Source organism: Mobula birostris, chromosome 14 (assembly GCF_030028105.1).
Source record: "Mobula birostris isolate sMobBir1 chromosome 14, sMobBir1.hap1, whole genome shotgun sequence".
Classification (NCBI taxonomy): Eukaryota; Metazoa; Chordata; class Chondrichthyes; order Myliobatiformes; family Myliobatidae; genus Mobula; species Mobula birostris.
Genome location: NC_092383.1, coordinates 87229649 through 87483898, shown reverse-complemented (window position 1 = coordinate 87483898; position 254250 = coordinate 87229649). Strand labels below are relative to the sequence as shown.

At 42.6% G+C, this 254250-nt stretch overlaps 2 protein-coding genes across 2 annotated transcripts; both read right to left on the bottom strand.

Annotated features, from left to right (window-relative positions):
* Positions 1-24686: 24686 nt before the first annotated feature.
* On the bottom strand, positions 24687-38947 carry LOC140209411 (Fc receptor-like protein 5). The gene is made up of 6 exons (XM_072277657.1): positions 38854-38947; positions 37476-37796; positions 31506-31823; positions 29039-29117; positions 25834-25924; positions 24687-25027 (listed from the first exon to the last, which is right to left on the bottom strand). The coding sequence occupies exons 1-6, from the start codon at positions 38945-38947 to the stop codon at positions 24932-24934; spliced, it is 999 nt and encodes a 332-aa protein (XP_072133758.1). The 3' UTR covers positions 24687-24931.
* Positions 38948-70563: 31616 nt separating this feature from the next.
* On the bottom strand, positions 70564-253934 carry LOC140209410 (uncharacterized). The gene is given in 22 exon segments (XM_072277655.1): positions 70564-70904; positions 71711-71801; positions 74916-74994; positions 77383-77700; positions 80231-80551; positions 86805-87125; positions 88120-88440; positions 143826-144146; positions 145623-145940; positions 150686-151006; positions 197590-197910; positions 200538-200858; positions 202099-202419; positions 212486-212585; positions 219901-220146; positions 221553-221599; positions 223501-223592; positions 224324-224378; positions 229172-229489; positions 231497-231817; positions 242808-243128; positions 253619-253934. Coding segments are annotated over 22 exon segments (5211 nt in total). The 5' UTR covers positions 253860-253934; the 3' UTR covers positions 70564-70808.
* Positions 253935-254250: the final 316 nt, after the last annotated feature.

Genomic DNA, 254250 nt, shown 5'->3' with positions numbered 1-254250 from the left:
TCCTCCAGAAGATTTTTTTTCTCACTTGAGTGAAAATGTCAGCCACCATGAGTCATTGAGTTTCATGGGGAAAAGTTAGCTGAAGACGAGAAAAGAATGAGAGGAAGAGAAAAGACATGGTCAAGAGGTTCCATTGTTGTTCAGAACAAACATCAAAATGGGGAAGAAGGGCAATCAAAATGACTTTGGCTGTGGAATGATTGTAGGTGCCAGATGGGGCTCTCTGAATCTCTGAGAAACTGCTGATCTCCTGCAATTGGCACAGAAAACAGTTCCTAGAGTTCAGAGAAAATGGTGCAAAATATATGTGTACATTTTGTGAGTGACAGTTCTGTGTGGGAAAATGCCTCATTAATAAGAAAGATTAGGGGAGAATGGTCAGACTGGTTCAAGCTGACAGGAAGGCAACAGTAACGCAAGTAACCATGGGTTACAACAGTGGTATGGAGAAGAGCATCTCTGAACACACAATTGGACAACTTGTTAAGTGAATGGGCTACAACAACAGAGGACCATGAACATACATTCAGTGGCCACTTTATCAGATATCTCCTGTTGAGGAAAACTCAGTATTATTTTGAATGGAATTGAATAGTTTTAGAAAACCAACACTCCACCACCACAATCTGAATCCATCCACCAAGTCTATTCAGTATCCATCTGGCTAGCTTACCATGAGATCTGACATTACAGATCAGTCTACAAAGCAAGATCTTGTCAAATGCCTTGCTAAATTCATGTGCTAAACACTACTGCCCTGTTCTCAGCAGTTCCTCTGATCAACTCTTCAGAAAAACTCAGATATTGTGTTCAGCTGTGGAGGCCAAATCATTGGGTATATTTAAAGCAGAGGTTGATTCTTTAGGGCATCAAAGGTAACAAAGAGAAGGCAGGAGAATAGATAAAGAGGGATAATAAATCAGCCATGATTGAATGGTGGAGCAGTCTCAATGAACAGAAAGACCTAATTCTGCTCCTATATTTATGGTCTTATGGCCTATGGTCTTTCTAGTTTTCCAGTCACATATAATTCCTTGTTGGCTTCACATCGATACCGATACTCACGGGTTCTCTTGCTGCTGTAGGTCACTGCATCCCATCACAATTATACTCTGTCCCAAAAGTCACCATTTATTTTGTATGTATCTGACAATTACCTGCTTTTGATGATGGGAAGTTTTCAAGGACACACGCAAATGTTGCCATTCCAAAGTCAAATGGTTAGGTGCCACTTTAGACAGTCTCCTTGCTGCTGAGTGAGATTGCAACTTCTGATTTTCACACTGACACGTACTCAGTGTCATCACCGCTGTCCTGTCCTGATCTGGAGTCTGGGGTAATGGCAGACATGGCAGTTCAGGCAGATATGAGGATGCAGATCCAGACACACAGGAGGTAGATGAGCTGCTGAGCTGGTGGGTTCTAGATGCGATTCAGAACTGCTGAAATATTTAGTGTGCTAGGTTTTCAGATGTTCTCTGATTTTTTCCCACAGAACCCCTGTCTGTTCCTTTGCTTCGATTTTCACCACCAACAAATGGCTCAAGTTGTGGGGACTCTGTGTCAGTGTCCTGTGAGTCTGTCCATGGATCCCTTCCCATTCAGTACTCATGGTACGAAAAGATGCCATCTGCAGATTCAAAGGTCTCTGATATCAATAAACTTTATCTACGTTCTCAATCCTTAAGATACAAAAAATATCCGTATTTTTGCAAATCCTCAAATGTTAATGGGGAAATGTCCAGTAAAATGGTCAAAGTGTCCATCTCCAACAGTGTCAGGATCTGCAGAAATGTGATTAAAGTCAGCAGCACGGGCGAGTGGTGCAGGGTTTGATTCTTTATGATGGTCGATGGAGTACAACTGAATAACTGGTGCGTGTTGGATATTGTGTTTTTTGGAACCTCACTCAGGAACATGGAGTATATGTTGTCACCACCTTTCAAAGAATGAAAAGCCTTTCAGCACAGCAGTTCAAACATCATTCACTCACCACAGGGTCTCTTGCCTCTCATCTGCTCTCATTGGCTGGGTGTGCATGCATCTCATCTGGTGATATTTCTGCCATTAATTAAGTCCTTCTGAGATAAACTACTTCAAAGTTTAAAGTAAATTTATTATCAAGGTACGTATTTGTCACCATATACTACCCTGAGATCCATTTTCGTGCAGATATTCACTGGTTTGATGATAACGACATGGAGATAGAACAACTTATCTCCAAGAAGGGAAAGCCTTCTGTATCTGGCAGAGTGATATCAGCAGCAACACCAAAGGAGAAGCTTATTCCAGAGCCAAAGCTAATGTCCAGCACAAGGCTAGGGGGCTAAAAATTCTTGGTGGACTGAGAAAGCCCTGGAAATCCTGGGGCTAGCAGACTCTCGTGTAATGAGAGGCTTCTTCAGTGCCACCAAAGCAGACTCTAGTCCAAGTTACTGTGGATGAAAAGGCCTGTGCTCAATGGATGAGAAGTACTTGCTAAAGTATTGGAAGGATATCAACAATCCATGGAGAGAACACTTTCTAAAACACCAGCACTCCTTGGATCACATGCCGGCCCTGCTCCTGAAGGTCTATGAAAAGGAACAAGTGCCCTCATAGCTCAGGTATGCTTTAACTGTGACCATTTGCAAAAAGGGAGACAAGGCAGATTGTGGTAATTTCAGAGGCACCTCCGTCCTGTCAACAACAGGCAAAGTACTTGCACGTATCCTGCCTCCTTCTGCTATCGGAAGATGTTCTCCCTGAAGGTGGTGTCCACCCATCCATAGGTCTGGGAGACATGAACTTCACAGCCCACCAAATGCAGGAAGAAATGCCATCAAAAGGAACCCTGTACTTGGCTTTCATAGATGTGGCTAAGGTATTTGATACAGTAGGTGTAAAGCTCTCTAATATATACTATCAAGACATGGCTGTCTTGACAAGTGCTTACAAATACTGAGGCTACTGAATAATGGCATGTCAGCCACAGTACTCAGTAATACTGCTGATGAATCAGAATCCCTCACTATTAATACAGGAGTCTAATAGTGCAGTGTCAAATTGCCATCTTTATTGCAACCATCCTTCACCTCATTATCGAGTAATAGAGAAGTGCAGTCCATGCTGAAATCATTTAAACTGCCCACTTCCATCGACCTGCACCAGAACCATAGCCCTCCAAACCCCTGCTATCCATACATTTCTTCAACATTGAAATCGAGCTTGCATACACCAGTTGTGCTGGGAGCTTATTCCACACTCACACAGCTCTCTAAGTAATGTTCCCCTTAAACTTCTCACCTATCACCCTTAACCCATGACCTCTGGTTACAGTCCAACCCAACCTAAGTGGAAAAAGTCTGAGGAGGAGGGGGAGATCCAAAATGATAGGAGAAGACAGGAGGGGAAGGTATGGAGACAAGAGCTGGACTGGTGATTGGCAAAAGGAGTATGAGAGGATCATGGGACAGGAGGCCCAGGGAGAAGGAAAAGGGGAAGTGGGGGGGGGGCGGGAAAGCCCAGAGGATGGGCAAGGGGTATAGTCAGAGGGATAGAGGGAGAAAAAGGAGAGAAAGAATGTGTGTATATAAATAATGGATGGGGTACGAGGGGGAGGTGGGGCATTAGCGAAAGTTAGAGAAGTCAATGTTCATGCCATCAGGTTGGAGGCTACCCAGACGGAATATAAGGTGTTGTTCCTCCAACCTGTCTTCTTGTGTGTTTTCCCCCTAGCTGTCAGTTTGTGGTTTTGTATTGCCATATGCTCCTGCTCTGCTCTGAACCCTGTATCACTGAGTGCTCTGTCTCTCATCTGTTTCTCATTATTACCTGTATTGCTGCCACCTGTGTCTCATTGTGCTCCACCTATCATCTGCCACTCTGTTTATTGCTCAGTGTGCTTTAGTCCTCTGTGTTCACCTGTTTGTTACCAGATTGTGCCAGTGAATTATCCTGAGCCTTTCCAGCATTCATATCTGTACTCTGTCTGTCTGAATATTGACTCTGCCTGTTTTCTGATTCTAGTTTTTGGATTTTTCTGGAAGTTTTTAACTCTGCCTGTTTCCTGATTCTAGTTTTTGGATTTTTCTGGAAGTTTTTAACTCTGCCTGAACTTTGACACCGGCTTTGTTGGCACTGTGGGATTTGTTACTCAATTGATATCACTGCGTGCACAGTACTGGGTCTGCGATTGGATCCCTGCTCCAGCATCCTGACACTGGAGGTATACTCAATTTCAATTCACTGTTATTTTATGTTGATTGAATTATTACATCATTTTCAGAAAGAAGTTTAAATTCATTATTAAAGTACATACTGTATATGTCTCCATATGCTATCCTGACATTCACTTACTTTTGGGCATTCAGTGTAAATACAAAGAAACACAATAGAATCAATGAAAAACTACACATAAACAAAGGCAGACAAACAACAAATGTGTAAAAGAAAAAAGTTGCAAATACCAGAAGAAAAACAAAGTAATAATAAGAATAGGTAAAGAAGTACAAAATAATATTTGAGAACATGAGTTGTAGAGTCCTTTTAAGTTAGTCCATAGGTTTTGGAATCAGCTCAGTGTTTGGTGAAATGATCCATTCTCGTTCAGTAGCCTGATGGTTCAGGGGTAATATCTGTTCCTGAACCTGGTGGTGCGGGACATAGGCTCCTGTACCTGCTTCCTGACAGCAACAGCACCAAGAAAGCATAGCCTGGATGATGGGTGATGTTTTTAGTGTGACAATGTGCTTAACAGTGAGGAGGGGTTTATCTGTGATGGACCAGGCTGTATCCATTACTTTGTGTAGCTTTTTCCATTCAAGAGCATTGGAGTTTTCATACCGTGCCATGATGCCACCAGTAAGCACTGTGCATTTATAGAACTTTGACAAAGTTTTACATAACATGTTGATCTTCACAAACTTCTAAGTAAATAATGCACTGCTGTACTTCTTTTGTAATGGCAGTTATGTGCTGGACCCGGACAGATCTTCCAAAATGATAACACCAAGAAATTAAAAGCTACTGACTCTTTCCACCTCTGATTCCCTGATGAGGGCTGTCTCATGGACCTCTGGATGCCTCCTCCTGTAGAGAACAATCAACTCTTTGGTGTTGTTGAAGTTGAGTGAGAGATGCTTGTTATGCCGCCATACAGCCAGATTTTCAGTCTTCCTCCAACATGCGGATTGACCACACACAAGTACTGCAGGAATTCAATAGATCAGGCAGCATGTATGGAAAGGAATTATTAGTGGATATTTCTGGCTGAGACCCAGTTTAAGGTCAGGAACTGCTCCTCAGATCTGGATTAAAAGTGGAGGACATGGTTTAAAAAGCAGATCTATTTGGGGGAATGCTGTGTAAGATAAAGACCATAAGACCATAAGACATAGGAACAGAATTAGGACATCTGGCCCATCGAGTCTGTTCCGCTCTTCAATCATGGCTGATCCATATTTTTTCTCCTCCTCAACCCCAATTCCTGGCCATCTCCCTGTAACTGTTGAAGTCATGTCCAGTCAAGAACCTACCGATCTCTGCCTTAAATACACCCAGCGACCTGGCTTCCACAGCTGCCTGTGGCAACAAATTTCAGAAATTCAACACCCTTAGGCTAAAGAAATTTCTCTGCATCTCTATTTTGAAAGACCTCCCGTCTATCCTGAGGCTGTGCCCTCTTGTCCTAGACTCTCCCACAATGGGAAACATTCTTTCCACATCTACTTTGCCTAGGCCTTTCGACATTCGAACGGTTTCAATGGGATCCCCCCTCATCCTTCTGATTTCCAGTGAGTACAGACCCAGAGCCATCAAACTTTCCTTGTATGATAACCCTTTCATTTCTGGAATGATCGTTGTGAACCTCATCAGGACCCTCTCCATTGCAAGCATAACTCTTCGAAGATGAGGAGCCCAACCTATACACAATAAAAGATGATACAGTGCAGTCCCAGGATATGAACTCCTAATTTACGGACACTTCTATGTAAAGCCCAATGCATGAACATACATTTACACAAGACACGAAGATTGTCGGTGTTTTGGATGGTACAGAAGATTGTTGTAAGTTATAAGAGGATATAGACAGGATGTAGTGCTGTGTGGAGAAGTGGTAGATGGAGTTTATCACTGAAAAATGTGAAGTGATACACTTTGGGTGATTGAACTTGAAGGCAGATTACAAGGTTAATGACAGGATTCTGAGCAATGTGGAGGAACAGAGGAATATTGGGGTCCAGGTCTGTAGATTCCTCTAAGTTTCTGCACAAGTTGAAAGGGTGTTAAATAAAGTGTATAATGTGCTGAACTTCACTCATTCAGGAGACAGGGTTCAAGAGCCATCAAGTAATGTTACAGCTCTATAAAACTCTGGTTCGATCACACTTGGAGAATTGTGGCGTATAGGGCATAGACTGAGTGGACAGCCAGCACCTTTTCTCATGCTGACAATATCCAATATCAGAAGACATCTCTTTAAGTTTAGTGGAAGAAAGTTTAGCGGAGAATTAAGAGGTAGTTTTATTTTACACAGTGAGTGATGGGTCCTTGGAACGCACTGCAGGCATGGTGGTAGAGAGTGATACAACAGAGACATTTCAAGGCACTTCGATAGGCACATACATGTATGTATGAAAATATAGTTATATGCTGTGTAGGAGGGAAGGATTAAATTGATCATAGACTATAGATTAGGACAACACTATGGGCCAAAGGGTCCGTACTGTGCTGTACTGTTCTATGCTCTATGTTCCTACAGATAAAAGAACTAGTTTACTTTCTGTCGACTTCTCAGAATTACTCTTTCTCCTCAGTTTTATATGCAGTTGATGCCAATCACTACAATACCATAGAGGAATGGAGAACATATTGAGTGATATTTGTGTGTGATTTGATTTATGGGCAACCTGGATTTACAACATCTATATAAACAGAACCCATTCTTTACTCAGAGACAGCCTGTACGGAGATCGGTTAAGACTGATCAGTTGATGGGTAAAGCCCTCCCTTCCAATGAGTGCATCTCTAAATGAATACTGCAACAAGAAAACAGGAACCATCATCAAAGACCCCCATCATCCAGACATGATCTCTTCTCGCTGCTGCCATCAGGAAGGAATTAAAGGAGCCTTAGATCCGAAACCACCTGGTTCAGGAATAGTTCAGCCATCAGGCTTCTAAACCAATTTGGATAACATCATCCACCTCAATACTGAACTGCTCACTGAACACAACCTATGATTCACTTTAAAGGTCCCCATAACCCATGTCCCAATCTTATTTATTTAGTTACATAGAACATAGAAATCTACAGCACATTACAGGCCCTTTGGCCCACAATGTTGTGCTGACCATGTAACCTACTCTAGAAACTGCCTAGAATTACCCTACTGCTTAGCCCTCTATTTTTCTAAGCTCCATGTACCTCTTGTATCCACCTTCCCTGTCATCGCTGGCAGTGAATTCTATGCACCCACCACTCTCTGTGTGAAAAACGTACACCTGACATCCCCTCTGTACCTACTTCCAAGAAACTTAAAACTATACCCCCATTGTGTCAGCTATTTCAGTGTGGGAAAAAAGCTTCTGGCTATCCACACGACCAATGTCTCTCATCACCTCTGTCAGGTCACCTCTCATCCTCTGTCGCTCCAAGGAGAAAGGGACAAGTTCACTCAACCTATTCTCATAAGGCACACTCTGCAATGCAGGTAACACCCTTGAAAAACTCCTCTGCACTCATTATATAGTACTCACATCCTTCCTGTAGTTAGGAGACCAGATTTGAACACAGTGCTCCAAGGTGGTCAATCTAGGGTCTTATTTAGCTGTAACATTATTTCGTGACTCTTGAACTCAATCCCACAGTGAAAACTTTGTGTCTTCTTAACAACATTGTTAACCTGCACAGCAGTTCTTTTGTGATCTATGGACATGGAGTCCAAGATCCCTCTGATCCTCGACACTTTCAAGAGTATTACCATTAATACTATATTCTGTCTTCAAATTTGATCTATCAAAATGAACCACTGCACACTCCTCTGGTTTGAACTCCATCTGCCACTTCTTAGCACAGTTCTGCATCATATCGATGTCCCACTGTAACCTCAGAGAACCCTCCAGACTATCCACAGCACCTCCAATCTTTATGTCATCAGTAAGCTTACTAGCTCACACTTCTACTTCTTCACCCAGTTCATTTATAAAACTCACAAAGAAGAGGGGTCCCAGAACAGATCCCTGCGGAACACCGCTGGTCACTGACCACCATGCAGAATGCAAGACATCTTCAACCAGACATTGCCTTCCTTGCGCAAGTCAATTCTGGATCCGCAAAGCAAGGTCTCCTTGGATCCCACCCCTTCTTACTTTCTGAATGAGCCCTGCATGGGGAACCTTACTTATGTCTTTAATTTTTTTTTGTATTTGCAGCATTTGCCTTCCTCTGCAGATTGGTAGTTTGTCAGTCCTTGTGTGTAGTGTTTCATTGATTCTATTGTCATTCTTTGAAGAAATGTAAGAAAATGAATCTCAGGATAGTATTTGCTGACATATACGTACCTTGATAATAGATTACCATGACGCTTTTTAACTTTGATAAGGTGTATCAGACATCCCACCCTGCAAAAACTCATTTCAGGGAGGTCTCAACTTCATTTCTGGGGGGTCTCAACCAGAAGTCTCAACCTCATAGCAGTCTGTGTCAATGAATTCGTTAATTTTGCAAGACATCAGATTCACAAGTGTTTTGTGAGACAGCTGACTTCTGAATTCTGTCTTAATGTGCCGTGTTCACAATAGCTGCTGTCTTGGCTGATGAGCAGGCATAGTTTTTTGCTCTTTCTGAATCAGGAAACATTTTCTTGAATAGCTTGCCTGTGTGCTAACACACCTGGAATGGCAGGTTATGCTCAAGATGTAAAGTACAGCTCAGCTCTAGTGACCTTTTCTGTCAGACTTTGGTTTTCTGCTGAAAAGAACTGTGAAATACTTGAGCAGCCTGCCCTGCGCTTAGCCTCCCTAATATGTTGTGGTCCCTAAAAGAAAAAAAACATAAGGTGTAGCCTTATTACAGGTGTGCACCGCTTAATGTCCATTCGGACAAAGTCCGATCGCAGAAACGTCCGTAGTCACACACACACATTGCCTGCAATAGTCGGGATCAGAACTTACTTTTTTACATCGAAATGGGGGATTTTAAATGAGTGATTTAGGAGATCTGTATCTTCAAGTTGAAGTTTATTGTCATCTGGCTGATTGTCCACAAAGAAAAAAACCTCTGTCCGGACCACGGTGTAGCCACAATACATATATCACGCACACCACATAAAACAATATATTACCATATTACTTAATAGAGTGCAATTCAAAATGCATATAAAGTGCACAGCACAGGTAAACAGTTCACTGTCCTAATGATGAGGCCTTGGTGGGGGCCGAGTATTTATTAAAAATCGGTTTTTCTTCTGAAAACGGCTGCGCTTAAACGCAGCCCATCACGGGCTTCGCTGTACCTGGAAGTGGAAGTATTCAGGAAAAAACCCCTGAAGAATTTGCTTGCTGCGAGCGCGCTTTTAAAGATGTCTTAGCGGACGATTTTGGAATTTTGCTCCAATTTAAACCCCGCTCTAATCCCCTAAAACGCCAACGCGCCCCGCCCGTACAGGACAGCCTCGTGTAGTCAGATTGTCACCGCCAGCCTTGGGAATTTCTTCACTGGGCTTTTGTACTTCAACACCGACATGATTTTAGCGTCATTACAGACGGCAGTAACTGAACTGATGGAAGATAGGGGACAGAGAGAGAGAGATCGACTGTAAAGCCCGCCCACAGAGAAAACTGATAGATCTACTTGGCACAAAGAGAGATCAAGCAGGATTCATTCATTTTCTTTCTTTCTTTTTTTACCCCCTCTCCCTCTCCAAAAAATTGATTTCTGGGATACTGTATGTAATTTGCGGGTATCAGGGAGCCGCTATTGCTTTGCGGGAGACTCCTGGAACTCCCGGGAGAGGTGGGATGTCTGGTGTATAATTACTGACCTTTTGGAACACATTTTGTAGAAATGGAGTGAGAAAGAGACAGCATGAACATTTCCACTCCCTGTATAAAAGTGTTAAAGCAGAACAAGTAATGGAAATAAAAGTTCGGTGCTGAATATAATGAGTGAGCTGCAAATTATTGGTCACCAGTCTATGAATCTGCAAATTGAAAGGCATAGGACTGAATTCAGCTCAAAATTGGTGTGTACATAACACTTTTATTCCATGTTGAAACTCCTGGCATAACAGTGACCTGCCACAGTTTTCAGTATAAAGGCAGCCTTTGGTCTTATTTCTTCTCTCCCTCATCCACGGTGTGAAGAAATTTATGCGAAACTACATCACTATCTGATTCCAAAGATCTTCTAATATTTTGCACTTTGTTATCATACAGTGGGGATTCTTACATTTGCAAACAACTCCCTTCATGTAGCAGCTCCGAGGCTAATTATACATCCACGGGTTACAGTTACACGTCAACTCTGAGAAAAGTAGCACCTTCTGTTTGCAGATTCACACCCCGCTGACCATTGCAAGCTGCAACAAGCTGTAACCACTCATTTTGTTCAACACTCAACTTTTAATTGTTTTACTGTTTATTTGCTTTTAAGATGTTTTGAATCTTGTCGAAGGGCACATACTCTGCTGGACTGTTCGATGTTCTATTTTCCTACAAATAACTGAACTTATTTTCTTTCTGTCCATTTTTCAGAATTACTCTTCCTTCTCGGTTTTACATGCAGTTGTGTGCTGGGGCAGCAGGATGAGGGTAGCAGACACCAACAGAATCAACAAACTCATTCGTAAGGCCAGTGATGTTGAGGGGATGGAACTGGACTCTCTGACAGTGGTGTCTGAAAAGAAGATGCTGTCTAAGTTGCATGCCATCTTGGTCAATGTCTCCCATCCACTACATAATGTATTGGGTGGGCACAGGAGTACATTCAGCCAGAGACTCATTCCACCGAGATGCAGCACAGAGCGTCATAGGAAGTCATTCCTGCCTGTGGCCATCAAACTTTACAACTCCTCCCTTGGAGGGTCAGACACCCTGAGCAAATAGGTTGGTCCTGGACTTATTTCATAATTTCCTGGCATAATTTACATATTACTATTTAACTATTTATTGTTCTATTACTATTTATTATTTATGGTGCAACTGTAACAAAAACTAATTTCCCCCGGGATCAATAAAGTATGACTATGACTATGACTATGACAATAGCATGAAGATATTGATAACATATTGAGTAATATTTGTATGTTGTCTGATCTAAGGGCAACATTGACATTTAGGCATCTGTAAAATCAGATTGATTCATTACTGAGAGACAGTCTATATGGAAATTGATTAAGTCTGATCAGTTGATAGGTAAAGCCCTTCCTTCCAATGAGCACATCTATAAAGGAGTGTTGACACAAGAAAGCAGGATCCACCATCAAGGAGCCCCATCATCCAGACATGCTCAGGACCTCCTTCATCCATTAATCAGCTACATTCTTGGATCACCTCAATTCTTGTACTACAATGAAACCAAAGCAACACCTACAAAGTACTGGAGGAAGCCAGCAGGTCAGGCGGAACCTGTGGAAATGAGTGGATCCGCAAGTTTTCAGACCAAGATAACACTCACAACACACTGGAGGAACTCAGCAGGCCGTGTTGCTTTGGCCACAGCATCTGCAGAGTATTTTCTGTTCAGGCCAAGGTACTTGTTTTACCTCTTCTCACCTGCCTGTTACTTCCCCCTGGGTCCCCTCCTCCTTCCAGTTCTCCTGTAGTCCACTCTCCTCACCTATCAGTTTCCTTTCTTTGCAGCCCTTGACCTTTCCCACCCAGCTGGTTTCACCTATCACCTTTGAGATAACCTCTTTCACTACCAGATTTTTTTCTTTCTCAGTCTCAAAGAAGGCTCTTGGCTAGAAATGTTGACTATCTATTCATTTCCATAGATGCTGCCTGACCTGCTGAGTTCCTCCAGCATTTTCTACTGTATGTGTTCATTTGGATGTCCAGCATGTGCAGATTTTCTTGTGTTTACAATGAAATCAAGGTTGAACAATTAACATTATTTAGTTAATCTTCCAGATAGTGCTGATAAGACAGGCTTTGTATACAGCTTGAATGGGAATCATCGACTTTTCCTATTCAGGAACACTACAGCTAATTTCATGACAAACAGTATGCTGGTGATATTAAACCTGATTCCGATTCTGTTTCCCTATCACTTGTCCAATATGTGTGACACATGAGAATTGTTATCACTTGTACTGAAGCTCTCCTCAGACTTCATCTGCCCCAGTGAATCACACAGCATGAATCTGGATAGATCACACTTCGACTAACATTGAAAGATCTAACCAGGTGAATGGGGATATTGGGAAGTTAGCAACTGAGAATCTCAGCTAAGGTGTGCAGGGTCAAGAGTCAGGGTGACCATGGGGTGAGATAGATAAGACAGAAATGTCTTCTCTTTGGACAAGTGTGACCTGTCCATTTACTGTGCTCTATGATTCTATGAGAAATAGAAGCTACAGGGTTGTCTACTTACACAGACCATTTCCTGTCAAAATGGAATTGAGATTTAGTTTAGAAACAGATCTGATGAGGATTTTACCCACTGAGAATGTCCATAAGGTCACCCCTCAGCCTCGTAAACGCGAGGAAAAAGCCCCTGGCCAATCTGGTCTCTCTTTACACATCAAAGCTCTCCAGTACCTTTAAGGTCTTTGTGAATCTTTTCTGTATCTTTTCCAGCTTAATTGCATCCTACACACACCAGGTCCCAGAACTACACACGGTATTCCAAGTGCTGTCCCACCAATCTCTTGTAAACTGTAAAATGACATCATAACTCCTGACGTCATTGCCTTGAAGAATGAATGTAAGCAAGCCAAATGTCTTCTTCACCACCCAGTCTCTGTGTCTCCACTTTCAGGGGATTATTCATTTGTACTACCATGTCCCTGTGTTGTACAACATTTTCACAGAGAGTCCCGTGTGAGATAGCCATCCACATGCAAAACTGGATTAACGGTAGGAATCAGAAAGTTGTGCCGGGGGGTTGTTCTTCATTCTGGAGGCCTGTGAGCAGTGGTGTGCCGTCATGATCGCTGCTGGGTCCACTGTTGCTTATTATCTATATTAACAATTTGGATAAGAATGTAACAGGCAGGTTAGTAATTTAGTAGGTGAAATGAAAATTATGAAGAAACTTATCTAATTATACAACAGTATTTTTTAACAGGAAAGGTAGGCGGGGAAAAGGATGGGGAATTTAACCTGGACAATAGTGAGGGGTTAATTTTCAGAAGTTAAGCCAGGGCAGAACTGCACAGTAAAAGGCAGGGCCTGCGAAGCGTTGTAAAAACAATCAGACCTAGAAACATAGAAACATAGTCAACCTATAGTATAATACAGGCCCTTCGGCACACAAAGTTGTGCTGAACATGTTCCTAGCTTAGAAATTACTAAAGTTACCCATAGCCCTCTATTTTTCTAAGCTCCATGTACCTAACCAGAAGTCTCTTAAAAGACTCTATCATATCCGCCTCCACCACTGTTGCTGGCAGCCCATTCCACGCACTCACCCCTCTCTGCATAAAAAACTTATCCCTGAAATCTCCTCTGTACCTACTCCAAAGCACCTTAAACCTGTGCACTCTTGTGACAGCCACTTCAGCCCTGGGAAAAAGCCTCTGACTATCCACATGATCAATGCCTCTCATCATCTTATACACCTCTATCAGGTCACCTCTCATCCTCCATCGCTCCAAGGAGAAAAGGCGGAGTTCACACAATCTGTTTTCAAAAGGCATGCTCCCCAATCCAGGCAACATCCTTGTAAATCTCCTCTGCACCCTTTCTATAGTTTCCACATCCTTCCTGTAGTGAGGCGACCAGAACTGAGCACAGTACTCCAAGTGGGGTCTGACCAGGGTCCTATATAGCTGTAACGTTTCTTCTCGGCTCCTAAATTCAATTCCACGATTGATGAAGGCCAATACACCGTATGCCTTCTTAACCACAGAGTCAAGCTGTGCAGTTGCTTTGAGTGTCCTACGGACTGTTTAACTGCTATACCGCTTTCTGCCAGTGAGTGGGGACAAACCAGCAGGTATGGTGAAAAATACATGAGTTTGTTAAAATGTACAAATCTTATAAAAAGTACTATTTTAAAAAAGCAGTGGTTTCCAACACCTCTGACTTCGCTCATTAACAAGGCATTGTGTGCACAGAACTGCTACTCACTGGGTGAGACAACAGATGAATGCTGATGTTAAATTGTACTTAATAATGCCTACAGTATAAGATCAAGGGAGCCATTAAAGTGGCTGTCTCCTGTATAAACACAGCATCAAGGACATCTTCAAAAGGCGGTGCCTGAAAAAGGCAGCATCCATTTTTAAAGACCCCCTTCACCCGGGACATGCCCTCTCCTCATTGCTACCATCAAGAAGGAGGAAGAGGAGCCTGAAGACAAACACTCAACATTTTAGAAACAGCTTCTTCCCCGCCACCATCAGATATCTACATGGACAATGTACACATGCACACAACCTCACTATTTTTTTCCTCTCTTTTTGCTTTAATTATTTAATACAGTTTTATACACACACACTTTCTCTCTCTATCACTTTTTCACGACATAGGGCAGTGATATTAAACCTGATTGATACTGATTTCCTGCATTTATTCCTCATCTCTCTAAGCCTACCACTCCATGTACAAATCTTCCAAAAGCCGATGTGTCCGATATACTCACGGCACCTACTAATGTTCGCGGATCCTTGAATCGCGCATTCCTGCTGGTTTGAATCCTATGGTGAGTTCTCATGGAGCTCTTTTCTTCTCATTTCTCACTGAAAAAAAACCTCACCCCCCACCCCCGAGCATCCTCTAGAACTTTCTCCCAGATCCACCATCCTGACTGGATGACACAACATTCCTAAGTTCCCTTAGCTTGAACAGTAACCCAAACAAGCTGAAAGCAGAACAGTCTGCTCTTACAGAGCTACTAAAATGAAATACCCACAACATCGCAGTAAAAATCTGAACCGGGATGTCAAAGTTTCTTGTGGTTACCTCAGTGAGTGGCGATTAGTTGCGAAATACATGATGTTACAATTCATGTAAACAAATATACATGATGATGCTTTTATGGATATTTTGTGATTTCCCCTTTAGGTGGAAACCACTCCATTAGTTGGGCTATTTCTGCTCTTAAGATTTCTATTTTGTGTTTGAATCCCTTTCGCCATTTCGCTGTTCTTGTTTCATTATTTAGTTTTGTATTTCTATTCATTGAGTGCCTCTATTATGGAGCCAGTGCACTGAACTGCTGTTAATGTTGCACAGTCTGTTATTGTGTGTAGTTCTTCAAATGTTTCAAGTTTTCCTAAATGTTGTGGTAATAATGTTAAGAGTATAAATGCTTTTAGCAAATGTTGATGACATACGGTGTTTTTGTATGCAGGGTCTTTTTATTGGGTCATTGCCCATGTACTCTGTTAGTGTGTTGTTAAGTATTAGGATAATTTTGTCTGTAAACTTAGCTTCATCATCAGCATTCTGTGGAAGCTCTGGAACTGTTGTAGTTAACATCGGATCGTGAAGCAGTTGGAATAATTGTATTTTTATCAATGCTTCGGTGGGTTGCATCGTTATTATTTTCTTGCATAATTTTGTAGTGATCTTTATGTTGGTTTCTTTCTCGCTCTTGTACAACTTCATATTTTACTTGCTTTAACACGTCTATAAGGATTAAGTTCTTTTTTTACTTTCACTCTACGTTGATCTGCTATTGTCGTAGTTTTACAAATGACAAGGAGGCACCGAAAATTCTCCAAGAAATTTTTAAACTTTAATTTGCAAACCAAAGCTCAGACAGATAGTGGGCTAGCCTCTGAATGCCTCCACTGAATGCCTGCCTGTCTGTTTCACACAGCATTTTTTATAGCCCTCTTCTCGCTTAACTACATTAACATATCACTGCAAGTTTTACTCTAGCTAATAAATCAATCACTCTATCTCTTTACTTAACTACATCTTTCTTTCTCAAGAGGTTAAAAGTACACAGGTTTCATTCTAGCTGATATATCAATGGTTACATCGTGAAATACCGTAGTAATCCCCTCCACACTTAATAGCAGACACTTAATGCATGATCAAAACCTGAATAAACATTTGAGGCGCAATAAAAGCACACTTAAATAAGCACTTAGGAAACAGAGTGTTACAACGTTTTCCAATATAATCACCCTTTGAGACCTATAGGGTCAGACACAGAGAGGAAACTATGAGTCCACGCACAAAAGCTCAAATAAACTCCAGAATTTACTCCCAAATCTGGGTCAAACTATGATTTCTTGTGCTTAGAACTCAAAGTGTTCTCTCCCTACCTTCCTCGGCCACTGAGCCAAAAACCTGCCCCTTCGTGTCTGAGACAGGAAAAAAGACTCAGGAGCCTTTACAGTCTACTTCCACATTATGATTTCCCTCCTGTACATCTTGCATGTCGTGTAAGCTGCAACAATACATCATCAGTATTTCTCTTTCCACTGGGCTTGATTGGTCCTTCCCTTTGCATGATCTCCGGCTTTTTCCGTTTTTCCTGTGCATAAGTAGACATGTATCATAGTTAGTTGCTGCATGTATTGTTTTAGTTCTACTTCCAATTGTTCCAAGCTAGGCCCTTTATATGGTCCTCTCCACTGGGACACTGGAATGGGCCTTCTGGTTAGCATTTCATGCGGTGTTAGACACGTCACTTGATTAGTTTGCGTGCGGTAACTCATTAATGCTAACGGCAGCGCGTCGATCCAGTTGAGTTTAGTACCCACACAAATTTTATTCAGTTTGGTTTTTAAGGTCCCGTTAATTCTTTTCACCATGCCCTGCGATTGAGGGTGATACACGCCTCCAAACCTCTGCTTTATTCTTAGTGCTTGCAGTACTAATTTGACCACCTTTTGGATAAACGCTGAGCCATTGTCTGAGCTGACTTCAGTAGGTATTCCGAATCTTGGGAATACCTCGTTTGTCAGGAATTTTACCACCTTTCCTGCCCCTTGATCTTTCGAGGGTACCGCTTCTACCCATCTACTGAATCTGTCAGTTACTAATAACATGTATCTTTTCCCTCTTACTGTCCTTATCGTGTCTACATAGTCAATCACTGAATGTTTAAATGGCCCTTCGGGCACGGGTATATGACCTGTTGGGGTTGTAATTCCTTTCCGAACATTATTCTGTGCACATACCACGCACTGCAACAGCACGTAATCTACTGAAGCCTGTAAATCAGGCGACCAAAAACCGTCCTTTGTTATTTTCCTTATCACTTCCCCTCTTGCACAATGATCCATCGCATGCACTTCTGAAATCAGGATAGTCAACAACGGGGTGGGTGCTACCAATAAACCGTCCTCCGTGCTCCACAGGCCGTCTGGGCTCTGCTTGGCCACCCTTCGTCTCCACATTGTCTACTCTGCCAAAGTTGCCTTACCTTGTATTTCAATCAGGTCCTCTACCATAGGTTCCGGCTCCAAACTTGCCTGGGGTGCAATGAAGGCCGACATACATCCAGATGCTTTCCAGGCTGCTTCGTCTGCAGCTTGGTTTCCCTTGGTTATTACATCCTTTCCTTTTTTTATGTGCCTGACACTTCACTATAGCCAGAGCTTTGGGTTTCATCATCGCTGTTATTAAATCTAAAATTTGCTGACAGTGCTGTATGGGATCTCCATTACTCTTCTTAAAGCCTCTAAGTTTCCACACTGTCCCAAACAAATGACACACTCCATGCGCATATGCCGAATCAGTATAAATGTCTACTTTCTCACCTTCGATCATTTCGCACGCTGCTGTCAGGGCTTTGATTTCCGCTAATTGGGTGGAACACGGTTGGGGGCAAGCTTCCATTCTAATATTCTTAAAGCTTGTCTGATCCTGCTGCACTACTGAGAAACCTGCATGATTTCCATCATAATCCCTATAACAGGAGCCATTTACAATCAAGACCTTTTTATCTTCATCCTCTAGTGGTTCGGATCGTAAATCTGCTCTTAATTTGGCAAATGCCATTGCTTCTCTTACACAGTCATGGGGTTCTCCTTCATGACCCAAGGGGACATAATCAGCTATATTACTGGTAGTACATCTCTGTATAGTTATACCTGGAAATGTCAATAACGTCTGATATGCTGCTATTCTGGCTGGTGTCAACACCAATTTACCTCTTTCCAGTAATTCTGTTACCTTGTGGTGTGTGTACAGGATCACAGGGTAGCCCATGGTCACGGATGATGCCTTTTGATAGGCATAGTATAATGCTGCTAGTCCCTGATAACAGGGTGGGTACCCCTGAGCCACTTCATCCAATTTCGCACTATAGTATGCAATAGGTTGTTTTGCTTTTCCTGTGCCCGTCTCTTGTGTTAGGACCGCTGTGACATAGCCTTCCTGCCGGTTGGATACATACAAACGAAAGTGCTTTTCAGTCAGGCAAAGCTAACGCTGAGGTTGACTGCAATTCCTGTTTAATAGTATTAAATGCTATTTCCGCCTCCTCATTCCACTGTAAGCCACTCTTCAAACTTGTATGTCCTGCTTCCTTCATAATTTTCCTTAATGGCACTACGATTTCAGCATATTCCCCAATCCAATCTGAACTGTATCCTATTAATCCTAAAAACGTCATCATCTGCTTTACGTCTGGGGTTTAGGAGCTTCAGTTATTGCCTCAATTTGACTCGGCGCTATCGTCTTCATTCCCTTGGAGATTACCCTACCTAGGTATTCTACCTGTTGCTTACAGAATTGCAACTTCTTTTTGGATACCTTATGTCCTCCATACGCCAGTCTTTCTAAATGGGTTACGGTATCCTGTTCACACTGTTCCTCACTTTCAGAGCAAATTAACAAATCATCCACATACTGTATTAATGTACTTTCCAACGATATGCCCTCTAAGTCTGCTTTTAATACTTGATTAAAAATGTGCGGTGAGTGCTTAAATCCTCGCGGCATTCTAGTATAGGTATACTGGTTACCTCTGTATGTAAATGCAGATAGGTACTGACACTGATCGGCCAGGGGAATGCCGAAGAAAGCTGAGCACAAATCAGTCACTGAAAAATAGCTTGATTCCGGCGGAACGTTAGTCAAGACCGTGTGCGGATTGGGGACTGCGGCTGGCCAGTCCTCCACTACCTCATTTACCGCTCGTAAGTCATGTACCAGTCTCCATTTGGATTTGTCCGCTTTTAAGACGGGCGGCAACAGGGTATTACACGGACTATCTATCCTCTTAAGTACGCCTGCTTCGAGCAACCCCTGTATCGTGGGCGCTATTCCCTCCTCTGCTTCTGGTCTTAAAGGGTATTGTGGTCTCCAAGGTGGAACTGCTCCCTTTTTCAGTTTTATTTCTGCCGGACTTGCTGTTTTTATTCTCCCTAGGTCCGTGTCATGTTGCAACCACAGAATAGATGGTAACCTATCCAGCCTGTTATCTTTTTCCTAACCTTTCTCCTTTTCCAATAGTGACATATGCGGCTGAGGAATTACTTCGACCTCCTTTATAGTTCCTGTCATATCTATATCTACCATTATTTTAATGTAGTTGTTGTCTCCCAATGCCCATACCTCATGCATGCTTTTCCTCCAAACCATTACGGTTCCAGCGAGTTTTACTAAGGGTCCTAGGTCTCTAGACTGGTTTCCTTCATTCACTAGCAACGTTATGTGAGGCACAGCCTCCGGTATTCTATACCATTTCTCCAAGGTATTCCATCTGGCTCATAGGGCTGCCCCTTGCTTTCCAATTATTATAGCCTCTCCTCTTAGGTGCTGCCGGGTACATGTTCCCTCGTGTCATCTGTCCTCTAACTCCTTACTCAGAGTCTCGTCAAAAATTACTGTGCAATTTAACTCAGACTTGGGCGCTACCGCCTTGGGCAATATGGCCTTCACGCCCTTTTTCCATTTTCCCCAGGTTTCCCAGATCTGATCTTCTATGTCTCCTATCCAGAAAACATTAGCTTTCTTGATTTCCCGCACTAACAACTGAGTATTTGCTCTTTTCATACTCAACTCATTTCTACTGCGTTCTAATTTTAATTCTAGTTTTAATAGGGCATCTCTGCCTAGCAATTAATCGGGGTCCCTTTGGACACTAATACTGGCAGAAGTATTCTTTTATTACCTATCCTCAACCGTACTGGAGCTGTACATTGTGTTAACTGTGTTTTCCCTGAGAACCCTACTGTCTTAATAAATTTTCCTCACGTGGGAAGGTGAAGGGCGTACTGTGGCTGTACACAGGTATACATGGCTCCAGTGTCTATCATCATGGGTGTCAATTGCCCTTCTAACATAACCTGAACAATGGGTTCCTCTTCCACCTCCCTTGTTATCACTGGGTAATGTCCCTTCCCACCTGGGTTCTCTGGGCACCCCTAGCATCTTGCATAAGGGTTCACGGGTCCGCCTGAGCCTGTAGGGGCTGGTCCTTGGCTAACCTGCCGTTCCCTTCTCATCGGTCCCTGCTGGTACGTGACGGGCCATGACCTGAGTGAACAGTCTCTTCTCATGTGTCCCGGCTGGTTATACCCCCAGCACAGTCTCTCTATCTCTCTCTCCCCTTGTCTCCTCACTGGCCTTCTTTGTCCATAACCTCTCTGTACCCCTCCTTGGGGTTTCCAGTCCTGTCTGGGCAGCTGTTTAAATTTACTCTGTTCCTGATAGAGCATTCGTAGGAATGCTCCTCCAAAGACGTTTATTATTGGCATGGGGTTTTCTGGCCGCTGTCTGACAGTGTGACTAGTTCCTCCATACAGTGGTGTTTCATTCATTTCAACGGTTGCACTCAAATCGGATACGACTAGCAGCATCTTTTTTCCCTTCTCTTTTTCCTTCTTTTTGAGTTCTTCAAGCTGCATTTGCATTAGCTTTCTTTGCACCTCTTCCTGCTGCTCAATCAGCTTCCGTTTGTCTTTCCGATATTTCTCGACCGCATGGACTACGTGGTCTCTAAATTCTTGTGAGTTCATTGACATCAGTCCGACCACTTCCTCCAGCTTAGATTTAACTTGCGGAGGCATTGTGTCCAAAACTGTGGTTCGGAACAGTATGGTCATAAACGAGTTGCCTTCCAGTTCTTGCTCAGTCTCCAGTCTCCACCTTTTTAACTGATTTTCTACATAGGCTGCTGGATTCCCAGTGTCCCCCAGTGGATCCCCTTTCAAAGCTTTGGGGTCCAGTTTGGGTGGGTAAAGCTTCCAGAGGGCCTGCCATACCCTCTGCCTCACTTGGTCAAAGCTGGTCCCGTCAGTCATTGGGCTGAACGCATTTAGCAGTCCAGCCGTTTCCATCAGCTCTTTTAATTTGGAGTTTCCCATCAACCTTATCAGCAGTGCCTTCAAATCTCCCGTAGCCAATAACCATCCCGTAGTTTCTTCTTAAGAAGCTCTAATCCACTTCCCTGCTCCTTCATGTAAGCTAGGCAGGGTGTTTTTCAGCCCTTCCAGGTCCTGGGAGCCCCAAAGAACATACTGTACTTGTCCTGACCTTTTATTAACAACGGCATCACTTTATCCTTCTCTCCCCGTATTATGATTTTCCTCCTCACCCGACTCCTCATATTTTCTTCTTTCCTTCTCGGTATCCCAGACTTTAAACTTTCTCTCCAGTTCTAGTTCTCCTGATAATACAGGACACTGTTTAAGAGTCTCCTTCTCGTAATAAGGGGAAGGGGTTTCTACAATTCTCCCGTCTGGGTATAGAGTCGGCTCCTTATTCTGTTTCTCCTGTGGTTTACCAGACTGCTTTTCTTGTTTCTCAGTATCTTCTTTACTTGCTACTGATATTCTTCCTTTCTTTCTCAATCTTTCTCCCTCCATCCTAAAGAGTTTTAACACTTCTATCTTCTATTTTCTTTTTTCTCTCTTTTCTTGGATTTACCTCTTGGTTTGTGATTTTTAATCGGCGCCACCATTTCCTCACATAAACTTACATCAAATGTTCCTCCTTTCGGCCACTTCATGACCAGATTTTTGGTTCTTTTTTCTCATTTTTCTGAAATTTCCGCGATCTTACCTTGACACACCGGGAATATCTTACTCAATATTTCTACTGCTGTTCCTTTCCCTGTCATATTGTTCTTCCCCTTTTTAAGGTATTCTTAACGTCTCACACCTCGGTAATACTATTTTCTGTAACCTATTTTCTATCTAGCGTTATGGTTTCTTCTCACCCGCGTCTAAATTATCTACTTAAGCTATCCTTATCTTCTATTCTGTTCTGCCCGTGCAGACCCCTTTCTCGGGTGGTATCCACAGAACTTTCTTTTTGCACCTCGCCTGTTCAGACCCTTACTTTTCTTAAGGTGGTATTCATGAGGATTTTCTCTTCTTTCTTTCTTTCCCTGCCCGTTCAGACCTTCGTCTCGTATGAAGCTGTATCCACAAGGACTTAACAACACCACGTGGAATTTTTCTTACTTAACTTCTTATTACTTTATTCATATTCACCCCCCACTGCAGTGTTCTTGATTAATCCCCTGAGCCTCCTTTTAACCCTCAAATCTGCCAGATTCTTTGAATTGGAGAGACCCTTCGGCAGTTGTTTCACACTTCTGAGTCCCCAAGATCTCCCCAAAAACCAACATAATTCTTAGTCCAAATTGTTGCTAAAAAGTGCTTACCTTTGTTTGGGTGCACCCTGAATTCTGTTAGCTCTGTGGAGGTCCCCCAGGGACCTGGAAGCACCCTCAATCTGCCGCTTCCCTTCTTCCACAGGTCTCTTCCCAATCCTGCCGACTACGCCAGTTTTGTCGTGGTTTTTACAAATGAGAAAGAAGCACCGAAGATTCTTCAAGAAATGCTTAAACTTTAATTTACAAAGTAAAGCTGAGACAGACAGTGGGCTAGCCTTTGAATGCCCACCACTGAATGCCTGCCTATTTTTTCACACAGCATTCTTTATAGCCCTTCTGGGTTAGCATACCACTGTAAGTTTTTTACTCTAACTAATAAATCAATTACTCTTATCTCTCTGACTTGGCTACATTCATTTTTCTTGAGGGGTTAAAAGTACACAGGTTTCATTTAATGGTTACATCCCAAATACCATAGTAATCCCACGCACTCAGTAACAGACACTTAATGCATAGTAAAGGCATGGTCAACATCAGAATAAACACTCGATGTGCAATAAAAGCACACTTAAAATAAACATTTAGAAAACAGAGTTAAAATGTTTTCCAATATAATATACTTACAAATTTTGGTAGGTGAAAATAGGGAATTTTCCACTTATGTTGGGTAGGACTACAACAAAAGGTTATGGGTTAAGGGTGAAAGGAGAAAAGTTTAAGAGTTTAATGGGAAATTGAGGAGAAACCTGTTCACTCAGAGGGTTGTGAGAGCGTGGAAAGAGCTGCTAGCACAAGTGGTGCATACAGGCTCGATTTCAACATTTAAGAGAAGTTTGGATGGGTACATGATAGGAGTATGGATGGCTAATGTGCTGGTGCAGGGAGATGAGAGTAGGCAATTTAAATGCCTCGGTATGGACGAGATGGGCCCAAGGGCCTGTTAATGTACTGGACTTTTCTATGACTCTGTGACATGGTGGAGTGGGTCAGCCAACAAACTATGCAGCAGTCATCTTTGCCAATCATGGCCCCTGTGATAAACACATCATGGTAGTCCCTAGCTCAGACAATGACATAGTCAATGAGATACCAATGTGTTGATCAGGCATGCTGCCAAAGATCCATGAATTTGTTTTTTCTGATGGAAGAGAGTGCTCATGATGACAAGATGGTGCTCAGCACATATGGTGAGTAGTCATCCATTTGACAGTATTCAGTACCCGGCATTACTCTCCATTGATCACTGTCCTCAAGACCTTTGTACAGTGACAGTAATTGTGCTCAATGTGATTAACATTGCGGTATTCACTGTATATTGACTTTTCTTTCTTTGGTGCCCATTATGCCTACCTGGCATGTAGAGCAGCAACAAGGGTCCTCCACTTCTGTTTGTTCTGGCTAACTTCTGGATGGTACCAGGGTCTTCAGATCTCCCTCTACAATTCGATGCCAGGTATTCTTGGGCCTTCCTCTTTTCCTCTTTCTTTCTGGTGTCCGGTGGAGGGCTATACATGTGATGTTGTCAGGTTCCCTTCTAAGCACATGCTCGATCCAGCTCATGAGGTTTACCCACTGTATATTGATACTCCTAAATAAATCAGGAAAATACAGTATGTGCCGAGCTGAAAGGAAACCAGAAATTGATGGAAATACTCAGCAGGTCAGCCAGCAACTGCAGTAGAAGGAGAATAACAAAGCCAATGCTTCAGGTCAGCATTTTTCAATTAAAATCACTCTGATGGGATGTCATGATCTGAAGACTATTTAATTCCCTCTCCTAAAAGTTTCCATCCGCTGGCACCTGAAGGGAAATCTAGGACTCTGAATTCATGAGTGAAGTCATATTCTAAACAGAATGAATGGATACATTCTTCATTGAAAACAGAACTTTGTGAAGGAGCATTTTCATTAATATATTAATAATTGTTTATTCAAATAAACTACAGTGAATACAGTAATTTGAAAGTACAGAACAGATTTCAACATAGTATAAGAATTTCTAACAGTTCACGATCATAAAAAGGTTAAAAATTGATGCTGGGGTGAAGCAAGAAATCTTGAGAAGGTATCGCATTGTTAAGATCAGCACAGCTGAAGTGCTGCTGGTGAATTTCTATCAAACGAAGCCATTATCCTGAAGCATGACAAGATTTTTTGTTTCATTTCAAATTCATTAATGCAATTCAATGATTTAATGACAAGAGATTCATTCTGTATAAAAGTTTCACAAAGCAGGATGAATAATGACAATTATTCTTGGTGCAAAACTCCCCCACGGTCGGTGAAATCTGGGATCCTTCTCTTTTTCTCTTGGACCAGGCGGTGAGGATCTGATTGATCAGATCTCTATAAAAGCAAAAGTGAAATTATCAGATTGATTGACACAGGGAACCATGCAATACTGCATGATTCTATGCACCTGTGATGTTGCATTCATTGTACTGATGCATACACGTGCTTGTGCATTGGACAATAAAGTGGACGTTGACTTTGATTTACATTTCATGTGGGCAACTGGCAACAGAATTCTGTCCGAAACACGGTGTCCAATACATTTTCTTGTAGAGCACTGGACTTCATTCTACACATGGACAGAGCATGAAAACCTGCTTAAAGTATATCATCTTCATGGAATACTGGTTTGACAAAAAGTTTAAAGTTCATTTGTGAATGCTTTTTTACCTTTAAATATCCAACATATTTGAAGTAATTTGGCGCAAAGGAGGATGGCAAGTATTATACCTTGAAGTGTAAGAATAAGAGGCATATATTGATTGCGTAGCCAGATACACTTTCCAAGGGCAGTAATGTCTAATATGAGGGGGAATAATTTAAGGTGATTGGAGAAATGCATCGAGGGAATGCCAGAGGTAAGTTTTTTACACAGAGAGATGTAGGTACGTGAAGGATCCTACCAGGGTTTGTGGTAGAGGCGGATACATTAGCAGCATCTAAGAAACTCTTCCAAAGAATGCATGGATCACAGAAAAATTGAAGACTATATAGGACAGACGGGTTAGATTGATCCTAGAGTAGGTTAAGAGGTCAGCACAACATAGTGGGCCAACGTACATTTCCTGTGCTGTAGTGTTCAATGTTCTATGTTCTAATTCATGGAAACCATTCGGGAGCATCTACTGACCTAGACTTACCTTCTTGTCTCTTGTGAACGATGTGACAGCGATAGTGCAGATCCCCAGCAGAGCAAAGAACAGCCAGCGCCCCATGTTCCAGATCATGTAACTGAACAAAGGGGAAGAGATATAGAGTCAGTAGTAGAAGAGAAGACACCTTTGCATTTGAAATATTTACCTCCTGGATCCTCTGTGAAATTAGTGAAGTGGAGCAATGAAAGCAGCAAGGCCAGGGAAGTTCAGCTGGGAGATTAATCTGATGCTGGACTGAGGGAGGGAAGATAACCTATGATCTTCATTTGGCGACATAATTGCCGAAACACGACTGCAGATACTGTATGTTGTGACAGTGGATAATGCAGAAAGATTTAGGAATGGCAGGGAAGGAAATAATGAGGTTGGGTAACGATGAGACTGGGGATAATGTAATGTCGTTGAAATGGTCCGTTGTGGTTAGCATAATGATTTATAACTGTCAGCTGTAACATTGGGTTTAATTCTTGCTACTGTCTGTAAGGAGTTTGTACTTTCCCCCAGTGACTGCATGGGCTTCATCCAGGGGCACCAGTTTCCTCCATTATTCCAAAGACATATGAGTGAGGGTAAGTTTGCTGTTGGTGTGCGATGTTGGTATCGGAAGTGTGGCAACACTTGTGGGCTGCCCAACAAAATCTTTGCTGACTTAGTTTGATGTAAAATGATGCATTTGTCAGGAAAAATAGATGAGGCCTGACCAAAATCGAGCAGCAGAGACAATTTAGCAGTAAATGATACTTTACTAATAGATAATAAAATAACAAGTGATGAGTGGACACAAAACAAGAAAGACCAGAAAATGAACACAGCAGGCAACAAGGTAAACTTTATGCATGGAGAGTGAAGGCCAGTTGGTTTGATGAGTGAACAAGGACTGTGGATGAGAACTGGGTTAAATAGGCTGCAGGTAATGAGTCCAGAATGAGGGGCAGGTGAATTCTATTAGTCAGATGAAGATTGGGAGGTTCCTTTATGAGCAGGCCTGACAGCTTTTCAATGTATGTCTCAATGTACATGTGACAAATATAGACAATCTTGCCGAAAGAAGACACAGAGGACATCACCTTTAGAAGATCGGCTATGAAACCTTGCTGACAGATACTGTATGAAAACTGATAAATGATCCATACGTGTCTTAAGAAGGGAGTTGGGGGATAGAATACACAGATAAATAAGGACAATTTAAAAAAACCTTCAGAAAAGTAACCGGGGATGATTTCAAAAATCTCAGTATCCCTTGGGCACCATGGCATGATGCTATTACGGCTTTGGGATTCAGAGTTCAACACCAATGTGATCTGTAAAGAGTCTGTCTGTCCTCCTCATGGAATGTGTTCATTTTCCCTTGGTGCTCCAGTTTCCTACCAGAATCCAAGGACATATTGGTCAGTTAATTAATTGGTTGTGTAGTATGTCCTGTGATTAGGCTGAGGTTAAAATTGAGGGTTGCTGGGTGGTGCGGCTCAAAGGGCTGGAAAGGCCTATTCCACACTATATCTCAGTAAAGAGAATAAATAAGAAAACACAGTGGTAGGTGTGGAAATACAGTGAATAAGTACAGTGGTAGGGGGAGCAGAAGATGGCGACGTGACGCAGCGCACGCGGCCGCACCAAATTGATATCGTATTTGTGAAGTAGGATGCCGTGCACAATCTTGATTTGAGGGAGATTGCCGTGAGAAGCACGGAGGAACATGTGGAGAAACTTCTGAAATGCCTGCTTCGCTGCCGTTGCTACTGTGCGATCGAGAATCTCCGGAGGGGAAGGCCCCAAATCCTTGGCTTTGCCTATTGCCTGTTGCCAGGGCCGGGCTCAATGCGCTCGGCAGAGATGGTGCTCTGTGTCGGAGAGCTGGTCGGAGGCTCGAAGTTTTCGGACAGTCTCGGAGTTGGACTGTCGTCAGGTGCTTCCAGGGTGCTGCATCGGCAGGTTTGCGGTGCTGGAAGCTCATGGCAGTAAGAGTTTTCTTCCTTCTACCATCTGCGTGAGATGATGGGTCTTTCGAGAGACTTTGAGACTTTTTTTACTGTGCCCATGGTCTGTTCTTCTATCAAATTACAGTATTGCTTGCACTGTTGTAACTATATGTTATAATTACGTGGTTTTTGTCAGGTTTTTTTTAGCCTTGGTTTTTCTTGTGCTTCTGTGATATCATTCTGGAGGAACAAATTGTATCATTTCCTAATGCATGCATTACTAAATAACAATAAAAGAGGACTGCATGTCATCATAATCTAATAGAGGAGTTAAGATCAACAATGTAGAAGGGACTCACTTGTAACACAATGGCTAAAGAGATAATGAAGGGAATTTGCAAATTTGAACATTTAGAGCAAGGGTTCCAACCTTTTTTATGCTATGGACTAATACCATTAAGGAAGGGGTTTATGGACCCCAGGTTGGGAATACTCGATTTAGAGGGTAAATTAACCAAAATATGTAGGAAAAGTAAGTTGATGTAAGCAAGATAAAATTCACTTTATGATGATAATAGAGAAGGAAACAAATAAAAAAACCAAATATGTAAGGGAAAAGCAGATAGAACATAGAACAGCACAGCAACATACAGACTCTTCGGCCCACCATGTTGTGCTGGCTCTTTAAACTATTCCGATATTAATCTAACCCTTTCCTCCCACATAGCCTTTTATATTCCTTTCCTCATGTGCCTATCTTAAATTTCCCAAACAAACTTGTCTCTACCTGTACCTAGAAGCACATTCCAAATACTTGCCACTCTCTGTGTCAGAAACCTACATCTGACATCCCACCTATATTTTCCCCCATAACTAAAATTACGTCTTCTCATCTTAAAGTTCAAAGAAAATTTATTATCTGAATACCTCTCATCACCCTTCTGTCCAAAATGAAAAGCCCTAGCTCACTCAACCTATTGGCACACGTCTATACCAGGTAGCATCCTGGTAAGTCTATTCTGAAGCTTTTACATCCTTCCCATAATGAGGTGACTAGAAATGAACTGCTATGCTTCAATTATTAAATGTTTTGGGAAAGAAGATTATCTTTGATCTCAGGCTTGATGCCTGTACAGGAAAATCAGGAGTACTCAGTTTCTAATTCATAAATTCATTGAAGTTAATCATGTCAAAAACAGATTTCTCTCCCAACTGGCTCTGTTTGGAAGCAGTAGTAGTGAAACATCTGTACAGGGAACCTCATACTTTACATTTTATATGATGAAGATTCTTCCCTTTGTGCAGTTGTCATGAATTGTGTCACGGCATTTTCACAGAAATGAATTGGCCCTGTTAAAAGAAAATAAAATTCAATTTCAAACAAGAGAAAATCTGCAGATGCTGGAAATCCAATCAACACATACAACATGCTGGAGGAACTCAGCAGGCCATGCACTATTAATGGAAAAGAGTAAATAGTTAAAGTTTTTGGCCGAGGCCCTTCATCAGTATTTCGGAAATTTCAACTGGTTGTACTTGAAAGAATAAGAGACAGAATTGTTGGACCAATAGTACTTGAGCATGGTGAACCAAAAGTGATCTCTTACTCAATGCACATTTAAAGATTAAAGATGAGATTTACTTGTCACATATACATCAGAGCACACAGTGAAATGCATCGTTTATAAAAACGACCAACACAGATTATGTGCTGGGGGCAGCTGGCAAGTGTTCCATGCTTCCAGAGCCAAAATAGCTTACCTGCGAATTACTAATACCAACCTGTGCATCTTTGGAATGCGAGAGGAAACCGGAGCACCCAGAGGAAACCCACAGAGTCACTGGGAGAATGTAAACATTGGTGGGAATTGGACCCCCATCACTGATCGCTGGCACTCTAATAATGTTATGCTTATTGCACGTGTCCACTGTAAGAAAAATACTGAACTAGAATGGTGTTCATGGAAGGCCACCATGGAGGAAACCACTGTTCTCCAACAAAAAACATCTCAAGTTTGCAAAAGACCACCTGGATGTTCTACAACGATTTTGGGAGAATGTTCTGTGGACAAGTGAGACAAAAGTTGAACTTTCTGGCAGGAATTCATATTGGCATGTTTGGAGGGAAAAGGGGCAATGCACACCTCTCAGCCTGCTGAATTCCAGCAAATAAAAACCTTATCAACCATTTGTGGCATTCCAGAAATCAGTCTGCTGATCTTTTAAGCAACACATATAAAAGTTGCTGGTGAATGCAGCAGGCCAGGTAGCATCTCAAACGTCGACTGTACCGTTTCCTGGAGATGTTGCCTGGCCTGCTGCATCCACCAGCAACTTTTATGTGTGTTGCTTGAATTTCCAGCACCTGCAGGTTTCCTTGTGTCTGCTGATCTTTTGCTCACCTCTGTCCAGAACAAGAACATCTTTCATTGGACCAAAACTGCGTACAACGCTGGTGGCCTGAAGACCAAGGAACACACTGATGCCCGACCAATTTTAGTGCCCGGTTAGATTGGAAAGGTCAGGTACAGTCCTAATTGATGATTTAGGTCCTGGGCATGAGAGTATATTGAAGAGGCAGGGCCTCGATTCAGAGAGGATGGAACGATCCTGATATAAACACCAGGCCAGATTGAAAAGGTCAGTGTGTCAGGGCAGGGGAATAGGGATGGACTGATGTGAGGCTAACTGCTCCTCAAGGATTACTCGTCTATGTGCTGAACCGAGGCTGTAGCCTGTATTTAAAGGGCTCCGAGACTAGCTGTGACTGTTTTCATTGCTGTGGACTCATTTACCAGAACTTCAGTCCTGAATGTTATTTGCTTACTATAATTGTTTAATTGATTATGTTTTTTTGAACATTGGGTGTCTGATTGTCTTTTTTTTAATTGGTTCTTTTGAGTTTCTTTGTTCTGTGGCTGCCTGTCATGAGACAAATCTCAAAGTTGTACATGGTATACATACTTCAATACTAAATCTACTTTGAACTTTGGCTCCCAACTGATAATGACCCTGTATCCTTGTAGTCTCATGTTTGTTCCTTTCCTCAAATCTTCTCTCTGAAATTCTTGTCACTGTTGCCATTGAGAAGAAGGTCTCACCCCACCAGGTTCAGAATCAGTTATTAACCTTCAACCATCAGCCTCCTAAGTCAGCCTGGATAACTCCTCTCACTTCAACACAAATCAATTCCACAACCAATGGACTCACTTTCAAGATATCTTTAACTTATGCTCTCAATATCATTTTTTTACTTATTAATAATTTGTTTCTTTTATATTTGCACAGTTTTTCTTCTTTTTGACAATGGTTGTTTATACATCTTTGATGGTGTGTGGTTTTCATTGGTTCTGTTTTATTTATTTGTATCTATTCTGAATGCCTGCAAGAAAGTGGATCTCAGGGTAGTATGTGGTGACAAATGTATATACTTTGATAATTAACTTACTTTAAACTTTGAAGTAGTTTATCTCAGAGGGACTATCTTAATGAATGGCCAGAAATATTACCAGATGAGACACATTCACACCCAGCCAGCAAGAGTCAGATCAGAGACAGGAGACCCTGTGCTGAGAGACTGACGTTTGAACTGCTGTGCCGAAAAGCTTTTCATTCTCTGAAAGGTGGTGACAACATACACTCCATGATCCTGAGTGAAGTTCCAACACACAATATCCAGCACATATCAATCATTCAAATGTACCCCATTGACTATCATAAAGGATCAAAGTCACTTACCCATGCTGTTGACTTCAATCACATTTCTGCAGGTGCTGACACTGTTGGAGATGGACACATTGACCACTTCACTGGACTTTTCTCCTTTAGTATTTGAGGCTTTGCAATAATACAGATGATTTTTGTATTTTATGGATTGGCAATGTAGATCCAGTTTATTTGTGTCAGAGATCTTTGAATCCACAGATGGCGTCTTTTCATACCACGAGTACTGAATGGGAAGGGATCCATGGACAGACTCACAGGACACTGACACAGAGTCCGCACAACTTGAGCCACTTGGTGGTGAAAAACGAAGCAAAGGAACAGACACGGGGTCTGTGGAAAAGAATCAGTGAATATCTGAAAATCAAGCGCATTAAAGACTTCAGCAGGTCTGTATCTCGACCAGGAGCAACCAGTTTGAAATCTCAGCAGCTTATTTACCTCTCTGTGTCTCTGCGTCCTCGCATCTGCCTGAACTGCCATGTCTGCAGGACTCCAAATCAGGACAGCAGGGATGACACTGAGTATGTGTCAGTGAGAAAATCAGAGTTACAATCTCTCTCAGCATCAAGGAGACAGTCTAAAGTGGCACCCAACAGTTTGACGTTGGAATGGCAACGTTTATGTGTGTCCTGGAAAACTCCCCATCATGTGAAAGCAGGAAATTGTCAGATATGTACAAAATGAATGGTGACTTTTGGGACAGAGTATAATTGTTATTGGTTTCAGTGACCGACAGCAGCAAAGGAACCCATGAGTATTGATATTGATATGAAGCCAATAAGAAATCATATGTGACTAGAGAACTAGAAGGACCGTAGGCCATAAGACCATAAGATATAGGAGCAGAAATAGGCCATTCAGTCCATCGAGTCTGCTCCACCATTCAATCATGGCTGATTTATTATCCCTCTTCATCTATTCTCCGGCCTTCTCTCTGTAACCTTTGATACCCTTATTAATCAACCTCTGCTTTAAATGTACCCAATGATTTGGCCTCCAAAGCTGCAATGAAGTCCACAGATTCACCAACTTCAGGCTGAAGAACCTCCACCTCATCTCTCCTTTAAAGAAGATACTTTTATTCTGAGTCTGTGCACTCTAGATGTTGGAAACATCCTCTCCACTAATGTCTCGGTGTGTTTCCACATTTCTGAGTCAATAGATTACTGATCCAGTCCCATTCCAGGCAGGTGAGCACAAGATCAGTGGTGGGTAACTTACTGGAGGTGATAGTGTGAGACAGGATCTACCTGAATTTGAAAAGGCAAGATCTGATTTGGGGTAGTCAACATTATTTTGTGCACGGGAAATCTTCTATCTAAAAATACAACTGAGTTTTTTGATGATGGAAGCAGTCAGATTGTGATAGTGAGGAGTGGGTTTTCTGACAACATCAGACTTTATCACCAGTGGTGTGACACTGGGATCAGTGCTGTTATTTATTAACCACTGTTATTTGTCATCGATATGAATAGTTTGTAATGATATTGTAGGTGACATGATTAATAATGTGTGGATGATACTGTAGTGCGGTGGACAGTGGAAAGAGTTGTCGAAGTTTACAAAGGGACCTGGAAAATGATCCAGTGTTCAGCCCCATTACTCTGTGCCAGCAACGACCCCCAGTTGAGCCTGTTCCATCTGCCTGCATTTGACCTGTCTCCCTCTCTTCTTGCTACTACCATCAGGTGGGAGGTGCTGGAGTCTAGGGGCCCACGCCACTAGGTTTGTCAGCACTTGGTGATCTGCAGCTATCGGGCTCCTGGATTGGCTTCACTCATCTCAGTGTGAACGGACTCTGCAGCTGCGGACTCACTTTCAGGGACTCTGCGTCTCATGTTCCATGTATTCATTGTTTACATATTTTTATTATTTGCACCATTCATCCTCTTCTGCACATTAGATGTTTGTCAGTCTTTGTAGTGCGTGGTTTGTCGTGGATTCTATTGTGTGACTTTGTTTTGTGGGTATCTGTAGAAAGACGAATCTCTAGACTGTTTATGGTATACATAGTTTGGTAATGAAATTACTTTAAAATTTGAGCTAGCAAAGTGGTCAATGGAACAGGTGATGGAATTGAACTCAGGCATTTTTGGAAATTAAACAAGGACACAACTTACACTGTAGGGAGCGAGGTGTGCAACTACATTGGTCCCTGATAGTGGCAACAGGGTGGACAAAGTGTTGAACAAGGAGTATGACCGGCTTGCCTTCTTTGGATGGTGCATTAAGTACAGTTGGAATGGGATGTTACAACTATACAGGATGTTGACAAGATCTCACCTTGTCTACCCTGTGCAGTTCCAGAGGAAGAATGTGATTAAATTAGAGAAGGTACAGAAAACATTCACAAAGATGCTGCTGGAACTGGAGGGTCTGGGTTATCGATAGGCTGGGACAGTTTTCTCTGAAGTGAACACAGCTGAGGGGTGACCTGATAAAGGTTTATAAATTAAGAGGGACAAAGGTCTGGTGGATAATCACGGTCTTTATCCCAGGGTACGGGAGTTGGAAACCAGATAGCATCGGGTTAAGGTGAGAGGGGATATTCTTGGAGGGACAGTGTTTTCCACACAGAGCAGTGCAGTGTGCACGTGGAAAAGGCTGCCAGAGGAAGTATTAGAGGTGGGTACACATACAATATTTCAAATAGATTTAGACAAGTTCATGGACAGGAAAGCTCTAGAAGGATACCAGCCAATTGTGAGGAAATGGGAGAAGCTCAGGAAGACACTGTGGTCAGCATGGACGGTTTGGGCTGAAGCACCTGTTTCCATAGCCTATATCTCTATGACTCTACTGCATTCTCTCTAAACTGTAGCATACTTTTGAAAGGTTAAAATCAGAATTCTATTTCATTGCATTCATTTGACAGCTTATTGGATCACAGCTAATCATATTGCAGTTCAATTTCAAAATTCAAAGTACATTTAATGCCAAAGTATAAATACTATATACAGCCTTCAGATTTTCTCTTTACGAGCAGCCGCAAAACAAAATAAAACTATAGAATCCTTTCAAAAACACTGTCAAACACACAATGTGTAGTAAAAAGATAAATCATGCAAACAATAAAGGGAAATAAATAAATTTGGAACTGAAACTCACAAATCTGAGTCCACATCCATAAAGCCAGTCATCACTGCAGCCAGTTAAGGAGTCGTTAATTACAGGCCACCAGCTCAGTTCAGCACAGAGACAGGTAAACCTCATGGAGCAGCAAACTGATGACTTGCCCATCCTTCACATAGGATTGACATTCCTATACTGTTTTACATGAATTTTGAAAGCTTATTATCCTGTTTACCGCCATGAAATGCAGCAGCCTTGTTCATATCTGACAACAGACACAAATAGAAGGTATGGGTTCCCTTCCCGTATCTCAAAGTGAGCGAGGTATTTTAATCAGCAACCTGAAACTCAGTTTAAGTAGTCAATGATTCACTTGGACTGTTCATGAAATTCTGGAGCTAGTGATGACCCATAAGACAATGGGACCATAAGACACAGGAGCAGAATTAAAACATTTTGCCCATAGAGTCTGCCCCACCATTCCATCATGGTTGAGTTATTATCCCACTCAATCCCATTCTCCTGATTTCTCCCCATAACCTCTGATGCCTTTACTGAACATGAAACGATTGTGCTCCATTTTCAATAAACCCAGTGAGTTGGCCTCAAAAGCTGTCTGTGGTAATTAACTCCACAGATTCAACACCCTCTAGCTAAATAAACTCCTCATCTCCATTCTAATGAACGGAGTCAGTACGTTGTACATGTGGAATGCGTGGTGTTTCCCCTGGGTGGTACCGTTTCCTCCCACAGTCCAAAGACATATTGGAAAGATTAATTGGTCTTTGTTGATTGTCCTGTGATGAGGATATAGTTAATCAGGTTTGTCGAGGGTTGCTGGGCCTGTGTGGCTTGAAGGGCCGGAAGGACCTACTCTGCATTCTATCGGTAAATAAATAAAAGAAAAGAACACCCTTGCTTTCTGAGGATGATTTTTCAGACAAGATTTCCCCATATGGAAACCATATTTTATCAAATACCTCCAAGTACTCCAAAACCTTGTTCTTAATAATGGACTCGGAGGGTGGAGCAAAGTCAAGATGGTGCAAAACAGCAACTGCTTTGAAACATGGAAACATAGAAAATGTACAGCACAATACAGGCCCTTCGCCCACAATGCGATGCTGAACACATACATACTTTAGAAGTTACCTCGGGTTACATGTACCTATCCAGGAGTCTCTTAAAAGACCCTATCCACCACTTTCGCCAGCATCCCATTCCACGCACTCACTACTCTCTGCATAAAAGACTTACCCCTGACATCGCCTCTGTACCTACTTCCAAGAAACTTAAAACTGTGCCCTCTTCTGTTAGCCATTTCAGCCCTGGGGAAAAACCTCTGACTATCCGCACGATCAATGCCTCTCATCATCTTATACACCTCTATCAGGTCACCTCTCATCCTCCGCCGCTCCAAGCCGAGTACATTCCACCTATTCTCATAGGGCATGCTCCCCAATCCAGGCAACATCCTTGTAAATCACCTCTGCACCCTTTCTATAGTTTCCACATCCTTCCTGTAGTGAGGTGACCAGAAATGAGCACAGTACTCCAAGTGGGGTCTGACCAAGGTCCGATATAGCTGTAACATTACCACTTTGCTTGCATCTTTGGAAATGGTTCTATTCCTGTTTTTTATATGTTGTTTTTCCTTATCAAGGTTCTTTGGAAGACTCTGACTTTGACTTCGGATATTTGCAGAAATGGGAACCACTATCAGGGCCTTACGACAGGCCACTTTTTGATATACCATGTACGCGGCCTGGAAGACTAGCGTGAATTCAGGGTGCCGGATTTTTGTGGCTCTGGGGACATGGTGATTCTTGGCCGGTGCCCCTGACTGAGGCGTCACTGGAGAACATGGAGCATGGAACATCGGGAGCAGTGGGTTAGTTGCCGGCTGTGTGTCCTGAGACCTGAGCCCTGGAGCCGACTCTCTGGGCACAGAGCTCGGAAAAAGCAATGCAACAGCCATTTAACATTATAAATCAACGAGTTGTTTGTTATGTGTCCCCTCTCGCTGAGATACGGGGACACCTCTTTTTCTCTTATTAGGGAGAGAGAGGCCCTGTAGTATCTTGAATAACTGGGTGAACAAGTAGTGTTTGGGGTACGGCAAGTCTGTGTCTTTATTGATGCTGCATGTTTGAGTGCTCAGTGGAGGGTGTTGGTGCTTTTTTCCCTCATGTGGGAAGGAGGGGGGTCATTGCCTTGCTGCTGCTTGTGAATGGGAGGGGGGAGCTGGGGGGGGGGCTTTGGGGTTCTCATGTTTAACTTCATTCGTTCTTTGGGCCACTCCTCTGTTTTCGTGGATGTTTGCAAAGAAAAAGCATGATCTTAATAATGGACTCCAACATCTTCCCAACCTGCTGACTGTTCTATAATTCCCTTCCTTTTGCCTCCCTTCGTTCTTAAAGAGTGGAGTGACACTTTCAAATTTCCAGTGCTCTGGAACATTTCAGTGTCTTGTTCTTCTTGAAAGATCACCACTAATGCCTCCATAACTTCTTCAGCTATCTCTTTCAGAACGTTGGAGTGCAGTCTACCTGGTCCAGGTGATTTATCTACTTGCAGACCTGTCCTTCCTTTTCAGTTTATGAGTGTCACTGTCTCACAACTCAATGCCTGTTCTGGCCTTTTCAAAGCACAAGCCAGAAGTGTGAATGGAATTCTCTCAATTTGTCTGCAAGTGCAATTCAAACTATGCTTGAGAGGCTCCACATCTTCATCGAGGAAGTGACGGACCTAACTGTTCACTACACCTTATTTCTACCCCATGGTGGCTGCAATGTGTAGCTTCTACAAATGCAAAGAAATACCTTACTCTCACTAGAAGTAGAAGAGCAGCAGTAACAGAGGAACAAAAAGAAATATTTAAATGTATCCTCCCTTGAAAGGAGAACTTACTGGTGCCATTGATTTCTGTCACATAACTGCAGATCTCTCCATTGTTGAAGACTGCCACATTAACCATTGCACTGGATCTTGCTCCATGCCAGTTCGAGGCACTGCAGTAATATTGATGGTGCTGCTGGTTGAAAGATTGACAATGTAGAGCCAGTTCATTGGTATCTGAGATCTTTGGATGTCCAGATGAGGTTTGTTCATACCATCTGTACTGAATGGGAAGGGATCCCTGGAGAGACTCACAGGAAACTGACACTGAGCCCCCGAGACGTGAGACATTTGCTGGTGACAGATATCGAATCACAGGAACAGACACAGGTACTGTGGGAAAGAATTAAACAATCAGACACTGAATGAACATCTGAAAATCAAACACTTTTCTGCCACTTTATTAGATACACCTGTTCACCCGCTCATTAATGCAAATATCTAATTGGTGAGTCATGTGGCAGCAATACAGTCCATTTAAACATGCAAAGACAAGAGGTTTTGTCTTTGTTTCGGCCAGACATCAGAATGAGGAAGAAATGTGATCTAAAGTGACTTTGACCATGAAATACTTGTTGGGGCCAGATGGTGTAGTTGGATAATCTCAGAAACTACTGATCTTCTGGGATTTTCACCCACAATGGTCTCTAGAGGTTACAGAGAATGGTGTGAACAACATAAATAAAACATCCAGTGAGCAGCAATTCTGTGAACAAAAATACCTTGTTAATGAGAGAGGTCAGAGGAGAAAGGCCAGACTGGTTCAAGCTGACAGAAACTGACAGGAATTCAAATAACCGTGTGTTATGGCAGTGGTGTGCTGGAGAGCATCTGAAAATACAACATATCGAACCTTGAAGTGGATGGGACACAGAAGCAGAAGATCAGGAACATCCAATCAGTGGCCACTTTATCAGGTATAGGAGGTACCAAATAAAGTGGCCCCTGCTTGTTTAAAGACAGTGATGTGAGATATCTGTCACGTGTTTGGTGTCTTTCAGGAGAAAATGATATTGTGACTGAGTTTATGTGAGGGATGGACAGGGTGGGGACAAAGATCAGGAGACATTTACTTTACTTGTAGGTGTAAATTAAATTTCCTATTGAAAACTGGTCTTATAATTCCACAGTAATGTGAGATATCTGTTTGGTGGCTTTCAGGAGATAATTAATTTGTGACTGGGTTCAATGACCTACCATAAAGAAGTGAACATTTGGCACTGATGTGAATGCAGAGATAGTGAGGGATTGACAATGCTTGGACAAAGATCAAGAGACACTTCCTTTATGGAAGGCACAAAGTCAATCCCTGAGAAACCTACCATCAGATACTTGTAGATGTACACTAGATCTCGTATCGACACCTGCTGTTGTAATTCCACAGCTGTACCATCCTGTATCTCCAGAGTGAAGATTCTCCATAGTAACAGTAAATATTCTCTGTTCCGGGTTATCTGTGATTGACACTCGTCCACTCCGTCCATGTTGCCCATTTGTTTCCACTAAAACTGAACATTGGTGAGTCCATCCATGGCACCAATACTTTTTGTGTGAGCGGTACATTACTTCATAGTGACAATCGATTGTGATCGCTCTTCCCACAACTCCACTTACATATTTCTCTGCCGCCAATGCACCTGAAACTGAGGAAGACATTTTCAGATTTGACAGGAACAACTCAATGCAAACAGATATTTTTGAACATGACGGTAAAAACATGTCCAGGTCATGTCCATCACATGTGGCCCATGTTGCCACGGCCAGTGATTTTGGTGTGAATTGCAGTCAGTGCTGTTACTGTGTCAGCTGTGTCAGTGCTCTCTCCCCTGTGTCAGTACATTGTGGGTTCACTTCCCACTCCAGAGTCCTGAGCAGAAACCCAGGGCTGATCTTCCAGTGCAGTACTGAGGGAGAGCAGCAGTGTTGAACTTTCAGTTACTTCAGAATATGTCGGCCTTTGAAATGTCGACAAAGATCCCAGCTGTTTCATTTGGGATGCGTCTGTGTCTCAGATTCCAGGGAACTCTAGGATTCAGATGGGATTGATAGGATCTCTTGAGGCCAATGTCCTGATTTCCTCCCCAGTTACAGACAAATTTATAAACTGCACAAAGAAACCCTCATAATGTCCGAAACTGTGCCTTTTGGTTCCAATGGAAATATTATATACTGTACCTGTCAAATACTTGTATGTCCATTTAGAAGGTGCTGCAACAAAGGTTGTTACTTTAGTATGCAGAAAACCAGTTTGATTTCAAATTCTGTAAAAATATATAGTGTGTTTAGATCAAATTTATTAATTATTTCTGGAATTTAAAACCACATATTGATAATGATAATGACGAATTGCCAGATTGTAGAATCCCATCTGGATTGGAAAGGCCTTGAAGGAGAGAACTCTTTCATCCCTACCCACCCTGGCTTACCCTGGACTCCAGTTCCAGTAATGTCCTTTATGAATTGCCCCACTGAAATGGCCCAGGAAAGTCAGTGATTTCAAGACAATAACGTCGATTGTCATAGTGATTCTTGCAGAGGAAGATCAGATTCCAGCAATGGAAGACCTGATGTTTCCACTTAACAGCCCCAAGGGAATTTCTTCAGCTGGATGTATTCTTCCCTCACCTACATGACTCCTCTTTTCTCCTGATTTGTTTCAACCTCTCACCCACCTCCAAACGCCACCCCTTTTCTTCCCCATGTTGTGTTTCACCTCTCCCGAGTCCCGAACCACCTAATGGACCCAGTCTCACACCTCCTCCTGTCCTATTTACTTTATCTCATTCTCCACTCACACTTGATGCAGGGTCTTGATCCAAACTATTGACATTCCCCTCCTCTTGACAGATGCTGCTTGACCCATTGAATTCCGAACTCCAGTTTCCAACATTTTTAGTGTCGACAGGTATTCAAGCATTGTTGTGGGAACGGTGTACAACTCTCAAACCAACAATGATTTTGCAAATATCCAGAGCTGTCTGTCAATCACAGGGGAGGAAACCAATCCAAACAGGCAAAGTCCACAGCATTTCATTCACAGAGACCCAGCCAGGACCTGTCTGTCCTCAAATGATGACCAGGCAGCATCTATGGAACAGAGTACAGTCGACGATGAGGAATCAGAGATAAAAGTTGGGGTGAGGGGAGGAAGAAACACAAGATGATAGGTGAAACTTGGGGGAGGGGGATGTGTGAAATAAAGAGCTGGGAAGTTCTTTGGTGAAACCTATACAGGGTTGGAAAAGGGGGAATCTAATAGGAGATGATAGAAGGCCATGGAAGAAAAAAAGGGGGAAGAGCACCAGAGGGAGGTGATGGGTAGGTAAGGAGATAAGGTGAGAAGGGAAAGGGGAATTGGGAATGGTGAAAGAGGCAGGGCAATACTGGAAACTGGAGAAATCGATGTTCATGCCATCAGGTTGGAGGCCACACAGATGGATTATAAAGTGTTGTTCCTCTAATCTAAGTGTAGCCTAATTACGACAGTGGAGGACGCCATGGATTGACATGTCAGAATGGGAATGGGAAGTGGAAGTAAAATGGGCGGCCACTGGGAGATCCCACATTTTCTAGCAGGTGGAGTATAGGTGCTCAGCGAGGCGGTCTCCCAATCTATGTCAGGTCACACCAATATTCAGGAGGCTGCACCTGGAGCACTGGATTCAGTTGATGGCCCCAACAGATTCACAGGTAAAGTGTTGCCTTACCTGGAAAAGCTGTTTGGAGCCCTGAATGGTAGTGAAGGAGGCACTGCAGGGGTAGGTGAGGTATTTGTTCTTCTTGCAAGGATAAGTGCCAGGAGGGAGATCAGTGGAGAGGGATGGTGGGACAAGGGAGTCACGTAGGGAATGGTTGTTGTGGAAAGCAGGAAGTGGGGGAAAAGGGAAAGATGTGCTTGGTGGTGAGATCCCACTGGAGATGGCAGAAGTTACAGAGAATTATGTGCTGGACATGGAAGCTGGTGGGAGGTAAGCCTTGAGTCTCCGCATCCAGCACATAACTGTTCGTAACTTCTGCCATCTCCAACGGGATCCCACCTCCAGGCACATATTGCCCTCCCCACTTTCTGACAAAGTCCTATAAATGAACAGTAGAGAGTAGTCTTATTGACTGCATCATGGCATGGTATGAAAACATCAATCTCTTGAACGGAAAAACCACAAAAGATAGTGCGTACAGCCCAGTCCATCACTGGTAAACTCCTATTTGTTGCTGAGCACAGTGCGGTACTAAAAACAGCATCCATCATCCAGGCCATGCTCTCTTATTGCTATTGCCATCAGGAAGCAGGTACAGGAGCCTCATGTCCCACACCGCCAGGTTCAGGAAAACATATTATCCCTTAACCATCGGTCAATGTGAATGAACAATAGAATTAAAAGTTGAGTGTTGAACAAAATGAGTGGTTACAGCTTGTTGCAGCTTGCAATGGTCAGTGGGGTGTGAATCTGCAAATAGAAGTTGCTGCTTTTCTCAGAATTGACATGTAACTGTAACCCGTCGATGTACAATTAGCCTCGGAGCTGCTACATGAAGGGAGCTGTTTGCAAATGTGAGAATCAACACTGCATGGTAACAAAGTTAGAAATATTCAAAGATTCTTTGTAATCAGATAATGATGTCGTTTTGCATAAATTTCTTCACACGGTGGAAGATGGAGAGAAGAAATATGACCAAAGGCTGCCATTACATGAAAGACTGTGGCAAGTCACTACTACACAAGCTTCAACATGGAATAAAACTGCTATCTACAATCCAATTTTGAGCTTATTTTAGTTGCACATCTTTCACCATTGATCAAGATGATGTCATTTTCTTTGTTAAATATGATGTAGAGGATTCATACTTTAATGTGGCAAGTTTCAGTAACTGACAGACTGTAGTTTCAAGATCAGGCACCTGAATCAGCATGGATAACTTCACTCACTCAACATTGAACTGATCACTGCACACAACCTGTGGGTTCACTTTCAAGGACTCCACAACTCGTGTTCTCAGTATTTATTTGTTTGGAGATTCAGCACAGAACAGGCTCTTTAGGCCCAATGAGCCACACTGCCCAGTAACCCACCGATTTAACCCAGCCTAATCCCAGCACAGTCGTCACTAATGTCATTTGACTCAAGAAGCTACATCTTGCTGTATGTTTCGATGTTTTCATGGACGTGTGACAAATAAAAAGCAAATCTATTTAATAAAACTGAATATACATTCAATATTTTCTTCCTGTCTATGTAGCCCATTTGTTTCCTCTGAAACTGAATATTTGTGACCAATATTCCACAGCACCAATACACTGTGTGTGACTGATTTACTGTTGCAGAGGGGCAATTGATTCTGATCACTTTTCCAACAACTCTTCTTACCCTCTCTGTCCATCTACACAGCTCCATCTCCTTCTAAGCAAAAGAAAACCGAACGTAAAAGCGTAGTTCTTGAGGATCTGAAGACAATTCAGAAATGGAGCACAGGAGGGTGAGAGACAACATGATCGAGATGTACAAAATGATCAGAGGCATAGCTCAAGTGGCTATCAAAAGTATATCCCAGGGCAGAAATGGCTAAAGTGTGGGGAGTAATTTCAAGGTGATTGGAGGATAGTATTGAGGGGGCGTCAGAGACAGGATCTTCACAGAGTGCTGGGTGCATGGAAAGCCTTGCCAGGAGTGATGGGATATGCAGATACATTTAAGTAATCTCTCAGGTGAGCACATGGAGGATAGGAGAGTTACAGAAGGGACGGATTAGACTGATCTTCGAGGAGGGTAAAAGCCCCTGCACTCTGCTATAATGTTCTATCTTCTATGTTCCATGAGTGGTGGAAACAACCCAGTCCACGACAGGGAAAGGCCACCCACCACTGGACAAATACATTTACAAGGAGAGCTGTGACAAAAAAGCCATACCTATCATCAAGGACCCCCACCATCCAGGCTCTCTTCTCGCGCCTACCATTGCATAGAAGGTGCGGTCACCTTAGTTCCCACTCACTCAGGTTCAGGAATATTTAATACCCTTCAATCATCAGTCTTCTGAACCGAGGTGAATAACTTCACTCACCTCAACTCTGAACTGATTCCACAACCCATGGACTCAGACTCACTTTCAAGGATTTTACAACTCATTTTCAGGATAAAAATAATATATGAAAAATATTTAATTTTTTATTTGCTCTCTGTCTTCTTTGCACATTGGTTGTTGGTCAATCTTTTGTTTGGGTGCAATTTTTTCATTGATTCCATTGTATTCCTTTGTTCTACTGTGATTTCCTACGTGAAAATGAATCTCTAGGCAGTATATGAAGACATATGTACTTTGATAATAAATATACTTAGAACTTTGAAGTCTAGCAGTAATGGAGATGCTGCTTTCAAATCAGATGCCTTCCAACTACTCAAATGCACACAATGATCACTCACTAATGTTTCATTAAGAGAACTCCCAGCTGTATTGGCTACATTTTTCATTTAAACAACACTGGCCTTGATTTTTCAGATGACATTTGGGTGTGAGGATCAGTGAAATCCCTTAGTCCTCACAGTACCGTCAACCATCCATCTGACCACACTGCTGTCTGATTGTCCCTCAGGAGTGAAGTCAGTCCCTTGCAGGTCTCCCTCCAATCTACTGGAGCCCGAAAACCAAGCACAAAGTATCAATGGGCAGCCTCCTCTTCCATTATTTCCTGCTCCCTTGAGAATTTTTAGCAGGCTAGGTTCTGAATGATGAGAGTTTAAAAACAGAGAGAAACTCTAGTATAGCATGCAGTCTGTGGACTATTTTGGGACCTGGCAGAGCGATCCAAATGCACTGATCAACAAAGTCTCCTTTGCCTGTCCTGCCTATTATTTGCTCAAATAATTCCAATGGATTGGGGAGGGTACATTTCTCATGAAGGAAACCATGTTGACTTTGGCCAATTTTATCACATGCCTCCAAGTACTCTGAAATCACATCCTTAATAGCAGATTCTAACATCTTATCAACCACTGAAGTCAGGCTAACTGTCCTATAATTTCCTGCCTTTTGTCTTCCTCTCTTCTTAAAGAAATGAGTGACATTTGTTATTTTCTATTCCTCCGGAAGCATATTTGACTGATTACTACAAGTGCCTCCACAATCTCTTCAGCTACCTCGTTCTGAACCCTGGGGTACAGTCCAGGTAACTAATCCTGTTTCACAATGCCCTCTCTCTTGTTTACACTATCTTCCCGTTCCACTCAGATTCAATGCAGGGTCTTGACACAAACCATTGACAATCCCTTCTCCCTGATTGATGTTGCTCGACCTGCTGAGTTCCTCCAGGAGTTTTCTCTGAAATCCACATTCTGACATCTTCAGTGTCTATATATATTCACACACTGTTCTGGAAATGATGCACGACCCCAAAACCAAAACAGATAATGACAATATCCTATGTTGGATGTCACTTACCATCTAGGATACTAATTAGAAGAATCGAAATCCACATCATTTAATTCACATGGACCCAGTCAGCACTTGTCCGTTCACAGAGAGAATTAACTGTCAAATAAAAATAAGGAGGAAGAGGTCAGGAAGTCCGATCATGAAACCACAGCGAGCCAGTTTATGTGTGATGTGTGATCAAATGATCATGTGATCATACTTCAAGTACAACTTGAAATTAGATGGGGAGAAAATAAAGTCTGACGTAGCAGTATTTCAGTGCAGTAAATGAAATTACAGTGGAATGAGAGAGGAGTTGGCTAAAGTAAATTGGAAGGAGATGCTGGCAGGGATGACAGCAGAGCAGCAATGGCTTGAATTTCTGGGAAAAGGGAGGAAGGTGCAGGATAGATGTATTCCAAAAACAAAGAAATACTCAAATGGCAAAATAGTAAAACCATGGCTGACAAAGGAGTTCAAAGCCAACGGAAAAGCAAAAGAGAGGGCATACAACAAAGCTAAACTTAGCAGCAAGACAGGGGATTAGGAAGTTTTTACAAACCCACAGAAAGCAACCAAAAGAATCATTGGGAGGGAAAAGATGAAATATGAAAGCAAGCTAGCAAACAATATCAAGGTTGATAGAAAACATTTTTTCAGAGAAGTTTCTTTAGCCAGAGAGCAGTGAATTAGTGTAATATTTTTCCACAGGCAACTGTGGAGACCAGGCCGTTGGTAGATTCTTGATTAGTCACAGCATCAAAGGTTAAGGGGAGAAGGCCAGAGCATGGGTTTGAAGAGACCAAATAAAAGATCAGCTATGATTGAATGGTGGGGCAGACTCGATGTGCCAAATTCTGCTCCTGTGTTGAATTGTTAGACACCAGCAACAGCAGATGTTATAATCTGGAGCAAAAATAAATTGCTGGAGGAGTCATGAAGCAGGGGCTTAATCTAAAATGTTAATGACTCTGCATCTGCAGTTGCTATCTGACTCCCCAAGTTCCTCCAGAAGATTTTTTTTCTCACTTGAGTGAAAATGTCAGCCACCATGAGTCATTGAGTTTCATGGGGAAAAGTTAGCTGAAGACGAGAAAAGAATGAGAGGAAGAGAAAAGACATGGTCAAGAGGTTCCATTGTTGTTCAGAACAAACATCAAAATGGGGAAGAAGGGCAATCAAAATGACTTTGGCTGTGGAATGATTGTAGGTGCCAGATGGGGCTCTCTGAATCTCTGAGAAACTGCTGATCTCCTGCAATTGGCACAGAAAACAGTTCCTAGAGTTCAGAGAAAATGGTGCAAAATATATGTGTACATTTTGTGAGTGACAGTTCTGTGTGGGAAAATGCCTCATTAATAAGAAAGATTAGGGGAGAATGGTCAGACTGGTTCAAGCTGACAGGAAGGCAACAGTAACGCAAGTAACCATGGGTTACAACAGTGGTATGGAGAAGAGCATCTCTGAACACACAATTGGACAACTTGTTAAGTGAATGGGCTACAACAACAGAGGACCATGAACATACATTCAGTGGCCACTTTATCAGATATCTCCTGTTGAGGAAAACTCAGTATTATTTTGAATGGAATTGAATAGTTTTAGAAAACCAACACTCCACCACCACAATCTGAATCCATCCACCAAGTCTATTCAGTATCCATCTGGCTAGCTTACCATGAGATCTGACATTACAGATCAGTCTACAAAGCAAGATCTTGTCAAATGCCTTGCTAAATTCATGTGCTAAACACTACTGCCCTGTTCTCAGCAGTTCCTCTGATCAACTCTTCAGAAAAACTCAGATATTGTGTTCAGCTGTGGAGGCCAAATCATTGGGTATATTTAAAGCAGAGGTTGATTCTTTAGGGCATCAAAGGTAACAAAGAGAAGGCAGGAGAATAGATAAAGAGGGATAATAAATCAGCCATGATTGAATGGTGGAGCAGTCTCAATGAACAGAAAGACCTAATTCTGCTCCTATATTTATGGTCTTATGGCCTATGGTCTTTCTAGTTTTCCAGTCACATATAATTCCTTGTTGGCTTCACATCGATACCGATACTCACGGGTTCTCTTGCTGCTGTAGGTCACTGCATCCCATCACAATTATACTCTGTCCCAAAAGTCACCATTTATTTTGTATGTATCTGACAATTACCTGCTTTTGATGATGGGAAGTTTTCAAGGACACACGCAAATGTTGCCATTCCAAAGTCAAATGGTTAGGTGCCACTTTAGACAGTCTCCTTGCTGCTGAGTGAGATTGCAACTTCTGATTTTCACACTGACACGTACTCAGTGTCATCACTGCTGTCCTGTCCTGATCTGGAGTCTGGGGTAATGGCAGACATGGCAGTTCAGGCAGATATGAGGATGCAGATCCAGACACACAGGAGGTAGATGAGCTGCTGAGCTGGTGGGTTCTAGATGCGATTCAGAACTGCTGAAATATTTAGTGTGCTAGGTTTTCAGATGTTCTCTGATTTTTTCCCACAGAACCCCTGTCTGTTCCTTTGCTTCGATTTTCACCACCAACAAATGGCTCAAGTTGTGGGGACTCTGTGTCAGTGTCCTGTGAGTCTGTCCATGGATCCCTTCCCATTCAGTACTCATGGTACGAAAAGATGCCATCTGCAGATTCAAAGGTCTCTGATATCAATAAACTTTATCTACGTTCTCAATCCTTAAGATACAAAAAATATCCGTATTTTTGCAAATCCTCAAATGTTAATGGGGAAATGTCCAGTAAAATGGTCAAAGTGTCCATCTCCAACAGTGTCAGGATCTGCAGAAATGTGATTAAAGTCAGCAGCACGGGCGAGTGGTGCAGGGTTTGATTCTTTATGATGGTCGATGGAGTACAACTGAATAACTGGTGCGTGTTGGATATTGTGTTTTTTGGAACCTCACTCAGGAACATGGAGTATATGTTGTCACCACCTTTCAAAGAATGAAAAGCCTTTCAGCACAGCAGTTCAAACATCATTCACTCACCACAGGGTCTCTTGCCTCTCATCTGCTCTCATTGGCTGGGTGTGCATGCATCTCATCTGGTGATATTTCTGCCATTAATTAAGTCCTTCTGAGATAAACTACTTCAAAGTTTAAAGTAAATTTATTATCAAGGTACGTATTTGTCACCATATACTACCCTGAGATCCATTTTCGTGCAGATATTCACTGGTTTGATGATAACGACATGGAGATAGAACAACTTATCTCCAAGAAGGGAAAGCCTTCTGTATCTGGCAGAGTGATATCAGCAGCAACACCAAAGGAGAAGCTTATTCCAGAGCCAAAGCTAATGTCCAGCACAAGGCTAGGGGGCTAAAAATTCTTGGTGGACTGAGAAAGCCCTGGAAATCCTGGGGCTAGCAGACTCTCGTGTAATGAGAGGCTTCTTCAGTGCCACCAAAGCAGACTCTAGTCCAAGTTACTGTGGATGAAAAGGCCTGTGCTCAATGGATGAGAAGTACTTGCTAAAGTATTGGAAGGATATCAACAATCCATGGAGAGAACACTTTCTAAAACACCAGCACTCCTTGGATCACATGCCGGCCCTGCTCCTGAAGGTCTATGAAAAGGAACAAGTGCCCTCATAGCTCAGGTATGCTTTAACTGTGACCATTTGCAAAAAGGGAGACAAGGCAGATTGTGGTAATTTCAGAGGCACCTCCGTCCTGTCAACAACAGGCAAAGTACTTGCACGTATCCTGCCTCCTTCTGCTATCGGAAGATGTTCTCCCTGAAGGTGGTGTCCACCCATCCATAGGTCTGGGAGACATGAACTTCACAGCCCACCAAATGCAGGAAGAAATGCCATCAAAAGGAACCCTGTACTTGGCTTTCATAGATGTGGCTAAGGTATTTGATACAGTAGGTGTAAAGCTCTCTAATATATACTATCAAGACATGGCTGTCTTGACAAGTGCTTACAAATACTGAGGCTACTGAATAATGGCATGTCAGCCACAGTACTCAGTAATACTGCTGATGAATCAGAATCCCTCACTATTAATACAGGAGTCTAATAGTGCGGTGTCAAATTGCCATCTTTATTGCAACCATCCTTCACCTCATTATCGAGTAATAGAGAAGTGCAGTCCATGCTGAAATCATTTAAACTGCCCACTTCCATCGACCTGCACCAGAACCATAGCCCTCCAAACCCCTGCTATCCATACATTTCTTCAACATTGAAATCGAGCTTGCATACACCAGTTGTGCTGGGAGCTTATTCCACACTCACACAGCTCTCTAAGTAATGTTCCCCTTAAACTTCTCACCTATCACCCTTAACCCATGACCTCTGGTTACAGTCCAACCCAACCTAAGTGGAAAAAGTCTGAGGAGGAGGGGGAGATCCAAAATGATAGGAGAAGACAGGAGGGGAAGGTATGGAGACAAGAGCTGGACTGGTGATTGGCAAAAGGAGTATGAGAGGATCATGGGACAGGAGGCCCAGGGAGAAGGAAAAGGGGAAGTGGGGGGGGGGCGGGAAAGCCCAGAGGATGGGCAAGGGGTATAGTCAGAGGGATAGAGGGAGAAAAAGGAGAGAAAGAATGTGTGTATATAAATAATGGATGGGGTACGAGGGGGAGGTGGGGCATTAGCGAAAGTTAGAGAAGTCAATGTTCATGCCATCAGGTTGGAGGCTACCCAGACGGAATATAAGGTGTTGTTCCTCCAACCTGTCTTCTTGTGTGTTTTCCCCCTAGCTGTCAGTTTGTGGTTTTGTATTGCCATATGCTCCTGCTCTGCTCTGAACCCTGTATCACTGAGTGCTCTGTCTCTCATCTGTTTCTCATTATTACCTGTATTGCTGCCACCTGTGTCTCATTGTGCTCCACCTATCATCTGCCACTCTGTTTATTGCTCAGTGTGCTTTAGTCCTCTGTGTTCACCTGTTTGTTACCAGATTGTGCCAGTGAATTATCCTGAGCCTTTCCAGCATTCATATCTGTACTCTGTCTGTCTGAATATTGACTCTGCCTGTTTTCTGATTCTAGTTTTTGGATTTTTCTGGAAGTTTTTAACTCTGCCTGTTTCCTGATTCTAGTTTTTGGATTTTTCTGGAAGTTTTTAACTCTGCCTGAACTTTGACACCGGCTTTGTTGGCACTGTGGGATTTGTTACTCAATTGATATCACTGCGTGCACAGTACTGGGTCTGCGATTGGATCCCTGCTCCAGCATCCTGACACTGGAGGTATACTCAATTTCAATTCACTGTTATTTTATGTTGATTGAATTATTACATCATTTTCAGAAAGAAGTTTAAATTCATTATTAAAGTACATACTGTATATGTCTCCATATGCTATCCTGACATTCACTTACTTTTGGGCATTCAGTGTAAATACAAAGAAACACAATAGAATCAATGAAAAACTACACATAAACAAAGGCAGACAAACAACAAATGTGTAAAAGAAAAAAGTTGCAAATACCAGAAGAAAAACAAAGTAATAATAAGAATAGGTAAAGAAGTACAAAATAATATTTGAGAACATGAGTTGTAGAGTCCTTTTAAGTTAGTCCATAGGTTTTGGAATCAGCTCAGTGTTTGGTGAAATGATCCATTCTCGTTCAGTAGCCTGATGGTTCAGGGGTAATATCTGTTCCTGAACCTGGTGGTGCGGGACATAGGCTCCTGTACCTGCTTCCTGACAGCAACAGCACCAAGAAAGCATAGCCTGGATGATGGGTGATGTTTTTAGTGTGACAATGTGCTTAACAGTGAGGAGGGGTTTATCTGTGATGGACCAGGCTGTATCCATTACTTTGTGTAGCTTTTTCCATTCAAGAGCATTGGAGTTTTCATACCGTGCCATGATGCCACCAGTAAGCACTGTGCATTTATAGAACTTTGACAAAGTTTTACATAACATGTTGATCTTCACAAACTTCTAAGTAAATAATGCACTGCTGTACTTCTTTTGTAATGGCAGTTATGTGCTGGACCCGGACAGATCTTCCAAAATGATAACACCAAGAAATTAAAAGCTACTGACTCTTTCCACCTCTGATTCCCTGATGAGGGCTGTCTCATGGACCTCTGGATGCCTCCTCCTGTAGAGAACAATCAACTCTTTGGTGTTGTTGAAGTTGAGTGAGAGATGCTTGTTATGCCGCCATACAGCCAGATTTTCAGTCTTCCTCCAACATGCGGATTGACCACACACAAGTACTGCAGGAATTCAATAGATCAGGCAGCATGTATGGAAAGGAATTATTAGTGGATATTTCTGGCTGAGACCCAGTTTAAGGTCAGGAACTGCTCCTCAGATCTGGATTAAAAGTGGAGGACATGGTTTAAAAAGCAGATCTATTTGGGGGAATGCTGTGTAAGATAAAGACCATAAGACCATAAGACATAGGAACAGAATTAGGACATCTGGCCCATCGAGTCTGTTCCGCTCTTCAATCATGGCTGATCCATATTTTTTCTCCTCCTCAACCCCAATTCCTGGCCATCTCCCTGTAACTGTTGAAGTCATGTCCAGTCAAGAACCTACCGATCTCTGCCTTAAATACACCCAGCGACCTGGCTTCCACAGCTGCCTGTGGCAACAAATTTCAGAAATTCAACACCCTTAGGCTAAAGAAATTTCTCTGCATCTCTATTTTGAAAGACCTCCCGTCTATCCTGAGGCTGTGCCCTCTTGTCCTAGACTCTCCCACAATGGGAAACATTCTTTCCACATCTACTTTGCCTAGGCCTTTCGACATTCGAACGGTTTCAATGGGATCCCCCCTCATCCTTCTGATTTCCAGTGAGTACAGACCCAGAGCCATCAAACTTTCCTTGTATGATAACCCTTTCATTTCTGGAATGATCGTTGTGAACCTCATCAGGACCCTCTCCATTGCAAGCATAACTCTTCGAAGATGAGGAGCCCAACCTATACACAATAAAAGATGATACAGTGCAGTCCCAGGATATGAACTCCTAATTTACGGACACTTCTATGTAAAGCCCAATGCATGAACATACATTTACACAAGACACGAAGATTGTCGGTGTTTTGGATGGTACAGAAGATTGTTGTAAGTTATAAGAGGATATAGACAGGATGTAGTGCTGTGTGGAGAAGTGGTAGATGGAGTTTATCACTGAAAAATGTGAAGTGATACACTTTGGGTGATTGAACTTGAAGGCAGATTACAAGGTTAATGACAGGATTCTGAGCAATGTGGAGGAACAGAGGAATATTGGGGTCCAGGTCTGTAGATTCCTCTAAGTTTCTGCACAAGTTGAAAGGGTGTTAAATAAAGTGTATAATGTGCTGAACTTCACTCATTCAGGAGACAGGGTTCAAGAGCCATCAAGTAATGTTACAGCTCTATAAAACTCTGGTTCGATCACACTTGGAGAATTGTGGCGTATAGGGCATAGACTGAGTGGACAGCCAGCACCTTTTCTCATGCTGACAATATCCAATATCAGAAGACATCTCTTTAAGTTTAGTGGAAGAAAGTTTAGCGGAGAATTAAGAGGTAGTTTTATTTTACACAGTGAGTGATGGGTCCTTGGAACGCACTGCAGGCATGGTGGTAGAGAGTGATACAACAGAGACATTTCAAGGCACTTCGATAGGCACATACATGTATGTATGAAAATATAGTTATATGCTGTGTAGGAGGGAAGGATTAAATTGATCATAGACTATAGATTAGGACAACACTATGGGCCAAAGGGTCCGTACTGTGCTGTACTGTTCTATGCTCTATGTTCCTACAGATAAAAGAACTAGTTTACTTTCTGTCGACTTCTCAGAATTACTCTTTCTCCTCAGTTTTATATGCAGTTGATGCCAATCACTACAATACCATAGAGGAATGGAGAACATATTGAGTGATATTTGTGTGTGATTTGATTTATGGGCAACCTGGATTTACAACATCTATATAAACAGAACCCATTCTTTACTCAGAGACAGCCTGTACGGAGATCGGTTAAGACTGATCAGTTGATGGGTAAAGCCCTCCCTTCCAATGAGTGCATCTCTAAATGAATACTGCAACAAGAAAACAGGAACCATCATCAAAGACCCCCATCATCCAGACATGATCTCTTCTCGCTGCTGCCATCAGGAAGGAATTAAAGGAGCCTTAGATCCGAAACCACCTGGTTCAGGAATAGTTCAGCCATCAGGCTTCTAAACCAATTTGGATAACATCATCCACCTCAATACTGAACTGCTCACTGAACACAACCTATGATTCACTTTAAAGGTCCCCATAACCCATGTCCCAATCTTATTTATTTAGTTACATAGAACATAGAAATCTACAGCACATTACAGGCCCTTTGGCCCACAATGTTGTGCTGACCATGTAACCTACTCTAGAAACTGCCTAGAATTACCCTACTGCTTAGCCCTCTATTTTTCTAAGCTCCATGTACCTCTTGTATCCACCTTCCCTGTCATCGCTGGCAGTGAATTCTATGCACCCACCACTCTCTGTGTGAAAAACGTACACCTGACATCCCCTCTGTACCTACTTCCAAGAAACTTAAAACTATACCCCCATTGTGTCAGCTATTTCAGTGTGGGAAAAAAGCTTCTGGCTATCCACACGACCAATGTCTCTCATCACCTCTGTCAGGTCACCTCTCATCCTCTGTCGCTCCAAGGAGAAAGGGACAAGTTCACTCAACCTATTCTCATAAGGCACACTCTGCAATGCAGGTAACACCCTTGAAAAACTCCTCTGCACTCATTATATAGTACTCACATCCTTCCTGTAGTTAGGAGACCAGATTTGAACACAGTGCTCCAAGGTGGTCAATCTAGGGTCTTATTTAGCTGTAACATTATTTCGTGACTCTTGAACTCAATCCCACAGTGAAAACTTTGTGTCTTCTTAACAACATTGTTAACCTGCACAGCAGTTCTTTTGTGATCTATGGACATGGAGTCCAAGATCCCTCTGATCCTCGACACTTTCAAGAGTATTACCATTAATACTATATTCTGTCTTCAAATTTGATCTATCAAAATGAACCACTGCACACTCCTCTGGTTTGAACTCCATCTGCCACTTCTTAGCACAGTTCTGCATCATATCGATGTCCCACTGTAACCTCAGAGAACCCTCCAGACTATCCACAGCACCTCCAATCTTTATGTCATCAGTAAGCTTACTAGCTCACACTTCTACTTCTTCACCCAGTTCATTTATAAAACTCACAAAGAAGAGGGGTCCCAGAACAGATCCCTGCGGAACACCGCTGGTCACTGACCACCATGCAGAATGCAAGACATCTTCAACCAGACATTGCCTTCCTTGCGCAAGTCAATTCTGGATCCGCAAAGCAAGGTCTCCTTGGATCCCACCCCTTCTTACTTTCTGAATGAGCCCTGCATGGGGAACCTTACTTATGTCTTTAATTTTTTTTTGTATTTGCAGCATTTGCCTTCCTCTGCAGATTGGTAGTTTGTCAGTCCTTGTGTGTAGTGTTTCATTGATTCTATTGTCATTCTTTGAAGAAATGTAAGAAAATGAATCTCAGGATAGTATTTGCTGACATATACGTACCTTGATAATAGATTACCATGACGCTTTTTAACTTTGATAAGGTGTATCAGACATCCCACCCTGCAAAAACTCATTTCAGGGAGGTCTCAACTTCATTTCTGGGGGGTCTCAACCAGAAGTCTCAACCTCATAGCAGTCTGTGTCAATGAATTCGTTAATTTTGCAAGACATCAGATTCACAAGTGTTTTGTGAGACAGCTGACTTCTGAATTCTGTCTTAATGTGCCGTGTTCACAATAGCTGCTGTCTTGGCTGATGAGCAGGCATAGTTTTTTGCTCTTTCTGAATCAGGAAACATTTTCTTGAATAGCTTGCCTGTGTGCTAACACACCTGGAATGGCAGGTTATGCTCAAGATGTAAAGTACAGCTCAGCTCTAGTGACCTTTTCTGTCAGACTTTGGTTTTCTGCTGAAAAGAACTGTGAAATACTTGAGCAGCCTGCCCTGCGCTTAGCCTCCCTAATATGTTGTGGTCCCTAAAAGAAAAAAAACATAAGGTGTAGCCTTATTACAGGTGTGCACCGCTTAATGTCCATTCGGACAAAGTCCGATCGCAGAAACGTCCGTAGTCACACACACACATTGCCTGCAATAGTCGGGATCAGAACTTACTTTTTTACATCGAAATGGGGGATTTTAAATGAGTGATTTAGGAGATCTGTATCTTCAAGTTGAAGTTTATTGTCATCTGGCTGATTGTCCACAAAGAAAAAAACCTCTGTCCGGACCACGGTGTAGCCACAATACATATATCACGCACACCACATAAAACAATATATTACCATATTACTTAATAGAGTGCAATTCAAAATGCATATAAAGTGCACAGCACAGGTAAACAGTTCACTGTCCTAATGATGAGACCTTGGTGGGGGCCGAGTATTTATTAAAAATCGGTTTTTCTTCTGAAAACGGCTGCGCTTAAACGCAGCCCATCACGGGCTTCGCTGTACCTGGAAGTGGAAGTATTCAGGAAAAAACCCCTGAAGAATTTGCTTGCTGCGAGCGCGCTTTTAAAGATGTCTTAGCGGACGATTTTGGAATTTTGCTCCAATTTAAACCCCGCTCTAATCCCCTAAAACGCCAACGCGCCCCGCCCGTACAGGACAGCCTCGTGTAGTCAGATTGTCACCGCCAGCCTTGGGAATTTCTTCACTGGGCTTTTGTACTTCAACACCGACATGATTTTAGCGTCATTACAGACGGCAGTAACTGAACTGATGGAAGATAGGGGACAGAGAGAGAGAGATCGACTGTAAAGCCCGCCCACAGAGAAAACTGATAGATCTACTTGGCACAAAGAGAGATCAAGCAGGATTCATTCATTTTCTTTCTTTCTTTTTTTACCCCCTCTCCCTCTCCAAAAAATTGATTTCTGGGATACTGTATGTAATTTGCGGGTATCAGGGAGCCGCTATTGCTTTGCGGGAGACTCCTGGAACTCCCGGGAGAGGTGGGATGTCTGGTGTATAATTACTGACCTTTTGGAACACATTTTGTAGAAATGGAGTGAGAAAGAGACAGCATGAACATTTCCACTCCCTGTATAAAAGTGTTAAAGCAGAACAAGTAATGGAAATAAAAGTTCGGTGCTGAATATAATGAGTGAGCTGCAAATTATTGGTCACCAGTCTATGAATCTGCAAATTGAAAGGCATAGGACTGAATTCAGCTCAAAATTGGTGTGTACATAACACTTTTATTCCATGTTGAAACTCCTGGCATAACAGTGACCTGCCACAGTTTTCAGTATAAAGGCAGCCTTTGGTCTTATTTCTTCTCTCCCTCATCCACGGTGTGAAGAAATTTATGCGAAACTACATCACTATCTGATTCCAAAGATCTTCTAATATTTTGCACTTTGTTATCATACAGTGGGGATTCTTACATTTGCAAACAACTCCCTTCATGTAGCAGCTCCAAGGCTAATTATACATCCACGGGTTACAGTTACACGTCAACTCTGAGAAAAGTAGCACCTTCTGTTTGCAGATTCACACCCCGCTGACCATTGCAAGCTGCAACAAGCTGTAACCACTCATTTTGTTCAACACTCAACTTTTAATTGTTTTACTGTTTATTTGCTTTTAAGATGTTTTGAATCTTGTCGAAGGGCACATACTCTGCTGGACTGTTCGATGTTCTATTTTCCTACAAATAACTGAACTTATTTTCTTTCTGTCCATTTTTCAGAATTACTCTTCCTTCTCGGTTTTACATGCAGTTGTGTGCTGGGGCAGCAGGATGAGGGTAGCAGACACCAACAGAATCAACAAACTCATTCGTAAGGCCAGTGATGTTGAGGGGATGGAACTGGACTCTCTGACAGTGGTGTCTGAAAAGAAGATGCTGTCTAAGTTGCATGCCATCTTGGTCAATGTCTCCCATCCACTACATAATGTATTGGGTGGGCACAGGAGTACATTCAGCCAGAGACTCATTCCACCGAGATGCAGCACAGAGCGTCATAGGAAGTCATTCCTGCCTGTGGCCATCAAACTTTACAACTCCTCCCTTGGAGGGTCAGACACCCTGAGCAAATAGGTTGGTCCTGGACTTATTTCATAATTTCCTGGCATAATTTACATATTACTATTTAACTATTTATTGTTCTATTACTATTTATTATTTATGGTGCAACTGTAACAAAAACTAATTTCCCCCGGGATCAATAAAGTATGACTATGACTATGACTATGACAATAGCATGAAGATATTGATAACATATTGAGTAATATTTGTATGTTGTCTGATCTAAGGGCAACATTGACATTTAGGCATCTGTAAAATCAGATTGATTCATTACTGAGAGACAGTCTATATGGAAATTGATTAAGTCTGATCAGTTGATAGGTAAAGCCCTCCCTTCCAATGAGCACATCTATAAAGGAGTGTTGACACAAGAAAGCAGGATCCACCATCAAGGAGCCCCATCATCCAGACATGCTCAGGACCTCCTTCATCCATTAATCAGCTACATTCTTGGATCACCTCAATGCTTGTACTACAATGAAACCAAAGCAACACCTACAAAGTACTGGAGGAAGCCAGCAGGTCAGGCGGAACCTGTGGAAATGAGTGGATCCGCAAGTTTTCAGACCAAGATAACACTCACAACACACTGGAGGAACTCAGCAGGCCGTGTTGCTTTGGCCACAGCATCTGCAGAGTATTTTCTGTTCAGGCCAAGGTACTTGTTTTACCTCTTCTCACCTGCCTGTTACTTCCCCCTGGGTCCCCTCCTCCTTCCAGTTCTCCTGTAGTCCACTCTCCTCACCTATCAGTTTCCTTTCTTTGCAGCCCTTGACCTTTCCCACCCAGCTGGTTTCACCTATCACCTTTGAGATAACCTCTTTCACTACCAGATTTTTTTCTTTCTCAGTCTCAAAGAAGGCTCTTGGCTAGAAATGTTGACTATCTATTCATTTCCATAGATGCTGCCTGACCTGCTGAGTTCCTCCAGCATTTTCTACTGTATGTGTTCATTTGGATGTCCAGCATGTGCAGATTTTCTTGTGTTTACAATGAAATCAAGGTTGAACAATTAACATTATTTAGTTAATCTTCCAGATAGTGCTGATAAGACAGGCTTTGTGTACAGCTTGAATGGGAATCATCGACTTTTCCTATTCAGGAACACTACAGCTAATTTCATGACAAACAGTATGCTGGTGATATTAAACCTGATTCCGATTCTGTTTCCCTATCACTTGTCCAATATGTGTGACACATGAGAATTGTTATCACTTGTACTGAAGCTCTCCTCAGACTTCATCTGCCCCAGTGAATCACACAGCATGAATCTGGATAGATCACACTTCGACTAACATTGAAAGATCTAACCAGGTGAATGGGGATATTGGGAAGTTAGCAACTGAGAATCTCAGCTAAGGTGTGCAGGGTCAAGAGTCAGGGTGACCATGGGGTGAGATAGATAAGACAGAAATGTCTTCTCTTTGGACAAGTGTGACCTGTCCATTTACTGTGCTCTATGATTCTATGAGAAATAGAAGCTACAGGGTTGTCTACTTACACAGACCATTTCCTGTCAAAATGGAATTGAGATTTAGTTTAGAAACAGATCTGATGAGGATTTTACCCACTGAGAATGTCCATAAGGTCACCCCTCAGCCTTGTAAACGCGAGGAAAAAGCCCCTGGCCAATCTGGTCTCTCTTTACACATCAAAGCTCTCCAGTACCTTTAAGGTCTTTGTGAATCTTTTCTGTATCTTTTCCAGCTTAATTGCATCCTACACACACCAGGTCCCAGAACTACACACGGTATTCCAAGTGCTGTCCCACCAATCTCTTGTAAACTGTAAAATGACATCATAACTCCTGACGTCATTGCCTTGAAGAATGAATGTAAGCAAGCCAAATGTCTTCTTCACCACCCAGTCTCTGTGTCTCCACTTTCAGGGGATTATTCATTTGTACTACCATGTCCCTGTGTTGTACAACATTTTCACAGAGAGTCCCGTGTGAGATAGCCATCCACATGCAAAACTGGATTAACGGTAGGAATCAGAAAGTTGTGCCGGGGGGTTGTTCTTCATTCTGGAGGCCTGTGAGCAGTGGTGTGCCGTCATGATCGCTGCTGGGTCCACTGTTGCTTATTATCTATATTAACAATTTGGATAAGAATGTAACAGGCAGGTTAGTAATTTAGTAGGTGAAATGAAAATTATGAAGAAACTTATCTAATTATACAACAGTATTTTTTAACAGGAAAGGTAGGCGGGGAAAAGGATGGGGAATTTAACCTGGACAATAGTGAGGGGTTAATTTTCAGAAGTTAAGCCAGGGCAGAACTGCACAGTAAAAGGCAGGGCCTGCGAAGCGTTGTAAAAACAATCAGACCTAGAAACATAGAAACATAGTCAACCTATAGTATAATACAGGCCCTTCGGCACACAAAGTTGTGCTGAACATGTTCCTAGCTTAGAAATTACTAAAGTTACCCATAGCCCTCTATTGTTCTAAGCTCCATGTACCTAACCAGAAGTCTCTTAAAAGACTCTATCATATCCGCCTCCACCACTGTTGCTGGCAGCCCATTCCACGCACTCACCCCTCTCTGCATAAAAAACTTATCCCTGAAATCTCCTCTGTACCTACTCCAAAGCACCTTAAACCTGTGCACTCTTGTGACAGCCACTTCAGCCCTGGGAAAAAGCCTCTGACTATCCACATGATCAATGCCTCTCATCATCTTATACACCTCTATCAGGTCATCTCTCATCCTCCATCGCTCCAAGGAGAAAAGGCGGAGTTCACACAATCTGTTTTCAAAAGGCATGCTCCCCAATCCAGGCAACATCCTTGTAAATCTCCTCTGCACCCTTTCTATAGTTTCCACATCCTTCCTGTAGTGAGGCGACCAGAACTGAGCACAGTACTCCAAGTGGGGTCTGACCAGGGTCCTATATAGCTGTAACGTTTCTTCTCGGCTCCTAAATTCAATTCCACGATTGATGAAGGCCAATACACCGTATGCCTTCTTAACCACAGAGTCAAGCTGTGCAGTTGCTTTGAGTGTCCTACGGACTGTTTAACTGCTATACCGCTTTCTGCCAGTGAGTGGGGACAAACCAGCAGGTATGGTGAAAAATACATGAGTTTGTTAAAATGTACAAATCTTATAAAAAGTACTATTTTAAAAAAGCAGTGGTTTCCAACACCTCTGACTTCTCTCATTAACAAGGCATTGTGTGCACAGAACTGCTACTCACTGGGTGAGACAACAGATGAATGCTGATGTTAAATTGTACTTAATAATGCCTACAGTATAAGATCAAGGGAGCCATTAAAGTGGCTGTCTCCTGTATAAACACAGCATCAAGGACATCTTCAAAAGGCGGTGCCTGAAAAAGGCAGCATCCATTTTTAAAGACCCCCTTCACCCGGGACATGCCCTCTCCTCATTGCTACCATCAAGAAGGAGGAAGAGGAGCCTGAAGACAAACACTCAACATTTTAGAAACAGCTTCTTCCCCGCCACCATCAGATATCTACATGGACAATGTACACATGCACACAACCTCACTATTTTTTTCCTCTCTTTTTGCTTTAATTATTTAATACAGTTTTATACACACACACTTTCTCTCTCTATCACTTTTTCACGACATAGGGCAGTGATATTAAACCTGATTGATACTGATTTCCTGCATTTATTCCTCATCTCTCTAAGCCTACCACTCCATGTACAAATCTTCCAAAAGCCGATGTGTCCGATATACTCACGGCACCTACTAATGTTCGCGGATCCTTGAATCGCGCATTCCTGCTGGTTTGAATCCTATGGTGAGTTCTCATGGAGCTCTTTTCTTCTCATTTCTCACTGAAAAAAAACCTCACCCCCCACCCCCGAGCATCCTCTAGAACTTTCTCCCAGATCCACCATCCTGACTGGATGACACAACATTCCTAAGTTCCCTTAGCTTGAACAGTAACCCAAACAAGCTGAAAGCAGAACAGTCTGCTCTTACAGAGCTACTAAAATGAAATACCCACAACATCGCAGTAAAAATCTGAACCGGGATGTCAAAGTTTCTTGTGGTTACCTCAGTGAGTGGCGATTAGTTGCGAAATACATGATGTTACAATTCATGTAAACAAATATACATGATGATGCTTTTATGGATATTTTGTGATTTCCCCTTTAGGTGGAAACCACTCCATTAGTTGGGCTATTTCTGCTCTTAAGATTTCTATTTTGTGTTTGAATCCCTTTCGCCATTTCGCTGTTCTTGTTTCATTATTTAGTTTTGTATTTCTATTCATTGAGTGCCTCTATTATGGAGCCAGTGCACTGAACTGCTGTTAATGTTGCACAGTCTGTTATTGTGTGTAGTTCTTCAAATGTTTCAAGTTTTCCTAAATGTTGTGGTAATAATGTTAAGAGTATAAATGCTTTTAGCAAATGTTGATGACATACGGTGTTTTTGTATGCAGGGTCTTTTTATTGGGTCATTGCCCATGTACTCTGTTAGTGTGTTGTTAAGTATTAGGATAATTTTGTCTGTAAACTTAGCTTCATCATCAGTATTCTGTGGAAGCTCTGGAACTGTTGTAGTTAACATCGGATCGTGAAGCAGTTGGAATAATTGTATTTTTATCAATGCTTCGGTGGGTTGCATCGTTATTATTTTCTTGCATAATTTTGTAGTGATCTTTATGTTGGTTTCTTTCTCGCTCTTGTACAACTTCATATTTTACTTGCTTTAACACGTCTATAAGGATTAAGTTCTTTTTTTACTTTCACTCTACGTTGATCTGCTATTGTCGTAGTTTTACAAATGACAAGGAGGCACCGAAAATTCTCCAAGAAATTTTTAAACTTTAATTTGCAAACCAAAGCTCAGACAGATAGTGGGCTAGCCTCTGAATGCCTCCACTGAATGCCTGCCTGTCTGTTTCACACAGCATTTTTTATAGCCCTCTTCTCGCTTAACTACATTAACATATCACTGCAAGTTTTACTCTAGCTAATAAATCAATCACTCTATCTCTTTACTTAACTACATCTTTCTTTCTCAAGAGGTTAAAAGTACACAGGTTTCATTCTAGCTGATATATCAATGGTTACATCGTGAAATACCGTAGTAATCCCCTCCACACTTAATAACAGACACTTAATGCATGATCAACACCTGAATAAACATTTGAGGCGCAATAAAAGCACACTTAAATAAGCACTTAGGAAACAGAGTGTTACAACGTTTTCCAATATAATCACCCTTTGAGACCTATAGGGTCAGACACAGAGAGGAAACTATGAGTCCACGCACAAAAGCTCAAATAAACTCCAGAATTTACTCCCAAATCTGGGTCAAACTATGATTTCTTGTGCTTAGAACTCAAAGTGTTCTCTCCCTACCTTCCTCGGCCACTGAGCCAAAAACCTGCCCCTTCGTGTCTGAGACAGGAAAAAAGACTCAGGAGCCTTTACAGTCTACTTCCACATTATGATTTCCCTCCTGTACATCTTGCATGTCGTGTAAGCTGCAACAATACATCATCAGTATTTCTCTTTCCACTGGGCTTGATTGGTCCTTCCCTTTGCATGATCTCCGGCTCTTTCCGTTTTTCCTGTGCATAAGTAGACTTATGTATCATAGTTAGTTGCTGCATGTATTGTTTTAGTTCTACTTCCAATTGTTCCAAGCTAGGCCCTTTATATGGTCCTCTCCACTGGGACACTGGAATGGGCCTTCTGGTTAGCATTTCATGCGGTGTTAGACACGTCACTTGATTAGTTTGCGTGCGGTAACTCATTAATGCTAACGGCAGCGCGTCGATCCAGTTGAGTTTAGTACCCACACAAATTTTATTCAGTTTGGTTTTTAAGGTCCCGTTAATTCTTTTCACCATGCCCTGCGATTGAGGGTGATACACGCCTCCAAACCTCTGCTTTATTCTTAGTGCTTGCAGTACTAATTTGACCACCTTTTGGATAAACGCTGAGCCATTGTCTGAGCTGACTTCAGTAGGTATTCCGAATCTTGGGAACACCTCGTTTGTCAGGAATTTTACCACTGTTCCTGCCCCTTGATCTTTCGAGGGTACCGCTTCTACCCATCTACTGAATCTGTCAGTTACTAATAACATGTATCTTTTCCCTCTTACTGTCCTTATCGTGTCTACATAGTCAATCACTGAATGTTTAAATGGCCCTTCGGGCACGGGTATATGACCTGTTGGGGTTGTAATTCCTTTCCGAACATTATTCTGTGCACATACCACGCACTGCAACAGCACGTAATCTACTGAAGCCTGTAAATCAGGCGACCAAAAACCGTCCTTTGTTATTTTCCTTATCACTTCCCCTCTTGCACAATGATCCATCGCATGCACTTCTGAAATCAGGATAGTCAACAACGGGGTGGGTGCTACCAATAAACCGTCCTCCGTGCTCCACAGGCCGTCTGGGCTCTGCTTGGCCACCCTTCGTCTCCACATTGTCTACTCTGCCAAAGTTGCCTTACCTTGTATTTCAATCAGGTCCTCTACCATAGGTTCCGGCTCCAAACTTGCCTGGGGTGCAATGAAGGCCGACATACATCCAGATGCTTTCCAGGCTGCTTCGTCTGCAGCTTGGTTTCCCTTGGTTATTACATCCTTTCCTTTTTTTATGTGCCTGACACTTCACTATAGCCAGAGCTTTGGGTTTCATCATCGCTGTTATTAAATCTAAAATTTGCTGACAGTGCTGTATGGGATCTCCATTACTCTTCTTAAAGCCTCTAAGTTTCCACACTGTCCCAAACAAATGACACACTCCATGCGCATATGCCGAATCAGTATAAATGTCTACTTTCTCACCTTCGATCATTTCGCACGCTGCTGTCAGGGCTTTGATTTCCGCTAATTGGGTGGAACACGGTTGGGGGCAAGCTTCCATTCTAATATTCTTAAAGCTTGTCTGATCCTGCTGCACTACTGAGAAACCTGCATGATTTCCATCATAATCCCTATAACAGGAGCCATTTACAATCAAGACCTTTTTATCTTCATCCTCTAGTGGTTCGGATCGTAAATCTGCTCTTAATTTGGCAAATGCCATTGCTTCTCTTACACAGTCATGGGGTTCTCCTTCATGACCCAAGGGGACATAATCAGCTATATTACTGGTAGTACATCTCTGTATAGTTATACCTGGAAATGTCAATAACGTCTGATATGCTGCTATTCTGGCTGGTGTCAACACCAATTTACCTCTTTCCAGTAATTCTGTTACCTTGTGGTGTGTGTACAGGATCACAGGGTAGCCCATGGTCACGGATGATGCCTTTTGATAGGCATAGTATAATGCTGCTAGTCCCTGATAACAGGGTGGGTACCCCTGAGCCACTTCATCCAATTTCGCACTATAGTATGCAATAGGTTGTTTTGCTTTTCCTGTGCCCGTCTCTTGTGTTAGGACCGCTGTGACATAGCCTTCCTGCCGGTTGGATACATACAAACGAAAGTGCTTTTCAGTCAGGCAAAGCTAACGCTGAGGTTGACTGCAATTCCTGTTTAATAGTATTAAACGCTATTTCCGCCTCCTCATTCCACTGTAAGCCACTCTTCAAACTTGTATGTCCTGCTTCCTTCATAATTTTCCTTAATGGCACTACGATTTCAGCATATTCCCCAATCCAATCTGAACTGTATCCTATTAATCCTAAAAACGTCATCATCTGCTTTACGTCTGGGGTTTAGGAGCTTCAGTTATTGCCTCAATTTGACTCGGCGCTATCGTCTTCATTCCCTTGGAGATTACCCTACCTAGGTATTCTACCTGTTGCTTACAGAATTGCAACTTCTTTTTGGATACCTTATGTCCTCCATACGCCAGTCTTTCTAAATGGGTTACGGTATCCTGTTCACACTGTTCCTCACTTTCAGAGCAAATTAACAAATCATCCACATACTGTATTAATGTACTTTCCAACGATATGCCCTCTAAGTCTGCTTTTAATACTTGATTAAAAATGTGCGGTGAGTGCTTAAATCCTCGCGGCATTCTAGTATAGGTATACTGGTTACCTCTGTATGTAAATGCAGATAGGTACTGACACTGATCGGCCAGGGGAATGCCGAAGAAAGCTGAGCACAAATCAGTCACTGAAAAATAGCTTGATTCCGGCGGAACGTTAGTCAAGACCGTGTGCGGATTGGGGACTGCGGCTGGCCAGTCCTCCACTACCTCATTTACCGCTCGTAAGTCATGTACCAGTCTCCATTTGGATTTGTCCGCTTTTAAGACGGGCGGCAACGGGGTATTACACGGACTATCTATCCTCTTAAGTACGCCTGCTTCGAGCAACCCCTGTATCGTGGGCGCTATTCCCTCCTCTGCTTCTGGTCTTAAAGGGTATTGTGGTCTCCAAGGTGGAACTGCTCCCTTTTTCAGTTTTATTTCTACCGGACTTGCTGTTTTTATTCTCCCTAGGTCCGTGTCATGTTGCAACCACAGAATAGATGGTAACCTATCCAACCTGTTATCTTTTTCCTAACCTTTCTCCTTTTCCAATAGTGACATATGCGGCTGAGGAATTACTTCGACCTCCTTTATAGTTCCTGTCATATCTATATCTACCATTATTTTAATGTAGTTGTTGTCTCCCAATGCCCATACCTCATGCATGCTTTTCCTCCAAACCATTACGGTTCCAGCGAGTTTTACTAAGGGTCCTAGGTCTCTAGACTGGTTTCCTTCATTCACTAGCAACGTTATGTGAGGCACAGCCTCCGGTATTCTATACCATTTCTCCAAGGTATTCCATCTGGCTCATAGGGCTGCCCCTTGCTTTCCAATTATTATAGCCTCTCCTCTTAGGTGCTGCCGGGTACATGTTCCCTCGTGTCATCTGTCCTCTAACTCCTTACTCAGAGTCTCGTCAAAAATTACTGTGCAATTTAACTCAGACTTGGGCGCTACCGCCTTGGGCAATATGGCCTTCACGCCCTTTTTCCATTTTCCCCAGGTTTCCCAGATCTGATCTTCTATGTCTCCTATCCAGAAAACATTAGCTTTCTTGATTTCCCGCACTAACAACTGAGTATTTGATCTTTTCATACTCAACTCATTTCTACTGCGTTCTAATTTTAATTCTAGTTTTAATAGGGCATCTCTGCCTAGCAAATTAATCGGGGTCCCTTTGGACACTAATACTGGCAGAAGTATTCTTTTATTACCTATCCTCAACCGTACTGGAGCTGTACATTGTGTTAACTGTGTTTTCCCTGAGAACCCTACTGTCTTAATAAATTTTCCTCACGTGGGAAGGTGAAGGGCGTACTGTGGCTGTACACAGGTATACATGGCTCCAGTGTCTATCATCATGGGTGTCAATTGCCCTTCTAACATAACCTGAACAATGGGTTCCTCTTCCACCTCCCTTGTTATCACTGGGTAATGTCCCTTCCCACCTGGGTTCTCTGGGCACCCCTAGCATCTTGCATAAGGGTTCACGGGTCCGCCTGAGCCTGTAGGGGCTGGTCCTTGGCTAACCTGCCGTTCCCTTCTCATCGGTCCCTGCTGGTACGTGACGGGCCATGACCTGAGTGAACAGTCTCTTCTCATGTGTCCCGGCTGGTTATACCCCCAGCACAGTCTCTCTATCTCTCTCTCCCCTTGTCTCCTCACTGGCCTTCTTTGTCCATAACCTCTCTGTACCCCTCCTTGGGGTTTCCAGTCCTGTCTGGGCAGCTGTTTAAATTTACTCTGTTCCTGATAGAGCATTCGTAGGAATGCTCCTCCAAAGACGTTTATTATTGGCTTGGGGTTTTCTGGCCGCTGTCTGACAGTGTGACTAGTTCCTCCATACAGTGGTGTTTCATTCATTTCAACGGTTGCACTCAAATCGGATACGACTAGCAGCATCTTTTTTCCCTTCTCTTTTTCCTTCTTTTTGAGTTCTTCAAGCTGCATTTGCATTAGCTTTCTTTGCACCTCTTCCTGCTGCTCAATCAGCTTCCGTTTGTCTTTCCGATATTTCTCGACCGCATGGACTACGTGGTCTCTAAATTCTTGTGAGTTCATTGACATCAGTCCGACCACTTCCTCCAGCTTAGATTTAACTTGCGGAGGCATTGTGTCCAAAACTGTGGTTCGGAACAGTATGGTCATAAACGAGTTGCCTTCCAGTTCTTGCTCAGTCTCCAGTCTCCACCTTTTTAACTGATTTTCTACATAGGCTGCTGGATTCCCAGTGTCCCCCAGTGGATCCCCTTTCAAAGCTTTGGGGTCCAGTTTGGGTGGGTAAAGCTTCCAGAGGGCCTGCCATACCCTCTGCCTCACTTGGTCAAAGCTGGTCCCGTCAGTCATTGGGCTGAACGCATTTAGCAGTCCAGCCGTTTCCATCAGCTCTTTTAATTTGGAGTTTCCCATCAACCTTATCAGCAGTGCCTTCAAATCTCCCGTAGCCAATAACCATCCCGTAGTTTCTTCTTAAGAAGCTCTAATCCACTTCCCTGCTCCTTCATGTAAGCTAGGCAGGGTGTTTTTCAGCCCTTCCAGGTCCTGGGAGCCCCAAAGAACATACTGTACTTGTCCTGACCTTTTATTAACAACGGCATCACTTTATCCTTCTCTCCCCGTATTATGATTTTCCTCCTCACCCGACTCCTCATATTTTCTTCTTTCCTTCTCGGTATCCCAGACTTTAAACTTTCTCTCCAGTTCTAGTTCTCCTGATAATACAGGACACTGTTTAAGAGTCTCCTTCTCGTAATAAGGGGAAGGGGTTTCTACAATTCTCCCGTCTGGGTATAGAGTCGGCTCCTTATTCTGTTTCTCCTGTGGTTTACCAGACTGCTTTTCTTGTTTCTCAGTATCTTCTTTACTTGCTACTGATATTCTTCCTTTCTTTCTCAATCTTTCTCCCTCCATCCTAAAGAGTTTTAACACTTCTATCTTCTATTTTCTTTTTTCTCTCTTTTCTTGGATTTACCTCTTGGTTTGTGATTTTTAATCGGCGCCACCATTTCCTCACATAAACTTACATCAAATGTTCCTCCTTTCGGCCACTTCATGACCAGATTTTGGGTTCTTTTTTCTCATTTTTCTGAAATTTCCGCGATCTTACCTTGACACACCGGGAATATCTTACTCAATATTTCTACTGCTGTTCCTTTCCCTGTCATATTGTTCTTCCCCTTTTTAAGGTATTCTTAACGTCTCACACCTCGGTAATACTATTTTCTGTAACCTATTTTCTATCTAGCGTTATGGTTTCTTCTCACCCGCGTCTAAATTATCTACTTAAGCTATCCTTATCTTCTATTCTGTTCTGCCCGTGCAGACCCCTTTCTCGGGTGGTATCCACAGAACTTTCTTTTTGCACCTCGCCTGTTCAGACCCTTACTTTTCTTAAGGTGGTATTCATGAGGATTTTCTCTTCTTTCTTTCTTTCCCTGCCCGTTCAGACCTTCGTCTCGTATGAAGCTGTATCCACAAGGACTTAACAACACCACGTGGAATTTTTCTTACTTAACTTCTTATTACTTTATTCATATTCACCCCCCACTGCAGTGTTCTTGATTAATCCCCTGAGCCTCCTTTTAACCCTCAAATCTGCCAGATTCTTTGAATTGGAGAGACCCTTCGGCAGTTGTTTCACACTTCTGAGTCCCCAAGATCTCCCCAAAAACCAACATAATTCTTAGTCCAAATTGTTGCTAAAAAGTGCTTACCTTTGTTTGGGTGCACCCTGAATTCTGTTAGCTCTGTGGAGGTCCCCCAGGGACCTGGAAGCACCCTCAATCTGCCGCTTCCCTTCTTCCACAGGTCTCTTCCCAATCCTGCCGACTACGCCAGTTTTGTCGTGGTTTTTACAAATGAGAAAGAAGCACCGAAGATTCTTCAAGAAATGCTTAAACTTTAATTTACAAAGTAAAGCTGAGACAGACAGTGGGCTAGCCTTTGAATGCCCACCACTGAATGCCTGCCTATTTTTTCACACAGCATTCTTTATAGCCCTTCTGGGTTAGCATACCGCTGTAAGTTTTTTACTCTAACTAATAAATCAATTACTCTTATCTCTCTGACTTGGCTACATTCATTTTTCTTGAGGGGTTAAAAGTACACAGGTTTCATTTAATGGTTACATCCCAAATACCATAGTAATCCCACGCACTCAGTAACAGACACTTAATGCATAGTAAAGGCATGGTCAACATCAGAATAAACACTCGATGTGCAATAAAAGCACACTTAAAATAAACATTTAGAAAACAGAGTTAAAATGTTTTCCAATATAATATACTTACAAATTTTGGTAGGTGAAAATAGGGAATTTTCCACTTATGTTGGGTAGGACTACAACAAAAGGTTATGGGTTAAGGGTGAAAGGAGAAAAGTTTAAGAGTTTAATGGGAAATTGAGGAGAAACCTGTTCACTCAGAGGGTTGTGAGAGCGTGGAAAGAGCTGCTAGCACAAGTGGTGCATACAGGCTCGATTTCAACATTTAAGAGAAGTTTGGATGGGTACATGATAGGAGTATGGATGGCTAATGTGCTGGTGCAGGGAGATGAGAGTAGGCAATTTAAATGCCTCGGTATGGACGAGATGGGCCCAAGGGCCTGTTAATGTACTGGACTTTTCTATGACTCTGTGACATGGTGGAGTGGGTCAGCCAACAAACTATGCAGCAGTCATCTTTGCCAATCATGGCCCCTGTGATAAACACATCATGGTAGTCCCTAGCTCAGACAATGACATAGTCAATGAGATACCAATGTGTTGATCAGGCATGCTGCCAAAGATCCATGAATTTGTTTTTTCTGATGGAAGAGAGTGCTCATGATGATAAGATGGTGCTCAGCACATATGGTGAGTAGTCATCCATTTGACAGTATTCAGTACCCGGCATTACTCTCCATTGATCACTGTCCTCAAGACCTTTGTACAGTGACAGTAATTGTGCTCAATGTGATTAACATTGCGGTATTCACTGTATATTGACTTTTCTTTCTTTGGTGCCCATTATGCCTACCTGGCATGTAGAGCAGCAACAAGGGTCCTCCACTTCTGTTTGTTCTGGCTAACTTCTGGATGGTACCAGGGTCTTCAGATCTCCCTCTACAATTCGATGCCAGGTATTCTTGGGCCTTCCTCTTTTCCTCTTTCTTTCTGGTGTCCGGTGGAGGGCTATACATGTGATGTTGTCAGGTTCCCTTCTAAGCACATGCTCGATCCAGCTCATGAGGTTTACCCACTGTATATTGATACTCCTAAATAAATCAGGAAAATACAGTATGTGCCGAGCTGAAAGGAAACCAGAAATTGATGGAAATACTCAGCAGGTCAGCCAGCAACTGCAGTAGAAGGAGAATAACAAAGCCAATGCTTCAGGTCAGCATTTTTCAATTAAAATCACTCTGATGGGATGTCATGATCTGAAGACTATTTAATTCCCTCTCCTAAAAGTTTCCATCCGCTGGCACCTGAAGGGAAATCTAGGACTCTGAATTCATGAGTGAAGTCATATTCTAAACAGAACGAATGGATACATTCTTCATTGAAAACAGAACTTTGTGAAGGAGCATTTTCATTAATATATTAATAATTGTTTATTCAAATAAACTACAGTGAATACAGTAATTTGAAAGTACAGAACAGATTTCAACATAGTATAAGAATTTCTAACAGTTCACGATCATAAAAAGGTTAAAAATTGATGCTGGGGTGAAGCAAGAAATCTTGAGAAGGTATCGCATTGTTAAGATCAGCACAGCTGAAGTGCTGCTGGTGAATTTCTATCAAACGAAGCCATTATCCTGAAGCATGACAAGATTTTTTGTTTCATTTCAAATTCATTAATGCAATTCAATGATTTAATGACAAGAGATTCATTCTGTATAAAAGTTTCACAAAGCAGGATGAATAATGACAATTATTCTTGGTGCAAAACTCCCCCACGGTCGGTGAAATCTGGGATCCTTCTCTTTTTCTCTTGGACCAGGCGGTGAGGATCTGATTGATCAGATCTCTATAAAAGCAAAAGTGAAATTATCAGATTGATTGACACAGGGAACCATGCAATACTGCATGATTCTATGCACCTGTGATGTTGCATTCATTGTACTGATGCATACACGTGCTTGTGCATTGGACAATAAAGTGGACGTTGACTTTGATTTACATTTCATGTGGGCAACTGGCAACAGAATTCTGTCCGAAACACGGTGTCCAATACATTTTCTTGTAGAGCACTGGACTTCATTCTACACATGGACAGAGCATGAAAACCTGCTTAAAGTATATCATCTTCATGGAATACTGGTTTGACAAAAAGTTTAAAGTTCATTTGTGAATGCTTTTTTACCTTTAAATATCCAACATATTTGAAGTAATTTGGCGCAAAGGAGGATGGCAAGTATTATACCTTGAAGTGTAAGAATAAGAGGCATATATTGATTGCGTAGCCAGATACACTTTCCAAGGGCAGTAATGTCTAATATGAGGGGGAATAATTTAAGGTGATTGGAGAAATGCATCGAGGGAATGCCAGAGGTAAGTTTTTTACACAGAGAGATGTAGGTACGTGAAGGATCCTACCAGGGTTTGTGGTAGAGGCGGATACATTAGCAGCATCTAAGAAACTCTTCCAAAGAATGCATGGATCACAGAAAAATTGAAGACTATATAGGACAGACGGGTTAGATTGATCCTAGAGTAGGTTAAGAGGTCAGCACAACATAGTGGGCCAACGTACATTTCCTGTGCTGTAGTGTTCAATGTTCTATGTTCTAATTCATGGAAACCATTCGGGAGCATCTACTGACCTAGACTTACCTTCTTGTCTCTTGTGAACGATGTGACAGCGATAGTGCAGATCCCCAGCAGAGCAAAGAACAGCCAGCGCCCCATGTTCCAGATCATGTAACTGAACAAAGGGGAAGAGATATAGAGTCAGTAGTAGAAGAGAAGACACCTTTGCATTTGAAATATTTACCTCCTGGATCCTCTGTGAAATTAGTGAAGTGGAGCAATGAAAGCAGCAAGGCCAGGGAAGTTCAGCTGGGAGATTAATCTGATGCTGGACTGAGGGAGGGAAGATAACCTATGATCTTCATTTGGCGACATAATTGCCGAAACACGACTGCAGATACTGTATGTTGTGACAGTGGATAATGCAGAAAGATTTAGGAATGGCAGGGAAGGAAATAATGAGGTTGGGTAACGATGAGACTGGGGATAATGTAATGTCGTTGAAATGGTCCGTTGTGGTTAGCATAATGATTTATAACTGTCAGCTGTAACATTGGGTTTAATTCTTGCTACTGTCTGTAAGGAGTTTGTACTTTCCCCCAGTGACTGCATGGGCTTCATCCAGGGGCACCAGTTTCCTCCATTATTCCAAAGACATATGAGTGAGGGTAAGTTTGCTGTTGGTGTGTGATGTTGGTATCGGAAGTGTGGCAACACTTGTGGGCTGCCCAACAAAATCTTTGCTGACTTAGTTTGATGTAAAATGATGCATTTGTCAGGAAAAATAGATGAGGCCTGACCAAAATCGAGCAGCAGAGACAATTTAGCAGTAAATGATACTTTACTAATAGATAATAAAATAACAAGTGATGAGTGGACACAAAACAAGAAAGACCAGAAAATGAACACAGCAGGCAACAAGGTAAACTTTATGCATGGAGAGTGAAGGCCAGTTGGTTTGATGAGTGAACAAGGACTGTGGATGAGAACTGGGTTAAATAGGCTGCAGGTAATGAGTCCAGAATGAGGGGCAGGTGAATTCTATTAGTCAGATGAAGATTGGGAGGTTCCTTTATGAGCAGGCCTGACAGCTTTTCAATGTATGTCTCAATGTACATGTGACAAATATAGACAATCTTGCCGAAAGAAGACACAGAGGACATCACCTTTAGAAGATCGGCTATGAAACCTTGCTGACAGATACTGTATGAAAACTGATAAATGATCCATACGTGTCTTAAGAAGGGAGTTGGGGGATAGAATACACAGATAAATAAGGACAATTTAAAAAAACCTTCAGAAAAGTAACCGGGGATGATTTCAAAAATCTCAGTATCCCTTGGGCACCATGGCATGATGCTATTACGGCTTTGGGATTCAGAGTTCAACACCAATGTGATCTGTAAAGAGTCTGTCTGTCCTCCTCATGGAATGTGTTCATTTTCCCTTGGTGCTCCAGTTTCCTACCAGAATCCAAGGACATATTGGTCAGTTAATTAATTGGTTGTGTAGTATGTCCTGTGATTAGGCTGAGGTTAAAATTGAGGGTTGCTGGGTGGTGCGGCTCAAAGGGCTGGAAAGGCCTATTCCACACTATATCTCAGTAAAGAGAATAAATAAGAAAACACAGTGGTAGGTGTGGAAATACAGTGAATAAGTACAGTGGTAGGGGGAGCAGAAGATGGCGACGTGACGCAGCGCACGCGGCCGCACCAAATTGATATCGTATTTGTGAAGTAGGATGCCGTGCACAATCTTGATTTGAGGGAGATTGCCGTGAGAAGCACGGAGGAACATGTGGAGAAACTTCTGAAATGCCTGCTTCGCTGCCGTTGCTACTGTGCGATCGAGAATCTCCGGAGGGGAAGGCCCCAAATCCTTGGCTTTGCCTATTGCCTGTTGCCAGGGCCGGGCTCAATGCGCTCGGCAGAGATGGTGCTCTGTGTCGGAGAGCTGGTCGGAGGCTCGAAGTTTTCGGACAGTCTCGGAGTTGGACTGTCGTCAGGTGCTTCCAGGGTGCTGCATCGGCAGGTTTGCGGTGCTGGAAGCTCATGGCAGTAAGAGTTTTCTTCCTTCTACCATCTGCGTGAGATGATGGGTCTTTCGAGAGACTTTGAGACTTTTTTTACTGTGCCCATGGTCTGTTCTTCTATCAAATTACAGTATTGCTTGCACTGTTGTAACTATATGTTATAATTACGTGGTTTTTGTCAGGTTTTTTTTAGCCTTGGTTTTTCTTGTGCTTCTGTGATATCATTCTGGAGGAACAAATTGTATCATTTCCTAATGCATGCATTACTAAATAACAATAAAAGAGGACTGCATGTCATCATAATCTAATAGAGGAGTTAAGATCAACAATGTAGAAGGGACTCACTTGTAACACAATGGCTAAAGAGATAATGAAGGGAATTTGCAAATTTGAACATTTAGAGCAAGGGTTCCAACCTTTTTTATGCTATGGACTAATACCATTAAGGAAGGGGTTTATGGACCCCAGGTTGGGAATACTCGATTTAGAGGGTAAATTAACCAAAATATGTAGGAAAAGTAAGTTGATGTAAGCAAGATAAAATTCACTTTATGATGATAATAGAGAAGGAAACAAATAAAAAAACCAAATATGTAAGGGAAAAGCAGATAGAACATAGAACAGCACAGCAACATACAGACTCTTCGGCCCACCATGTTGTGCTGGCTCTTTAAACTATTCCGATATTAATCTAACCCTTTCCTCCCACATAGCCTTTTATATTCCTTTCCTCATGTGCCTATCTTAAATTTCCCAAACAAACTTGTCTCTACCTGTACCTAGAAGCACATTCCAAATACTTGCCACTCTCTGTGTCAGAAACCTACATCTGACATCCCACCTATATTTTCCCCCATAACTAAAATTACGTCTTCTCATCTTAAAGTTCAAAGAAAATTTATTATCTGAATACCTCTCATCACCCTTCTGTCCAAAATGAAAAGCCCTAGCTCACTCAACCTATTGGCACACGTCTATACCAGGTAGCATCCTGGTAAGTCTATTCTGAAGCTTTTACATCCTTCCCATAATGAGATGACTAGAAATGAACTGCTATGCTTCAATTATTAAATGTTTTGGGAAAGAAGATTATCTTTGATCTCAGGCTTGATGCCTGTACAGGAAAATGAGGAGTACTCAGTTTCTAATTCATAAATTCATTGAAGTTAATCATGTCAAAAACAGATTTCTCTCCCAACTGGCTCTGTTTGGAAGCAGTAGTAGTGAAACATCTGTACAGGGAACCTTATACTTTACATTTTATATGATGAAGATTCTTCCCTTTGTGCAGTTGTCATGAATTGTGTCACGGCATTTTCACAGAAATGAATTGGCCCTGTTAAAAGAAAATAAAATTCAATTTCAAACAAGAGAAAATCTGCAGATGCTGGAAATCCAATCAACACATACAACATGCTGGAGGAACTCAGCAGGCCATGCACTATTAATGGAAAAGAGTAAATAGTTAAAGTTTCTGGCCGAGGCCCTTCATCAGTATTTCGGAAATTTCAACTGGTTGTACTTGAAAGAATAAGAGACAGAATTGTTGGACCAATAGTACTTGAGCATGGTGAACCAAAAGTGATCTCTTACTCAATGCACATTTAAAGATTAAAGATGAGATTTACTTGTCACATATACATCAGAGCACACAGTGAAATGCATCGTTTATAAAAACGACCAACATAGATTATGTGCTGGGGGCAGCTGGCAAGTGTTCCATGCTTCCAGAGCCAAAATAGCTTACCTGCGAATTACTAATACCAACCTGTGCATCTTTGGAATGCGAGAGGAAACCGGAGCACCCAGAGGAAACCCACAGAGTCACTGGGAGAATGTAAACATTGGTGGGAATTGGACCCCCATCACTGATCGCTGGCACTCTAATAATGTTATGCTTATTGCACGTGTCCACTGTAAGAAAAATACTGAACTAGAATGGTGTTCATGGAAGGCCACCATGGAGGAAACCACTGTTCTCCAACAAAAAACATCTCAAGTTTGCAAAAGACCACCTGGATGTTCTACAACGATTTTGGGAGAATGTTCTGTGGACAAGTGAGAAAAAAGTTGAACTTCCTGGCAGGAATTCATATTGGCATGTTTGGAGGGAAAAGGGGCAATGCACACCTCTCAGCCTGCTGAACTCCAGCAAATAAAAACCTTATCAACCACTTGTGGCATTCCAGAAATCAGTCTGCTGATCTTTTAAGCAACACATATAAAAGTTGCTGGTGAATATAGCAGGCCAGGTAGCATCTCAAACGTCGACTGTACCGTTTCCTGGAGATGTTGCCTGGCCTGCTGCATCCACCAGCAACTTTTATGTGTGTTGCTTGAATTTCCAGCACCTGCAGGTTTCCTTGTGTCTGCTGATCTTTTGCTCACCTCTGTCCAGAACAAGAACATCTTTCATTAGACCAAAACTGCGTACAACGCTGGTGGCCTGAAGACCAAGGAACACACTGATGCCCGACCAATTTTAGTGCCCGGTTAGATTGGAAAGGTCAGGTACAGTCCTAATTGATGATTTAGGTCATGGGCATGAGAGTATATTGAAGAGGCAGGGCCTCGATTCAGAGAGGATGGAACGATCCTGATATAAACACCAGGCCAGATTGAAAAGGTCAGTGTGTCAGGGCAGGGGAATAGGGATGGACTGATGTGAGGCTAACTGCTCCTCAAGGATTACTCGTCTATGTGCTGAACCGAGGCTGTAGCCTGTATTTAAAGGGCTCCGAGACTAGCTGTGACTGTTTTCATTGCTGTGGACTCATTTACCAGAACTTCAGTCCTGAATGTTATTTGCTTACTATAATTGTTTAATTGATTATGTTTTTTTGAACATTGGGTGTCTGATTGTCTTTTTTTTAATTGGTTCTTTTGAGTTTCTTTGTTCTGTGGCTGCCTGTCATGAGACAAATCTCAAAGTTGTACATGGTATACATACTTCAATACTAAATCTACTTTGAACTTTGGCTCCCAACTGATAATGACCCTGTATCCTTGTAGTCTCATGTTTGTTCCTTTCCTCAAATCTTCTCTCTGAAATTCTTGTCACTGTTGCCATTGAGAAGAAGGTCTCACCCCACCAGGTTCAGAATCAGTTATTAACCTTCAACCATCAGCCTCCTAAGTCAGCCTGGATAACTCCTCTCACTTCAACACAAATCAATTCCACAACCAATGGACTCACTTTCAAGATATCTTTAACTTATGCTCTCAATATCATTTTTTTACTTATTAATAATTTGTTTCTTTTATATTTGCACAGTTTTTCTTCTTTTTGACAATGGTTGTTTATACATCTTTGATGGTGTGTGGTTTTCATTGGTTCTGTTTTATTTATTTGTATCTATTCTGAATGCCTGCAAGAAAGTGGATCTCAGGGTAGTATGTGGTGACAAATGTATATACTTTGATAATTAACTTACTTTAAACTTTGAAGTAGTTTATCTCAGAGGGACTATCTTAATGAATGGCCAGAAATATTACCAGATGAGACACATTCACACCCAGCCAGCAAGAGTCAGATCAGAGACAGGAGACCCTGTGCTGAGAGACTGACGTTTGAACTGCTGTGCCGAAAAGCTTTTCATTCTCTGAAAGGTGGTGACAACATACACTCCATGATCCTGAGTGAAGTTCCAACACACAATATCCAGCACATATCAATCATTCAAATGTACCCCATTGACTATCATAAAGGATCAAAGTCACTTACCCATGCTGTTGACTTCAATCACATTTCTGCAGGTGCTGACACTGTTGGAGATGGACACATTGACCACTTCACTGGACTTTTCTCCTTTAGTATTTGAGGCTTTGCAATAATACAGATGATTTTTGTATTTTATGGATTGGCAATGTAGATCCAGTTTATTTGTGTCAGCGATCTTTGAATCCACAGATGGCGTCTTTTCATACCACGAGTACTGAATGGGAAGGGATCCATGGACAGACTCACAGGACACTGACACAGAGTCCGCACAACTTGAGCCACTTGGTGGTGAAAAACGAAGCAAAGGAACAGACACGGGGTCTGTGGAAAAGAATCAGTGAATATCTGAAAATCAAGCGCATTAAAGACTTCAGCAGGTCTGTATCTCGACCAGGAGCAACCAGTTTGAAATCTCAGCAGCTTATTTACCTCTCTGTGTCTCTGCGTCCTCGCATCTGCCTGAACTGCCATGTCTGCAGGACTCCAAATCAGGACAGCAGGGATGACACTGAGTATGTGTCAGTGAGAAAATCAGAGTTACAATCTCTCTCAGCATCAAGGAGACAGTCTAAAGTGGCACCCAACAGTTTGACGTTGGAATGGCAACGTTTATGTGTGTCCTGGAAAACTCCCCATCATGTGAAAGCAGGAAATTGTCAGATATGTACAAAATGAATGGTGACTTTTGGGACAGAGTATAATTGTTATTGGTTTCAGTGACCGACAGCAGCAAAGGAACCCATGAGTATTGATATTGATATGAAGCCAATAAGAAATCATATGTGACTAGAGAACTAGAAGGACCGTAGGCCATAAGACCATAAGATATAGGAGCAGAAATAGGCCATTCAGTCCATCGAGTCTGCTCCACCATTCAATCATGGCTGATTTATTATCCCTCTTCATCTATTCTCCGGCCTTCTCTCTGTAACCTTTGATACCCTTATTAATCAACCTCTGCTTTAAATGTACCCAATGATTTGGCCTCCAAAGCTGCAATGAAGTCCACAGATTCACCAACTTCAGGCTGAAGAACTTCCACCTCATCTCTCCTTTAAAGAAGATACTTTTATTCTGAGTCTGTGCACTCTAGATGTTGGAAACATCCTCTCCACATCCACTGGGCTTTGCAATACTTGATAGCTTTCCATGAGATCCTCCCTCATTCTTCTAAACTCCATCAAATTCAGGCCCAGGGCCTTCAAATACTCCACATACAATAGGGAGGATTGACTTCATCTAGAATTTAATATCTGGATTTCTTTAGAGTTGATGTACAGAGATTCTTGGTGTACAAGTCCATTGCTCCCTGCAAGTACCAACGTAAGTGGACATAATGGTAATGAAAACATTCTGTACATTTGCCTTCTTCATTCTACATGTTGGAGACTGAGGCTGATAAGGCATTTTGTAGCTTCATAAAATTTTGGTTCGGCCACATTTGGAACATAATATGTATTTCTGGTGTAACACTGCAGAAAAGATGTGAGTATTTTGGAGAGGGTGAAGAGGTTCACTAGAATGTCACCGGGGCGTCACACAGCATAACGGTTACCACAATGCTTTACAGTACCAGCGACTGAGTTCAATTCCTGCCACTGACTGTTCCAAATGTGTTCTTTCTCCCTGTGACCACATGGGACTCCTCCAAGTGCTCCGGTTTCATCCCACAGTCCAAAGACCTACCGGTTGGTAGGTTAATTTTTTCACTGTAAATTTTCTCATGATTAGGCTGGGGCTAAATCTGGGGACTGCTGGGTGGCAATGCTTGAAGGGCATATTCCACGCTATATCTCAATCAATCAATCAATACATATTTATCTGGATTGGAGTGTATTAGCCATGGACATATTTGGAAAAACTTGGTTTGTTTTCACTCGAGTGTAGGAGGCTGAGGGAGGACCTGGTAGAAGTTTATAAATTTATAGAAGTCAGAGATAGGGAAAATAGTCAGAATCTTTATTTCCCAGGGTTGAAATATCAAATAACTGTAAGCATAGTTTTAAGGTGAACAGGGGAAATTTTAAAGGACATTTGTGACACAACTTTTCTTTTACACTGAGGGTGGTGATTGCATGGAACATACAGTCAGACAATCAGATCGGCAGGAGGAAAAGGATATTATCACAATATTTAAGAGGTTTTTGTACAAGGATATGAAAAGGGAGGGATGGAAGGGATATAGCCCAATGCAATACGATGGAATCATGGTAAGTAAACCAAAGAGTCTATTCTTGTGCTGGACTGTGTCCCATGTTTTCTCTAAATCCATTGCTCTATTTCTCACAAGGAATGAGCTGGGTGTAGAGGCTGGCTGCTGGGAAGTAGATGGTCAGTGGGTGCTGGGCGGTGGATTCCTGGAGCACATTGACAGAGACAAAGAGAGTCAGCATGTGGTAGAGGGGGGAGTGACTGGTCCATGAAGCAGGGATGGGTAGTGGGAAAGCCTGCTGTGGGAGAACTGAATGAAGTCTGTTTAGCTCTGGAACTGATTCCCTTTTTATGGATTTCAAGGTATTTAACCATGAGAAACACTTGTTTCTCATCAACCTGTTAATATCAGGTTATTAATTTTGGTCTGAACTCAAACCTCTGACAAGGTGACATTTCATACAGTTCAGAGGCAGGAAAACGTGTTGAGCCTCCCACTGGAAATCAGTGTCCCATCAGTGGGTCAGACTCCGCACTCAATGAGAGCATCATGAGAGAGGTTTCCCCGTTCCTTGCCAACAACCCACAGGACTCTGCAGCACTGTCGAGCCTCAGGATATCCGCGCTGCCCTAACTCTGACCAGGGAAAACAGGAATCAGACATTTCAGTGGAGACATCGTCTATATACGAGAAACCTACCGTCAGAAATTTCTACATAAATGTCAAAGGCTGGATGATTGCCAGATGTTACAATTCCGCATCTGTAAAGTCCTGTATCTTGAGAGACAAGATTCTTCATAGTAACAGTAAATATTCCCAGGGATGTGCTATCTCTGATTGTCGTTCTTCCATACTGTTCACTTTGCCCATTTGTATTCACTAACAATGAGCATTGGCGATCCCACATGTGGCACAAATACTTTGTGTGTGAACGGTACATTAGTGCATAGTGACAATCGATTGTGATCGCTCTTCCCACAACTCCTCTCACTTTATCTTCTGCCCATAAAGCACCTGAAACTGAGGGAGAAGTTCTTCAGAAAATGGACGGGTAAAATCAAATTTACACAAGCAGATTCAAGTTTCAAGATTGTTTAATGTCATTTCCTGTAACAAGTGTAAAGGAAAACAAAATCATTGTTTCTCTGGATCTGATGGAGAACAAAAAAAAACACAATATAAAGAATAGACTAAAATTAAATAAAGTTGTTTTATTTAAAACTGTCGCTGTGTTCTAAGGAATCTGCCACACTATCAATTGGTGTAATTGAATTCCACATTGACTGAGAAGACAACAGCAACGTCCCTCATCTGGTGCTCCCAGCTCTTCACATGTAATGATTTTTATTTAATTGGAGTCATCATTGCCACTGACCACTAATGTCTCAGTGTGTTTCCACATTTCTGAGTCAATAGATTACCGATTCAGTCCCATTCCAGGCAGGTGAGCACAAGATCAGTGGTGGGTAACTTACTGGAGGTGATAGTGTGAGACAGGATCTACCTGAATTTGAAAAGGCGAGATCTGATTTGGGATAGTCAACATGATTTTGTGCGTGGGAAATCTTCTCTCTAAAAATATGACTCATTTGTTTGATGATGGAAGCAGTCAGATTGTGATAGTGAGGAGTGGGTTTTCTGACAACATCGGACTTTATCACCAGTGGTGTACCATTGGGATCAGTGCTGTTTTTTCTTAACCACTGTTATTTGTCATTGATATGAATAGTTTGTAATGATAATGTAGGTAACATGATTAGTAATGTGTGGATGACACTGTAGTGCAGTGGACAGTGGAAAGAGTTGTTTAAGTTTACAAAGGGACCTGGAAAATGATCCAGTGTTCAGCCCCATTACTCTGTGCCAGCAACAACCCCCAGTTGAGCCTGTTCCATCTGCCTGCATTTGACCCGTCTCCCTCTCTTCTTGCTACTACCATCAGGTGGGAGGTGCTGGAGTCTTGGGGCCCACACCACCAGGTTTGTCAGCACCTGGTGATCTGCAGCTATCGGGCTCCTGAATTGGCTTCACTCATCTCAGTGCTGAACTGACTCTGCAGCTGCGGACTCACTTTCAGGGACTCTGTGTCTCATGTTCCACGTGTTAATTGTTTACATATTTTTATTATTTGCACCATTCATCCTCTTTTGCACATTAGATGTTTGTCAGTCTATGTAGTGTGCGGTTTGTCGTGGATTCTATTGTGTTACTTTGTTTTGTGGGTATCTGCAAAAAGATGTGTCTCTCGATTGTTTATAGTGTACAGAGTTTGGTAACAAAATTACTTTAAAATTTGAACTAGGAAAGTGGCCAATGGAACAGGTGATGGAATTGAACTCAGGCATTTTGGGAAATTAAACAAGGACACAACTTACACTGCAGGGAATGAGGTGTGCAACTACATTGGTTCCTGAAAGTGGCAACACAGGTGGACAAAGTGTTGAACAAGGAGTATGACTGGCTTACCTTCTTTGGATGGTGCATTAAGTACCATTGGAATGGCATGTTACAGCCAATGTTCCCTCTAATTTGTAGTAGCCAGTGTGCGTAAAAATCTTATGTTGTGCAATTTTGTTTCCTGTGACAGAAGTATGTGCGCACTGAATGCACACATGGGACAGTTTATGTAGGTTTACAAAATACTTGACATGAAACTGCTCAGAATAACAACAAAATAACATACATACTGAAGTCACACACACAAAAAATGCTGGTGAACACAGCAGGCCAGGCAGCATCTATAGGAAGAGGTACAGTCGACTTTTTGGGCCAAGACCCTTCGTCAGGACTAACTAAAAGAACAGACAGTAAGAAATTTGAAAATGGGCGGGGAAGGGGAGATCCGAAATGATAGGAGAAGACCGAAGGGGGAGAGGATGAAGCTAAGAGCTGGAAAGTTGATTGGCAAAAGGGATACGAGGTTGGAGAAGGGAAATAATCATAGGACGGGAGGCCTAGGGAGAAAGAAAAGTGGGGGGGGGGAAGCCCAGAGGATGGGCAAGAAGTTACAGCGAGAGGCACAGAGGGAGAAAAAAGAAAGGAAAAAAGGGGAAAGAAAAAAATCATAATAATGATAATAATAAATAAATAAATAAGGGATGGGGTATGAAGGGGAGGAGGGGCATTAACAGAAGTTAGAGAAGTCAATGTTCATGCCGTCACGTTGGAGATATTTACTTTTTATCATATTTAAGTCACTCAGTTATTTTTTCTCTCTCCGATCTTTGGCATTTACCCATTCTTTGTAAGCTCTATCTCGACTAATAGAACTTCCATCACATTGATAGCTTTTGATTCTCATTAACATATCCAAATGACATTTACCTAAACAGTCTCTCAGCTTGTCTTTGAGTTGATTCATTAGGCTAGAACCTCGCTCACAGTCCGCACTACACGCAAGAAAGGTTCCCCCAATGTCCATCAACTGTGCAAGGTTGCAAAACTGTTCATTTTGAGGTACAAATGCCACCATTTGAGAAAAGTTTGAAATCGGTTTGGATTAAATTGTTTCTCGCGTGGAAAATTTGAAATTATTAAACTGTCTAAAGATTACAATATTTTCAGCTAGAAAATCATGATATTTTAAACATAAGGTATTAACTTGTTCATCGTCAAAAGTGAAGTCACAATCTGCAATTGCGGAGAAATCAAAAGCCGATCATTCTTGTACCTGAAATTTGATCTCCTCTGAGTTTGATCGTTTTCGCTCTTGCTCATCTGCACTCAACCGTAACATGCGTAGCACTCCTGTAACGGGTAATGACGGGTTCTGTTGCCTGAGCTTTTATACACCGTCCAAATGTGATTTACTTGCCAAATGACACTTCAAAAAGTTAAGTTTCCAAATATCATCCCATTATTTCCACTAGCAAATTCTCCAGCAACTTTTGCATCACGACAATACAAACAGATTACTCCAGTTTCCGAATCACACATAAATATTTCTTGTAGCTGAACGTGCATGACCTCATGAGCTTTTGGTGTAACAGTTTCTACTATTTTGTTAAGCCATTCAACTTTAAACAACTTTGCAGTTCTTTTGCGCTTCATGCCCTTCACTTCTTTTGAATTCGACATAGTGAATCAATATTTTTTCCAACAAAAATTTAGTAAGCTATCTACAGGATTTGAAACAGATCTTTGTAAACTTTCCGATAGGGACACTGTCCGCCAAACATGGCTGCCGCCGTGATGCAGCTGTAGAAACCGGAACAGGATAGGTGAGGTGACGTAAATTAGTGATGTGCATTGTGGTATTTGAAAAACTGACTAACTAGTTAACAGAAACAGTTAGCTAAAAGATTATTTTCAATAAGTATACTTATTAACTACTACATTATTTTAGGAAGCTAACTTTTTGTGCGCACATTAATTTCCTTTGTGAGCTGGTTGAAAAATGTGTGTGTGCGTGGACATGGGCACAGCTTAGAGAGAACTATGGTTACAACTATAAAGGACGTTGACAAGATAATCACCTTGCCTATGCTGTGCAGTTCCAGAGGAAGAGTGTGATTAAATTAGAGAAGGTACAGAAAGCATTCACAAAGATGCTGCTGGAACTGGGGCGTCTGGGTTATCGATAGGTTGGAGCAGTTTTCCCTGAAGTGAACAGAGCTGGGGATGACCTTATAAAGGTTTACAAATTAAGAGGTGCAAAGGTATGGTGGATAATCACGGTCTTTATCACATGGTAGGGGAAATGACAAACTAGAGAGCATCGGGTTAAGGTGAGAGGGCAGAGACTTGGAGGGGCAGTGTTTTCCACACAGAGCAGTGCAGTGTGTATGTGGAAAAGGCTGCCAGAGGAAGAGCTAGAGGTGGGTACACAAACAATATTTCAAATAGATTTGTACATTCATGGACAGGAAAGCTCTAGAAGGATACCAGCCAAATGTGAGGAAATGGGAGAAGCTCAGGAAGACACTGTGGTCAGCGTGGACAATTTGGGCTGAAGCACCTGTTTCCATAGCCTATATCTCTATGACTCTGCTGCATCCTCTCTAAACTGTAACATACTTTTGAAAGGTTAAAATCAGAATTCTATTTCATTGCATTGGTGTGACAGTTTATTGGATTACAGCCAATCATATTGCAGTTCAATTTCAAATTTCAAAGTATATTTAATGTCAAAGTATGAATACAATATACAGGCTTCAAATTTTCTCTTTACAAGGAGCCGCAAAACAAAAAAAAACTATAGAATCCTTTCAAAAACATTGTTAAACACACAATGTGTAGTAAAAAAATAAATCATGCAAAGAATAAAAGAAAGTAAATAAATTTGGAACTGAAATTCACAAATGTGTGTCCACATCCATAAAGCCAGTCATCAATGCAGCCAGTTAAGGAGCCGTTAGTTACAGGCCACCGGCTCAGTTCAGCACAGAGACAGGTAAACCTCGTGGAGCAGCAAACTGATGACTTGCCCATCCTTCGCATAGGATTGACATTCCTATAATGTTTTACATGGATTTTTAAAGCTTATTACCCTGTTCACAGCCATGAAATGCAGCAGCCTTGTTCATATCTGACAATAGACACAAATAGAAGGTCTGGGTTCCCTTCCTGTATCTCAAAGTGAGCGAGGTATTTTAATCAGCAACCTGAAACTCAGTTCAAGTAGTCAATGATTTACTTGAACTGTTCATGAACTTCTAAAGATAGTGATGACCATAAGACAATGGGACCATAAGACTATCCACACGATCAATGTATCTCATCATCTGATACACCTCTATCAGGTCATCTCTCATCCTCTGCCGCTCTAAGGAGAAAAGGTCGAGTTTATTCAACCTATTCTCATAAGGCATGCTCCCCAATCCAGGCAACATCCTTGTAAATCTCCTCTGCACCCTTTCTATAGTTTCCACATCCTTCCTGTAGTGAGGTGACCAGAAATGAGAATAGTACTCCAAGTGGGGTCTGACCATGGTCCTATAGTGCTGTAACGTTACCACTTTTCTTGCATCTTTGGAAATGGCTCTATTCCTGTTTTTTTATATACGTTTTTTTTCCTTATCAAGGTTCTTTGGAAGACTCTGACTCTGACTTAGGATATTTGCGGAAATGGGACCCACTATCAAGTCCTTACGACCGGCCGCTTTTTGATATCCCAAGGACGTGGCCTGGAAGACTAGCCTGCATTCAGGGTGCCGGATTTTTGTGTCTCTGGGGACATGCTGATTCTCGGCCGGTGCCCCTGACTGAGGCGTCTCTGGAGAACATGGAACATCGGGAGCAGTGGGTTAGCTGCTGGCTGTGTGTCCTGAGACCTGAGCCCTGGGGCCGACCCTCTGGGCACCGAGCTTGGAAAAGTGACGCAACAGCCATTTAACATTATAAATCAACGAGTTGTTTGTTATATGTTCCCTCTCACTGAGATACGGGGAGACCCCCTTTTCTCTTAGTTGGGAGACAGAGACCCTGCAGTATATCGAATTACTGGGAGGAGTTGTCTTTGGGGTTCTGCAAGTCTGTGTCTTTATTGATGCTTTGCTGCATGTTTGAGTGCTCGGTGGAGGGTGTTGGTGCTTTTTTTGCTCATGTGGGAAGGAGGGGTGTCATTGCCTTGCTGCTGCTTGTGAATGGGAGGGGGGAGCTGGGGGAGGCTTAGGGGTTCTAACGTTTAACTGTCATTCATTCTTTGGGCCACTCCTCTGTTTTTGTGGATGTTTGCAAAGAAAAAGCTTGTTCTTAGTAATGGACTCCAACATCTTCCCAACCACTGATGTCATAATAACTGTTCTGTAATTCCCTTCCTTTTGCCTCCTTTCCTTCTTAAAGAGTGGAGTGACACTTTCAAATTTCCAGTGCTCTGGAACATTCCAGAGTCTTGTTCTTCTTGAAAGTTCACCACTATTGCCTTCATAACCTCTTCAGCTATCTCTTTCAGAATGCTGGGGTGCAGTCTATCTGGTCCAGGTGATTTATCTACTTGCAGACCTGTCCTTCCTTTTCATTTTATGAGTGTCACTGTCTCACAACTCAATGCCTATTCTGGCCTTTTCAAAGCACAAGCTGGAAGTATGAATGGAATTCTCTCAATTTGTCTGGAAGTGCAATTCCAACTATGTTTGAGATGCTCCACATCTTCATTGAGGAAGTGATGGATCTGACTGTTCACTACACCTTATTTCTACCCCAAGGTGTCTGCAAAGTGTAGCTTCTACAAATGCAAAGAAATACCGTACTCTCACTAGAAGTGTAAGAGCAGCAGTCACAGAGTAACAAAAAGAAATATTTAAATGTATCCTCCCTTGAAAGGAGGACTTACTGGTGCCATTGATTTCTGTCACATAACTACAGATCTCTCCGTTGTTGAAGACTGTCACATTAACCATTGCACTGGATCTTGCTCCAAGCCAATTCAAGGCACTGCAGTAATATTGATGGTGCTGCTGGTTGAAGGATTGACAATGTAGAGCTAGTTCATTGGTATCTGAGATCTTTGGATGCCCAGATGAGGTTTGTTCATACCATGTGTACTGAATGGGAAGGGATCCCTGGAGAGACTCACAGGAAACTGACATTGAGCCCCCGAGACGTGAGACATTTGCTGGTGACAGATATCGAAGCACAGGAACAGACACAGGATCTGTGGGAAAGAATTAAACAATCAGACACTGAATGAACATCTGAAAATCAAACACTCTTCTGCCACTTTATTAGACACACCTGTTCACCCGCTCATTAATCCAAATATCTAATTGGTCAATCATGTGGCAGCAATACAGTCCATTTAAGCATGCAGACAGAGTCAAGAAATTCTGTCTCTGTTTAGGCCAGACATCAGAATGAGGAAGAAAGGTGATCTAAAGTGACTTTGACCATGAAATACTTGTTGGGGCCAGATGGTGTAGTTAGATAATCTCAGAAACTACTGATCTTCTGGGATTTTCACCCACAACGGTCTCTAGAGGTTACAGAGAATGGTGTGAACAACATAAATAAAACATCCAGTGAGCAGCAATTTTGTGAACAAAAAATACCTTGTTAATGAGAGAGGTCAGAGGAGAAATGCCGGACTGGTTCAAGCTGACAGAAACTGACAGGAATTCAAATAACCGTGTGTTATGACAGTGGTGTGCTGAAGAGCATCTGAAAATACAACATATTGAACCTTGAAGTGGATGGGACACAGAAGCAGAAGACCAAGAACATCCAATCATTGGCCACTTTATTAGGTATAGGAGGTACCAAATAAAGTGGCCCCTTCTTGTTTAAAGACAGTGATGTGAGATATCTGTCACATGTTTGGTGTCTTTCAGGAGAAAATGATATTGTGACTGGGTTTATGTGAGGGATGGACAGGATGGGGACAAAGATCAGGAGACATTTACTTTACTTGTAGATGTAAATTAAATCTCCCATTGAAAACTAGTCTTATAATTCCACAGTAATGTGAGATATCTGTTTGGTGGCTTTCAGGAGATAATTAATTTGTGACTGGGTTCAATGACCTACCATAAAGAAGTGAACATTTGGCACTGATGTGAATGCAGAGATAGTGAGGGATTGACAATGCTTGGACAAAGATCAAGAGACACTTACTTTATGGAAGGCACAAAGTCAATCCCTGAGAAACCTACCATCAGATACTTGTAGATGTACACTAGATCTCGTATCGACACCTGCTGTTGTAATTCCACAGCTGTACCACCCTGTATCTCCAGAGCGAAGATCCTCCATAGTAACAGTAAATATTCTCTGTTCTGGGTTATCTGTGATTGACACTCGTCCACTCTGTCTGTGTTGCCCATTTGTTTCCACTAAAGCTGAACAGTGACGAGTCCATCCATGGCACCAATACTTTGTGTGTGAGCGGTACTTTTCTTCATAGTGACAATCGACTGTGATCGCTCTTCCGACGACTCCTCTTACATATTTCTCTGCCCACAATGCACCTGAAACTGAGGGAGATATTTTCAGATTTGACAGGAACAATTCAATGCAAACAAATATTTTTGAACATGATGGTAAAAACATGTCCAGGTCATGTCCAACACATGTGGTCCATGACGCCACAGCCAATGATTTTGGCATGAAGTGCGGTCAGTGCTGTTACTGTGTCAGCTGTGTCAGTGCTCTCTCCCCTGTGTCAGTACATTGTGGGTTCACTTTCCACTCCAGAGTCCTGAGCAGAAACCCAGAGCTGACCTTCCAGTGCAGTATTGAGGGACAGCGCAGTGTTGAGCTTTCCATTTACTTCAGGATATTTCAGCCTTTGAAATGTCGACAAAGATCCCAGCTGTTTCATTTGGGATGCATCTGCATCTCAGATTCCAGGGAACTCCAGGATTCAGATGTGGTTGATGGGATCTCTTGAGGTGAATGTCCTGACTTCCTCCCCACTTACAGACAAATTTATAAACTGCAGAAAGAAACCCTTCATAGTGCCCGAAACTGTGCCTTCTGATTCCAAAGGAAATATTATATTTTGTACCTGTCAAATACTTGTATGTGCAGTTAGAAGGTGCTGCAACAAAGGTTGTTACTTTAGTATGCAGAAATCCAGTTTAATTTCAAATTCTGTAAAAATATATTGTATGTTTCGATCAAATTTATTAATTATATCTGGAATTAAAAACCACATATTGATAATGATAATGACGAATTGCCAGATTGCAGAATTCCATCTGGATTAGAAAGTCCTTGAAGGAGAGAAATCTTTTCATCTCTACCCACCCTAGTTTACCTTGGACTCCAGTTCCAGTAATATTCTTTACTGATTGCCCCACTGACCCAGGAAAGACAATGATTTCAAGACAATAAAGTCAATTGTCATAGTGATTCTTACAGAGGAAGATCAGATTCCAGCAATGGAAGACCTGATGTTTCCACTTAACAGCCTCAAGGGGATTTCTCCATCTGGATGTATTCTTCCCTCACCTGCACGACTCCCCTTTTCTCCTGATCTGTTTCAACCTCTCACCAGCCTCCAAAGGCCACCCCTTTTCTTCCCCATTCCATTTGCATGTTGTGCTTCACCTCTCCTCAGTCCTGAACCACCTAATGGACCCAGTCTCACACCTCCTCCTGTCCTATTTACTTTATCTCATTCTCCACTCACACTTGATGCAGGGTCTCGATCCAAACCATTGACATTTCTCCTCCCCTTGACAGGTGCAGCTTGACCCGTTGAATTCCGAACTCCAGTTTCTGACATCTTTAGTGTCGACGGGTATTCGAGCATTGTTGTGGGAACGGTGTACAACTCTCAAACCAACATTGATTTTGCAAATATCCAGAGCTGTCTGTAAATCACAGGGGAGGAAACCAATCCAAACAAGCAAAGTCCACAGCATTTTATTCACAGAGACCTGTCTGTCCTCAAATGATGACCAGGCAGCATATATGGAACAGAGTATAGTCAACGTTTTGGGCCAAGACCCTTCATCAGGACTGAAGAAAAAAGATGAGGAATCAGAGATAAAAGTTGGGGTGAGGGGAGGAAGAAACACAAGATGGTAGGTGAAACTGGGGGAGGGGGGATGTGTGAAATGAAGAGCTGGGAAGTTGTTTGGTGAAACCTATAAAGGGCTGGAGAAGGGAGAATCTAATAGGAGACGATAGAAGGCCATGGAAGAAAAAAAGGGGGAAGAGCACCAGAGGGAGATGATGGGCAGGTAAGGAGATAAGTTGAGAAGGGAAAGGGGAATTGGGAATGGTGAAAGGGGCAGGGCAATACTGGAAGCTGGAGAAATCGATGTTCATGCCGTCAGGTTGGAGGCCACACAGATGGATTATAAAGTGTTGTTCCTCTAATCTAAGTGTAGCCTAATTACGACAGTGGAGGACGCCATGGATTGACGTGTCAGAATGGGAATGAGAAGTAGAAGTAAAACAGGCGGCCACTGGGAGATCCCACTTTTTCTGCCAGACGGAGTATAGGTGCTCGGCGAGGCAGTCTCCCAACCTATGTCAGGTCACACCAATATACAGGAGGCTGCACCTGGAGCACCGGATTCAGTTGATGGCCCCAACAGATTCACAGGTAAAGTGTTGCCTTACCTGGAAGGGCTGTTTGGGGCCCTGAATGGTGGTGAAGGAGGAACTGCAGGGGCAGGTGAGGCGTTTGTTCTTGTTGCAAGGATAAGTGCCAGGAGGGAGATCAGTGGAGAGGGATGGATGGATAAGGGAGTTACGTAGGAAGCAGTTGCTGTGGAAAGCAGAAAGTGGGGGAGGGGGAAAGATGTGCATGGTGGTGAGATTCCACTGGAGGTGGTGGAAGTTACAGAGACCTCTGTGCTGGACATGGAAGCTGGTGGGTGGTAAGCCTTGAGTCTCCATGTCCAGCACATAATTCTTCAGAACTTCTGACATCTCCAACGGAATCCCACCACTAGGCACATATTGCCCTCCCCACTTTCTGACAAAGTCCTATAGATGCACAGTGGACAGTACGCTTATTGACTGCATCATGGCATGGTATGAAAATATCATCCCTTGAACGGAAAAACCACAAAAGATAGTGCATACAGCCCTGTCCATCACTGGTAAACTCCTCTTCATTGCTGAGCACATTGCTGTACTAAAAACAGCATCCATCATCCAGGCCATGCTCTCCTCTTGCTGTTGCCATCAGGAAGCAGGTACAAGAGCCTCACGTCCCACACCACCAGGTTCAGGAACAGATTCTGAACCAGAGTTGATAATTTCACCTATCACTGAACTGACTTCACAACCTATGGGCTCAATTTTAAGGACTCTACAACTCACGTTCTGAAATAGTATTTATTCCTTATTTACCTATCATTGTTATTATTATTTTGTTTTCTTTTGGTATTTGCATAATTGTTTGTCTTTTACACATTTGTTGTTTGTCTGTCTTTGTTCATGGGTACTTTTTCTTTTTGTAAGAATAGCAGAATGAACAGGATAAGAACAAACAGACAGGGTCATCAAGGGTGAAGTAAAATCCGTATCTTATAATAGAAAAAATGAATAGAGAAATGGGTTATATTGCTGTATCAAGGTTAACCAAACTCTTATGTCCATAATTGTCCTTCAAAGTCTCAGGGGACCTTAAGATCCATGACTTTAAAGTCCATTCTGCAGGTTCCTTCATAGGAAAAAATAAAACAAAGTTCTTCATACCAAATAAGTGCACAATGATGAAGTCATTTCAGGTTCAACTAAAATGTCCAATTTTCCTAGTATCTTTCAAATTTTTTCGTGGCATGTCTCAGAAAGAAAGTCAATCGTTCCATAACATAACTTTCTTGAACTTTTTCTATCCATTCCAGGACTGTAGGAGACTCTTTGCTTAGCCATTTCCTGGTAATCGCTTTCTTACTGGCTGCTAGTAGTATTTGTAACAAATCCCTTTCATGTTTTTTGAGCCCATTTGGTACATTACCGAAATAAATAATGTTAAAGTCAAAATTAATCTCTGGGATGATTATTGACCTTATCTTTTTTACCACATCTAACCAACAAGACAAACTCTTGGACACTCCCAGAAAATATGAAAATGATCAGCAAACACATTCTCCAATATTGACCTTGTTCAGGTCTGTTAATTTGTAACTTTATTTTTGGCGTTATGAAAAATCTTAAGGTATTTTTCCAGGTGAATTCCCTCCACAGACCTGAGCTTGAAGTAATTGAATGTGTTCTGCATATGTTTAACCAATCATTTTCTGTCAATTTTATATTGGCTTCTTTCTCCCATTTTGATTTAACATACATTGTGGAGAGATTGTAAAATCGAGTAAATCCTGGTTATCAGTTTCTTTTTAATATTACCTTTATACAAATCAATGAATATATTAACCGGACTTAACCCCTTCTCTCCAATAGTTTTAATATTTTTATTAAAATATTGTCTTAGTTGAAGATATCTAAAGAAGTCTTGTTTCTCTAAGTGATATGTTTCTGTGAGTTGTTGAAAGGACTCCAAACCCTTGATGGAGGATATTGTACAGAATAAGGAGATTCCCTTGCTTGTCCAATGTGTAAATCTTTCATCCAATTGTGCTGGGATAAATTCTGTGTCATGTGCCACTCAACGCAGTATTCTTACATTTCTTTCAAATTTTGGGTCTTTAAATTCTTTATACCAGATGCTTAGAGGGACTGTTGTCCACAGAGTCAATTTGATTAAATGCTTCTTTTGGAGTGTTTTATCCCCTGGTATAGATTGGAGAGGGATATTTATTAGACTTTGTTCTAAATCCTTCCACTTTGCCTCACAATGAGGGTCACACCAGCAGACCAGACTGCGCAGCTGTGCTGCTCTATAATAATCTTCAAAGCAAGGCACAGCAAATCCTCCTTTATCCTTATGCAGCTGTAATGTCTGAAATCTAATTATTGTTTTCTGTTTTCCCCAAATAAATGTTGAAATCATTCTTTTCCATTCATTAAATTGCTTAAAAGGTACTTCAACAGGCAATAACTGAAAAAGAAAGAGCAATCTAGATAATACATTCATCTTTATGGCTTCTATTTGATTATACATATGAATTGGCAGCAATGACCATCTATTTAAGTCTTCCTTAATATCAGCTGTTATAGGAATATGATTATTTTCGTACATAGTAGATAAGTCTTCAGGTATTTGCACTCCTAGGTACTTAATAATATTACCTTTCCATTTGAATTTACTCATTCTTTAAATGTTTCCTTGTGGTTCATAATTAAAATTTAAAGTTTGGGTTTTAAATAAATTTAATTTATAGCCAGAGTAGGAATCGAATTCTTTCAGAAGGGATAAAAATTTTGGGCAAACCTGCACTGGGGACTGGTAAGAGTCACGAGAATGTCATCCGCATATGGACAAATCTTATATTCTGTATCTCTGATCAGTACACCTGTTATAATCTTGTCTTCTCTAACTGCCTGGGCCAATGGCTCAATAAAAAGAGTGAAAAGCATGGGGCTTAGGGGGCACCCTTGTCGACATCCCCTTTCAAGAGATATTCTTTTAGATAAATTCCCATTTATTTTAATTCTGGCTGTAGGGGAAGAATATAAAGATTTCAGACATCCAACTACCTGATTATTAAAGCCAAACCGCTTAAGTACCAGGTAGAGATATTCCCATCGTACCGAGTCAAAGGCCTTTTCAGCATCAAGGCTAATTACTACAGATTCCAGGTTGTAGGAGGGGAGGAGAAGATGGCAGCGCGATGCAGCGCTCGCAGCCGCTCTGAATTGATAGCGTATTTGTGATGTAGGATGCCGTGCACGTTCCTGATTTGATGGAGACAGCCGTGAGAAGCACCGAGGAACATCTGGAGAAACTTCTGTAATGTCTGCTTCGCTGCTGCTGTGCGATCGAGAATCTCCGGAGGAGAAGGCCCCAGATCCTCGGCTTTGCCTATTGCCTGTTGAAGGGGCCGGGGTCCAAGCACTCGGCAGAGATGGTGCTCGCTGTTGGAGAGCTGGTCGGAGGCTCAGAGTTTTCGGACGGACTCAGAGTTGGACTGTGGTAAGGACGTTAAGAAATTAGATATGTCTGCTAACTCTGCAGCTTTGGGTTGAGCGTATAACATTGTGCAGTACGTTTCCAAAGATTTTTGAATATCTTCCAATTTGTGAAGCATCTTATTAGTCAGGGTGTCATTCACCCTATGTATAGATCTCTCAGCCTGTTGTTTACGTACTCTCCATGCAAGTAATTTCTTAGATTTCGGACCATTCTCATAGAAATTTTGTTTAACAAACTTAGCTCTCTTCTCAACTTCACTTTCATAAATATTATAGAGTTCATTTTGTATCCAGAATTTGACTCAAGACATTACTGTCATTATACTCCATATGCTTACTCTCCAAAAATTGTAATTTTTCACTAAGATCCTTGATTTGTTTGTCTCTTTCCTTTTTCTTCTGAGCTGACTACTTTATGAGTTTACCCCTAATAACAGCTTTTGCAGCATCCCACAGAGTGCTGGGGGACACCGCTCCTTATCATTATATATCATATAATCTTCAAACTCTTTTTTTAGGTAGTTTAAACATAGGGGTTCATTCAAAAGACTTGTATTAAGTCCCACAAGGTATCTTTGCATTTGTTGTCCAAATGTAATGTTAAGTAAACCCCTGTGTGGTCAGCGTTGTCTCTTACCCCTATATCGCATTTTACAATCCTTTGTCTCTCTGAATTGAACATAAAAAAAATTAATTCTTGAGCACACGGAGTGGGTGTGAGAAAAAAAGGTGAATGGTTTATCAAGTGGGTGTAACTCACTCCATATATCTATCATGCCTATTTCTTTGAGCAGTTTCTTGACGTGTAATTTTTCTGGGTTTATCTTTTTTGTTCTATTTGAGGAGCCCAGGGAAGGATGTAATTGAATATTCCAGTTCCCCCCACACATTACCACACCAGATGTTTCCATAGATATCATATTAAAAACCATCTTAATCAACTGTTTATCATTTCCTGGTGGTCTGTAAACATTCAGTAGTGTAAATTCTTTATGATCAATAAAACCCTTCACCAGTAAATAACACCCTTCTTTGTCTGTAATCTGCGAGAAAAACCGGAAATTTACTTTATTTGAGATTAATATTGCAACTCCCCTTGTATTTCTCCTCTCAAAAGAAGAGTAAGAACAATTTTTAAATCTCATTTTGCGTAACTTCTCATGTTCAATCTTTGAAAGGTGAGTTTCTTGCCAAAAAATTATATCTTGGTTTTCTCTCTTCATTTTAGCTATAGCCTTACTCCTTTTGATTGGGTTCTGTAACCCATTCATATTAAGGGTGATTACTCTGTATTCTTGTTATGGCATTCCACACCAATAAAAAAGGGTTTATATAAATAGTTAAATATCCCTAGATGACCTAAACAAATGAACTTCTGTCTGTACAACACACTAACATTTAACATATAAGCAAGACATATAACATCTGTGACTTCCATCCTTGAAGTTTAAACTAAACTTCTAAGTCGGGGGTGGAGGGGGGAGCCCTTAAACCCGAAGGGGCACCTCCTAGTGCAGGTTGATGCCTCTGAATAATTGAAATCAGGACTGTGTACAAACAAAAACAGAAATCAAACATCAGCTCCCAGGTTTGTGGTCAGTTATAGTAATAAGAGCTTACAGAGGAAAGATTGTTTATGTTCTATTTTTAAGTTCTTAATACAAAGTCAATTATAGTTTGGTGTTAAGGTACATCAAGTCAAGTCAAGTCAAGTCATCACTTTTTATTGTCACTTCAACCATAACTGCTGGTACAAAACATAGTAAAAATGAGACAATGTTTTCTAGGACCATGGTACTACATGAAACAACACAAAAACTACACTGAACTATGTAAGAAAAAACACAAAAACTACACTAGACTACAGACCTATCCAGGACTGCATAAAGTGCACAAAACAGTGCAGGCACTACAATAAATAATAATTAATAATAAACAAGACAGTAGGCACAGTAGAGGGCAGTAGGTTCGTGTCAAGCCACGCTCTGGGTATTGAGGAGTCTGATGGCTTGGGGGAAGAAACTGTTACATATTCTGGTCGTGAGAGCCCGAATGCTTCGGTGCCTTTTTCCAGGTGGCAGGAGGGAGAAGAGTTTATACGGGGGGTGCGTGGGGTCCTTCATAATGCTGTTTGCTTTGCGGATACAGCGTGTGGTGTAAATGTCTGTGATGGTGGGAAGAGAGACCCCAATAATCTTCTCAGCTGACCGACCTGGCTGATGGATATTTTATCACTATACCTTTAAGAGCTCTCACGCAGTATCTTTGTTGCGTTGAAATTCCTTTAGCTTGTCCTGGATGCTTTTCAGATGTGTTTCTCGGTCCCAGCGGGATTTTGTAGAAGCTGCCGCCCAGGAAAGTTGTCTCAGTTTCGTGTGGCCGTGCCTTCCACGGAAGCCACGATTCAGGGACAGTCCGGGAAAAATTCCTCTGTTCTTCAAGTCTTCTGTCGCCTACGATGCGTTATTGCAGATGACTTGTCCAGTGTCAAAAAACACTTGAAGTTTGGCTGGGTAAAGAGTCTGGAACCGGAGCCCCTTTTCTTTAAGCGTCTTTCTGATGGTGGAGTAAGCTATTCTTTTCATAAGTATTTCGGTCGGGTAGCCTTGATCAAAAAATACTCTTTTCCCGTCGTAATAAATCTCTCGTTTTTTCCAAGCAGAGCGAAGCACCAACTCTTTAATTTTATACTCCAGAAAGTAGATAACCACGGACCTTGGGTTGGAACCTTGTGGTGGTTTGAATCCAAGAGATCAATGGCAGCGTTGTCTGCTGAGGGCGGCATCGGGAAGGAACAACTCTATTTTAATACATTTTTCCAGAAACTCCTGTATGTTGTCTCTTTCCACCCACTCGGAATTTCCGTCCATATGTATGTTATTCCTCCGTGAACGCACCTCCAGGTCCATTAGTCAAGCTTGAATGATCTCCTGAAGTTCCAGTGTGTGGAAATGAACCTCCCTGGCTTCGGCATTCCATTCCTCCACTTCTGCCACCCTTTGCTCCATATCCTCAACTCTACCCGTTATTTCTTTTAAATCACCAACAATAGCATTCAGCTTCTGGTTAATTTCTTCTCTGAAAATCCACCAGTTTCTTCTTCAGAAAACCCAAGGTATCACTCAGTTCTTTTATCATGTCCGACCGAAGCGTCTCTATTTTGGCCATGATGTTATCATGAACAGCCTCTGTATCCTTGTGTTCAGCTCGATTGCTCGAGCCGTCGTCAGTGTCCTCGCCGTCAGTCGGTATTTTATACCTTTTCTTTGGGTTTTGTTGCGGTTTTCCTCATCTTTCTTTTGTTTCCCCCTTTCATGCTACAAGACACTATTTTCTATTTAAATAACCGTTCATTATTTAGGGGGAAATAAGACCAGCTGGGAGCCCTTACTGATTATGCTACTGGCTGTACCTGCGCCATACCGGAAGTCCGTTCATGGGTACTTTTTCATTGATACTGTTGTGTTACTTTGTATTCACTGTGAATGAATGCCCAAAAGTAAATGAATGTAAGGATAGTATATGGTGACAAATGTAGTATGTACTTTAATAATAAATTTAAGTTTCTTTTCTGAGAATGATGCAACAATTTGATCAACATAACATTAAAAATGATTGAAATTGGGTACATTTCCAGTCAATATTCAAAGGTCTTAAAAATGATTGAACAATGGAATTAAAAGTTGGACATTGACAAAATGAGTGGTTACAGCTTGATGCAGCTTGCAATGGTCAGTGGAGTGTGAATCTGCAAATAGAAGTTGCTACTTCTCTTCGAGTTGACATGTGACTGTAACCCGTGGATGTACAATTAGCCTCTCAGCGGCTACATGAAGGGAGCTACAGTATCTCTGCTATCTCCTCCGCTTCCAGACACACTTTTCCACTGTCACACTTGATTGGTTCTATTCTCTCATGTCCTATCCTTTTGCTCTTCACATACTTGTAAAATGCCTTGGGGTTTTCCTTAATCCTGCTCGCCAAGGCCCTCTCATGGCCCCTTCTGGCTCTCCTAATTTCCTCCTTCCTGCTAGTCTTATAATTTTCTAGATCTCTATCATTACCTAGTTTTTTGAATCTTTCGTAAGCTTTTCTTTTCTTCTTGACTATATTTTCTGCTGCCTTTGTACACCACAGATCCTGTACCCTACCATCTTTTCCCTGTCATTGGAACAAACAATGCAGAACGTCACACAAATATCCCCTGAACATTTGCCACATTTCTGCTGTACATTTCCCTAAGAACATCTGTTCCCAATTTATGCTTCCAAGTTCCTGCCTGATAGCTTCATATTTCCCCTTACTCCAATTAAATGCTTTCTGAACTTGTCTGTTCCTATCTCTCTCCAATGCTATGGTAAAGGAGATAGAATTAAGATCATTATCTCCAAAAATCTCTGCCACTGAGAGACCTGACACCTGACCAGGTTCTTTTCCCAATACCAGATCAAGTACAGCCTCTCCTCTTGTAGGCACATCTACAAATTGTATCAGAAAACCTTCCTGAACACACCTAACAAACTTCACCCCAACTAAACCCCTTGCTCTAGGGAGATGCCCATCAATAGTTGGGAAATTAAGATCTCCCACCACGACAACCCTCTTGTTATTACACCTTTCCAGAATCTGTCTCCCTAAGTGCTCCTTGATGTCCATGTTACTATTGGGTGGTCTATAAAAAACACCCAGTTGAGTTATTGACCCCTTCCTGTTCCTAATTTCCACCCACAGAGACTCAATGGACAATCCCTCCATAACTTCCTCCTTTTCTGCAGCTGTGACACTATCTCTGATCAGCAGTGCCACACCCCCACCTCTTTTGCCTCCCTCCCTTTCATTCTAAAACATCTAAAGCCTGGCACTCTAAGTAACCATTCCTGCCTCTGAGCCATCCAAGTTCCTGTAATGGCCACAACAGCATAACTCCAAGTACTGATCCACGCTCTAAGCTCATATGTTTTGTTCATGATGCCTTTTGCATTCAAATAGACACATCTCAAGCCATCGGACTGAACACATCCCTTCTCTATAACCTGCCTATCCTCCCTCTCACACTGTCTACAAGCTTTCTCAATTTGTCAGACAACTGTCCCTTCTTCTGTCCCTTCAGTTTGGTTCCCACCCCCCCAGCAACTTTTGTTTAAACTCTCACCAATAGACTTAGCAATCCTTCCTGCCAGGATATTGTTCCCCATCGGATTCAAGTGCAACCTGTCCATTTTGTACAGTGCACACCTGCCTCAAAAGAGCTCCCAATGATTCAGAAATCTGAATCCCTGCCCTCTGCTCCAATCCCTCGGCTATGCATTTATCCTCTGCCTCACTCTATTGCTATACTCACTGTCGTGTGGCACAGGTAGTAATGCCAAGATCACTACATTTGAGGTCCTGCTTCTCAGCTTCTTTCCTAACTCCCTGTAGACTGTTTTCAAGACTCCCTCCCTTTTCCTTCCTCTGTCATTGGTACCAATATGTACCATGACCTCTGGTTATTCACTTTCCCGCTTCAGGGTATCCTGGACGTGATCAGAAACATCCCAGACCCTGGACCTAGGAGGCAAATTACCATCCATGTGTCTTTCCTGCATCCAGAGAATCTCCTGTCTGACCCCCAACTATAAAGTCCTCTATCACTGCCGCCATCCTCTTCCTTTCCCTATCCTTCTGAGCCACAGGGCTAGACTCTGTGCCAGAGGCAAGGCCACTGTTGCTTCCCTCCGTTAGGTCATTCCCCCCCCCCCCCCCAACAGTACTGAAACAGAAGCACTTATTGTTAAGAGAGACAGACACAGGGATACTCTCAAGTATCTGACTCTTGCCCTTCCCTCTCCTAACTGTTACCACTTAAATGTCTCCCGAGGCCCCAGTGTGACTACTTGCCTATAGCTCCTCTGTATCACCTCCTCATTTTCCCTGACCAGGCAAAGATCATTGAGCTGCACCTCCAGTTCCCTAACTCGCATCCTAAGGAGCTGCAGCTCGACGCATGTGGCGCAGATGTGGCCATCCGGAAGGCTGGGAGTCTCCTGGACATCCCACATCTGACATCCAGTACAGAACACCAGCCACACAGAGATACTTCTTATTCCACCCAAGTAACTTACCTTGCTTCAACTCCTTATTGCATAAGCCCATTGAGCCAAAGCCCTCCTACTCTGTCTCCCTCTACTCTGTGCCCACTCTATAAAGCTGTCATCGCAAATATAAGCAGGTGAAACTCCTCTTCAGCCACTCTAAAGGCTCCACATACTTCCTGTTATGCAGCAACCAGAACTACCCACATTCTCCAAATATGGCTAGAGCAAAGTTTTATACAGCCACTACATGCTTTCCTGACATTTTTTTGTCTTAAGTCCAGACTGCAGCCTGTTCTACCACTGACATTACATCTGTTGGCGTTGCCACCTTCAAGAAGTTATAGATTTGCACTCCAGGGTGTGTACATCCTTCTGGACCTATCTTGGTGATAATTCAGTCAAATCTGTTTTGGAGAACTTGCCACTGAGGAAATAACAAAGCAGGACACAGATGTGATGTAGAAGGAGCTTTTCATGTGTACTCAGCATCCAACACTTGGCTTTATTCCCTCTAAAGGCTCTGTCAGTTCCTTGAAGCAAACTTTAAAACTCACCTCTTCTGAAATATATTCCATTGGTCAGTGCAATTTCAAGAACTATGATGGGATTTCACTTTACTTCAGTTCAATGTTGGGGGAGGGGGGACAGCTGATTGGAATTACACATTCATGCACTGTGGTGATATGGATTTTATCACAGTGGTAAAATCCATATCAGCTCTGTTCTTGAGTCAAATCAAATCCATTTTGACATGAAATGGTCTGTGTGAGTCACTTAAGTATTTCTCACAGAATGATACCGGACAAAAATTGAAGAGGTCACATATACAGTATCTATCTCCCCCTATAGACACCCTTACCTCTAATCTACATCCCTTCACTCACCTTCTCAGCTAATAAAAGTTACCACTTCCACAATACATGAACACAACAAATTCTGCAGATACTGGAATTCCAAAGCAATGTACACAAAATGTTGGAGGAGCTCAGCAGTTGAGAGCATCTATGGAAGTGAATAAACAGTCGATGTTTTGGGCCAAGACTTTTCTTCAGGACTGGGCAGGAACGGGGAAAGACAGCAGAATAAAATGCAGGGGGGAGGAGGGAAAGAAGATATCTCGAAGGTGATAGGTGAAACCAGGTGAATAGGAAAAACAAAGGTCTGGAGAGGAAGGGATCTGATTGAAAAAGAGAGTGGACCCATAAGAGGAAGAGGAGTGGGAGAGAACCCGGGGGGAGGTGATAAGCATCTGAGAAGAGCTAAGAGGCCATATTGAGGTATAGAAGAAGTGGTGAGGTAGAGTGAGTTTTTTCACAATATATCACAATATTTCATGATAATCCAGTTCTGAAAAAGTGTCTCTGCCTAAAACCTTAACTGCTTTTTCCTTTCCATAGATACTGCATGACTGGCTGAATTCCATCAGCATTTTTTGTCTGTTGCTCTGGGTTTCCAGCATCTATAGATTCTCTTGGGTTTGTAAATCTACCTTATCACTGTTTACCTGGTTAGAACTTTAGATGTTATTCGAAGTGGGATCTATCCAGTTTGTGCTGTGTGATTCTCTGCAGCAGATAAAATCCCAGTACAAGGGATAACAGTTGCCATGAATTTACACATATTGGAGAAGTAATGCATTCTGTCTAACTGTTCCATGATGATTTCATTGTAGTGTGAAAGCTGATGTGATCTGAAAAATAGTTTATTTATATTCGCTCAAAACTTGAGGGCAATGTCAAAGTACTATATATGCAGAAAATGTTAAACCCCAAAATAATCCTCACACATTCTGGTTTCGTAACTTAGCAAAAAAGAAAACTGACATATGTAACCAGAATTTCCTGTCAATAAAAATAACCAGTTTCACTTCTGTTTTTCTGGTCAGGATCATAGAATTTACAACGTAGGAGGCTGTTCAGCCCTCTATTCAGTACTGGTCGAAAAAGCACTCAATGTTCTGGTCTTCCCTGGGTCCTTTGCCTGGCAGGTGACGGCTCTTCAAATACACCTTCCAGGCTCTGTTTTCGTACTGAAGGTCCTGCCTCTACAAACCCTTCAGGAAGTGAGATCCAGAACTGCACCACTTCCTCACTTCTCGGTGGATTGTCACCTTGTCATGTTGGAGAGACTTGTGAGTGATGTTGTCCAGGGGGTAGCTCCTGGTCTGGTCTCCGTTGGTGGAAAATTCAATGGGGGGTTGCAGACAACAAGGGATCCAAGGAAGACCTCAAAGGTGCAACTAGTGGAAGATGATGACATCACAACGGCAGAGATGGTGGAGGAAGGCGGCAGTAGTGAAGGGTCCATCAGTCATCTTGCATTCCATGCTATTGGACCCAAACCGAAATCTGTCAAGGACCAAGTTGTGGCTGGCCATGCATCAGCCTCCCTACATTAAACAAGATCCTGCACAGGTGTCCTCCATTAAGGAAATCCACCATGTCATGTCAGATTGACACAGCAAGTGGTGTAGGGGTCAGAATTGTGATGATGTGGATCCTGCAGCCACCTGAGGACCCACCAATAGACATACATGAGTCGAGTGATTATGTTACTACTACTGCTCCCTGGGAGAAAAGTGTTCTCCTCATTCCCCCTCTAATCCTAACAACAGATAACTTTTAACCCAGGACCCCTACTTTTAACACCTCATCTAAGTGATCACAATTATTCCTGTTCAAACTTTTGATGCTCTTTATAATTTTTCACAAGTCAATTAAGTCTCCTCTTTGCCTCTTTAGTTTCAGACAAATTAACCCCAGCCAATCCAATCAATCCAATGGGTGAAGCACTCATTCCCAGGCAGCAGTCTCCCCAATGCATTCTTGTCTTTCTGGTAATGTGGTGACCACAAATGACCACAGTGTTCAAGCCATGGGCATAACCACACTTCCCCTATATCCTTGGAATGTGCATATCAAGGAAGCTGTTTTGTCTGCCTTTCTAATCACCTTATCTACATCTTCAGTCACACTCAATGATCAGTGATCAAACTCAACAAGGTCCAACATCATCCTCACATTCCTCAATATCCTTGTATTTGCTTATCCATTAATACACTGGTGGTGGGGTGGAGATTCCTCTCCACCAAAGGAAGTGTAAGAAGCGCCTTACCTCTGGTACCCTGTGGAGGTCACCCTTGGGCAAGGTGTAGCACCTGCTCAGTAACCCTCAGTCAGGGTCACGTGAAGCCATGGGAGCTGGTGGTGGATGGTCATATCAGCAGCTGGAGCATATCATGAATCCTGATTCTGCAACCACTGACACCAGTCAGACAAACTCTGGATGGGGTGTGACTGCATTCGGATATCACGCAAGTGTGGAGAGAGAGGGAGAGGGAGAGAAGGTGAGAGAAAGAGAGAGGGGAGGGAATGGGGGAGAGAGAGAGAGAGAGAGGGAGAGATTGAGAGATTATCTGCCTCATTGCTTCAGTCGCTTCACACAGAAGAGAGTCAATCACCTGTAGCTTGTCCCCTGCCTGACCAATGAAGCTCAGGGCCAAGATCAGCTGTTTTTACTCTGCTGGGTCTCACTTTGGTGGTCTGAGACTTGCTGTCACGATGTTCGAATATGGCCAAAGTGCAGAGAGAGAGAGACACTGAAGCAGGTCAATAGTTCACAGACTTTAACACAAACAGGATTTGAAGGGAAAAGAAAACAATAAACATGAGGCCAAACAGTGCCATTTACTGAAACTCTCAAAAGGAAAACTAGATGCCAACTCCACGGCTGAAAGGAATATCTAAATATAAAATGAATATTGCTCATCTCCAGCATCAGTCAACTGAATGCTCCACTTTCTCAAGCAAGGCCCACCAAACCCTGGACATGTTTATATGTAGACTGCACAGGTCCATTGGACAGTCGGATGCTACTGGTTGTCGTCGATGCGCTTTCTAAATGGAATGATGCCAAAGCCGTGATGACATGGACCAACACAACGATAAATTTTTTATGCTTACTATTAGGTACACGTAAAATCCTCCATACTGTGATCTATGATAATGGTCTCTCGTTTACAAGTGTGGAATTCAAATTATTTTTTACAGGACAATGGAATTTGATTTCAACATTCACCCCCCCCCCCCCCCCCCGTCACTCATCATCAAACGGTATGGCTGAGAGAGCTGTTCAGACTGTCAAGCAGGGGATACAAAAGTTGAATGTGGACATACACACCAGGATGAACAGTCTTTTTCAGGTACATGATAACTCCAGAAACCACCAGAGGTTTCATCTGAGCTATTGATGGGCCGCAGGTTGCGTTCCCAATTGGATTTACTGCGCCTTCCGCCGGAAAACCAAGTAAGACACAGACAACAGAATGAAAGTGCGGTACGATTCAAAAACAGAACATCGGAACTTTGAGGCAGGAGAGCCAGTTTATGTTCACCCAAATCCTGAGAGCTGAATGTGGATGAAAGGAGAAGTTGTGTTGAAAGAGGGCCAGTAGGTTACTTCAGCGCTTGAGGATGGAAGTGTATGCCATCGACATCTAGACCACATCAGGAAACAGAAAGTATATCCCTTGTTGCCGAACAAGATCAGTTAGCCCCAACAGGTTAACCCCACAACCTATCAAAGTGGAATTCCCATTTGAAAGCACCGAATCTGGACAACACTGAATCCTGTAGTTTCTGGATTGCGTAGATCAGAACGGACCAGAAAACCAGTGAAATATTATTAGGCTGGTTTCCCCTAAAATCTTACAGGTGGGGAGGTGTCCTATCTACTGAGCTACTGTTTATTGGTTTGTCATGAGACATCACGGGATTGGTCAATTTCATCAGTTTGTCCAGCTATCAATTAAAGTTTGACCAACTGATTCTGTGCTTGTGAACGTGTTCATTGTTTCTCGGTGACCTGAATCAAACAGACTTATTCTGCGACACTGTGTATGATAAATGTTCTTTCATTGTAAGAGACTGTGGATGATGAGGGAGAGGGTGAGGAAAGAGAGTGATCAGACTGTAAGAAGCTTGAGACATTTTCTTCCCTGCGCCACTCGGTTACCGGGTCATCAACTCAAATAGCCAAATTAATCAGGTTATCCAGACTGTTCTGCTTGTCACGATGTTCTGCTGGACCCCTGCGTTCAGTCCATGTTGGAAGGCAGTGATGAGAGATCTCTTATTCTATCTCGTCTCTTCTGCAAGTGTGCTAAACATTTTCTAAATTATTTCTGTAGCCCCCCCACCCCGGCCACCCTCAGGGTCACTTGGCTCGCTGTCGTCTAGAGAAACAGCCTCAGCCCCGGCAAACTGGGTAATTTGTGTGGATGCTGTGTGAGGTACCCCACCCCGCCCAAATAACAGACAATACACCAGATGCAATTAAATAATATACAGTTTATAGATATTACTGGAACTATATAATTAAGAGAGAATAAAATATAAAAGGAAAATAAAAGGCGCCACTTTTATCAAAGTTCAATCTCTTCATGCACAAAACCCGTTGGAGCTCAAGGACCTTCTTCTTCACTCTGCGACCCCCTCGGACCAACTCGACTGGCCGCCTGGGATCAACAACGGTGGTCGACCAGACGCTCCACACGAGTCCGTCTCCGTCTCCTCACCGAACGTCCCGCTCGGGGTCCGGCCCTGTTAGCGGACTCACAGCACCTCGTCCATCCTCTGTCTCGCTCTTCCGCCTTCTGCCCCAAACCCCCCGCATACAGTATCTTCAAATACACCAAAACCATAACAACTATCCCAATTGGTTAATTGCACTCTCTTATCACACTCTAAAGCAAAAACAAGCTACTAGCGTAAACTTTCTCAGCGTTTAACACAACAAAGCCACATTTCCCAGATTAACATTACAAAGACGCCATTTTAATTAGCCTCCGCAGTAACATAAAAGTCGGAACCCCCTTACATTTCCAATAATACTGGATGCTGATGAGTAAAACAAATGTTCACAGTTTGAGGAATAGAACGGGAAGGAAATGGATTCTGAGTGCAAGTTAGCCCTCAACCCACACAGAACTGAAGAACAAGACATTTCAATAACAGGAACAGCTGTCTATCAGAGATAACTTACTTTTCACGTATATTTCCTATGCTGATTTTCGTGAGTACAAGGCAGCATGAAAATGATGTTTCATGGATGGAAAGGATGCCTTTGCACTTACATCTGCAAACTTCTGCAAATTAATGTTCCCTGGGCAGCAACACTCTCTGCCAAGATTATTCAAAACACCGGTGCAAGAGACTAAGATGTGTCCACAGCTCCCTTCTCTCCTCCCTGCACACTCACAACTGCAGGTTGGGTATTGTTTCTTTCTTCCCCACCCCCAGCCCTGATACAGGGTCTCCAACTGGAATACCTTTTGACTCTATAGATGCTGCTGGACCCATACAATTCTTCCAGCATTGTGTCAATGGTTCCACACCCCAATACTGTTGAACTTATTAATGGAGTATTTTCTGTCTCTACATATCTGCACATACTTTACCATCTCTGCTACAGAAATGGTGCACTAGACCCAAATTGACACTGATCATTTGAATGAACAAGTAAACTGCAGATGTTGGAAATTTGAGACAAAAACAGAAAGTGCTGGAAATACTGCGTATGTCAGGCTGAATCTCTGGGAAGTGAAACGGAGTCAAAGGGTCTTGGGTCTAAAACTTTCACTGTTTCCTTTTCCATGGGTACAGCCTGACCAGCTGAGTATTTCCTGCATTCTCTGTAACATCCCACGCAGGTCGTCACTCACCGGGCAGTGAGCAGATGAAAAGAACCAGAATCCACATCGTTCAAACCGTAGTGAGCTTGTTAGCACTAGTCCATCGCTTAGCTCGCAGCTCGAATATCTAAATAGCTGACAGTGAACAATAGGGCGTAGTTGAACAATAGGAAGTTGAATGAGGACGCAGGCAGCAGGAAATTCAGTTGTGAAACCACAGTGAGCTGGACACTGTAATCTGATGCCTTAGAATTTGGCAGGCCAAGCAGCATCTGTAGGAAGAGGTGCAGTCGACGTTTCAGGCCGAAACCCTTCGTCAGGACTAATGAAGTTCTGCCTTGTGAGTAAAACTGCGCCTACAGTTTTCTCCCATCATAAGCCCCACCTATGATCTGACCCCTGTCCATGAGCCATCAGAGAGGCGGGTGTGTGTCTGTGCAGTCTGCCACTGGGATCTCTGCAGCCAACATGCAGCATAAAAATGGCAGAGCCAGCGTCGGGAATGGTGATGGTGAACATCATGGAAGCACCTAACGGATTTGATCAGTCTGTGCTCTGCTAATGTTACTTTTCGCATGTAGCAATTAGCATAACACTGTTACTGCACCAGTGACCCTGATACATTCACTCCATGACCATGTGGGTTTCCTCTGGGTGCTCCGGTTTCCTCCCACATTCCAAGGACCCACAAGTTAGTAGGTTAATTTGGCAGTTGATTCTTGTTGGGTCAGATGGGCCTCTTAATGTGCTATATCTCTAAATATAATTAAATTAAAAATAAAAATTATTCAGGTCCCTGCAGCAATTGGGATGTCCCACTGTTTGAGCAGATTCAGCAGAGTGGGGAGGACTTTGAAGAAAACTGCTGAATGCCTTTCTACAGGAACCAGCTGTGACAACAACTGTAAACTCGACATGAACTCCAACTGTGAGTTCCTCCACCGCCAACAAGCTCTGTTCCAACTGCTTGATCTGTGGCTCTCATTTACATCTCCTGTGCTTCTGGGAGTGAGGCAGGTGTGATGCTCAACATGTTATCTTTACTGGGTCTGCCCACAATTCACCAGAATCCCATTGCTTGAGTGTTATCACTCAGTCCTGCTAACATTTTAACACTCATCACAAATTTTCAATCACTTGTTGCAAATTAATGTTATGTTTTTGTTACATATACTTAACAAACCTGAAACAAAGTCCGCAGAGAGAGCCAGTTTTTTCACCTAAATGACTAATAACTTACGACTAGTGACAAGTGACTAATGTCTAACGGTTGAGGAACTATCAAACTGCTGCACTTGGGAAAAATAAGAGCAGGAAAAAGGAAAAGTTGTTTGGTCATTCACTGGAATCCAGTTGAAAAACCTTCGGGTAGACACATTCAATCCCTTTCAAGTGGGGAAGCTGCACATGTTCAAAGAAGAAAAAGAAATCCAACCTGACAGTGAAAAACTGGCTACTTCGCCAGACTTTGGACAGCGAAAAAAACTGGTTGACCGTGAAACTGGAGGGCCAGGAAATGGAAATCTGGGAGAGCTTTGAGCTGGATCAGCAGGAGCAGTAACTTGGAAGAAAATCAAGTTAAGATAAAACAACATCAAAGCATCATTAAAAAGTTGTACTTACCTTCTCACCTATGAACAGCCTGCAGAGGAAATCAAACATGGCTGATCAAACTATTGGGAAATCAGTTGAGCAACTCAAGGTAGACAGCAAAAAATGTTATTTTCTCATCTGGTCAACAATATTACCAGGACCTATGAAGACATGTGTCTGAAGAAAAGCTCGGAGTCAGTTTCACTAAATTCACAATAGAAGCCGAGAAAGCCATGGAAACCAATGATGATGTGGAGGCCAGACTCATTGCAGAACTGGAGGTGGAGCTGAACACAGAGGAAGTAGCTGTGTTAACTGAACAGCAAAAAGCCAACCTGGCAAAGACGGCAAATGAGTGTGAGTTGAAACTAAAGGAGGTCAGAAGCCTAACCCAGGAGACTTTTTGGACCAACTTTGGAAATGTTGAATTGATCACAGAACTACAAGCAGCAGAGGATGAATGTGAAAACGTCGCTGCTGTACAACCCAATGGCGACCAGGAGGCGTATGACTTCATGCTTAACCACCTGCAAGGACTGATAAAGACAGCGAAGGGGGTGCATGGTGGGTAGAAACAATGGATCCCGCCAGGGGATCAGAAGGACCTTCAGAGTCACCTAAAGGGGCTTGAACTCCACATCCCCAAGTTGGTTTCCAAGAAGGCTCACTTCATACAGGCAAGGAGAAAGGAGGATGCTGAAAGACTAACCCCGACGGCGTTGGGCTTTTCCTCCAATTTTCCCACGCCAGCCATTAGATTGAAACCAATGGCCCTTCCCAAGTTTACTGGCAGCAAACGTGATTTTCACAGGTGGAGAAAGGACTGGGAAGCACTCCAGAGGCAGGGTGAGCCGACCAGTTCAAAAGAGGTGAAAAAGGTTCAACTACTGGACAGTCTTGACAACAAAATCAGAAGAGACCTTCGCCTCACTACTGATAACACTGCAGATGACATCTTTCGTGTTCTAGAAAATCGCTATGGAAATCAAACGTGCATTGCTATTGAAATAGTGGAAGAGTTACAGAAAATGCCAGCTGTCAGAAGTCATCAGTCATGGAAAATAGTGGAATTAATTCAAACTGTGGAGACACTGGTGCTATCAAAAATCCACTGGTGACAAAATCAATTGAAAGTAAACTTCCAGAAACTCACAAAAAGGAATGGCTGGTCTATGTCGCTGACAAGAGAAATGCTGTGGCACCAGATAATCAGTTTGACAGTCTCTTGGAATTGCTCAAAGGGCTAGAGAGCATATATGAGCAGCTCGAGCAACTGAGGGATGAAGAGCCAAGTAGAAGAGAAACCAGGGCTGAGCCAAGACATGCCAGAACCAAGTCTACCAAGTCAGACGATGACCATGCAAGGTGTGTAGTCTGCGGTGATGGAAAGCACAAAAGGAAGCTCTACTTTTGCAAACAGTTTTGAGTGCTAAAGCTACCAGAGAAAAAGGCTGCAGTAAGAAAGTTGGAGGCATGCAAGAGGTGTCTCGAGGTTCATAATGACAGTTCATACTGCAAACCCGCCTATCTGTGTGAAAACCAAGACTGCAAGGATGAGCATACTCCTGAGCATCATTACTATCTGTGCCCCAGTGCTGAAATAAAGAAAAGCAGCGCAGGTCAGAAAGAGAGCAGATTTGGTCCAGAGGAAGATAAAGGCAGGAAGAAATATACAGAGGATCAAGAGGAGTTCTTCAGCAAACTTTCACCAGAATTGGCCAAACAATGTGCGATGTATTTTCAAACACTGCATCCAGAGCCTTCAGCACTGTGAAAGATAAACCGGGCCTTCTGGTGGAAAGTGGATTGCAAGAGCCGCCAGTGATTATGATGCTTCTTGAGGTTGCAGCTAATGCTGGACAAAAAATCGGGACATTAACTGACTTGGCTTCAGACGCCAATTACATAACCCGCAAGGCTGCAAGCAGACTGAACTTCAGAAGTGAGGAAATCACTCTCATCGTCCATGGAGTTGGGGGAGCAGTGATGAAGGTTCAAGTGGAGACAAAGTGGTACCTTCTAAAAATCAGAGTAAACACTCCCAAGGGCACTGTCAGATCACACCAATTAGTTTGTGATGGACGAGGCAGCACTGCAAATGTCCACAAATATGTGACACCGAAGCAACTGCAGAAATTCTTCCCAGACATACCGCTTGATGAACTTGTGAGACCCAGAGAAATAAATTTACTCATAAGCCATAGAGAAGGTCAGCTAGCCCCTCAGAGAACCAGAGCTGTTGGAGACCTCGTGCTGTGGGATGAACCACTGGGGAAGATGGTCAGAGGAGCACATCCTGATCTGTTTGAGGAGCTGTCTGTGTCAGCCCACATGTCCAAGGCACCTTTTGCAAAGTCAATGAGAGCGGCTGCTGTAAAGTACGAGGAGCTCACCAGCAGAGTCCCAGAGCAACTTCCATCAAACAAAGAGGATGGCATCAAGCTCCAGGAGTCAGGTACTTCAAGCACCAACCAGGACTTCCTAGCGTGGTGGAAGTGGGACAGTATTGGCGCAGCATGGGAACCAAAATGTGGGGGTTGCTGCTGCGAGAACTGTCAGCCAGCTGGCAAAGAAATGACTCTTGCTGAGGAGAAGGAACTTGAATTTGTAAAAAGAGGCCTCACTTATGTCACAGGTGACCGCCACATTGGCACGCCAGATATCCTTGGTTAGAAGATCCAGCTTCCTTGCCAATCAATAAAAGAACAATCGAGGCTACATTTCTCAGGTCGGAAAAGCAACTCGCCAAAGAACCTGAGTGGAAAACTGCCTCTACACTGCTCCAGTGCGTGACATGGTCGATCGAAGGACTGCAATGAAATTGTCCAAAGGCACGGTCATCAACTAGAACAGGCCAGTCAGGTACGTGAGTCACCTTATTGCTCTGAACCCGCACTCTGTCACGACCCCAGTGAGACTCGTGTGGAACAGCAGCCAAAAGTTCAGAGGCGTGAGCTTGAACGACCTGCTAATGAAAGGTCCAGATGTCCTCAGCCAGATTCAGGGATGGAGTATACGCTGCTCTGGGTGACGTAAAAAAAGATGTACAATTCGGTTTGGTTGGAAGACCAAGAAGTGCACCTGCACGTCAAATTTCTAAGATTCGTAAATATGATACTTTGACAGTTGATCATGACAAGATAAACAAAACCTTTCAAGAATTTTGTACCTCTTTATACCATTCTGACCTTCCTCATGATTTTAACATCATGCATTATTTTCTAAGAAAATAGAATTTTCCGAAATTATCACCTGAAGACTGTTTAACATTAGAAACTCCTATTACAGAGGAAGAAATAACAGCTGTAATCTCATCAATGAATTCCGGTAAAGCGCCTGGTCTGGGCGGTTTTACAGAGGAATTTTTGAAGTCTTTTTCCTCTGTTCTCTCTCCTTGGTTGTCTAGAATATTCAAAGAAGCAATCAGTTTAGGTAAATTACCACAATCATTTTATGAAGCTTCTATTTCTTTAATTCTTAAAAAGAATAAAGATCCACTGATTGTGCATCATATAGACCGATATCTCTTTTGAATGTAGATTCAAAAATTTTTTCAAAAATTTTAGCAACTAGGTTAGAGAAGGTATTACCTCAAATTATATCTGTGGACCAAACAGGATTTATTAAAAACCGTTATTCATCTTTTAATATCAGGAGGTTAATGAATATTGTTTATACCCCCTCACTCAAGATGATACTCCAGAATGTATTATCTCATCAGATGCCGAGAAAGCATTCGACAGAGTTGAATGGCCATATTTATTTAGTGTGTTTGAGAAATTTAATTTTAGTCTGATATTTATATCCTGGATTAAATTGTTATATTATACCCCTGTAGCTTCGGTTTGTACTAATAATCAAAGATCTCCCTTTTTTCATCTATCTCGCGGTACTAGGCAAGGATGTCTTCTTAGTCCTTTATTATTTAATATTGCCCTTGAACCTTTAGCAATTGCTACCCATGACTCGCCCAACATTTTTGGTATTACCTGCGGAAATGAAATACATAAATTATCATTATATGCAGATGATTTGTTATTATATATCTCTAATCCGGAGAAATCAATTCCTGTTATTTTATCTTTGTTGGCTCAATTTAGTAATTTTTCTGGTTATAAATTGAACCTTAATAAGAGTGAATTATTTCCCCTAAATAAGCAGGTTCCTATTTATGGATGTTTACCACTTAAATTGGTTACTGACTCTTTTATATATTTAGGGATTAAAATCACAAAAAAGCATAAAGATTTACTTTTAGCTAATTTTTTTACCTTTAATTGATCAGATTAAACTTTTGTTTACTAAATGGTCACCAATGTCTTTGTCTCTGATCGGTCGGATCAATGGTATCAAGATGATTATTTTGCCTAAATTTTTATATGTATTTCAATCAATACCAATTTTTATTCCAAAATCTTTTTCTGATAATGTTGATTCAGAAATTTCTTCATCTATATGGCAGAACAGAAACCCTAGGCTAGGTAAAAGGCATTTACAGAAATCTAAAAAAGATGGGGGGGTTAGCGCTCCCGAATCTTAGATTTTACTATTGGGCAATTAGTATTCGATGCTTAAAATTTTGGTTACGGTACTTGGATGTAACTTCATTGGTTAAATCTTGAATTTAAAGCTTTTTTTAGGGATTTAATATTAAATTTTAAAATGGTGCTGTTTTTTCTTTCTAAGAGATAACATTATTTTGATTCTTTCTTGTTTAAAAAAAGATTAAATATAAACATGGAATAGTTTGTAGATGCTGGAATGTAAACACTTTGTTTACATGTGTTGAGACTTTGAGACTTTGTCGAGACTTTGTCGTTCGTCTTACAAGGTCAGTGAGTTTTGTTGTTTTTTTTAACTAGGGGGAGGAAGAGAGAATCCTTTTAATTTTTTTTTGTACAGACAGAGCAGTCCCTGGCTTCGTATTCTATCATAGGGAGCCTGCTTTTTTTCAGGCTATGGGGGGAGAGGGGTGGGGTTAGAGTTAGGGGTTTTTTCCCATTGGGTGGTTCCGGAGCATGCGTGTTTTCTATGTGGTTGTATTCTTCATCGCCACCATTTTTGATCATCCCATATCGGTACGTGCTCTGCGCATATGTAGAGTAGAATAAAATTATAGTATGGTATTTAAATGGATTAATGTAATAAGTTGGAATGTACGTGGTTGGAATCATCCTAGCAAACGAGAAAAGACTTTTAAAATCATTAACCGATTCCAACCGGACGTAATCTTTGCCCAAGAAACACATATCAGGGTGGGAGATCAAAATAGATTTTTTGGATGGTGGAGGGGTTTGTTTCACTCCACTTCTCAAAGTAAAACTAAGGGTGTGCTATTACTCGAGGATATTGAGTCAGATTTTAATGGTAGATTTTTAATTGTTAAAGGAGTAATCTGTAACAGAAAAGTTGTTTTGATCAATTTGTACGGTCCTAATTTAGATGATCCTTTTCTTAAAAAGGTATTTGCTTTACTGCGTGATTTAAATGAATATATGTTGATAATAGGTGGGGATTTTAACTGTTGTTTAAATCCTTTGATTGTTAAGAGTTTAACCAATCAGCGACTTCCAAGTTGCTCCGCGTCACTTATTAACTCCTTTTTGACTGATTTTAGATTGATTGAATTATGGAGATATCTACATCCTGATAACAGAGAATATTCTTTCTATTCACATGTTTATAAAAAATATTTGAGGATTGATTATATTATAATCGAATCCTGCTTCTGGCCTAGTGTTAAAAATTGTGAATATGACGCTATTGCTATATCTGATCATGCGCCTCTGAGTTTGTCTTTTGAATTTGATGATGTCATTCTTGCCCGCCCACCATGGTGCATGTCTCAGGCATTATTGCAAAACTCTGACTTTGTCAGCTTTATTTAAGATAAAAGATTTTTTTTCTTTTTAATGATATAGGGGATACATCTAAATTAATCACATGGGATACATTTAAAGCATTTTTACGTGGTCAGATTATTTCTTATTCAGCTAAGCTTAAAAAACAGACTAAAGTAGAATTAGATAAGATTTCAAAACAAATTAAAGACTTAGATAATATTTATGCAATTTCCCCTAATATTGATTTGTTCAAACAAAGGGTGGAACTCCAATCATAATATAATCTATTATTAATTCATCCTATTGAAGGCTATTTTCTTAAGTTGAAGAGCCAATTTTATATGTTTGGAGATAAAAATAATAAACTGCTTGCATCTCAATTAAAAACAGCTAGAGCCAAAAGGCAAAGTTTGAAAATCCGTAGGGAAGATGGTACCCTGACTTGGGAGTATGAAGAGATTAATAAGATTTTTGAAGATTTTTATAGTGAATTGGGACTTCAGTGCTTTCATCTCCTGCCTGATGTTGTGGATCCTCAATGCTCTTTGGTTCTTCGAGTAGGATGTTTTGGAGCCTTCCTTCTCCTCTTCTCCGAACCGTTCAGCTGCGATACTGACAATAATTGTTGTCATGGCTTGCAGCTTCCTATCAACCCCTCCCTTCGCCATTGCCTCCAGAATTTGGTTAGCATCTTCATCAAACTGCTTCCACAGTGAAATCATGTTAGCTGCAGGCCATTTGATCCGCCTCCTGTTAGACTTCATTTTAGAAGGATTAGTTTGCAACACTTGGAGGTTCCGGGCACTGCGGGGTGACTCCGGGCCTGGCCCCTCCTTAGTCTCACCAGGTTGGACACCTGAACGTTGTGCTGCTCCTGCTCCCGCCAAACACTTCATCCTCGCTTGGTGGATCTTCAAGCTGCGATTGTTCTTGCAGATTTTGCCACATGCACACTGCTTCCTCATCGTCGTTTGTTTATTGCCTGGGTCTGATGTCATTGTGTCCATCCGACTGGGGTGCTGATTCTCCCCCCACCCTTCTTGGGCACCCCTGGGGCTATCTTTCCCTTAGATTCATTGTAGCTTTTGTGGGGGTCCTCCTCTCAGAGGACACAGATTGGGTTGCCAGCCCATTCTGCCCCGGTTGCTGTCTTTCCGGGCTGTCATTGACTCTCCAGTCGTCACCACTGTTTTCGTGGTTGTCACCCAGTCTTTCCTGGTTGTCACTGATGAACTCAGGGTGTAAGCCCTCTACTTTCTATGAGGCTTCTATTTCTTTAATTCTTAAAAAGGATAAAGATCCTACTGATTGTGCCTCATATAGACCTATTTCATTATTGAATGCCGATGCTAAGATTCTGTCGAAGATAATGGCCAATCGGTTGAAGAATATCTTGGGTAAAATTATTTTTAAAGATCAAATAGGCTTTATAAAGGGTCATTATTCTTTTTCAAATGTTTGGAGGTTATTTAATATTGTATATTCATCCTCTTTTAAAACTCCACAATGTGTCGTCTCTTTGGATGCTGAAAAAGTGTTCGATTGAGTCGAATGGAAATATTTATTTAATGTTTTAGAGAAATTTGGCTTTGGTGTTAATTTTAATAATTGAATTGGAATGATATATAAAACTCCTATTGCTACTGTTATTACTAATAACTGTAGGTCTCCTTTTTTCAGCTTTCACGGGGGACAAGACAAGGTTGTCCATTAAGTCCTTTGCTATTTAATTTAATATTAGAACCCCTTGCTATTGCTGTTTGTGAAGCTAAAGATTTTTATGGGATTTTTGTAACTGAGACCATTCATAAGATTTCTCTTTACGCTGACGATTTACTGGTTTATATATCCAATCCTGAGGAATCTATTCTGCCTTGCTAAAATTAGTTAATGAATTTGGGGATCTTTCAGGATATAAAATATATTTTAGTAAAAGTGAACTGTTTCCTTTAAATAAATCTGTTTCTATATATGATAATACTCCCTTCAAAGTCACGGATTCTTTTAGATATTTAGGTATTATAATCACTAAAAAATATAAGGATCTTTATAAAGCTAATTTTGTTCCCTTGGTAGATTCTATGAAGTATTTATTTAGTAGATGGAGTCCACTTACATTTTCACTTGTTGGTTGCATCCATATAGTCAAAATGATGATTTTACCAAAGTTTCTATATTTATTTCAGGATATCCCTGTTTTTTGACTAAGAAGTTTTTGATCAGACATTATTTTATCTTTTATTTGGAATAATAAAAGACCAAGAATTAGTAAATGTCTCTTACAAAAGTTGAAAAAGGATGGAGGTCTTGAATTGCTTAATTTAAGAATGTATTACTGGGTTGTTAATGTGCGATGCATGTCCTTTTAGTTACATTGGGTTGATAAGAACGATCAGACTTGGAATTGAAAGCTGTGAAACAGTTTTATTTAACCTCGTTATTGGGAGCTGCTTTACCTATACAATTAGCTAAAGTTGCTAATTTAAATTTATACCCTGTGATTAAGAATTCTTTACAAACTTGGCTCCAGTTCTGCAATTGTTTTAATCTTAAAAAATTTAAACTTTCTAGTTTAATTTATCGAAATTACTTTTTTAAGCCTTCTTTAAGTGATTCAATTTTTTTTACTTTGGAAAAATAAATGTATTAATTCTTTTTTGGATTTATTTAAAGAAGATAGACTGATGTCTTTTGAACAATTAGTTGATAAAAATTCTCTTTCAGACTCACACTTTCTACAATACCTTCAAATTAGACATTTCTTACAAAAATATTTAAGTAATTTTCCTTTCATATTGGATGCTGACCTGTTAGATAATATTATGAGTATCAACCCTTCGATGAAGGGTTCCATTGGAAGAACTTATAATTTACTATTACAATGGGATAAGCTTCCTTTATTTAATACTAAACAAGACTGGGAAAAGGAACTTAATTTGACTTTTATTGCGGAGGATTGGACACAGATTCTGAAGCTGGTTAACTCTTCTTCGATCTGTGCTAGTCATTCACTGATTCAATTTAAAATTGTACATCGTTACCATTTGACGAAGGAGAGATTGTCTAAAATATTCCCTAATGTTGATAGTTACTGTGATAGATGTAAAACTGAGACAGCTATACTGAAAAACATTTTTGGTCTTGTTCTATACTGGAACAGTTCTGGAAGTCAGTTTTTTTCAACAATTTCTAAAGCATTTAAAATTAATTTACAACCTGACAAATTAACTGTGCTTTTTGGAATGATTCCTCAAAATATCCGCGGTATCTACTTCGTATTTGTCTGACCAACATGTTATTGCATTTGTTACATTGATAGCTAGGAGGGCCATTTGTTAAAGTGGAAGGCTACATCGGCTCCCACTTTGTCACAATGGTTCTCTCAAGTGATGCTATGTCTTAGTTTGGAGAAAATTAGAAGTCGAACCTTTGAACCTATGTTTGATTTTGAGAAAAGATGGGGTTCATTTGCTCGTTATTATCATTTGAGTTAATTGGTAGATTTCTTACACGATCTAATTGTAAATTTTTGGTACTTTTTTTCTTGCTGGCGGTTTGATGTTTATCTTTAGAAGCTTTTTGTATGACGCATGGCTCCGGGGTTGAACATCTAATGTTTTTTTTTCCTTACCTTTTTCTTGCTTAGTAGGGGTTTTTTCCTCTTTTATTTTAATCACCAAAATTTTTTCAATCTTTAAAATAATGCTTTTTTTCTTGAGACATTGTAAGTGTTGCTTACTTCGATGTATTGTTAATTTTGGGTAATAATAATAATAAAAAGTTTTGGAAACGTGAGGGGATTCAGGAGTGCCCCTGTTAACTGTTTGAAGAGAGACCGAGAGAGGCATTTATCATTGATGGTTTGTTTGGAAAGGAGAGAGAGACGAAGATCGACAGTTGGACTGACACGGGAGTTAACTTTGGAGTTTTACTTTGGAGATAAAAACTGAGCAGCTCGAAGGTTGCTATGGTGATCAACAGGACATTATTGATGTCACCTCCAAGGACTTGTTGCCTGCTCGCAATCCTTTACAGACAAAGGAAGGAAGGACTCTTTGAATGACAGGTGATGCTCAGCCTGGTGAGAAAAATAGGAGGTCAGATGATACAGACCTCAGACACATGATCTGGATACTGAACGAGCATTGTTGTGCCCGCAGAGAAAGTGGGTTTTGGAGGATCGATCAGGCGGATTGATCCAAATTGCTCTTCCAGTGAAGGAGAAGGGGTTGACTGGTGGGGAGTTGTCTGTGTGTCCACCCTTGCCAGGGTGATAGCTCCACCACAGGAAAACTGGTCCCCCTTGTTAAGGTCACAGTTGGTGACTTGTGAAGGATTTAAGAGGATGACAAGAAGATCGACAGCAACAGCTCACCTGAAGACTCAACTCAATCTCTCTCTCTCTCCATCACTACTCAACTAAATACCACGAACTGAACTGAACTTTACTCATCATCGTAAGACTGTATCTTTTTACCCCTAGACTTAAAGAAGCTTGGTTTTCATACATATATTTCCACACTTACTGATTTACGTACTTATATATATAATCATTGTTAACCTGTGTGATTTATCTTCCTTTATATTACTGTATTGCGTAGTTACTAATAAATGTTATTAGTTTATGGCAATACTGGACTCCAAAGTAGTTTCTATTTCTGCTGGTTTCTTTATCCCCATCACAGGGTATGTAACAAAAAGAAAGAAAGAAGTTTTTGGTGATGGATACTGAGGTGGTTCGAGGGTTTTTTTAGTGGGTGATGAGGAGAGAAGAAACCTATGAGAACCTATAAGTATATTGGACACATCAGCTTTTGGAAGATTTGAACTCCAAACTGTGCACATCTGAATTAATTATAATGGGCCATTTTGTTTCTTTCAATTAACCACTTTTTAGTTCAATTAACATTCATAAATATACATTCTTTGTCATTGTATTCAGCGTATAATCTGTTATTTCTTGCCAACGGATGATTGAATGGGTCAGTAAATTACACAGTATTCACACCAACTGGGGTTCACATGGGCGGGACATCCCAACCTCAAAGGTTTGGCAGGGCCCAAGTTTCTTCTACCCTAGACATACGGAACCTGGTAAAGGTGGTTTTCTCACGGCCGAGTTTGATAGCTGTTAGGGAGGGTCTAATGAGCTGCATCTCCAGACATGTCCAGTTCAAAGGGGTTTCAATAGTAACAGAAGAGCAGAAAGGATGCCATAGGGGTATGAAAAGATGTAAAGAACAACTGATAATCAATTCCATGATTCTAAATCAAGCCCAATGGAAAAGCAGAAATCTTTCATCTTGCTACATTGACTACCATAAGGCATTTGACTTCATCACACACTCATGGTTAATATTAGTTTTAATATACAAAAACCACACCACTCACTTGTGAAATTCCTGCAACATCTGATGTAGCATTGGCATACTGTAATCACCCTATTAACAACCAAAAAAAGGACAGCCACTGTTATCAAAGTAAACCAAGGCGACTCTCTAGATTCACTATGGTTATATCTAGCTTTATGCCCACTCTCCAATTTACTGATTTGGATGGAAATTGGGTGTGAAATCAGAAACAACGAGATGAGCACACTTTAACACACCATTTATACATGGATAATTTGAAATTGTATGCTCCTTCAACAGTTAAGCTGAAGAAACTTATTCAAACAGTAGAACGATTTTTGAAAGATATAAACATGAACTTTGGATTGGATAAATGCAGAACACTAAACATTAAAAAATGTGCAAAAGAACTAATAGAATACAAAACAGAACAGCAAGATACAATACAGCCAATCGATAAGTATGAAACGTAAGTATCTGGGGTATCAACAAGGAAAGTAAATTGATCATAGTGCGATAAAGGAAAAACTTCTGTCAGAATTTACTTCAAGGCTTAAGGAAATCTGCCAAACAGAGCTCAACAGAAGAAATATAACGAGGGCATTAAACACTTTTGCTTTACCTACAGTGGCATGCAAAAGTTTGGGCACCCCAGTCAAAATTTCTGTTACTGTGAATAATTGAGTAGAAGATGAACTGATCACCAAAAGTCATAAAGTTAAAGATGAAACATTCTTTTCAACATTTTAAGCAAGATTAGTGTATTTTTTGTCCAATTTTAGAGTGGGAAAAAAAGGAAAAGAGCACCATGCAAAAGTTTGGGCACCCCAAGAGATTTGAGCTCTCGGATAAATTTTACCAAGTTCTCAGACCTGCATTAGCTTGTTAGGGCTGTGGCTTGTTCACAATCATCATTAGGAAAGGCCAGGTTATGCAAATTTCAAAGCTTTATAAATACCCTGACTCCTCAAACCTTGTCCCAACAATCAGCAGCCATGGGCTCCTCTAAGCAGCTGCTTAGCACTCTGAAAATTAAAATAATTGATGTCCACAAAGCAGGAGAAGGCTGTAAGAAGATAGCAAAGTGTTTTCAGGTAGCTGTTTCCTCAGTTGGTAATGTAATTAAGAAATGGCAGTTAATAGGAATGGTAGAGGTCAAGTTGAGGTCTGGAAGACCAAGAAAACTTTCCGAGCGAACTGCTCATAAGATTGCTAGAAAGGCAAATCAAAACCCCTGTTTGACTGCAAAAGAAATTTAGGAAGCTTTAGCAGACTCTGGAGTGGTGGTGCACTGTAGTACTATGCAACGACACCTGCACAAATATAACCTTCTGTCATGCTCTGGTCCGTGAAGTCCGCATTCTGGTTCATGGTCCGGTCCGTGGAGTCAGGACTCCGGGTCTTCCAGCTGTCCCTCGTTTGAGTTAATCATAGGCACCTGATTCCCATCTTGGGGCTTGGAATATAAATAGCCTTGGGGTTGAGTTTGTGCTGCTGGTTTATCTTGTCAGTCCCCCATGGAACAACCTGCTGATGGAAGGCTAGTGAAACCGTTCGTGATCTCTAGGCCTGGTTGGAGGACCACTGCTTCATGGAGCCTTGTTGTCACTTGTTGGAGTTGTCTTTGTGGTATGGATTCGGCTGTTTCCCAGGCCAGTTGAGTGGCTGCCAGCCACTCCAAACTAGGTAAGGATCCAGCTGTTTCCATAGCTAGCTGAGGTTGCTGGCTGAACTGAGACTTGGAGCTACTCTGAAGCAGAGATGGAACTGTCTGTTGTTCTTTGGTGTTTGTCTCTTCTTGTCCTCACCTCCGTGGGATAAGCCAGGCCGCTCTGCCATTGCCCTGCAGGGAAATCTGTCTTGTCTTGGCCTCTGTTGGGTAAGTCTGGCCGTTCTGCCGTTACCCAACATGTGGACCTGTGCCACCTTGGTGTGGAGATAAAGTTGAGTCCCGGCTTGTCTATGGATGAGTCCCAGCTCTATGTCAATGTTCTGTCCAGTCGCATGTTAGTGTCATGCTAAAGATGAGTCCTGGCTCTATGCTGATGTACAGTCTGTCTCTGAGCTCCAGCCTCCGAGTTATCAGCCTCTACATTCCGAGACCCCAGCCAGCAGCCAAGCTCAAGATCCCAGGCCCCAAGCCTCGAGGATCCCAAGCTCAAGATCCAAGATCCCAAGCCTCGAGGATCCCAAGCTCAAGATCCAAGATCCCAAGCCTCAAGGATCCCAAGCTCAAGATCCAAGATCCCAAGCCTCAAGGATCCCAAGCTCAAGATCCAAGATCCCAAGACTCGAGGATCTCAAGCCAAGCTCCAAGAACACAAGCCTGAAGTCCCCAGCCTGCAGCCAAGCTCAAGACCTAAGACCCCAGCCTCAAGAGCAAAGACCCCAGCCCGTCTCCAATCTCCGGCCTCTAGACCCCAGCTACGTCCTGTCCTGAAGCCATGTCATGTCCTTGCCTGGTTCTGGGGTCTGAGCCCAAGGCAAGACCCAGGTTCTGGGTCCTTGTCCAGTCTGGGGCTTGGAGTCGAAGCCTTGTCTCCTAGTCCATGGTTTCCCTAGCCCAAGTCTGCATTCTTGTCCCTGCTCCTGGTCTAAATCCTGTCACATCCCTACTCTAGTCAAGTCCTGTTCCTTGAACTTCAGTGTCTGTGTCTCACATTTGGGTCCGTTCCCAGCACACCTCTGTGACACCTTCATGGAAGAGTCATCAGAAGAAAACCTTTCCTGCATCCTGATCACAAAATTCATGGTGAGAAGTTTGCAAAGGAACAACTAAACAAGCCTGATGCATTTTGAAAACAAGTCCTGTGGACTGATGAAGTTAAAATAGAACTTTTTGGCCGCAATACGCAAAGGTATGTTTGGAGAAAAAAGGGTGCAGAATTTCATGAAAAGAACACCTCTCCAACTGTTAAGCACGGGAGTGGATCAATTATGCTTTGGGCTTGTGTTGCAGCTAGTGGCACAGGGAACATTTCACTGGTAGAGGGAAGAATGAATTCAATTAAATACCAGCAAATTCTGGAAGCAAACATCACACCGTCTGTAAAAAAGCTGAAGATGAAAAGAGGATGGATTTTACAACAGGATAATGATCCTAAGCACACCTCAAAATCAAGATGGACTACCTTAAGAGGCGCAAGCTGAAAGGTTTTGCCATGGCCCTCACAGTCACCCGACCAAAACATCATCGGTGAATCTGTGGATAGACCTCAAAAGAGCAGTGCATGCAAGACGGCCCAAGAATCTCACAGAACTAGAAGCCTTTTGCAAGGAAGAATGGGTGAAAATCCCTCAAACAAGAATTGAAGGACATTTAGCTGGCTACAAAAAGCACTTACAAGCTGTGATATTTGCCAAAGGGGTGTTACTAAGTACTGACCATGCAGGGTGCCCAAATTTTTGCTTCGGGCCCTTTTCCTTTTCTATTATTTTGAAACTGTAAAAGATGGAAATAAAAAAGTAATTTTGCTTAAAAGATTAAAGAAATGTGTCATCTTTAACTTCATGCCTTTTGGAAATCAGGTCATCTTTTACTCGCTTAGCTATTCACAATAACAGAAATTTTGACCAGGGGTGCCCAAACTTTTGCATGCCACTGTATATTGATGTACTCGTTTGGCATAAATACAAGCCTGATTCAGTTTTAGAGTCGGAGCCCAGACTATACTGAGGAGTTGATATACTGACTATACTGAGGAGTTGATAGAGAGGAGTTACAGGCAGATGATCACACCGGGGCCATGGGAGGCAGACAAGTGGGTCACGGCTTGGAGGGGGAAGAGGAAGAGTCAGGTAATAGAGAGTACCCCAGTGGCTGTTGGGGGGGACAGCTTACCTGGGGAAAGCAACAGTGGCCGTGCCTCCGGCACAGAGTACGGCCTTTAGCTCGGAAAGGTAGGGAAAGGAAGAGGAGGGCAGTTGTAATAGGGGACTTGATAGTAAGGGGGTCAGATAGGCGATTCTGTGGACGCAGTCCGGAGACCCAGATGGTAGTTTGCCTCCCTGGTGCCAGGGTCCGGGACATTTCTGATCACGTCCAAGATATCCTGAAGTGGGAGAGAGAGGAGCCAGAGGTCGTGGTGCATATAGGTACCAATGACATAGGTAGGAAAAGGGGAGAGGTCCTGAAAGGAGAATATAGAGAGTCAAGAAGGGAGTTGAGAAAAAGGACCGCAAAGGTAGTAATCTCGGGAATATTGCCTGTGCTATGCGACAGTGAGAGTAGGAATACAATGAGGTGGAAGATAAATGCGTGGCTGAGGGATTGGAGCAGGGGGCAGGGATCCAAGTTTTTGGATCATTGGGACCTCTTTTGGTGCAGGTGTGACCTGTACAAAAAGGACGGGTTACACTTGAATCCTAGGGGGACCAATATCCTGGCGGGGAGATGTGCGAGGGCTACTGAGGTGACTTTAAACTAGAATGTTTGGGGGGGTGGGAATCAAGAGACTAGGAGAGAGGAGGTTAGTTCACAAATAGAAAAAGCTAGTAGACAGTGTGTGAGGGAGGATAGGCTGGGGACAGAGATTAAGAGCACTCAGACCAAAGATGTAGGGGACAAGGAAGAAAAAGATAACAAAGTTGTTTGCTCCATTAAGGATAAAAAGAGAGTAAGAGATGGAGAGTTTCTTAAATGCATCTATTTTAATGCTAGGAGCATTGTAAGAAAGGTGGATGAGCTTAGAGCATGGATTGGCACCTGGAAATATGATGTTGTAGCTATTAGTGAAACGTGGTTGCAGGAGAGGTGTGATTGGCAACTAAATATTCCAGGATTTCATTGCTTCAGGTGTGATAGAATAGGAGGGGCAAGAGGGGGAGGTGTTGCATTGCTTGTCAGAGAAAATATAACAGCGGTCCTCTGGCAGGATAGATTAGTGGACTCATCCAGGGAGGCTATTTGGGTGGAATTGAGAAATAGGAAAGGTGTAGTGATGCTTATAGGGGTGTATTATAGACCACCTAATGGGGACCGAGAACTGGAGGAGCAAATTTGTAAGGAGATAGCAGATATTTGTAGTAAGCACAAGGTTGTGATTGTGGGAGATTTTAATTTTCCACACATAGACTGGGAAGCCCAATCTGTAAAAGGGCTGGATGGTTTGGAGTTTGTCAAATGTGTGCAAGATAGTTTTTTTGCAGCAATACATAGAGGTACCAACTAGAGAAGGGGCAGTGTTGGATCTCCTGTTAGGGAATGAGATAGGATAGGTGACGGAGGTATGTGTTGGGGAGCACTTCGGATCCAGTGATCACAATACCATTAGTTTCAATGTAATTATGGAGAAGGATAGGACTGGACCCAGGGTTGAGATTTTTGATTGGAGAAAGGTTAACTTTCAGGAGATGCGAAAAGATTTAGAAGGAGTGGATTGGGACAATTTGTTTTATGGGAAGGATGTAATAGAGAAATGGAGGTCATTTAAAGGTGAAATTTTGAGGGTACGGGATCTGTTAGGTTGAAAGGAAAGGTTAAAAGTTTGAGAGAGCCATGGTTTTCAAGGGATATAGGAAACTTGGTTCAGAAAAAGAGAGGGATTTACAATAAATATAGGCAGCTTAGAGTTAATGAGGTGCTCGAGGAGTATAGAGAATGTAAAAAGAATCTTAAGAAGGAAATTAGAAAAGGTAAAAGAAGATACAAGGCAGCTCTAGCAAGTAAGGTGAAAATAAATCCAAGGGGTTTCTACAATTATATAAATAGCAAAAGGATAGTGAGGGGTAAAATTGGTCCCTTAGAGAATCAGAGTGGACAGCTATGTGCGGAGCCAAAAGAGATGGGGGAGATTTCAAACAATTTCTTTTCTTCGGTATTCACAAAGGAGAAGGATATTGAATTGTGTAAGGTAAAGGAAACAAGAAGGGTAGTTATGGAAAGGATGACGATTAAAGAAGAGGAAGTACTTGCGCTTCTAAGGAATATAAAAGTGGATAAGTCTCCGGGTCCAGACAAGATATTCCCTAGAACCTTGAGGGAAGTTAGTGTGGAAATAGCAGGGGCTCTGACAGAAATATTTCAAATGTCATTAGAAACAGGGTTGGTGCCGGAGGATTGGCGTATTGCTCATGTGGTTCCATTGTTTAAAAGGGTTCTAAGAGCAAACCTAGCAATTATCGGCCTGCGAGTTTGACAGCAGTGGTGGGTAAATTGATGGAAAGTATTCTTAGAGGTGGTATATGTAATTATCTGGATAGGCAGGGTCTGATTAGGAACAGTCAACATGGATTTGTGCGTGGAAGGTCATGTTTGACAAATCATTGAATTTTTTGATGAGGTTACTAAGAAAGTTGAGGAGGGTAAAGTGGTGGATGTTGTCTATATGGACTTCAATAAGGCCTTTGTCAAGGTTCCACATGGAAGGTTAGTTAGGAAGGTTCCATCGTTAGGCATTAATATCGAAGTAGTAAAATGGATTCAGCAGTGGCTGGATGGGAGATGCCAGAGAGTAGTGGTGGATAACTGTGTGTCAGATTGGAGGACGGTGTGTAGCGGTGTGCCTCAGGGATCTGTACTGGGTCCAATGTTGTTTGTCATATATATTAATGATCTGGATGATGGAGTGGTAAATTGGATTAGTAAGTATGCAGATGATACTAAGATAGGTGGTGTTGTGGATAATGAAGTAGGTTTTCAAAGCTTGCAGAAAGATTTAGGCCAGTTAGAAGAGTGGGCTGAAAGATGGCAGATGGAGTTTAATGCTGAAAAATGTGAGATGCTACATTTTGGTAGGACAAATCAAAATAGGACATACATGGTAAATGGTAGGGCATTGAAGAATGCTGTAGAACAGAGGGATCTAGGAATAATGGTGCATAGTTCCCTGAAGGTGGAATCTCATGTGGATCGGTGGTGAAGAAAGCTTATGGTATGCTGGCCTTTATCAATCAGAGCATTGAGTATAGGAGTTGGGATGTAATGTTGCAATTGTATAAGGCATTGGTAAGGCCAAATTTGGAGTATTGTGTACAGTTCTGGTCACCGAATTATAGGAAAGATGTCAATGAAATTGAGGGAGTACAGAGGAGGTTTACTAAAATGTTGCCTGGGTTTCACCTCCTAAGTTACAGAGAAAGGTTGAACAAGTTAGGTCTCTATTCTTTGGAGTGTAGAAGGTTGAGAAGGGACTTGACAGAGGTGTTTAAAATTATGAGCATTGATCGAGTTGACGTGAATAGGCTTTTTCCATTGAGAGTGGGGGAAATTCAAACAAGAGGACATGAGTTGAGAGTTAAAGGGCAAAAGTTTAGGGGTAACATGAGGGGGATCTTCTTTACTCAGAGAGTGGTGGCTGTGTGGAACGAGCTTCCAGCAGAAGTGGTTGAGGCAGGTTTGATGTCGTTTAGAGTTAAATTAGATAGATATATGGACAGGAAAGGAATGGAGGGTTATGGATCAAGTGCAGGTCGGTGGGACTAGGTGAGAGTAGGAGTTCGGCATGGACTAGAAGGGCCGAGATGGCCTGTTTCCGTGCTGTAATTGTTGTATGGTTATATTATGACTGAGCCATTTTTACAGATAGGACAATCCATAATAACAATCCAGATGTAATATTGCAGGATAAACAAGCAAGAACAAATTAATTAGTAGATAAAGCCATTCCGATGACAAACAGCATACACAGGTCAATAATGGAAAAACACCAGAAATATGCTGGATTAAAAGAGGAAATGGAAATTGTATGGATCGTGAACAGGATATATATTGCACCAACAGTAATATCTACAAAATTAGGCAACACAGCAATATTTATGTAAGTCTCCAGAAATTTACAATACAAAACATCACAAGATGTCAACCATAGATGTTGTGTCCCAGGTGTCTATATGATTAAAAAAAAGCCAGTACAATATGGAGAGCAAGCTGTTGCCCATCTAACAGGCTCCTGCTCTCTCCACAGCCGATGACTGAAAAGAAAGGGCAGAGACAGGTACAGTTTTGCACCAGTGGTATCACAGGAGTTGCCAATCAGCATTGAACTCAACGTAGGACTGCCAGAGGGACACCAGCTCCAGACAGTCCCCAGGCCTGACCCATTAGTGGGTGTAGCTACAAGGCAGCATCGGTTGGAGTCATGGCATCTTCCCAAGAAAGTGATTGAGGCAGGCACAAAAGTTCCATTTAAGAAGCACTTGGATAGGTATATGGAGGGGCAGGGCTTAGAGAGATGAGGACTGAATGCAAGAAATCAGAATCAGAATTAATATCACCGCCCTATGTCATGAAAAAGAAAGGTATGTGTGGTGTGTGTGTGTAAAATATATTAAATAACAAATGCAAAAAAAGAGGAAGTTGTGTGTATGGGATCAGAGTCCATTTAGATATCTGATGGTGGAGGGGAAGAAGCGGTTTCTAAAATGTTGAGTGTGTGTCTTCAGGCTCCTACACCTCCTTCTTGATGGTAACAATGAGGAGAGGGCATGTTCCAGGTGAAGGGGGTTCTTAATGATGGTTGTAGCCTTTTGAAGGTGTCCTCACTGCTGCATTAATACAGGAGACAGCCACTTAATGGCTCCCTTGATTGTATCCTGAAGCCATCGTTAAGTACAATTTAACATCAGCATTAATCTGTTGTCTCACCCAGTGAGTAGCAGTTCTGTGCATGCAATGCCTTGTTAATGAGAGAAGTCAGAGGTGTGGGAAACCATGACTTTTTAAAAATAATACTTTTCATATGATTTGTACTTTTTAGTAAACTCATGTATTTTTCACCGTATGTGCTGGCTTGTCGCCACTGACTGGCAGAAAGCGGTATAGCAATTAAACTAATGGTTTATCAGCTTCCTCATTTTTCATTGGCTAAATATTAGCACATTACTCATGAGGTAATTGTTTTAATTATGTAGCCTATTAGCTAGTTTATTTCTATCGAAGGAACTTTCCTTATCTTCACTATAAAAAATAATGGATTTTTTCCAGAGGTGCCACAATTTTGTTTTCACATTCTTTGCCATTCATTTAGCTCCTTGCACCATTTTTCAGCTCCTTATTTAGTTTGCTTAGCATTTGTATATTTGTTTGCACTCCAAAATAAATGATCGTTAGAATTAATTCTGCTCATCATTCCTGACTTCCAGAAGAACTGAAGGATCAGAAAAGAAAGAGGTCCATTAGTGGACAATGGTCAGACTGGTTCAAGCTGACAGGAAAGTGACAGTAACTCAAATAACCACACATTACAACAGTGGCTGCAGAAGAACCATTCTCAGTGCACAACAGGCCAACACGCATGCTTTTAAGTATCGAGTTGCTGCCACATGATTGGCAGATTAGGTATTTGCATTAACAAGCAGGTGTACTGGTGTACCTAATAAAGTGGCCACTGCATATAACTCTTCTGCCTTAATCAATCCACATAATTTCTTTATCAAGCTTATTCTGAGTTCTCTGCAGTAGCAGGAGAGAAAGCTTTCTATTTTGGCTTTGTGCATTGTGTTTGAAATTTGATATCTGTATCGGTTACATTGTTCCCATCAATAACGAAGTGGACTGCACTTGATTTCACTTTAAATTTCACATCTGCATACACAATACCATTTTCATTGGTAGTCAATTGGGCAGCTTTGTTTCAAACGTGGAGTAGATTTATATAAGTGACATTTTCTTCCAACGTGGCCATTTCCTGAAATAAAAAATAAATTCCATGATCTATTTTATGACTGATGAATGCAAAGGGAGAGGGTGTGAAAGTTATTGGGAAGAAGGCAGGATAATGAGGAGAGAGGGAAAGTAAATCAGCCATGATTGAAGGATGGAGCAGTCTTGATGGGCCAAATTGCCTAATTCTGCTCCTATGGTCTTAAGTTCTTGGATTTTTTTTGTTTTTATTAGCCATCTTATGTTTATACCTCCAGTTCTACTCTCATCTGTAAGTGGCAACATCTTGCAGACATCTATCAGATCACCCTCGGTTTTCTCTCTTTAAATAAACCCTGATCCTTTCAATCGACTTGTAGAATATAATTTTCCATAATGTTTGATAACAGCTTATGGCTCAGTGGCAGGGATCCTTAGAGAGGATCCGCTACTAAATGTACAACATTGGCATGTTGCTTTACAACACCAACACACTAAACTGGTCCTAGGTGTTTCACAGGGGTTTAGCGAGAGAAGAGGTTGAAAATGAACTTGGGAATTATTTTCGCAAACTGCAATACTTTTAGGGTTTACAGTCAGAATCGTTTGTCATAGGAGGTTAATTGATCACATGGGTGTAATTAGGTGGCTCATGGGCCAGAAGGACCGGTTACTCTGCTGTATCTCGAACGAACAAAAGTTAAGAGGACAGAATTGCAGGAGTTCATGGATTTGTGGGATTTGTCTAGTGTGTAGGTTTTGGGCAACTGAAGCTACTGACATTGGTGGTGGGATTCAGAGACTGGAAGATGCACAAGAGGAACACACAGTCCTCTGAGGGTACAGCTCTTGGAGAGAAAGTGATGCCCACAAGGGAAAATGTACAGCAGAGCAGAATCCTTCAACAATCTCCACCCTGCAGTTACCTTTGGGAAAGTGAAAGACAACTGACGAAATTGAGAAAATAATTGAAGCTCTTTGATAATATTGACCCTAATTATTCAATTAGGGAAATATTAAATCAATTGGGATACTAATTAAGGTAATAATACACAAGCATTCCAAAGTCTTTGGAAAATATCAAAAAAAAAAGATTCTTGATAACAGACCTAAGAGACAATAGACTATTCATACTGGTGTCAGGATTGAGGGGTAGAGTGAGAAAGTGGGTGGGTGAGGTCACACAGAACAGATATTTACTTATTTAGAGATACAGCATGGAAACAGGCCATTCTGGCCCAACAAGTCCACATCTCCCAGTTAAACCCATGTGACCAAATTAACATACTAACCTCTTTGGAATGTGGGAGGAAAGCAGAGCACCCAGAGGCCCACATTGTCACAGGAAAAGCATACAAGTTCTTTACAGACAACGGCGGAATTAAACCCAGGTAACTGGCTTTTTAATAGCATTCCGCTAACCGCTACGCTGCCGTGCCTCCCCCAGTTTATTATTCTGAATATACCTGCACTCATTTTTCTGATTTCACATCGGAGTTTGAGATTCAGGGGAATATAGAAAATGTAAACTGAAAAGTCATTGAACCCAAAGACATTTGCATAATTAGACATTCCATCAGCCCAAAACCTTGACTGTACTTTTTTTTTTTTTTTTTTTTAAAAAATATAAACATAGGTGCTACCTCGCCAGCTGAGTTCCTCCAGCATCTTGTGTGTGTTGCTTTGAAAGGACCAATCTCACTTTTCACCCTTCAGTAACAATAAAAAAGACGTGGAGCCACTTTGAAGAACGGTTACGTAAAATATTATGGATAGACTTAAGGAAAAGCTGGATTAAATTTTAAGGCATCAGTTAGTCTTGCAAGACCATGAACCTGTGCCTGGAAAGTCTTCACTCTCCAGGGCACAGGCCTGGGCAAGGCTGTATGGAAGAGTAGCAGTTGCCCATGCTGCAAGTCTCCCCTCTCCACGTCACTGATGTTGTCCAAGGGAAGGGCTTTAGGACACATACAGCTTGGCACCAGTGTCGTCCCAGAGCAATGTGTGATTAAGTGCCTTGCTCAAAGACACAACACGCTGCCTCAGCTGGGGCTCGAACTCACGACCTTCAGATCGTTAGTTGAATGCCTTAACCATTTGGCCATGTGCCCAAAAGCTGGATAAACCCAACAGAAAGGGACAAATAACTGGAAGGATATGCTGATGGGATTCAATGAGAGGAGTGTTCAGAGGTTTCTGTAAAATATTAATACTGTACTGGATTAGTGGGGATGAATGTACTGTAAACTCCCATGTAATTCAATTGTTAAATATTCTGAAACATTCAGACAATTTATACTTCATGTCCATACCTGGGTATCATTGTTGCCTTCTCTGTGAGATGTGTTGGGCTTCCATTCTGGAAAATACAATATTATTGAAAAAAATTCCATGTCAAGAACAGACAAACATTTATTGATTGATTGATTGATAGATACAGCACAGAGTTGGCCCTTGCAGCCCTTTGAGCTTCGCCACCCCAGCAACCCCCGACAAACCAGATTAACCCTAACCTAATCATGGGACAATTTCCATTGACCAATTCACCTACCTGGTACGTCTTTGGACTGTGGGAGGAAACTGGAGGACCCGGAGTGTATCCATGCATCCCGCAGGGAGAACATACAGAGACTCCTTTCAGAACGGCACTGGAATTGAACTGCAAACTCCAGAACGCCCCAAACTGTAATAGCTTCGCGCGAACCGCTAGGTTACCATGACACCCATACTGAATCTCAGAACCATGGGAACCCCAGCTGCAACACAGTAATGATTCTCCACCCAGAGCAAACCTCTGCTCTGGTTATCACACAATATTTAGAAAGGATCACATTGTTTTGTCCACCACCTTCTCTGCCACTGAAAACTGATGTTTTCCATCTTTGTACATTGTAATGAAGAGTTTGGATTTGAAATTTTATTTTTCTTTTTATTGCTACAAATTCTGTCTGATTAACCATGCATTTTCTACATTGTCTGTGCATGTTTTTAGATAATATTTCTCCTTCACAATATGATGCAGATTTCCTGACAATATTCACACTGTCCCTTGAAAATCTCACTGATCTCTCCAGGGCTCTGTGGCAGATTGTCCCTCACCTCATTTTCCAACTGACCATTAAAACCATCTTTTGAATTCAACACTGAGCTCAACAATTTCATACAGAGTCCGTGTGTCCCATCCTCAATGAACAGTTTTGATGGCCTTGGACTATTAGTGAAAGTTATGTCCCCCCGATATGGTTTGCTATTTTATTTTTAGCCACTAGAAATCACTGCTTACTTGTAAGTTTACAGCTGTTGTTCATTCCTTACTACTGTTTCTAAGCAATTGACCTTCGACATCAGATCAGCTATTTTATAATTGCTCGTTTATTTACTCATTCATTTGTCAGAAATACTTTGTTAGAACTCAAAGGGACTTTAATCAATATTTGAATCCATCTCTCATGAGAACACCTCTTTTCACTCAGCTCCTGGCTTACTGTAATGCGTTGGTGAACAATAAAATTGCCTTAAAACTACAGCTACACCTGGACTGGAGTTTACCTATCTGCCTACCTTAAGAAAACAGGGAAAACTGTTGAGTGAGGGCAGAATAGTGGATGTTGAATTGAACAGATTTCATTTCCCAAAGCATGGTTCCAATTTTTTTTTTTAAATGAAGAGCAGTTAACCATAAAAAGAGAAGTTAAGTCAAAAGTTAAAGTCTGCCCCGAGCCTTATAGGCTCATCATCTTAGAGGTGCTTATGCTGGTTTCCGTGGCATGAAGCGACTGAGTGTACAAGACTACCCCTCCCCCCCGCCCCCCGGTAGGACGCCAGTGTATCGCGAGGTTAACCCCCAGCATTTTGCCGGTACCAGTTTTTAGCCGGGTGGACTGGAGCATTGTGTGGTTAAGTGCCTTGTTCAAGGACACAACACGCTGCCTCGGCTGAGGCTCGAACTCACGACCTTCAGTTCGCTAGTCCAACACTTTAACCACTTGGCCATACACCACCATAAAAAGAGAAATGTCAAAGAAAATCAAGAGCAGTACACTCTGCTACTGGTGAGGATAATGTCACCCATGCAGAAATCAAATTTCAAAGCCCGCCCATCTTTAAATCTTCATTTATCCTATTACCACCCACCTTTTGCCTCACACATCATCTTTCCTGACATTTTTTCTGTCTTGTACTCCCTCAGAAACCTGCTCTTTTGTGCTTCCTTCTCTTCTTTCTCTGCACCTCAAGACTCGTTCTCGCTCACATTTTCCAGTTCTGATGTAAGGTCATTGCCTTGAAGGATCAGCTGATCCTCTCTCCACAGCTGCCATCTGACATGCTGAGTGTTCCTAGCACTTTTCTGCTTATATCTCAGGTATTTATTATTTAGGGAATTTCTCTTTGGAAAAGAATGCACTCCTTTTGTTCAGATCTTTACAACAAATAGGTACTAGGGGATAATACTACACTGAAAGTAGTTGTCTGGTTTGTAGGCGAGAGAGGGGCCAGGAACTACATCTCGGGGAGAAGTCGAATTATTAGTTGTTATAGTATTCAGCTAGTGAGTTATATTCCATCAGCCAGTGAGTTAGAGGCTGCAGGGGCTTTATGTTCCAGTGATCAACCCCATTTCCCCATCTGATAACAACACATAGATAACCACTGTACTCACTGTTCCCTTCACTGGTTTACAAAGTCTGTTTAAGGGACACCAGATTATTTATTTATTGATTTATTTAGTGGTACATTGAGGCACTTAACCACATACTGCTCCAGTCCACCCAGCTGAAAATGGGTACCGGCAAATGCTGGGGGTGAACCTCGTGATAGACTAGCATCCTCTTCGGGGTGTGGGGGGGGTGGGGGTGGGGAGTCTCGTACTCTCAATTTCTTCACGCCATGGAAACTGACATAAGCACCGGCCTGATGGGCCACTAGGCTCGCCATAGACTTTAACATCATGGAGTAAGCCCTTCTGTCCTTTTGGTCCACGCTGACACAGCAATTGACAAACCCGATTAACATGGGACAATTTACAATGACTAAATAACGTACTGTACTCGGTGTGTCTTTGGACTGTGGGAGGAAACTGGTACACCCTGGAAAAACCCACACGTTCAATGGGGAGGATGTGGAGGCTCCTTACAGACTGCGTCAGAATTGAACTCTGAACTCCAAAATGCCCCGAGCTGTAATATCGTCACGCTAACTGCTACATAAAAAATAATTGAAGGGAAAAGGAACCTACCCCTGTTCTTTCTCCTCAGGTAGCAAAGTAGACAAACGACAAGAAGTACGAGTAGAATCCCAATGACACTGAGCACAATTATGTAAGTGTGTCTGTGGTAAAGAATAGGAAAGGGTCAGTCCTGGTTCACCACTTATTCTTGGCCATTTGTAAAGTCTGACATTTACACAGCATTTTTCATGAGCTCAGGATGTCTGCAGCTCAGAAAATGAACATTAGACACTTTTGACAGTGTGGGAAATTGCAGGAGCCAATCTGCTCACAGCAAGGTCTCACAAGCAGAAATGAGATCATGACCAATGATAAGTGATGTTGGTTAGAGTGTAACTACTGTCCAGGCCATTTGGGAACCCTCACATGTGCTTTTACAAACATTTCATTGGAACTGTTACATTAAAGGATTGATTGGTGGTTTCTTCTCTGACAGATAGCACTGCTGACCATGTAGCCAAACCTCTTCTTTAAACGGTCCCCATGGTTTTCTTTGTTTCATGGCTGTCTGGACTCTTGTTTGGCTTGGACGGGTCAGGCTGAGGAGCCTGATCTTCTAATTTTCAACAATGACTTTCTAACTCAATACACAAGCTTCAACAGCTTTGCATAAATTATTAAATATTGAGGGTAAGAAAACTATCTTTGTTCTGAGGCTTGACCCATGTCTAGGAAAATCAGGAATACTCAGTTTCCAATACAGGATTTCATTGAAGTTAATCATGTCAAACGTGCTTAACACCGGTTAAAGAGAAACCAATTTCCCTCCCAGCTGTTCTATTTGGAAGTAGTAGCAGTGAAACCACCTGTAGAGAGAACATTATACTTTACATTTTATCTGATGCAGATTCTTCCCCTTGTGCAGTTGTCATGGATTCAGTCACAGTATTTTCACAGAAATGAATTGGCCCTGTTAAAAGAAAATAAAACTCAATTTCATCTGCTTTGCACTTGCAAGAACAAGGGAGCACAATTGATCGACCCATAGGCACTTGATAATGGTGGAGAAAGGTAATCTGGTACTCAATGCACTTTTAATGATGAAAGATGAGATTTGTCACACATACAGTCAAATGAATCGTTTGCAACAGCAACCAACAGAATATGTACTGGGGGCAGCCTGCAAGTGTTTCATGCTTCCAGAACCAAAATAGCTTGCCTATGAATTACTTATCCGAACCTGTGTGTCTCTGAAATGTGGGAGGAAACTGGAGCACCTGGAGGGTGCCCACGCAAGGAGTATGTACAAGAAACTTGCAAACAGTGGTGGGAATTGGACCCTGATCACTGATGGCTGCAGGTGTAATGATGTTATGCTAATTGTGTACCCAATTACATTTACAGACAGTTTACATTCTTTCCCATATTCAGGCAATGGTGGTATGGAGATGCGGCTGGGGAAGTTAAAGGCCTGAGGAAAATATAATCCTATTTAAGTGTGTGTAATCTAAAGGGAAAGGCCTAGCCAGGGACCTGGCCTCTGCCAGCATGGGAAGATCTACCTTTGGGGCCCCATCACCCTCTGCAAATGTGGTCAAAGCTGTACTTGAGTATCCAGTGAGATACTTTTTATCCAACAGGATAATGCAGGAGTTTTCCCTCAATAAAAAGGCAAGCTTTGTTAGCACTCAACGCGCTGGAGGAACTCAGCAGGTCGGGCAGCATCAGTGGAAAAGATAGGTCGATGTTTCAGGCCAGAACCCTTCGTCCGGGAGTGTTGCTTTGACCCCAGCATCTGCAGATTATTTTGTGTTCAAGCTTTGTTAAAGCAATATACAGAAAACCAATACACCGGGCTGCCATGGTAGCGTAGTGGTTAGAGTGACACTATTACAGCTCAGGGCTTACTGGAGTTCGGAGTTCAGTTCCAGCAGTCTCTGTGTCCTCACCATGGAATGTGTGGGTTTTCTCCAGATCCTCCAGTTTCCTCCCACAGTCCATGTAGCAGGTAAGTTAATTGGTCCTTGTAATTTGTTCCATGATGAGAACATAAAAAAACATAGAACATAGAAATCTACAGCACATTACAGGCCCTTCGGCCCACAATGTTGTGCCGACCATGTAACCTACTCCAGAAACTGCCTAGAATTTCCCTAGCCCCCTATTTTTCTAAGCTCCACATACCTATCCAGGAGTCCTTTAAAAGACCCTGTCATATCTGCCTCAACCACAGTCACCGGCAGCACATTCCATGCACTCACCACTCTTTGCATAAAAAAAAAACTTCCCTCTGACATCTTCTCTGTACCTACTTCCAAGCACCTCAAAACTGTGTCCTCTCATTTAGCCATTTCAGCCTTGGGGAAAAAAAGCCTCTGACTATCTGCATGATCAATGCCTCTCATCATTTTATACACCTCTATAAGGTCACCATTCATCCTCCATCGTCTACAGAGAGAAGTCCATGTTCACTCAACCTATTCTCATAAGGCATGCTCCCCAATCCAGGTAACGTCTTTGTAAATTTTCTCTGCACCGTTTTTATGGTTTCCACATCCTTCCTATAGTGAGGTGACCAGAACTGAGCATAGTACTCCAAGTGGGGTCAGACCAGGGTCCTATATAGCTGTAACATTACTGTAGCATTATAATTTTCTCAATGTCTATCATTACCGATTGTAACCCTCGGTTCCGCTTGCGGCTTTATCTTTTTTGAACCTTTCGTAAGCTTTACCTTTCTTCTTAGCCAGATTTTCAACAGCCTTTCTACACCGTGGTTCCTAACATCTTTTCCCTGTCTCATTGGAACATACTTAGGCAGAACTCCACACAAATATCCTCGAACGTTTGCCGCATTTCTTCTGTGTATTTCCCCAAGAACATCTGCTCCCAATTTATACTTCCAAGTTCTTGCCTGATAGCCCCATATTTTCCCTTACTCCAATTAAATGCTTTCATAGCTTGTCTGCTCCTATCCCTTTCCAATGCTATGGTAAAGGAGATAGAATTGTGATCACTATCCCAAAAATGCTCTCCATTGAGAGACCTGACACCCGATCAGGTTTATTTCCCAATAACAGATCAAGTACAGACTCTTCTTGTAGGCTTCTCTGCATATTGTGTCAGGAAACCTTCTTGAACACTCCTAACAAACTCAACCCTATCTAAACCCATTGCCCACAGGAGTTGCCAATTAATATTGGGAAAATTAAAATCTCCCATCACGACAACCCTGTTATTTTTGTTCCGGCAAACTTGTTATTAAATCTGGGGATTGCCGGGTAGCAGGGTTCAAAGGGCTGGAAGGTTCTATTCCACGCTGTATCTGAATGAATAAGAAAATAAATAAATAGACCTATATATATCTTCAAATATTAGGGAGAAGATGGCGATGCAGCGTGCAGCGGCCACTTCGGTGAATGATACCTGTTATCTGTCAAGTAGGGTGCCGTGCACAATCCTGATTTGATGGAGACAGAAACGAGAGCATGGAAGAACATCTGCTAAAACTTCTGAAATGCCTGTTTCACTGCTGTGTGATCCAAAATCTCCGGAGGCGAAGACCCCGAGTCCTCGGCTTTGCTTGTTGCTCGGCGGCTGGGGCAGGGTGAGAGAAGGCATGGGATCCAGGGAAGTTTGGCCAGGTGGATTCAGAATTGGCTTGCCTGCGGAAGGCAGAGGGTGGTGGTGGAGGGAGTACATTCAGATTGGAGGATTGTGACTAGTGACGTCCCACAAGGATCTGTTCTGGGACCTCTACTTTTCGTGATTTTTATTAACGACCTGGATGTGGGGGTAGAAGGGTGGGTTGGCAAGTTTGCAGACGACACAAAGGTTGGTGGTGTTGTGGATAGTGTAGAGGATTGTTGAAGATTGCAGAGGGACATTGATAGGATTCAGAAGTGGTCTGAGAAGTGGCAGATGGAGTTCAACCCAGAGAAGTGTGAGATGGTACACTTTGGAAGGACGAACTCCAAAGCAGAGTACAAAGTAAATGGCAGGATACTTGGAAGAGTGGAGGAGCAGAGGGATCTGGGTGTATATGTCCACAGGTCTCTGAAAGTTGCTCCACAGGTAGATAGGGTAGTTAAAAAAGCTTATGGAGTGTTAGCTTTCATAAGTCGAAGGATAGAGTTTAAGAGTCATGATGTAATGATGCAGCTCTATAAAACTCTGGTTAGGCCACACTTGGAGTACTGTGTCCAGTTCTGGTCACCTCACTATAGAAAGGATGTGGAAGCATTGGAAAGGGAACAGAGGAGATTTACCAGGATGCTGCTTGGTTTAGAGTGTATGCATTATGATCAGAGATTAAAAGAGCATGTCACATTGGGGGCACTGGTAATGGACCCAAATGCAAGACACAGACACTGAAGTACAAGGAACAGGACTTGACAGGATTCAGGCCAGGAGCAGGGACAAGAACACAGACTTGGGCTAGGGAAAGTGGGCCCAGGACTAGAAACCATGGACTAGGAAGCAACGCTTCGACTCCAAGCCTGAGACTGGACAAGGACCCAGAACCTGGGTCTTGCCTCTGGCTCGGACCCCAGAACCAGGCAAGGACATGACATGGCTGGGGTCTAGAAGCCTGAGCTTGGAGACAAGACTAGGCTTGGACTCCGAGCCCGAGACTGGACAGGGACCCAGAACCTAGGTCTTGCCTTGGGCTCAGACTCCAGAACCAGGCAAGGACATGACTTGGCTGCAGGCTGGGGTCTTGGGTCTAGAGCTTGGAGGCTGGGGATACTCAAGGCTTGGGTTCTCAGGGCTCGGCTCAGGACCTTCATCTTGAAATACAAAGGCTGATAACTTGGAGGCTGGAGCTGAGAGACCAACTGGGAACTGAACATCAACATAGAGCCAGGACTCGTCCTTCAAAGAGCCAGGACTCGTCCTTCAAAGAGCCAGGACTCGTCCTTCAAAGAGCCAGGACTCGTCCTTCAAAGAGCCAGGACTCGTCCTTCAAAGAGCCAGGACTCGTCCTTCAAAGAGCCAGGACTCGTCCTTCAAAGAGCCAGGACTCGTCCTTCAAAGAGCCAGGACTCGTCCTTCAAAGAGCCAGGACTCGTCCTTCAAAGAGCCAGGACTCGTCCTTCAAAGAGCCAGGACTCGTCCTTCAAAGAGCCAGGACTCGTCCTTCAAAGAGCCAGGACTCGTCCTTCAAAGAGCCAGGACTCGTCCTTCAAAGAGCCAGGACTCGTCCTTCAAAGAGCCAGGACTCGTCCTTCAAAGAGCCAGGACTCGTCCTTCAAAGAGCCAGGACTCGTCCTTCAAAGAGCCAGGACTCGTCCTTCAAAGAGCCAGGACTCGTCCTTCAAAGAGCCAGGACTCGTCCTTCAAAGAGCCAGGACTCGTCCTTCAAAGAGCCAGGACTCGTCCTTCAAAGAGCCAGGACTCGTCCTTCAAAGAGCCAGGACTCGTCCTTCAAAGAGCCAGGACTCGTCCTTCAAAGAGCCAGGACTCGTCCTTCAAAGAGCCAGGACTCGTCCTTCAAAGAGCCAGGACTCGTCCTTCAAAGAGCCAGGACTCGTCCTTCAAAGAGCCAGGACTCGTCCTTCAAAGAGCCAGGACTCGTCCTTCAAAGAGCCAGGACTCGTCCTTCAAAGAGCCAGGACTCGTCCTTCAAAGAGCCAGGACTCGTCCTTCAAAGAGCCAGGACTCGTCCTTCAAAGAGCCAGGACTCGTCCTTCAAAGAGCCAGGACTCGTCCTTCAAAGAGCCAGGACTCGTCCTTCAAAGAGCCAGGACTCGTCCTTCAAAGAGCCAGGACTCGTCCTTCAAAGAGCCAGGACTCGTCCTTCAAAGAGCCAGGACTCGTCCTTCAAAGAGCCAGGACTCGTCCTTCAAAGAGCCAGGACTCGTCCTTCAAAGAGCCAGGACTCGTCCTTCAAAGAGCCAGGACTCGTCCTTCAAAGAGCCAGGACTCGTCCTTCAAAGAGCCAGGACTCGTCCTTCAAAGAGCCAGGACTCGTCCTTCAAAGAGCCAGGACTCGTCCTTCAAAGAGCCAGGACTCGTCCTTCAAAGAGCCAGGACTCGTCCTTCAAAGAGCCAGGACTCGTCCTTCAAAGAGCCAGGACTCGTCCTTCAAAGAGCCAGGACTCGTCCTTCAAAGAGCCAGGACTCGTCCTTCAAAGAGCCAGGACTCGTCCTTCAAAGAGCCAGGACTCGTCCTTCAAAGAGCCAGGACTCGTCATTAGCACAACACCAACATGAGACAGGACAGTACATAGACAGAGCTGGGACTTATACTTTGATAAACCAGGACTCAACTCCTCTACACCAAGGTGGGACAGGTCCACCTGTTAGGTAACAGCAGAACAGCCAGACTTATCCAACAGAGGCAAAGACAAGACATGTCCCCCCACAGGGCAATAGCAAAACAGCCTGACTTACCCCAGAGGCAAGGACAAGACAAGACACAACCCCCCCCTACCCCCCCCCCCCCCACAGAGCAATATCAGAACAGCCTGACTTACTCCATAGAAGTGAGGACAAGACAGATCGCCCCACAGGGCAACAGCAAAACAGCCTGACTTACTCCAGAGGCAAGGACAAGAAGAGACAAACACCAAAGAATGACAGACAGTTCCATCTCTGCTCTAGGGTAGCTCCAAGTCACAGTTACAGCCAGCAACCTCTGCTGGCTACAGAAACAGCCAGATCCCTACCTAGCTCAGAGTGGCTGGCAGCCACTCAGCTGGCCCAGGAAACAGCCAAATCCATACTGCAAAGACTACTCCAACAAGTGGTAACAAGGCTCCATGAAGCAGTGGTCCTCCAACCAGGTCAGGAGATCACAAATGATTTCACTAGCCTTCCATCAGCAGGTTGCTCTAAGGGGGACTGACAAGACAAACCAGCAGCCCACACTCAAACCCCAAGGCTACTTATATTCCAAGTCTCAAGATGGGAATCAGGTGCCTATAATTAACTCACCCAAACGAGGGACAGCTGGAAGACCCAGAGTTCTGAGTGCACGGACTGGACCATGATAGAGCTAGGGCTTTACTCTATGGAGAGAAGGAGGATGAGAGGAGACATGATAGAGGTTTACAAGATATTGAGAGGAATAGATAGAGTGGATAGCCAGCGCCTCTTCCCCAGGGCACTACTGCTCAATACACGAGGACATGGCTTTAAATTAAGGGGTGGGAAGTTCAAGGGGGATATTAGAGGAAGGTTTTTCACTCAGAGAGTGGTTGGTGCGTGGAATGCACTGCCTGAGTCAGTGGTGGAGGCAGATACACTTCTTAAATTTAAGAGACTACCAGACAGGTATATGGAGGAATTTAAGGTGGGGGTTATATGGGAGGCAGGGTTTAAGGGTCGGCACAACATTGTGGGCCGAAAGGCCTGTACTGTGCTGTACTGTTCTATATTCTATGTTCTATGAGAATCCCCCAAACAAGAATATCAGTGCTCCCCTGACTCTTCCCAGGGAAAATATGAATCAGACATTTCTATCAAAACATAAAATGAATCAATGAGAAAAAACCTACCGTCAGATACTTGTAAATACACATCAAACACTTGATGTTTGCCAGATGTTGTAATGCCACATCTGTAATGCCCTGTATCATTAGAGTCAAGGTTCTCCATAGTAACAGTAAATATTCCCTGGGATGTGTTATCTCTGATTGTCATTCTTCCACACTGCATAGTGCATATTGACAATCGATTGTGGTCGCTCTTCCCACAACTCCTCTTACTTTATCTTCTGTCCATAAAGCACCTGAAACTGAGGGAGAAGTTTCTCAGAAAATGGACAGGTAAAACCAAATTTACACAAGTGAATTGAAGATCCTACGTTGTTTAGTGTTAGTTCCTGTACGCAGTTGTAAAGGATAATGAAAATCATTGTTACTCTGCATCTGACTTAGAAAAAAAATACAAAAGATAAAAAACACAATGATAATAAAAAAGATGTTTTATGAAAAGCTGTTGCTATGTTTTAAACAATCTGCCACACTGTCGATTGGTGTGATTAAATTCCACAAAGACAACACTATCATCCCTCATCACGTGCTCACAGCTCTTCACATGTAATGATTTTTATTTGATTGGAGTCATCATTGTCACTGCCCACTAATGTCTCGGTGTGCTTCCACATTTCTGAGTCAATAGATTACTGATCCAGTCCCATTCCAGGCAGGTGAGCATCAGGTCAGTAATGGGTAACTTACTGGAGGCAATTGTCTGAGACAGAACCTACCTTGATTTTACAAATGCAAGATCTGATTTGGGATGGTGAACATGATTTTGTGCATGGGAAATTGTCTTTCAAAAAATACGACTGAGTTTTATTGAAGAGATGACCAAAGGGATTGATGAGGGCAAGGCAGTCATGTTTGGCACATGAAATTTAGCAAGTGCTGAGACAAGATCTCACATAGGAGACTGATCTGTAATGCGGTAGGCTTTGAACTTTGAGGTAGGAAAGTGGCCAGTGGAACAGCTGATGGAATTGAACTCAGGCAGTGTGAGGCCATGCATGTTGGGGGATTAAACAAGGGCACAACTTACACAGCGAAGAACCAGGTGCGCAACTACATAGATCCCTGAAAATGGCAACACAGGTGGACAAAATGGGGAACAAGGCAAATGCTATGCTTGCCTTCATTGGATGGGGCATTAAGTACAGCTGGGATGGCATGTTACAGCTATAAAGGACATTGATAAGATCTCATCTGAACTACTCTGTGCAGTTCCAGAGGAAGAATGTGATTAATTAGCGAAGATACAGAAAACATTCACAAAGATGCTGCTGGGACTGAAGGGTTTGGGTTATCAATAGGCTGGGACTGTTTTCCCTGAAGTGAATGCAGCTGAGGGGTGACCTTATAGAGGTTTCAAATAAAAAGGGCCAAAGTATTGTGGATAATCATAGTCTTTATCCCAGAGTAGGGGAGTAGAAAACTAGAGGGCCTAGACTGATAGTCAGAGTGGAAAGTCCCATTTTTGTCATCATGCTTGTGCCTTCCTCAGTCTCAAATTATGCAAAATACTTATTAGTTTGGTTCTCCATTTCTTTGTCCCTCATTACAACCTCTCCAGCATCATTATCCAGTGGTCTGATATCCACCTTTGCTTCTGTTTTACTCTTCATGCATCTGAAACTCTTTTGGAATCCTCATATTTTTGGCTAGTTTCCCTTTATATTTCATCTTTTCTCTCCTTATAATGTTTTTTGGTGCCTTCTGTTGGTTTTCAAAAGTTTCCAATTCTCTAAATTCCCAATAATTTTTGCTATATTTTATGTCCTTCCTTTTGTTTTTATGAATGTCACTGTCTCACAACTCAACACCCATTCCAGCATCTTCAATGCAGAAACCAGAAGTATAAAGGGAATGTTTTCAATTTGTCAGGATGTGCAAGTCCAACTATGTTTGAGATGCTCCATGTTTTCCAGGAGGAAGAACTACCCCATTTTGGTTGCAATGTGTAGCTTCTATAAATGGAAAGAAATTCCTTACCCTCACTAGAAGTATAAGAACAGCAGTAACAGAGGAACAAAAAAGAATATTGAAATGTATCCACCCTTGAAATTAGAACTTACTGGTGCCATTAATTTCTGTCACATAACTGCAGATCTCTCCATTGCTGAAGATTGTCATTTTAACTGTTCCACTGATTTCTTCTCCAAATTTATTCGAGGCACTGCAGTAATATTGATGGTGCTGGTGGTCCAAGGATTGACAACGTAGAGCCAGTTCATTGGTATCTGTGATCTGTGGATGCCCAGATGAGGTTATTTCATACCATCTGTACTGGATGGGAAGGGATCCCCAGAGATACTCACAGGAAACTGACCCTGAGCCCCCGAGACGGGAGGCATTTGCTGGTGACAGATATCGAAGCACAGGAACAGACACAGGTTCTGTGAAAAAGAATCAGTGAACATCAGAAAATCAAAAACACTAAAGATTTCATCAGATCTGTATCTCAACCAAGACCCACCAGTTTAGAATTTCAGAAGCTCATCTACCTCTCTGTGTCACTGTATTCTCACAGCTGCCTGAGTTTCCATGTCTGCCAGTATTCCAGAACTCAGCAGGTCTCCAGATCAGGACAGCAGTGATTAAACTGAGTACGTGTCAGAGTGAACATCAGAATTACAATCTCTCTCAGCAGCAAGGAGACACCTAACAGTATGATTTTTTAATGGAAGCATTTGTGAGTGTCCTGGAAAACTCTCCATAATGTGAAAGCAGGAAATTGTCAGATACAGACAAAATGGTGACTTTAGGGAGAGAGTATAATTGTGATTGTTTCAGTGACCTGCAGCAGGAAGGGAACCCATTCATTTTGTTATCTGTATGAAGCCAACAAGGAATCATGTGAGACTGGAGAACCAGAAAGACCATAGACCATAAGACCATCAGACATAGGAGCAGAATGAGGCCATTCAGTCCATCGAATCTTCTCCACCATTCAAACACAGCAGATTTATTACCCTTCTTAATAGTGAGCATATTTTTAAGGTGATAGGGGGAAAGTTTAAAGGACTTCGTGAGACAAGATTCTTTACACCCAGGGTGGTGACTGCAGGGAGAAAACAATCAGATCAGTTAGGGAAAGGGATATTATAACAATATTTAAGAGGCTTTTGGATGAGGACATGAAAAGGGAGGGAATGGAGGGATATGGACCATATGCAGGAAAGTGGAATTAGCTTAGAATATCATGGTCAGTGAACACATGATAGGCCAAAGAGTCTATTCTTGTGCTGGACTGGGTCCCAGGTTCTCTCAAAATCCATTGCTCTATTTCCCACCAGGAATGGGCCAGATGGAGAATCTGGCTACTGTGAAGTGAATGGTAAGTGGGTGCTGTGGGGTGGAGTATCGGAACACATCGACAGGGACAGCAAGAAAGAGCACGGGGTGTGGATGGAGTGACTGATCTATGAAGTGTGGATGGGAAGTGGGATAGCCTATGAGAACTGAACACAGTTTGTTTTGATCTTGGATCTGATTCCCTTTTTATGATTTTCAAAGTGTTTAGACTATGAGTTACTCTTGTTTCTCATTGGCCTGTTAGTAGCATATTATTAGTACTTGTCTGAATGCAATCCCCTGAGAAGTCGACATTTCAAACAGTGTTAGTGTAGGAAAATGTGCTGAGCCTCCCATTGGAGACCGGTGTCCCATCGGTGGGTTAGACCCCAACCTGGGTGAGAGCAATGTGAGTGGGTTTTCCCGAATCCTGCACACTCACCGCAGGGCTCTGCACTGCAACAGAGCTTCGCACTGCAACAGAGCTTCAAAATAGTGGTGCTCCCCTGACTCTTCCAGGAGAAAATACTGATCAGACATTTTGGTGGAGACGTCAAGTCAATCAATGAGAAACCTACCATCAGATACTTGTAAATACACATCAAACACTGGATGATTGCCAGATGTAACTCCACATCTGTAATGTCCTGTATCATTAGAGACAAGATTCTCCATAGTAACAGTAAATATTCCCTGGGATGTGTTATCTCTGATTGTCATTCTTCCATACTGCTCATTTGTCCCATTTGTATTCACTGACGACGTGCATTGGCGATCCCACATGCGGCACAAATACTTTGTGTGTGAACGGTACATTGGTGCATAGTGTCAATCGATTGTGATCGCTCTTCCCACAACTCCTCTTACTTTATCTTCTGCCCATAAAGCACCTGAAACTGAGGGAGAAAATCTTCAGAAAATGGACAGGTAAAATCAAATTTACACAAGAAGATTCAAGATTCTAGATTGTTTCATGTTGATTGCTGTACACCGTTGTGAAGGATAATGAAATAATTGCTACTCTGTATCTGATGCAGAAAAACAACACAAAAGTAAAAGGACACAATCATAATAAAAAAGATGTTTTATTTAAAGTTGTTGCTGTGTTCTAAAGAATCTGCCCACACTGACAACTGGTATAATTGAATTCCACATTGACTGGGAAGACAACAGCATCGTCCCTCATCATATGCTCACAGCTCTTCACAAGTAATGATTTTTATTTGATTGGAGTCATCATTGTTACTGCCCACTAATGTTTCAGTGTGTTTCCACATTTGTGAGTAAATAGATTACTGATCCAGTCCCATTCCAGGCAGGTGAGCATAAGGTCAGTAATGGGTAACTTACTGGAGGCAATTGTGTGAGACAGAATCTACCTTGATTTTACAAAGCCAAGATCTGATTTGGGATGGTGAACATGATTTTGTGCATGGGAAATTGTCTTTCAAACAATACGACTGAGTTTTATTGAAGAGATGACCAAAGGGATTGATGAAGACAGGGCAGTAGCATTTGTCACATGGAGTTTAGCAAGTACTGAGACAAGATCTCACATTGTAGACTGATCTGTAATGTGAGGTCACATGGTTAACCAGCTGGATAGATACTGAATCAACTTGGTGGAAGGAGTCAGATTGTGGTCGTGGAGTGTTGGTTTTCTGACAACATCAGATTTTATCACCAGTGATGTGTCATCGGGATCAATGCTGCTGTTGGTTAACCACTGTCATTTCTTACCTATATTGATAATTTGGAAGGATAGTTCATCCACCTCCCTCTCTTCTTGCTACTACCATCAGGCAGAAGGCGCAGGAGTCCTGGGTCCCATGTCGTCGGCTGCTGGATTGGCTTCGCTCGGCTCACTGCTGAACTGACTCCTCAACTGTGATCTCACTTTCGGGGACTCTGCAGTTCACCTTCTATGTGTTATTTGTTAACGTATTTTTATAATTTGCACAAAGCCTCCTCTTTTGCTCATTGGATGTTCGTGAATCTTTGTTGCCTGCGGCTTATCATGGATTCTATTGTGTTACTTTGTTTTGCGGACATCTGCAAGGAGATGAGTCTGCAGGTTGTTTATGGAACACATACTTTGAACATTGGACAAGGAAAGTAGCCAATGCAACAGCTGATGGAATGGAACTCAGACAGAGAGAAGTGATGCATTTTAGGAGATTAAACAAGAACACAACTTAGACAGTAGAGAACTAGGTGTGCAACTACATTGGTCCCTGTAAATGGCAACACAGGTGGACAAAGTAGTGAACAAGGCATATGACATGGTTGCCTTCATTAGATTGGGTATTAAGACAAGACCTCACCTCAACTACTCTGTGTCATTCAGGAGAAAGGTATGATTAAATTAGAGAATACAGGAAACATTCACAAAGATGCTGCTGGATCTGGAGGATTTGGGTTATGGATAGGCTGAGACTGTTTTTCCTGAAGTGAGTGTAGCTGAGTGGTGACCTTATTGAGGTTTACAAATTAAGAAGGACAAATGTATGGTGGATAATCACGGTATTTATCCCAGGGTAGGGACGTCAAAAATTAGAGAACCTGGATGGAAAGTGAGAGGGACAAGTCTTGGAGGGCCTAGAGGATCAGTGTTTTCTACACAGAGCAGTGTGTACATGGAAAAGGCTGTCAAAGGAAGAGTTAGAGGTGGGTACAAATACACTATTTAAAATACATTTGGACAAGTTCACGTACAGGACAGCTTTAGAAGGATACAGGCCAAATGCAGGGAAATGAGAGAAGCTCAGGAAGACACTGTGACCTTGGCCTGAAGCATCTGTTTCCATAATCTATAACTCTATGACTAGGCAACATCCTCTCTAAACTGGACCACACTTTTGAAAGGTTAAATTCAGAATTTTGTTTTATTGCATACATGTGCCAGCTTATGGAATCACAGCCAATTAGATTACACTTCAATTTCAAAGTTCAAAATACATTTATTATCAAAGTATGTGTACTATATACAACTAATGCAGACAGCCACAAAACAAAGAAACCCAATGGAACCCATTAAATAGGAAGACCATCAAACACCCAATGTGCAGAATAAAAAACAAATCATGCAAACAATGAATAACATTCGGAACTGAAATTCACAAAAGTGAATCACCGCCATTAAGCTAGTCATCACTGCAGATGATTCAGGAGCCCATTAATTCCAGGCCACAGCCTCAGTTCAGCACAGGCGAGTAAACACTGTGGAGCAGTAAGCTGAACACTGGCCTGTTCCTTGCCTACGAATGGTATCCCTGCAGTTTTTTTACGTGTTTTGAAGATTTATTATCCTCTTCATAATCATGAAATGCAACAGCTTTGTTCATATCAGTTCATAGATCCAAATAGAAGGTATAGGTTCCCTTTTCATACCTCAAAGTGAGTGAGATATTTTAGTCAGCAACCTGAAACTCAGTTTCAGCACTCAATAATTTACCTGGGCTTTTCAAGAAGTTTGAAAGGAAGTGATGACCATAAGAAATTGAAGGCATAAGACATTAGAGCAGAATTGGACCATTCGACCGATACAGTCAGCTCTACCGTTCCTTCATGGCTGATTTATTATCTCTCTCAATCCCATTATCCTGCTTTCTCCCCATAATCTTTGATGCCTTTACTAAACAAGAAACTATTAAGCCTTGCTTTAAATAAACCAGCTGACATGGCCTCAAAAGCTGTCTATGGTATTGAATTCCACAGATTAACATCCTCTGGCAAAACAAAATCCTCCTCATCTCTGTTCTAATGTGTGGAGTCTGTACATTCTCCATGTGGAGTCCGTGGGGTTTCTCTGGGTTGCCCTGTTTCCTCCCACAGTCCAAAGACACACCAGGAAGGTTAATTGGTCATTGTAGATTGTCCTGTGATTAGGTTAGAGTTAACTGGCTTTGTTGAGGGTCGCTGGGCCGGTGTTGCTGGAAGGGCTGGAAGGGCCTACTCTGTACTCTATCGGTAAATAAACAAAATAAAGGGACATCCTTGCGTTCTGAGGATGTGCCCTTGTGCTGCACTCCCCCCACTATAGAAAACATCCTCTCCACATTTATCCAACCCTTTCAATATTTGATAGGTTTCATTGAGATTGACTCCTTCTCCTAAACTCCAGCGAGTAAAGGCCCAGAACCACTAAATGCTCCTCATGCATTATCCCTTTCATACATGGAATCATTCTCGTGAACCTCCTATGAAAGATCTCCAGTGGCAACACATCTTCTTTGAGAGAAAAGGTCCAGAATTTCTCACAATACTTCAAGTGTGGTTTGACCAAAGCCTAAGAAATCCTCAGCATTACATCCTTGTTGTTATATTCTAATCCTATCAAAATGAATGCTAACATTGCATGTGCCTTCCCTACCGCCGACTCCAGCTGCACGTTAACATTTAAGCAATCCTGCACAAGGACTGCTAAGTCCCTTTGCAGTACAGATTTCTGAATTTTCTCCCTGTTTCAAAAGTCTACACTTTTATTCCTTCTACCAAAGTGCATGCAGCCTCATATGTGGCAATTTGTCAAAGGCCTTCAAAAAATACAAGTAAGCAATATCCACTGACTCTCCTTTGTGCATTCCACTGGTAATTTCATCAAAGAATTCCAACAGATTTTTCAGGCAATATTTCCTCATAAGGAAACCATACTTTATCATGCGCCTCCATGTACCCCAAAAACTCATCCTTAATAATGGACTCGAACATCTTCCCAACCACTGAAGGCAGGCGAACTGGTCTATAATTCCCTTCGTTTGCTTCCATCTCTTACAGAGTGGAGCGACATTTCCAGTTTTCCAGTCACACAGAAGCAATCCAGAATCTGGTTATTCTTTACAGATCACACCTAATGCTGCCACAATTTCTTCAGCTCCCTCTTTCAAAACCCTGGCTGTAATTTATCTGACCCAGATGACTTTACCTTCAGATCTTTCAGCTTCCCAAGCTCCTCCTCGTTAGTAATAGCATCTACATTCACTGCTGCCTTGTGACATTGTCGAATTTCTGTCACACTCTTTGTACCTTCCTCAGTGTGAAATGAGCAAAGTACTTAATAGGTTGGTCCTCCATTTCTTTGTCCCTCATTATAACCTCCCCAGCATCATTATCCAGTGGTCTGATATCCACTCTTGCTTCTCTTTTACACTTTATGTATCTGAAACTCTTTTGGAATCCTCTTTTATATTATTGGTTAATTTCCCTCTATATTTCATCTTTTCTCTCCTGACAGCTTTTCTCAGTTCCTTCTGTTGGTTTTTTAATACTTACCAATTCTCTGATTTCCCAATAATTTTCGTTACATTATATATCCTTCCTTTTGTTTTTATGGCAGTGTCACTGTCTCACAACTCAACACCCATTCTAGCATCCTCAATGCAGAAGGCAGAAGTATGAATGGAATACTCTCAATTTGTCTGGATGTTCAAGTCCAACTATGTTTGAGATGCTTAAAATCTTCCAAGAAGAAATGCCAGACTTAACTGTTCACTCCACTTTATTTCTACCCCATGAAGGCTGCAATGTGTATCATTTAAAAATGCAAAGAAATTCCTTACTGTCACTGGAAATTTAAGAACAGCAGTAATCGAGTAACAAAAAGAATTATTGAAATGTAACTTCCCTTAAAATTAGAACTTACTGGTGCAATTGATTTCTGTCATGCAAGTGCAGATCTCTCCATTTTTGAAGACTGTCACATTAACCATTGCACTGGATCTTGTTCCAAGCCAATTCGAGGCACTGCAGTAATATTGATGATGCTGCCGGTTGAGGGATTGACAATGTAGAGCCAGTTCATTGGTATCTGAGATCTTTGGATGCTCAGTTGAGGTTTGTTCATACCATGAGTACTGAATGGGAAGGGATCCCTGGAGAGACTCACAGGAAACTGACACTGAGCCCCCGAGATGTGAGACATTTGTTGGTGACAGATATCGAAGCACAGGAACAGATACAGGTTCTGTGGGAAAGGATCAGTGAATATCTGAAAACCAAAGACAATAACGATTTTAGCAGTTCTGTATCTCAACCCAGACCCACCAGTCTTAAGAGCTCAGCTACCTCTCTGTGTGTCTGTATTCTCACAGCTGCCTGAATTTCCATGTCTTCCAGTATCCCAGAACTCAACAGGACTCCCACTTCAGGACAGCAGTGATTGTACTGAGCATCTGTCAGAATGATAATCAGAGTTATAATCTCGCTCAGTAACAAGGAGACAGTCTAAATTGGCACCTAACAGTATGACTTTTTGATGGAAGCAATTGTGTGTGACCTGGAAATCTCTCCATAATGTGAAAGCAGGAAATTGTCAGATACATACAAAATGAATGGTGAGTTGAGGGAGAGTATAATTGTGATTGGTTTCAGTGACCTGTAGCAGGAAGGAAACCCATTAGTTTTGAGATCTATATGAAGCCAACAAGGAATTATTTGAGACTGGAGAACCAGGAAGATCATAGACCATAGACCAGAAGATATAGGAGCAGAATTAGGCCATTCAGCCCATTGAGTCTGCTCCACCATCCAGTCATGGCTGATTTATTATCCCTCTTAATCTATTTTCCTGCCTTCTCTCTGGAATCTTTGATTTCCTTACTAATCAAGAACCTACTTTATCAAGAACTCTGCTTTAAATATACCCAATTATTTGACCTCCACACCTGCCTTTGACAATGAATTCCACAGATTCACCAGCCTCTGGCTAAAGAAATTCCTCTTCATCTCTCTTTTAAAGGGATGTTCTTCTATTCTGAGTCTATACTTCTAGTCCTAGAGGTCCACTCTGTAGGAAACATCCTCTCCACATCCACTGGCCTTGTCAATGCCTAATAGCATTCAATGAAATCCTTCCTCATTCTTCTACAGAGCTTTCAAATGCTCCTCATACACCAGGGAAGTTTGACTTCACCTAGAATTTAATATCTGGATCCCTTTAGAATTGATGTACAGAGAGTTCTTGGGGTTCAAGTCCATTGCTCCTTGAAAGTGTCAACACAAGTGGACATAATGGTAATGAAAGCATTCAGCACCTTTGCCTTCTTCATTCTACATGTTGGAGACTAAAGCCAACAAGGCATTTTGTAGCTTCATAAAAATTTGGATAGGACATTTGCAACAATATGTAGTTCTGGTTGTAACACTATAGAAAGGATGTTGAGGTTTAGGAGAGGGTAAAGAGGTTCACCAGCAGTGGCCCCATAGTAGTGTACTGTTTAGCACAACACTTTATCATACCAGTGACCCGGGTTCAATTCTCACCGCTGTCTGTAAGGAGTTTTTACATTCTCCCTTTGACTGTGTGGGTTTCTTCCAGTTCCTCCAGGTGCTCCAGTTTCCTCCCACATTCCAAAGACACACTGATTGATAGGTTAAATGGTAATTGCAAGTTGTCCTGTGATTAGGCAAGGATTTAATTTGGGGATTCTTGGGCAGCATGGCTCGAAGGGTCAGAAATGTTGGAACACACAGTCAGACCCGCTGGTGGAAAGGGATATCATAACAATATTTAAGAGGTTTTTGGACGAGGACATGAAAAGGGAGCAATTGGAGAGATATGGACCATATGCAATATGATGGAATTAGCATAGAATGACATCATGGTCAATTCAGACATGGTGGGCCAAAGAGTCTATTCTTGTGTGGGCTGTGTCCCAAGTTCTCTCTAATTCCATGCTCAATTTCTCACCAGGAATGGGCCAGATGGAGAGGCTGGCTGCCGGGAAGTGGATGGTCACTGGGTGCTGAGGGTTGATTACGAGCACATTGACGGGGACAGAGAGAGACTGTTCGAGGTTGGGGAGGGAGTGAATGATCCATGAAGCAGGGATGGGAATTGGGATAGCCTGCCCTAGGAGAGGTGAACACAGTCTGTTTTGATTTAAAGCTGTTGTTGTGAACTATGGAGTCTACCCGCGTGATCAATTGGTATACAATCGGCCTTCCTTATCTGCCAGTTCCGCATGCGCGAACTCAACCAACCGCAAATTGGGAAAACCCGGAAGTTCTCTCTCCAGCACACGTTGTTCGAGCATTGTTCGCCTCATGTCTTGTTCATTCGCTACTTTGTTTCTGTGAAAAATTGTCTCCTAAATAGTGCTGTACGATTCTATGTTCTATATTCTATAAAGCAATTACGTGGTCAAAGCAATTCCTCAAAGGCTAAGAGGGAGCGTAAAGTGCTCTCTCTCGCTGAGAAATTAGAAATATTAGATCCTTTGAAAAGTGGCATGTTTCATTCCGAAGTGGGCCATAAGGTCGGTAAGAACGAATCGAGCATTCGCACAATAAAGCAGAAAGAAGCTGAAATTGGTGGAAGTGTTAGTGCTAGGGATGGCTGGCTGGCTATGTAAAGTGCTACAGACTCAAGAACTTAAAGATCACGGGAGAATCGGGATCGGCTGATGCCGAGGCAGCATCAGTGTTCCCAGAAGAGCTACGATGGTTGCGTCTGTACTGAACATGCAGAGACTTTTTTTCTTGTCATTATTCCCTAAACAATACAGTAATACAACTATTTACATAGCATTTACGTTGTATTCGGTATTATAAGTCAACGGAATAGAAACACTGAAGGCGGCGGATCCTGTGCTGCCCTGGGTCCTAAAGTCCACCCGCACTGCGACAGGTTAAGTAAGGGACTTGAGCATCCACATTTTTTGGTATCCGCGCGGGGTCTCTGAACCAATCCCCCGCAGATAAGGAGGGCCGACTGTGATTGAATTCCACATAGACTGAGAAGACAACAGCATCGTCCCTCATCACGTGCTCACAGCTCTTCACAAGTAATGATTTTTATTTCATTGGAGTCATCATTGTCACTGCCCAGATTTCTGAGTCAATAGGTTACTGATCCAGTCCCATTCCTGGCAGGTGAGTACAAGATCAGTGGTGGATAACTTAGTGAAGTGATTCTATGGCAGCAGTCCCCAACCACTGGGCCACGAAGCATGTGCTACGGGGCCACGAGGAAACGATATGGTTTGGCGATATGAGTCAGCTGCACCTTTCTTCATTCCCTGTCACGCACTATTGAGCTTGAACACACGTGAGGTCATTACCCACGCGTCATCCATGTCAGAGCGGGAAGGAGATCAACTCCTCGAGCTTGCAAATGACGACGGGCTGAAAAGTATGTTTGACATAACATCTCTGCTGGCATTCTAGATCAAAGTCAAGGCTAAATATCCTGAGATAGCCACGAAAGTACTGAAAACGTTGCTTCCATTTCCAACATATCTCTGCAATGAATGCAACGAAAACTAAATTGCGGAATAGACTGGACATAAGGAACCCCCTTCGAGTATCGCTGTCTCCCATCACCCCTCAATAGGACCGTCTTGTTGCAGGAAAACAAGCCCAGGGCTCCCACTGATTCAGCGATATTGGTGTGTTGCAATGATTTTATATGTTCATACGGAGAAAATATGTGCTGTGTGTTTAATATCCAAACGTTACTTAAAATGTTATGATGCTATTGACTTATAAGTGAGTTATATAACCATATAACAATTACAGCACGGAAACAGCCGAACGCTACTCTCACCTAGTCCCACCAACCTGCACTGAGCACATAACCTTCCATTCCTTTCCTGTTCATATGCGTATCCAATTTTTCTTTAAATGATAATATCAAACCTGCCACTACAATTTCTACTGGAATTTCGTTCAGCACTTACTTCAAGCTCCCCTGTCCTCCCCTGATATTTGACTTATCACTATATTCATGCGAGGAAAATATGCGCTGTGTGTTTAATATTAAATTCGTCAGATAAACCTTTTTAGAAACGAAATTGAGTGTATTAGCCACTTATTACCTATATTCCGGTTCGTGATTAACACCACCCCCACCGAACAGAATCGCCAAAAATGATTTGTAGAAAAAAATCGGCACGTACACGCATGCGCACTGGTGCCCGTGCAAGGCTTTATGGTCATTGTAGTCTTTGCGGGAAACACAACGTATTTGTCTTGTCCATTGGCAACCTTACCCGTTCCCCCCCCCCATCCCGGGTCGGCCGGTCCGCAGGAATATTATCAATAATAAACTGGTCCGTGTTGCCAGAAAGGTTGGGGACCCGTGTTCTATGAGATAGGATTTACCTGAATTTGCAAAGGCACGATCCGGTCTGGGATAGACAGCATGATTTTGTGCATGGGAAATTCATCTCAAAAAGAAATTTGACTGATTTTTTTGAAGAGATCACCAAAGGGACGGATGAAGACAGGGCAGCAGCATTTGTCACATGGAGTTTAGCAAGTACTGAGACAAGGTCTCGCTTTGTAGACTGATCTGTAATGTGAGATCACATGGTTAACCAGCTGGATAGACACTGAATCAACTTGGTGGAAGCAGTCAGACTGTGATTGTGGAGTGTTGGTGTTCTGACAACGTCAGACTTTATCACCAGCGGTGCTTTGTTGAGATCAGTGCTGTTATTTGTTAGCCAATGTCATTTCTCATCAATATTAATAATTCGTAATGAACATGTAGGTGTCATGGTTAATAGGTTGCCAATGCCACTGTAGTGCGGTGGACAGTGAAAAGAATTGTCAAAGTTTACAAAGGGATCTGGAAATGAACCAGCGTTAAACACTATTAGTCTGTGCCAGCACGATCCACCCACCCGAGCCTGTCCCACGGCGCTACATTTGAACCATCTCCCTCTCTTCTCACTACGACCATGGGTGGGAGGTGCCGGAGCCTTGGGTCCTACACCGCCTGCTCCTGGATCGGCTTTACTCGCCTCAGCACTGAACAAAATCCGCAGCAGTGGACTCACTTTCCGGGGCTCTGCATGTCATGTTCTATGCATTATTTGTTTATATCTTTTTATTATTTGCATGAATCAGCCTCTTTTGCACATTGAATGTTTGTCAGTAATTCCTTACCCTCACTCGAAGTATAAGAGCAGCAGTAACAGAGTAACAAAAAGAAATATCCTCCTTTGAAGTTAGAACTTGCTGGTGCCATTGATTTCCATCTCATATCTGCAGATCTCTCTATTGTTGAAGATTGTCACATTAACTGTTCTGTTGTGTTTTTCTTCATGCCAATTCGAGGCACTGCAGTAATATTGATAGGGTTAGATATCTAAGGATTGACAATGCAGACCTAGTTTACTGATGCCTGATATCTTTGGATGCCCAGATGAGGTTATTTCATACCAAGTGTACTGAATGGGAAAGGATCCCTGGGAAGACTAATAGGACACTGACACTGAGACCCCAAGACGTGACACATTTGCTGGTGACAGATATCGAAGCACAGGAGTGGACACAGGTTCTGTGGAAAGGAATTCAACATTCAGACACTAAATGGACATTTAAAAATCAAATCACTTTATTAGGTACCCCTTATTCACCTGCTCGTTAATGCAAACATCTAATAAGTCTATCATATGGCAGCAACACAGTCCATATAAGCAGGCAGACATAGTCAAGAAATTCAGTGGGTGTTTAAGCAATCAAAATGGCGAGGAAATGTGATCTTAGTGACTTTGACCATGGAATGATAATTGATGCCAGACAGGGAGGTGTGAGTATCCCAGAAACTGTTGATATCGTGGGATTTTCACACACAACAGTCTCTAGAGTTTGCAGAGAATGGTGTCTAATACAAAAAGTATCCAGTGAGAAGGAATTTTGTGAATAAAAATGGCTTGTTAATGAGAGAATTCAGAGGAAAATGGCCAGACTGATTGAAGCTGACAGAAAAATGGCAAGAATTCAAATAACCACACATTATGACAGTGGTGTGCAGAAAAGCATCTGAACGCACATTGAACCAAGTTGACCACAGCAGAAGAAGGTGATGAACATACTCAGTAGCCACTTTATGAGGTATAGGAGGTACCTAACGAATTGGCCACTGAGTGCTTAAAGGCTGCAATTTGTGAGATATCTGTAACATATCTTTGAGGAGAAAATGAAATTGTGACTGGGTTCAGTGATCAGCCATAGAGAGGGAAACATTTGGCATTGATATTAATGTAGAAATAGTGAGTGATAGACAGGGTCTGGACAAAGGTCAGAAGGACAAAGAGGAGAAGGAGATTGTTGTTCTTCCATGATATGGGTATTTCTCCATTCAGCAAGCTTAACCGTGGGATCAGCACATCATCACTCCCCAGGACGTCTAATGCACTGACTCTTCCCAGAGGAAACATGGATGAGACATTTATTTCATTGAAAGAACAAAGTCAGTCCCTGAGAAACATACCATTAGATACTTGTAGACGTATATTAAATCTCGGATCGGTATCTGGTGTTATAATTCCACAGCTGTACCATCCTGTATCTCCAGACTGAAGATCCTCCATAGTAACAGTAAGTATTCTCTGTTCCAGGTTAACTGTGATTGACACTCGTCCACTCCGTTCATGTTGCCCATTTGTTTCCACTAAAACTGAACAATGATGAGTCCATCCATGGCACCAATACTTTGTGTGTGAGCGGTACATTTCCTCATAGTGACAATCGATTGTGATCGCTCTTCCCACAACTCGTGTTACAAATTTTTCTGCCCACAATGCACCTGAAACTGAGGGAGGTATTTTCAGATTTGAGGGGAAAGGAACAACTTAATTCAAAAAAAATATCTTTGAACATGACATTAAAAACAGATAAACCATGACACCACAGCCAATGATTTTGGTCTGAGGTGCAGTCAGTGCTGTTACACTGTCAGCTGTGTCAGTGCTCTCTCCCCTGTGTCAGTATATTGTGGGTTCACTTCCCACTCCAGAGTCCTAAGCAGAAACCCAGGGCTTTCTCCCCAGTCTCACACCTCTCTCTCTTCTAATTACACTATCTCCCTCTCTACTCAGACTTGATGCAAAGCCTTGAACCAAATCGTTGACAATTCCCCTCCCCCTTACAGATGCTGCTTGACCCACTGAGTTCCTCTAGATTGTACTCTGAACTTTACTGCCGAGACGTGTTCAAGCTCTGTTCTGGCATTGGGGTACAACCCCCAAACAAACGCTGATTAGGCAAATGCCCAGCACAAGTTGTCACTCACTGGGTAGAAAACCAGTCAGAAGAATCAAAGTCCACAGCATTTTATTCACAGAGACCCAGCCAGGACCTGTCAGTCCTCAGAGAGAAATAACTATGAAATAAAAATGAGAAGAAGGCAGCTGGAAGTTCGATCTAAAAATGCAGTGACGCAACTGGGGTGTGGTACATAACAATCTGGAGAGCTTTCAGTTATATTTAGTAAGACAGAAACATTTAAACAATTCCCAAAGGCTGAACAGAGGTGAGCGGAGTTGAAATATTTGACACGAGGAACAGCAAATGTTCTCATCTGAAGCAACAGTAAATGGCTGGCGGAATCCTAACGCAGAGGATTAATCTGAAACGTTGACCACCCTGCCTCTGCGGATCCCACCAGATTCCTTCAGATCTTTTCTTTTTTGCTTGATTAAAACGCCAGCTGTGGTAAGTCACTGGGGAAAGTGTTCATGGTGAAAAGTTAATAGTGGAAAGGGAAAGAGCCCATTTTGAGTTTTGTGAGTGTGAGTAGAAAGTTACGTCACCCCTAATCCAGCCCACAGGAGCATTCGATGGCTCTGGGCTGGAGATTAGAAGGATGGAGGGGTAGGGGGAAGGTCTCATTGAAATCTGTTGAATATTGAAAAGCCTAGATAAAGTGGATGTGGAGAGGATGTTTCCTGTAGTAGGGGAGTCTACAACTAAATGGCACAGTCTCAGACTACAAGGCCATTCCTTTAAAACAGAGACAAGGAAGGATTTCTTCAGACATAGGGTGATGAGTGTAAGGCCAAGTCATTAGATATATTTAAAATGGAGATTGATAGGTTCTTGATTATTGAAGGTGTCAAAGGTTATGGGGAGAAGGCAGGTGAATGGGGTTGAGAGGGCCTAATTTTACACCTTTGCCTTTTGGTCTTATGGTCCTCTAATACAGGCACCAATCTGGTGAATCTCTTCTGCAACATGAATTCTTGAATGCTTAATGCTCATCTAATGCAATAAGCCCTCTTTACTATCTCCCTTAGTTCTAAATCTCGGGATGTTATGGACTTGCACCCCAAGATCTGTACATCGTTCTGGACCTGCCTTGGTGATAATTTAATCAAACACGAGACAGGAGAAAGACATGACTTAAGACCTGATGAATGGTCTTGGCCTGAAAGGTTGACTGTTTACTGTTTTCCGTAGATTCTGCTTGGCCTTCTAAGGTCCTCTAGGTTTTTGCATGTGTTGTGATCATTCTATCAAACCTGTTTTGGGAACTTGCTGCTGAGGAGGGAGTAAAGTGGGAAATAGGTGTGATGTAGAAGGGGCTTTTCATGCAAACTCAGTATACAATTCCTTCTCCTCTCTGAAGGCTGATTCCACTATTTGAAGGAACTTTAAAGCTCACCTGTACTATATTCTGTTCCAACTGTCAGTGCAATTTCAAGAGCTCTGATAGTATTTCACTTTGCTTCAGTTAGATGTGAGGGAATTGCACATTCACAATGGGTGAAATCCACATCAGATCTGTTCTTAAACCAATCAACTCCATTTTGACAGGAAATGGTCTGTGTGAATACACAATGCCTGTTGTTTCTATTTCCCATAGAATCATAGGGCATAGTAAATGGATAGGTCATACTTGTCCAAGGAGAAGATATTTCTATCTTACCAATCTCACTGCCATGGTCTCCCTGACCCTTGACCCTGCATATCTTTGCTTATCTTTCCCATTGCTAGTTTCCCAATATACCTGTGATCGTGGTTAGATCTTAAAATGTTCATCAAAGTGTGATTTAACCAGATTCGTGCTGTGCGATTCCTGGGACAGATGAAGTTTGAAGAGAGCTTCAGTACAATTCTCACGTGTCACACATATTGGAGAAGTTATACAGAATCAGAATCAGGTTTCATATCACTGGCATACTGTATGACGTGAAATTGGCTGTAGTGGTCTGAATCCTTCACTATTCATTTCCATAGATGCTGCCTGACCTGCTGAGTTCCTCCAGTATTGTTTGTGTGTTGCTTTTGATTTCATTGTAGCGCGAGGGTTGAGGTGATCCAAGAATGTAGCTCATTTATATTTTCCTGAATTTTTGTTGCTGACTTTGCAATTGTTTATAAACACTTAATTTCACATTGTATATAAATAGATGAATTATAAAATAATTCAGGATACATTGACAGCTTTTGTTACTTTGGGTTTGTTACATTTGTTTTAGGGGGAAACATTGCAGCATACTAGCCATGAATGTATGTCTGCTTAAGTGTTGTACATTGTTTAGTATGAGCGCTAACTCCACTGCATCAACCACTCCTGCCATCTGTGTAACATTCACTCTCAGCTATGGATGTGGTTAGAACTTCTATCTTCTTTACTTGTCTTACCAAACAGAATACAGAGAAGTACCAATGGTGGCTACACATAGCCAGATCATTCCAGTCTCTTCCTGCATTGCCCCATCACTTCTTGGAAAACTTCTCAACAACCATTGTTCAATATGCTGATGTGAACAACTGCAGAGATCCAAAACATCTTTGTGCCTTATGGTCTTCTGTTCTATGGTGTTAAGAGATGAAGTAATGCAGGAAGAGTATAGAACAATGTGTTTACATGAGCCATCCACTGGTCCTTCCCTAAATTCTGTTTTGTAAGTAAAGAAAACAGAAGTTCCAACCATATCCTTTGGGAACTGCTTTTGGATGTCCTCGGAAAGGGAAAGGGTCCCTTTCAGAGTCAGAATCAGATGTGAAGTTTGTTGTTTGTCAGCAGAAATAAAGAAAACAAGTTCCTTCCCTCAGATGATTAATTATCTCAGGTATAATAGGTCCTGATTCACACGTGGAACCACTGCATCTGGAATTATCTCCAGCTATCCACACACATCAGGTAACCCTGACCCAAAGAGATCATGAGCTCCAAACAGACTCTGGTGTTATTGCTTCACATCCTCACATAGCAGGTGAAGGATATCATGTCATATTACATAAGACCATAGATACATAGAATTAGGCCATTTGGCCCATTGAGTCTGCTCCGCCATTTCATCATGGATGCTCTAAATTTCTTCTCAGCTCCAGTTTCTTGCCTTCTCCCCGTATCCCTTCATGCCCTGACCAATCAAAAATCTATCAACCTCTGCCTTAAATATACATAAAGGCTTGGCCTCCACAGTTGCCTGTGGCAAAGAATTCCACAGATTTACCACCCTCTGGCTAAAGAAATTCCTCCTTGTCTGTGTTCTGAAAGGACACCCCCCTCATTCTTAGGCTGAGTCCACTGGTCATGGCCTTTCCTACCATCAGAAAATTCCTCGCCATCTCTACTCTGTCAAGGCTTTTCACCATTCAACAGTTTTCAATTAGGACATCTCTCATTCTTCTGAATTCTAATGAATATAGGCCCAGAGCCAACAGGCCCTCTTCCTATGACAAACAATTCAATCCTGGAATTTTTGTGAACCTCCTTTGAACCCTCTCCAGTTTCAGCCAACCCGTTCTAAGGTAAGGTACTAAAAACTGCTCACAATATTCCAAGTAAGGCCTCACCAGCGCTTTATAAAGTTTCAACATTACATCCTTGTGCTTATATTCTAGTATTCTTGAAATGAAAATGAACATTGTATTTGCCTTTCTCACCAGAGACTCAAGCTGCAAACTAACCTTTAGGGAATCCCACACCCGGACTCCCAAGTTCCTTTGTGTCTCAGATTTTTGTATTTTTTCTCCATTTAGAAAATAGTTAACCCTTTGATTTCTTCTGCCAAAGTACATGACCATAAACTTCCTGACACCGTATTCCATCTGCCATTTCTTCACCCATTCTCCCAATCTGTCTAATTCCTTCTGTATCCTCTCTATTTTCTCAAAACTACCTGGCCCTCCATCTATCTTCATACTGCCTGCAATCTTTGCAACAAAGACAACAATTCCATCATCCAAAATCACTGACATATAAGGCAAAAAGTATTGGTCCCAACACCGACCCCTGTGGAACGCCATGAGCCACTGGCAGCCAACCAGAAAAGACTTCCTTTATCAACACATACAAAATGCTGGAGGAACTCAGCAGGCCAGGCAGAATCTATGGACAAAAGCACAGTCGACATTTCAGGCTAAAACTCTTCAGCAGGACTGGAGAAAAAATGCTGAGGAGTATTCAACTACTCATCTGCAGATTATCTCTTGTTTATTCCCACTCTTTGCCTCCTGTCATTCTGCCACTTTGCTAGAATCTTCTCTGAACTACCATGGATTCATAGATTGTTAAGCAGCTTCATGTGTGGCACCTTGTCAAAGGCCTTCTGAAATTCCACGTACACAACATCAACTGATTCTCCTTTGTCTATCCTGCTTATTATTTATCAAAAGAATTCCAACAAATTTGTCAGGCAAGAAGCCATGCTGACTATGGACTATTTTATCATGTGCCTCTAATGACCCTAAAACCACATCTTTAACAATCGACTCCAACATCATTCCAAGCATTGAAGTCAGACTAACTGGCCTATAATTTCCTTTCTTCTGCCTCTCTCTCTTTTTGACGAGTGGAGTGGCTTTTGAAATTTCCATTCCTTCGGAACCATTTCTGAAGCAATTGATTCTTGAAAGATCACTACGTATGCCTCCACAATTTCTTCAGACACCTCTTTCAGAGCCCTGGGGTATACCATCTGGTCCAGGTGATTTATTTACTTTCAGACCTTTCAGTTTCCCAAGAACTTTCTGCTTAGTAATGGCAACTTCACACACTTCTGCCATCTGACACACTTGAACTTCCAGCATACTGCAAGTGTCTTTCACAGTGAAGACTGATGCAAAATACTTGTTCAGTTCATCCTCCATTTCCTTGTCACCCATTATATCTCTCCAGCATCATTTTCCAGCGGTCCAATATCCATTTTCGCCTCTCTTTTACACGTTATGTATCTGTGGAAACTTTTGGTGTCCTCTTTAATATTGTTGGCTAGTTTACTTTTGTATTCCATCTTTATCTTCTTAGTGACTTTTTTAGTTGTCTTCTGCTGGTTTTTAAAAGCTTCCCCGTCCTCTAAGTTCCCACTAATCTTTTCTCTTTTATATGCCCTCTGTTTGGCTTTTATGTGGGCTTTGGCTTCTCTTGTCCATGGCTGTGCATCTTTCCTTTAGAATACTTCTTCCTCTTTGGTATGTAAGTATCTTGTGCCTTCTGAATTGCTTCCAGAAATTTCACCCATTGCTGCTCTACTGCCATCCCTGCAGGTGTTCCTTTCCAATCAATACTGGCCAACTCCCCTCGCATGCCTCTGTAATTACCATCACTATACTGTAATATTGATACATCTGACTTTAGCTTCCCACCTGTCAATGAGACATTTCTAAGTTCAAAATTCAAATTAAGTTGATTATCACAGTATGTACATGACACCAAATACTACACTGAATATAATGACAATAATGCAGTTCTCATTTTCAAGACCCTTTATTGTACTTTCATGGGTTACAGTCACAGATCAGTACTGAGAAAAGTTACCCCTTCTATTTGCAGGTTCACACCCTGATGACTAATGCAAGCAGCTATAATTTGCAGCTCACTCATTTTATTCAGCACCGAACTTTTATTTCCATTACTTGTTCTCCTTTAAGACCTCTGTACAGTGACTGGAAATTTTCATCCTTGTTTCTATATCTCAGTCCATTTCTACAAAATGTGTTATGAAAGTTCTGTAATCGTGCACCTTATCAAAGTTGAAAACAATTATTATCGAAGAATGTTTCTGTTACCAGAAGATTCACCCTGAGATTAATTTTCTTGCAGGCATTCAGAGTAGAACAAAGGAATATAATAGAATCAATTAAAAACACATACAGATAAGTACAAACATACAATATGCTCAGGAAGCAAACTATGCAAATACAATAAATAAGTAAAGATATAATATGGAAGACATGAGTTGTAGAATCCTTGAAGGTGATTCCATAGGTTGTGTTCAGCCATCATTGTAATGTTGAGCTGACTGAAGTTATCCACCCTGGTTCAGGAACCTCATGGCTGCCCTGTTCCTGAACCTGTTAGTTTGGGACCAGAGGCTCATGTTCCAATCGGTAGCAGTGAGAAGAGAGCACATCTGGATGATGGGGTTGTTGGATGACTCCTGCTTTCTTATGGCAGTACACCTTTGTAGATGTGTTCACTGGTGGGCTGGGCTTTACCTATCAACTGATCAGATCAGTCTTAACTAATCTCCATACAGACCGTCCCTGAGTGATGAATGGGTCTGTTTTTACAGATGCCTTTGAGTCAATTCTGCCCGTAATTCAGAAAACACAACAAATATCACTCAATATGGTATCCATACTTTCATGATATTATTACGAAAGGCATCAACTGCATATCAAACTGAGATGAAAGAGTAATTCTGAAAAGTAGAGAGAAAGAAAACTAGTTCTATTATTTATGGGAACACAGAACAGCACAGTACAAGCCCTTAGGCACAGAATATTGTGCCAATCTGTACTTCTTGATCAATCTAATCCTTCCCTCCTATACAGCACATAACCCTCTATATTCATACACATATGCATGTGCATAACTAAGAGCCTCTAAATGTCCCTATTATATAAGCCTCTACCATCTTGCCTGCAGTGTTTCCAGGGACCAACCACTCAGTATTAAAAAAAATCTTACCTCTTACATTTCCTCTTAACTTTTGTCCCTTCACCTTAAATGGACGTCCTCTGGTGTTGGTCATTGTCACCATGGGAAAGAGGTGCTGCCTGTCCACTCAATCTATGCCTTATACACCTCTTCTACATCACTTTACCAAGTTACCTCTCACTCTCCTTTGCTCCAAAGAGAAAATCCCTGGCTCACTCAACACTTACTCCTCCTCATAAGACAAGTTCTCTGATCCAGGCAGCATCTTGGTGAACCTCCTCTGCACCCTCTCTACAGCTTCCACAACCTTCTGACAATGAGGCAATCAGAACTGAATTAAATTCTCCAAATCTGATTGAACCGGAGATTTATAGAGCTGTAACATTACCTTGTGGCTCCTGAACTCAGTCCCTCGTCTAGTGAAGTCCAGCACCTCATACATCTTCTTTAACACTCTTTCAGCTTGCGCAGCAACTTTGAAGAATCTACAGACTTCCACCCCAATATCCCTCTGTTCCTCCACATTGCTCAGAATCCTGCCATTAACCTTGTAATCTGCCTTCAAGTTCGATCATCCAAACTGTATCATTTCACATTTCTCAGTGTTAAACTCCACCTACCACTTCTCCACCCAGCACTGCAACCATTCGTCACCCTGTTGTAACTGATGACAGGCTCTGTACCATCTACAACACCGACAATCTTCGAGTCACATGCAAACAGTACTGTGCAGAAGTCATTGGCAAGTGTCAAAATATTCTGTAAAGTGAAGATGCTTTCAAAAATAATGAAATGAGAAGTTTCTAAACATCAAATATTAACTATAAATTGCAGTAAACAGTAAAAGCAATAAATCAAGTCAATATTTGTTGAGACCTTCCTTTGCCTTTAAAACTGCATCAATCGTCTTAGCTGCACTGTTGTGCAGTTTTATAAGAAAATTATCTGGCAGGTTGCCACAGTTCTTCTCCAGACGTTGGCTGTTGTGCTTGCCTCTGAACCTCCAGATAATCGCAAACAGCCTCACTGATGTTGAAATTGGGGCCCTGTGGAAGCCATAGCTTCTGAAACCATATAAAAAATCTACAATGCCTGCGACTTTAACACATTACTGCACAGTAGAGTTTTGAATTCAGCAACATTAACAAGGCTCGTTCACTTGTAGAAGTGTCCATAAGTCAGATTGTCATAACCTGGGAATGAACGGTATTGTCTTTTATCCTACACAGCACTCCTCTGACTGGATCTGCTTTCGAAACCAACACTCATCCACTTCTAAGCCGGATCTGAGGATGGATCCCTGAAGTGAAACTGTGTTTGATGAAAGGTCCTTGTTATGGTTTGTAGCTCCAAAACAGTAAAATAATTCAAAGGAAAACAACAGAGCCGAGAAATGTAAATCTTAGTTTGTGTTTTTACTTTAAGTGATGTGTGCACGTGAGACCCCATGTGTCACATAGGCATTAAGGGTTCAGACGACGACGATAATGTGTGCACATATCACATGGTAATGTCATGGCATATGCAAATTAAGTCTTTTACTTATAAACCGTATTTAATTATTTAAAAAAACAAGAATATATGTACAATATATATAATATTATTCAAATATTACTAAAATATGAAATACACAACACTTCTCCCTGCTTGCAACTCAATATAGTATGCATATCAACTATATACAAAGTATAATATATCATGCAGCTACTATTTGCAGACATCCACAGCATAGTAAATTTTAATTTGTCTCATTCAGGCCTAATGATTTAATTGCTGTGGAGGATTTCCTACTCCTGTGGGACAACATCTTTCCTGACCAGTAGGATCACTCCGCCTGGCAGTTAATACTTGTGGCTGTGAAACTATCTCAGGTTCTGGGGCCTTGTCCATGGTGGTTGTAGGAGCTGACTTTAAGACCGCAGAAAGTGGTTCTGACAGCTCTGGACATTTTTCTTCTCCTTCCCTTTTCTCCTTCTAGTTTATGTATCTTGATGTTGGGAAGGTGCAGTTAGTTAATTGGAGTATTCTCTTATTAATCCTTCTGTTTCTCCCATTACAACCTGATCTGTCCTCTTGGTTTTCTCATCCACATCATCATCTGATGAATCCTCTGCTTTTGACTCTCCATTGACTCCTTTCCTTTTGACCTTCTATTAATCCAGCTGGGCCTTGGTCATTGCATCTACTTTTACAAGCAGCTTTTTGTCTCTCACTTGAAGTTCATGCAATAAGTATAATGCACACACAGTAGATTCTGGTTCTTTATTCTCACAAGAGCCATATGCTTGCAACTTTCCTGAAGCTCCTGGAACTGTCTTCTATTTTAAAACCAAACCATATTTCACAAATAACCGCCTGACTACTAACATGCCAGAAGCATTCTCTGATATGTTGCCCACAAAAACTGTTATTGTCAGACCAGTGTTTTCATCACTTTCACACTACTGAACAGCATGGTCCTTCCTTATCCAATATGCTTTCCAACCAGAAGTACAGAGGTTGGGACCGACACCTGTTAGCAGTGGTCCATTTAGCAGTGGTTCATGCTGTTCTGTGTGGAGACAGTTGTGGCATCATCCAGTACTGTTTTAAGTTTGTTTCCAGTTAACTTCATTGCAGGGGCTATGGCATGCGAAGTAGTGAATGGATTTCCAGTCAATTAGTAGTTGTCTCAGCCAAACATGTCCCCACGATGCTGGCCCTTCTGTTCTTACCACATAAAAGCTCAATGTGGCTTCTTGTTGTTGTATTTCTCAGTTACAAATGCCATTCTCACAGGAATTACTTTTTCTCCTGGATAAGTTCTTAGTTGACTAACTGGAGGCTTCAGCTTGGAATATTTGAAAAGCTGTGTAAACTCATTTTGTGGAACTGAAACAGCTGAATGACCTAATCCCGCTCCTGTGCTTATGGTCTTATGATCCTGACTGCATCAATAAAATCCAGGAACCTGAATGTGATCTGTTCGTCATGTATAAAGTTTCATTCTCAACTAAACCAACTGGATAAATGACTTATTAACTTCAGCAGTTTATAAACAAGTATTTTAACTGACTGCTTATTAATTATTGGAAGACACAACGACCTCTGGCATTTAAATCCATAGAAGAGAGTTTAATAGAGTAAAATCGTCTTAAGCAGTTCACAGCTGTGACAGGGTTAAAAATAGTTGCTGTGGCAACAAATAAGAAGTGCCACAATATTGAGACATGTTGGAAACAGAATGCTAAAAATAAATCACTCTCTTGAAGAATGGTAACATTATTTTTTCACCTTCATGAAGTTAACAATTTAATGACAAGAGTGGTTAACTTCACAAATGATAAATCCCTTGCATAAAGTGGGAAGGAGTATGAATATTTTATCTTGGCGCAAAATTCCAGCAGTCAGAAGCCTTCACTTTACCTAATGGACCAGTTTGTGAGGACCTGATACATCCTCACAAAAGGCAACGGTCAATCATCAGACCCATTGACATTGGGAACTCTGCTTTAGAGTTGTATCTAGAGTTTTTAGACTCCAATATATTCACATCAAGCATTCTGCACACATACAGTGTGTCGACATCTTGTGAATATCATCTGCAAATAGTTTTGGATTGACTATTGGATAAGAAAAGGTCAATGTATTTAAATGTCTCTCCTCAAATGATGAGTATATTTGAAAGCAAATTCCACTGATGTCCAGAAGCCTACCTTAGTTTCCCTTGTGAACCATGTGACTGAAATAGTGCAGATCACCAGCAGAGTGAAGAGCAGCCAATGACCAACCTTCCCTATCATGAAACTGAGTAAAGGGGAAGAGATACAGAATTAATGAGACAAAACGATATGGCTTTGAGTTTGAAATATTTACCTCCTGTTTCCTCTGTAATCTTGGTGGAGTGGATGAGCTAAGTAAGCAGAGCCAGAGTTCAACTGGAAGAGTCAACTGGTGTTGACTGAATGACGGGATGGGGGAAGGGGAACAACCTGTGATCATCAGTTACAGGCACATAATCACTGTAACTTAATCTCTTACAAATGAGTTCTTTGAATTAGAAACTACACAGTGAAAATGGATTCAGGAAAAATAGAGAAGTTAGAAGTTCAGAGGTGCCTTTATGATACTGAAATTTCATTGGAGGAAGTGGACACAGTGCAAGGAACATGTCACCCAGGACATGGAGATGTACTTGTAGATGCACGTCAAACTCTGAGTAATTGCCGGCTGTTCTAATTACACAACTGCAAAGTCCTGAATCTTGAGAGAGAAGGCTCTCCAAAGTAACAGTAAATATGCGTTATCTCTGATTGTTACTCTTTCATACTGCTCATTTTGCTCATTTGTATTCACTAACAGTGTGCATTGATGACCCCACATGCGGCACAAATACTTTGTGTGTGAACGGTACACTGGTGCATAGTGACAATCGATTGTGATCATTCTTCTCAAAACTCCTCTTACTTTATCTTCTGCCCATATAGCACCTGAAACTGAGGGAGAAGTTCTTCAGAAAATGGACAGGTAAAATCAAATTTACACAAGCAGATTCCAGATTGTATAATATCATTCCCTAAACATAAGAGGAAAGCAGAGCGAAATAATTTTTACTCTGAATCTGGTGCAGCAAAAAAGTACTGAAAAGATAAAGAACACAGTAATGAAGTGAACACAGCTGAGGGGTGACCTGATAGAGGGTTAAAAATTAAGAGGGACAGAACTATGGTGGATGGTCGCAGTCTTTATCCCAGGGCAAGGGAGTCAATAATCCGAGAGCCTTGGCTTGAGGCGAGAGGGGAAGGTCTTAGAGGGTCTGGAGGGGCAGTGTTTTGCACACAGAGCAGTGTGTACATGGAAAAGGCTGCCAGAGGAAGTGCTGGAAGTGGTTACAAATTCACTATTTAAAATACATTCGGACAAGTTCTTGTACAAAACAGCTTCAGAAGGATACCAGCCAAATGCAGGGAAATGGGAGAAGCTCAGGAAGACACTGTGGTCAGCATGGATGATTTGGGGTGAAGCTCCTGTATCCACAACTAATAACTCTGCAGCATCCTCTCTAAACTGGAACACATTGCTGAAAAGTTAAATTCAGAATTCTATTTCATTGCATAGATGAGTCAGATTATGGAATCACAGCCAATCAGATTGAACTTCAATTTAAAAATTCAAACTACATTTATTATCAAAGTATATATATTATATACAACCTTGAGATTTGTCTCTCTATAGGCAGCCACAAAACAAAAAAAATGAAATAGAACTCAGTAAAAAAGACCGTCAAACACAAATGTTCAGAAAAAAACCATGCAAACCATAAAAGTAAGCAAATTACATTCAGAACTTAAATTCGCAAAGGTGAGTCACAGACACAAAAACAGTCATCACCGCAACCCATTCAGGAGCCCGTTAGTTACAGGCCACAACCTCGGTTCAGCACAGTAATGAGTAAGGCTCATGGAGTAGCAAGCTGAACACTGACCTGCTCCTCACCTACGACAGGCATTCCTGCAGTGTTTTCCATGGATTTTGAAGATCTGTTATCCTGTACACAATCATGAAATGCAGCAGCCTTGATCATTCCTGAACACAGATGCAAAGAGAAGCAATGGATTCCTTTCTCATATCTCTGAGTGAATGAGGTATTTTAATCAGCAACCAGAAACTCGAATTTCAGCCGTTTCTAATATACAAGGTCTGCCCAGGAAATCCTAAAGCTAATGATGACCATAAGACAAAGGGACCATAATACAGGAGGGCAGAATTAGACCATTCAACCCTTAGAGTCTGCTCCGCCATTCCATCATGCAGTCCCAACACGTGCAGAACACGACGAGTCACTGATAGGCAAACAGAAAGGTTCTCTTTATTACCAGTCTTTGCCGCCTGACAGTCAGCCATAGTCTTTCCAGCAGTAACATGGGTTCTTATCTTGTTAAGCAGCCTCACGTGTGGCACCCTTGTCAAAGGCCTTCACAACATTCAAGTAAACATTATCCACTGACTCTCCTTTGTCTGTCCTGCCTTGAATTTCCTCAAAAAATTCCAACAGGTTTTTCAGGCAATATTTCCTTAGTGACAAACAGTTCATAGAAGCATGCAGACATAGTCAAGAGGTTCAGTTGTTGCTCGGGCCAAACAAAAGAAATGAGGAGGAAATCGGTGAAACCCGACGCAGATTTGGGGACCGCTTCGTCAAGCACCTCTGCCAAAACAGACAGGATCTCCCAGTAGCCCCCCACTTCAACTCTGCTTCCCACTCCCATTCAGATATGTCCATACATGGCCTCTTCTACTGCCATGATGAGCCTAAACTCAGGTTGGAGGAACAAAACCTCATATACCATCTAGGTAGTCTCCAGCCCCTTTGTATGAACATAGAATTCTCCAACTTCCAGTAATTCCCTCCCCCTCCCTTCCCCTATCCCTATGTCACTCTGCTCCCTCCCCCAGCTGCCTATCACCTCTCTCATGGTTCTGCCTCCTTCTACTACCCATTGTGTTTTCCCCTATTCTTTCTGCACCTTTCCTGCCTATCACCTCCCTGCCTCCCCTCCCCCACTCCTTTATCTTTCCTCTTACTGGTTTTTCACCTGGAACCTACCAGCCTTCTCCTTCCCACCCTCCCCCCACCTTCTTTAAAGGGTCTCTGCCCCTTCACTCTACAGTCCTGACGAAGGGTTCCGGCCTGAAACGTTGACCGATCTTTTCCACGGATGCTGCCCGACCTGCTGAGTTCCTCCAGCGTGTTGTGAGTTTTGCTTTGACCTCAACATCTGCAGATTATTTTGTGTTAAATGTGATTTTAGTAACTTTGATCGTAGAATGATAATTGGTACGAGAAGGGGAGGTTTGAGTATCTCAAAAACTGTTGATCTCCTGGGATTTTCATGCACAACAGCCCCTCGAGTTTACAGACAATGGTGCAATAAACAAAAAAGTATCTAGTGAGCAGAAATTCTGAGAGCAAAAATGCCTTGTTAAGGAGGCAAGTCAGAGAAGAATGGCCCGGCTGGTGCAAGCTGACAGAAATATGACAGGAGTTCAAATAATCAGTGTTGTACTGAAAAACAAGTCAAACCTTGAACTGAATGGGCCACGGCAGCAGAAGACCATGGACATACACTCAGTGGTCACTTTATGAGGTACGGGAGGTAGCTAATAAAGTGGCCACTGAGTGTTTAAAGGCAACAGCTTGAGAGATACCCATCACATGTTCAGTGGCTTTCAGGGGTAAATGAAATTGTGAATGGGTTCAGTGACCAGCAGTAGAGAGGAAAACTTTTGGCACTGATATTAATGCAGAGTTAGTTCGGGATAGGCAAGGTCTGCATAAAGATCTTGCAATCTGTTCTGAGGCTGAGCAAGACGAGTAGGAGACTGCTGTTCTTCAGACATATCAACGAGATGGGTATTTCTATATTCAGCAAGCTTATCCCCGAGACAAGCATGTCATCACTCCCCAGGACATCTAATGCATGAACCCTTCCCTGAGGAAATATGGATGAGACAGGAATCTGTCATCCCTATCCACCAAGGTTTACATTTGACTTCAGATCTAGTCATGTTCATTACTCATTGGTCCACTGAAATGGCCCAGGGAAGACATTGATTTTAAGACTATAATGTTACTTTTCATAGTGATCCGTGCAGAATAATATCACATTGCAGCAATGGTAGTCCTGATGTTTCAGCTTAACAGCCTCCAGATTTCTCCACCTGGACTTATTCACCCCTCCACCAGGCTCCACACTATTCCCTTTTTCTCCTTATCTGCTTCCACCTCTCACTCACCTCTAAACCTCACCCCTTTTCCATCCCATTCCATTTGCCTGCTGTGCTTCAGCCTTGAAATCCCTCCAATGTTTCCATATCCTTTCTGCTATGTGGCATCCTCTCCAGTGTTTCCACATCCTTCCTGCTACATGGCAAACACAACTGCACACCATACCCAACTGTTGCCAAACCATATTTTTATACATTTGCAACGTGAATTGCTGAATGCTCTATCCTGCTGCAATGTCATAAACTCTCTTTCCAACTACTTTACTATCTCCCTCTGTTCCAAATTTCAGGGAGATATGGACTTACACTCCAAGATTTGAACATCATTCTGGATCTTGCCTTGATGATAATTCAGTCAAACGTGTTCTGGGGAACTTGCTACTGAGGAAGGAGCAAAGTAGGGAATAGGTGTGATGTAGAAGGGCTTATCATACACATTCAGCATACAGAAATTCTATTCAATTCCATAGCTTCTGCCCGACCTGCTGAATTCCTCCAGCATTTTGAATGTGTTGCTTTTTGGTTTTATTGTAGTGCAAGGGTTGAGGTGATTCAAGAACATGCATTGTATAGTATGTGTGCAGAGTCTATTGCTTCAGGCACTGCTGTCATCTGTGTCAGGATGTGGTTAGAACTTCTGTTTTCTAACATCTTACCAAGCAAAATATAGGGAAGTACCATGGACACTATATATTGACAAATTATTTCGATCTCTTCCTGCATTGCACCATCGCTTCTTGGAAAACTTCACCATAATCATGGTGAAATATGCTGATGAGAACAAGTGCAGAGATCAAAACATTTCAGCAAAGCATTTTATATCAGCAACTAGATCACTGAAAAACAATAACAATTTGATGAAGAAAAGTGAAAATCCATTTAACCATTGTGTTTAAACCTCATCCCAATCATGTGCACACCAGCAAATATAACGGTGAGATTGTAAAACTTCTTTCCATTCTGTTGTTGTGAAGTTATCCAACGACTGCAGCTTTATAAGATATTGGTCAGACGGCACTTGGAATATGATAAACAGTTTTGACCCCCTCATCTTCGAAAGGATGGGCTGTAATTGTAGAGGGACCAGAGGAGCTTCCTGAGAACAATCCCAGAATCAAAGGGTTAATGTATGAAGCATGTTTGGACCGGTACTCACTGGAGTTGAGAAGAATGGTGAGGAGGGAAGGATTCTCATTCAAACATTGTGAATAGTGAAGAGCCAAGGACCTAATTGGAGTGTATGTGGAGAGGATGTTTCCTATGGTGAGAGAGTCCCTGACCAACAGGTGCAGAATCTGTGGAATTAGATTAGATTATGAAGACACATAGTCCCCTTTTATTGTCATTTAGTAATGTATGCATTAAGAAATGATACATTATTTCCTCCGGTGTGATATTACAAAACACAGGACAAACCAAGACTGAAAAAACTGACAATACCACATAATTATACATATAGTTACAAACAGTGTAACAATACCATAACTTGATGAAGAAAGTTCGTGAGCACCGTAAAGTTTAAAGTTTCTCAAATGTCCCATATCTCACGCAGACGGGAGAAGGAAGAAAAACTCTCCCTGCCATGCCAACCACAATCCGACTCTGAGTTATCCGAAAACTTTGAGCTCTGATCAGCTCTCTGACACCGAGTACTGAGCGGCATCTCTGCCGAACGATTTGATCTCCTTCTCGGTTGCCAAAAGCAAGCAAGGCCAGGGATTTTGAGGCCTACCCTCAGAAAGATTCCCGACCACACAGTAGCAACAGCAGCGGATGGGCGTTTCAGAAATTTCTCCAGGTGTTCCTCTGTGCTTTCATGTCCACTCTCCATCAAAACAGAATTGTCCACGGCCCCTATTTAACGGATGCAATACCATTTTTCGCCGGAGAGCTGCGCAAACACGTCACGCTGCCATCTTCTCCTCCCGCCGATTCATTGTCACATACGGCTGTAGAGGCAAAAACATTGGGGTATATTTAAAACGGAGTTCGACAGGCTTTTGATTAGAAAGGGTGTCTGAGGTTACAGTGAGATTAGGGTTGAGAGGGATAAATCAGCCATTATAGAATGAGGAACAGGCTCAATGGGCTGAAAGGCCTAATTCTCACCCTATGTCTTATGGTGTGAAGTGATTGGGCAATGCTGGGAGAAAATAGAGCAGGTTGCTTATGTGAAGCATCCATTGGTACTTCCCTAAATTCTGCTTTGTAAGACAAGTAAAGAGCACTAAAATTCTTAACTATACCCTTTGAGAATTGCTTTGAGGTTGCCTGGTACAGGGAAAGGTTCTCTTTCAGAATCAGAATCAGGTTTATTTTCACTGTCTTCAGATGTGAAATTTATTGTTTTGCAGCGGATAAAAACAAAGCAAGTTCCTTCCTTCAGGCTATCAATGAGCTCAGGTTTAACAGGTCCAGGTTTACAAGTGGAACCACTGCATCTGGAATTATCTGCAGTTGATCAACACCCATCACATAACCCTGTCCTAAAGAGGTCAAGAGCTCCAAACAGACTCTGGTGTTTTTGGTTCACATCCTCGCAAAGCAGGTGAGGGATGTAATGTGATTCTCCTCCTTCTCAGTGGGGCATTTCAAAGTTCAAAATTCAAATTAAATTTATTATCGAAGTACATATATATCACCAACTACTAACCGAATTATAATTGCAAAAATGCAGTTCATCTTCTCATTTTCCGTGAACATTTATTATCCATTCATGGGTTACAGTAACAGATCAGTACTGAGAAAAGTTACACCTTTTATTTGCAGATTCACACCCTGATGACCAAAGCAAACTGCAATAATTTGCAGCTCACTCATTTTATTCAGCACCCAACTTTTATTTCCATTGCTCGTTCTTCTTTAAGAACTTTGTAGAGTGACTGGAAATTTTCATGCTGTGTCTTTTTCTCACTCCATTTCTGCAAAATGTGTTATGAAAGATCAGTAATCATGCACCTTGCCTTGCCTTGCCTTGTGCCCTTAACTCCTGGTGGAGTCGTCGGGGCGCTGTCACGACAAGCTTTGCACCAGTCTGTTCCATCTGTCGCAGTTGTGTGCCAGAGCCTGGGTCACCGCAAATGTTTTTCCTGTCCATTCTTTAATGTTGTCCATCCATCTTTTCCTCTGTCTACCTCTTGTTCTTTTCCCCTCCACAGTTCCTTGTAGAATGGTCTTTGCAAGGCCACTGGATCTTGTTATGTGGCCGTACCACCTCAGCTTTATTTTCTTCACCGTTGTGAGAAGGTCTTCATGGGGGCTAATGTGGTGCTGGATGGTCTTGCTGACCTGCTCGTTTGTGATATGGTCCAAGTATGAGATGCCCAAGATGTTGCGATAGCATCTCATTTCCAATGCCTGGATCTTCCCCTGTAGCTCTGCTGTGAGGGTCCATGTCTCACATGCGTACAGGAAGATGGAGAATACCAATGCACGCAGGAGTCTGATCTTGTACTTCATGGTGATGTTGCTGTCCCTCCATATTGTCTTGAGTTTGGATAGTGCAGTCATTGTCTGTGTGGTTCTTGCCAAGACTTCTGGTCTTGATCCTTCATCACTGATGATTGCCCCCAGGTATTTGAACTGCTGCACTGTTCAAATCTCTCACGCGTTGGCTCTAAGTGCCATACCCTGGTAAACCGCTTCAGCTGGCGGGCTAAACCACATGAGGGGGTGGTGTTAACATGGCACCACTGGGCAAATGACTTCCATAATGAAGTCACTGGCCGGGACAGTAAGGTTCTCAGGTGAACTATAATGGCCACGTTTTCGTGACCAAGGCGAGCCACCTAGTTGGAGGAAATCGGCTGTGGTCAAACCTGGAGAAGGACGTACTTCGACAGGTTTCAGGTGCCCAAGACAAGCTGCATGATGCACCTTATCAAAGTTGAAAAACTTCATGGCAAATTTATTATCAAAGTATGTCTGTGTCACCATATACTATCCTGAGTTAAATTTCCTTACAGGTATTCACAGCGGAAGAAAGAAATGCAATAGAATCAATGTAAACTACACACAAAGACTGACAAACTACCAATCTGCAAAGGAAGGCAAACATTGCAAGGGCAATCAAAGTTAAAGACATAAGTAAATAAATAAGACCAAGATATGAGTTCTGGAGACCTTTAAAGTGAGGCCGTAGGTTGTGTTCAGTGAGTAGTTGAGTGTTGAGTTGAGTTAAGTTATCCACTCTGATTCTGGAATCGGATTGCTGAACTGTTTCTGAACATGGCCCGTCATTCAGCTCCATGCAGTAACGTAAGAAGGACAAATGCTCTATAGACCAAGAGTTTTGTTTAGACCTGTAGGTCACTACTCCAAAGACCCCTTTCCTTAACGTTGCGTAGACTACACTTGCACAGCTAAAGCAGTGGTTGATCTCTGATCAATGTCTGCTTTTGAGGAGAGAATGCTGTCAAGGTAGGAAAAGTGGTCTATATTTTTAAGGTTCATATCATCTTTTATGGAGAGTTGGATAAATACTGGTTAGGTAGTGGCTAGTATAGGAGCTGTGTCTTTTTTAATATTCAAAACAAGATTCTGGGCCCTTTGTCCCTTGGCAAAGGCATTCAAGATACATTGGAACTCTTCTTCAGAATGTGCTGTGATGGTGTTGTCATCTGCGCACCGAAACTCCATGATAGTGATGGTGCTGACTTTGTTCTTGACCTTGAGCCAGTTGAGGTTGAAAAGTCTGTTGTCCATTCTATACATATTTGGTATTCCCAATGGTAGATCTTGGCCAATGATCTTGGCATTCAGGATGAGGTAATAAATAAGATAAGACACTGGCTTTGCGAGTGAAGACAGAGAAAAGCATTAGAGTGTTGCCTCTCTGACTGGAGGCCGGTGACTAGCGCTGTGCTGCAGGGTTTAGTGCTGGGTCCTTTGTTGTTGTGTGCATCAGATGGAAAAGTGGGCTGAGGAATTGCAGACGGAAGGTAATGCACAGAAGGGACCAGGGCAGGCCTTGTGCAGTGAATGGCAGGGCACTGAGGAGTGTGGAAGCACAAAGGGATCCCGGAATACAGCTTCATAATTCATTGAAAATGGCATCACAGATAGATAGGATCCTAAAGAAAGCTTTTACATATTGGCTTTCATAAATCCAGGAGACTGGATGTTACGTTGAGGTTGTTTAAGATGTTTATGGGGCCTAATTTGGAGTATTGTGTCCAGGTTTGGTCACCTACCTACAGGAAAGATATTAGCAAGTTTGAAAGAGTACAAAAAACAATTACAAGGACATGGCCAGGTCTGGAGGACCAGAATTTTAATGAAATATTGATTAAATGAGGACTATATTCTTTAGAATGTAGAAGATTGAGAGGAGATTTGATAGAGGTATACAAAATTATGAGGGGTATAAATAGGGTAGATGAAAGCAGACTTTTTCCGCTGCAGTCGGGTGGAACTACAAGCAGAGGTCAGGGGTTTAGGGTGAAAAAAATGAAATTTAAGGGGAATATGACGGGAAACATCTTTACTCAGAGGGTCATGAGAGTGTGGAATGAGCTCCCAGCACAAGTAGAGCATGCAAGCTCAATTTCAATGTATAAGAGAAGTTTGGACATTAAGGATATGGAGGTCTATGATCCGGTGCAGTTTGATGGTAATAGGCAGTTTAAGTGAAAGTAAAGGTATTCTCAATGTACATCTATGTCAGCGTATACAACACTGAGATTCATTTTCTTGTGGGCATACTCAATAAATCTATAGAATAATGAAAATAACAGAATCAATATAAGTCTGCCAAACTTGGTAGATCATCCTGAGTGCAGAAGACAGCAAACTGTGCAAATACAAAAAGAAAGAAACAATAATGAATAAATAAATAAATAATAAAAGGCAATAAATATTGAGAATGTGAGATGAAGAGTCCTTGAAAATGGGAGCAATGGTTGTGGAAAATAGCCAAATAATAAAGGTGCTTGCTATTCAATCTACTTATGCCTCCTATCATCGTTAACACCTTTCTCAAGTCACCTCTTATCCTCGAACCTGAGCTCACTCACCCTATCCTCATAAAGCATGTTGTCTATACCAGGCATCATCCTGGTAAATCTGTTCTCAAGCTACTACATCCTTCCTATAATGAGGTGACTAGAACTGAAGACAATACTCCAAGTGTGGACTAACCAGAGTTTTTCGAGTTGAAACATTACCTCAAGACTCTTGAATTCAATCCCCTGACGAATGAAAGCCAACACACAATGTGATTTGTTAGCCATCCTATCGAATTGCATGGCAACTTCCTGTTCCTGTCTGGGCAAAGGTCTTTTTTCGGACCAAGACAGGACAGAGAGGCAAACGAACGATTCTTGGGTAACATCTACTATTGGACTGCCTGAGCCAAATTGTCTTTTACTTTAGCATATCTCCAAAGTAATGCTAGTGATTGAAAGTGGGTGCACCGCCTTCTCTCCACCCTCCCCATCCTCCGCAAGCCACCACCATCAATAACATCACAGCAATTATATTTCATGTGGCAGTAGTGTCAATCAAAACACTGGTATTGAGGACATTGTGCCTTTCGACAGAACTGGATCTTGCAGTAGCATTGAATCTTATTTCTGAATTTTCAGAATGTGAAGTCCTTGTTAATTCTGTGGCAGAAGTTTGACAAGTATATCTACATTCTGTAGAGATAAAGAGATAAAATTCAATTCCAGTTGTTTCCATGTGCAACTTGATGAGATTATAGCTTGCAGAATATTGACAGCGAGTCTGTCAACATTGTGTGTTTGGACTTTCAGAAGGCTTCTGATAAGGTTCTACATGAAAGATTAGTATGTAAAATTAAAGCAGGTAGGTCAGAGGACTGATGTGGATAGAGAACCAGTTGGCAGACAGAATTCAAACAGAAGGAATGGACAGCTCTGCTTTTGACTGGAAGGAAGCTTATAGTGGAAAACTGTTGTATTCAGTGCTATAAACCCAACTAGTCTCATTGTATATTAATAACATTGTCCAGGGGAATTAAATGCAATATAGCAAATTTACAGAGGGCACAAAGCTGGATGGGAATGTGTACTATGAGGAGACTCTTTAGTGTGACTTGGACTGGTTCAGAGAATTCGCAAATGAATGGCAGATGCAGCATACTGCAGACAAATGTGAAACTATCCACTTCAGTGTGATCAATGGAAGATTCTAGAAGAATGAAAAGCGACATCTTTCTCAAAGGACTGGAGAAATGAATTTGGTGAAAGATGTTCCCCATCTAAGGATATGGCGTAAGAGGTTCAAAACTGAGTTGTGGTGAAATTTCTTCACCCGGAGACTGGTGAATGAACCAAATTCTCAACCTCAGAAAACAGTTGAAGTGGAATTATTAAGTATATCCAGGGAGGAGCTGAAGATATTTCTTAAGCATCAGGGATTGAAGGATAGGTGGGAGCTACAGACTGAATATGGAAGATAAGCTCTGATTACATTGAGCGGTGGCCCAGGTTCAAAGGGCCAAACGGTCTCCTCCAGCTTCTACTTTCTCAGTGTAAGTAGAAATGGCTGTTGGGAGGAAAGTCGGCAGAGATTTTATTCTGATGAAGAGCTTGTGATGTAGAATGCTAACCGTTTCTCCTTCTGCGGATGATGCCTGACGTAGTGCGCAGTGGCCACTCTGGTGAATGATATCTGTTATCTGTCAAGTAGGGTGCTGTGCACAATCCTGATTTGATGGAGACAGATGTGAGAGCACGGAGGAACATCTGGAGAAACTTCGGAAATGCCTGCTTCGCTGCCACTGCTGCTGTGTGATCCAGAATCTCCGGAGGAGAAGGCCCCGAGTCCTCGGCTTTGCTTGTTTCTCGGTGGCCGGGGCGGGGTCAAAGCACTCGGCAGAGAATGGTGCTCAGGAAGCTGTGTTGGAGGGGCCATCCCACTGTGTTTTGATCAATTTTAATTCAAGCAACTGCAGTAATGTTGATGGCTCTGGTAGTGGAAGGATTGAAAATGTAGAGCCAGTTCATTAGTGCCTTTTATCTTTGTATACCCAAATGAAGTATTTTCAAACCATCTATACTTAATGCAAAGGAATCTCCAGAAGACACTTGGCACGTGAGAGATTTGCTGGTGACAGATATCGAAGCACAGGAGCAGACATGGGTTTTGTGGGAAAGAATTAAACATTCAAACGCTGAATGAACATCTGAAAATCACTCTTCTTCCACTTTATTAGGTACACCTGTTCACCTGCTCATTAATGCAAATCTCTAATTAGTCATTCATGTAGCAGCAGCACAGTCCATAAAAGCATGCAGACATGGTCAAGAGGTTCAGTTGTTGCTCAGGCCAAACATCAGAATTGGGAGGAAATGTGATCTTAGTGACTTTGACCATTGGATGACAGTTGGTGAAAGATGGGGAGCTTTCAGTATCTCAGAAGCTTTTGATCTCCTGGGATCTTCATGTACAATAGTCTTTAGAGTTTACAGCGAATGGTGTAAAAACAAAAATATCCAGTGAGTAGCAATTCCAAGAGCAAAAATGCCTTGTTAATGAGAGAGAGATGGCCAGACTGGTTCAAACTGACAGAAATATGACTGGAATTCAAATAACCATGTGTTATGACAGTGGTGTGCTGAAGATTATCTGAACACACAACACATCAAACCTTGAAGTGAGTGGGCCACAGCAGCAGAAGACCTGGAGCATGCGCTTTGTGACCACTTCATGTTGTATAGGAGGTACTGAATGAATTGGCCCCTGAGTGTTTAAAGGCAGCATATTTGTGAAATATCCATCACACGTTTGATAGCTTTGAGTAGAAAATAAAATTGTGACTGGGTTCAGTCACCTGACATAGAGAGGGAAACATTTGGCACTGATGTTTATGCAGAGATAGTTAGGGATGGACAGAGTCTGGACAGAAATCTTGTACTCTGTCCTGAGGCTGAGCAGGAGGAGAAGGAGACTGCTGTTCCTTAGACACATCCACAAGTTGGACATTTCTCCATTCAACAAGCTTCACCCTGGGATCAGCACATCGTCGCATCCTGTGACATCTAATGCTCTGACCCTTCCCAGAGGAAACATGGAGGAGATACTTATTTCATTAAAGGCACAAAGTCAATCACTGAAAAACCTACCATTGTATATGTGTAGACATAAATGAACTCTCAGATTGAGTCCTTGTGTTGTAGTTCCACAGCTGTACCATCCTGTATCTCCAAAGCAAAGATCTTCCATAGTAACAGTAAATTTTCTCTGTTCCTGGTTGTCTGTGATTGACACTCTTTCTCTTTGTCTGTGTTGCTATTTGTTTCCACTAAAACTGAACTTGTTTATTCCATCCATGGCACTGATACTTGGTGTGTGAGCATTATGTTTCTTCATAGTGACAATCGATCTTGTTCACTCTTCCCACAGCTCTTTTTAAATCTCTCTCTGCCCAAAATGCACCTGAAACTGAGGGAGGCATTTTCAGATCTGAGGGGATAGGAACACTTCATCCAAGCAAATAACTTTGAACACAATGGTAAAAACACGTCCCGGCCACTTCCAACATGTCGTCCATGACACCACAGCCAATCATTTTGGTCTGAAGTGCTGTCAGTACTGTTACTGTGTCAGCTGTGTCAGTGCTCTCTCCCCTGTGTCAGTACATTGTGGGTTCACTTCCCACTCCAGAGTCCTGAGCAGAAACCCAGGACTGATCTTCCAGTGCAGTACTGAGGGAATGCGGTCTCATTGAATTTTCAATTACCTTAGATCATGTCAGCCTTTGAAATGTACAGAAAGATACCAGCTATTTCACTTATGATGATCCCAGGTGTGTGTGTGTCTCGGATTCCAGGGAACATGAGGGTTGAGGTGGGGCTTGGTAGGACCACTTCAGGCCAATGTCCTGGCTTCCTCCTCACAGACAAGTTTATAAACTGCAGAAAGAAATCCCTGAGGATGTCTGTATCTGTGCCCTCTGTTTCTGATGCAGATTTTATATTTTGTACCTGTCAGGTATTTCTATGTGTAGTTAGAAGGTGGTGCAACAGAAGTAATTTCCATTTTAGTGTCTAGAAACCCAGGTGTGATTTCAATTTCTGTAAGGATACATTGAGTGTTTTAATACAGTTTCTAAATTACTTCTGGAATTAAAAAACACATATCAATCATGAGAATGATTAACTACCAGAGTGTCAAAATCCCACCTGGATCAGAAAGGCCTTTAGAGACAGAAATCTCTCATCCATACCCACCCTGGTTTACCTTTGACTCCAGATCGAGTAACGTTCTTTACTAATTACCCCACTGAAATGGCCCAGGAAAGGTACTGATTTGAAGACAACAACGTCAATTGTCACGCTGATCCCTGCAGAAAAAGATCAGATTCCAGCAATGGTGGACCTGATATTCCGCTTAACAGCTTCCAGGAATTTTCTCCACCTGGACATATTCTCCCCCGACCTGGTTCCACACTATCCCCCTTATCTGCTTCCACCTCTCACTCACCTCCAAACTCCATCCCTTTTCCTCCCATTCCATTTCATTCTTCACCCCTCCTCAACCCCCTACCACCTAGTAGACTCAGTCCCACACCTCCCCCTCTCCTATTTACACTATCTCCCTCTCCATTCACACTTGATGCAGGGTCTCCACCCAAACCATCAACAATTTCCCTCCCCCTGACACATGCCGCTTGGCACACTGATGTCCTTCAGGAGTGTACTCTGAACTCCAGATTTCAACATCTTTAGTGTCTACCCATATTCAGGCACTGTTCTATAAATGGTGTAAGACCCCAAAACCAACACTGATTATGCAAATATCCAGTGCTCTCTGGCACTCACAGACACAACTGCACACCTGCCCCAAGTGTATCCTAACCATATTTTTATACATTTGCAACATGAATTCCTGAATGCTCAATGCTGGCCCAATCCCATAAGCTCTCTTCACCACCTACTTTACCATCTCACTCTGTTCCAAATTTCAGGGAGTTATGGAATTACACTCCAAGATTTGTACATTGTTCTGGATCTGCCTTGGTGAAAATTAAATTAAATCTGTTTTGGGGAACTTGCTACTGAGAAAGGAGCAAAATAAGAAATAGGTGTGATGTAGAAGGGGCTTTTCATGCAAACTCATCATACAGTACTTCACTTCATTCCCTCTCCTCTCTGAAAGCTGTGTCCGCTCTTTGAAGGAACCTCTAAAGCTCACCTCTTCTGAAATCTATTCCATCTGTCAGTGCAATTTCAAGACCTTTGATGGGATTTCACTTTGCTTTGGTTTGATGTGAGGAGAAAACCTCCTGAATGGAATGACTCATCCGCAATGGGTAAACTCGATGTCAGATCTGTTCCTAAACCAAATCAACTCCATGTTGACAGAAAGTGGTGGGTCTGAGTAGAAAGGTCCTGCACGCTCTATTTCTCATAGAATCGTAGGGCACAGTAAATGGACAGATCACACTTGTCCAAAGAGAAGACATTTCTGTCTTAACTATCTCACCCCCATGGTCTCCCTGACCCTTGACCCTGTGAACCTTTGCTCAGCTTCTCAGTTGCTAATTTCCCAACATCCCTGTTCATCCAGTTGGAACTTTCATGTTAGTCAAAGTGTGATCCATCCAGATTCATGCCTGGGGCAGATGAAGTCTGTGGTAAGTTTCAGTACAAGGGATACTGATTCTCACATGCCGCACATACTGGGGAAGTTATACAGAATCAGAAACAGAATCAGTTTTAAATCACCAGCATACTGTAGCAGCCCAAAACGGGAATATTCTATGATTCCCATATGATTCCCATTCTCTGTTCACAGAGTCATCGTTTATCGGTGCCATCTTGAAGTTTATCTAAAAAATGTTAATTGTTCAACCTTGATTTTATCATAAACATGAGAAAATCAGCAGACACTGGAAATCCAAAGTGGCACACAGAAAACGCTGGAGGAAATCAGCAGGTCAGGCAGCATCGATGAAAACAAATAGTTTGTTGACATTTTGGACCAAGACCCTTCTTCAGGACTGAGAAGGAAGGGGGAATATGTCTGAAAAAAAAGATGGCGAGGGGAAGGAGGCTGTCTGGAAGGTGATAGGTGAAACAAGGTCGGTGGGAAAGATCAAGGGCTGGAGAAGGAATCTAAGAGGAGAGTAGAGTGGACATTGGAGAAAGGGAAGGAGGAGGCATCCCAGGGGAAAGTAACAGGCAGGCCCCGAACCTCGACTATCTATGCATTTCCACAGATGCTGCCTGACCTGCTAAGTTGCTCCAGCATTTTTTGCATGTTGTTTTTGATTTCATTGTAGTACAGAGGGTTGAGGTGATCTAAGTTTATATTTTCCTTAATTTTTCTTGCTGACTTTGCACTTGTGTATAAACACTTAATTTCACGTAGTGTATAAACTGATCAATGACAAAATATTTCAGACTATATGGAGAACTTTTGTTACCCTGAGTTTGTTAAATCTGTTTTAGGAGAAAACAGTGCAGTATATTAGCTTTGAATGTATACCTGCTTAAATTCTGTACATTGTGGAGTATGTGCCGTCTCTACTGTGTCACTCCTGCTGTCATCTGCAAATGTTCACTATCAGTGAAGGATGTGGTTACAGCTTCTGCTTTCTTTACTTGTCTTACCAAATAGAATACAGAGAAGTACCAATGAATGCTACGTATTGACAGATTGTTCTGGTCCCTTCCTGCATTGCCCCATCACTTCTTGAAAAACTCATCAACAACCATGGTTCAATATTCTGATGAAAACAAGTGCAGAGATACAAAACATCTTCAGCAAAGCATTATTGTTGCAGCAACTAGATCACTGAATGACAATAACAACTTGGTGTAGAAATGTGAGAAGACCATTTAACCACCGTGTTTAAACCTAATTCCAATCATGTGCACACCTGTTAATGCAACAGTGGATTGTAAAACCTTTTCTATTCTGTTGTTGTGAACTTATCCAATAACTGCAGCTTTGTCAGGTATTGGTCAGACTGCACTTGGAATATAATGAAAAGTTTTGGGCCCCTTATCTTCGAAAGGATGTGCTGTAACTGGAGAGGTTCCATAGGAGGTTAGGAGGTTCCCCTGGAATGAAAGGGTAAATATATGAGGAGTGTTTGATGGCTGTGGGCCTGTCCTCACTGGAATTTAGAAGAATGGCTGGGGTGGGGAGGGGTCTTTTCTCATTGAAACTTTTTGAATTGTGAAGGGCCAAAATCCAAGGTGGACCGTATATGGAGAGGATGTTTCCTATGTTGGGTGACTTGCTGACCAGACGGTGCTGATTCTGTGCAATTCATTGTCACGGACTGCTGTGGAGGCCATCATTGGGTATACTTAAAGTGAAGGCTGATAGCTTTTTGATTAGTAATTGTGTTGTCGGTTATGGGGAGAATAGGGTTGAGGGGGATAATAAATCAGCCATTATAGAATGAGGAACAGACTCAATGGGCTGAATGGACTCAGGTTTAACAGGTCCAGATTCACAAGTGGGACCACTGCATCTGGAATTATCTCCGGCTCACCAACATCCATCAGATAACCCTGAGCTGAAGATGTAATGAGCTCCAAACAGACTCTGGTGTTACTGCTTCACGTCCTCACATTGCAAGTGAAGGATATAATGTAATAATCCTTGTGAATGGGGCATTTCAGAATTCAAAATTCAAATTAAATTTATTATCAAAGTGCATATATGTCACCATATACTACACTGATTATAATGCAGTTCACCTTCTCTCATTTTCAAGACCGTTTATTATACATTCATGGGTCACAGTCACAGATCAGTACTGAGAAAAGTTACACCTTCCATTTGCAGATTCACACCCTGATGACCAATGCAAGCTGCTATAATTTGCATCTCACTCATTTTATTCAGCACCCAACTTTTATTTCCATTGCTCGTTCTTCTTTAAGACTTTTGTACAGTGACTGGAAATGTTCATGTTTGTGTCTCTTTCTCACTCCATTTCTACAAAATCTGTTATGAAAGGTCAGTGATCATGCACCTTATCAAAGTTGAAAAACTTCATGGTAAATGTATTATCAAAGTATGTGTCACCCTGAGATTCATTTTCTTGCAGGCGTTCATAGTAGAACAAAGAAATACAATAGGATCAATCAAAACTACACACAAAGACAGACAAATTACCAATCTGCAAAGGAAAGCAAACAGTGCAAATACACTCCTCTATACCACCCACAACATCGACAATCTTTGTGTCATGTGTAAACATATGAACATACAATGGACTTTTGAATCAAGTACCATTACAGAGGCTTGTTCATATGTCGAAGTGTCCATGAGTCAGATGTTCATAACCTGGGAATGAACTGCATAGTCTTTCATCTAATACATCATTCCTCAGAGCAGATCTGTTTTCTCAACTGACACTCTTCCATTTTTAAATCAGATCTGAGGAGGGTCCCTGACCTGAAACTGGGTTCAATCAAGGATCTGGGCCGGAAATATCGAACTGTTTATTCCTTTCCATAGATGCTGCCTGATCAACTGAGTTCCTCCAGCATTTGTGTGTAGACAATCAGCATATTGGAGGAAGATTGAAAATCTGCCTGAATGCTGTCACAATAACTATTTCTCACTGAGCATTATCAAAACTAAAAGCTGATGATGGACTATAGCAAGAAGTATCCTGATGTTCTTGATCCAGTTCTCATCAGGACAATATCTCCACCCACCATAATGTAATCATGAGAATTTTTGTAAAAATCTAGACTTTTACAAATCTCTTCTCATGAGAAAAGATGTTCTGTGTATCCAACAAGATTGTTAAAAATCTAGATAGCATATTTTTAAGGAGAATGAGAAATATTTAAAAGGGACAACCTCTTCATTAGAAGATTGTACAGTTATTGACCATGCTGTCAGAGAGGGTGGTTGAGGCAGGCACAACAAAAACATTTAAATGACATTTGGACAGCACTCTAGATAGGGAAGGTTTAGTAGAATATGGGCCAAATGCAGGTGAATGGGTCTAACTTAAATCAACATCTCTCTCAGCATGGTGGAGTTGGGATGAAGGGCTTATTTCTGTGCTGTACTGTACTCCACTCTATTGTGTATTCGAGTTCCAGTTACAGGTCAGCATTGAGAAAAGTATTTCCTCTGATTTGCAGATTCACCTCCTGTGACTTGACCTTTGCAATTCACAACAGGGTACAACTCACACATTTTAGTGGTGTGATCAATCGAGTCGAGTAAGGTGTTCTCCAAAGGGGTTGTCTGTGAGTCCTCAGGTGGATGTAGAGGCCAATCTGGGATGCATACCGTATGTTCTGGTGCACGTGGGCAAGACTAAGAGGTTGCTATGGCTAGTTGCTGGGTCTTGTGGTTGTTCGTTCCCTCCTTTTGCAGCTGCAGCTTGTTCTCTGCAGCACCACGGAGGTTACTGTCATATAATGCATCTCCCCCTTGGAACAGATTTCTCCTAGTGCATCTATTGAATGCAATATCTACCCAGTTTTTAGATGTAATCTTGAATTTCTTCAGGCTGATTTCAATATTATCTTTGAAGATGACATTCCTTCAACTGGGAGTAAAGGATCTGTTTGGGGAAATGTGAGTTAGGCATCCAAATAACATGACCTATCTATCTAGTTGATGTTCCTTTATTGTAGTGGAGATGCTGTTCATGTTGGCCTCCTCTGGTACACTGGTGTTAGTGTGTCTGTCCTTCCAGCTGATCCTCAAAATCTGTCATAAGGTTCTTTGGTGATATTGCTCCAGGATTTTCAGCTGTCTACTGTAGGTGGTCCATGATTCAGCTCCATACAGTAATGTAGGAACGTAGAATGCTCTATTGAACAAAAGTTTTGTTTAGACCTGTTGGTCACGTTTTTCAAAGACCTTTTTCCTTAATCTTCAATAGGCTCAGATAGCACGGCTCAGGCACAGGTTGATCTCTGAGTCAATGTCTGCTTTTGTGGAAAGAATGCTGCCAAGTTAGGGAAAGTGATCTATATTTTCAAGGGTGATATCATCAACTTTTATGGAGGGTTGGATAAATGGTGGTGGCTGGTATAGGACCTGTGTGTTTTTTCATATTCAAAACAAGATTCAGGGCCCTATATGCCTTGGCAATTGCATTCAGGATGCATTGGAAGTCTTCTTCAGAGTGTGTTGTGATGGTGTTCTCTTCCGCATACTGAAGCTCCTTGATAGTGATGGTGCTGACATTGTTCTTGGCCTGGAACCGGTTGAGGTTGAAAAGTCTGTTGTCCATTCTATACATGATTGGGATTCACTGTGGTAGATCTTGGCCAGTGATCTTGGCATTCAGGATGAGGTAGTAAATTGAGTGAGACATTGGCTCTGTAGCAGAAGCCTGAGAGTGGTAGTAGATGTTTGCCTCTCTGACTGGAGGCCTGTGACATGTGCTGTGCCACAGGGATTGGTGCTGGGTCCTTTGTTGTTTGTCATCTATATCAATGATTTGGATGATAATATGGCTAACTGCATCAGCAAATTTACAGATGACTCCAAGATTGGGGATGTGGTGGACAGTGAGAGATTTGCATCAGCTGGATAAATGGGTTGAAAAATGGCCGATGGAATTTAGTACAGGCAAGTGGGAGGTTTTGCACTTCAGAAGGACCAACCAGGGTAGGTCCTACACAGTGAACGGTAGGGCACTAGGGAGTTATGGTGGAACCAAAGAATCTGGGAATACAGGACAATAATTCATTGAAGGTGGCTTCAAAGGTTGCTGGGGTCATAAGAAAGCTTTTGGCACATTGGCCTTCATGAACCAAAAAAGAAACAAACTATGGAGTACAGGAGATGGGATGTTATGCTGAATTTGTATCAGACATTGATAAGGCATAATCTGGATTATTGTGTGCATCTTTGGTCACCTACCTCCAGGAAAGATATAAATAAATTTGAAAGAGTACGATGAAAATTGACACGGATGTTGGCAGCTCTGGAGATCCTGAGCTATATGGAAAAATTGAATAGGTTCAGACTTTATTCCTTGGAATGGAGAAGACTGAGAAGAAATTTGATAGAGGTATACAGAGTTATGAGGGGTAAAGTGATGTAATATGCAAACAGGCTATTTCCACTGAGGTTGGGTGGGACTACAACTAGAGGCCATAGAATATGGGTTAAAGGTGAAAAGTTTGAGATGAAAAAGAGGGAAAACCTGTTCAGCCAGAAGGTCATGAAAGTGTGGAATGAACTGCAGCGCAAGTGGTGCATGTAAGATCAATTTCGACATTTAAGAGAAGTTTTGATAGGTACATGGATGGAAGGAATATGGAGGGCTATGTTGCCAGTGCAAGTAGTTGGGAGTAGGCAACTTAAATGTCTTAGCATAGACTAGATGGGCCGAAGGGACTTTTCTATGACTCGTTGACATGGTGGAGGGGTCAGCCAACAATCTGTCCAATCATGGCCTGTGTGATATATACACATGAAGGCAATCCCGAGGTCAGACAATGACATAGACAATGAGATACCACTGTTAGATCAGGTATGCTGCCAAGATGCCTTGAATTTGTTTTTCTGGTGGAAGAGAGAGTTTGTGATGATAAGACTGTGCTCAGGACATGTGGTGAGAAGTCGTCCATTTAATTTTATTCAGGACCCGGCATTACTTTCCATTGATCAGTGTCCTTTAGACCTTTGTACAGTGTCGATAATTGTGCTGAATGTGAATAAGATTGTGGTTTTTCTCTGTGTAATAATATTCCTGAATATATGAGGAAAATGTGTGCCTGTTTGAAATTAAATCTGCAGATGATGGAAATACTCAACAGGTCAGCCAGCAACTACAAGGAGAATAACAAAGCTAATATTTCAGGTCAATATTTTTCAATAAAATCATTCTGATGGGATGTCATGATCTGAAGATTATTTGATTCCCTATCCAAATAGTTTCCAACCACTGACACTTTAAGGAAAATCTAGTACCCTGAATTCATGAGTGAAATCATGTTCTAAAGTTCCACAAAGCGGGATAAATAATGAATACTTAATCTTAGTGCAAAACTTCCGCACGGTTGGTGAAATCTGGGATCCTTCTCTCTTTCTCTTGGACCAGGCGGTGAGGATCTGATTGATCAGATCTCTATAAAAGAAAAAGTGAAATTATCAGATTGATTGACACAGGGAACCATGCAATACTGTATGATTCTATGTGCCTGTGATTTTGCACTCATTGCACTGTTGCAAACACATGCTTGTGCATCGGGCAGTAAAGTGCACATTGACTTTGATTTACATTTCATGTGGGCACCTTGCAACAGAATTCTGTCTGAAACACAGTGTCCAATATATTTTCCTGTCGAGTACAGGACTTCATTCTACACATGGACAGAGCGTGAAAGCCTCCTTACAGTATATCATCTTCATGCAACTTTGTTTTGACAAAAGGTTATGCGTTCATATGTGAATGTTTTTTTCCCTTTAAATGATCAGTATATTTGAATTAAATTGGAGTGAATGAGAATGAGAGGTATTGCACCTTGATGGAGGTGTACTAGATGATAAGAGGCGTAAATCTAGTGCATAGCCAGAGCCATTTTCCAAGGGCAGAAGTGTCTCATACGAGGGGGCATAATTTTAAGTTGATTGGAGGAACACATTGGGGAGACGTCGGAGGTAAGATTTTACGCAGAGGTTGTGGGTGCATGGAACGTCCTATCAGGTGTGGTGGTAGAGTCAGATACATTTGCAGCATTTAAGGAACTCTCAAAAAGATGCATGGATCACAGAGAAGTTGAAGGCTATATAAGAAGAAAAGGTTAGAGTAAGTTAAGAGGCCAGAACAACATCATAGACCAAATTCCATGTATTGTGCTGTAATGCTCTATGTTCTATGTTGTAATTCATGAAAACCATTCGGGAGCATCTACTGACCTAGACTTACCTTTTTATCTCTCGTGAACCACGTGACAGCGATAGTGCAGATCGCCAGCAGAGCAAAGAACAGCCAGCGTCCCACTTTCCATATCATGTAACTGAACAAAGGGGAAGAGATACAGAATCAGTGGGAGAAGAGGAAACACCTTTGTATTTCAAATATTTACCTCCTGGTTCCTCTGTGAAATTAGTGAAGTCGAGCAATAAAAGCAGCAAGGCCAGGGAAGTTCAGCTGGGAGATTAATCTCACGCTGGACTGAGGGAGGGAAGATAATTTATGATCATCATTTGGAGATACAATTGTGGAAACACATACTGTATGCTGCAACAATAGATAATGTAGATAGATTTAGAAATGGCAAGGATCGAAATAATGAGGTTGGGTAACGATGAGCCTGGGGTTAATGTAATGTCATTGCATGGTACAATGATTTATAACAGTTAGCTATACCATTGTGGTTTAGTTCCTGCCACTATTTGTAAAGAGTTTGTACATTCTCTCTGAGACTGCATGAGGTTCCTCCGGGTGCTCCGGTTTCCTCCCATATTTTCAAGACAGATGGTTGACGGTTAGTCGCTTGAGGGCATGCTATGTTGGCTCTGGAAGAATAGAAACACTAACAGACTGCCCAGCACAATCTTTGCTGGTTGCATTTGATGCAAAGTGATGCATTTGTCAGGAAATGTAGATGAAGCTTGACCAAAATCAATCAGCAGAGACAATTTTGCAGTAAACGCTACTCTACTAATAGACTGCAAAATAAAAAGTCATGAGGTGCCATAAAACATGAAAGAGCAGAAAGTAAACACAACAAGCAAGCGAGGGATTGAAGGCTAGGAACAATTTGTTGAGGCCATCTGGTTTGATGAGTGAACAAGGACTGTGGATGAGAACTGGGTTAAATAGGCTGCAGGTAATGAGCCTAGAATGAGTGGCAGGTGAATTCTATTAGTCAGGTGAAGATTGGGAGTTTCCTGCATGTGCAGGCCTGACAGCATTTCAATGTATGTTTCAATGTACATGTGACAAATATAGACAAACTTGCCAAAAGAGGACACAGCTCTTTGGAAGTTCGACAACGAATCCTTGCAGACAGATTTTGTATGAAAGCTGATAAGTGATCCATAACTTATTGAAGAAGGGAGTTGGGGAATGAAATACACAGACAAATAAGGATAATCAAAAAAAATCATAAAAGTAATCCGGGCATCTCAAAAAATCTCAGTATTCCTTGGGCACCATGCAGCATAGTGGTTACCACGATGCTATTACAGCTTGAGGTGTCAAAGGTCAATTCTGATGTCTTTTGTGAGGGATCTCTATGTCCTCCCTGTGGAATGCATGGGTTTTCCCTCAGTGCTCCGGTTTCCGCCCAGAGTCCAGGGATGTATCAGTCAGTTCGTTAATTGGTCTTTGTAAATCATCCTGTGATTAGGCTTAGGTTAAATTGGGGGTCACTGGGTGGTGCGGTTCAAAGGGCTGGAAGGACCTATACCACACTGTATCTCAGTAAATAGAATAAAGAAATAAATACAGTGGTAGGTCTGGAGATGGGGGAAGCAAGATCAATAATGTATAAGGGGCTCACTCGTAACACAATGGCTAAAGAGACCATGAAGGGAATTTGCAAATTTGAGCATTTAGAGCAAGGGTTCCAACCTTTTTTATGTCAGGATTAATACCATTAAGCACTGGGGTCATGGACCCCAAGTTGTGAACCCCTGATTTAGAGGATAAATAACCCAGAACATGTAGGGAAGTTAAGATGAAGTGAGCAACATAAAATGCATTTTATGATGATAATAGAGAAGGAAACAAATAAGAAGAAAATCAAATATGTAAGGGAAAAGCACATAGAATAGTACAGCGAAGTACAGGCTCTTCAGCCAAACATGTTTTATCAGCTCTTTAACCTATTCCAATATTAATCTAACCCTTCCCTCCCACGTAGCCCTTCATATTTCTTTCTTCATGTGCCTATCTTAAATCTTCCAGACGCACTTGTTTCTACCAGTACCCCAGCAGCACATTTCAAGCACTTGCCACTCTCTCTGTGTAAAAGACCTTCCTCTGATAACCCATTATACTTTCCCCCAGACCTAACAGTATGTCCACTTATATTAAAGCTCAAAGTTCAATGTAAACACATACCTCACGCTATACAACATTGAGATTCATTTTTCTCGTGGGCAAAATCAATAAATCTATAGAATAATAACCATAACAGAATCAATAAAAGACCACCAAACTTTGGTGTTCCACCAGGGTGCAGAACACAGCAAACTGTGCAAACACATAAAGAAAGAAATAATAATAAATATATTAGCAATAACAATCAAGAACATGAGATGATGAATCCTTGAAAGTGGGAACATTGCTTGCAGAAAAAACTCAAGTATCAATACTATTCAATTTACTAATGCCTCCTATCATCTTATACACCTCTATCAAGTCACCTCTTAACCTCCTTATGTCCAAAGATAAAATCCCTAGCTCACTCATCCCATCCTCATAAAACATGTTGTCTATACTAGGCAGCATCCTGGTAAATCTCTTCTAAAGCTTTTCCATCTTTCCTATATGGAATGATTCGAACTGAAGACAATCTTCAAGTGTGGACGAACCAGAGTTTTATAGAGCTGCAACATTACCTCAAGCCTCTTAAATTAAATTATCTGACTAATGAAAGCCAACACACAATGTTCTTTGTTAACCACCCTATCAACTTGCATGGCAACATTCTGTTTATGTCTGGGAGCAAAGGTCTTTAGGCATACCAAGACAAGATAGGGAGGCAAACGAAAGATTCTAGTGTGACATCTACTATTGGACTGCCTGAGCCAAATTGTCTTTTTACTTTAACATATCTCCAAGGTAACCCCATTTTAATGCTGTGTAGTCCAGAGCAATAATACTGACCTCACCCATGCCCACTCCCCAGGAACATCTTTTCTGCAGATGCAGTGACCAGCATTTTTACCTTAACCGACCATGAAATTTGCCATCAGGGTCACATCAGAGTTGGTCATGGCAAGGCAAAGCAGCATTGCTGGAATTTGACAAATACAATTGACATCAAGCCGTATATCCTCTGAGGGGTGGCAAAGGGAGTAATCTGCTCTTATTTCTCAACAAGCAAAGCAGCCTGATACAAATCCAGCACTCTCTCCATTTTGATAAGTGAGATTCTAAAATAACACTTTCAACTTTCATGTTTAAATCAACACAAAATATTTACCTTGGAGCCTCAGGATTGAAATGTGTGAGAAAGAGCCGTGTATAGGCCTCTCCCATTATTTCAGTATGTTTGAAGTCAATACTCTCACAGGTACAATGCCAGCAAAGAAAGGTGGGTGTACCACCCACCTCCTGCCCCTCCCATTCCCCACCCTCCGCAAGCAATCACCACCAATAACATCACATATCTTGCATGGCAGTAGTGTCAATCAAAACATTGACAAATGAGAACATTGTACCTTTTGGCAGAAATGGATTGTATGTTTTTTCTTCGAGTATCATTGAAATTCATTTCTGAAGTTTCAGATTGTGAAGTCCTCGTTGAATCTGTTACAGAAGTTTCAGAAATGTATCCAGATTCTGTAGAAGTTTCAGAAATGTATCCAGATTCTGTAGAGATAAGTCATAGTCATAGTCATAGTCAAAGTCATACTTTATTGATCCCAGGGGAAATTGGTTTTCGTTACAGTTGCACCATAAGTAATTAAATAGTAATAAAACCATAAATAATTAAATAGTAATATGTAAATTATGCCAGGAAATAAGTCCAGGACCAGCCTATTGGCTCAGGGTGTCTGACCCTCCAAGGGAGGAGTTGTAGAGTTTGATGGCCACAGGCAGGAATGACTTCCTATGAGGCTCTGTGTTGCATCTCAGTGGAATGAGTTTCTGGCTGAATGTACTCCTGTGCCCAACCAGTATATTATGTAGTGGACGGGAGACATTGTCCAAGATGACATGCAGCTTGGACAGCCTCCTCTTTTCAGACACCACCGTCAGAGAGTCCAGTTCCATCCCCACAACATCACTGGCCTTACGAATGAGTTTGTTGATTCTGTTGGTGTCTGCTACCCTCAGCCTGCTGCCCCAGCACACAACAGCAAACATGATCGCACTGGCGATAAAATCCAGTTTCAACAGCTTCCCTGTGCAAGTAGATGAGAAGATAGCTTGCAGAATAATGACAGCAGGTTGTGTGTTTGGATTTCCAGAAAGCATTTGATAAGGTCCTACACATGTCAGATTAAAACAGGTGGATTAGAGGACTAATATGGATAGAGAACCAGTTGGCAGACAGAATTCAAACAGCAGGAATGAAGAGCTCTGCTTTTGACTGGCAGTGAGTTTTTAGAGGGAAACTGTTGCATTCAGTGTTAGAAACCCAACTCATCTCATTGTATATTAATAACATAGTCCAGAGGAATTAAATGCAATATATCAAGTTTGCAGAGGGCACAAAGCCGGGTGACAATGTGTACTATGAGGAGTTTCTTAAGCATGATTTGGACTGGTTCAGAGAATTAGCAAATGAATGGCAGATGCATCATTCTGTAGACAAATGTGAAGTGATCCACTTCAGTGTGAGCAGTCTTAGTTCAAAGATTTCTGCTTAATTTAGAGTAAAAAAACATACAAATATTCATCAATCTACAAACGTAAATAAAGAGCTGAGAAATGATGCTAAAGGGAAATCAATGCTAAAGGATGTAATGCAAAGGAATAAAAAGAAATGAAACATAGTGCTTCTGAAAAATCCATCACTTTTATAGATGAGATAAAGAAAATTTCTTAGATAGTGATTAATTAATTGATAATTAAAACAATTACCATGTGGGTAATGTGCTAAATCTTAGCCAATGAAAAATGACAAAAGTGATTAACTATTTGTTTAGTTGCTATACCTCTTTCTGCCAGTGAGATTGCCAGTATTTGCTCTGATGGTCAGATATCTGTCACATGCTTGGAGGGTTTTGGGAGAAAGTGTTTGATTTCTGGGACCTGCTACAGCAAAGGAGTACCTTGGTGCTGCTGTTTGCATGGAGGCAGTGGGCGAAGCCCAGAAGTCTCAGGAAGGTGGATGTTCACACAAAGGAGCTGGAGGAACTCAGCAGGTCAGGCAACATCTCTGGAGGAAAATGCACGTGTGATGTTTCTGACTGAGATGCTTCACCAGGACTGGAAAGAATGAGGGGAGAGGATTGAATAAAAGGGTGGGGAGAGGAGGAGGAGCATAAGCTGACAGCTGATAGGTGAATCTAGGTGAGAGGAGGAAGGCAGGAAGGTGGGATGGGGCAAAAAAGAGTATGATAAATTGGGAGGTGATAGGCGGAAGAGGCAAAGGGTTAAAGAAGGAGGAATCTATTTGGAGAGGACAGTAGACTATGGAATAGAATAAGTAGGTGGGGCACCAGAGGGAGAAAGTGTGGGCACAAGGGCAGTGGAGGGGAATGACAAGGAGTAAAAGGGCAAGATGGATAAAGGAAAACAAAAGGATTCTGATGGGACAAGATCTCATCAGATTTCACTTAATCTGATTCCTGCCGGTAATGGGTGGATGAAGAGGCTGGATGTTTCAGAGTGGATGGTCAGTGGGTTCTGGGGGTGGGGGCTCAGAACACATTTATGGGGATACAGGTGGGGGGGTGGGGGTTAGGAGGGACTGATTGATCCCTGAGATAGGCCAGGGATTGGACTGGCCTGCTTTGGAAGAACTGAATGCAGTCTGTTGAGCTCTGGGAAATGATTCCCTTTTTATGGTTTTCCGGTACTTAGCCCATGAGCAACAGGATTCTCACTGCTCTGTTATGGCTGGATTATTAGTTTTACTCTGAATGCAAACCTCTGATAGGGTGACATTCCATATGCTTCTGAGGCAGGAAAATTGTGCTGAGCCTCCCAATAGAAGTCGGTGTCTATCAGTGGGTCAGACCTCACACTGGGTGATTCCCTGATTCCTGTTCACTCCTCACAAGACTCTGCACTGCAGTGGTCCCTCGGGATGTGGGAGTTGTCGTAACCCTTCACAGTGAAGACACAGAGCAGATATTTATGTGGGGGCAGAAAGTAAATCCGTGGTAAATGTACCAACAGATTCCTGTAGATATAGGCGGAACATTGGACAGTGACCATGAATTGGGTGAGATCAACATGAATTGGGTTTCCTGACTCCTGACAGCTCATCGTAAGGCTCTGCCCTGTTGCTGAGCCTCAGGATATCAATGCTACCCTGAACATTCCCAGAGAAAACTTGGATCAGACATTTCAGAGGAGACATAAAATCAGTCACTGCGCAACATACCGTCAGACACTTGCAGATGTATGTTAAACATTGGATCATAACCTGATGTTGTAATTGCACAGCTGTACCATCCTGTATCTTCAGAGCGAAGATCCACCATTGTAACAGTAAATATCCTCCGTTCCGGGTTATCTGTGATTGATACTCGTCCACGCTGTCCGTGATGCCCATTTGTTTCCACTAAAACTGAACAATGACGACTCCATCCATGGCACCAATACTTTGTATGTGAGCGGTACTTTGCTTCATAGTGACAATGGATTGTGATCGCTCTTCCCACAACTCCTGTTACATTTTTCTCTGCCCACAATGCACCTGAAACTGAAGAGAACATGTTTCCGTAAATCAGAATCAGGTGTAATATCAACAGCACATGTTGTGAAATTTGTTAATTTGTGGCAGTACTACAATGCAATACAGGATAATATAGAACCAAAAACTGTCCATTGCAGTATTTATACACGAGGGCTGATTGATAATTTCATGGCCTGAGGTAGAAGGAGATGAGTTATTAACTTCAAACTTTCCACGTTATCAGTCAAAGAGTTGAACTGCACGTGCATCTAATGAGAGCGTCTTGGACCTCCAGGTGGTCCACAGCAGGGGTGATTGATAAGTTTGTGGCCTAAGGTAGAAGGAGATGAGTTATACAGCTCTCGTTACATGCAAGTGCAGTTCAACTCTTTGAGTGATAATACAGAAGGTTTGAAGTTAATAACTCATCTCCTTCTACCCTAGGCCACAAACGTATCAATCACCCCTGCTGTGGGCCACTTTCTGGAGGTCCAAGACACCGACTTCTATAAAGAAGGGATCCTATGCTCCACAACTGCTGGACTAAGTGTGTAAATGTAGGAGGAGACGATGTTGAAAAATAAATGTGCTAGGTTTTCTAAAATTGACTCCTTCTACCTCGGGCCACAAACTTATCAATCACTCCTCGTGTGTGTGTGTGTGTGTGTGTGTGTGTGTGTGTGTGTGTGTATATATATAATAGATTAAATATGCAGTGAAAAAACAGAAACAAAAATATGTGACAAAGTGTTCATGGGTTCACTGTCAGTTCAGAAATCGGATGGCAGAGGGGATGTAGACCCTCGGGATATCGGAACTGTCCTGACCCTTCGCAGTGAAGACACAGAAGGTATTTTAGTGGGGAACAGAAAGTAAAGCCCTGATAAATGTACCATCAGATTCTTGAAGATACAGGCGGAACATTGGACCATGACCATGAATTGGGTGAGATCAACATAAGTTGGGTTTCTTGACTGCTGTGTATTCCTAGTAGGACTCTGCACTACTGCGGCGCCTCGGGGATATCAATGATACACTGTCCGTTCCTAGACAAAACTTGGATCAGACATTTCAATAGAGACATAAAGTCAATCACTGCGTTACATACCGTCAGACACTTGCAGATGTATGTTAACCATTGGGTCATAACCTGATGTTGTAATTGCACAGCTGTACCATCCTGTATCTTCAGAGCGAAGATCCACCATTGTAACAGTAAATATCCTCCGTTCCGGGTTATCTGTGATTGATACTCGTCCACGCTGTCCGTGATGCCCATTTGTTTCCACTAAAACTGAACAATGACGACTCCATCCATGGCACCAATACTTTGTGTGTGAGCTGTACTTTGCTTCATAGTGACAATCGATTGTGATCGCTCTTCCCACAACTCCTGTTACATTTTTCTCTGCCCACAATGCACCTGAAACTGAGGAGAACATGTTTCCGTAAATCAGAATCAGGTGTAATATCAACAGCACATGTTGTGAAATTTGTTAATTTGTGGCAGTACTACAATGCAATACAGGATAATATCGAACAAAAAACTGTCCATTGCATTAATAATATACGAGAGATGATTGATAAGTTTGTGGCCTAAGGTAGAAGGAGTCAGTTTTAGAAAACCTAGTACATTTATTTTTCAACATAGTCCCTTTCTACATGTACACACTTAGTCCAGCAGTTGTGGAGCATACGCATCCCTTCTTTGTAGGAGTGGTTCACACCAATGGTGATTGATAAGTTTGTGGCCTGAGGTAGAAGGAGATGAGTTATTAACTTCAAACATTCTGCATTATCACTCAAAGAGTTGCACTGCACGTGCATGTAACTAGAGTGTCTTGGACCTCCAGGTGGTCCACAGCAGGGGTGATTGATAAATTCGTGGCCTAAGGTAGAAGGAGATGAGTTATACAGCTCTCGTTACATGCATGTGAAGTTCAACTCTTTGAGTGAAAATGCAGAAGGTTTGAAGTTAATAACTCATCTCCTACCTTAGGCCACAAACGTATCAATCACCCCTGCTGTGGGCCACTTTCTGGAGGTCCAAGACGCCAACTTCTACAAAGAAGGGATCCGTATGCTCCATGACCGCTGGACTAAGTGTGTTAATGTAGAAGGGAACTATGTTGCAAAATAAATGTGCTAAGTTTTCTACAATTGGGTCCTTCTACCTTAGGCCACAAACTTATCAATCAACCCTTGTGTGTGTATATATATATATGTATATATATATATTAAGTAGTTAGATTAAATATGCAGTGAAAAAACAGAAACAAAAATATGTGACAAAGTGTTCATGGGTTCACTGTCAGTTCAGAAATCGGATGGCAGAGGGGATGTAGACCCTCGGGATATCGGAACTGTCCTGACCCTTCGCAATGAAGACACAGAAGGTATTTTAGTGGAGAACAGAAAGTAAAGCCCTGATAAATGTACCATCAGATTCTTGAAGATACAGGTGGAACATTGGACCATGACCATGAATTGGGTGAGATCAACATGAGTTGGGTTTCTTGACTGCTGTGTATTCCTAGTAGGACTCTACACTACTGCAGAGCCTCGGGGATATCAATGATACCCTGGCCGTTCCTAGAGAAAACTTGGATCAGACATTTCAATAGAGACATAAAGTCAATCACTGCGTTACATACCGTCAGACACTTGCAGATGTATGTTAACCATTGGGTCATAACCTGATGTTGTAATTGCACAGCTGTACCATCCTGTATCTTCAGAGCGAAGATCCTTCATTGTAACGGTAAATATCCTCCGTTCCGGGTTATCTGTGATTGATACTCGTCCACGCTGTCCGTGATGCCCATTTGTTTCCACTAAAACTGAACAATGACGACTCCATCCATGGCACCAATACTTTGTGTGTGAGCTGTACTTTGCTTCATAGTGACAATCGATTGTGATCGCTCTTCCCACAACTCCTGTTACATTTTTCTCTGCCCACAATGCACCTGAAACTGAGGAGAACATGTTTCCGTAAATCAGAATCAGGTGTAATATCAACAGCACATGTTGTGAAATTTGTTAACTTTGTGGCAGTACTACAATGCAATACAGGATAATACAGAACAAAAAACTATCCATTGCATTAATAATATACGAGGGATAATTGATAAGTTTGTGGCCTAAGGTAGAAGGAGTCAGTTTTAGAAAACCTAGTACATTTATTTTTCAACATAGTCCCCTTCTACATGTACACACTTAGTCCAGCAGTCGTGGAGCATACGCATCCCTTCTTTGTAGAAGTGGTTCACACCAGTGGTGATTGATAAGTTTGTGGCCTGAGGTAGAAGGAGATGAGTTACTAACTTCAAACATTCTGCATTATCAGTCAAAGAGTTGAACTGCACGTGCATGTAACGAGAATGTCTTGGACCTCCAGGTGGTCCACAGCAGGGGTGATTGATAAGTTCGTGGCCTAAGGTAGAAGGAGATGAGTTATACAGCTCTCGTTACATGCACGTGCAGTTCAACTCTTTGAGTGAAAATGCAGAAGGTTTGAAGTTAATAACTCATCTCCTACCTTAGGCCACAAACGTATCAATCACCCCTGCTGTGGGCCACTTTCTGGAGGTCCAAGATGCCAACTTCTACAAAGAAGGGATCCGTATGCTCCACGACCGCTGGACTAAGTGTGTAAATGTAGGAGGGAACTATGTTGCAAAATAAATGTGCTAAGTTTTCTACAATTGGGTCCTTCTACCTTAGGCCACAAACTTATCAATCAACCCTTGTGTGTATATATATATATATATATATATATATATGTATATATATATATTAAGTAGTTAGATTAAATATGCAGTGAAAAAACAGAAACAAAAATATGTGACAAAGTGTTCATGGGTTCACTGTCAGTTCAGAAATCGGATGGCAGAGGGGATGTAGACCCTCGGGATATCGGAACTGTCCTGACCCTTCGCAGTGAAGACAAAGAAGATATTTTAGTGGGGAACAGAAAGTAAAGCCCTGATAAATGTACCATCAGATTCTTGAAGATACAGGCGGAACATTGGACCATGACCATGAATTGGGTGAGATCAACATGAATTGGGTTTCTTGACTGCTGTGTATTCCTAGTAGGACTCTACACTACTGCGGAGCCTCGGGGATATCAATGATACCATGGCCGTTCCTAGAGAAAACTTGGATCAGACATTTCAATAGAGACATAAAGTCCATCACTGCGTTACATACCGTCAGACACTTGCAGATGTATGTTAACCATTGGGTCATAACCTGATGTTGTAATTGCACAGCTGTACCATCCTGTATCTTCAGAGCGAAGATCCTTCATTGTAACAGTAAATATCCTCCGTTCCGGGTTATCTGTGATTGATACTCGTCCACGCTGTCCGTGATGCTCATTTGTTTCCACTAAAACTGAACAATGACGACTCCATCCATGGCACCAATACTTTGTGTGTGAGCTGTACTTTGCTTCATAGTGACAATCGATTGTGATTGTTCTTCCCACAACTCCTGTTACATTTTTCTCTGCCCACAATGCACCTGAAACTGAAGAGAACATGTTTCCGTAAATCAGAATCAGGTGTAATATCAACAGCACATGTTGTGAAATTTGTTAATTTGTGGCAGTACTACAATGCAATACAGGATAATATCGAACAAAAAAAAACTGTCCATTGCAGTATTTATATATATTGAATAGTTAGATTAAATATGCAGTGAAAAAACAGAATTAAAAATAAGTGACAAGGTGTTCTTGGGTTCAATGTCCATTCAGAAATTGGATGCAGAGGGGACGAAGCTGTTTCTGAAATTCTGAATGCATGCTTTCAGGCTTCTGTACCTCCTTCCTGAAGGTAACAATGACAAGAAGGCATGTCCTGGGTGGCAGAGTTCCTTTTTGAGGCACTGCTTCTTGAGGATGTCTTGTAAACTGTGGAGTCGAGTATCCGTGATGGGTCTGACTAATTTGACAACTTTCTGCAGCTTACTTTGATGCTGTACAGTATCAGCGTTCCCTCCCGCCCCCCCCCCCCCACCCCCGGCCCACATGCCCAAATACCAGACAGTGACGCAGCCAGTCAGAATGCTCTCCACAGTACATATGTAGATATTTAGGTGACATACCAATTCTTCTCAAAATCCTAATTAAATACAGCCACTGTCTTGCCTTCTTCACAGCTGCATCAATTTGCTGGGGTCAGATTACGTCCTCAGAGATACTAATGCCCAGTAACATGAAATTGCTCACTCTCTACACTTCCAATCCCCCTACGGTGTGTGTACCCTCCTCTTAGCTTTTCTCAAGGCCACAATCAGTGAGTGCAAGGATGTTGCCACAACACCTCTCCACTTGCTGGTATATCTACTCCTGCACACCCTCTCATTTCCACCTGATATTCTGCCAACAATGGGTGTATCGTCAGCAAATTTATAGATGACATTTGAGCTGTGCCTAGCCACTCTGTCACGGGTGTAGAGAGAACATGAGCAGCGAACTAACCACACGTCCCTGAGGTGAACCACTGTCGATTGTCAGTGAGGTGGAGTTGTTATTTCCAGATTGAGGTCTTCCATTTGCAGAGGGAGGTACAGAAGCCCAGGTTCTATAACTCTTCAAAAAGCACTGTGGGAATGACGGTGTTAAACATTGAGCTATAGTGAATAAATAGTATGCTGACATAGGTATTTTATTGTCCAGGTGATTCAAGGCTGCATGGACAGCCAATGAGATTGCATCCACTATAGATCTATTGTGGCAATAGGCAAATTGCTGTGGTGCAGGTCCTGGCTGAGGCAGGAGTTGATTCTGGCCATGACCAGCTTCTCAAAGTACTTCATCACGTAGATGTGAGTGCGACTGGACGATAATCATTCAGCCAGCTCACACTGGTGTTCTTGGGCACTGGTAAAATTGTTGCCCTTTCGAAGCAAGTGGGAATTTCTGGCTGTAGCAATGAGAGATTGAAAATGTCTTTTAACTTTTTCAATCTCTCGAAATTTCTTGAGTGGACAAAAAGAAACTGCTTCGCAAACAACTTTCTGGAGCAACTCACAAAGCAATGGAGGAAATCAGTTGGTCAGCCAACATCTGTTGCAGTTTCAGGTCGGAAACCTATGTCAGGTCAATAACCTCAGCCGTCCCATCCCCTGACAGATGCTGAAGTCCTGACCCACCGAGTTCCTCCAGCTGATAGTTTGTCACTCCAAATTCTGGAGTCCACAGACCTTTGTATCCTCAAAATCTTTTCAATATTCAGAGTGAATATCCTGGCTGTGCTGGTGAATATCCATCCCTTTACAAAGACACCAATCAGACATTCACCCCTGTTTGTGGTCAGAAGGTAGTAGGATTGGCAGTCACCAGTGTTTGGCTTATACCCTTGTCGCGGAACAGTTGCATCTTCAATGCGTGGCTTCTAACGGTATCTCCCAGCTTTTTACTCAGCTTCTTCCTCAGATCCCAACTTTTCCAAGGACATTCAGTGCATGTATTCCCCTGAATGGTGAGAGACCGCGGACTGAGGGAGACAAGAGACACCGTCTACTTCTTGGGGAGCAGGGTGAGGGGAGTGGTCATTGAGGGCAGTTGATTTCTATTCACCTGAAATTTGAGGGCAGGAGAATGTACTATATATACAGAAAATGTTGAATCCCAAAATAACATTAGGGTCTTCATACATTCTGGTTTTGTTCTTGGCAAAAACGGACATTGACATATGTCACCAGAATTTCCTGTCAATAAAAAATGAAATATTCAGTCCCACTTCTGTTCTCCTGGAGCAGGATCATAGAACTTATGACTTAAGAGGCCATTCAGCCCTTTCTTCAGTACTGGTTGAAGAAGCGCTGTATGTTCTGGTCCTCCCTCTAACACTGGGCCCTTTGCCCGGCAGGTGACAGCACTTCAGATACACCTTCCAGGCTCAGTTTACTGTGCTGAAGGTTCCTGACTCTACCAACTGTTCAGGAAGAGCATTTCAGAATGCTACCGCTTACTCACTTCTCCATGGATCATCACCTTGTGGTGGTGGAGAGGCTTGTGATTTCCTGACATCCTGGGAGCGATGCCATCCGGTATGGTCCTCCATGGCAGAAAGGTCAAGGGGGAAGTTCCAGTCAAAGATCAATCTAAACAAGACCTTGACAGTGGAGCCAATGAAAGATGACTAGTAGTGTTCCATAATGATCTGTGCTGGAACCAGTTATTTTTACTTTATATGTCAATGACCACTTATTTTTCCTGTTTCATTCCTGTAGAATTTGATAGCATGCCTGCAGGGTTAGTGCTTTGTTCAGGGTGTCAGATGTGGGAATCCTGGGAGACTTCCAGCCTCCCTGATGGCCGCATCTGCGCCAGGTGCACCGAGTTGCAGCTCCTCAGAGACCTTGTTAGGGATCTGGAGCTGCAGCTTGATGACCTACTGCTTATCAGGGAAAGTGAAGAGGTGATAGACAGGAGCTACAGGGATATAGTCATCCCTAGGCTACAGGGGTCAGAAAGCTGGGTCACTGTCAAGAGAGGGAAGGGAAATGCCTGGATATTGGAGAGCACCCCTGTGGCTGTCCCCCTCAGCAACAAATATCTTGTTCTGGATGCTGTTGAGGGGGATGACCTGACCAGGGATGCCCACGGTGACCGGGTCTCTGGCACTGAGCCTGGCGCTGTTGTGCAGGAGAGAAGGAGGGAGAAGAGAAATGCAGTAGTCGTAGGGGATTCCATAGTCAGGGGAACAGACAGGAGATTCTGTGAGCCTGACAGAGATACCCGCATGGTGTGTTGCCTCCCAGGTGCCAGGGTACGGGATGTCTCGGATCGGGTCCTGAATATTCTAGAGGGGGAGGGTGAGCAGCCAGTTGTCTTGGTACATGTTGATACCATTGACATAGATAGGACAAAGGAGGAGGTCCTGAAGAGAGATTTCCAGGAGTTAGGAAGGAAGCTGAGAAGCAGGACCTCCAGGGTAGTAATCTCGGGATTGCTACCTGTGCCACGTGCTAACGAGGGCAAGAGTAGTCGGATCAGGCAGATGAATGCGTGGCTGAGAGACTGGTGTAGGGGGCAGTGCTTCAGATTCTTGGATAATTGGGATCTTTTCTGGGGGAAGTATGACCTGTTCAAAAAGGACAGGTTACACCTGAACCCGAAGGGGACCAATATCCTGGCGGGAAAGTTTAATAGAGCTGTTAGGGAGGGTTGAAACTAATTTGGCAGGGGGATGGGAACCGGAATGATAGAGCGGAGGAAGGGGAAAACAGAAATAAATCTAAGATAGTGAGCAGTAAAGATGTCAGGAAAGACAGGCAGGTGATGGGGCAAATTTGTAGCCATTGGGATGAGTTGCAGTGCAATAAAGTTGCAGTGAAATCAAAGCAAAAAGTATCAAATACTGGTCTTAAGGTGTTGTACTTAAATGCACGCAGCATAAGGAATAAGGTGGATGATCTTGTTGTACAGCTACAGATTGGCAGGTATGATATTGTGGCCATCACTGAGACCTGGCTAAAGGATGCATGTCTCTGGGAGCTGAATGTCCAAGGATACACGGTGTATCAGAAGGATAGGAAGGTAGGCAGAGGGGGAGGCGTAGCTTTATTGGTAAGAAATGATATTAAATCATTAGAAAGAGGTGATATAGGATCGGAAGGTGCAGAATGTTTTTGGGTTGAGCTAAGAAATCGCAGGGGTAAAAGAACCCTGATGGCAGTTCTGTACAGGCCTCCAAACAGCTGCAGGGATGTGGACTACAAATTACAACTGGAAATAGAAAAGGCTTGTCAGAAGGGCAGTGTTATGATAATTGTAGGGGATTTTAACATGCGAGTGGATTGGGAAAATCAGGTCAGCAGTGGATCTCAAGAGAGAGAATTTGTAGAATGTCTGCGAGATGGCTTTTTAGAACAGCTTGTTGTTGAGCCTACTAGGGGATAGGCTGTACTGGATTGGGTATTGTGTAATGAACCAGAGGTGAATGGAGAGTTTGAGCTGAAGGAACCCTTAGGAGGCAGTGATCATAACATGATTGAGTTCCCTGTGAAATTAGAAAAAGAGAAGCTGAAATCTGATGTGTCGGTATTTCAGCGGAGTAAAGGAAATTACAGTGGCATGAGAGAGGAACTGGCCAAAGTCGACTGGAAAGAGACACTGGCGGGAAAGACAGCAGAGCAGCAGTGGCTGGAGTTAATGCGAGAAATGAGGAATATGCAAGACAGGTATATTCCAAAAAAGAAGAAATTTTCGAGTGGAAAAAGGATGCAACCGTGGTTGATCATTAATGCCAATGCATTGTCCCAACGTGCACATGAAGAGCTGGACAGGGACAGAGAGTAGGAGAGCATTCCTGCCCCAGGAGTCAAAGCCATGTGCCAGTTTTCCATCACGGTGAAGGCAGAGGAAAGGCAAGGGCGGAATCCAGTGGTAGTTCTTTTGGGAGCTTCTAATGGTGCCACTCCACAGGCTTACTGCATCCTGACTGCTCTCAAGACAAAGCAGTTGCCGGAATTGAGTCCTGGGGAAGTGGCAGCTGCTTAGAGAGATGAGCCATGCATGGGCACCATCTGGTCAGCAGTTGTGGAAGGGGCCATGGCCCAAGTGGACGAGCTGAATCTCTCTGCTACTGAGTGGATGGCCCAGATTGGAGCTGAGGAACCAGATTCGATTACTGGGTCACATCGCCTCCAGACAAGCCTTGGGATTCCCGGCCGGCTCTGCGTGAGAATTGTGAGGATTGTGTTGAAGTCACTGCATGATGACTCCAGTCATCTGAGGGTTGACAAGACTTATGGATTGCTGAAAGATCAGTCCTACTGGCCCCAAATGAAGCCGGAGTTCAATGAATACAGCAAGTCGTGCATTCGATACACATGGCGGAAGATGCTGCCTACGAGGGCCGTTCCATTGTCCCACTTACAGAGTGCGGGGTCACGTGACCGGGTGTGTATGGATTTCCTATCAACAGAGCCTGGTGCCAGCAACATGTGAATGTCTTGGTCATTACCGATCACTACACCGGATTTGCGCAAGTCTTCCCTACCAAGAATCAGAAGGTGTCCACCATGGCCAAAGTGTTATGGGAGAATTGTATCTTTTATTATGGCCTCCCCAGGCGAATACTGTAAATAGTGATCAGGGACAGGATTTACAGAATAGGCTCATACATGAGTTACTGAGCATACTTGGAGTTAAGAAGTCAGGGACTAAGCCTTATCACACACAGGGTGATCCGCAGCACGAGAGGCTCAATTGGATCTTGCTAGACATGCTCGGAACCTTGGAAATTAGTTAAAAAGGACAAGTGGAGTCAACATACTGAACGTCTGGTCCACTGCTACAACTGTACACAGAACGAAGCTGCCGGGTACCTGCCGTATTATCTGATATTTGGGCGTGAAGCGAGGTTTCCCGTTGACCTCTGTTGTGGGACTAGTGAGGAAGATCTACTACAGCAAACTTATCAGAAGTATGTGTCTGATATGAAGGACACCAGTGGGGTTTCACATGTACGGAGCAAAAACAGATGGGGAGATAGTAAATGCATTCTTTGCATCTGTATTTAGTTGGGAGATGGATACAGAGTCTGTAGAAATGAGGGAAAGTAGCATCAACTTCATGGACCATCTACAGATTACAGAGGAAGAGGTATTTGCTACCCTGAGGCAAATCAGTGTGGATAAGTTCCCAGGACCTGAGAAGATGTTCCCTTGGACACTATGGGAGGGAAGTGTAGAAATTGCCAGGGCCCTAGGAGAGATATTTAAAACATCCTTAGTGACAGGAGAAGTATCAGAGGATTGGAGGATAACCAATGTTGTTCTGCTGCTTAAAAAAGGCTCTAAATACAAATTAGGAAGTTATGGGCCAGTGCATCTGACATCAGTAGTGAGAAAGTTATTGGAAAGTATTCTAAGGGACCGGATATATTAAGTATTTGGATAGACATGGACTGATTAAGGATAGGCAGCATGGCTTTGTGCATGGTAGGTCGTGTCTAATTAGCCTTATAGAGTATGTCAGGGAAGTTACCAGGAAAGTGGATGAAGACAAAGCAGTGGACGTTGTCAGCATGCATTGAGTTAAGCATTTAACAATATTCCGTATGGGAGGCTTGTCAAGAAGTTTCAGTCACTTGGCATTCAGGATGAGGTAGTATATTGGATTAGGCTTGTGGGAGAAGCCAGAGAGTAGTAGTATATGGTTGCCTCTCTGACTTGAGGCCTGTGACTAGTAGTGTCCTGCAAGGATGGAAGCTGGGTCCTTTGTTGTTTGTCATCTGTATCAATGATCTGGATCATAACGTGGTTAACTGGATCTGCAAATTTGTAGATGACACCAAGACTGGGGGTGTAGTGGGTAGTGAGGAAGGCTATCATGGCTTGTAGAGGGATCTGCATAAGCAGGAAGATTGGGCTGAAAAATGGCAGAAAGAATTTAATACAGACAAGTGCGATGTTATGCACTTCGGTAGGACCGACCAGGGTAGGTTTTACACAGGGAATGGTAGGGCAATGAGAGTGTGGTAGAACAGAGGGATCTGGGAAAACAGGTACATAATTTGTTGAAAGTGGTGTCACGGGTAGATAAAGTTGCAAAGAAAGCTTTTGGCACATTGGCCTTCATAAATCAATGAGTACAGAAGATGGGATGTTACATTGAAGTTGTATAAAACGTTTGGAAGGGCTAATTTGGAGCATTATGTACAGTTTTGGTCACCCATCTGCAGGAAAGATGTAAACAAGTGTAACGTGCTGTGAGGTTTCACTGCTAATGTAATAGTTTCTCTGTAGCAGTGTTTGGGTTATGACTAGAGATAACGGGGCCTTGGAATGAGGGATGTTGTTGTTTTTTGTGGTGCTGGGAGAAGGGATTTTGTGGTCTTTTGACAAGGAGAGATGAGGAGAGAAGACGCAAATGGAGAGAGGTGGCGGACTGCCGGACGGAGTCGATTTGGAGCGAGGTTCCGAGGATCAGTTTTGCTCGGGGCAGGTCAACGGAAAACCAGTGGATTGAACAGTGAGCTCCAACATTGCGCACTAGACTGTTTCATGAGAATGGGCCCTTTTCTTTGTTTTGTTTCTTTACTAATTAAGAATTATAAAGCACAATCATTTAATTGCATATTGTGTACTGTTTGTTATTTCGTGGTACTGATTTGTAATGGGGACACATCACACAGCATCCACCCAATTGAGATTTCTTAAGTTATGACGGGCCAGGGGGCTATCATCTTCTAGATTAAGCCGCTAGCTGAAGCGAGTTACACAAGGTTGAAAGATTGCAGTGAAAATTTACAAGGATGTTGCCAGGGCTGAAAGACCTGAGTAACAGGGAAAGATTGAACAAGTTAGCACTGCATTCTTTAGAATGTAGAAGATTGCTAACTTCCAGCAAGATGGTGGTGTAAATGGTCACAGTGGCTTCTATGGGGTCACTAAAAGGTGCTACTGTTGTACCTAAATGTACACCTAATGATCACAAGCTTCTAGTATGCATTAAGAACTCGAAGTACTGCAGGTCTACACCATTAGTGAGTTGCTCACTAGCAGAGGTAATGAAGGAGCCACACAAGGTGCCGCTGCCTGAGTCAATATAGCCGACATGGTCACTTTTCTTGTGATAGCAGGACCCCTTTGGACATTGTTAATCTGGTATGCCACAAGTTCTATTCGCAGATTTATTGGATGTGAGCAGGGGCAGATGGAAAGAGCCGATTCTTTGGCCGTAACGAGGACTAGGCCTGAAACCATGGTGTCGCCTGCTTGCAGCCGCCCGGAATGAGAGAGCAAAGCCGGTGCGCGTCACTGGGAATGGTGTGGCACAGTGTCCAGAATGGAGTCGGAGCTGCCCTCCCAGGATTTCGCTCAGCAGAAGACAAGCTCTGACGTGGCTGACTGCAGATCTTTTAGCGGCATTGAATGGGCTTGGGCCTCAAGCTGCGGGTCTCTTGCTTTTTGGTCATTGGAGTTGAGGCGATCGAGACACTGAGCTACTGGGGTCGGCATAGCTCATCTGTGGGATGGAAGATTTAAAATGGACTGAGGGGTCTGGACTATATACATATATATTTGTCTGGTTGTGTTTTGTATATGTGAGGACTGGGTCTCAAAGCCACGGATTCGCCTACTGGGAGTTGGGTGTCAGGACAAGGACTGGACTTTAAAGCCACAGTGTCACTAAGCGGGTGTTGGGGGCCTGTCAACAGCTGATATCAGTGGGCTGGGGTGTCTGAACTTTTAAAAGACATTTAGATCGGGACATGAATGTGGAGAAAATGGAAGGATATCGATATTGTGCAGGCAGAAAGGATAAGTTGAGTTGGCCATTTGATTACTAATTTAATTGGTTCAGCACAATATTATAGGCTGAAGTATTGTTCTATGTTCTATTTGATCTCCATACAGTCTTTTTCTGCCCCACTAACCATCCAAATGCCCCTGGGGTGAAAATCTTTCCTCCTTCCTGTCAATCACCTGGTCAATTTCACCCCATCTGCTGGTGTCTTTGCCACATACCCTGCATTTGAGTCCACATTGTCAATGAGTACTGAACATCATCGAACATCACGAGCAATCATATCCCCCAAATGCTACTATGTTGATGGCATCTTTTAAGTGGGGCAATGAATGTTTAAGGAAAATATTTCTCAAATTCCCTAACTGAACTCTACAAACATCCCCACCTGGAATTACTCAGTAAAACTATGATTGAAGACAATAAATACCGGCACTGAGCCTCTGCAGGGCGAGCGTCCGTGACAAGCTTTTTAAAAAATGGGTAAAAGGGAAAAATTACAGGGTGCTGCTGAATAAAACAATTGTTCAGAGTTTGAGGAAGTGAATGAGAAGGAACCGGATTCTGAGTGCAAGATCAGACCTCAACCCACACAGAAATGAAGAACAAGACATTTCAATATCAGGAACAGCTGTAAAAACTGCAAAAACTTATTTTTCATGTATAATTCCTATGCTGATTTTAGTGAGTACAAGGCAGCATTAAAATCATGTTTCATGGATGGAAAGGGTGTCTTTGCATTTTATAGTGCAAACTTTTACAAATTAACTGTTCTCTAGGCAGCAACATTCTCTGCCACCATTATCCTCCACACTGGTGCCACACCAGGACCAGGACGTGTACTCAACTCAATACACTTCTCCTGTACACCCACAACTACCCGCCCCTGCCTCCACGAGCCCCGATGCAGGGCCTCCAACGGGAGCACCTTTTTCCTCCATAGATACTGCTGGACCCATACAGTACTCTAAGCATTGTGTCTGTGGTTCCACACCCCAAAAGAGTTGAATCTATTTATGGAGTATTTTCTGTCTTTATATATCTGCACATACTTTACCATCTCTGCTACTGAAACAGAGCACTAGACCCGAATTAACACTGATCATTTGAATGACAAATAAACGGCAGATGTTGGAAATCTGAGACAAAAACAGAACGTGCTGGGAATACTGTGTATGTCAGGCTGAATCTCTGGGAAGTGAAACAGGATCAAAAGGTCTTGGGTCTGAAACATTCACTGTTTCATTTCCACAGGTACAGCCTGACCGGCTGAGTATTTCTTGCATTTACCAGTCTCTGTAACGTCCCGCGCCGGCAGTCACTCACCAGGCAGTGAGCAGATGAGAAGAATCGGAATCCACATTGTTCTGTTGGCAGTGACCAACCGGGCAGCACTTGTCTGTCGCTCAGCTCTTCGCTCTAAGAACTAAATAAATGACTCAGACAAATAGGACGTGGAAATTGAATGAGGAAGGAGGAGGCAACAGGAAGCTGAGTTGTGAAACCACAGTGAGCCAGAGGCTGAAATCGGGCACCTTAGAATCTGAGACCCCCTCGGTTGAACTAAACAGATGAATCAAATCGAATTTTAACTATCTCATTGAAATGGTGAAGGATAGTTACTGTCAGCAAAACTATTAATAACAGCCTGACTGAAGAGTTAATGGTGACTGTGACAAAAATACTGCTATCACTCCAGTTGAGTATGATGTTTTCCTTATTCCCTTTATGAAGAAACGCCTGTGCGTAACTTTGTTTAACGTGGGGAGGCTGATGCACAATGAAAGTCCCTGACAAATCAGTGTCAGGGAGTGCAGAACAACTGTGGACCTTCTCTGCTGCAGCCCTCCTCCATTGTGATGTATCACCATCTTCTGCCAGCTCCACTGTTGAGAATTTGTTGGATCGCTCTTTGACTGGAAACGCCCCTTTGACCATACTGCCATTGGAGACCGACCAGGAACTAAGCTGATGACAGCATCAGAAAATCACAAGCCACTCCATCGCAATGAGGTCACTATCCTCAAAGAAGGGTACCGTGTCTATTGGGAGGGGTTGCTTCAGTCGGCGATACTCCAGAGATCTTACCTGCGGTTTGCACAAAAATCAGGACATGTCCTGCCTCGCCAGGCTTTCCTGGGTGTCAGTCGACTGGGGCAATAACAGGGAGCTGTGCTTTGGTGTCTCCAAACTCACACACGAGCCAGGGCTCTACATAGAGCGTAAGTATAGTCTGGAACTTAACTGGAAACCCGTTCATCTATGGACTGAGTGAGTAAAGTTGAGTGGTGAGAAAATTACAAAGAGTTTTCTGACCCTAACACTGACTGTTTCCACAACCTATGGACTCACTTTCAAGGACTCTTCATCTCATGCTCTCGATTAACTATTGTTTGATGATATTATTTTGTTTTTTTTTTGTGTTTGCACAGTTTGTTGTCTTTTGCACATGGGTTGGTTGTCCATCTTGAGTGTGTTTTTTTCTCATTGAATCTCTGGTGTTTATTTGTATTTACTGCGAATCTGTCACAGAAAATTTCTTTAAAGAAGAAGAGATTTTTTTTCAGTTAGTATGTGGGTTGTATTTTTTTCACTGAGTATGCAGTACTTCTTGCATTGTTTACCTTTTATGTCTAATTGTTTGTCTTTGGATTATCTGCGTTTTTCACTTTGTGTTGCAGGTGTCTCATTTGGGATCATGGAGATTTCAGCCTGTCTTTGCATTTATCACTTTTATTCAATTTGGGATAATTTAATTAGCACGGTATTGTCAATATCTTGCATTGGAGTTGTTGCCTTTGGGGATTAGTCCTTCGTGTGGAAACCTATGTTGTCTGATTGGCACTGAACTCCTACGGGTTCCAGCGTGTATTTGAAGAGTGCTTGCCAATTCCCCTTTGCTTGGTCATTGTGGATACTTGCCTGGTGAAACTCAGACCGAGTTCTTTGCTGTATCAGGTCATTTCAGTTCTTCAAGATTCTCTGTAGTGTGCTTGTTAGTTTTGCTGGTTAATTTATGGAATAAGTCTCTTGTTTTGTTTGGATTGTTGAAATCGCTGTGATTCCTGCACTTGAGTTCGCTAGTGACCCTTTCAGAATGCATTGTGACAGAAATGCACTTTGATACTAAATTTATTTTGAACTTTGAAATCCTTCCTATTTGAACAAGACCTTCCCATGGGAACAAATTCCATCTGAAATCCAAGGCTCAGAAAGCCCACCAGTGAGAACAAAGCTGGACAATGAGAGCAAGCCCCACTCACGAGGAGAAGCCTCGTCCATGGCCTCGGCCCTGCTCATACCTACAGTTTTCAGCCATCATAAGTCCCTCTCCTGATCTGTTCCCTGTCCACCGGCCATCAGAGAGTCAGGTGCGGTACTATGCCGTCTGCCACGGGGATCCCTGCAGCCAACATGCAGCCTACATCTGGCAGAGCCAACAGCAGGAATGGTCACCATTAGGGAATTACCGAATGGGTTTGAAAAGCTTGTGCCCTTCCATCCTAATTGATGTTAACTTTACCATGTAGCGGCTATCATAACACTATTACAGCTCCAGTGACCCAGGTTCAATTCCCACCACTGTCTGTAAGGAGTTTGTACATTCTCCCTATGACCATGTGGGTTTCCTCTGGGTGCTCCAGTTTCCTCCCACATTCCAAAGACACACGGGTTAGCAGGTTCATTAGGCAGTGAATTCTTGTTGGGCTGGATATATCCCTAAATAAAATAAAATAAAAAATAAAAATTGTCCAGCTGAGAGTGGGCAATGCCTCCTGAGACACTAGATGTCCTGCTGGTGATTTTGAACACCTCACATTGAAGGGTCCCAATCCAAAACATCAGCTTGCCATTTCTCACTGTAGACACTGCCTGGTCTGCTGAGTTCCTGCAGCAGTTTGTGTGTGGTTCTGGTTGTGGGCAGGGTCCGGGTAAGGAGGAATTCCCAGAGTGGGCAGGTCCCTGTAACAATTGGGATGTCGAACTGGCTGAACAGATTCAGCAGAGTGGGAAGACTTTGAAGAAATTTACTGAGTGCCTGTGTACAGGAACCAGCTCTGACAACAATCATGAACTCTACATGAACTGCAAATGTATGTTCGGATATTCTCCCACTGCCAACAAGCTCTGTGCTAACTGCTTCATCTGTGGCTCTTACTTACATCTCCTGTGCTTCTGGAAGTAATTTCCTGTGATTCTGTGATTTCATGTAATTTCTGGTTCAGCCCACAATTCACCAAAATCCCCTCACTTGAGTATTATCACTAAGTCCTGCTAGCAGTTTAACATCTTCACAAATTTCTATAATTTGTTGAAAATTAGATTGATAGATACTTTATTGATTCCAAAGGAATCAATCCCAGTGTCACAGTCGCATAACAAGTGCACAGGTATAAATATTAGAATAGAAGTAAAATTAAAAAAAAGTTACCACAAGCAGTCTGGAAGGGGGTCATCACATCCCCAGCTATAGGTTGACTCATCATACAGCCTAATGGCCGAGGGTAAGAATGACCTCATATTGCGCTCTTTGGAGCAGTGCAGTTGTCTTAGTCTATTACTAAAAGTACTCCTCTGTTCAGCCAAGATGCCATGCAGCACATACCGTTTTTGTTTTATGTACTTTGCGAACTTCAAACATTTGGATGTCTGATATCATCTGTGATTGTGATTGTGTCTGTGATTTCTAATCTGCCTTCCTTCTGCATAATTCCTCATTTATATTCTAAGAAAACATTTCACTTCAGACAACTATTTAGGTAATGAGACCTGGGTGACGGATGACAGGTCTGCTCTGAACAAAGCTCAGCACTGTGGCGGTCACACTTGGTGACCTTGAGCTCTGCAGAAATCGGTTCATTACCTTTATAAAGTAATCGGCAATGCTAAGACACAAAACCAGTCCTAAACTGATTCCCAGACTGGCTGTCAGATGCGGCAGGGTTTAATTGTGATAATAGGCTACAAGATGAAGCAGTATGTTTGGTCACACCACATCCCAATGAAACTTATGCATTCTAAGCACGTTTTCAACAGGAAGGGTTTGGAATGTCATCACTTGCCCTGACAGTCTCCAAATGCTCCTGAACCTACAGTCACCATTGCAGACCTCCAATAAGTCTTGAGACTGAACCCACAGAATGCACCTGGACCTGCTGGGGGGCCCTGTGGTCAGCATGGACAGACTGGGCCGAAAGGCCTTTATCCACGCTGTATTGCTCTGTAACTCTACGAGATCATTGTGAGTGCTGAACTGAGCCACATGGACACCAAACATGTGAGATACAAAAGAACTTTATTCAACACAGCAGATCTAGAGAATCAATTTCTGCTCTCTCCACATAAAACAGTACAGTGATGTTTTATACTTTGTAAACAAAAGACAGATTTCACTGCATTTTAATAGCTGTCATTGCCTAACCCATAAATTTAATTTTGAAAATACACAGGCAATCTTTGAAGAATTGTAGATTTACAATGGAAGTACATCACAGTGAACAGCACATCTGCTGAATTTTAATATACTAGTGGCTGGACCAGGAGTTTCTGAGCATATATACACACCAAGAGCCCAAAATATATATTTTTTATTACAGAGTTGAGCAATGACCCTCGGCTATACAAAGGTAGGTATATGCCTTTAACTGTGCTTATAAAGGAGAAGGCCACTTAATGTCTGCTCTGATTTTATCCTGAAGGTTTCATTAAGTGCCGTTTAATATCACCATTCATCTATTGTCTTACTTGTGGTGTACCACCCTTGGTGTGGAGCAGCAACAACATACATTCTGTTTGGGTAGCCTGAAACGATGGAATGAATATTGACTTCTAATTCCCATTTTTAAAAAATTCCCTCCCCTTCCCCTCTTTTTTATTCTCCTCTCTGGTTTCTCACCTGCCCATTACCTCCCCCTTGGTCCCCTTCTCCTTCCTTTTCTCTGATGCTCTACTGTTCTCTCACACATCAGATTCCTGCTTCCCCAGCCCTTACTCTTTCCAACCCCCCTGGTTTCACCTGTCACCTGCCAGCTATGCTCCTTCTCCTTCCCCCGCATTTCTATTCTGCCACCTTCCCCCTTCCTTTCCAGTCCTGATGAAGGGTCGCGGCCCAAAGTGTCAACTGTTTGTTCACTCCCATGGATGCTGCCTGACCTGCTGAGTTCCTCCAGCATTTTTTGTGTGTTGCTTCAGAATCAGAATGTCCCACACTCAATGATTGGTTTCAAAACCCTTCGACAATCAGTGGATTACATTTTATTTCAGGAAGCTTTGTTCCCACTTTTAATTAATACAAACTATGTCTATAATTTCATAACTCCAGAATAATACATGATAGTGAAGAAAATGATTGATGAGGGGAGTGCAGTGGATGTTGTAGACATGGTCTTTTGTAAATCTTTTGACATGGTCCCTCATACAATGTTGGTCCACAAAATTAAGTCACATATGATCCAGAGTGGGTTTGTAAGTTAGAAACAAAGTTGGAATGTTGATAGACAACTGAGACCAGTGCTAGAGGGGTGATTATCTGACTGGAGGCCTGTGACCAGTGGAGCTCTGCAAGGTTCAGTGCCTGGACCTCTGTTACTTGTAATAGATATAAATGATTTTCATGAAAATATAGGTACTTTTGTAGAGAAAACAAAACTGTGGATAGTGAGGAATGTGGTCGAAGGATACAGCAGTATATAGATCAGCTGGGAGTTTGGGCAGAGAAAAGACAGATAGACTTCAAATCACACAAGCATGAGGTGTTGCATTTTGAAAGGTCAAACGTAAGACAAAATTATGCAGTAACTGGCAGGACCCTCTGGAGCACTGATCTACAATGGGATCGTGGCATGCAAGTCCACAGCTCCCGAAAGTAACAATGCAAGTGAACAGGGCAGTAAAGGCGGTGTAAGGCATGCTTGCCAACATTGAGTATGAAAGTTGGAAAGTCATGTTGCAACTGTATAAAACTTCAGCACTATTTGGAGTAACTATGTGTAGTTTTAGTCTTCACGCTATAGAAAGAATGTGGAGAGTTGGAGATGATGCAGTAGAGGTTAACCACGGTTTGGCCTGGATTAGAGTGTAATAGCTATATGGGGAGCGTGGACAAAGTTGGAGTGTCAGAGCCTGAGGGGCGACCTGTTGGAAAGGTGTGTAAAATTATGACAGGCATAGACAGGGGAGATAGTCATAGTTCCCTGGATAAATGGATAAAATAATAAAGGACTTACATTTAAGGTGAGCACAGGAAATTTTTGAAGGAGATGTGAGAAATTTTTTTTACACAGGGAGTATAAATGGTGCCTGGAATGGTCTACCAAGGGATGTGGTGGAAGCAGATACAATAGCAACATTGAAAAGGTATTTCAACAGACACATGGACAGGTACGATCATGTGCAGGCAGATGGGATTAGTTAGATTGGAATAATGGTCAGCACAGGGAGGGTGAGTCAAAGAGCATTTCTCTGTGTTATACCCTGATATGATCTAAATTCAATACTTTTTGTTTCACTGAAATGGCCTCTAAAAGTGAGAAAGTAGACTTTCAGTCAGACTCATACAGCAATCTCTCATGAAATAACAAACTCAAAATCAACAGAATCTTTCTGGGAAAACTTGGCTGTACTCAGTCCATTGTAAGTCTATCCTTCCTCAGGTGGGATGAACCAGACCTGTACAAAATGGTCCAGATGCAGTCTTAACAGAGCTCTATATAACTGGAACATGATAATCACTCTGTTAGTATTTAAATAGCTGAAAGAAATTATAACTGAAGAGGGGGTGTTGGGAGTGGGGTGCCAGAGTGTATATTGTAGAAGTCAGAATGAGGGACAAGAGCATTTTAACATCTGTAGAGATGATCAAGCCTTCAAGCGGACCACAATCTTGTCATGGCTTGGAGGCTTGTGTGCCTCAAGACCCGGAGAGCTATGTTGACTGGATTCAAGGCATTATGCTTGGCTCTTGATAGGGTTACACTTGCCAAACAGGTCAAAGGGTAGACAACCAGGGTGATCCACCAGTCCTCCAGCTTCGGTGCGTTCAGATCAGGCCTGACAAACCTGACTGGTAAAACAAAACTGTTACAGAAACAGCAATTGAAAATTCCTTCTGTATCTGAGTGTGATGGTATTCTTGAAACTCTGCCCAGGACTTGCATGACGACCAGTAGTGAAAACTGAGAGGAAGCTATTGACATGATGAAGGAAACCCTGAACACCACCAGAGATGGAGGACCTGCGCTGCTGCCCCAAACGCAGCGGCGTAACGGGCAGTCACACAGAGATGATCTGGACTCTGACCCTCATTGCCAATGAAGAGGAACTGGAAAGCGGGGTGTGTGGAAGAAGCAGCTCAGAATCAGCTTGATGAAGTAATTATGTGGATAGATTCAGGCAGAAGAGTTACACTCAGTGGCCACTTTATTAGGTACATTTGTACATCTGCTTGTCAGAGTAAATACCTAATCAATCATGTGGCAGCAACTCGATGCATGAAAGCATGCGTGTCGGAATGTTGTGCATTGAGGGGTGTTTTCTACAACCACTGCTGTAACAAATAGTAATTTAACTTACTGTCAACGGAACCTCTTGTTCATATCTGCATGCTTTTATGCATTGAGTTGTTACATGACTGGCCGATCAGATATTTGCATTAACCAGCAGGTGTACAGGTGAACTGAATAAAAAGCCTAACTCTTATGCCTCGATCTAGCCACATAATTACTCTGTCAAGCTTATTCCTATTCCTGTGGAGTAGGAGGAGAGAAAGCTTTTCGTTTTGGCTTTGCACAATGGGTTTGAAATTTGATATTTGCATAGGTGACGTTGTCCACATCCGTAACGGAGTGGACTGCTCTTGATTTCCTTTTAAATTTCACATCTGCATACACAATTCCAGTTTCATTTTTGGCCGACTGGGCATCCGCCTCATTGTTTCGAACATGGTGTAGATCTGTAGAAACGACATTTTCTTCCAACGTGGCCATTTCCTGAAATAAAAAATAAAATCCGAGATCTATTTTATGACCGATGAATGTGAAAGTTGAGGCTGTGAAAGTTACAGGGAGAAAGCAGAATAATAGGTGAGAGGGAAAATAAATCAGCTGTGATTGAAGGACAGAGAAGTCTTGATGGGCCAAATGAACTAATTCTGATCCTATCCCATATGGTCTATGGTCGTAATTTCATGATTTTTTTTAAACCATCTTATGTTTATATCTCAAGTTCTACTCTCCTCTGAAAGTGAAAATACCTTCTTTATTCAATAAAACAATTTGATACTCTTTCAGGCAACTACCAGATCACCTTCAGTTTTCTGTTTTTAAATAAACTCTGATCCTTTCAATCAGCTTGTAGAATTTCATTTTCCAGAGTGTTTGATAACAGCTGTGATACTTAGTGAGGACCGACTACTAACTGTGCAACAACAGCATGTTGCTTTACAGCACCTACACATGAAGCCGTTCGGTGTTTCACAGGGGTTCACTGAGAGGAGAGGTTGAAAATGAAGTTGGAGATTATTTGGGCAAATTACAATACTTTTATGGTTTTCAGTCAGAATGGTTTGTTGTAGTAGGTTAATTGATCACATGGGTGTAATTGGCTGGTCAGTGGACTGGAAGGACCGGTTACTCTGCTGTATCCCTAACGAACAAAAGTTAAGAGGACAGAATTGCAGGAGTTCATGGAGTTGTCCAGAGGGTGGGTTTTGGGTAGCTGAAGCTACTGACATTGGTGGTGGGATTCAGAGACTGGAGGATGCACAAGAGGAACACACAGTTCTCTGAGGGTACAGATCTTGGAGTTAAAGTGATGCCAACAAGAGAAAATGTATGGCAGAGCAGAATCCTCCAACAATCTCCACCCTGCAGACAGCAGCGGAAGTGAACCCAGGTCACTGGCGCTGTAATAGCGTTATGCTAACCGCTATTCTACCGTGTCATCCCCAATTTGTTATTCTGAATAGAGCTGCCCTATTTTTTTCTGATTTCACATCAGACTTTGAGACTCAGAAGGAATATACAAAATGTAAACTGAAAAGTCATTGAACCCAAAGACAGATTTACACAATTAGATGCTCCATCTCTAACAGTAGAGAAAGGACCAATCTCACTCTTCACCCTTCAGTAATGATAATAAAGACTGGTGCCACTCTGAAGAATAGTCAAGTAAAATATTATGGATAGACTTAAGGAAAATGTGGATAAGCATAAGAGAAAGGGACAAATAACTGGAAGGTTATGCTGATGGGATTCAATGAAAGAAGTGCTCGTAGGTTTGTGTAAAGTATTAATACTGGACTGGACTAGTGGGGATGACTGATCTGTAAACTCCCATGTAATCCAATTTCTAAACATTCTGAAACATTCAGACACTTTATACTTAATGTCCATACCTGAGTTTCATTGTTGCCTTCTCCGTGAGATGGGTTGGGCTTGGATGCTGAAAAATACAACATTACTGCTAAAAATTCCATGGCTGTTACAAACATAAATGACTATTTATTTATTTATTTATTTAGTGATACTGCGTACAGTCTGGCCCTGCAGCCCTTTGAGCTTCGCCACCCCAGCAACCCCCGACAAACCAGATTAACCCTATCCTGATCATGGTGCAATTTCCATTGACCAATTCACCTACCTGGTACGTCTTTGGACTGTGGGAGGACACTGGAGGACCCGGAGTGTATCCATGCATCCCACAGGGAGGACATACAGAGACTCCTTTCAGAACGGCACTGGAATTGAACTGCAAACTCCGGAACGCCCCCAGCTGTAATAGCTTCACCTGAACCGCTAGGTTACCATGACACCCATACTGAATCACAGAACCACGGGAACCCCAGCTGCAACACAGTAATGATTCTCCACACAGAGCAATCCTCTGCTCTGGTTACTACACAATGTTCTGTTGTTTGAAAGGACCACCTTCTCTGCTACTGAAAACTGAAATTTTCCATCTTTGAACATTGTAATGAGGGGTTTAGACTGCAATTTATTTTTTAATTGCCACAAATTTTATCTGTTCTACTGAGCATATTCCTTCATTTTTCGTGTGTGCATTTAGACCCTATTACTTCTTCACAATATGATGGAGCAGATTACCTGACAATATTCACACTGTCCCATGAACATCTCACTGATCTCTCCAGGCCTCTGTCCTCAGGAAGAAGGAACAAACTGCCCAAAATAAAAATCACCCCATTTTCCTACTGGCCACAAAACCTCCTTTTGAATTAAACACTGAGATCAACAATTTCATATGGAATCCCAATGTCCCATTCTCAATAAATGGTTCTGATGGCCTTGGACTATTAGTGGATGTTATGTACGATATGGTTTGCCAATTTATTTCTACCCACTAGATATGACTGCTCATTGTAAGCTTACAGCAGTTGTTCATTCCTTACTACTATGTTTCTAAGCAATTGACCTTCGGCATCAAGTCAGCCATCTTATAATCACTTGTATTTTTACTTATTCATTCATTAGAAACACTTTGTTGCAAGTCAAAGGAATTTTAATCAATATCTGAATGGAGTAAGCCTCTCTGGCCCTTCAACATAGCAACCCCGACAAGTCTGATTAACCTTAACCTAAACATGGGACAATTTACAATGACCAAGTAACATACTTGGTGTGCCTTTGGACTGTGGGAGGAAACTGGAGCACCCTGGAAAAATTGATACATTCAATGGAGAGGATGTTGAAACTCCTTACAGAATTTCACTGAATTGAACTCCAAGCTCCAAACTGTCCGGAGGAGTAATAGCGTCATGCTAACCTCTATGCTACTGTGGTGCCCATCTCAGAATCACCTCAAAAAAGCAGAACACTGACTTAATCTACGACAACTATTTCCAATCAGAGCAGGGAAATTTCTCCAGTGACATGCAGTGAGTGGTAGATTGATAAAAGATACACCTGATCTTTTTTTTAAATGAGAATTACATGGGAGTATGACTTTACACATACATTGTCGAAATGATTGCATTTAATTGGAGGTTGTACTGAGGAGAAGCTTATTGAATATACTTTTAAATACAACAGCTAATTCTCCAAAAATGAGTAGTACAGGTGAGACCATCTAAATCTTTCTTCTACCCAGCCTCGTGGTTCTCTGCCATTCCACAGTTGAAGTGAGATTCCATCGCCTGATGTTTCAGGAATAATGGAGTCACCAGGTTACAGTGGAAGCAACACCATTCATTCATGTGTTGTAAACCGACACATTGGCACTCTAATCCTGGCTTTTTGTTGACTGCAACCAAATCAAGTTCCTTAAGATTCAGCAGCTAGTTATCATATTCATCATGAAATAGTTAAAGGAAAAATGAAACCTACCCCTGTTTTTTCTCTTCAGGTAGCAAAGTGGACAAACGACAAGTAGTATGAGTAGAATCCCAATGACACTGAGCACAGTTGTGTAAGTATGTCTGTGGTAAAGAATAGGAAAGGGTCAGTCCTGGTTCACCATATATTCTTGGCCATTTGTAAAATCTGACATTTACACAGCATTTTTCATGAGCTCAGGATGTCTGCAGCTCAGAAAATGAACGTTAGACACTGTTGACAGTGTGGGAATTTGCAACAGCCAATCTGTTCACTCCAAAGTCTCACAAGTAGAAATGTGATCATGACCAACGATAGTGATGTTGGTTGAACAGTAACCATTGTCTAGGCCATCTGGGAACTCTACCATGTCCTTTTACAGACAAGTCACTTGAACTGTTGCATTAAAGGATTGATTGGTGGTTTCTTCTCTGACAGACAGCATTGCTGACCATGTAGCCGAACCTCTTCTTTAAACAGTTTCCATGGTTTTCTTTGTTTCGTGGCAAGTCAAGCTGAGGAGCCTGTTGTTCTAATATATAACAATAACTTTATGACTCAGAATATGAGCTTCAACTGCGATGCTTAAATTATTAAATATTTACTGTAAGAAAATTATCTTTTTTCTCAGGCTTGATGCATATACAAGAAAACCAGGAATAATACTCAGTTCCCGATACATGATTTCATTGCAGTTAATCATGTCAAATGTGCTTAACGCCAGTTAAAGAGAAACAAATTTCTATCCCAACTGGTACTATTTGGAAGCAATAACATTGAAATCCCCTGTAGAGAGACACTTATACTTTACATTTTCTCTGATGTAGATTCATACCCTTGTGTAGTTGTCGTAGATTCTGTCACAGTATTTTCACAGAAATGAATTGGCCCTGTTAGAAGAAAATAAAATCCAAACTTATCTGCTTTGTACTTTTAAAAACAAGAGAGCACAATTGTTAGACCAATAGGTACTTGACCCTGGTGGACCAATGCTTGCAAACAGTGGTGGGAATTGGACCCCGATCACCGATTGCTGGCTGAGTAATAATGTTACGCTAATTGTGCACCCAACTATGTTCACATTTGGATTCTTTCCCATATTCAGGCACCGGCAGTGTGAAGGTACTGCTGGGGAAGTGAAAGGACTTGGACTGAGGGAACTGTAATCCTATATAAGCATGTGTAATCATAAGGGAAAGGTCCACCATCAAGCATGACTTTCAAAAGAAATTTGTGAATCTGTTAAATCCAAGGAAATGTGTCATGTTCTGTAAAAGCAGCAAAGCTGAGTATTAGAAGTAATTTAGAATTCTAAACAAAACAATCAATTAAAACATTGAAAATATAGAACAGGAGCAATTTTGCAGGGAATATATACAGTACGTAATGCCCTGGTTCATATTTTTTACTGTTATCTGTATGTATTTCATTTTCTGCTGTTCTGTGGGAGCTGCTTGTTTTCAGCTTATGTTCAGGTTATTGTTGAAGATAAGAGATGAGGAGAAGTGTGAGCCATCCAATTAGGATGGTTCAGTTGAAAGGGAGGTTTCTCTGGTGAGGGACTCTAAGGTTGGGCTTGGGGCTTGTTTTGTTTGAGAGGAGATGAAGAGAGAAGACGCTGGGGAGAACCGGTCGTAGCATACGAACCAGTGGGAGACTGCTTGTGATGGATAGCGAGCAACATTTGGAAGGTGGTGTGTGCTTTCATGTTGACCAAGGGCCCAGCGTGTGAGTGACAGTGAAGTGCAAGATGAGCTCTAACTTGTGCACATTTGACTGTTTAATTAGAATGGGCCCTTTTCTTTTCATTATTCTTTACTAACCCTTTCGTTAAGATTCATAAATATAATTCCTTTAATTGTATGCAGTGTACTGTCTGGAGGCAGCTTATGTGGGAGCGCTCCAAGGACTTGATGTGACGGCTGTAGGTTACCCAAGCTTCACAGCTATAAAAGAGGGTGGTGACACAGACCACTTGGTATATGGTGACCTTTGTGGAGGGATGAAGGCTCCTGTTCAGAAAGACTGTACGCCAAAGTCTCCCAAAGGCAGCTGATGCCTGTTTAATGCGGCTCTGGACGTCGTTGTCAATGCCGCTATCCTCTGAAGGAATGCTCCCCAGATATTTGAAAGATGGCACTACTGACAGCTTTTCATCACCAACAGTGAAGGCAGGTAGAGTGGGTGGGACACTGGTACTCCACTGGCAAACCACTTTTGTCTTGGTGGTATTGACAGTCAGCCCCATCCTGCTGTACGCTCTCACCGCCACAGCAAGGACAGTCTGAAGATCCTCCGGGGTATGGGCCACAAGACCACAGTCGTCTGCATACTGCAGCTCCAGGACCCGCTCTCTATGGAGTTTGGTGGTTGCGCGAAGCCTCCTGATGTGAAAGAGGTTGCCATCTAATCTGACATCCACTGCCACACCGCTGCTGTCTTCAATCTCGTTGTGGAGAAGCTTAACACAGGAGGAAGATTTTAAAGAGCACTGGCACTAGTACACACCCCTGCCTCACCCCTGTGCATACAAGAAAGGGCTCAGACTCTTGTCCTCCTGTGGTCACCCGAGCAGTCATCCCATCGTGGAACTGTGTGTGGGTGGGAGTATTTGCTCAAAGGGTGCGTGTGAAGCGTCTAGTGTAGTAGTGTAGTAGTGCTTGTAGTTAGTGCATGGTGCATGCTGTATGCCGCACAGTGCTCTCTGCTTGCTACTCCCTGCTTACAGCTATTGCCGCTGGCTAGCCTTCTTAATAGAGGGTGAAAAGAGGAGCCGAGTGTGTAAGCCTCCTCCTGCCAGTACAGAGCCTCTCCACTGCCAAGACTCTTGCAGTACCTCCTCGGGGCCACACATGGAAACTGGGTATTTTACGCTCCCAGGCTAAATTACAGGGGATCTCGGATCGGCAGTGGGTCCCAGAGACGTGGCGTGCAGACCCACCACTGTGTGGACATGCCCTGGAGCCCGTCAACCACTGTCCCAGCTATGGGCAAATAGCCCCACTGCCTTGTGGTAAGTCTGTTGAGACAAGGCTAAGGGAGCACACCCTGACAGAAAAGCAATGCGCTGATGGCGCACAATAGACGGGCCTTAACAAACAAAGGACCCGGCAGCCTCCTGCAGCCAAGATGTGGGACCGGTTGTCCTGGGATCACCCTTGCCACCGGGATTTACCTCATCATGGTGAAGATAGTGCTACTGGGGATGGCGCACCCCCTGTGGCACTTTAAAGTCTTCCTTGCGCAGGTTTCCACCTCTGACCATGGTGAACAAAACCTGGACCTTTTTTTCTGGAGGAATTTATAATGGGTACAAAAAACACAAGACCAATTCGATACATTGATTTTTTTTCTTTTGTCCTTCTTCACCACATTTCCTTGTACTAATGTCAGGCCAATTGCTCAAGAATTTCTACCTTCCTCTCTACCTCCTTTTTAAAATAGAATGGTCAGCTTCTCTCCAATCCATTGGAATTAAAAATGACCAGCAGTGCATCTATTATTTCTCGTGCCAATTCCTCATGTTCTCTGGGATGTAGAGTATCACAACCTGGAGATTTATTGGTTTTCAATCACATCAGTTTTCCCATCACCATTCTGATATTATTGGTAAGTACCAACTTTCTACCTTTCAATAAACTCTCTGATCTCCAGTATTTCTGGGAGAGTAATTGTTTCCCATATCTCTGCATCTCTCTACCACTGAGAATAGTAACTAAATCTTTCTTGAATACAGGTTCACCACTTTCTGAGAGAAGAAGACTTCCCTACTCCCAGTCCTAAATGGCTCTGATCTACTGTCACTTGTGACATTCCAGAAACCAGTCTGCTGATCCTTTGCTTGCCTCCTTCCATAACAAGAACATCTTTCATCAGATCTAATCTGCTGACAATGCTGGAGTCCGGAGAGCAAGGAACAAGTCGAAGTCAGATGGATTTAAGCTTTGGGCCAGAATGGAAATGTCGCATACAAGCTGAATCGAGGCAGCGGGTTCCACGCACAAAAGCATATCAAAGTGACAGGGTGTGGGTCCAAGAGTGAGGAACAACTTGTTGTTTGGCTGATGTAAGCACTGGGTCAGATTGAATAGGTTGGGGCTGGAGGAGAGGGACAGGCAGATATGAGGCTAACTGCTCTGCAAGGTTTACTCATCTCTGCGCTGAACTGAGTCTGTGACCTGCAACTAACGTGTCCTCGATCAGCTGTGACTGGCTTCATGGCTGTGGACTCACTTTCATGAACTTCAGTCCTGAATGTTAATTGTTTACTATCACTGTTTGATTGATTTGCTTTTTTTCTGCACATTGCGTGTTTGACAGTCTTTTTTTAATGGATTCAATTGGGTTTCATTTTTTGTGGCTGCCTGTAAGCAGACAAATTTCAAGGCTGTATACTTTGATAATAAATATATTCTGAACTATTTCCAACTGATAAAGTCCCTGTCACATTACAGTGTTTCATGCTGGTTCCTTTACTCAAATCTTCTCTCTGCAAGTCCGCATACAATTTCCATTCTTTATGCCCTGTTTTTGCCCAAGAATTTCTGATTTGCTGAATGTGGGAAATAGTAAGACCCAATTCAACTGATCCAAGCCCCCAGTGGTTTAGTAGTTGAGTGGTCTCAATTTAACCCTACCCTCTCCAATAATGTTTCTGTCCTTGAAAATACTCATTACAGGATTCATTTCAGCTCCATCTTTCTACACTTTTGCTTGCAGACTCAGTGAATGAGGATACACAGATTTTAGAGGTCACATCTCACAATTCCATCCACTAGAAAAAGATATGTTGGTTTTCAGCACACGGACTTTCACAATCCATGTGATTTCTACATATTTTATAAAGATACAACCGCTTTGATTTTATGACTCAGCCCATTTTCTATAAAGTACAGAACAGATAATTGTTTATAAATTCAGGCAGAGCAAATATGGATAAATTCTCCAAGGAGCTCTGTCACGAGAAAGCAGCATCCATCATCAAGGACTGTTACCACCCAGGCCATGCTCTCCTCACGCTGCTGCCATTGGGAAGGAGGTGTCACACCAGCAGGGTCAGAAACAGTTATTACCCTTCAACCATCAGGCTCCTGAACCAGCGTCGATACCTTCACTCACTTAAACACTGAACTGATTCTGCAACCAATGGACTCACTTTCAAGAACTCTATAACTTACGTTCTCAATATTTTTTTTACTTTTTAATAATTTGTTTCTTTTATATTTGCACAGTTTGTCTTCTTTTCGACATTGGCTGTTTATACATTTGATTGTGTGTGGTTTTTCATTGATTTTGTTTTATTTATTTGTATCTACTCTGAATGTCTGCAAGAAAATGGATCTCAGGATAGTATATAATGACAAATATGTACTTCGACAATACATTTACTTTAAGCTTTGCAGTAGATTATCTCAGAAGTACTATTATAATTAATGGCAGAAATATTACCAGATGAGACACATTCACACCCAGTATGTGAGAGCAAATCAGAGACAGGAGACACTGTGGTGAGTGACTCACGTTTGAACAGCTGTGCCAAAAGGCTTTTCATTCTCTGAAAGGTGGTGACAACATACACTCCATGTTCCTGAGTGAAGTTCCAGCAACACAATATCCAGCACACATCAGTCAATCAGTTGTACTCCATCGGCTATCATAAAGAATCAAACCCTGCACCACTTACCCATGCTGTTGACTTCAATCACATTTCTGCAGGTGCTGACACTGTTGGAGATGGACACATTGACCACTTCACTGGACTTTTCTCCTTTAGTATTTGAGACTTTACAATAATACAGATGATTTTTGTATTTTATAGACTGACAATGGAGATCCAGTTTATTGGTATCAGAGATCTTTGAAACCACAGATGGGATCTTTTCATACCATGAGTACTGAATGGGAAGGGATCCATGGACAGACTCACAGGACACTGACACGGAGTCCCCACAACTTGAGTCATTTGTTGGTGAAAATTGAAGCAAAGGAACAGACACAGGTTCTGTGGAAAAGAATCAGTGAACATCTGAAAATCAAACACACTGTTGATTTCCGCAGTTCTGTATCTCAACCAGGACCCACCAGTTTGAAATCTCGGCAGCTCATCTACCTCCCTGTGTCCCTGCGTCCCCCCCATCCGCCTGAACTGCCATGTCTGACATTATCACAGGACTCCAGATCAGGACAGCAGTGATGACACTGAGTATGTGTCAGTGTGAAAATCAGAGTTACAATCTCTCTCAGCAGCAAGGAGGCAGTGTTCAGTGGCACCTAACAGGTTGACTTTGGAATGGCAACATTTGTATGTGTCCTGGAAAACTTCCCCCATCATGTGAAAACGGGAAATTGTCAGATATGTACAAGATGAATGGTGACTTTTGGGACAGAGTATAATTGTGATTGGTTTCAGTGACCTATAGCAGCAAGGGAACCCATGAGTATCAGTATCGATATGAATCCAAAAAGGAATCATATGTGACTGGAGAAGTAGAAAGACCATAGGCCATAAGACCATAAGATATAGGAGCAGAATTAGGCCATTCTGTCCATTGAGTCTGTTCCACCATTCAATCATGGCTGATTTATCATCCTTCTTCATCTATTCTCATACCTTCTCTTTGTAACTTTTGAAGCCCTTAAGAATCACCCTCTGCTTTAAATATACCCAATGATTTGGTCTCCACAGATACTTGTGGCAATGCATTCCACAGATTCACCAGCTTTTGGCTAAAGAAATCCTCCCCTCATCTCTCTTTTCAAGGACATACTTTTATTCTATGACTGTGCCCTCTTTAGTCCTCGATGCTCGCACTGTAGGAAACCTCCTCTTCACATCCACTGGGCTTTTCAATGCTCGATAGCTTTCCATGAGATCCTCCTCATTCTTCTAAACACCAACGAGTACAGGCCCAGTGCCTTCAAATACTCCTCATACATTAGGGAAGATTGACTTCACCTGGAATTTAATTTCCAGTTTCGTTGCACAGTCCAAAGACCTACCAGTTGGTATGTTAATTTATCACTGTAAATTGTCTCATGATTAGGCTAGGGCTAAATCTGGGCATTGCTGGGCGGCAATGCTTGAAGGGCATAATCCACGCTATATCTCAATCAATCAGTCAATCAATCAATACATAGTTACCTGGATTGGAGTGTATTAGCCATGGACAGAGTTGGAAAAACTTGGTTTGTTTTCACTCGAGCATAGGAGGCTGACGGGAGACCTGATAGAAGTTTGTAAATTTATAGAAGTCAGAGATAGGGAAGATAGTCAGAATCTCTTTTTCCCAGGGTTGAAATATCAAATAATAGTGAGCAAAGTCTTAAGGTGATCAGGGGAAATTTTAAAGGACATTTGTGACACGTTTTTTTTTACACTGAGGGTGGTGACTGCAGGGATTGTGTCCCATGTTCTCTCTAATTCCATTGCTCTATTTCTCACCAGGAATGGGCTGGGTGTAGAGGCTGGCTGCTGGGAAGTAGATGGTCAGTGGGTTCTGGGGAGTGGATTCCTGGAGCACATTAACAGAGACAAAGAGAGTCAGCATGTGGTAGAGGGGGGAGTGACTGGTCCATGAAGCAGGGATGGGTAGTGGGAAAGCCTGCTGTGGGAGAATTGAATGAAGTCTGTTTAGCTCTGGAACTGATTCCCTTTTTATGAATTTCAAGGTATTTACACCATGAGAAACACTTGTTTCTCATCGACCTGTTAATATCAGGTTATTAAGTTTGGTCTGAATTCAAACCTCTGACAGGGTGACATTTCATACAGTTCAGAGGCAGGAAAATGCGATGAGCCTCCCATTGGAAATCGGTGTCCCATCAGTGGGTCAGACTCTGCACTCAATGAGAGCATCCTGAGAGGGGTTTCCTCGTTCCTTGACCAGAACCCACAGGACTCTGCACCACTGCGGAGCCTCAGGATATCCGTGCTGCTCGAACTCCGACGAGGGAAAACAGGAATCAGACATTTCAGTGGTGACATCAAATCTATATACGAGAAACCTACCATCAGAAACTACTACATAAATGTCAAAGGCTGGATGATTGCCAGATGTTGTAATTCCGCATCTGTAAAGTCCTCTATCTCGAGAGACAAGATTCTCCATAGTAACAGTAAATATTCCCAGGGATGTGTTATCTCTGATTGTCGTTCTTCCATACTGCTCACTTTGTCCACTTGTATTCACTAACGATGTGCATTGGTGATCCCATATGCGGCACAAATACTTTGTGTGTGAACGGTACATTGGGGCATAGTGACAATCGATTGTGACCGCTCTTCCCACAACTCCTCTTACTTTATCTTCTGCCCATAAAGCACCTGAAACTGAGGGAGACGTTCTTCAGAAAATGGACAGGTAAAATCAAATTTACACAAGCAGATTCAAGTTTCAAGATTGTTTCATGTCAGTTCCTGTACACAAGTGTAAAGGAGAACAAAATCATTGTTACTTTGGATCTGATGGAGAACAAAAAAACACAATATGAAGAATAGATTAAAATTCAAGATGTTTCATTTAAAGCTGTCACTGTGTTCTAAGGAATCTGCCACACTGTCAGTTGGTGTAATTGAATTCCACACTGACTGAGAAGACAACAGCATCGTCCCTCATCTCATGCTCCCAGCTTTTCACAAGTAATGATTTTTATTTGATTGGAGTCATCATTGTCACTGCCCACTACTGTCTGGGTGTGTTTCCATATTTCTGAGTCAATAGATTACTGATCCAGTCCCATTCCAGGCAGGTGAGGATAAGATCAGTGGTGGGTAACTTACTGGAGGTGATTGTGTGAGACAGGATCTACCTGAATTTGAAAAGGCAAGATCTGATTTGGGATCATCAACATGATTTTGTGCATAGGAAATCTTCTCTCTAAAAATACAACTGAGTTTTTTGATGATGGAAGCAGTCAGATTGTGTTAGTGAGGTTTATTTCTTGGAATGTAAAGGGGCTGAATGGTCCGGTTAAAAGAGCAAAAGTTTTCTCTTATCTGAAACAATTGAAAGCAGATATACTATTTCTACAAGAGACACATTTAAGAGTGGAGGACCATAATAGACTTCGTAAAGCTTGGATTAGTCAGGTTTTTCATTCCAGATTTAATAGTAGGTCTAGGGGAGTGGCAATATTAATCACCAATAGAATGCAGTTCACACCATCTGATGTAATCAGTGACCCTAATGGTCGCTTTTATTATAGTCTCTGGCTCTCTGTTTCAGATACCTGTTATTTTGGTAAATGTTTATGCTCCTTATTGGGACGATGTCCAATTTGCAAATAAGGTTTTGTCATTAATACCTAACCTGAATACACATAAGCTAATCTTTTCCAGAGATTTGAACTGTGCTATTGACCCACTGCTTGATAGGTCTTGCCCTAGGGGAACATTTTCTGGTATGGCAAAGGCCTTCTCGATGTTTATGCAACAAAATGGTTATATGGATCCTCGGAGATTTTTGAATCCATCAGTTAGGCAATTCTCTTTCTTTTATCATGTTCACCATTCCTATTCCAGGCTAGACTATTTCTTTACAGATAACTCCTTGATACCAATGATTAGACAAATTGAATACACTGCTGTACTTATATCTGATCACTCGCCCATGAAACTGGACCTATGTTTTCCATTAACCGTTAGAAAATGGCCTCTGTGGAGACTTAACCCTCCTTTGCTTTCTAATGAGAAATTTTGTAGTTATACATCGGCTAACATTGACACATTCTTCGAGACTAACAAAACTGAGTCGGTATCATACTCTTTACTTTGGGAAACTTTAAAAGCTTACTTGAGGAGTCAAATAATATCTTATACTTCACATGCCAATAAAGAGTGTAGGAAGGAAATGCAATTGTTATTGCAATCTATTTTGGACCTGGATAGAAAATCCTCTGAGGCACCCACTGCGGAATTATATAAAAGCCTGGTTGATTTGCAAGTGAAGTTTAATCTTCTATCCACAAACCTATCAGAACAATTAATTCTTAAGACACGTGGCCTTGATTATGAATATGGTGACAAGGCGAGCCGGTTTATGGCTCATCAGTTGAAATGTCAAGCTGCATCACGACTTATTCCCCAGATAAGAGACATGCACCAAAACTTGACAAGCAATCCAAAAGAGATTAATAACATCTTTGCAACTTTTTATTCCTCTCTGTATGCCTCAGAGTTCCCCTCAGATAAAACAAATATGGAGCGTCTTTTAGATAATTTGGAAGTACCAACTCTTGAACCAGAGGAGGTGGAGAACCTAGATCGGGCTCTTGGGCAGGAAGAGATTAATAATGCCATTATGGCTATGCAGAGTGGTAAGTCCCCAGGTCCTGATGGTTATCCAATAAAATTTTATAAGAAATTTAAGGATAAGCTCATACCGGTCCTTCTAGAAGTGTTTCAGGAATCTTTGGAGAATGGCTCCTTACCCCCTGCTCTTTCACAGGCAGCTATTTCACTACTTCTTAAAAAGGACAAGGACCCGACTCAATGTGGATCATATCACCCCATCTCACTTTTGAATGTAGATGTGAAAATTTTGGCTAAAGTGCTTGCATGCCGTTTAGAACGTCCCCTTCCCAAGATAATTTCAGACGATCAAACAGGTCTTATTAAAAATTGCTATTCTTTTTTTAATATCCGTCCACTGGCTGATGTGGTTTATTCACCCAGTGATTCTCCAAGTCCAGAGGTTGTTATCTCCTTGGACGCGGAGAAGGCGTTTGATAGATTGAAGTGGGTATACTTGTTTAATGTTTTGGAGAAGTTTGGATTTGGTAGCATATTTATAGCTTGGGTTAAGCTATTATATCACTCGCCTTTAGCATGTATACAGAGAAATTATTTTCGATCTGACTATTTCCCATTAACACGTGGCACTCGCCAAGGCTGCCCACTGTCCCCTCTTCTTTTTGCAATTGCAATTGAGCTTCTTTCTATTGCACTTAAGTCAACTATATTATTTCAAGGTGTTAGAAAAGCAGACATGGAACACCATGTACCCCTATATGCTGATGACCTCTTACTTTATGTTAGCGACCCTGTAGGTGGTAGTCCTGCTATTGTGTTATTATTAGGTCAATTTGGAGCTTTCTCTGGCTATAAACTGAACTTTCAAAAAAGCAAATGCTTTCCCATTAATAACTTGGCCCTACAGATCCGACAGGAATCTTTGCCTTTTCCTTTATCTCAAGATGGTTTTGTATACCTAGGAATACATATTACTCACTCTTTTACATCTCTGATTGAAGCTAACTAGTGAAGTTTAAGAGACTGCTAGACAGGTATATGGAGAAATTTAAGGTGGGGGCTTATATGGGAGGCAGGGTTTGAGAGTCGGCACAACATTGTGGGCTGAAGGGCCTGTACTGTGCTGTACTATTCTATGTCCTATGTTCTAACTACAGGCCTCAGGTTAGCCAAATGAAGGCTGATTTCGAGAGATGGCACAGTTTACCCCCGAGAGATGGCACAGTTTACCCCTTACTATAGCTGGGAGAATTCAGTCAGTGAAAATGACTATACTTCCTAGATTTCTTTATTTGTTTCAGTGTTTGCCAGTTTTCTTACCTAAGTTATTTTTTAAATCAGTCGACCAAGCTATAACCTCCTTTATTTGGGAAAATAAGGTCCCAAAGGTTAATAAGCACACTCTCCAAAGAGGTCATGACGTAGGTGGAATGGGTCTTCCCAGCTGTATTCATTATTACAGGGCATCGAACATTCAAAAAGTATTATTTTGGCTCCACCGACCAGATATAATCTGGTGCCTGCTTGAGTCACGGTCTTGCCACTCCTCGTCTCTCCCAGCTTTGGTGTATTCTTCCTTACCACTGAAATCCTCTCAATTCACATCTAATCTGGTCGTGCTCTCCATCCTCAAAATTTTTAATCAATTTCGCTGCCACTGTAAGTTCATATCAGCTTCAGTTTTGGGCCCCATTCATAAAAACCATTTATTTCTTCCCTCCACATTCGATTCAGCTTTCAGACAATGGGGTTTGAATGGTCTTATGCGCATTAAGGATTTGTATACTGATAACATATTTGACAGTTTTGATAACCTGCGCGGTAAGTATGGCCTTCCGCATAATCATATTTTTAAATACCTGCAGATTCGCCACTTTGTCAAGGAAAAATTTCCCTCTTTTCCTGATCTACCACCTGCTATGTTATGGGAAAAACTCACTCTTAGCTTCAACAATAAAGGGCTGATCTCTGAACTATACTCTCAGCTGATGTCTTTGGGAGTTCAAGATCTAAACCAAACTAAGAGTAGGTGGGAGGATGACCTCGGTATGGATCTGGCGGAGGAATATTGGGCAAAAGTATTGAATAGGGTTCATTTCTCATCATCATGTGCTAGACTGGGGCTCATACAATTTGAAGTTTTACACAGGGTACATTTAAGTAAAGCCAGACTTGCAGACATACACCCTGGGACAGACGCTGGCTGTGACAGGTGTTCCTTCTCTCCGGCTGGTTTAGTACATGCATTTTGGTCATGCCCTCGGCTTGATGACTATTGGGCACTGGTTTTTAAAATTATCAGTGAGGTTTTGGGGGTGACACTGAGACCTTGCCCGCTTATAGCTGTATTTGGTGTGGCAGATGATGATTTGGGTTTAAATGCAAGCCAGTCGGATATCATTGCATTTACATCGCTATTGGCCCGTAGGAGAATTTTGCTGGTTTGGAAATCTGCCACTCCCCCAACTGCTGCTGCTTGGTTAGAAGATGTAATGTTTTTTCTGAAATTAGAAAAGATTAAATTCACTTTGAGGGGGTCTGTGAAAAAGTTCTATTCGAAATGGGGACCTTTCTTATCATATTTTGGGAGTCTTAAGGAATTACCTACCAGTTGAGGGCATTTGATTGTACTTGGGAAGTTGCCTCCCATTTAACACGCTTATAATTTACCTCACAGGGTGGTTGATGAATTGTAAATATGAGTGTATTTTGGATCATCTGACATGTTGCAGATGTGTGTGAGCCGTTGTCTTGAAGTACTGTGGGGGTATGGTTGTGAAATGTCCGTACTTGTATTTGCGAATTGTTGTGTTGTAAATATATTAGTTGCCGTGATATGTTCGGGGAGGGCGGGTGGGGGCAGGTTTGTTTTGGGGGTACGATATTAAAGCAAAATGGAGCAAAATGTAATTCATTATATATTCTGTATTGTGTCATTCCTTCAATAAAAATAAAAAATTAAAAAAGAAAAGGCAAGATCTGATTTGGGATAGTCAACATTATTTTTTGCATGGGAAATCTTCTCTCTAACAATATGACTGAGTTTTTTGATGATGGAAGCAGTCAGATTGTGATAGTGAGGAGTGGGTTTTCTGACAACGTCAGACTTTATCATCAGTGGTGTGACACTGGGATCAGTGCTGTTATTTATTAACCATGGTTATTTGTCATTGATATGAATAGTTTGTAATAATATTGTAGGTGACATGATTAATAATGCGTGGATGACACTGTAGTGCGGTGGACGGTGGAAAGAGTTGTCGAAGTTTACAAAGGGACCTGGAAAATGATCCAGTGTTCAGCCCCATTACTCTGTGCCAGCAACGACCCCCAGTTGAGCCTGTTCCATCTGCCTGCATTTGACCCGTCTCCCTCTCTTCTCGCTATGACCATCAGGTGGGAGGTGCTGGAGTCTAGGGGCCCACGCCACCAGGTTTGTCAGCACATGGTGATCTGCAGCTATCGGGCTCCTGAATTGGCTTCACTCATCTCAGTGTGAACGGACTCTGCAGCTGCGGACTCACTTTCAGGGACTCCGCGTCTCATGCTCCATGTATTCATTGTTTACATGTTCTTATTATTTGCACCATTCATGTTCTTTTGCACATTAGATGTTTGTCAGTCTTTGTAGTGTGTGGTTTGTTGTGGATTCTATTGTGTGACTTTGTTTTGTGGGTATCTGCAAAAAGACGAATCTCTCGATTGTTTATAGTATACATAGTTTGGTAATAAAATTACTTTGAATTTTGAACTAGGAAAGTGGCCAATGGAACAAGTGATGGAATTGAACTCAGGCATTCTGAGAAATTAAACAAGGACACAACTCACACTGTAGGGAATGAGGTGTGCAACTACATTGTTCCCTGAAAGTGGCAACACAGGTGGACAAAGTGTTGAACAAGGAGTATGACCGGTTTGCCTTCTTTGGATGGTGATATTAAGTACAGTTGGAATGGCATGTTACAACTATAAAAGATGTTGACAAGGTCTCACCTTGTCTACCCTGTGCAGTTCCAGAGGAAGTGCGTGATTAAGTTAGAGAAGGTACAGAAAACACTGGAACCAGAAATGCAATTTTCATTCTACGGATGATATGTGAACGAGCCATCCAGGTACAGAAAGACATCTCCCTAAGTATCATCGACTATACAAAAGCTTTTGACGCTATCAGACAGCAAGATCTTCTGGAAATGCTTCAAGACCTTGACATAGACGGGAAAGATATACGTTTCTTAAGAAACTTATACTGGGACCAGACAGCATCCATCAGAATAGGAGAAGTGAGTGGGTATGTGAATATCATGAGAGGAGTCAGGCACGGTTGTGTCCTTTTGCCAGACTTACTCAACCTGTATAGTGAAAATATCTTGAGAAGTATCAGAAACATCACAGAATTCACAATTGGAGGACATAATATATGCTGATATATTACAATCAGATTTGCTGATGACATTGTACTGATAGCTGACTCAGAAACAAAACTTCAAGAACTACTCACTATAGTGGCAGCAGAAAGTAATCGCAGAGGCCTCTCAATCAACACCAAGACGACAGAAAGCATGGTCATCTCCAGAAAGACAAACATCCCATAATGTGTGATCAAGATCGGAAATACAAACATCAAACAAGTCAACAAATTCAGATATCTTGGCAGCCTAATAACAAGTAATGGCAGGTGCGACACAGAGATCAAATACAGAATAGCAATGGTGAAAGAAGCTTTCCAAAAAATGAAGACCGTATTAACAGACAGAAAGGTGAGCGCGTACACTAAAAACAGAATACTGCAGTGCTACATTTATTCCATCCTGACTTATGGAAGTGAATGCTGGACCATTTCTCCAGCAATGGAAAAGAGACTAGAATTTCAAAATTCAAAGTACATTTAATGCCCAATTATGAATACTATATACAGCCTTCAGATTTTCTCTTTACAAGCAGCCGTGAAACAAAAAAAACTATAGAATCCTTTCAAAAACACTGTCAAACACACAATGTGTAGTAAAAACATAAATCATGCAAAGAACAGAAGTAAGTAAATAAATTTGGAACTGAAATTCACAAATGTGAGTCCACAGCCATAAAGCCAGTCATCACTGCAGCCAGTTAAGGAGCCGTTAATTACAAGTCACCAGCTCAGTTCAGCACAGAGACAGGTAAGCCTCGTGGAGCAGCAAACTGAAGACTTGCCCATCCTTCGCATAGGACTGACATTCCTATACTGTTTTACATGAATTTTGAAAGCTTATTATCCTATTCACAGCCATGAAATGCGGCAGCCTTGTTCATATCTGTACATAGACTCAAATAGAAGGTATGGGTTCCCTTCCCGTATCTCAAAATGAGCGAGGTATTTTAATCAGCAACCTGAATCTCAGTTTAAGTAGTCAATGATTCACTTGGACTGTTCATGAAATTCTAAAGATAGTGATGCCATAAGACAATGGGACCATAAGACACAGGAGCAGAATTAAGCCACTTTGCCATAGAGTCTGCCCCATCATTCCATCAAGGTTGAGTTATTATCCCACTCAATCCCATTCTCCTGATTTCTCCCCATAATCTTTGATGCCTTTACTAAACACAAAACTATCGTGCTCCGTTTTCAATAAACCCAATGAGTTGGCCTCAAAAGCCGTCTGTGGTAATTAACTCCACAGATTCAACACCCTCTGGCTAAATAAACTCCTCCTCATCTCCATTCTAATGAACGGAGTCAGTACGTTGTACATGTGGAATGCGTGGTGTTTCCCCTGGGTGGTCCCATTTCCTCCCACAGTCCACAGACAACTTGGAAAGATTAACTGGTCTTTGTAGATTGTCCTGTGATGAGGATATAGTTAATCAAGTTTGTCGAGGGTTGCTGGGCCTGTGTGGCTTGAAGGGCCGGAAGGACCTACTCTGCACTCTATCAGTAAATAAATAAAAGAAAGGAACACCCTTGCTTTCTGAGGATGATTTTTCAGGCAAGATTTCCCCATATGGAAACCAGATTTTATCAAATCCCTCCAAGTACCCCAAAACCTTGTTCTTAATAATGGACTCGGAGGGTGGAGCAAAGTCAAGATGGTGCAAAATGGCAATTGCTTTGAAACATGGAAACATAGAAAACGTACAGCGCAATACAGGCCCTTCAGCCCACAATGAGGTGCTGAACATGTACGTACTTTAGAAATTACCTAGGGTTACATTTACCTATCCAGGAGTCTCTTAAAAGACCCTATCCACCACTGTCGCCAGCAGCCCATTCCATGCACTGACTACTCTCTGCGTAAAAGACTTACCCCTGACATCGCCTCTGTACCTACTTCCAAGAAACTTAAAACTGTACCCTCTCATGTTAGCCATTTCAGCCCTGGGAGAAAGCCTCTGACTATCCACATGATCAATGCCTCTCATCATCTTATACACATCTATCAGGTCACCTCTCATCCTCCGCCGCTCCAAGGAGAAAAGGCCGAATTCATTCAACCTGTTCTCATAAGGCATGCTCCCCAATCCAAGAAACATCCTTATAAATCTCCTCTGCACACTTTCTATAGTTTCCACATCCTTCCTGTACTGAGGTGAACAGAACTGAGCACAGTACTTCAAGTGGGGTCTCGCCAGGGTCCGATATAGCTGTAACATTACCACTTTGCTTGCATCTTTGGAAATGGCTCTATTCCTGTTTTTTATATCTGTTTTTTTGCTTATCAAGGTTCTTTGGAAGACTTTGACTCTGACTTCAGATATTTGCGGAAATGGGACCCACTATCAGGTCCTTACGACAGGCCGCTTTTTGATATCCCAAGGACGCGGCCTGGAAGACTAGGGTGAATTCAGGATGCCAGATTTTCGTGGCTCTGGGGACAGGCTGATTCTCGGCCGGTGCCCCTGACTGAGGCATCACTGGAGAACATGGAACATGGAACATTGGGAGCAGTGGGTTAGCTGCCGGCTGTGTGTCCTGAGACCTGAGCCCTGTGGCCGACTCTCTGGGCACAGAGCTCGGAAAAAGCAATGCAACAGTCACTTAACATTATAAATCAACGAGTTATTTGTTATATGTCCCCTCTCGCTGAGATACGAGTTCACCTCTTTTTCCCTTCTTAGGGAGAGAACGACCCTGTAGGATGTCGAATTACTGGGTGATCGAGAAGTCTTTGGGGTACTGCAAGTCTATGTCTTTATTGATGCTTTGCTGCATGCTTCAGTGCTCGGTGGAGGGTGTTGGTGCTTTTTTTGCTCATGTGGGAAGGAGGAGGGTCATTGCCTAGCGGCTGCTTGTGAATGGGTGGGGGGAGCTGGGGGGAGGTTTTGGGGTTCTAACGTTCAACTGTCATTCATGATGGGACCTCCCACATCATGAGACCCTGGAGAGACTTGTTCTGGAGCTGCTCCGGCCTATGGTGAGGCCACACTTAGATCCCCTCCAGTTCGCCTACCAGCCCCGACTAGGAGTTGAGGATGCCATCGTCTACCTGCTGAACTGTGTCTACGTCCACCTGGACAAGCCAGCGAGCACTGTGAGGGTCATGTTTTTTGACTTCTCCAGTGCGTTCAACACCATCCACCCTGCTCTGCTGGGGGAGAAGCTGACAGCGATGCAGGTGGATGCTTCCCTGGTATATGGATTCTTGATTACCTGACTGGCAGACCACAGTACGTGTGCTTGCAACACTGTGTCGGACAGAGTGATCAGCAGCACTGGGGCTCCACAGGGGACTGTCTTGTCTCCCTTTCTCTTCACCATTTACACCTCGGAACTCAACTACTGCACAGAGTCTTGTCATCTTCAGAAGTTTTGGGATGACTCTACCATTGTTGGGTGCATCAGCAAGGGAGATGAGGCTGAGTACAGGGCTACGGTAGGAAACTTTGTCACATGGTGTGAGCAGAATTATCTGCAGCTTAATGTGAAAAAGACTAAGGAGCTGGTGGTAGACCTGAGGAGAGCTAAGGTGCCGGTGACCCCTGTGTCCATCCAGGGGATCAATGTGGACATGGTGGAGGATTACAAATACCTGGGGATACGAATTGACAATAAACTGGACTGGTCTAAGAACACTGAGGCTGTCTACAAGAAGGGTCAGAGTCGTCTCTATTTCCTGAGGAGACTGAGGTCCTTTAACATCTGCCGGACGATGCTGAGGATGTTCTACAAGTCTGTGGTGTCCAGTGCTATCATGTTTGCTGTTGTGTGCTGGGGCAGCAGGCTGAGGGTACTAGACACCAACAGAATCAACAAACTCATTCGTAAGGCCAGTGATGTTGAGGGGATGGAACTGGACTCTCTCACGGTGGTGTCTGAAAAGAAGATGCTGTCTAAGTTGCATGCCATCTTGGTCAATGTCTCCCATCCACTACATAATGTACTGGGTGGGCACAGGAGTACATTCAGCCAGAGACTCATTCCTCCGAGATGCAGCACAGAGTGTCATAGGAAGTCATTCCTGCCTGTAGCCATCAAACTTTACAACTCCTCCCTAGGAGGGTCAGACACCTCGAGCCGATAGGCTGGTCCTGGACTTATTTCATAATTTACTGGCATAAATTACATATTACTATTTAAGTATTTATGGTTCTATTACTATTTATTATTTATGGTGCAACTGTAATGAAAACCAATTTCCCCCGGGATCAATAAAGTATGACTATGACTATGACTATTCTTTGGGCCACTCCTCTGTTTTTATGGATGTTTGCAAAGAAAAAGCTTGTTCTTAATAATGGACTCCAGCATCTTCCTAATCACAGATGTCATGCTAACTGTTCTATAATTTCCTTTCTTTTGTCTCCCTTCCTGCTTAAAGAGTGGAATGACACTTTCAAATTTCCACTGCTCTGGAATTCTCCCAACTTGTCCAGAAGTGCAATTCCAACTATGTTTGAGATACTCCACATCTTCATCGAGGAAGTGACGGACCTCACTGTTCACAACACCTTATTTCTACCCCATGGTGGCTGCAATGTGTAGCTTCTACAAATGCAAAGAAATACCTTACTCTCACTAGAAGTAGAAGAGCAGCAGTAACAGAGGAACAAAGAGAAATATTTAAATGTAGCCTCCCTTGAAAGGAGAACTTACTAGTGCCATTGATTTCTGTCACATAACTGCAGATCTCTCCATTGTCGAAGACTGTCACATTAACCATTGCACTGGATCTTGCTCCAAGCCGATTCAAGGCACTGCAGTAATATTGATGATGCTGCTGGTTGAAGGATTGACAATGTAGAGCCAGTTCATTGGTATCTGAGATCTTCGGATGCCCAGATGAGGTTTGTTCATACCATGTGTACTGAATGGGAAGGGATCCCTGGAAAGACGCACAGGAAACTGACACTGAGTCCCCGAGACGGGAAACATTTGCTGATGACAGATATCGAAGCACAGGAACAGACACAGGTTCTGTAGGAAAGTATTAAACAATCAGACACTGAATGATCATCTGAAAATCAAACACTCTTCTGCCACTTTATTAGCTACACCTGTTCACCCGCTCATTAATACAAATATCTAATTGGTGAGTCATGTGGCAGCAATACAGTCCATTTAAACATACAAAGACAAGAGGTTCTGTCTCTGTCTAGACCAGACATCAGAATGAGGAAGAAAGGTGATCTAAAGTGACTTTGACCATGAAATAATTGTTGGGGCCAGATGGTGTAGTTAGATAATCTCAGAAACTACTGATCTTCTGGGATTTTCACCCACAATGGTCTCTAGAGGTTACAAAGGACGGTGTTACAAAGAACATAAATAAAACATATAGTGAGCAGCAATTCTGTGAACAAAAATACCTTGTTAATGAGAGAGGTCAGAGGAGAAAGGCCAGACTGGTTCAAGCCGACAGAAAGGTGACAGGAATTCAAATAACCGTGTGTTATGGCAGTGGTGTGCTGAAGAGCTTCTGAAAATACAACATATCAAACCTTGAAGTGGATGGGACACAGAAGCAGAAGACCAGGAACATCCAATCAGTGGCCACTTTATTAGGTATAGGAGGTACGAAATATAGTTGCTCCTGCTTGTTTAAAGGCAGTATTGTGAGATATCTGTCACGTGTTTGCTGTCTTTCAGGAGAAAATGATATTGTGACTGGGTTTAATGAGGGAAACATGTGGCATTGATTTTAATGCAGATATAGTGAGGGATGGACAGGGTGGGGACAAAGATCATGAGATATTAACTTTACTTGTAAATGTAAATTAAATCTCCTATTGAAAACTGGTCTTATAATTCCACAGTGATGTGAGATATCTGTTTGGTGGCTTTCAGGAGATAATTAATTTGTGACTGGGTTCAGTGGGTACAAGATGAACGGTGACTTTTGGGAGAGAGTATAATTGTGATTGGTTTCAGTGACCTATAGCAGCAAGGGAACCCGTGAGTATTAGTATCGATATGAAGCCAAAAAGGAATCATATGTGACTGGAGAACTAGAAAGACCACAGGCCATAAGACCATAAGATATAGGAGCAGAATTAGGCCATTCAGTCCATTGAGTCTGCTCCTCCGTTCAATCATGGCTGATTTATTATCCCTCTAAATCTATTCTCCTGCCTTCTCTCTGTAACCTTCGATGCCCTAAAGAATCACCCTCTGCTTTAAATATACCCAACGATTTGGCCTCCACAGCTGCCTGTGCCAATGCAATCCACAGATTCACCAGCTTTTTTTTAAAGAAATTCCCCCTCATCTCTCTTTTCAAGGACATGTAATCCTCAGCTATATTGGCCCGTATTTATCCCGGGGAAACCCCATCCGCCACCCAACCTTGTCTCCCGATTACGTCAGTTGCTGTGTAATGCCACCTGATTTGGCTTCAAACATCAATCATCAGCCAGCACACAATGTACGTTTTACAAATTACACTTTATAAATCTTACTAGGACTATGAGATTAATAGAGGTACAATTTAAAAAGGAATAGGAAAAAGGTGCCAAACTTATCAAAGTTCAATTTCTTCGTGCACGCAGTTGGAGCTCGGGATCTTCTTTCTTCCCCCCGCGATCCATTCTGACCCCGTCGACTCGCAGCTCGGGACTAACCGAAGTGATGGAGCAAAGCACTTCCAGCACGTCCGTCATCTTCCCGGTCTCTCCTCTAAAACCCCCGTTTCCCAGCCATATGAGACAGCATATCACCCCGAGAAAGAATAACGTGGACACCCATTGGTTCATTTGCACTTTTATCACTAATATAACCCAAGCAAACTACTAGCCAGAGAACTTTCTCAGTATTTAACATAGCAACGAAGCCATTTTGATTAATATACGCAGTAACATAAAAGAAGAAACTTCTTACACTGTCCCCCCACCAAAAAAAAAGTCATGCCCTCATGACATTAACAGAGTTCACCATTGCTCCTTGCAATGCACAAAACCCAACCCAGGTGCATAAAGCAGTGACATAACTTCCCAGAGCAGTAGCGATCACACCCTGTTCTCCCGGCACTGTGTAGGTCAACCTCTCCGGGGTGGGGGTGTTACTTCCCTGAGGCCTCTGTACCTCCTCTGCCGACCCTTCCAGCTCAGACACCACAGGTGATACCCCGGGCCTATCTGTCAGACCCTCACCCTCTCCCTCACTGGGACCCCTCAGCTCCTGTGAGCCCTCTATCTCGGGTTCTGGTTCCACCCTTTCTTACCCCAATGCGAGCTGTATCTCAGGCCGCCCCTCAACACCCTCCCTCCTCTCACCTAACTCAGTGGGGGAAGGGCCAGGAGCCCCTTCTTCCGGTACCGAAGAATTAGTGAACGGAAACAGGTGCACACTTCCGAATCTTTGTCTTCCAATGAATTATCCCTCTCTGAAGTGGGGACCGGTCCCATCTCTTTCACGGCGGGCTCTTCCCTCGCCCCGTGCCCTCGCAGAGTCCTTGTACTAAGCGTAAACTCCCATTTGGGCTCTTGGTCTACCTGCACCTCTCGACCCAGAGGCAACAGGTGGTGCCGATGGGGTACTTTGACAGGCCCCTTCCCATCCTCTGGTCTCACCCGGTAAACAGGTAGATTCAGCGTCTGACTCTCTACCGCATAGGGGGTGGCCGCCCAGCGATCGGCCAACTTGTGCTTACCAGGCAGTCCTAAGTTTCGTATAAGGACCCGGTCTCCCGGCAATAGTTGGGCGAACTTCACTTTCCGATCATACCTCCTCTTATTCCCCTGATTCTGCTTGGTGGCTGCCGCCTCAGCCAACTCGTACGCCCTTTTCAACTCTCTCCTCATATCGGACACGTACTTCAGACATGGCTTCAAAGGTAATTCACCTGCTTCAGTCCCAAAACACAGATCAATGGGCAACCTCGCTTCCCGCCCGAACATCAGATAATAGGGCGAGTACCCCGTAGCGTCATTGCGAGTACAATTGTAACAGTGAACCAAATGCCCGATGTGTTGACTCCACTTACTCTTCTGACTGATCTCCAGAGTCTCCAGCAGGTCCAACAGGGTCCGGTTAAACCTCTCGGGCTGAAGATCACCCTATGGGTGATAGGGGGTGGTCCTGGATTTCTCGACCCCAAGCATACCCAGTAATTCATGGATAAGCCTGCTCTCGAAGTCCTGTCCCTAATCACTATGGATCCGCTTGGGGAGGCCATAATGAACAAGGTACTTCTCCCATAACACCTTCGCCACTGTAGTCGCTTTCTGGTCCTTAGTGGACATATCTAGTGTAGTGATCCGTGATGACTAAGACATTCACGGTGTTGCTGGTGTCTGGCTCAATAGACAGGAAATCCATACACACCAGGTCCATGGGTCCCGCACTCTGCAAGTGGGACAAAGGAGCTGCCTGCACAGGCAGGGTCTTCCTCCTGATGCAACGACTGCATTTCTTACAGTAATCTTCAACCTCCCCCCTCTTCCGGGGCCAGTGTAACTGGTCCTTGAGTCACCCATAGGTCTTTTCCACCCCCAGGTACCTGGAATCATCATGTTGTGCCTGGAGCACAGTCTTCTGATACTTCTCAGGCATGACCAGCTGCCAACGCTGGTGCTGGTCTGGGGGCGGGGGGGGGGGGGGCGACTTGACCCCGTACAAAACTTGGTTCTTCAGCTTTAACCGAGGCCACTCCTTCAGTAGTAAGGGCACTGAGGCATATCCCTCTTTTTAACCGCGTACCAGATAGTGCCAATGCTCGGGTCATCACGCTGAGCTGCCCCCACTTCCTTGGGGCTCACCTCTGGCAGTTGCCTGTTCCTCAGAGCAGTCAAATTACAGTAAACAGAGGGTAGCACATCATCGTCAGCCCCCAATTGATCCACTGCCCGATCCGGCCCCATCGGGGCTCCTGCTTCAGCATCGCTCACAAATTGACACATGTCCTTCACTCCCAGGGCAGGGACACTCTTCCACTCCTCAGCCGTGCCTGACTCATCGTGTGCCCAACGAGATAGAGTATCTGCATCGATGTTCCGACTCCCCGGCCGGTACTTCAGGCTGAGCTCATAGACCGACAAGGCCGCCAACCACCGATGCCCAGTGGCGTCCAGTTTTGCCAAGGTCAGGATATAAGTGAGAGGGTTGTCGTCCGTTCTCATCTCAAACTTGGCCCCTTATAGGTAGTCGCTCAACTAGTCCACCACCACCCATTTCAGCGCCAGGAACTCCAACTTGTGAATGGGATAGTTTCTCTCAGATGGCGAAAAGCTTCGGCTGACAAACACTACCGGCCTCAATCCGTTGCCCTGTTCCTGGTACAGGACAGCCCCCAGACCCTCTCGACTGGCATCAGTGTGCAGCACATACGGCATCCTGGGATCAGCAAAAGCCAGCACCAGGTCCTGTGTCAGCGCTCTTTTCAGAGATTGGAACGCCTCCTCACATTGAGCATCCAACCTTGATCCAAAAGGCTCCACTGAGTTCAAGTATCCTCCTGCCTCCTGCCCTCGGTCTCCCTTCCTCCTCCTCCCCACAGGTGGATAGCCACACAACAGGAATCGCTGGTAGTACCCACAGAACCCCAAAAACAAGCACAGGGCACTCACCTTCTGGGGTCTCGGCCAGGTGGTCACTGCGCCTATCTTAGCTGGATCAGTAGCCATTCCATTTCGCAAAGTTAGGTGTCCAACATAGCCGACCGATGGCTTACAGAACTGGCATTTATCCAGGGAAAATTTCAACCCTTCCTCCTTCAGCTGGCTTAACACCTTCAGCAGCTGCTCCTCATGTTCCTCCAACGTAGATCCAAACACTATCAGGTCATCCAGATACACCAACACCTCCAGCAGGTTCATAACCCCCACCGTCCTCTCCATGAGCTGCTGGAAGGTGGCTGGGGCCCTGGATAAGCCTTGGGGCATTCGTTCGAACTGAAAGAATCCCAGGGGGCAGATAAAGGTCGTCTTCTCTTTATCAACCTCACTCATCGGAATCTGGTAATATCCACTCCGCAAATCCAATACACTAAACCACTGCGCACCACTCAGACAGGCCAATGCGTCTTCAACCCTCGGGACCGTATATTGGTCAGGAACCGTGCGCCAGTTCAGGGTCCTATAGTCCACGCACATGCATACCTTCCCATTTTTCTTCCTAGCTACTACTATGGGGGACTCCTCGATAATCCCTGCATCCTTCAACTGCCGCACATCTTCCACAACTGCTGGGGCCAACCACCGCGACCTTTCTCTAAACGGGGTGTCATTTGTCACCTGAGTAGTGTGACGAGTGCTCTTGGAACAGCCCACATCAAACTCGCCCTGAGAAAAGACATCCCCTATCTTCAGCATTTTCTCCACCAGCCTGCTCTTATACTCCAGCGGTAAAGTGGAGTCCTTAAAATTAAAGGCCTCCTCGGTCAGCCGCCCCCTGTTCTCCAATAGTTCTCCTCCAGTGGGCCTCACGGGGGCGCTAGACATCACCATCACCGAGAACAAGTGCGCGAGGGGCATCCTGCACTTAAAGGTGATCTCCCTCTCCGTTGTGTTCCTTACAATCACCCCCATCCGGCGTGCCGGTACAACCGAGAGCCTCTGCAATTCAGGTCTCACCAGCGCCCCAGCCGGGAACCGGGACTCCCCCTCAAGGTCTTCCAGGGCGTCTACTAATAGGGCCTTGCCCACCGGTACTCCCGGGAATCTGGGGGTCCCCATCACTAGTGCCACCTCCCCTGGGCGTATCACCTTAGGCCTCGGCTGAATACACCACACTGTCCCTCGTTTGAACTCAGGATCCAGCTCCTGGGGGTCACCAACTTCTTCGAATGCTGCTCGAAACACAGGGTGGGTCTCCAGAAAGTTCTCCTACGCCTTCTCCTTACAGGCTCCCAGGAGCCGTCACACCAGAGGGGAGTTAGTCCCCACCAGAAGGGCAGCGCCACCGGTTTCCACCGGGTCCGGACAAACCAACACCAGCGTCTCAAGGGCTTCCGACACTCCCACATCGCCCTCCGAGAATTCCAATCTCACTGACAGGTACCCATCGTACGGGTAATCACCCTTACTTATACCCCAAATCTCCAGGGCATTAAACAGGTTTACTGGCAAATGCTTCAGATATTTTTTGTAGAACGACCGGTACAATAAGGTAACCTGCAATCCGGTGTCAAGGATGGCTCTTGCAAAGATTCCCTCTATCCGTAGGGACACGCTGGAACGGGGTCCCACCAGTCCATCCGGAATAAGGGCTTGGGCTTTCAGGGGTCCCATGGCTGATTTCTGGGAACGTGTTCCTCCTGAGACCCCAGTCCGTTCCCTCACTGAGTCTCTCCTAAGTTTCCTGATACCTCTCCCTTCTTAGTGGCCCAGGGGCTTGCCCTCCGCCGTGCGCCTTGTCTCTCACAATCCCTCCGAAAGTGACCCGCCTCCCCATAGCTGTAGTACACGCCCGGCCACTCACATTCCCGCCTGAAATGGCCCTTCTTTCCCACAGTTATAGCACCTGCTACCAGCCACCCCTCTCCTCGAGGGATGCCCCCCCACTCCCAGCCCATGTTGTGGGACGTCCCCCGAAGGGGGTACTCTCCCTGTCCATCCCCTCAAGCCGGGGGGGGGGGTCCCTACCCCACTGGGACCCCTTGGGTTTCTCGGTCCTCAATCCAGCCACCACCTCCTGAACCGCTGAGGACTGTCCCCGGTGGCCCGAGCCCCTTTTCCAGCCCAACGCACTCTCCTCCTCCCGCACCTCTCTAATCAGCTGCCCGAATGATGGAGGGGGGCTCCTTTTATAGGACTGCCGGAGGCTCCAAGCCATCTTGTCCTCCCCCAGGGAACCACTAAATATCTGACTCATCTTCAACCTCGCCACCTCGTCCGCCTTCACTACCCCTTGGCGCCGCAACCTGGTAAGCATTTTTTCCAGCCGAAAAATGTATTCTGAGAGCTTTTCCCCTCTACCCTGCCCCATGTGGTGAAACTCCACTAAAAGTTCCCCGAGATCTCCTGACATTCCAAACGCTCCCTCCAAAATTTCCAGATACACTGCCAGGGAAGTCGAGGGCTGTTCCGCTTTCAGCTCCCGGACGACACCAGCTGCCCCTCCCCTCAAACTCTCCATCAATCGCTGTCTCTTTTCCTCATCCGAACCTGGCCACGCCTCTAACAACTGGGCTGTATTTTCAATCCATGTTTCATAGTCGTCCTCCCCTTCCGGGGTAGGTGTGGCTCCTGAGAAAATTCTCAGTTTTGGGCGGGGCCCCTCGGCCCTTCTCACCAGGGAGTTAATGGCGGATGCTAACTCGGAGGTCTCACCTCTAGCTGGGGGATGGGGCCTGGCCAAGCCTTCCACACTCTGACCACCCACACAACTGACTACAGGCACCACCCCTGGGGTTTCATCTAGCTCTTTCGCCGGTGTCTCCTCAATTTCTTCCTCCAGGAGGGTATGGAGGCCCCACGGCCCCGCCTCCCCCGGGACGCTGACTGTCACTGGCAGTTGCAATGTCATGACGTCAGCGCTTGTACGAGCCAACACCCAGCTAGATTCCACTTCTTTACCACACCTTCTACCTGCCCTATAGATTTGATCAAACTCAACCCTCGCACTAATACTGCTCTTGAAGTGCGGAAATCCATCCCAATTAACACACATGCATGATTCACCAGTACGTCCTCTAACTCACACCTGCTTACAATCTTATCTCGATCCATCTCCACACTACTTAATGTGGCGATTTATACAGCTTTACTGAAAATTCAATCCCCGACGAGCCCCCACAAACGTAACGCTCAGCTATATTGGCTCGTATTTATCTAGGGGAAACACCGCCGCCACCCAACCTTGTATCCCGATTACGTCGGTTGCTGTGTAATGCCACCTGATTTGGCTTCAATTTTACAAATTACACTTTATAAGGCTCCTTTTCATTGACTACAGCTCTGCCTTTAATACTATCGTTCCAAATAAACTGATTCCTAAGCTCCGCAACCTGGGCCTTAGCACTCAGATCTACAGCTGGATCTTCAACTTCCTCACAGACTGGACCCAGGCTGTAAAAATAGGGGACAAGCTCTCCTCTACAATCACTCTGAGCACCAGTGCCCCTCAAGGCTGTGTACTCAGCCCCCTGCTGTACTCACTCTACACCCATGATTGTGTAGCCAAGTTTCCATCAGACTCAATATATAAATTTGCTGATGACACAACAATTGTAGGCTGTATCTCGGGTAATGATGAGTTTGAGTACAGAAAGGAAATTAAGAACCTGGTGGCACGGTGCGAAGACAATAACCTATCCCTCAACGTCAGCAAGACGAAGGAATTGGTTGTTGACTTCAGAAGGAATAGCGGACCGCACGACCCAATTTACATTGGTGGTGCGCAAGTGGAACAGCTCGAAGGCTTTAAGTTCCTCGGGGTCAATATCACAAATGACCTGACTTGGTCCAACCAAGCAGAGTTCACTGCCAAGAAGGCCCACCAGGGCCTTTATTTCCTGAAAAAACTAAAGAAATTTGGCCTGTCCCCTAAATCCCTCACTAATTTTTATAGATGCACCGTAGAAAGCATTCTTCTAGGGTGCATCACAACCTGGTATGGAAGTTGTCCTGTCCAAGACCAGAAGAAGCTGCAGAAGATCGTGAACACAACGCAGCCCATCACACGAACCAATCTTCTGTCCTTGGACTCACTTTACACCGCACGCTGTCGGAGCAGTGCTGTCAGGATAATCAAGGACACGACCCACCCAGCCAACACACTTTTTGTCCCTCTTCCCTCCGGGAGAAGGTTCAAGAGCTTGAAGACTCGTACGGCCAGATTTGGGAACAGCTTCTTTCCAACTGTGATAAGACTGCTGAACGGATCCTGACCCAGATCTGGGCTGTACCTTCCAAATATCCAGACCTGCCTCTCGGTTTTTTTGGAACTACCTTAATTCCCATTTTTCTATTTTCTATTTATGATTTATAATTTAATTTTTTTTAATATTTACAAATTTTAACTATTTTTAATATCTTTAATATTTAATAATTGTAATCCTGGGAGTGTAAGCGCAGAATCAAATATCGCTGTGACAATTGTATGTTCTAGTACCAATTGTTTGGTGACAATAGAGTATAAAGTATAGATCTTAGGACTATGAGATTAATAGAGGTACAATTAAAAAAGGAATAGGAAAAATGCGCCAAATTTATCAAAGTTCAATTTCTTTGAGCACACAGTTGGAGATCGGGACCTCCCTTACAGAGATCCTTCGATTCTAAGTCTGTGCCCTCTAGTCCAAGATGCTCGCACTGCAGGAAACCTCCTCTCCACATCCACTGGGCTTTTCAATGCTCAATAGCTTTGCATGAGATCATCCCTCATTCTTCTAAACACCAATGAGTACAGACACAGTGCCTTCAAATACTCCTGATAAATTAGGGAAGATTGACTTCTCCTGGAATTTAATTTCCAGTTTCATTACACAGTCCAAAGACCTACCGGTTGGTAGCTTAATTTATCACTGTAAATTGTCTCATGATTAGGCTAGGGCTAAATCTGGGCATTGCTGGGCAGCAATGCTTGAAGGGCATAATCCACGCTATATCTCAATCAATCAGTCAATCAATAAAACACAGTTACCTGGATTGGAGTGTATTAGCCATGGACAGAAGTTGGAAAAACTCGGATTCCTTTTGCTGGAGTGTAAGAAGCTGAGGGGATACCTGATAGAAGTTTATAAATTTATGGAAGTCAGAGATAGGGAAGCCAGTCAGACCAGCAGGTGGAGAGGGATATTATCACAATATTTTAGAGGTTTTTGTACAGGGGTATGAAAAGGGAGGGATTGAAGGTATATAGACCAATGCAATATGATAGAATCATGGGAAGTGAACCAAAGAGTCTATTCTTGTGCTGGACTGTGTCCCATGTTCTCTCTAATTCCATTGCTCTATTCCTCACCAGGAATGGGCTGGGTGTAGAGGCTGGCTGCTGCGAAGTAGATGGTCAGTGGGTGCCGGGGGGTGGATTCCTGGAGCACATTGACAGAGACAAAGAGAATCAGCATGTGGTAGAGGGCGGAGTGACTAATCCATGAAGCAGGGATGGGTAGTGGGAAAGCCTGCTGTGGGAGAACTGAATGAAGTCTGTTTAGCTCTGGAACAGATTCCCTTTTTATGAATTTTAAGGTATTTACACCATGAGAAACACTTGTTTCTCATTGACCTGTTAATATCAGGTTATTAATTTTGGTCTGAATTCAAACCTCTGACAGGGTGACATTTCATACCATTCAGAGGCAGGAAAATGTGCTGAGCCTCCCACTAGAAATCGGTGTCCCATCAGGGGGTCAGACTCCGCACTCAATGAGAGCATCATGAGAGTGGTTTCCTCGTACTTGACCAGTACCCACAGGACTCTGCACCACTGTGGAGCCTCAGGATATCCGCGCTGCCCTAACTCTGACCTGGGAAAACATGAATCAGACATTCCAGTGGAGACATCAAGTCAATATACGAGAAACCTACCGTCAGAAACTTCTACATAAATGTCAAAGGCTGGACGATTGCCAAATGTTGCAATCCCGCATCTGTAAAGTCCTGTATCTCGAGAGAAAAGATTCTCCATAGTAGCAGTAAATATTCCCAGGGATGTGTTATCTCTGATTGTCGTTCTTCCATACTGCTCACTTTGTCCATTTGTATTCACTAATGATGTGCATTGGCGATCCCACATGCGGCACAAATACTTTGTGTGTGAACGGTACATTGGTGCATAGTGACAATCGATTGTGATCGCTCTTCCCACAACTCCTCTTACTTTATCTTCTGCCCATAAAGCACCTGAAACTGAGGGAGAAGTTCTTCAGAAAATGGACAGGTAAAATCAAATTTACACAATCAGATCCAAGATTCAAGATTGTTTAATGTCATTTCCTAAGCACAAGTGTGAAGGCAAACAAAATCATTGTAACTTTGGATCTGATGGAGAACAAAAAAAAAACACACAATATAAAGAATAGACTAAAATTAAAGTTGTTTTATTTATAGCTGTCGCTGTGCTCTAAGTAATCTGCCACACTATTATTTGGTACAATTGAATTCCACATGGACTGAGAAGACAACAGCATCGTCCCTCATCTCGTGCTCCTAGCTCTTCA

Bases quoted from the DNA above. Each gene is read 5' to 3' on its own strand.
- LOC140209411 (XM_072277657.1), bottom strand. From the start codon at position 38,947: ATGGACGGAGTGGACGAGTGTCAATCACAGATAACCCGGAACAGAGAA. The intron at 29,118-31,505 runs GTAAGTGACTTT...TTCTTTTAACAG, and splicing joins GATTGAAGTCAACAGCATGG to GGCCAATTCATTTCTGTGAA. The intron at 25,925-29,038 runs GTAAAGTATGAG...CCCTTTGTTCAG, and splicing joins GAATCTTCATCATATAAAAT to TTACATGATCTGGAACATGG.